This window comes from Nyctibius grandis, chromosome 1 (assembly GCF_013368605.1).
Source record: "Nyctibius grandis isolate bNycGra1 chromosome 1, bNycGra1.pri, whole genome shotgun sequence".
Taxonomy (NCBI): domain Eukaryota; kingdom Metazoa; phylum Chordata; class Aves; order Nyctibiiformes; family Nyctibiidae; genus Nyctibius; species Nyctibius grandis.
In genome coordinates, this window is record NC_090658.1 from 48,218,494 (window position 1) to 48,506,851 (window position 288,358).

Below are 288,358 nucleotides of genomic sequence, written 5' to 3' on the forward strand. Positions count from 1 at the left end.
CCTGATCTGCTGGCTTTTCATCTGTCTTGGTACCCGGTCTAATGCACATCTCAAAATGCTTTTCAAACAAGCTGCTTTGTGTACCCTGACCTTCTGATGCAGTAATGAATGAAAGGTGCAAAGTGGTATGTTTCCCTGTGATTTTTCATGTTCTGTAGATATCTCATGGTTTACATTTTGGAGGCATCTTTTACATGTTTCTCACCCCTTTCATCTATAATGAGAAATCATTGTTCCAAACTTCAAGAGTTTGGGTAGCTCTCCTCATCCAGCCAAGCTGTGCTGGGAGCAGGACTGGGCTGGGGAGGGAAGAGGGCAAACTCCCATCGAGTCAAGTCACTCTACCCCACCCAGGACCACGAGGCAGATGAGTGCTGTCTTGCGCATCTACAACATGGTGGGAGGCTGCAGGTCCAAGCACACGGTGCTGTGGGTCATTTCACCCAATCAAAATGTGGCTGACGAGGGTGAACGGAGATTCCTGCTGGGATGGCTTGCACACTTACAGGCTGCTTCCTTGTAAGTGTTTTTTTTACCTCTGAATCAGTGTGTCTAGAAAGTGGGACCAAAGAAACCTAGGGCTTCAAAAAGCCTGTCACACTATCATTTTCACTGCCGGTGCTGCAAACGCCTCCTTTGATACGTTCCAGACGGATGCATTATTTGTGCTGTAATTTGGCATGGATTTTGCTCCCTTATTTGTATAGTGTGCCAGGTGCCTTGCTGTTCATGAACCCAACCCTGCTGCTACTAAGGAGCCAGGAATGCAAACAAGCAGTGGTGACATGCCAGTGGTACAAAACGCTCTCATCTCTGAAGGCCAGCAGCGAGGGCAGGGACGTGCGGCATGAGCTAATACCCGAATGGCAGCCAAGAGTTTGAATGCACCTTCTCATTTCCTCTGCTTCGGGAGGTTAGAGGTGGGCCTTTCATGTTCCTTAAGCGTAGCTTTGGTTTTGATGACTCAAACTAATCATACATGGTTGGACACCTGTATTTATAGGAGATTGCGTCTCCTGGTAGCTCTCTCGCCGCCGCGGAGCTCTCTATCCTTTCAAGGAGGAGCTGGGAGTTATCAGCTAGTTGATACTCATTTTGAATTGTACACCCGTTTCAAAAGCTTCGTCCTTTTTTCTCGATGTCTGCTTGCTGCCGAGAGCCCGTGACCGCTTGTTTCCTTATCTCGAGTGCCCCCCTCACTCGCACGCCGTTCCCAGCTTTTTTGGCACCGAGCTCTGCAGACACAGGACTTGTCCAAGTTCTCCTCCCAGCTCTCCCAGTAACCTTCGCAGGAAGAAGTGTCCCATTAAATGTGAGGTGTTAACTGCTCTCCTGCCTACATATTCCAAGATGTTTCCTGTTCATATTTCAGGAGCGGTCTGCAATGTTGCAACCCCCACTGGGGCCATTCTGTCAGTCCAAGCATTTAATTAGCTAATTACAACCTGCTGACATGAATACACAGAATATGGTGTTCGAAGAGCAATTTTTTTTTCAATTCATTTATTATTAACCCCCAGTAAACATCTGATATGCTCTTCCCCGAGGGGACAGAGTGGTAATTGGTCCCTTGAACACTGAGTTCCCTTTCTAATCTGCCTGAGCTGGAGCCGAGTGTCACCATCTGTCAGTGTTTGCACATAGAGCCCACTGCGTGTTTCACGTGGTGAAAGGAGAGAAAGAGAAAAAGAAGAAGGAAAATCTCAGGGAAGGATTTTGAATGCAGTCAGGTCCCAGCTCCTCTGCTTGTCACTCACCGCTCGCACATCTTCAGCCAGCCCGGCGGGCGGTACGGAGGGTCCAGCTGAAACGCCCTGCCCAGGGTGCTGCGCTAATTGGGCTGGCTCCTGTTAGCCTTGCTTTCTTCCATGCTTCATCAGGCATCTGTATAATGTCTGAGGTAGGGGTGGAAATGATTCTCCCCTCCAGTGCTCTGACCAAAGTGCTACAAAGCAGCAATAGCTGCTTTATGGTTTTGGAGGGGGCAAGGATGCCTTACAAATGTAAAGTGTTATGGGCATCTGATCCTGGGTGAAGCACCATAGCTGGAGATTCTCTGGTGAGCACAAGATCTACCAAACAGGGCTTGGCTGGTCCACTCGGTGCTTCTGGAAGGAGAGAGACTGATGTTTGCATTATAACAGCTCCTACAGGCCCCCTCAGTGCTGTTACATTTGGCGCCATGGCAGTGTGAGTCTCTCATAGAGGGAGACAATCTCTGCCCCAAAGATCCAGGAAGGGCATGGGCGGCAGCGGGCAGGAAGGGGGAGCAGGGGGGTCCCAGCAGGGCAGGGTGGCTGCTGCAGCATGCCCGGCATGCATAACCCAGCTTTCCCCTCCAGCACGGCTGCCTTGCTCCCACCGCACGAGGCTACCTCCCCAGCGGTGTTAGAAAGACTTAAACCAAACTCCTAAATATTGATATAAAAAAATTCAGAAAAACTGCCAGAAGAATTGTTTGTGGTATTTTAAAGCAACATGGCTTGAACTGTATCCATGCTGCTCTGTCACCTGCTTTCTATGAATGCAGCACTGATTGCCAAAACACAGTAAATGCTGGGAAACATCTAGAAAAAGTGAACTTTTAGACTTTGATTGTGCCAGTAGAGACATTTCTGCTTAATGTGATAAGGATTCTCTCCAATGGATATTTTGTCAGCAGCGTTTTCTCAATAGTACATGCCAGGATCCCACAGTCAGACAGCAATGTCTAGGTGGAGACATGGAAAGAGGCAGGTGAACCCGGGAAACCACAGGAATAAGGGATCTTTGGTTATAAGTAGCAAAACCTAGCTTATAGTCTCATCAAAGGTTTTCAAGATTTTAACAACAAAAATACACATTTGTCTTGGGCTTATAAAAACATGATTTGCCCCACATCTGCCTTGGAGCAAAAAAGCAGCAGAATCCAGAGGAAAACAGAAAATAAAAAATAAATAAATAAATGAGAAAAAAAAAGAGAAAAATAAATAAAACTTTGGGTCAAAGGGAGAATGGGGGAAGACCGAGTACCTTGAGCCAGCTGGTTGAAAGGCAGATGCCTGACTGTAGACAGCTTGTCTTGGTGCCATCCTGTGCAGACAAGAAAGCTGGTGGTTACCCAGAACTTGCCCTGTACAGGGTGAATCAAGCACGGGCAGGTGCAGGTATCATCACTGAGCCTGACTAAGACCCACGTGTTCAACCCTGGGAGCAGAAAATATTATAGTGCAATGGCTATGTGGTTTAGAAAGAGTTTAACTTCTGGCTATACTTCCTCTTTGGCTCCAAACACTGACTATATCCGTGCTCTGACTCTGACCCCAGCATGGCTTTTTCGTGGCAGGCTATGAGCACATAGCACAGAATCTATCAGAAAGCCAGTTAACAGCATTCTCTACTGCAATATATTAATTTTTAATTATTTCTAACGTAACGCATACGAAAAACATTTATTTGAAACATGATTGTGTAGCACAGTCTCTGCTTTGGAGACCTTGTTCTTTAGAAAGTCTTAGGCTGCAGTTCAGGTACAAACTAGTGACTTTTTGGCATCCTGAACGATCACACAAAGCTACTGAGGGAAAACCCTGTGCTACGTGCAGTGCTCAGGAGGAAAACCTAAGATCTAAGGCAGAAGGCCAGAAATGTTGTTTTTACCCAGTGTAAGAGCAGAGCCTTTAGATCTGGGAACCAAGCATGAAATTCATCTTACTTCAGAGACATTTGGGAGTTGGATCTGGTCACTCTCCTCCTGCAAAAGGAAGGTTCAGTTCTGATACAACTTTTTGCATGTGGTCCAGCACAGCAAAGTCACTTGTGGTTCTCGCTTTGGGAAATGCTTTCACACCTACGGATGGCTGGTGTGAGCCTCAGCGAGTGGGCTGGCAGCAGCCCCTTCTAAGAGCAACCCTGTAAAACATCTCTTTTTGGTGTCATGGCATGCCCTTGCATGTGACCACAGGTGTCCCATTTTGCCCTCCGGTAGAACCTGATGGACACCATTCATTGGGAAGGGGACAAGCTGCCTGTTTCTGCCCAGGGGGAGGTGCCATGGCCGTGGCAGTGAGTGAGGGCAGAGGGCTGCCATCAGCGGGGTGCGCCAAAGTGGCTGCTCTTGGTGATTGAACTAAAGCTGCCCAGGATGTTGAGGCATCCCTGACACGGCTCCACCGCCCCACTGCTCCTCTTTGCTGCATGCAGCACCCCCAGGGCTAAAGCAAAGGGCCCTCTGCCGCCTCTTGGAGTGAGGCTCGGGCAGGCACCAGGCACTCCCAGCTCACATTTTTAAGCCTTCCTTCCATGGATGGGGGATTTCCATGCATGACCCTGGTCTTTCTGCACGAGCAGAGGACAGGGCCCTTGTCGTGGGCATTGGTGCATTTGTGTGAAGCAGGTTTTGGGTAGGTGCCATGCACAGATGGATACAAAACATTTCAGCTGTTCCTTTGTTGTATGCTACAACAAAAGGACGCAATAATTTCCTTGAACCCTGCTGGTAGTGTAGAAAATGTTTCTCTTCTCTTTTAGCTGCCCTGGCCTTTTTTCTTTTTTTTTTTTTTTTAATGCAGCATTATTCAAACAGGTTGGCTACTGACAACTGAGATCATGATGGCAAAGACTTTAAAAAAATATCATGAATTAATTATTTTCTCCCATGCCTGGCTGTATCACTTATCAGGCCTTCAATGGGAGCACTGGCCCAGGTCTCTTACCATGTGCATGCTAATGGCTTGCTCCTCTATTATCCCTTTTGATCAGACACAGGTGGACAACAAGGCCTCCCCCTTGTCTGTTGAAAAAAGGTGCACACTGTTGTCAGGGTGATTATATCTAATTACATCCTGGTTAATTATCAGACATGAATAATTATAGCAGAGCTACTCTCCTCCAGAGATAGGTGCATCTTCCAGATGTCACACTGTGGTCTCCACAGGGCAACTTCCCTGAGATCTTTTGTTGGGATGCGCTGGCTGCAGGAAGGGGCTGCGGGGGAACCACTGAAACCCATCGGAGACTGAACAGTCCAGTGGTCTTCACCTGCCCCCCTTGACCTTACAGCTAACTGGGCTGGGTTGCTTTCTGTTATTTATACTGGTAATAGAGTGTCACACTCCCCTACAGCCATGCTCAGTGCCTGTGTGGGGCAGATGCATAAAGGAAAATGCCTCCCCCCACCCCCCTCCACCCCCCACCCCTATGCCACCCGTCTGGCATGCTGTTGGGCTAGCTCCGCCCAGCAGCTTGGGCAAAGCCACCTCCCACCTCTATCCTCTGTCCCCAAGGCACTGCCCAGCTGAGCCCAGCACAGGAGGTCCCAGGCCCTCTTCAGTAAGGGGAAACCTCTTGTTTACTGGCAGAGTCCTAACACGGGTCTAAATCTCCCCCAAAAGACTTTTTGTCGCCTGAATTATTGTGCTGGCTTGGCTATCAGAGCTGAGACACTTCTTGTTTCTCCTGGTCCCATTTACTGGTTGATAGCTGATAGTTGGTAGATAGTTTCAGAGTATTATTTAGGCAAAATCTAAATAAGGAACAAATAGATACCATTTATATTAAGAACAGAAATGTCTGCCTCCAGTTAAATAAGTCCACGGTCGGGAGAGCTGTCACTGCACGGGCTTGTGAGGTTAACTGAAATGCAATCAGTTCTCCTCAAAACATGAACCTGTCTTCAAAGGTGTTAAGAGAGCCACCTATGGTGCAGATACCAAGGTGCCGGTTGTGCTGTGGGTATTTGGTACACAGCATTGCTCCCACTCTAGCGACATTTGCAAGACCAGTCCTAATGTGTGTGTCTTGATGGACTAGATCAGGAAGCAGCAATCATCTCAAATCCCACGTGTTGATACAGCCCACTCCACTGGCCTACCCTTCACCCTGCAGTTCATTCTGTAAGGTCTCAGCCTGGCTCTATTTGTTCTGTGAAAGATGTGAATATCTCTGACAACCTGAAAACAGAAAAGTAATTTTTAAAAACTTAATCTATTGGATTCAGTGTAACATATGACTGCTTTCATTTCAAAGACCACTCCAGGGTCTGCTCTGTGGACAAGAGCAATGAAGAAACAGCAGCACAAGAAATACCCTAGAAATTTCTCTAAATAAATGCATGTTAAGCATGCACAAGTTCATAAAATAGTTTGCATTAAACACACTTGAATATTTCACTTCATGCCGTATTTGACTGGCTGTGAAGAGACATCAGAGACTTCTATCGTAAGTGTCCTCCGTGGTCCTTAACCCAAATGTTAGATCCTCACTGTTACTTAATGAAAAAAAAAAGACATAAAATTAAAATAAAATAAAGTAAAATAAAATAGCTATCAGCTTCCAAGCTTTTTTTAGTATAATTCTGTCATTGTTTTTACAGTATAAATGTCAAGCCCCACTTTGAGTCTTAGTATTTTCTTTGGCTCAAAAGATACATCTACTTTGACATTTGAGTTTGGATCTGAGGTGTGCTTTTGAATCGTTTCTCCCTGTGGTCCTCATGTACCTCGCTTTGGTTCACAGTGTGGAGTGTTCATTTCTATCTGGTGCATTTGCATCAGATGAAAATAAACCACAGTAAATGAAATTAGATGAAAATAAACCGCGCACCCAAGGAGCGTGACTCACGAGTTGCTGCTGATGGATGTTTGGTCCATGGGCTCAGAGTAGGTCTAGGCCAGTGTAAAAGCCCTGAAGGCACATAGATGATTGGTGAGTCCCCAGCACCAGCCGTTCACTCTGCAAGTCCCTATCATGCCAAACCACTTGCTGCTACAGGCTTAGCAACCAATATCTGATGGCATCGATGCTAATGATATGTGTGCAAAACATTTTCTGTTCTTAATCAGCTCCGAAATTGCTACTTTTCCAATTCACTCATTCCTCTCTTGCTCCTGAATTGTAACACAGGCTAAATAGGCTTTCTGTTTGCTAGCTGTATATCACAACCTATCTTTACAGTATTTATACCATATCACCTCTTTTTCACCTTTTTTTAAAGCTAGTCTGTCCAGTCTTTTCAGTCTCTTCTCACGTGAGAGATTTCACATGTCCTTTTCCATTCCTGCCACCTTTCTCTGAACCCTGTCTTGCTTTGGTGCAGGCTTCTTGTGAAACTTGTGAGTATTGGGTGACTGGTCCTGCATATGTTATTCCAAATGTGAATGCATCATCAACTCACATTATTAGTTGCTTGTGTTTTACACATTATTCTCTATCCTGTTCCTTTTGCAGTCTAATATCTCGCCTGATGAATAAATTAGAGCTGTGCTCTGCATCCAAATGATCACTGAGACATCCACAGTGACACTCAGCTGACTTTCCCAAGCCACTGCAGGTAATTGAGAGCCCTGTAAGGCATATGAGCGCAGCCATTTTTTTCTCCCCTTCAGTGTGCAACACTTTGTCTGAACAAAGCTGAACTTTGTCTGACATCGTGTCACCAATTCATCTAGTTGGATTAGGTGTCGCTGAAGTTTCTCACAGCCTTTTCAGAATTTGACTAATTCTGTATTCTTTGCAGATTTGGTGGATTCACAGCCACCTTTTTCCAGATCTTTCCTGAATATCCTGAGGAACCCAAGTGGCAGTACGGAACCTTAAATAACCAAAAAGGCAAATTTTTGCCATGGTGAAACATGGATATTTAAACCCACTTTTTCTTCCCTATCTCAGAGTTAATTAAAACTCTTCTACAAGCAAATGTTATATGGGACATTTTTTTCTTTCTCCTCTCAGGACCCAGGGCTACCCCACCCATATAGGTGCAAGCAGAGAAAGCAAGAGCCCATTAAGGTTAGTGAGAGGAGGAATCTTTCCCTAAGACCACTCCAAAACACTAAGGAAAGCTATGTTTCCCAGCGGTACCCGCTAACAGCCCTGTGCCTCCTACGGGTAATTTCCCTCTATTCTGTTGTAATTAAACGACCACCATTTCCCTTTATTCCTCTGTCAGCCCATATTTGCCTGAAGTTTCAGGAGCACTGTGTGTCTGTCCCTGTTTTTACTTCTGTTTTATTTTGAGGGAAGAACAGTGCATGATATGGTATTGCCCAAGAGTGGCAGACTTGAACGTGGCAAGGAGGAGAGGGACAGGAAAGGTGCCAAGCATGAATTAAGTCTGCATTCTGCCAGAACAATGCTGCATCGTATAGACGTGTCCTGGAGCACACAGCACCCTAGTGATAATTTCACAGAATTAATTTTCCCAAAATGAAAAAAAAAGGCAACAGCACAGAAAGGATGAGGCAAATTACCAACACTAATCAGTCTCCCTCTCTCTTTTCCCTTTCCCCTTGTATGATAATTATGATAATTAACAAGCTAACAAGCTTCTAGTAAAAACAGTTCCAGAATTTCAATGTATAATTAATATTTACATCTATAACAAGTTGTCATTTATGGCGCATGTTGATTTTCTTTTTTCAAAAGAAACTGTGCTTTATTCTCAGAAAAGAAAAATCCTTTGAGAACATGCACTAAAAAGGCATCCTAAATTCAGAAACCTTGTCCTTATTTGATATTTATCTATGCAGGGATATGCAAGTGTTTTAACATCTGGGTTTCTTACAAATTATGAGTGCACACATGTAAACTAATGCAGTTTCCTTCTTTTTCTTCACAGAAGGGAAGGCCGCAAACCCACCATCATACCAAAGTCAGAAAACAGAAGCATCTACAATGCATTTGTGTTTCAGACAGGTCCTCACACATAAACCTTGTATCATTATTTCGTGACCTGTAAAGCCAAGTTCAGGTGACCAGTCAGTTGCAGAAATTATGGACCCTTAGTATGCAAAACTCTGCTGCTTGTTGCTGCATGTTTTCTCCAGGAAAGCTGGATCTGCAGTTTTCCACCTGCCAGGGAATACAGAGCACGAGGCAAATATTTCACTAAAATAGACTCAAATGTCTCAGTGCTCATGCAGGGTGGTAGCCAGGCTCAGACATCACAGTGATGATGGACAAGAGTTGCATAGAGAAGTAACAGTCAACAGCCACTTCTCTTTGAGTATGAAAGCATCACCCATGGGCAGCTGGATAAACTGGCTGCAACAAACAAAGTTGCAGCCTCTGCTTTACAGCTGAAAGATTTTATAACCTGAGAAATAAGAATGGTACTATCTCCAGGGCAGGTACCAACTGAGTTCCTCTTAACCCATCTGTATGGGATGGCTTTCATTGCACCCTATGGCAAATAGTTGTCCTCAGACTCTCACAACACGATGGCATTTCAAAGGAGTAACTGAGGAGAGAGGACAATGGTTTACATGGCAACAAAAAATAGGTTAAATGATGAAGTAAATCTCTACGGAGATACAGAGAAGAGAAGCAATGGGAGATACAGTCAAGAAAAATTCTGTGAAGACTTACTGTCATTCATTAATATTTGACCCAACAACATATGTTCTTTGGCCAGCTGGTGTTCAGGTTTTGTCTTCACTGCAAGTGCAATAACCAAATTTTCAAAGGAAAGGTGGGTGGTGGGGTGGAGGGCTTGTTCTACCAGCCCAGCCCCAGGGAGGGGACGATGCTGCTGTAGGGCAGGGACCAGCTAGCTCCCTCCGGTGGAAACCACAGCCCATGCTCCTGGGGTATCTGCTTGGCAGAAGGGTTGGGAATGGGGAACAAAGGGAAGAAAAAGGGAGGGAATACACACCTGGAAAACTAGAGTGGCTTTGAGTCTCTCTAAGACACAGGTATTCAAGAAAAGGAAAGGTATCATAAATATCCACAGCCCAGAGAGAAATTCATAGAAGTAGCCAACTTCAGAAGGGAGTCAACATCTGGTATTTAAGTCAGAACCGTAGATTTCTGTGAAAGGGAAGTTGGACCTGAATTCTGGTATTTACTTCTTGGCTAGATGAGATGAAACATGTGGTCTAGGTACACAGTCAAGTCCATAGAACCTGAATTAATTAAAACAATTCATTAAATTAGCCACTCTCATCCCAGCTGTGGAGGTGTGCTTAAGCATTCATCTACACCAAGTCATCACTTTGTACAATATTTCATGGGAAAAAAAGAAAGAGTCATGAACTTGTGCTTCTTCCAAACTACTACGCAGACAGATCCCTGCCAAATGTTGATAGAGGAGCCGTCTTGCAGTTGTTTCTCAAGTGACTGGCAAACTTCGAATGAATTCTCTACAAAGAACAGAGATTATAGATTACCCCCACCATGGCTGGATGCTTGCACAAAATTGATTAAACACACATAAAAAGTTAGAACAGAAATAGGTCTTGTGTACAAAGCTAAAAGACTCCTTCTAAGCTAAAAGACTCCTGTAGCTATTTCAAGCCTGAAGGAGAGCACTTTGCCATGATGAAATGTAGAAAAAGTATTGTACAGAGGATGCTCAACGGCTGTTGAACCACACATTTGATTAATAAGGGCAAAATAACGACATAGGAGATTTAGATTTCTTCCACAAAGCATTTCTCCTGGCACCATATGGCATTTTAATTAAGAAACTAGGACACTACAAGACAAAAGTTCTTAGATCAAATTTATTAAAAATTAACTGATAGTTCTCAAAGTGCAATTTGAAATGGGAGATATTTTTCATGGGCACCAAACTCCAGTAAGTGGGTGTGACTTTTATACATATAATGTGTATTTATATCTATTTTTATCAATGGGGAAAAATTACTTTTAACATTGCAGGTGGCACAGGATAACACTCTTCTATTTATCTATGTGCAACTTAAGAATTATGGTAGAAGTTAGGCCATTCAGATAGCCCTGCTAAGCCATAAAATATTGCGATGCACTGGAATCTCTTTTACTGTGGAAACTGAAGCATTTCTTTGCTGGAGAGTCAGTCACTTACTAACTGTGCACTGATCTAAGAGCAGGAATATTTAGAGGTTGCTTAGGCAAGGAAATAGTTCAACAGGGTACAGCTATACAGAGGCAAATTAATAGCAGCAAAGCAAAGAAGTTTTCTGTCGGTAAGAAGGATGCAAAACTGCTCAGATAATGACTAAATAATAAGCTTCAGATGAAAAAGAGGAAATACAGGCACACTTTTCTTGCAGGAATTTCAGCTGAATCAGGGAACCCTCTAAGGACAGAGAGAACAAGTCTACCTAGACATGATTCTGAAGAAAAACTACCAACTGGAAAAAGAAGTTGAGTAATGTAGAGAGCTTCACCCTTTTCCAACCCTTCAGATGGATGAGAAATAAAAATAGAACAAAGGTATATAAATGTGCTTATTATTTCTTCAGATCTTTATCTCTCATGTTCTGCTAAGTAGTTTGTAACACTATGTTAGAGTTCAGTGCAAAGCCTGTCTGTGCCTCCATATGCTCTTACTGGGTCTGTCTGCGGTCCCGGAATACCCTTAAGGATGCATCTTTGGAAAGGGCTGAGTGTGCAGAAGTGTGGAGTCTGCAGCTCACAGTGCAAAGGCAAGTCCCCTTCCTGACATCCTGAAGCCACCGGGCTGTGAGATGCCATTGTGAGAAAACTCTGGTTAGAGGTAATTTTGGCTCACTTTGGACTGACACTAAATCTCAAACACACAAAAATTTCTCACAGGTGGGAAACTTTGCTTCTTAGTCAGTGGTGAAGTAAAAATTTGGCATGGTCTTTATCCTGTCCTTGGAGGATGCCTCAGCAAAGCTTCACTTACTAGACATGAAAGCTTTATTCTTAGCACAGGCAACTCAATTTTACCAGGACATAGACGACCACTGGCTGCTTTATTCATCCTGTACAGTTAAGATCTTTTTTGATAGCCTGGGTTCAGGCCATGGGGACTTGGGAAACAATGACTCATCTTGAAGTGAAAAGCCATAACTCTGCTGCATATCCAAATTTTCAAAGGGTCCCTGCTTGATTGAATGTGTTTTAAATTACAATACAGAAGGAAACAAACCTGTTCACACAACAAATAAATCTTCCACTTCAGGTGCACAATGAAAGACTTGGAGAACCAAGAAGCTGTACTCAGGACATGGCTGCAATAGGGAAATGGCCTGGAATGCCTGCTCTGTGTTAACTTCCAGCTTGGACATGCTCATTTTCTACTGAGTGCTGCCTACGTTTAGCCATTTCTGGAGGTGAGTTAAGTAGAGTGACCAAAAGGCATTCTTTGTAAGGAATAAAGGCATCCATTTAAGGAGCTGATTCAGAGCATTGTTTTAAATTCACCCTCACACACACTCACTTCTCACTTAGTTTGCAATAGCCTTCCCAGGAGGACAGGCATTGAGCCTTCAGAAACATAGGTACATTTGCTGGGGAAAAACATTCAGAGTTTCATCATGATAGACATACTGATGTCTTGTATTTTGCTCTTTTACTGATGCCATTTTAACAGATGTGCTCTCATAAATAGGTGTGCTGCTTTCATTAGTCCTCAGGACTTCTCTTCCCTTTATGTCATTCTATAAAAACATCCGAGCACGAGGTGGTGTGACCTCCCTGTGCCTGCCAGGGCAGGATGGCTCTACAGACTAGAAGAAGGTGGGTGCACTCCAGTGCACCATCCTTCAGCCCCCAGAGAGGCTACAGGGTGTAATGCAGGGCTCTCAGCTTACGCCCGGGCACTCCACGACCTCACAACCATACTGGCTGAAGCAGAAGGTGGCTGGATCATGTTGGAAGCTGCAGTAAGGTTTGCCCAGTCATGCTAAAAGGTGAGTCGGGCAGGTGCTGTTAGCAATGAGGAAGAGTGAACGGGCTTGGTCTGCAGTCAACCTCAAACACTTCTGAATCAACTGGACGCACTCTTGTGCCTGCTCATGGATGGTAATACCTGTGATGGGCATGGGATGGGAATGCATCATCATGCAACTTTCCCTCCAGCCATGATAATACAGTCTCCTCTGTGAACAATTTCCAGCACCTAGAGAGAGCTAGGAAGAGCCAGCAGCTCTTGATGATCTTGCTTTGGGTGGGATTTCCAAAGCAATGGCTCCCTGGGACCTCCCTTTTGTTCCCAGGAGAAGAAGCCATCTACCACTCCCCTGACTTGGCCCAGGACTAACAGCAATCCTTTGTTCTCTGCCAGTGCTACCCCAAACAGAGCTTTTAAGTTAAGAGCCCCTCATTGCGAACACATATATATCTAAAAAGATTCCTTAAGAATGAGTGTAAGTTTTTCATTTAAGTATGGGGTCTGCATACAGTAAAAGAGGGAGAGAGAAGAAGAAAAGAAAAAAGGAAGGAAAGCAAGCAAGTCCATACCTAACACCAGGGACCTTAACTATACCCATCACAAAACATAAGGACAGGTATAATTTTCCTCACTTTACTCATATGAGAAAGTAAAGCTCTCCTTCACTCACACACTCTTTCTCTTTTCCTAATGCTGAGGTGTCTTTCTAGTCAGCCATCCTTGCTGTAAGTTTCTTTAAATCATAATTGGATAATCTTCCAGATTCTGGGGTGCCCTTTGTCAGAGGAATTCCCAAACATACAGCCCCTGTTTGGTGAAGCTGAGAGTTGCTAAATTAATGAAGGACCAACTAAAGATACAAGTCTTTGTAGTAGAAATCCTGTTTTACTAGCAACTATTTCTAAGGAACTCTATAACAAAATACACACGCTTGTACATTCATGTTACTATATTTTACGCTAAATAAGACTCTGAATTTATGAATACCGTGACCTGTGCATGTGTCTCATTGGGAATTTGGACCTTAGGCTGCATGCTTGCTACCCTCAACCTCAGAGATCCCAAATGTGGAGGCACCATTTGAACTAATTTCCCCAAGTCTGTTCCATTTTCGCACTCTGAGTGTACATGTGGCTTTTGGTCACACGCAAAAAGCCCCACACATAACAAGCGAGCTCTCACTAGAAAAGGAGCGCAGGGATATGCCAGGGACACGGCTGCAGCCCCCAGCCCCCTGGCCATGCTTCCCTGAGCACGGGCATGGGCCTGTTGCCCGACTTTCCCTCCACAGCAGGTTGTGCCTTCTGGTCTTTTCTCTGCACCTGCGAGGAAGGAAAATGCCCATCTCATTGCCTTCTTACAGGCCATTCACATCAGGGAAATTCAGGAGCTTTGCCTTAGTGGGGACATGCCAGCATTTGAGTAAATGGCAAACCTGATTTGTATTTTTCTCACAGGAGGTAAGAATGTGCTTCTGTGCAGAGCAACAGAAGATATCCTCCACCACCCCCTCCTCGCTGCCTATTTGTTTTCTCTCAGTTAAGTCTGTGAGGAAATCCTCTTGGTAAAGCCAGTTAATAAGATTAGATAAATGTCTTTGAAACCAAAATGCTGATATAAAAATCAGAACAACAGAGCACCAGCTGGCTTTTCTTTTGCTCATTCAAATGCAGCTGGAACGCCGCAGCCAGTAACGTGCAAACGGGGAGTGATAATCAATAAGCAGTGAAACAAGAGCAAGATGCCTCTGGAGGAATTTTCTCTTGGTGAGAAAGATGGATTAGCTCCAATTCTCAGCGCAACTGAACAAAAACCATTTGCTTAAATTCAGACATAATTTAAATACTGCTCCAGAGAAACGTGACAGCCTGAAATAGCAGTGAAACAAGTTCCTTCCGTCACGGCCAATGATGTTATTTAATGTTGGCACTGGCCTTTTATTTTTAATGTTGGCACAGGTTTTTTTTAATGCAAGGTAGCTGCTGCACTGTACAATAAGGGACACATATTAACAGTGTATAATGATTAAAGGCTGTTTAGTTAAGGACACCAGGTGAAAGAATGATATTGCTGACTATTATAGCTCTGTGCACACAGAGGCACACAGTTCTGGGCAGTTTATCCAGCAGGGTGCTGTGTACACAGCAAGCTAAGGACAGAAACATTAACTAAATCACAAGATTCGGATCATTTATCTTATCGTCGCATGGGGGAAGAGTTTATCTTTCAAGCTGGCACACCTGCTCTCCTTGTAAAACTTTACTTGTGCCATTACTGAGAATGTTATTGTTTCTTTTTCAAACATGCCGCTGCAGGAGCGGGACAGAGACGAGGGTGGGTGTCCATCCCTCTTTGAGAGAGCACCCGGCCCTGCATCTGCACATCCTCACTCACGCGGGAACACCTGCCCTGGCTCAGGGCACCGGCGCATGGCAGCAGCAGACAAGCTCCATTACCCATTCACCTTACCCATGACAAGGGTGCTGGGCTAAAATCAAACACGCTTTAGAGGCTTTTTCAGAAGCAACAGAAACTTCTCATTTGTGCTTCTGTCCTATGGGATAAAGTGATGGAAATTAAATTTGGAAATTTAATGAATTTTGAGAATTTAATCAGGTGAGTTAGTGTAGTGAACTGGGTTGAAAATCTAATTGACCTGGATTTCAGAAGAAACCTAGAATGTCTTCAAGACAACATTTACATGAAATGTCAAACCACTGGCCAACGGGAGAACTCTTTAAGGGTGGCATCAAACCAGTGTGGATGAATGATCACCTTGAAAAGTGTATCAAATTAAGCAAAGATCACATAAACACTGGAAATAGGGACTGGCCTCTGAAGAAGTCACATTAGGGATGAGAAAGTGTGCCACCAAAGATGAAATTATTCCAGCTGATCTGACTTTTACCTTACCCAACAAAACAAAGTAAAAAAAAAAAATCCAGGCATTAAATATAATGAAAACCACAGAAAATGAGGTTCTTCTGAAGTTAAAGACATCATAAATGTTGTAGCATGACCTGAAATCTAGATGAAGGCTTCACCACTGGGCCTTGTGAGGGAGGGCAATGTAAAAGGTGGGAGCAAAGGCAGGATGGCTAATGGGAAGGAAGCTCTGGAGGTGGAAGCCACTGCATCCTAAAAAGCTGTAAACTAAGAAAGGGACTGAGTAGGAGCCTGAAAAAAATGCATCATGGGAAGCTGGAAGATCAGTGGCAATGTTTCAAAAAAAATTTCAAGTGAGGAAGAGGCAAAGATCTAAATAAGTGCATGGCATTTTTCCAGAGGAAAAAAAAAAAACAAACCCTGCATGCCTACTTAGGGAAGACCAAGAGGAAAAGGACCTTTATTTATTAGATGATCATAGAATGACCAGTACCCCTCAACAGGAGATGTTGCAAAGGTAGATATGGTCCTAGTGTGCAGCATGTGAAATAAAGCCAGTGCAGGCAGGCAGGCAGATATTTCTGCCGTTATGCTAGATGATGGTGAAACCTCTTCTGCAAGACTGGTCCCATGGATGAGGAACTGAAACTAGAACAGGTGCAGGGAAAGGCTACTGGGTATATCCAGGAAATAACAAACCTATTTTATGAGGTTGAGCTTGTTTAGCCTACAATATGAAGACTGAGAAAGCATATGGTTCCTTATAAATACATTGATGTGTAAACATTAGATAGAGAGAAGAGCTACCCAACAAGGGGACAATACTGGCACAAGAACAAATGAATATGAATGGGCCGTGAAAAAAAATGGATACTAGAAGAGGGTTTCTAAGTAACTCAAGCAAGGTTCTGATACAGCAGTACAGCAGAAGAGTAGGAGAGACAAATTATTTCTGCTGTTTGATACAGCTGAAAAAGGTAGGGTGCAATCTGGTTGGCTCTAACATCAGCATACAGCACCTAGGAGGCCCCTTCTAGTCCCATCCTTGACATTTCTAAATGTTTTTCACTAATTGGAGGGGAAACTACAAATACAAAGGTCAAACTCAGGATCTTTGGAAAATTTGGATAAAACCACCTGAATAAATACAACTTATATTAGGCTAGTCTGTAAAAGTCAAAAGGAAACGATAGCTTCCTCTTGATTGCTAACAGCTGCGATCCCTGCCATCCAGCAAGGGTGTTGGCAAGTGAACCCCCACCGTCACAGACCCACCGACGTACATGACCAGCGCACTCATGCTCACACCCCGTTTTCTATGAGTCTGCAGAAGCCACAGCTATAGATCATTGTGCTGCAGATGCAGGGAGGCAGGGCTCCTTCCATCATGCGTCCTATCTTTCCCACAGACAGAACTGCACCTTGCTTGAACGTCAATGAAAATAAACTATCAAAATATCCATAGCATAGCTTTGACACAGTCCATGTTAAATTCACCTCCATGAATCAAGTACATGTGTTTGCAGAGGTGGTTGCTCACTTCTGATCTGTACATGGCATCACACAATGAAACTGAAAAATCCAGATCAATTCAGACAATTTATAATCTCACTTAGCACATCCAGTCACGGCCACAGTGCAAAAAATAAACAAAATGGACTTGTAATGATCAGGACCCTCTCCTGACATAGGTAATGTCTCTCTTTCTTCAGTACATTAAGCTGGTTTAAAGTAAGGGATGCTAAGAATCTCTGTTGGGTACTATCTCATATTACCTGGTACAGATAGTCAACCAAAAAAAAAACCCTCAACAACAAACCCTCCCTGGCTTTTTATATAAGCAAATTACATGGAAGACGTCAGCCAAAAAAAAAATAAAAAGGAAGGAAGGAAGATAGAAAGATTACAAATCAGGTTAATTTGGCCAGTATTTCTAGCGTGAATAATAGATATTAAATAAATAAACAACAATGGTGTGTAGTAAAGCTTTAAAGCTCACAATGTGATTCCTCATGTCAAGCGACTATTGATTAATCTGAATAGAAATTACCATCAAACTGGAAGATAATTGTGCAGCAGCTCTGAGTCTCCTGGATCCAGAGCGCAGGTGCTGGGCCACATCTGCCCCTGAGGATAGCACAGAGACCATTATTCTTACCCAGAAAATGCCCTGTCCCACTTTTACAGCAGAAGACTCAGGAGGACAGAGAAATGCTATCAATTTGACGGCCATCAGTTCTATAATTATCCCACAGCCATCTCCCCAGAGATGTATTTAGTATCAGATGCATTTTTCAAACAAATAAATATTCCAGACTTCAGTGTTAATACACCATTAAAATGACACCATCATGCTACGTGGAATACTATAAATTAGACCTTGAATGTAACAGGCCAGACAGAAATAGCTATTACTTTCTCCCCTGCTCCACATTCCCCATCTCTGCCTACCCTCCCAAAGAAAAATATTTGTAAAGGAAGCAGAAGAATTGCTTCCTTGTAACAATGCCTGTGACTTTGAGGTAGACACTCTTTCTCTGCTGATGCAGGTCCTTAAATATTGAGAAATGAGCACTGAGAGGGCCAACTGTAGGACATTTTCGGTTCAGAGCATGGTGTTGAAGAGGTGAGCTGGGTTTGCTTTATCTTCCCTCCTGCCTCTTTTTCCTCTCTCTCTTCTCGCACCTCATCTCTCCTTACCCCCTCCCTTTGGTGCTGTATAAACCAGAGGGCAGGGCATCCAGCTGCTTCCACAGCAGAACAATGTTTGGGCAGAGTCCATGTTGACACAAGTGCACTATATCCCGAAGGGTCAGTTGCAGGTTTTTTTTTTTTTGGTTAGTTTTTCTTTAGCAACTGCGTAGAATTAACCTTCCACTTTTGCATAGATGCCATTGGTCCAAAATTTATGAGCTCGTCTAATTGTCATCTCCTATCATTGTACTATCCTTCCCGCTTGTGTTATTTTCCCACTAAAACAATTAGAAACCCTTCCCTTCCTTAACATTTAATAAAAGTTACACCTAGAAGATGCACATAGGACTGGTTAGACAACTGAGACCCTCTTCTCCTATCTTGGGCCTTTCTGAGCAAGGATTATCTCAGCTAAAGGTCAAACACAAAACCACAGTATGCCAGTCCACGGTCCAAATACTGGCCAACTCAGTACCACAGTATCTACTCTCTTGTGCAGTGGAGATCTATCCAAGGGCTCGGTATGCTGTATATAACCCCTCTCCAAAGCACATCTATGCTACTTGGTCCCATGGTCCTTAGGAAAGGTAAACTTTACACTGGAGGGCTTAAAGTGTAGAGCCTGTTTGAGAAGTACCTTGGTAAATGAACCACCCTTCAGCTCTGAAGTGGCAAACCAGCTTCAGCCACCTAGAGGCAACAGCCCTGCCAAAACACTCTGTTTGACTGCTGTTTCTGGGAAGCAGAAATGTTCTTCACCTTTTCAGAAAATGTCCCACTCCACAAAATGTGCTTAAGGTGGAGTTTAGCTAGTGGAGTTGCTTGCAGAGAGGTGTATCAGACACAGTTCCACCTATCACACAAGGAAGCAGCATTACTAATAAAGCTCCTCCCAGATTTGAGACTGACATTCTCAGGAAAAGAGGCCCATGATTCTTCTAGCTACACTAAAGAAGGCACATTTTCTCCATGCCATACGTTTTTTTTCTGGTGGCACTATACTCCACAGACTATTAAAAATGGACTATCTGATGGTGCTTGAATTTTCCTTCTCTAATGGGATCTCTACTAAAATCAGCACAAGGAACTTCAGAAACACACCCGCACACACGTCACTTCTAAATATTGACTGCATGTCAATAGTTCAGTGTCCAGGAATTTCAGATACAAAACAATCAAACAAACTAAATATTTTTTAAAAGAAACTTCCACCATTCATTTTTCCAGGCAAAGTCTTTGTGTGTTCGCTCTTCCAAAACACAATGCTGTGGTATCTCAGAGTTTCTGAAGTGGCAGTGTAGGCACTGTACTCTAATGTTGCATTGAGTGCTCGTTCAAAACAGCTGTATGTTCTATATAAAACATGTTTACATAGTAAATGTACTTCCTGTAGACACAAAGAAATGTTAATGAATAACCATTCCTGCATTTCAAATTTTGCAGGGCTGTGGGAAGGATCAGTGTATGACAAAATAGTTAATGTTCACCCACTTTCTGGCACATGAAATCTGTTACTACAACTAATCCCTTACAGAGAAAAGAAAACATGGAAAACAAACTGGCGCTGGCTGGTTCTATGACGCTTTTTTTTTTTTTTTCCATAGAGAAACTGAGAGTTGCATATACATGGGAGAGCCACAAAGGAGGTATTCAGTGGAGAATGACAGAAGGCATGGACTCCTTTCGGTAGGCAAGGCTGTTGGGCTTTAATTGTATATATTGTCTTGGATTCTCACCTTCAGAAAAAATGCCAGTTTGATCTCACACAGTATTCACTACTCATATTTACATCCTATTGCCCGGGGCCCAGGGAAGGCAAACAACAGGCATTTTCCTTTCAGTCAATTTCTATCTGAAAATCTATATGGCTTAAAAGACTTCTTAAATAACATATCTGCATTTAGCCTTGAAAAACTTTAAAAAGCAAAAATCAAGGGATCTAACCTACAGCATTGCCCCTGAAAAAGCCTCAAAAAGAAAACTGGTATCTACTCTAGGTGAAGTTCTTTCTGAAACACAAAAATGTTAAAGAATTATGAATTTGGTATATAGCTGTGAAGTCCTACACATGATCCCCACTTCCCTCAAAGCAAACCACTCAGTTAATTAGGTTTTGCTATACAGCAATTTTATCTGAAATACATAGATCTTTCTTCCAGTCCCCTGAAAATATACAAACCTGAAAAAGAAGTACAGATAAGAACCAATCCACTTCAAGGGAAACCCAAACAGCATGGGGCAGATCCTTATTGGAGTAAAGGATCTGCACTGAAGTAGACGGGACAGGAACAGTTTACGCCAGCCAGGAATCTGCTCTGCATCTGCAGACCAATTTATGAAAAAAAGGTGATACACCATACATGGACCAGATGCACTAATGTAGTATAAGGCAAAAACAAGCTCTGCTGGGGATGTTCCAACATTTCTACACAAGATTTCACAGCGTACAAAAATTACCTCATGTGAATGAAAATTTTTTTAACTGCAACCTCTCTGCATGGTTTGAAAGTGCTACTGTGGACAAGGTTTTCAAAGGCCACCCAACAAGCAACGCTCTACTATATCTTCTTCACAGGGTGGCATATGAATAGCACATTTCAGTTTTAACAGACTGAAAAATCATTACCACAGCAATAAGGCTGAGACCTCAGAACAATTTTCTCAATAAACACATTCCTTGACAATGATTATTTTTGTTCAAAAGATATATTTTGCTTTTGAGATAAGGTTTTTTTGTGATATCACAACAATTAACAGAGGACAATCTGGAATATTTTCTTTTAGCAATGTCAATACCTTCTTATGTTTTGTAATAAACAATAACTTATTTTAATAAACTATTTACTAAATTCAAAGAACTCATTCTCTTAAACTGAGGAGAGGGGGAGCTGATGAACTTCTGGCAAATTTGAAAAGTCCTCAGCAAGTAATGTGGTGAATGTGATGAACCTCTAATTAATAAAATGCTGTTCACAAAACATTTTTTCAGAGGTGTCCAATTTCTCCAAAAGTGATCTGAAACAAATGAGGAGAGAAAAAAGTTTCACCAGAAGCAACGGCCACAACTAAAGACACATATAACAAAGCTGATGAAATCAGAAGAAAACTTGACTTCTTCACACACATTCTAAGAAAAGAGAGGAAAATGTCAGGATGCAATGCTACTTTGAATTACCAAACACTGCCACCATGTGTTCACTTCAAAGACTATCAGGCTGCTTGAAAACCGCTAGATGATAATTATCAAGAGATAAAGTAAATCAAATTTGTTGCTCTGTCTCTTCATGTAAAATGTTTCTGTATAATGCAACAGTAATGACAATCTCAAAAACGTTTTAAGTATTTTTAGCCACTTGTGTTACATTTGTGTAAGAACACACGGTTCTGTTTCTAACCCCTTCTATTATCATTGTGGAGAGTACTAGCTAGAGAATTACAGAGAGAAAATAAGAGACAAGCTTTGTTTCCACGCACAGATGCCTACCATAATTGATGTTTCATTGTGTTTGTGCAGTACCCACCTCAAGCTTCTAGTTCATCTTGATGGTCCCTAGAAGATCCCAAAATCCACAAATGTTCACATAACTACAACATAATTATTTCAGAGATGATAGGCTTTTCTTCAAATGTTTATGCGTATGAACAAAAACATTCATATAATGATTGAGACAATGGATTCAGAGGACCTCCTACAACATTAATTTTCACGAGTTCTAATGTAAGCAGCAAAGGATCTCTACTCCTACTTGAAAATTATATCCTTTTCAATTTCAATTAAGAGCATTCAATTTATTATTATTTAACACAGTCTCTCATCTGAAAACTCCCTTTGAGGTGGAAGGCAGGCAGAGGAACTGCATCTCACTACTGAAAAGCTAAAATTATTAGAGATGCTCCTCTTCTCATTTAGATGGGATACTAAAAAAGATGTAAAGGAATTCCAATGACTGAGCCAAAAAGATGGATACGTGATTTTCTTCATTGTTTTCAAAACTTCTGTCATAAATTCTTCGAGTTGGGATGCCTAACATTAGCTTGTAAGATCAGGAAGTATTAGAAACAAATTCTCAGCTATTTTAAATTAATATATATACACACACACATATAAATTGATTAACTGAACTTGGAAGAACTGGATGAAGAATCATCACTCCCTCATCAGCATTATCCAGGTTAACAAAATATTTCAACCACCTTCCTCAGAGGATGCTGCAGATACCACATCTATGTCTGTATAGATTTAGTGAGTAGATACTAGCTCCAGGAAAATGCAGACCTCAGGGAGCAAGGCCAACAATTTAAACAGATGCAAGTAATACTTGGAAGAAATACCACACTTGCAAGAAAATATTCTTTGGTACAATTGTAGGTATTTGAAATTTCAAGAATGAAAGAATTTTGACAAAAGACTGAACTACTTGAATGCCTTATGGATGACACGCAGTTTTGGACAGCTCAGTTCCAGAATTAATTCCCTTTAGGACAACAAAAATCAGAACACTTGCATTTAAACATGATATGTTTTATCAGTACTACTCATGCATGTACCCACTGGATGTCTTTGGTTATTCCAAGCTTCTTTTGCTCTCAGGAATACTGAGGGTTCAGAGTCAAGATTCTTTCTAATATCTTAAAACTCAAGTGACTCCAAACAGATGGCGAAGATGAATAACTGAAGTGGAGAAGCCATTTCAAGTAACTGATAAGGGACAAACCCCATGATCTTTACCATGTCTCTTGCCACTTGTTTTTCAATGTGCATTGTAGAATATACACTTACTCTGCAGCTCTGTTCCACAAGTCCTTTAACAGCAGGAAGAAACCATAGGCCCCACATGCAGCTCTACTGGCAAATGACAGCATTAAGTTAGAATAAATTGGATTGTCCCAATCTGTTCCAGATTTGTCTAGCAATAGATGGTAGCAGTGCTCCCATCAGAGAGGCCTTCAGAGGTAGGAAAAGCAAACTGGAAAAGCATCTTTGACAAAATTGCCAGCAGTCCATCATGTTTCTTACTGCAGACTTAAAGCAGTAAATCACATCTACAACACTAATTAGTAAAGGAGAAACTGTCAATGTGCTTCATCTTCGGTAAAAGCATATGAAGAGAATAACATACAAGATCATTTTAGCGAAGTTTAAATATAGGAACAAAAGGAAAACTTATGTTGTTGAAAATATACATCTATTGTCTAAGGTGCTTTTCAGTACACGAACATACTTTCACAAGGAGAAAGCATGTCAGGTGTTTATGTACTTTTAAACCATGACTTTATGTTTTAATTTCTTGATCTTTTTCCTACAATAAATATGTAAAGCTTAAATAATGCTTTTGCCTTACAATACTTATCACCCACCCCCTTATAATACTTATCACCATCAAAGCAAGTGTCATCATAAATGTCACTACCAAGCTACACTTAGCAGAAATTAACACTTCCGAGCAAAGTCAATGGGTACAAAATAAGCCTTCAAAAATATAATTATGATTTGCCAACTCAGATGTTAAAAAAAGCTGAAATTCAGACTGTGGCTCATACACTGCATTTGATTCATTATTCTCTATCACTAATTTTAATCTTTTTTATCTAGTTCACACTTCTTCGCATCACCTAGTTCCATAGTAACAAAAAAAGAACCTTGGAAAGTGAGAGAGTTAAATTTCAAACACACAAAACATATTGCAAGAGTAGCATAAAGGAAGCAATATGATCTTAGTTTATATCCATCCCCCACACCAAATAAACCGAACTAGTAATTCTCTCAGTCAAGAAACACTGCAAAGAATCTTATTAAAATGTAACTTGAATCCTTTGTAGAGCCAAACATTCTCCAGGCATTACCCTCTGGTTTTACTCTCCATAGGAGAAAGCAAATGGATAGAGATTGGTGGTTTTCTATGAATCCATTCTTCAATTGATACATTCCTTTGAAATTCTACTCTTTGGGGATTAGAATGGAGGAGAATTTATTTTGAAAAAAATAAATTATTCAAATGAATGTTGTGAGCAACAAGAGGATAACTTCTTGAACCACAATAAATATGTGTCTGTGAGCATGTGCATATGAGTGTTCATATTCAATCTGCATGAAGTTAACTCACAAACTAACTAGATATGTATTGGGAGTGAGCAGATGAAATTAAACAAAAGAAACAGATATTGTGCTAAAGTTATTCCACCCCACCTCCTTTAAATCCCGGTACATAAACAACTGGTTACTGTGTTATCAACTCTACTTTAGTGCAAGACCTGACTCTATTTTGAACTAATAACAACAACCACAGCTGCCAATAAGTACTACTTTATGCTAAATGTTCATAATTTCTTAACCTGTTGATCACATTGTGTGACATTATTTCCAGTATATTTCAAAGTAAAAAAAATACCTTTTGGATCTAAAATTTTCCAGAGCTTTTATTCAAACTCTTTTCTTAGGTATTTTCAGTATAACAGAAAACTACAAAAAAAAAAAAAAAAAGCCAAGCTACAAAACACATAATATACTTCAAGTAGAACTTGCATCACCCTGATTTAGCTCACAGTAAATCTTTTTCACTGGATTTGGCAAACAGTCCATTTTTCAGAAGCTTGATCATTAAACTCCAGTCTCAACAGCCACCTTCTAATAAAAAGACTAAATTTTTCATCCAAAGTTTGACAATGACTGATGAAGTTCGCTGTTGAATTAGACTTGCCAAATTTGAGGACTCCAGAACTCTTAAGATGTAACAATGTCCAAATAATCTTAAACCCATTTAATTTACGTAGCTAGCTGCATTAACATTAGCTTTCTGTCACTGATTTTCCTTATTTTTATCAAAGCCTTGTTTGTAAGCTCCATGGTTTCATCCCACTTGTTTTTCTCGGGGCTTGTGTATGTCACCAAGTTCTCAGTATACTGCAAGACTGACTTCAAAAACCTATGAGAAATAAAACCAAAGAAGAAAAACTCATTAAAGGATTTAAAAAGAAAAAAAGAAATAAAGAAAAATATTTCAATGTCTGATTTAAAGTTGCTACTGCCTCCAAATTTCCAAATCTCCCCCAGGATGACCAATACATTAATGTTTCTTCTACTCCTGGAAGAGAACCACTTCCTCATTCTCACAGTAAGAAGTGAAGATTTTCAGAACTGCAATTAAACACTGCCATAGAAAGAATGCAGTGATAAAATATGCGGTACAATTTTCCCCAAATAGCTTCCTTTCCTTTCTCAGTCAAATGTTTCACAATGCCTATGATATCCACCCAGCTGTTAATTGACACACAAGGAGTAAAATTACCAACATATTAAATACAGCTTTTATGTATTAATATTTATGAGTATGTGATTGTTCTCTATCTATACTAAGGAGGAGTCTAATAAAAATTAAATATGTGAATAACTGGACCACATATTTTCAACTAAGTTATTTTAGTTCTTGAGTGAACACTGAGATATAATGAAGACTGTAATGACAGAAAGGATGACAATGTACTAAAAGTCATGCTGTTCCTTTTTTGTTTCTCTACAGGATTTATATTACAGATCAAAAAGGAAATGTACAACTTCCTATTTTCATAATGTAAATCTTACATACTCACTTTATATACTGCTGATAATCTAAAGGATTCTTCTTATAAACCAAATGGACGTTGACTAGTTCCAGAGTAATCAACACTAAGATGAGCCGTAACACCGGAGACAAAAACTTAATGCTAGAAATAAGCACAAATTTCTTAAAATAAACAAACTAAAACCAAATTAAATAGAAATCATTAATATAAAAAATTCTACAGACTTCTGGATCCATCCTAAATAGCTGGATATTGCATAGTGGGGAAAAAAAAATACTATGAAAAGTCCTTCAGCAAAGAGCAGAGCAAATATCAAAACTATAATCAAAGACTCTAAATTATGAAACTGCAAAAAGAAGAAAAAAAGAGAAATACATATAGTTAAGATTCCAAAGGAAACCTCACCAGCACCCATTCCTCCATAGGAAAAAAAAGTGGAGTTCAACTATGTATTGTCAGTTGTCAGTTTAAGCTATGTTTCTTAAATAATACATGCTTAAATAGGAAAAGCTAGCAACTAAAAAATACAATCTAACATTTAAATGATACTTTCACTTGAAAGCTTATAATTTACAGTGAAGCAATCTAGCAATGTTAAAAATACCCATTAAATTATTCTCCAATTTGAGATCTTCTTGTATTTCAATATTAATATGTAATAGAAATCTGGGTTGACACTTAACTCTGGAATGGTTAACAAGAACACTGTTGACTTTAAACTTCTAAGGCAAGCCACTGAAAACTAGCATCAGCAGCATGCAGCCACTCTCTCGTAAACCTAACCACAAAGTAAAGAAAAACCATCAGCCAACCTGTTCAGCATTCGTAGATAGTTATGCCTCTGGCGAGAACGTAGAGTCTTGTTCATCCACTGTTTGTATCTCAACTCAGTGCTGGCCATAACTTGTTCAGACACTTGATGGCACTGTGTGCTTATTTTACGGAGTACCGACAGTATTTCCAGAACAGGTCGTGGAGAATAAAGAGTGCAAATATGCATATCACAAAGTTCAACCAACAGCCTCCAAAACAAGAAGGAATTGTTAATTTCAATCTTTGTTAGCTGGATTTAACATGAGATATATTTCATACTCGGTGTGGTTTGATTGTGGAGTTGATGTTTCAACTCAGAAAACCTGGAAATAGATTACTCTTACCTCACGACTGAAAGAAAAGCAAGGATTTATGTAGTAGGGGTAGTGATTGTGTTCTCTATCACTTTACTGAATATAAATGCAAAAGGGCTGGTGATGAATATGTTTCCCATTTCAGATCAAAGAAATGCAACCACAACAAACAAAGCTGCCTGGCTGAAATGATACACTGAACACATCAAATCACAGCAGGGTTGTGGTTGAAGCCTCCCACCATAGTTCAATTCATAATGAATTAACATCCACCATAATAAAACTCACTCAAACAAATGGTATTAATTAGTACTACCATTAGCGTGTGGTCTTTCTTCTGGGCAGAACAAGAAGCATACTTAACTTTTCATAAAATGCAGGTGGTGAGGCCATTGTTTTAATTGATACCACACCAGATTATGCTTTATTAAAGCACCCAAATATCTTTCTGCTGTCATATTCTAAAATCTGCTAACCTAATGTGTCACTTTTAAACACTGTTCTTATAGAAGTGTCTCTTAATCTCCCTGATGCTGTGACAGAATGCCTCCCTCAAGACAGCAAAACATTAATAACTAAATAGATAAAGGTGGAAAACTCTAAATATGGTTTAACATTTTAGTAATTAGGCTTCTTTTTCATAAATGAGAGAAGTGCAGATGGATGGGTAGGAAACAGTAGGACAACATGCTACAGAAGTAAAGCAACTGGAAAAATTATCTTTGCACTACCCTGCCCATGCCTAATAGGTTTGATTAGGAGAGTTTTGTTCCAACATACTCATTCAGTCATGGGACTCTTAAGACTGCTACAAGAGTGCCAATTAAAAGTCAGATTGTTCTGATCATTATTGCAAGTCAGATATAATTGGAACTAACATACCTCTAAGTCTGACAACAAGTATAACAAGGTATCTTCTATTTCAGAATCTTGATACTAAAGCATGTAAGAATAGAATTATGTGGCAGCGTACTACTACTTTAAATGCCATGCACAGCTGTGACACAAAGCAGATTAAAACGAATTTCTGATGCAGTTTTAGCATACAAAACCGATTAAAACCAACTCAATCTAGTCAGTACACAAATATTTAAAGCATTTTGCTTCCCTTGGCTGAAAGAAAAATGGTTATTTTTTCATGCTAATTTCCAAGTAAAATCTCTACTGTAATAATGTCCAAAATCTACAATGTCTTATCTTCATTTTGAAGACGATGTTCAGCTGCATTCTTAAGATTTTCGGATTACATCAGCAGCAACATTAGAAAAGTGCATGCAACATTTTAAGCATTGTTCTAAAAAACAGGGAAATCAGGAACTTAGGTTTGAGAGTTCTCATGTTGGGCTGCATGTAGAAGCTGACAGCAAGAACTGGGAGGACATCAAACTCACCTCTCTGTTAGGACACTACCAATTGGATCATCTGAACTATAGCAATTCTGGGGCATATATTGCTGCAACTGAGATATAATTTCAGATATCATCAAAATTAAAGTACTAGCTTCAGCATTTCCTTCCGACCTTAAAAAAAAAAAAAAAGAAAAAATTAAGATTAGAGATGATAAAACTGGGTAGCACTTATTATTTCTCAAATGGCATAGATCAAGATGAAAATTTTTTGGATAGCAGTATATTCAATATCCACTCTCACTCTCTGATATTATGGTTCTTTTCCCTCCACCTTATAAGCATGATTTTCCTTCTCCAACTAAAACCAACCTTTTACCAGTCTCAGCAGTCTTCTGAACCCCTCTTAATCCTCTATTCATTCATCAAAATCCTAAAGCATATTGAGTATGTGCCAGATGCATTGAATTTTCACCTCTCAGCTCTAAACAAGTAGAATTTCCTCCAGTGATATTATTAATGACTTCCTCCTTTTCAAATAACACGAGAGTGTTACACTCTTTTTCTAAGTAACATCTCATGTAAAATCTTCCCCTGATTTGGTTACCAAGCCCTCTTCAGAATAAGCAATTATTCTCTGTTTTATATCTGGTGAGCCACCTTTTTGTTTTTATTGTGATGGACTCGAGCTGTAGTTTAACTTCCATCTCTTCAGAAATAGAATATGGAGTCACTAACATCTTTGTATGTTTCAGATGTCTTCTCATTCCCTTCAAGTTAGCACACTGTTTATAGTTTTTATAGTATCTGTACTGATGTGTATAGCTAAAAAGAACAAAGGGGTCTTCTCACAACCTCTCTGGTGTCTATCATCTTCCTAGCAAAGTAATTGAAGAGACATTTCACCATCTCAAATCACATTCTTCGTAACTATTTTGAGAACTATCTTTTTTTAATAGTATATACATACCCTTTAATTGTTCGAACATGTTCCTCAGGCACTGTTGGCAATTCAGGCCATAAGTGAATGCTCTTCATACATTCCAGTACCTCAAAAATGTATCATGAAAAATGTTATGTAAAGTGTAGCCTTTGACAGACAGGACAACATATTTTACATTTCTTAGTGGCTATTTTAGAAAAAACTGCACCAGGTAGTAAGTTACTTGTTCAGTAGTCACAATGGTGTAAGCCAACATCAGTTGTTAAGGTTTATGTTAGGGCTAAAAGTCTTGATGTGCACTTTCATGCTAAAATATCATCTGAATAAACTAATTTACTATTCTTTCTTCCATTTTTTTATATTAAAAAATTAACTAACATGACTTTTGCAACATACAGTTTGAATGCTGTCGAAAATGAAGTCCTAAGTATGTCTACTGCAATCTCAAATCAATAGAAGAACATCTTCAAGCAGCTCAATAATTCATAAACTGATCATCAGAGAACTACTGTGACTTCTGAAAGTAGATTTTGCTACAATGACAGAATCTTAATCAGTTGGCTTTCACACAATAAAAACCTTAGTTATAGCCTAATCCAAGACTCCTAGAGACATGATCAAACAGAGTATTCCTGACATAAGAAAGCACAAGGAGATTAAGAAAACTACAGAAGAGCAAACATTCAGGTAAGAATAAAGCTATTCAGTGATCTAGAGCACAAACACAGCACCAATTGCATCAATGGGAGTGCACTTAATTACATGTCATTTTAGCAACTGTAAATTCTGAAAGATAAAACTAAAAAGCTCATTGAAAAATATGCAAGATTTTAACCTTTTAGGACAACCAAAGCATGAAGACAACAATTAGACCCATTTTAAGGATTCACATTTTTAAAGACCAAAATGCTTTCACAGTTGGAAGTACCTACCTGTTTCTTGAGTCGGGAAGTTGGATGAAATCGAGAATGGTAGCAACTTGCACAGTTCATCAGTGGTTTTATGACCATGTGTTCCTGATTTACAAAATCATAGACAATACACAACAGTTTCTTTAAACTGCCCTAATCGTATGCAGACCTAGACTTATACTTAATTTTATGCAAGCCACCTATAGTACTGAAGTCAGCAAAGACTTCCAAATGTCTGAGGGCTGAAAGCAGTAATCAGCACAGTGAGTGTATAAAGCTTAATTTCTTTGACACATTTTAACTATGAAACCTGACAGCAGCTGAGAGAAAAGCAACCAAGTATTCTCTTAATGAAGCAGCATGCACTACATCTTGAGAAACTAAAAAGAGCTGCAACTAATAAATGAAGATTTATCTCACAGGTTGCTGTATGATATTGAAAGAAGTAATCTCAAATATTAGCAGGAAATTGGGAGGAGTAAATATAATAATTGCTAATGTTGAGAAACATGTATTGCTAGACAAGAATTGTTCACAAATTCACAGTATAGAATGTGGATACAAATCACACCTCCATTAGTGAGCCACCATGATTTATAGTGCCTCAGAAAGAAAGAAAATCTCAAATATTACATACCTCAGTGCTGAGCTACAGCTGTCTACATACCTTTCTGATAACTCGGCAGATAAATTATATCAATACCTAGCCTGTTTGACAAATAAAATTAAGTGGAATCACTATAATTTATGGATCAACCATGTGAATAAGGAGTGGTTAAGCAAACAATTTGAGGTACGGTAAGAAAGGGTAATCTTTTGGAAAAGTTTCTGTACTTATTTCACTACAAAACCAGAAAAAACATACGTTCACAATTTTTTACTTGGAGGAATACTTCATTTCCACCAAAAGCTGCTGTCAAGAAAGATTCAGTCATAAGACTCTCAAATCAGATTTGGCATCCAAAACAACTGAAAAAATCATCTGAGAGTACTATTGATCCCTACCTTAAAAGCACACATGTCCTCATCTGAGAATCTGCAGAGAAGAGTAATTGCAAATGCAACTATCTGATTAGCTACTTCTCTAGGAAATGCTTTTAGATTGATCTCTCCATGGCTTAAACGATCTCTTATACGTGGACCCTCCTGGTGGTTCAAGAAATCCCAAAGAAATTCCTGTGGAAACATAGATCAAATGTATAGAATTTATTCTACGTGTATTCACAAAGAACTGAATATATTCAGTGTATAAAATACCTCTCAAAGATAGGTATGTGATCATGTCTATAAGAAAGGGGCATTTAAATGGTCAGAAAAGACAATGCAAACTATGCTCGTAGCAAAAAAAAAAAAAAAAAAAGTAACTCGTCCATCTTGGAGGCTTCTAAGGAAATTCAAAACTAACATATTTGCTATTTCATGAGACGTAACAACACATGTCCTTTGGCTTTGTGTCCCAAGTCCACCACAGCCCCACTGCCTCTGGCAACAGGACAATAAAGTCAGGTCTCCCCTACAGTCTCAAAAGGCCTCTAAATTCAACACCCCTAGTTTTCATGTTCACTATCTGTTTGGGTGGCAAGATGCAGGACGTGCTCTGGTAGGTTTGCAGCTATGTTTTTGTGCCACCTGCCCAGGTAGTGTAAAATGTAACCCAGAAGCAATCAGAAATAAGTTACAGTTTTCCATGTATGAGGCAGCAGTTTTTCCTCCGTTTCATTCAGCTAATCTTCAGAAGTCTGAAGAGAAATATGTCTGAGACTAATCTTCAGAAGTCTGAAGAGAAATACGTCTGAGACTTACATGCTAGTCTTATATCCTAACCCGATACAGCTTGTCAGGTATTACTTCATATCCTTCACAATGAAAAAGGATAACAAGCTTCTGGCTCTAAGCTGCTGGAGATAAACTATGTGAAATAAATGAGTATTAGGTATGATCATAAATATATTACTAAATTTAAAAACAAACAAAACAAAACAACAAGAAAAAACAAAAACAAAAACAAAAACTTTCAAAATACTTGCCATGGTAGGTTCCTGAAGAACTGCAGGAAGCTGGTTGACTTCTTCATTATCCAAATGCTTTGCTAGCATCTGGAAAAAAAGTAATTTGAGTAGAAACGTATTATTGAAAGCCAAACAATCAAAGAAAAAACACCAACTAAAGTATTTAGTTTCCCTAATTTTAGGCAATTACTTCCATCACTCGAGAATCAAGGTGCTTAATTATTCCTGAGAGACAATTTGAGATAATTCAAGAGAGTTGTAAAACTGAGGATTTCTGCTTGCAATGTTTATTTGTATTTATTTTGAATAACTGAATCTAGGAAAAATGACAGAATGTTTGTTTCTGTGAGATGAAGAATTTCAAGATAAAAACCTTTAGAAGAAATTAGTCTGTTCATTAAAATTTGTATTAATTTTGATATTTTCTGGGGGATTCCAAATTTAAAATGTTTACTGTCCATCATGTTCTATTTGGAAAAACTTTAGAAATAATGTCTTATCCAACACAAGAAAGTGCTTTCTGGTTTCATAATGGGAAACATGCATGTGCTTAAATTCTGACATTGATATATATTTAAAGAAAAAATCACAAGTACCTCATCGAAAGTGGTGTAGAGAGCAGAAGGCTAGAACAAAAGACAATTATTATTATTTGATTTTCAAACAAAAACAATTAACTAGATATGTATACTGAACGTATATTTATTCATTTGCATGAGATACCAGAGGTGCATGAATAGCAAAAAAAACCCCTTACAAATGAAAAAAGGGACTGCTGGATTTTCTGCCAAGTTTTTTAAAATAAATATAACATGATCTATTTTCCACCGTAAATTACTGTTTCTGAACACTAACCTTCAAGTACTTTTTCAGACGTCTTTTACTGGCAGACATCTTTACAAAAAGATAAGAGGCATTCACGAAACTCTACTGGAAATGTGTAAACAATGTTCCACAAGTGATTTTAAAATTTTTGAGAAAAATCTGTAAATGTTTAGACACTATGCTTCTAGAATAACTACTTTGCAAATATTGTTAGCAGTAAATCATAACTGACTTTAGACAGATAATTTACCTCAGCTGTTAGCAATCGATTTGGACATTTATTAGTTGTAGTGAAGAGCAATCTAAGTCCAACTTCCAGCTGAGGAAGTAAGAGAATCACACAGTCAGCATACCTGAAAAAACAACAGAGATACCCCAAAGGGTTTTCCCCCCTTATAAATATAATCCAAATGGAAATTAGAGCCATGTCAGAGTTACACTCTCAGGCCAAAATTCACACCCAGACCAAAATTCCTTTGTAATGCACTTTGCAAACAAACAATAAATGACCTGTGCCCAACAGAAGCTGATCACCAAATTCAAACCAGCTCAGAGATGAGAATAACTTACAAAAAGGTGGAACATCGGAGAGGAAAACAAAACAACATACTTTTTTTTTTTTTTAAACTCAACATGTTAATATCTGAAGATTTGTTTCCACCTGCTTTGTAAAGCTCTCCTTTTTGGCTAAATCTGCAATAGTTCTCTTTAGGTTTCAAAATAGAGTTTATAATCCTAGTAGGCACAAAACAGAGTAGTAAATCCACAAACTTTCTGAGAGACCACCATAACAATGCATAACTATATGCTGTTAAGCAACAGATTTAGCAAAAAGCTTTGGAATCTACAAATGCTGGTATTATTCTATAAATACAGATTATATTATTTTCATATTTTATTAAAAATAATAATTAAAAAAAAAGACTGTTACCTGCTTTGCTTGAAAGCTGTTAAAGCAGCCATCCAAAATGGTAACATTGTTTTTAATACAAAACTGGACAGTTTTACTAGCTCTTCAGCTATGGAAAGTGTTTCATGATTAAGATCTGCAAGTTAGCAAAAAACATTGATAAACTACATACATGCAATCTACAGTTTACTAATTAATTTTTAATATCTCACTAAAAATGTAAGATTATTTCAGCATTTGTAAAGGGAGATGTAAAAGTTATCCAATTTATTTGAACTATACAAGTACAAAGGCAGTCATATTTAAGATCAGAAATTGACTTTGTAAGATTGCATTTTTAGCGATAATAAAAAATTACAGAATAAAAACTTAAAAAGTCATGGCTGCTTTTCACTGAGACTTAGACTACACAGCAACTAGACCCAGCTTCTGTTGAGTTGTTCTCCACTTACTTCAAACACTTAAAAAAAGCGTAATACATATTAGTCACTTTAATTCAGTAAGTGAAGTACAGTAAGAATCAGTACAGTAGTATGAACATTTGAACATGAGCACATTGTTCCCACTTTACCAATTCTCCATGCTGACATTTAGCATAATAAATTAACACTTCATACTTCAATGCTACCATATAAGGCCCTACAGAGGGATCTGGACAGGTTAGATAGATGGGCTGAGACCAACGGCATGAGGTTCAACAAGAACAAGTGCCGGGTCTTACACTTCGGCCACAACAACCCCATGCAGCACTACAGGCTGGGGGAAGAGTGGTTAGAGAGAGGCCCGGCAGTAAGAGACTTGGGGGTGCTGATCGACGGCCGGCTAAACATGAGCCAGCAGTGTGCCCAGGTGGCCAAGAAGGCCAATGGCATCCTGGCCTCTATTAGGAATAGTGTAGCCAGCCGGTCTAGGGAAGTGATCGTCCCTCTGTACTCGGCACTGGTGAGGCCGCACCTTGAGTACTGTGTTCAGTTCTGGGCCCCGCACTTCATGAAAGATGTTGAGGTGTTGGAGCGAGTCCAGAGGAGGGCGACCAAGCTGGTGAAGGCTCTGGAGGATATGACCTCTGAGGAACGGCTGAGGGAGCTGGGGTTGTTTAGCCTGAAGAAGAGGAGGCTCCGAGGTGACCTTATTGCAGTCTACAACTACCTGAAGGGAGGTTGTAGTGAAGTGGGAGTCAGCCTCTTCTCCCAGGCAACTAGCGATAGGACAAGAGGACATAGCCTCAAGCTTCGCCAGGGGAGGTTCAGGTTGGACATTAGGAAGAATTTCTTCTCAGAAAGGGTCATTAGACATTGGAACGGTCTGCCCAGGGAGGTGGTGGAGTCACCATCTCTGGGTGTGTTTAAGAAAAGACTGGACACGGCTCTTAGTGCCATGGTCTAGTTGACATGGTGGTGTCAGGGCAATGGTTGGACTCAATGATCCCAGAGGTCTCTTCCAACCTGATTGATTCTGTGATTCTGTGATATAATGAAACTCACACTTACGAATTCACATTATAAACACTTTATCCAGGAGAAAGCTTAAAATGGCAAGTGCAACTTGATTGCAGTAGGTGTTTTTTCATAGCAAATCAACTGCTATAGGACTTATATCACATGATGACTGGAATGTTATCAGCTTGATTTGGTTCCCAAAAGCCCTGTCCCAGTTCCACGAACAGATGTTCCACTGGCAAACTAAAATAGCACAAACTGACCATGACCACCATTGACACCAAGATTCGCTAGATGCTGTTGCTGCTTTAAAAACAGTAGCAATAAATCAAATAAGGTCTGTAGCCAGGGAGATGCGAAGATTTTAATCTGACACTTTGAGTCCTTCCCTGAGAAAAGATCAGTGTACTAAAGATGCGTCACCATCCTTTACTCTGTTTCAGCACTACTTTCCCTGCAAGATGCAGGGCACTCCTGCTGGGAGCCTTGAATCTGGAACCCACTGATTCTGGAAAGAGTAAGATTTTGTAAAGGCAAACTAGATGACTGTTACACGAAATGAACTCTCATCATCAAAAAAACTGAAACATACAGTTAAAGTCTTTTAGAGGCAGTAATGTTACACATTTCAATGTGTTACAATTATTTTAGAATGCAGTATTTTTTGATTCAACAGTCAGTGGCACTGCCTACATATTAAAAAGTTGTCCTACAAGCATGACTGATTTATCTAATGACAGTGTATACAGATATCTTAGTTAAGATTCAATCTTAGAACTGTGGAAAATGCATTATTTTCAACAGCACTTTTGGACAATGAAACAATAACAAATATAGCACAATAAAAACTTGCTAATGGTTAAGTACTTGCCTGGAAATACATCAAGCTCTTCTAAGCTAACGAAGATCACATAAGGTCGATGTACTAAAATGCATTTAGTTTGCAGAAGATACGTCTGTAACAACTGACCCAATCCTGCAGTTAAAAAAAGCAGCATAGCACAATATCTAGGGAGAATACCATAATATATTAGAAAAGCTTATACAACTAAATCTTTTGCAAAGAATCAACATCTGTGGGTTGGGGACAAAGTCTTTTGCCTGTTTTTTCTCTCTTTCAAAAAACATCCAAAATCTATGTTCCCCATCTCCTTTGAGTAAGGGCACTTAATAATTAATTATTAATGTGAATTTCATGCATTCACAAGCATGAAAAAACAATGTAGAATTAGTAAAAAATCACCAGTCCTAGAACTGACCAGCTTTATAGTGGCTGAAGTATTCTACAGAAATCCCTTTCCAAAAGAAGAGGCAGCATCAGGGGAAAATTGTCAGGATACTGAGAGAGGCTTTTGGATATTTTATTTATTTATTTTCAATAGGAGCCATCAAGTTTTTCTGACAGCTTTTCAAGCACTCTCAAGTCTGATTGGTAAGAAAATGAGATTCTTTTTGGTAACTTACTTTGCAGGAATTTCTTGTGGGGATGCAAACCCATGCCACAAAACATTACGAAGATTCAGACCATACGGAGATCCAATGAATACCCTCAGTACATTCATCTAATTAATAAACAAAGTGGTTACTGCATGAAATCTCTATTATTTATTGCCTTGTATATTTCCCTGACAGAAAATTTCAGAAGTTATTGAGAAACTACAATGTTTACTGTCCAGATGACTGGCCACAGCTTGTCACAGTAACAGCAACTCATTATTTACATTCCCAGTATTCCCTGAAAGGAAATCTCAGCTTACTTGCACAAGCTATAGAATATAATACGGAAAGAACAAAACTAGTTATTAGACATTCCAAACAGTTATGACAGGCAAACAAATGAGATCAAGTTTAGCTCTTACTTCTCATACTATAAATCCACAATAATTTTACAAATTAACAAAAAATACAGAATTTGCATTCAAAGCTGTATTCCCAGATCACTATCAAACAAAAAGGGAAACTCTGTTTTTTTTTTTTTTTATTTAACTGTAAGAACTGAACTACTCCCCATGCCATCAAAATTCAAGAAATAATCCCTGTAACACTACTAGACTGGCTAACAATACAAGCTTCTACAGTTCACAGCCAATATTTTGTCCTAACAAAGAATCTACATTTGTAAAACTGTATGAGAAAGACCACCTACTCTGTTTACGTAAGAGTGTAAATGTCATCAGAATTTTGGTTTTATTATTTTTTTTGCGCATGGGGATGAACAAATTAGTTTCCTCTATTTTGAAAAATTCTAGTGCGGTAAACATTATAAAGCATCTTACTACAGTGGTGGTGAAGGGGAACACAGCTTATCAGAAACAGCCAGTTCAGGATGTGTATTTTCAAGTACTGCAACTCAGAAAGAGGTAGACAACTCTGCAGCTTGCTCACCCCCTTGACAGATAGGTGACATTTTATGTATGTAGGTTTTTCATGTAGAAAAGCAAACAAGAACTTATGAGTTTGCCTTAAAAAACATTTCAGTTTACAACATTCACTATTTTTGGCTTGTATCCTTCAGACTGTAACATGTATAAAAGGAAAGTTTTTCCAATACATTATAGAATTTGCAAACTCTTCTTCAGTGCAAGCAAAGGCTATGCTTGGAAATCTGCCATTTGGCAAGAAGAAAACCAGCTCGGTATTTATTTCAAAACTATGCACTTACTACAGCTTGTCCAAAGACAACTGCAAGCTGCTCAGAAGCAAGCAAGTCTCTTAGAAGGAAAGGGCAATCTTTGCCAATCAGTAAATACACCTATTAACAAAAAGCAAAACAGATAAAATAAATAATTCAGTATACTTCTTTGTGTTTCAAACATACAACTTGACTATTTCACTCAGTAACCATTTTCATTATTTTAAAAACACTAATCAAACAAAACCCACCAAATCCTTAAAGAGGCTTTTAATTTTGTAATTTCACGACAAATTAAAGTTTATGGAACATATCAAGAAAGAGTGTATATCCTACTTAATGCTCCCATAGTTAGGCTTTTCGCAGTGTCTGTACACGTACTGCTCTTCTCCTCCGAAAAAAGTAAAGTACAACAAGAACACATAATTAAGGGAATAAACTCTACCCAGGACACCATACTTCATTCTTACCCTAGAAATCTATAGGGTCTGTCATTGATAAAGGAAGACTTGTGTTTTGTCTTCTGATTCTGGCTGTTCCTTAAACTAGATTTTATCCTAGTTGGGCAATCTCAGCATCTCTAGTCTCAACTGCTATGAAGCCTTCCATTCTATGTATTCTCCCCGACGTTTTTTTTCAATCTTTGGTAATTTTTCATTACTTCAAAACTTACCACCCCCCATACTTGGGCAAATTTGTTTGTCTAGGTGTGAGTTAGCTCATTGTTCTTTCTCTGGCATTTCCTTCTCCAGAGCTCCTCACAGAGATTTAACAGCCAGCTATTTTATCTGATATGCGGGTAATATACCCCAGCAGCAAAGCCTCTTGAAACAGCTGCTGCTCCCTTCTCCCTAACTGGCATGCCTGTAAGTAGTGGAGGAATCTGTTTGTGTGGTCACGCAGTGAAGCAGATCAAGGAAGTGATCCAGATGAAAAACAAAGATGAGGATAGGGGAAAAAGGTAGAAATGTACCTGGACCAGTTCATCAATCTAGCTTGCTACTAGGCCTTCAAATATTTGCACTCACATAATGTATAGAATACCAGCAAACAATGCAGATGGCTGTGAAGACTGATTAAACTAACTTAAGCAGTGCTATCACGAAATGTTGAACCATAGCCGAATTCACGTTCCATCAAAAAGGATTCACAACACAAGTTTCTTAATACTAGTCAGAATTCCTAAGTCTTAAGTCATATCACATATGCACTCCTTGCCTCATGCTGGTCACAGAACTCGTGCAGTATTACGCTTTAAACTCAGCAAGAGTGCATACCTTTACCAACTACTGCAGGGTAAAGGAAAGACGGAAAGTGTTAACAAGACAAGAGTTCATGACTACAAGACGGATCCCACATCTATCCAGCTGATCAGTTAGGTTTAGAATTTAAGTTGTTAGCTGCCTTCTAGATGTTTTTGCAGCACAAGACTCATGTTGAAGCATTTAAACAGATGCACACTCTGCGAATAGAGCTCTGAGGGAAGAAGTCATCTTAGCAGACCATTTCCAGATGCATGCTCCCGCCTCTCCTCACAGAAATTACTACATCATCACCATCTTCTGTGGAAGGTATGCTGCTCCCTGCTTCAGTTAAATAGATCAGAGTAACAAAGACCTACTATATGTACACGGATTAAGGAAACTTTGCTCTTTTTTAACGAAATTGGTTAGTAACAGCACTCACACAAGCAACTCTATCAGCACAGGTGAAGGAGCCCCAGATGTTTCCATTAGCACAACTGGATCCAGAAAACAACATCTGTCCAACTCAAAACACAGCTGGGCTACTTATATACTACTTCAATACAGGGTAATCTCACTTCTTCAAAGTGCAATGAAATCTAAGAGCTCATTTCCATCTTATAAAACCAAATCTGCAATAGACTCCTCATGCTGGCACTTACATCACCCAAGGCTCGCTCCAAGCACGATGTTAGTTTCATTAAGCCAAGAGCAACTTCTGTAGTTTGCGTATGCTGTAGAACATCAAATACTTCAAGAAATAACTGTATGATGGAGGGAGGGGGAAGAGGAAGAATGTTGTGTTAAATATTCAGAAGGAAAAATCAAATTGTCAAAAGCACATAGAAACCTTAATATTCCTCTGTGATAGTTGTTATGCAAATGTAGAAAGAAAACCATGCCAAGGAGATAAAACTGTAGATGCCTGGAAAGAAATTGCCCTCGAGCATCTCTCATATTTTTAGTTGCAATGTATCTAGTGCCTCACATCTATAAAAATTATCAACAATAACTTTACACAGTGGAACTTGATATTAAACACAGATTGTTAGAAAAACAAAACCCTACCACCTTAGGTTAGAATAGGCCCAAAGCATCTCATGTTCTCTTTGTGATAACTTATATAAAATCTAATTACAAAGTCAGGAAAATTAGAAGTAACTACATATCAGAGAAGGACAACTAGTTACAAATTCTAAGCATTTTGGTCCATTGATACCTCTTGTGTGTTCTTACACTAAACTTCCACAAAGGGTTCATGTGCCAAAATACAAATTGTCAACAGACATTTCCATACCTCTGTGTAGTTTGTCCAGCGGAACCATAATGCATACTGAATTACAAATTGCTCCTTGGTCAGAGATTTGAAGTGCAAATTAACAGATTCACATACAGGTCCTAATGATCGTATGCTTTTGATATAATCCACACTTTGATCTTAAATTGAAAAACAGAAGGTGATTAGAGTACCAAACTTCCCAAAGGTCCAGTATTTTAAAACACACAAGAAGTAAAAGCCGCTACAGCTTGTGTACATATGTAGCACAGAGAATTTTATCCAGATTATTTTAGCATGACTAATACATTACAATTTACTGTCCAAAAGACCACACAGATAAGATACAGAAAAGTAAAAGTGCAGTGTAAAACCAGGTAAGATCTCCAAATAAAAAAAAAAATAATGCAAGAAAATACGGAAGTAAAGAGGATTATTGGGTTCCGGTTTTGTTGAAATTCCACATAATCAAGCTGGAAGCTAGTGCAGGCTCTAGAGGATCAGTCAAGTTGCACCACTTACGCCCTTTAAAGAACGCAGATGGATGTGGTACCTTACAGAGTGGTATCGCTGCTCCTCTTTGGTGGGACACTTCTATAGGAAAATAAATTCTTCTGATTTACTGAAAGATATTGCTTGAGGCAGAAATGTCTATGATTTTTGCTATCTCTGGAAATTAATAACAGAGCTTGCATGATGCAATTTGGCAAATTAAAATTCAATGAGTTCACCAGGGCATAAATATTTTGTTTTGGTTAAAACTTAATTATAAACTGTTCTACATACAGAAGGGAAATCAAACAGTACTTTTATATAAGCTAAAGTTGGGGAAACAAAACCAGAAGCAACAGTAGGAATACTGATGCCCCCAGCGTGTTTTAAATTTAGTGCAGAACGAACATAAAGAACACAGAAGAACGCAATTATGAAGTAGGAGAGAAGCAGAATGGGCACACGAAGTTGGGAACCAAGACGAATGAGGAGCAAAGGAGCAGCTACCTACGTAGCACAGATTACATGAATCTTAGGAGCCAGCAATAACCAAATACCAAACGTGGATGAAAAATGTAAAGCTCCTTTAGATATGAACTGTATGTACTCCAATTTGCAGCAAAGCTAACGCTGTACTGTAATAAAATGTTATAACTAAGCTAGGATTGCTATGAACTGTACTGAGATTCTGCATCAGTCTTAAATGTATGACTACTACAGCAGGTAAACACCAACCTGATTCAAGGTAACACACATGCTCTGTAACAGCTTGCCAACATACTTCACCATTTTCAGACAAAATAATATTAATATCATAGGTGTCTTTTTTCTCAAATCCAAGTTTGCAAATCACATAATGCACAGGTGGAGAAAGACAAGTAGTGACTGAGTCTGACAATGCCATCTAGAACACACAAAAAAGTTCTTGCATTAAGAAAGTACATGAGAAGAAAGAAAATTATTATTAAAGCACAGTCATAAGCACAGATATACAGACAGTAATACAGCCTCTGTAAACAAGTTTTGCAATGCAACTTTCATCTATGCATAGGATGAAAGGAACTCTCTGAGCAGAACCACCTTGTGGAAAACTGAGGGGAAGGAGGACAGGAAGAATTGCTCTATTTGCATAATGCCAGGATGGTATATTTCTGAATGGTTCTATCCACTAAACTGATGCCAAGACAGACTGAAGTGAAAGATCCCCGTTCATATATATGTTCTGCCTAATCTCTGAGCTTGTAGGGAAACTGATACTACTTCAAGTAAAACCAAGAGCTAGTCCTTATAACCAGCAAAATCATTGGCAGGGGCAGGGGGAAGGGATATGTGAATTCTGCATGAACTAGTAGCAATGGTAGAACAATCTAAGCATAAATCTTATTTGCATATTAGTCTAAACAGAAAGATGGACTGATTCAGAAGCACAGATTTAAATTCAAGAATTTGCAAAGATAAAACTGCTCATGCTAACAAGGAGGAATACGCTTCTGATTTAGTAAAAAAAGTCACGCTTCCTCATTAATCAAACAGAAAAGATAGACAAGAAATTGTTTGAAAATGAAGCATCACAACAAATATAAAAAGATTCCATTAAAGTTAAATTAAAAAAAAAATCCTGTTTAATTAGGTGGTGGAATTGACCCTCAAAGTACATAATTTCTGAATTCATGGCTTCAATGAGAGACTACTTACTTACATGGGTAACAGCACAGAAACAGCACAGTTTCTATAATGAACTGGTATTAGATGCCATCAGGAGTATCCTACCTGCTATTAAAAAAAGTAATCTAAAATGCTCATAGAACATATAATTCAGTCCTTCATCTTATTTTCACGCACTGCACGTTTCACTGTCAGACAGGAGTTCAGAGCTAAACTGGAACTATCACAGCCACCGTTTATTGTCTAAAATAAACCAAACAAGGAGCAGGCAGCTGAATTTTCAGGGGGAGTACGTGACCAGGCCCCGGGTTTCGCTGGTGACAGGGCCAGGCCCAGAGGCAGAGCTGCCCCCGCCCGGCCGCTCTTCGGCCGCAGCACCAGCGCTCCCCCAGGGCCGGCCGGGGCCGCAGGGAGCCGCGCAGGCCCCCGGGGGCGAGGGCGGCAGCAACTCACGGGCCAACGCCCCCGATCCCCCCTCTCGCTCCCGGAAGCCGCCGCCCCACCGCGCCATGGCGACCCGTTGCCGTTACCTCCGCTACTGCTGGTCCCGCCCAATACTACGTCACGACGCTGTGACGGCGCGCGGCGTCACGCCCGGCTCGCGCGGGAAGTACCGCCCTGGCACGGGGCTTCTCCGCGCCGATGAGCGCGAAGGCGACGTCTGCCCGCGGCCCGTCGCCGGGAGCGGGAGGGAGCGGGGGCTGTCGCCGCCCGTCCCTCCCCGCCCCCCCCCCCCGCCGAGGAAAGCGGCGCTGTGTGCCGCGAGCCATGGAGAAGCGCTCCAAGATGCCAGTTCCCCGCCGCCGCCCGGGAGGGAGAACAGCGGCGGCAAAGCCTGTTGGATAAAGACAGCGTGAGCGGCCGCCTGGGCCTGGGCGAGGGCGGGATGGCAGCCCGGGGGGTTTTAGCTGCTGGCGGCCAGGCACGCCAGCTGTGTGGGAGGGGAACGGGTGTGAGGGCGGCGGTAACGGCCACAACGACTGCGCCCCGCGCCCGTCACGTGGTGGTAGCGCGGCCTGGTGGGGCGGTGGCGCCGGCCGCTCCCTCTGCCGTGGCCCTCGCCTGAGGCGGGGGCGCCGTCCCGGGGCTGTGGCCCTTCAGCTGGCGAGGGGAGGAGGGAGGGATGGGGCTTGGGTCCTTAGGAAGGACGTGGGGCTCAGTGTGTGGTTAAGAGGTGAGTGTGATCTTGTTAAAACTTGTATCAGAAGTGCCTGTCTCTTTTCCTGTCTGTTTCACGTGTGGTTTGGGATAGCTCGTCCCCCTTCAGCTTGGCCGGGTGTTATGTTTGCATCCACCTTGCAGCTGTGTGCCCACCTTTGAAGAAATAAGCAAGAACTGTTTCTTTAACTTTAAAGCAATTATTGGTTGTTAAGACAGACTTATTAACGAACAGCATTTCTTTCAAATAGTAAAAGCTTTCTTCTCTCAGCTTACTTACTTCCATATGTCCAAGGTTAAGCCAATGTAATAGAGCCAGTAACTATAGTCAAATGCAAAGTTGGTTATTGAATTTTTGAAAGATTCTTTCATGAAGGATGTAAATATTATATAGAAATGTAATTGCAACATTGTGCTAAAACTTGGAATCCCACTTTGTATTGTGAAATTTATTAGCTGTTTGTGTAGAGATATCGATAAGGTTTTTACTTACCTCATTAGTAAATGGCTTCTTGCAAATGAGGAAATGATTATGAAAACTTCTGTCACTAATAGCAGTTAAACTTGTAAGTAACAGCATTGTTAGAAGACGTGCTGTATACATGAATTTTCTTCCATCTGTAATGGTACAGGCTGAAGATGTTGTGACTCATGCTGAACCATGTTCACAAAGAATTGCTGTTTGGATTGTGACCTTTTTCACAGGTCCATTTCCACCGACATGGATTGGGATGCTCATTTGAGCAGCTCAGATAGCAGACTTGAGATGGTTTTTAGTCTGTTAGGGGACCTGTGATGAGCAGGTAGGGGCTATAGCCTTTTTAGATCTGAGTTTCAGTTAAAGGATAATGAGCGTCCACAGCCTAAGTGCAAATGTCTTTGCTCCTTGCATTTTTAGTGTAGTGTAAGTACTGCTCAGGGTTTGCATTGTTGGCATGGTATCAACAAACAGCTGCAGCAAATTTGTGGTAGGGCTGCCAACATCACTGGTTTTTGACAGAATTATCTAACAGTAAGGAGCCAGAGGAGAGATGCAGGTGATGTCCACAGTGTTGACAAGGCTAATGTGTAAGTGATTCCATAGAATCATAGAATGGTTTGAGTTGGAAGGGACCTTAAAGATCATCTAGTTCCAACCCCCCTGCCACGGGCAGGGACACCTTTCCTCTAGACCAGGTTGCTCAAAGCCCCATCCAGCCTGGCCTTAAACACTGCCAGGGAGGGGGCGGCCACAACTTCTCTGGGCAACTTGTTCCTGTGTCTCACCACCCTCACAGTAAAGAATTTCTTCCTAATATCTAATCTAAATCTACCCTCTTTCAGTTTAAAACCATTCCCCCTCGTCCTGTCACTACTTGTCCTTGTAAAAAGCCCCTCTCCCGCTTTCCTGTAGGCCCCCTTCAGATACTGGAAGGCTGCTATGAGGTCTTCCTGGACCCTTCTCTTTTCATAGAGAAGAATCATTGATTCCCTTATCCTCAAATTCCTCTGACTGAAAGATTTGTGAGCCCCTGAATAGTGCATCTTTTCAAATAATTCTCACTAGACTTCTGTATTATCCATAAGTGTATGATTTTTTTTTTTCTATACTTCTTAGTGTAAGCCTTGCACTGTGGTGTTATATCACCTTTATGCTCTTTTCTGCTCCTCTCAGAAGGAACTGATGATTTTCTCTCGCCTAAGTTCTAGCTGTATTCAGGAAGTGGAGCAAGGGACTGAAGAGTCAGCAAAACTTGAAAGTGGTTAGTTAGGAGGTAGCTGGTATGGAAGACCACTCTCTAGCATTTGTTATGATCTCATTGGTTCCATGTGCTTTTCTGTCCCTGTCTTGTTTTGTTATCATTTTACAGTTGTGTTTTAAGTCAGCCATGGAGGACAGCAGGAGATGTCTTTTGTGTGCATCATCAGACTTGCTGCTTGCTTTCATAGCGGGCCAAATTTTGTTATGTGTGTTGAAGAGAATGATGGTACACAAGCTGGATGGGGAGTGAACTTGGATCTTCAGAGTTCTGATGACAAATAAAAAGTACTACTACTCTGTTTTTAAATTCCAAGCAAAATTACAAAGCTTGCAAATTCGAGCATATTTTTTCCTTATTTTTATTAATGAGCAAATTAAGTCATTAATACATAAGGCATTTGTTTAGTAGCTTCACAAGGAATGAGGACAAGTAAAATTATGTAGTAAATGAACCGAGCATATATTTTGGGGTTTGTGTAGGCTGTTTGAATCAAAAGCTTGAAGTTGTGGTTAACAGCCTTGGACACGTATGTTAATATCTGTGCGTTTTCACTTGGAAATTGGAGTGGATTCGGAGTGCTAGTATGGTGTGTCTGATTGAGCTTAAACGCAAACCTCATTTGGATTTCAGTGGAAAAGAAATTAAAATTTAGCAGAAGTTAACCACTGTTCTCTTTTTTTTTTCAGTCAAAGTGGTAGTGTCAAAACAGCCAGAAGATACCCATTTTGTAGCTTTTCTGCTTTTTTCGTAACATATTTCTAGACTAATTGGTTTTTTCCTCCTAATTGTACACCATAAAGTGTTATTTAGAGACTGATAAATGCTAAAATATTGACATGTGATGTGGACTTTTTTTTATTATTTTGTGCAGACAAAAGGGAAAAGGAGACAATCAAATTACAAAGCTTTGGGTACGGCTCCAGTGGAAGAAGAGTATTCTAGTGATTCAATGAAAGCTAAGCTGTTGGCATGCAAAGCTAACAGGGCAAAGATAAGATATGCTAATACATACAGATTGGAGTCACATAATAAATTTCGAGATTATTTAGTAAGAGACAAAGCTCAAGCAATACTAACGGTATAGTATTTTTTTTAATTGTCTAATTTTATTGCAAAAGTAGCTTGTCATGCAAAGATTATATTAATGGCACAGTGTAAGTTGCATAAACTTAAAGGTATGCATAAATCTTTGCAGACTTCCAAGTTTTGGCACACAGATATAACGTGAATGTGCTCCGTTATACAAAGTGCAGAAGGCTCTCTGCAAGGTCACCACTGAGCATGTGCTGTTACGATGAATCTTCTTGAACTCTCATCCATTTCTAAATCAAATTGAGCTATAGCACAGTTCAGAGTACCCTAATCTGCAAAATATCCAGTTATCCAAAGATCTTGACCTTGAATTTGTGGAATTCTACTCCTTCAATTAGTTCTACTAATATCACATGGCCTGCATAAAATATATTTGGTGTCCTTGGCAGTCTGACTGTCACATACAAAAATTAAGCAAAAATGAAGGAGAACAGTCTGTTGAGATAATATGTAGCTGTTAGTGATACCTTTAATAGTTATAACCAACTCTTGTAATTCTGCTGTCTGGAAGATGTGCCTTGGATACTTGGAACAGGTATTTGTAGCACTGTTTTCCAGTGAACTGAGCCTAAATGATGGAGAAGAATACACTCCTGTTTGTTAAATGGAGATTGGCTGGACATGGTTGTCACTTTCAAAAACTAGATAAAACATTGTAGAGTAAAAACAGCGCAGCCTTTGCTATTTGAGATCATCCTTTGTATTGACTAATCTACTCGTTAGTTATGATGTTCTTGTAATGGAAATGACTGTAAAAGTTTTTTTGCAAAAGACTACCAGGATGAAAACTAAGATCTTTCAAAATTGTTTCTGATAGAATAAACTTCAACAAACCAAATATGATGGAGTTTCTAGTGCCTCCTTGTGTGCTTCAATCTCAGAAGAAATATTAAAGGCTGTGAAGGAATTGGACTTTGACCGTTATAAGTATGTGGTATCAGTACTAATTGTGGAAAAGGCAGGTCAGGCAATAAAGGTGAGCAACCAAATTATTCGTAATATCTTTTGAAAACTGGAAATAATGTTTAGAACTGTATGTTATCTCCCAGGTGTTCATCCGTATTCAGCAGCTTAACTAGTCTGAGGTGGTCTTCAAGCCTTTAGGTTCTTTATAGGGACTAGTATGCCAGGTGACAATTTAAGATACTGCTGTTGTTCTACCTAACCCTGTGAAGGTTGTCTTCTTGAGCTCAGTAACTGTGGTAAGCAGCCCATGCTGCTCTTCCCTGTCAACCAGTTATTTCCGCTGTGTGCCATGCCAGTACGATTGCGTGACTGCAGTGAATTTTCTTTTTCCAGTGTACTTTGATATCCAGTTGGGTCATCACATTCAGTGCAAAATACTGTGCAGTCATAGTGACGGGTGATGTGGAAAGGAACGGGTGGCAAGGAAAGGGGTGGAAACTGTTTCACCTGTCACTGCCACTGAACAGATGCCCCTGGGACTACAAATTAACATTAGTGATCTGAACTTGGCACACCCAAAATGAAAGTATTCTAGACTTTCCTGTGTTGTATATAAATTTACATGTATTGTGGGCTCCTATTGGCATTCAGAACACTTTAAGGTATCTTGCCGAGTGTCAGAGCGCACTTCTATTTAGGCGTGTTAATCATCACCTCTTAAAACCTGATGAAACCATGCCTGTTTTTAGTGGGTTACGTGAAACAATGTTTGAAGCTTCAGTAACGAAGCCAGTCTGTGAGCAGCCTGCGTCTACCTGCATTTCTGGTGCTGTCTCAGAGCGCGCTGCCTCTGAAGTTGTACTTTGACTGAGGAGCTGTAGGTTGAAATGGATTACTGAAATGGTCCAAGTTAACTTTTTTCTCCTGAGGAATAAGTTTATTCCAGCAGTCAATTCACACATTTTAGCATTGAAAACAATTTTATCAGAAAAGCTGAGAGACCAGTAAATGGTCACAAGTAGACTGGAGTTAAGCTGGAGGTGGAGGAGTTGGGGACGTGACTTCTTTGTTGTATATGTTCCCAAAACAAATGTCTATTGATGTTGCTTTTGAAGGGGTGCTGTTACAGTATGGTAAAGTGCTAACAAGTCAACATGAGAGAGAACTGAGTTTTTGGTGTAGAGATTTTTGGATCTATTGGGGTGGGAGCTTTACTGTGAAGCAAGAACGTGTTTCAACACTAATTCTGCAGTTGTTACTATGTGTAACTCTTATAATGCAATTATATCAGTATTTATATAATGCTGTGTGTTCTTTTAAGAAATATAAAAACTGTGCTGTATATAGATTCACAAATACGTTTTTCTTTTCTTTCCTTTAGGTTGCCAGCAGATGGGTCTGGGATGTTCAAAGAGACGCTTGGGTTTCAGCTAAATATGAGACTGCAACATTTATTGCGCTGGCTTTGATAATGGCTTGTTATTACGAGTAATTCTCTAAAAGCCACACCTGGTTTTGTGCATCACAGTACCTGGTATATTGGAAAATTTTCAGAAGGTCATTATTGTAGTACTAATTTTTGTCCTAATGCTGTTGGCACATTGAAATTGACATATGGTTGAGATAATTTTGCTCATTTTTTTCTGTTAAAAAAAACAAACCCAAAGAAATGCTTTTGAAATGTGTATGGTTGAGTACATATGTCACCGAAATCGGGAGTAAAACCTCTTAACACCAATGCAGCATTAAGAAGCAGGCACATCTTTATTGCAGCGCTGGGCAGCACGGGGGGTAGCCCCTCCAAAGCCGTGCGCACCTCCCTTGAGAAATCATTCTGTATTTATGTAGTAAAATGTTACATATTCGTTATAATTCTAAGAATTCCTATACATATGCATAACTTTTCCCAGAAAAGGTGGTCTTTATTATAATGAGTTCCAAGAAATCATTTCCATAGTCTCCGCCTTTAACTCCTCCTAGTTGCGCATGCGTATTTTCTTCTGGTGGTCGTGGGCTGGGGTCTCTGTGATGAAGGCCGTATGTCTTCCTCGCTGTGCACTTTTCACCTCTCCTTCTTGCGCAGGTGTATTAGCGCCTTGGCTCTTGGTCAAACCTCAAGACCAATTCTAGCTGGTTCCAAAGCAAGAAGTCCAGGTAACCCTATTGTATTCAACTAGTGTCCATGACGGTCTCTTAACAGCACAAAAGGTCTAGTAACTCACCTAATGGGGTGTCCATGGTAACCTGTTAAAATTTAACAACCTATGGCTAACTCTACAGACTCTATAGCAAACACAGTATCCCTTCTCCCAGTATACCTATCTTATTAAGATTGAATTTTATTTGATTTTTGAGTATTGGTAACACATATGGGCTTCATCTGTTGCAGTGCTCTGCTGTGGAAGTTGAAGCAGCTGGTGTAAGGGCAAACTTTGCAAAATTTTGAATGTTGCTTGTCTGTTGCATGCCTAGAGTTGATAACGAATGTTTACAATAAACTGCAGGTATCGGTATTCTTAAAAGCATGCTCTTCGTAAGAAAAGGCAGTGTTCAGTTCTTTTCTAGTTGTATCTTTGATAAAACGCTCGTTTGTGTAGAAGCATCGCTGGGAGGGAAGCCATCTTTTACACACTTAGAAATTTGTGCGAATTTCCAAGCGTTTGCCTTGAAGTGTGAGTTCAGTCATTAGCTTCCCTGGGCCTTAAACTCGCGTTGAATGTCAGCTGCATTCAGGCTGGTGGCTGAGTACTGAATTGAGCGAGTTTGATCGTTGCAGTCGCGTGGCTTCTGATGGCAAAGGCTGGAGGACAAAAGGGTGGGTACGAGGCTGCTGATGACTGGTCCGTAATCGGCAAGGACAGCAATGATTATATTTTGAAAAATAAGACTCTGACAGATCCGTCAAGCGCGTAGGCGTCTGCTTTTGGAACTGCCGTGTGTGGAAATCGAGCGCTGCTGCCTTTCCATGTCAGTTGTGTTGTTACGAGCTGGAAATAAACGCGTGGGAACACGGACGGTGTGGGGGTGCTTCTGCACGCCCCTTGGCCCGCTCGGGTCTGAGCGTGTTTGGAGCCGCGTACGGGCAAAACGCGAGGGATGGGAGCAGCCCGAGGTCCGCGGAGCGGGTAGGCGCACCCCCGCACCGAGGCGAGCCCCTGGCGGGGGCGGCGGCCGGGGCTCCCGCCGGGGAGCGGCTTAGCGCTTTGTTCGCCGGAGTGGGGGCCGTGCGCGGCCACGGAGCCCGGCTGCGCGCCTGCGAGCGGGCGTGCGCGCCGCCCCGGCGCCGGCGGGACGAGGGTCTGTGCTGCCGGGGAAGGCCGCGCTCCGCCTCCGCCCAGCCGCGGGAGAGAAACGCGGCGCCGCCCGGCGGGCTGGGCGCTCGCGCGCAGCGGCGGGGCCGGCTTCACGCGCCCTCCTCGCAGGGGCGAGCGCGCTCGTGCCGGCTACTCCGAGTGCGCCCCCCGCCCCCCGTACCCCCCTCCTGCGGGGGCTGATGGTTCACAAACGTAGCTCGTCCCCGGCTGACGTTCCCGGAGACGGGAGCCTGGCGGCGGAGCAGCCCAGCCCTGCCGGGTGCCAGCTCCTGGGCCGGGCGGCGGCGGCGGCGGCGCTCGGCGCTAACCACCGCGGGGGGATGCTGCCCCTCCGCCCCGCGCTGCTGCCCAAGCGCTACCGCGGCGGATCGGCTCCGCGCTCGCGGCCGGGCCGCGCGGTCGCCCGAGCGGCGGCGGGAGGAGGAGGAGGGCGCGGCGGCGGCAGCAGCAGCAGCGGCGGCGGCGGCGGCGGGGCCCCGGCGCTGGGCCCGCGCGGCGGGGCGGGCCGGGTGCCGGTCCGGCGGCGCGGGCCGGGGTCGCCGCGAGCTGCCCGGAGGGGGGCGGAGCAGGAGCTGCGCGAGCCGCCGCGCTCGTGCGCGAGCTGGCCGGTAGGGGCCGTTGCCACCCCCCGCAGGGGGAGGGGGGGCGGAGCCGGGCGCGGCGCTAGGCCGGGTCGCGCGGCGGCGGCGGCGGTTCTCCTCGCCCAGCCGGCGGCGGCCCCCGCGGCCGTCATGGCGGCCGTCCTGTCCCCGCGCCTCTGCGACAGCGACCCGGCCACGCCCGGCGCACAGTCCTTGAAGGTGAGAGCGGGCGGCGGCCGCCGGGCTCCGGGCCCAGCGCGGCGGCCTGGGGCTGCGGCGCAACAGCCGCCTCGGCGGGAGGCCTCGCCCGGCTCCCCCCGCGTGGGCGCCGTGACCCTCCCCACCCCGGGCTCGCCTCACGCCTCCCAGGGGAGCCGGGCGGCAGGGGGCGGCCTCTCGGGCCGAAGTTCGGGTGCGTCTGCGGGGCGAGGCCCCGCTGGGTGCCCGGGGCCCGTCCTCCTTCCTAAGAGTCCTCTCGCCTTGCCGGGTGCGGGGCGGAGGCTCGTTCCGTGCCGCTGGCAGCGCCCCAGCGTGGCACCCAGCAAAGTTTGGGTCTGGTCGCAGGCTCTTCCGCGTAGGCCTGCTGAATTGTACCCGCTCCTCCGAGGCACCGCTGGTGCTTGTGGCACGAAGTACTTGCTGCTGTTTCTGCACCCACGCTCTGATGCAGATTGGCAGTTACTTTTTGAGACGCGTCTTGGTAATTCAGGCTTCCGATTACATAATAAAGGATCCTTACATAGATCTTGTAACTGATAGACGAAGCAGGAATTCGTCATGTAACCTTACTTTGTAAGGACTAACAGGCGTTTCACAGAAACGTGTTTTCAAGGGAAGAAGGGCCTTTTTTTCGGCCATACTTGACTCCCCATGTAAAGAAAGCCACAAGACTGTCCCTAATTATTATTTTCAGTACAGTAACAGTGGTTGAACTACAGCGTGTCTTGGATTGCAATGCAAATGTTCTCACCTTTTTCTGAAAAGTCCTCTGCAACAAACCATCTCATTTCCTGGAGTGTTTTAGTCTGTGAGCCTGTGTGATTGAATTTGCTGAAGTTTTTGGCAAATAAGAAAGCGAAGGTAAAAATAGAGGATGTTCATCTCTCCAGTGGTATGAGTGCTCATATTTTTTAATGATACCGGATTTAATAAAAGAAAATTTCAAAGCAAAAGGAAAAACTGATGCAAGGCACTTGCTCTTAACTATCAGGTTGAGAACTATCTTTGAAAAATGTTTTGAAGTCTCGTAGTAGCTTTGGTGTAGCAAAGCATGTCTTTGGCCCTGTTCATGTTGTTGTCTAGTGGTTGAAAAGGTTTGGAGTGCATTAATATTCCGTGTGGGAAGTAGGGATGAACTGCTGATGAGACATAGCTGTGTCACAAAATACTCTAGTGTGATACTGTTTTGATTGGGGACTGCTGCTTGGTTTGTCTAATTAAGTTTATACAGGGTCTTCTCAGCAATGCTGAGAATAGTATTCTAAGTAGTACTAGTGGAGGTGCTGCTTACCTGATTCTTTAAGTATCGCTGCATTAAGAAAGCATGGTTTCATTAAATTTTAATTTTAAGTTTTTGTTCTTGTTGTATGAAAGATATTCTTACTATTCCACAAGAAAGGAAAAAAAGATGTAAAGAATTGTGAAAAACATGAAATAAACCAAACATACAGGAGACAAATGGTTTTTCCCTGTGGCCTGTCTTCATTATAGTACTGTGAAATGTTACATAACAAAAGTAATGTATTCTCATTTGCTGGAATCCTTTTTAATGATATTTCAACTGACATGATATGTAAAACATACTAGAATGAAAGGCGTTAGTTAAGGTAGACCTAATAATTGTTCTTGTCATTATTTAATACTTACGTACAGTTGTGGGCTTGATCCATTTATTTCTGACAGGTTAATTCTTCTTTCTTAAACTTTTCACAAAGGTTATGAGACGTTATTCTTTCGTACTACTCCACTGTAGAGTTTTGGTTCCTTAGAGAGCTATCTTATTCTTGCTTCTACTACTGGTGACAATAGGTGATTCACTTGAACGCTTCTACCTTCTGTTTCTCAATTATAATCATGCAAGGATGATCACTAAATGCTTTGAGAGTTGTTAGCGATGAGCGCCAGGTAGGAGTTGTATAGCATTATTAGATGACAAAGCAGTGAAAAGCACAAGAAGACCAATGGAGTCATTGGTCTGTTAGATTTTACAGAACTCTATTTTTCATTTTTTTTTTCTTCACCCTTTATTCTCTTTCTTTATATAGATCTCATGAAATCTGAATAGTGACACCTGTAAGTTTACTTCTGAATGTTCCCTTGTAACAGCTTTGTTCTGAAGATGAAATTTGTGTTCTGTATCTGTTGTGATACAACTTCAGTTTTTCTCTTTTTTTTTTTTTCCCCACAAAATACAAGTCTTTGCCACTTGCTGTAATCATATCTTTTTGGAAACTGTATATGATTCCTTTTATTTTACCTGTATGTCCATAAACTCCTGTGTTGCTTTTGGTAATATTTCTCTTTGATTTTGTAAGCATCAGCTCTCAGTGAGGGCTCGGCGTTCTTGCTCTACCCTTGCTGTTGCTTCTGAGAGCTAGCTTGATTACATGAATTAGTCTTGTTCCCGATTGTCACCAGTAAGGGAAGTTTGCTGGGTCTACAGCTGCCTGGCTGTGCTGATGCTGTAGGTAGTTTACATCAAGAATGATGAACTTGGTGGTCAGAGCCACAGCTCTGTCTGGCTGTTCATTGCTCCACCTATGCAACAGGTGAGAAACTACCCAGTTCTCCTTCTGTGCTGCTATGTGTCATGCAGCTAGTTTATAGCAAAGAATAATTTGCTACATAAACTGTCGTACGAGTTGTTCATAGTGTTATTAAATAGATCAGTAGTGCAGGTATGTTTAAACTGTGTATTGCCTTGCAATGGTTTTTGGTGTTTTACATTATCTACTGAATACTCTTTATTTTTTTAAATATTTATCTTCATTTTTGTTTCAGGATGACACAGAAGAAAATTCCAATGATGGCAGCCAGCCGTCCAAAAGACGACGTATGGGCTCAGGGGACAGTTCTCGGAGCTGTGAAACTTCCAGTCAGGACCTTGGGTAATACCATTTTTTACAATTCCCACTTCTTTATTGCTAGTCTTATTGTATTGTTAGATATGCTTAAGTATTAGCTCTTCTTTCTTTGCTTGTATATTCTTCATATATCTTTCTGAATGGAGGCAATGTCCTATAAGTAGGTAGCTTTTTCTCCCAGCATATTTTAAGTCATTTTATTTTAGAACGACACAAAATTTGCTGCATCTAATTTACGTTCAGAAGCACAGCTTACATGTTTTTAAAATATTACCTATTTTTTGAGTGAATTTTGACACCGCAGTACCTGCTTTTCCTGGTGTCCTATCCGCTGTCGTGGATATCCCTTTCTTCATGTTCTGTCCCTCAGCATATTGATGAGTACTGGTTTGGAGAAATACATGTGAAGTGGGGTGTACAAAGTGATTTTGAAATGGATTAACAGGATGCAGTGTTCTAAAGTGCTTGTCCAACTTCATAGATATTGTTCATCGACATATAAACAGGAATTATTGAATTTCTAGAAATGTAAATATCCCTCTTAAGGATTCTTCGATTTGTTCTGATGTTGTTCTTATACTTAGATACAGCTATTTTCCTGCTGAAAACTTGATAGAATACAAGTGGCCACCAGATGAAACAGGAGAATACTATATGCTTCAGGAGCAAGTCAGTGAATATTTGGGTGTGACTTCCTTTAAAAGAAAATATCCAGGTATTTATTTTTAAACTAAAATAAATTTTCTGAAAATCTTTGTCTTCATGCAGTTTGGATATAATCTGTGTCCCTTTGACTATAGCATGAGCCAACTGATTAAAAAAAGACCCTGGCAAAAGCAGATCTGAATGATGTGTGTTGTAATTTTTGTTACTGTCATATTGAAAATGTATCCTATGGTTTTCGAAGTAATTTAAGACTTTCTGGTATTGCCACTGAAAATGTGTAAACAATTCTGATTTGGCGGTTAGATCAGCAAGTACCTTTTGAAAACTGACCTCATTTTTAAGTATTTTGTTCGTGATTTCTTGCTATATAGCTGTATCTCTGTATTCTGTTTCCTGAATTCTGGCAACATTTCTACACTATGGAAGAATTTTCAAAAACAAATTCTGCAAGTTCTAGGATTTAAGCCTTCATTATTCAGAGTTGTCAAATCTGTTTCTTCTGTCATGGAATTTATTTTTAAAAGTCATGTTAAAAGAAAAAAAAGAACGGACCTTCAGTGCTCGATAGTATTTTCTGTATCCGAGTTCGTATGTCAGGTTTCTTCAGTTTTTCTGTAAATCGTAACTACTCAGAAAAATTGACCATGTTCCTACAGTGTATATTAAATTTAAAATTAATTTATAAAATTATCGTGTCTGGAGGAATAGTAGTATAATACAGACTCTTGCTGCCTGTAAATAAAATTGTCAAAATACTCTAACACCCACATAAACAGTATCAGAGTATCTGCACGCGTTTTTATTGCTGTTTTTTGTTTTCTTTGGAGATTTAGAAAGACGAGATCTGTCTCACAAGGAGAAACTCTACCTCAGAGAACTAAATGTTATCACAGAGACTCAGTGCACACTAGGTAAGAAAACAAATTGTTAGCTTCCTTGTTACAGTATGAAAAATATAACAGACTGAAAATGTGATTCAGTTTGGTAGAGAAGAATTGCATCACTCAACTGAAAATGTAAGTTCTGAAATGAAAACTGGTTTATTATTAATTTGTGTAAATTGGCCATGAGGTACCAGTATTCCAGATTTATTATAAAAAAATAAGTTTTGTATCTCTTCTAATTACTTAGCAAAATCTCTTCTGTGTTGTAAATTAACTTCTAGAACCTTTTTCTCCTCCTAGAAAACAGAACACCTAATTTTTCAAATAAAAAAATACATCAGTCTTGTTTTGCTGGGTTAGTTGGAAGTCAGCAAACATAACTGTATCTTATATGGTTCAGCTTATATGTTAATGTACTTGAAATGGAATGATGTCATTGATGCAGCTTATTTTGAAAGAGCCTGAAGTATTTTTTTCTTCCTCTGCTAATACATGTGACTTGAAGCATGTTAGAGATTAAATGATGCCTGTCGTATTTTTTTTTTGTATGTCATGGGTCTCTGCAAATGTAATGTTATTTTATATACTAGCAGTCTTTGAAATGCCACCTTGATTTCTAACTGCCAGCTCTCTTGATTTTTTTTTTTTTTTTTTTTAATATTGAATATACGGGAGAGAACAGTAATTTTTATTAATAGAAGCAAAATGATATATTCTGCCTCATATATCCAGTAGAGATGTGTGCTGAGTTAACTATCCCTATTTTTTAAGGTTATATTTATCATCAGTGGTACTAATGTAAGTCAACCTCCATTCTATTGTCAATGTTTGGAGATTAGTTGTGTTGAAACCTTTAACGGAGGAGTTCTGCACTCTAGCTGCAAACTGAGGCATTCTGACTTGTAAACTTCAAATGCTTTAATTAGGAGTCAGGAGTCTGTGTGCAGTTTGCTGCTCTGAATTGCCCTCACAGTGATTGTTCCTTGATTTGTATAGAGAGGTTATGTAAACCTCATAATTTCAGTTAAGGTTCTGCAAGTTAATGACACTAAGACTTCACCAATACTGCGAAACTGAAACTAACAGTTCACCAGGTCCCGCTTAGAACAAAGGTTCTACCTCACAGGGGAGTTCAGTAGGTGGCTGAGTCAATGTGAAGGGGTCTGTAGCTGTAGACAAGAAAAGAAATGAGCCTTGGCTTCTTGGGTAGAAGCAAACTCCTAATCAGCCTTGAAAGCTAAATGATACAAATTCACTCCTACTTGAGAGAGAGAGAAGCATTGTGCACAGCAGGTTGGTGTCTTCAGCTGCTCAAAAACTGGAGTTGATCATTGTGGGATATAAATAACCTACAGTTAGTTTTGCCAGATAGCATCATTATTGCTTTTATCTATTTTAGGTCTAACAGCTTTGCGTAGTGATGAAGTAATTGATCTTATGATTAAAGAATACCCTGCCAAACATGCTGAGTATTCTGTTATACTGCAAGAGAAAGAACGTCAGCGAATAACAGATCATTATAAAGAGTACTCTGTAAGTAACTAGCATATGTTAAGTGAACCAGATCTGTAACATGTGGAGTATAAGAAAAGGCTGTTCTCAAACTGATAGTGAAATGTATGTGAATTAATAAAATTGTTTTTATTCCAGCAAATGCAGCAGCAGAACACACAGAAAGTAGAAGCCAGTAAAGTTCCAGAATATATTAAAAAAGCTGCCAAGAAAGCTGCAGAATTCAACAGCAACCTAAACCGAGAACGAATGGAAGAAAGAAGAGCCTATTTTGATTTACAGACACATGTAGGCAGAGTTAAATTTCTTATCAATGTCAATAGGTAGCTTCTTGCTTGTTTTAGTAAAGTTGGTTTTGGTACCACTTGAACTATTTTATTGTCAAGGGTTTTGATAAGTCTTGTTTCAGTCATCTAGGGACTTAAAGAGTTTCGCTGTTAAATGGATAATATTGCTAAAAATAATAATCTCAAATATACGTAATGTGAAAACTTTTAACTTAAATACTTGGCCCAGGAAGCTTTAAAAATTTCAGTGTTACTTTGTTGTCGTGTCTTTAATCTTCTGGTAGTAGGGTAAAACTAAGAGGGATGTTTAGGTTACTAAGAAGCTTCTGTTGCTATTGTATCTATTTGTATAGATAGCTAATTCTTTTTTTGGAATGCTTCCAAAATTTTGCTTGAACGATACCTGGAGTAAAAAAAGTAAACTATCCTCTGAAATAGTGCTGCCTGTCAATTTTAAACCCATTTTTTTGTTAGATATAGCATTATTTTTGTATTAGATATGTTTAATGCGCCTGTGCCTGATTAAAAAAAAATAGCAGGCATTTTGAAGCAGGACTGTTCTGCTCGTGTAAAGACAGTAAAGCAAAATTTTCTCTATGCAAATTGCTACATGGCAGTCTATTATGGAAAGTTTACATTTTTCTGATATTGATCCATGTTAGCGACAAGATAGTGGATAGTTTTATTTCTTTCTAAGGGAGAGAAGGCTTCTGTGTAAGCTTCTCCTTTCCAGATGTTTGTATTATCAACGGGATTTTTTTATAGTACAGTCTGGTTTCAGAACTAGATGGACATGTTCTTGCTGCCCTCTACCAATATGGAACACCAATGATAATTCATGCTAAAGATACCAGTCACAAAAGTTAATGTTTACTGTTTGAATTGTTAGATGTTAATTTTTAAATTATTTTCCATAATATACTGTTATAAGTAGTCTTACCTAATATTCGTTCAGTTCACTAGACACTTATTGGTTGGACTTAATCCATAATGAGTTTTGTGAGTGAAATCTCTTACCATCTTAATGAGTTGGATTCCCCACGGGAGAACTCGGGTAGCTGTTCCAACTCAGTAAGAGGGAGAGTCTGTCTAGTTAAAATATATTTGGGGGGGTAGAGGGTGAGGAAGGCTCAAAAGTTTGTATGTGAAACAAAAACTTCATTGTTTTGTATTAAACAATACAGATTATCCAGGTGCCTCAAGGAAAATACAAAATCTTACCTACAGAGAGAACAAAGGTTAGTCCTTATCCAGTGGCTCTCATACCCGGCCAGTTCCAGGAGTACTACAAAAGGTATTCTAAAAGCATTCTAACTGCCGGTTCTGATGCACTGATCTATTTTCTCTACATCTAACAGATGGAAAACATTTCAGTGTATTTACTGTAAGGTTTTGAATTAATTTTATGCTTGAGACACTTGCTAGTCTAGTGGATGCATAGCGTGACAGCTTCTGTCAACGAAACAGTACTGGCTGCAAGAGCACTGTCTCCGCTGATGTATTGCAGTGCCTGAGATTTGGCCTGCTCATATATTTACTATGGTAAAAGGAGACATTGATTTCACTCCTGCCACTCTCATGTTTACTTATCATCTGCCTCTGCATGTGTGCTAAGATTAATGTTGCTGTATCAAAAGGTTGTAACGCTGACTTGTGATCACGTTTTCCATGTGACAGTCTTACTGTCCTTTTTTAAATTTTTAGAAAGTTTTTAATAAAAAAAATTAATTGGTCTTGTGAGTTAAGTTTAACATTGGATTTGTAAGTGAGAGAGAAAGGTATTGCATTGCTAGTTGGATCTTTATATTTCATGAAAAATGTGTACTTGACTGTCTACACAAATTCAGAACTTTATCGGTGGCATGCTCCCATTTGACAAATACATGCTGATTTGAAAATTGTTGCCTGAGTCTTACCACCTGTACAACTGAGATGGTACGCATTCTATATGTGCACGGTTTTCTTTAGAGAAGTTATTTATCTGCATGTGCCTTGCACATTCCAGTGTGTGTGCATACGGCCCACCCCAAATTTGCATGTTACAGGGCACTCTTGGAGGACTTCAATTTTATGAAATTAATTGAAATAAAAATACTAGATATCTTCTTTATTTTGCCCTTACAAGCTGCAAGTGAAACTGCTTATCCTTCTTAATGGAGGACACAACCTTTCAAAATGGGCATCAAAATAATATCCTACCTCTTATAATTCTTGTCCTTAATAGTAAAAGGACTTTTACTTTTTTCGTAGTATTTAAGGTAAGGGAAAAAAAAAAGGTGGATTACACATGTTGAGATATATCTGCTATAAGCGATGTGATTAGATCTTCACATTCAACTGAAATTATATTTTTATTTGCATTTTTTGTTCTCCTTCAGTAATAAAGTAACTCAGACATATAGCTATATTCTTTACTTACTTTGCTTTGGAACCTAGCTGTTTGTGTGCCCTGGGCTAGAATTGTCGTGTACATGCTAGGTGGGTACTGTACATTTATAAACAAAGTGCATAGTCTGTTGGGCATAGTAACATGGATTCATTAAAAATTTGTAGGGGTTCAGCAGCATTTTGTGATTATGTAGGTTTGGAACATTGCAGATATACTCTTCCTGTGTTCCACAAATATCTGCTATACAAAGATGACAAGACGGTATCACATTTGTGAGGAGAAATTAGTGTTTCCTATGTTTTTATGTGCCTTCCAGAAAAAAAGGAGCTTTTCTTACTCTTTCTCATTGAAGTCCTTGTATGCTGTGTGACTTAATATTTATGCATAAAGTACACATGCATTATTTTTTTTTTTTTAACTTCAGATACTCTCCAGATGAACTTCGTTACTTGCCGTTAAACACAGCTCTTTACGAACCTCCTTTAGATCCAGAGCTGCCTGCATTAGACAGTGATGGAGATTCAGATGATGCAGAGGAAGGTCGAGGTGATGAAAAACGGAAAACCAAAGGCAATTCGGTGAGACAAATTGAAAGTATTCTTCAACAAAAAAAATCCTTTCCCTTCACTTTTGTTAGTTTCAGTAATTTCTTAGTAGAATCTTTATCATTTGCAAAATGAAGAAGAATCATAAACTAAAAGTACTCCCTTTTTCAGTGCTTCTCTTTATTTTATAACATTGCTCTCCAGCTTTCTGTTTTGCTCTGTTTTTAAAGTCAAACAAGTATTTGAAATTTCAGATCCTTTCTTCCTTCTTTTTAAAGAAATCTTGAAGAATCTTCCCAACTGCAGCTCTTCACTATGCCCTTTTCCCCAGGTGATGGGTCAAGTTGCTAGCGTTTCTGAGGGGAATGAACACTGTAGTTCAGGTCACAGCGTATTTTGCTACTTAAATCCCACAGAATTGTATCACTAAAGCAAAGGTATTGATAGCCAGATAACTTTTTCTGCTTCTGATGTAGAAGCAGGAAGTACTCAATACAGAAACAATTACTTTATCACAGTTTAAAAAGAAAGTAAAAAGCATTGTTTTTTTGCTTTGCAATACATCTTTAAAAAGATGCTTATGTTCCCTCTATTTATGCAAATGCCAAATTAACTGTTACTGGAAGTTAATGGAAACTTTCACATACCTACCTTGATAGTGCTTTAAGTGCTCAAGAGCAGTTGAGTTTCAATGAGCTATCCAAGTACGAGTGAACCATTGGTATATTGCAGTAGTTAGTATGTTGGTGACAACCAGCTCTCAGAAGTTTAACTCTAAGAGAAATGGAATGTAAAATCACAGGTGCACTTGACAGTTTCTAGTTCAGCTGACAAAAGCGTTAGATGGTGGGTATATATAATGCTAAATTTTGCCAAATAAACATTTATTTTGTTTGAATATTCATAAGATACTCATAACTGAAGAAGAAAGGAAGGGGTCAGCTTGTAGGCTAACAAGGGAGAGATAGCTGTTAATACACCCTTTCTGCTTGCATTTTTTTGAGAAAAAAAAAAAATCATATAAACGTAGCATGCTAAATGTAAACTCAAAACTTTGGTGCAATCATACTCCATTTTTTTTTACAATTGGTCTTTAACTGTTTCTTCCCAGTTCTCTTTTTCACTGACTTCCATTGCCCTTAATGGTAAAGAAAAATAATTGGACTGAGCAGACTATCCTTTCATTTTCCACAGAAGTTCAGAAGTCTCTTTGGTGACAGAATGCAGGAGGGAAAATGTTGTCCTTGTGTTGGAAAAGTGTACGGAAAATTTAAAATAAGATTCCTGTGAACTGGGTTTGGCTGTGGGAGCAGGGGTTCTGTGCTAGTCATTGGGGCATATTGTTCGGGAAAAAATTGTTGAACACAAAGGTGGGCAGTCATCAGGCCTCTTTTCCTGAGTTTTGGGCTACCTGCCATCCGTCAGATCTCCCTGGTGAGTCCTACAGTATGCTTTGTGCGTTTTCCTTTTTCACCCTCCTCGTTGTTGGAGTCAGGTAGTAATTTTCCTGTTCTGCAGTGTGTTAATGAGCCTGTCCTGAACAACCCTTCCTCTAAAATAACAGTGAAACATACCGTTTCTTGTTGCTTTTGTGTTATACTCCTCCCTTTACCCTGTGTTCGTTTTGTCTGGTTTGATTTTAGGCTCTGGGGCATAGGCTGATTACTATTATGTTTGTACAGAGTGCCTTTTATTGTAGGGCACCGTTGTTATTTGGCCTTTTGTTTTTTATTGTAATAAATATGATTAATCAGTTTGCTTTCTTCTGGAACTTTTTGGAGGCCTTCCTCAACACTTCTCTGAGAAAAATCTTGTGCTGCTGCTCTTAATTATGCTTACATTGATCTCTCACCCTCTTTGAACCTCTTCCCCTCTTTCTCGCCTCCCCATTCATCCTCAGAAAAAATGCTTTAACTGCAGCATAAATTCTGTTGTTTGGTTCTGTATTAAATATTGAAATGTGTTTTGCCTTTGATGGCATTCTTCTGCTGCAATCCAAATGAAATATTTAGATTGCTCCTGGTGAAAACAGTAGATGAGGGTGGCAGAAAAAAAACTTCACATGTTTAAATCAAGGCAGTGCTATTTGGTAGCACGCTTTAAATGCATGGCAAGGGCACTTTTAACATTTTGCTGGCCCTTTACTTTGTAAACAACATCGTGCATATTGTGGATTTCTTGCTGACTTTTAAAGGAAAACAGTTCAAAGAATTACACTGTTGTGCTCCCCACGCTGGTATCAAAACCAGCTGGAAAACATGATTGCTGTTGCTGATGCCAGTCTCTTAGCATGAGAAAAAATAGATAATGAAGATTATGAGCAAGAGGTGTTCTAGATTGTGATGTACCCCATGCTTTTGCAGAAGGAAAGTTGTATCCTTCTTTTACCTTAGTTGGCTCTAAGGTATAGGAAAGACTTGTCTGTCTATCCAAAAAATAAAAAATATAGCTATGGTATTTTTATTATAGGACAATTCGTCTGGCAATGTATCTGAAGGTGATTGCGCCACAGACAACCAGGAGGATTCTTTTCAGGGAAGACAAAAACCAAGAGACAAAAGTGCTACTCCAAGAAAAGATGGTTCCAAACGTTCTGTATTATCCAAATCAGTTCCTGGGTACAAGGTAGAAGAAAAAAGCCCCTGACTGAACTTCTTTCCTGACCAGCCTCTCCCCGAAATACTTGTTTTTTCAATAATATGGAACTTCTGCTTGCTGTACTTCACTAGCTGCTCTCCTGTTGTGTGCTCCATCTGTTTGCTTCCTTACTTCCTTTTTGCTTTTATTTGATGTGGGGCTTTCCTTTACCCTAGCTATACAGTGGCCTCTGTTTCTGTTAACTTCTCAGATTCCCAGGCAGTAACACCAGAAAAATTTGTTGTGGATTTATCGTTGGAACTCTACATCTTTCTGTCTGCCTTAACGTAGCAGTCAGGAGCAGTTCAAAACTAGCATTCAGTATCCATTATTTTTTCTACTATTTAGTATGGCAGCATACCAAGAGATCAATGCTGTAAAGTGCAGCTGTGTGGCTGAACATATTGTTATGACATTCATTTTAAATACAGCTTTTCATCCTGAGATGTTGTGATGTATAGGATGGAAGGCAAGAAGCTTACTACAGTTGTATAGGCAACACTATGTAACCACTTTAACAGTATATGGAAAATAGCTTTTTTTGTAGTTAATACTATGTAGAAACATTTGTGGGAAATATGTTCTTATCCAAGCTAAAAACTTGATGAGGATGTTAAGACATTTCAGCTGTCAAGCAGTGATTGCCCAACCTAAGACACAAATCATCAGTATTACTGTACAATAATTTCAAAAATTAAGATAAAAATAAGATTAAGATAAAAATACTTTTCAGAAGAAATGGGAATTGCCATGCATTAATTATGTGTTATTATTCTGTATACTAAGAGAGGATCTGAATATGATGTAACACCTTGAGAGCACATTGTTGTCTAGTCCTATTCCACTGAAAGGAATGAGAATTTTCCATTGACTTGCGTGGAAGCATGAGCAGACCCATAAAAAGGGAAAACACTACATTAAGATAGGGTTTAGCATTTAGCAATCAGGAATGCTTGTTAAGAGAGGTTATGGAAAAAGAAACATTTTTGTCAGTGACAAGATTGTACATATTGAGAAACTGTCTCAGCAGAAGTGAGCTGTTGATGACTTGCATTTTATATTCATAAATATTTACTATCTCTGTTCACCAAGTTAACAGTAAATAAACTATAACTTACGTTAAGAAGCTAATTTACAGCAAGAATTGGACAGCTTTGATAAATTCTCTCTACATACAGAATCTGTACAAGTTCATAACAGCAAGCTCCAGTTGCGTTTCATCTTTCCAGGAACTTACTAAGAAATATGCAAACCATGGAGACTTAGACTGTGGTACCATATATATATTTTTTTATATGTAACTTTGCAAATTGTTGTAGATACAGAATGCATACCAATATTCCCATGAACATGAAATCCAAATATGGAGTTTGTATTTTTTTTTAGCTTTGTTTAACTTGACATCAGAGATTGTGTGCCCATGGTTTACAGAAGTTTCACTTAACTGCGAGATGCCTGAGTGCTTGATTAGTCCAATTTATTTAATGGCCTTTTGCATGCATAGAGAGAGGACTGATTGAGTGGAACTTTTTGCAAATGAACTTCTAATTGTAGAATGATAATGGTAGTCTACAGCGTTGCATTTTGAAAATGGATCCCAGTAGCAATTACTTATTGGTTCAAAATCACCAATTGTGTTAGTAACAAGGCATTACTGTAAACTTACAGTGCTACATCTTTGCAATGTCAGCGTACCCTGCTCGCATCAGCCATCAGGCTGTTGGTAAGTCAAAGGTGGTGATGTTGTGTTGGGAGGGTGAGAGGATTTGCTTTCTTGTTTGTGGGAACGTTTAAACACTTTCAGTAAACCCAATTACATGGGCTGTTTTAACTGGTAAGACAGAAGTATTCTTGTTTGTTAGTCTATAAAAACACCCAATAATGATATACCACATGTGCCTAAACGTTAAGGCACTTTGAGCTGAAGGCTTAACTGATTTAAAATGTTGTCCCTGTGAATTCTAAATCTTTGTAATCCTTTTGTTCTGTATTGTTCTCTAGTATTTGACTATTTTTGTAGGACAGTAATCTTTTGGTTACCTGTAGTTAAAATTGAAGGATAATTGCTGTGGAATCAACATGCAAATGTATAGTTTTAGCCATATTATGAGAGTATTACAGGATTCACACATTTCCTCTGAGTTATTTTTCAGTAAAAGAAATAATGTATTTTATATGGAGCCATTTTTATTGTCTGTTCTTTAACAAAGAACAGTTAGCATGTGTTTTATATTTTGTCATGTTACAAGTAGCGAGTCTTTGTTGCTGCAGGACTGGCTATTACAATTGCACACACAGGGTACTGTTAAAAGTACAGGAGATTTTTTGCACATAAACTGAAATGTATTGCGAAACTATATTTTACAACACTTCTGTTTTGAGTCACTATATATGAAAATGGAACGCTTTGCATTCAGAATAGGATCTTATAAAAATGATGTAGTTGGAATGCTTACTTTGAGAGCTGCAGCACAGCAGCATGGAAGCGAAAACTTACAGAGCAGGCAGTCATCGTTTTGACCCTGCATTAATTTTCCCTCCCTTCCTCATCCCAGTGAGGATGTAGAAAGCAAAATTTACTCTAATCAGATGGGATATTGTGACTTCCCATTTGGATTCGATAGACTTTTTTCATGGCATTTCTAAAAGCCATTTATGGTGGTAGAACTTGAACTGTTTTGAAATGTGAATAGTCTTGCCTTTTTTTTAATTTTTGTAAAAATACTTCCATACTGTTGGAAATTTATTATTAATAGGCTATGATTCTCACCCCCCCAACATGCAGGATTTCTAATGAAGACAATCTAGTGAAATAAAAATAGATGGAAGCATTATTAATAAATGCATGTATATCAGTGTCTAACTTCAGAATTACATGTATCAGAGTGTTAACTTCACATACCCTAACGCAGGTACAGTGACTGAAAAGTAGCTCGCTTTAGGTTTGCTGGAGTACGAGGGAGCATGCTGCTGTATATTAAAGGCAGTCAAATACAAGTCCTTGCCAAACTAGATGTCTGATTAGAAAAGTGCACTTGCTATTCTAGAAAGGCTTGATTTACTTAGAAATAGATAAAAACACAATTAAAAAAAAATTAGAATGTAGCCTAAACAACAGAAGGGTAAATGCTGCAACACTGACGAGGTTTAAGCATGTGCCACTTTTGTTGTGAGGAGCAGGATATAAAGGTATACATGTAGGACAAATAGTATAGTTAACAGTAAAAGAGTTTATGTGTGGTTTTGCTTCCATTATATTTATTATTTTGTAGAGATGTTTGTGAATGTTAGACTTCTTTTATTGTTTTATTATATTTATGTATAAAACAGGTTGACTCTGCTTTTTTAAAATAAATAAGCAAAAAAATGTCTGTATGAATGCCTCTGTCATCTTTTGAAGGAAGTTACCTATAAACATCTGGTGTGGTGTTTTGTTTTCTTAAATAAAACTCTTTAGACAAGACAGTTTTAAGCAGATTGTAGCCATGTTTTAACTTAAAAAGCAGATTGAAAACTTCAAAGAACTTAAAGCAATGTGTCCTGACTACTTAAAAATTAGTCAAGATATTAATTATCTTGCTAGGTGCTAGAAAAAACTGTCTGGGGAAATAGACTCACTTAAAGATAAGGTGTATTGCAAAAGAACTCGGTAATTCTTTTCCATATATATAGAGTTCTGTTTTCACTTCTTAAATTTATTTTAAAATTAAACTTCATTCCTCTCCCCACATGTGGCTGGTAGTTGACTGAACTCTCCTTGCTTACTGACAAGCCTGTAGTTCCTTAGAAAACAAGAGATGCCTTAAACTCCCTCTACTAGCTGCGTCTTTGCAGCAACATTTTTTTACAGCACTAGTCGATTTAACATCAGTTAGTACTATATTAATTTTAAACCCCATCTTTCACTAATTTTGTTATGCAGAGGTCAAAGCTCAACAATTTAACTACTGAAATGTTTCTGAAATTTATAACACCTTACTTCTTCCTTGGTCCTCATCACCAACTCTGTTGGTGTCTGTCTTGGGTTAGGACACAGAATACATACACAAGTACTTCTCATTGTAAGAGCCTGCTGTTCCTCTCTTACCTTTTAAATGGATGTCATGGACCGAAACACACTCCCGATGATCACTGAGAAAGATCATGAATGTAAAACTATAGTTAAATGCAAGAGCATGTAATTCTTACAGTGATTATGACTGGATACAAGAAAGAATGGTAAAACAGGTGTACAGCATAAGTAACCAGATATTTTGAAACTAAAGATACAAAAATCAAGTTTATTGCTTTTGTAATTAATTTTCTATATTTAGGGACAAACATAATGCAAATGGAAAATTGTATTTAATTTCTTCCATAAATGGGAAATATGCATGGAGATTCATAAAGAAGTATTCTATATTGGAAAAAAATACTGAAATTTTTAACGCTATGTCACAATTTATGTTGAGGGGAATGTTAGCTGATGAATTCATAGGAAGAAGCAAGCACATGCTTTTGCTCCAATTTGAGGTACATATAACTCACTATGTGTGCCAAACGCAAAATTTTATGTAGTTAATCTTGGTTTTTTTCAGTGCTGCTGCTTGTCAGTTATTGTCGTATGTTTTGAGGTTCACACATCATAACAGATCGTTCATTAATTTTAAGAGTTAAGGAGATATATGACATTTCCTGTTAAATCTGTAAATTCTTCTGGAATGAATTTATAGCCCTCTTCTACCCTTCCAGCCAAAGGTCATTCCAAATGCTATATGTGGAATTTGTCTGAAGGGTAAGGAGTCCAACAAGAAAGGAAAAGCTGAAGCTCTTATACATTGCTCCCAGTGTGACAACAGTGGTAAGTATCTGCATACACTAAGCGGATTCGTAAGGGAGTCTGTTTGACAGATCTTTTTTGTGGAAATATTTAGTGTACTACAGTTGTCTACCAAGTTCAGTTGCCCTTTCTGTCCTTCGTTAAGACTCCATCTCTATTTAATGTTACACGCGTTAGCGCATTCAGTGCACTCTGGGATCTCACCAGGAGGTGAGCTAAGCTTCAGCTTCTGTACAAGCAAACAGTCTAACTAATTTTAAATTTCATTTCAGACACAAAAATAATAACATTGGTTTTAATCTAGGCCACCCTTCTTGCCTTGATATGACCCCGGAGCTTGTTGCTATGATTAAGACTTATCCTTGGCAATGTATGGAGTGTAAAACATGCATTATATGCGGGCAGCCTCACCACGAAGAAGAAATGATGTTCTGTGATGATTGTGACCGTGGTTATCACACTTTTTGTGTGGGGCTTGACGCTATCCCTTCAGGTAATAAAGTAAGAGTTAATTGTTCCTTTCTCACCTCCTCCGAGTCCTGGGCTTTCTCTGTCAGAATTAATATATGCATTGCTTTTGAAAGAATACTTTAAAATAAGTGTGAAGGGTAGAAGTAAGCAACAGTGTAGGAAAGCATTCATATGGTAGGACCCAATTTTTTTAATAAGCTTTATTTCTGTATAATTGGTTGTGCACAGTTTAACCTGGTAATTCCTGTATAGGAAATATAATTGGCTTTTACAACAGAATCTGAACAGACTCACTCAGAACTAGGGGTTTTTTCCCCATATCCACAGAATACTGAGAATAATTACCTCTTTTCCTAAAAGAAACCTGTAAAGAGGCTGTATTGCTGCATACTGCTGGAGTATAGCTTTCACATTAGTGAAGTGTTTGTGCTATTATTTCAGTTTCTAAATTAAAAAGTATGCTGAATTTAGTAAACACCTTTTTCAACCCCTTCCTTCCCATTTTTTTCTTAAACATCAAAGCTGGAAGTGAAGTACCTAGATGTCAGGCAGCCTCTACCTTTAAATTACCTGGTCACTCACATCAGCTGGCCAACTGAAGGCAGTGTAAAGGAAGCCTCAGACATACAAATAGCTGGTAGTACTGTTGCTTTTCATGTAATACTAAATCCATAGTCAGTCCGTGGCAGGGGGGTTGGAACTAGATGATCTTTAAGATCCCTTCCAACCTAAACCATTCCATAATTCCAGAAGTTCACGCATAAGTATTCAGTGGCTGCAAGTTCTGCAGTAACAGTGTTCCCTGTAACTACAGTACTTCAGATATACTGTATATTCCTCTTCGGGGAAGCACTAGAGCTAGCTGTCACTTCAGTACAGGTTCTGCAGCCGATTTAACTTTCAGGCTGATCTAAGGACAGAATCTAACCAAAATAGGTTATATGCCTACAAAACTATAAAATTACCAAAGCAGCCTTTATGATTCCAGCTGTTGTAATATAAACAGTTAAATGCTTCTGCTCATTGCTCAACCCTTTATTGTTCCCTTAGTAAATGAGTTTTGGTACAAGCTCTGGTGCTGAACGCCTGCCAGCAGTTTAATCTGCGCTGCCTGACTGCACTGAAATAAGTGACACTGGTTTGGGGAGCGGGACCCCACACCTGTGGCAGAAGAGCAACATTCCCCAACTGCCATTCATTTCTGCGCTGAGTAACTGCCCATAACATCAAACTGTGTTCATTCACGTGAAAAATATAACTATAATATTATTAATTATATATATAATATATAACTAATAAGCATAGTCGAGTTCTTTCCTAATAACCACCTCCCTAGCAGTGCTGGCACTTCTTGAGGTCCATAAAGATTAGTGTAAGTTGTCACATGTAATGAGTCCGCAAGGGAGGGTGAGTTTTGTATGCTGCTTTCTCTACCTTTTAGAAAAGATGCTTACATTTTAAGGAAAAGCACTGGTGGTTTACATTAGAGGAAGTACTGCAAACAGATGAGCACCTATGAGAATGGTGAAAGGTGCGCAACTAGGTGAGTGAGTAACAAAGGTAGTTTCCCAATAATTGATAACTTTCTTTTCTTAGGTCGCTGGATTTGTGATTGTTGTCAGAAAGACCCTCACGTACCCAGAAGAGGAGGAAGAAGGGGAAAAAACAGCAAGGAGGGCTAAAAAACCCAAAAAACCTGCTGTCCAAAACTTAACTGCACAAATTAAAGCAATACTTTGGTGCTATTTAACCAACCACTCTAAGAGGAACAATACCACTTTTTATTTTTCTTTTTACCAAATAAACTTATAATTTTGGCTATATAATGATTTTTTTGTTATACAAGTCACTAATCATGTCCTGTCAGATGTCTAGATAAAGATAGACAAGCCAAATTCCCACTCGACAAGGCTTTCAGTAATGAAATTTAAATTGTACATGCACCATTTGTATAAAATTATAGTAACGTCCTTGTTAATTTCAGTGCACTCATCAGTAAGCTCTGTGAAAAGAAAAGTACAGAGCAATTTAAATATTTGCATAGCAACTGGTTATTTTTGAAAGACTCAACCAAAGCAAAAAATACTCCTGGAAAAACTAACTTTCAAGGAAGATTGGGCATGACCTGACTGTCTTACAATGTACCGCACATTCCTTTCAGGAGAAATTTTCTTTGCAAGCTAATGACTTATTCATAAACATGTACTAAAAAAATCAATCACAAAAAAGCTATAAAGGGAGGTGTAAGAAAACACCTCTCAAGTTTAAGATACTATACGCTGCATTGCTTTTAATGAGGAATGAACACGTCGTATTGATAAGTAACAACAGCTGAAGGCTTAGTCTCCCTGCAGTAACAGTGAAGGAGTAACATGCACTCGATTCAGGTCATGGATTTGCAGAGGTGATGAGTGACTGGACAGACCTCTGCTTGACAGATGGCTGGCTTGATGCAGAGCACAAGCAGTCAAAATATAGATCATCTATCCCCTTAGCTCATTGACTGGTTTTTCCTTCCTTCACCCTAGGCTCCTCAACTTTAATGCACTCAAAAGCCACTGCTAATTAGTTCTACTGGAGATACTTGCTCAGAAAATAAATAGATTTTATTTTTAAATATGCTCTAGATTGAGAGGGGGCACTGAAGTGCAGCAGTTTATTTTACTTTTCTTTATAAAAAACAATAGAAAATACTGAATCGGAGTTGATTTTCCTAAGCACCTGTTTAAAGTGAATTTAACAAGATCCCACCTGTACATTCATTTTTAAGCCCTGATCTCTGAAGAACACTGCCAATACTGTGCTCGCTGCTCATTTTACATACAGGGGAGGGTTTACAATATAAAATTAAATATGGCTTTTTCCCCCACTTCCTTTCTGGTTTAGGAAAAGTAACCTGAATACCTCTTCAGGAAACAGAACAAAGAGCATTAAATATTACAGCAAGTCATTAATGTTCAATTTCATAGGCTGAAGTGTGACTTAGTCCAGTGTGTATCAATTTAAAAAAGAATTTCAAGTATTAATTTCAAGATTCCAATAAGTATAGTCCAGAAAACAGACTCCTCATCCTGAGATTCATCCTCTGTAGACTGTGAGTATTTCTGATTTGCCTCCATCTCCTCAGGGTTGTAAGAAGCCTCGCCAAACGGATACTGTACAACTGTTCGATCGTAGTATACTTTCATTTCAAACTCGCTCTCCAGGTGGGAGGGATGACCATAAATCCCTATTCCCACTGGGCGGCGGAAGTGTGCGGGGACGTGGACAACGTCTTGGCCGCAAGTTACAGACTGTAACTCATATTCGTCAAAGCTGGGGTGAAGAGTCATATCAGATACATACAAGTCTGCATCACCTTTTAGACTCCGCATCTGAAGTACTATCTTCCCCTCGTGATTTAGTCTCAAATAGCTGTAGTTTCCTGCTCCGATCTGACCTTGAACAACATGAAGAAGAATCCATTCTTCAGGTACATCCTCTTCCTCAAAGGTATTTACCACAAATAGTACTTGAGCTGCCACAAATATTAGCAGGATTCTTCTCCATCGTGCTGCCATGGTCTTAAGTTATATTCAGACTCTTCCTGTGTCCCGTGCACTATCCTGTGAATACAAAATGTCATTCAGATTTTAGCATATTCCATTCCTGGGAGGAACTGATGATTTTTTTTTTTTATTTGATAATTTTTAAAAATATGTTCTAGTCCACACAAAGTTAAGCAACTTCAATTAAGTATGTTCATTAACTTCTCTTTTAATAGTAACAAAAACCATTGCTAAGATTCAGAGCTCTGTAAGATTAAAATGGCTTGACTTTCTTAAAGTTGTTAAACAGAGATTAATCAAGTGGGTGTTCCTTCATCCGGAACTGACACAGAGACTTTGTTTCAGTCTGCCTGCATACATGCCAAATTTGACAGATACCCAGAACAGAGCAAACCAAATGATGATTTTAGCCTCAGTTTAAAAGAACAGAGTTACAAAAGAAGGCTTTTGCATGCTTCAAGAAGCTTAACTTTGTATCAGGCATCCTATTTGTTCTCCCAGCTTCTCATCTTAACTTCAGAAGACAGTAAAGGTGCAAATCTGGATGCATGCATGAAGCAGTATGCATTCTGACTTGCACTGGGAATGGAGTTAGAAATAAAACCAAATTATCTAGTGAGATAATACATTGATTTATGATTCTGCTGTGTGGATTGTTTCTAGGACTAAACTTGGCATATTTTCCCTGGAAAAAAAAAAAAAAAGCATTTACTTCCCTAGAGTTTTTCTTAGCGTACAATGCTCAGCTCTTTACAGCACTTGCTTACAAAACAGAAGGCTGAAGTTACTGGGGCAAGGGGGAGATGGAAAGGACTGCTGCAAGACTAAGGCTCTTGTACCCTTTCCCTCCTTGTTGCATGCTCCCAGTCAGGCAGCCTGAGCGTGCCTGCAGCACCCCAGTCCTTTGAACAGTTGCACTAAGTGTGTGTGTACAAAGCTGCAAGCTCTGAACTTTGCTGAAGGCATCCAAAGCATACAGCTGGCTGAATGTGACACGGAAATCACAGTCAAGTATAGGAGCCACAAGTATACACGCATTCATGTTTCAGATGAAGATTTTTCATCCTCTCATTCCTTCCATAAGGACACTACAACCATCTTAAACACAAAAGCTACCAGCAAGTAGTTTTGTACCCTGCTAGCATCAAAACAAACTGCATTACTGATACTAAGATGTCACTTACACCTTAAAGGTTTCACAGTTAAACACATCTAGGGGAAAAAATATACAAATGTTTCTGTAGTTCCAAGTTTTCTGCCCCAGAGGCCTCTATAAACACAAGGCCACAATTCTGCAAAGACAGCAGAAAAGAAAGCAGCGCAGCATTCACAAAACCTGCCAGGCTGACAAAACCCCCTCAACAGGGACAGAAAAAAAACAGCCCTCTGTCTCTTGTCTCCCTGTATCAGGGAATTGACTCCGCCACTTTTAAATCGAAGCGGTGATGAAATACCGAGCAGAGGAGCAGGAAGAGCTCCACACCTGAACAGAAAATAATTAAGTTACCTAGGGACAAACGAAAGCGTTCCGGCGCTGGAGCAGCGCGGGGAAGGAGAAGCGATTCCGGGAAACCTTGGACAGAGCCACGCGCGCCTCCGCCCACCCCGCTGGCTCCCTCCTTCCCGCGGGCGGGACACTCGCTGGGGGCCACGGCCGGCACCGAGGGTCGCCGAGCGACTCCGCCGCCGGCCCCGGGCGCCGCCGGCGGCACAGCAGGCAGCGCGGCGGCCGGCCCGACGGGCACGGTAGCGGTTCCGGCGTCACCTCGCCAACTGAGGGCCGGGGAGCAGCTCACCTCCGAGCTGCCACGGGGCTCCGGCAACGGCGAGGCCGCGGCCAAGGCGAGGCAGGGCAGCAGGCTCCGCGGACGTGCGGAAGCGCAGCGCGGCCGGGGCGCCGCGGCCCAGCCACTCCCCAGGGCGGGCTGCGGCGGGCCCGGGGGCAGCGCGGCGGCCGAGGGGAGGCGGGCGGGAGCGGAGGCCGCCCCGGAGGGGGCGGCGGGCAAGGCAGGGCAGGGCAGGGCAGGGCGCCGCGCCGCCCCCCCTGCACACCGCGGGAGCTGCAGCGGCGGCGCCCCGCCGAGCCCGGCCCAGCAGCGGACGCCGGGGGCGGGGGGTTGGAGAGGGGAGGCCTCCGCACCGCCCCCCTCGCAGCCGAGCGCGACGCGCGCCACTCACCGCTGTTACCGCCGACCTCTCCCGCCGCCGCCCCGCCCCTGCTCGTCCCCCTCCCCGGGGCGGGCCAGCCGCGCTCCCTGCTATCGCGAGAGCGGGGCGTGGCCGTCGTCAGGGCAACGGGGAACACCCCACAGAGCCGGACCCGCGCCGGGCGCTGCGTGGGGTGGGCCGCGTCTCCCCGCCGGCACTCCGGCCGCCCGCGGCAGCCCCCCGTAGGGCCTCGGGCCTACGTGTCCCTCGCCTGGGGGCGTCCCTGGGGAGCCCTGGGCGCGGAGGTGCCGGGCCACCCGCCGCGGTGGAAACGTTTGCTGTGCTGTCGGAGGGGGCCCGCTCCGGAGGACAGGCCTTCCCCCGGCCCGGCGGATGGCTGCGGCTGTGTCCCCCGGCCCGGGGGCTGTGGCGGACTTCGAGGGTGCGGGGGATGTATTATTAATGGTCATAAGCGGGGGGCCTTCCGGTGTGTCATCAGGCGTCTCTGCTCGGCCTGGGTGTGCTGGGAGGGCGGCGATTGCGGCCGTTGCATGCGGTGGCTGTGTTCCGGGGGCCCGTGCGGGCAGTGGGGGGGTTCATGCTCCCGCTTCAGGGCACGCCTGGACTGGGGGTCCCCGCGGGAAGGGCATCGACCCTTGGGAAGGTCAGAGTGTTGTGGGGTCTGCTGGGGTGGGTGCGTGGGAGCTTCTCCTGGGAGCAGGCTGGGCCTGCGCAGGTTCCCTGGTCCGGTCAGGGCAGCGGTTACCCTGGCCTTCAGGATTTACCTGAACTATGTATGGCTGGGGAAGGGGAAAGGTTTGCTGTGTTGTCAGAGGGGATGTGTTTGGGGGGGCGTGGGGGGAGCACGGCTTCAGAGCACCAGGCACTTGTAAGTCCAGTAAAGTAAGATTTAGTTAGTTGTAAATTCACAGTTAAGGATGACACCTTTGAGAAGGATGGCGAAACACTGAGTGACTGAATATGTAGATTTTTCTACAACATGCTAAGCATTTTTCACAGTAAAGTCCTAAAATTAGAGAAATCTAATTTTATCTGCACTGAAATTGGATATAATACACTTACTGGAGGATAGGTTACCCTTCAACAACTAGTGAGTTTATGTGGCTATCATCATAAACTTCACCTAAGATCGCAGAACAGAAAAACACAGTGTGAAGAGGAAAAAAAAAAACATTGCTTTTGAATACCCATTGATTTCAACAAAGTTACCTTGACTGAGCTCTTTAAAATCGTAAGCAAGACCGAAGGATTGAAATTGAAAAAAAAGTCTGCATGGAGTGTATTGTGTACTGAGAGATTCAAGAGAATCTGTGTATGTACCCCAAGGGTCCTGTATGAACAGAATGAGCTAATGTTCTATCTGCAAACCATAGATCTCTAATTTCATAAACCCCATGTAATTTGTTCTGTTCGTTCCTACCTCAAACAAACAGGCTGCACAAACCCACCAAATGCGGATTCTGATAAATTTGAGCTTTATTAAAATCAATTTCAGTCTTATGAACAGGCTTATCAACTGCTTAAAACACATTAAAATATTAAAGCTGATATATCTCATTATTTAAAGTTGTCCTTACAATGAATATTGAGACCAATAAAAATATACTATCGAACACAAAAGTGTAACACGATAAAGAACTGGTGTTTCCCTAAAATGCCCTGAAATTTTAACAGACTTTTTTTTTGCACACGGCTGTCAGTTCCATTTGCAATGGGTGGATACCTAAGATGTGGGAACATGCTGGAGCCAAGGTCTTTCAGCACTGTGTTGCATAGAAACAGGACATCGTCAGGAGGTATGTTTCATGGGGGTGTGGTGTGGTATAAATTTCTCACTGCACACTTACATGTCACCAGTGTTCTCATGCAACTGTCACCTTGTCCCAAGAGGGACAAGCAGAAATCTGCTTTGTGTCGTGTTACTGGATGAGTGGTGTCTCAGCCACTGAGAAGCAACAGCACCTATTGGAAGGGCAAAAAGCAATGGTGGTCCACGCCTGCCTGAACTGGTCTCCATCAGATTGACTTTACTGGCTCAGGGTCCAGCTGCAGGAAAGGAGTTGATGTCCTAACTCCTGTTTAATCAGTCCAGAAATTGGTCCAAGATCTCGGATACTTCCTTGGATTTTTGCTAGTTCCTTAGTTGTTATGGACAGGAGGTTGTTGAAAGCATTGTAGCTACAAACATTGAAAGATTAAAATTATCTACAGTGAAAAGTGTGGGGTTCCCACGGGACAACAGTTAAGTACTGAACGAGCTATGTCCAGGCATGTCCAGGGGGTGGTAATGGGGTGGTGATGAACTAGCCAATCACAATACAGAACAAGGGCCTTAGCTATGAGACCAACAAGATATGGGGGAAGTTGAGGACCTTGGCTATGAGAAAATACGATATAGGGAAGTTGAAAAATAAGAAAGAATGCTGCACCTGCAAGATATAACTTTTTAGCATAAGCCAATCAGAACTAATATAGAGGCGTGTGAACAAAGCATACTAACCAATCATAATAGAAATGACATGTACACAGAGTGTGTACAAAAATAGAATAGTATAAATGTACGCTCAATGGAATAGTATAAATGTACCCTCAGATAAGTAAATAAACGAGATCTGCTTAACGATCATATTGGTCTGTGTGCGGTGTCTCCGTGCCCTCTCGCGAACACTGATAAAAAGAACTGGAAAAAATGTACTAAACTGCCTAGAAACAGTTACAGACAAAGACACAGGGATTGTTTGCCTGTCTGAATAGCACCTTTATTCTGTATCAGCGTTTACCTTTATTTACCGATAACTAAACTGTCATAACATATTCGTGACTGTATCACTCATTAAAATTGTCATCAGCATATTACAATAAAATTTTTCTCTAGTATTCTCAGTCATGAGTCACAGTTCAGAAAAGAAATACTAAGTGTCATATGCGGTGCATTGAGTTACCTGTATGCAGCTGGTGCTCAGTACAGTGGCTTTATCCAAATTCACAAGGACACATGAAAGATAACTTGAACTGCTACTTTCTCTGGGCAAAACTAACACAAGGAGATTGTGTTGTCAATGATAATATATATTACATGCTCATATAGGGCAAAAATGCTTGCAGTGTTAATTACAGACAGGCACGAGAAAGATATTCCTGTAGAAAGTATCTGTTTGAAATGCAGTTGAGGTAGATACCGAGTCCACAGATCGATCTGCATCAAAATGGTTTAAGTTGGTGCAGATCAAGAACTTGATCATAGAATCATAACTGATTGAAAGGGACGTCCAGACTCCTCCAGTCCAACTTCCTGTTCAAAACAGGTCTAATTAAACCAGGTTGCTCAGGGCCATGTCCAGTTGGCTCTTGGAGAGCTCCAGGGATAAAGATCCACAACCTAAACTTGTTCTAATATTCAACCACCCTCATGGCATTAAAAATATATATGTATATCCTGACATCTAATTGGATTTTCCCGGATTCCAGCTTGTCTTATCACTACACCCCTCTGAGAAGAGTCCAGCTCCATCTTCCCTGTATCCTCCAATTATGCAGTTGTAGGCAATGATAAGGTCTCAGCTGTCTCTTCTCCAGGCTGAAGAGGCCCAGTTCTCTCAGCCTCTCCCCATACATCACCTTCTCCAGTCCCCTGACCATTGGTTTCCCTCTACTGGACTCGCTCCAGTATGTCCGTATCCTTTTTGTACTGACAACCGCAAAACTGGATACAGTACTTCAGATGTGGTCTTACAAATGCCAAACAGAGGGGAAGGATCACTGCCAGGACCTGCTGGCTACTCTCTATTACCAATACAGCCCAGGATGCAATTGGCTGCCTCTGCTGCAAGGGTGCAATGGTGGCTCATACTCAGTTTGTTCAGCAGGATCTCCAGATCCTTTTCTGCGGAGCTGCTTCCCAGACAGCCATCCTCCAGCCGGTCCTGGGGCTACTCTGTGCCAGATGCAGAACTCTGCACTTGCTCTTGTTGGACTCCACAAGATTCTCATCAGCTTGTTCCTCCTGCCTGATGACTCCCTCTGACTGCCAACACTGCCCACCACTGTGGCGACTGCTGCCCTCAATTTGGAGTCATCCACAAACTTAGTGAGATCAAGAGGCTTGTTTTTCTTCTCGGTGATGCTGCTCCATGAACTGTTATGGGCTGGTCCCTGCTGTTCCCACTGCATCATAGAACCACAGAATGGTTTGGGTCAGAAAGGACCTTCAAAGATCATCTAGTCCAACCCCCTGCCATGGGCAGGGACACCTTTCACTAGACCAGGTTGCTCAGAGCCCCATCCAACCTGGCTTTGAACACTTCCAATGATGGGACATCCACAACTTCTCTGGGCAGCCTGTTCCAGTGTCTCACCACCCTCATCGTAAAAAATGTCCTCCTGATGTCGAATCTAAATCTACCCTTTTTCAGTTTAAAACTGTTGCCCCTTGTCCTGTCCCTACAGGCCTTGGTACAAAGCCTCTCTCCATCTTTCTTATAAGCCCCCTTTAAGTATTGAAAGGCCACAATAAAGTCTCTCGGAGCCTTCTCTTCTCCAGGCTGAACAACCCTTTCAGCCTTTCTTCATAGGAGAGGTGTTTGTGGCCCGCCTCTGGACCTGCTCCAACAGGTCCATGTCTGCCCTGTGCTGGGGTCGCCAGAGCTGGACGCAGTGCTCCAGGTGGGGCTCTCACAAGGGCAGAGTAGAGCAGAGGGGGAGAACGGCCTCCCTCGATTTTCCGCTGCTTTCTGTGCAGCCCAGGGTAGGGCTATGAAGAGCGAACGCCCCTCGGCGGCGTCGCCACGTTGTGGAGAAAGAGGAAACAGCCCCAGGTGGCTGCGGCCGGTCGCGGGTCTCGCGCTGCGCCGGCGGAGCCGTTCGGCTCGCGCCCAGCTGCTGCGGGCGGGAGGGCGGCGGGGGGCGCGGAGCCCTGGGGGGCGGCCGGGCTGGCGGCAGCACACGGGAGGGGCCGCCCCGACCCGCCGCGCTCCGCGGGCGGGGGAGCGTTGTCCCGCTCGGCGGCGGCGCTGCCGTGGTTACGGGCCGGCCGTTGGGCGGCGGCGGGGCCGGGCTGCGGGGCCGAGTAGAGCGGGGTCCGCATTGTCCCGCCCTGGGGGCGCGGAGCCGGGCGGGGCGCGATGCCTCTGCGGCAGCCTGTGTGTCCCGGGGACCCCCGCGCTGTCGGGCGGTAAGGGCGCAGGCGGCGAGGCGCAGCCGGCCCCTGTGGTGCTCCGCCGCGGGGCGTGTTTCAGCCGCAGGATGGAAAGTGACGGGGGCCGTTGTTCTGGAGGAAGGTGCCGTCCTGACGTCGTCCGCGAAAAACACTTGTTTAAAGCCAAACCGTCAGAGACCCTTGTTCAGCTGGCGTGTAGTCACCCCCACTGTGCGTTCCCTCTGAACCAAAATGAGTTATGCGTCTGGAACACAGCGACTGCTCAGGTAAAACCAGAATATGTCCCTTTACAGGCTGTTATTTCAGAAGGAGAGTAAAAAGGAGGATATAAACAAAATATTTGGGGGTGGTGTGGGGCTATTCCCAAATATACCTATTCCCCACGTCCCCCTGCAGAATAGGTATGAGGTGCTGGAGCCTGAGCGTCTTCCTGAGTGTCGGGAAAACACGAATCTAGGTGAAAGACCCTCTACGGGACTACAGAAGCAACCGAGTAAGAGGGTTGCAACCAGCTCCAAAAAGGAGAAAAGTAATTGTTATAGGCGACTCCCTGCTAAGGGGAACGGAGGGCCCCATATGCAGGCCAGACCCGACTGACAGGGAAGTCTGCTGCCTCCCTGGGGCTCGGGTAAGGGATGTTGCCAGGAGGATTCCTGAACTGGTGAGGCCCTCTGGCTACTACCCACTATTAGTATTCCAGGTGGGTAGGGATGAGATTGAAGAGAGAAGTCCCAGGGCAATCAAAAGGGACTTCAGGGCCCTGGGGCGTTTGGTAAAGGGGGTAGGTGCGCAGGTGATATACTCTTCAATTCCTTTGGTATTTGGTGAAAATAGGGAAAAGACTATGAAAGTACAACAGATTAATATGTGGCTAAGAGACTGGTGCCGTAGGTGGGATTTTGGGATTGTTGACCACGGGGCGGCTTTCATGGCACCGGGCCTGCTTATGCCGGATGGGGAACAGCTGAGTCAGAAGGGGAAAAGGGTTATGGCCCAGAAGTTGGCAGGGCTGGTTAAAAGGTCTTTAAACTAGGTTCGATGGGGGAGAGGGATAAGACCAGGGCAGGCACAAATAAACCTAGGGGTGACAGGCCTGCATCGGGGGCAAGGCCGCTAGCCCAGCTGAAGTGCGTTTACACCAATGCATGCAGTATGGGCAACAAACAGGAAGAGCTAGAAGCCACTGTACAGCAGGAAGGTTATGATGTGGTTGCCATCACAGAAACGTGGTGGGATGACTTTCATGACTGGAGTGCAACTATGGATGGCTATAAGCTCTTTAAGAGGGACAGGCGAAGCAGGAGAGGCGGTGGGGTAGCACTGTATGTTAGGGAGTGCTTGGACTGTGTTGAAATTGAGGAAGATGGTGAGGATGACAAGGTTGAATGTTTATGGGTGAAGATCAGGGGGAAGGTCGGCAGGGCGGACATTACAGTGGGAGTCTGTTATAGACCACCCAACCAGGATGAGCAGGCGGATGAGGTGTTTTACAAGCGGCTGTCAGAAGCCGCCCGGTCGCCGGCCCTTGTACTCGTGGGCGACTTCAACTTGCCGGATGTCTGCTGGAAATACAACATGGCAGAGAGGAAGCAATCTAGGAGGTTCCTAGAATGTGTGGAGGACAACTTCCTCATGCAAGTGGTAAATGAGCCCACTAGAAGAGGGGCCCTGCTTGACCTGTTGTTTGTGAACTGAGACTAGTGGGAGATGTGAGGGTCGGTGGCCATCTTGGGAGTAGCGACCATGAAATGTTAGAGTTTTCGATAGTGGGGGAAGTAAGGAGGGGCAAGAGTAGAACTTCTGCCTTAGATTTCTGGCGGGCAGACTTTAGCCTGTTTAAGAGGCTGGTGGACCGAGTCCCTTGGGAATTGGTCCTGGAGGGCAAAGGAGTCCAGGAAGGCTGGACATGCTTCAAAAGGGAATTGCTAAATATTCAGGAGCAGGCTGTCCCAGTCTGTAGGAAGACAAGCCATCGGGGAAAAAGACCGGCCTGGTTAAACAGGGAACTTAGACTAGAACTTAAGGAAAAAAAGAGAGCCTACTTGCTCTGGAAGAAGGGTCGGGTAACTTGGGAGGTCTATAGGGACGTGGCCAGGTCGTGTAGGGAGAAGATTAGAAGGGCCAAAGCTCAATTAGAGCTCGATTTGGCTGCTACAGTCAAAGACAACAAAAAAAGCTTTTACAAATACATCAACAGCGAAAGGAGGGTCGAGGAGAGCCTCCACCACTTGCTGAATGAGGAGGGTAGTGTAGCATCAGGGGATGAGGAAAAGGCAGAGGTGCTCAATGCCTTCTTTGCCTCGGTCTTTAATGTCAAGATCGGTTGTCCTCAGGAGACTCGGCCCCCAGAGCCTGAAGTTAGGGACTGGGGGCTGTGTGAACCTCCCGTAATCCAGGAGGAGACGGTTAGTGACCTGCTGTGCCAGTTGGACACCCACAAGGCTATGGGCCCGAATGGGATTCACCCCAGACTAATGAAGGAACTGACAAATGAACTTGCCAAACCACTCTCTATTATCTACCGGCAGTCCTGGTTAACTGGAGAAGTTCCAGCTGACTGGAAATTAGCAAATGTAACTCCCATCTACAAGAAGGGTCGGAAGGACGATCCAGGGAACTATAGTCCTGTCAGCCTGACCTCGGTGCCAGGCAAGGTGATGGAATAGATCATCCTGAGTGCCATTACACGGCACATGCAGGACAATCAGGGCATCGGGGCCAGCCAACATGGATTCATGAAAGGCAGGTCCTGCTCGGCCAACCTGGTCTCCTTCTATGACAAAGTGACCCGCTTAGTAGATGAGGGCAGGGCTGTGGATGTAGTCTATCTAGACTTCAGTAAGGCATTCGACACTGTCTCCCACAGCATCCTCCTAGACAAACTGGCTGCCTGGGGCTTGGATGGGTGGACTCTTAAATGGGTTAAAAACTGGCTGGATGGCCGAGCCCAGAGAGTGGTGGTGAATGGGTCAAAGTCCAACTGGCGGCCGGTCACTAGCGGTGTTCCCCAGGGCTCAGTTCTGGGGCCGGTGCTGTTCAATATCTTTATAGATGATCTAGACGTAGGGATTGAGTGCACCCTCGGTAAATTTGCAGATGACACCAAGCTGGGTGGGAGTGTCGATCTGCTGGAGGGTGGGAAGGCCCTACAGAGGGATTTGGACAGGTTAGATAGATGGGCCGAGACCAACGGCATGAGGTTCAACAAGAACAAGTGCCGGGTCTTACACTTTGGCCACAACAACCCCATGCAGCTCTACAGGCTGGGGGAAGAGTGGTTAGAAAGCAGCCCGGTGGAAAGAGACCTGGGGGTGCTGATCGGCAGCTGGCTAAACATGAGCCAGCAGTGTGCCCAGGTGGCCAAGAAGGCCAATGGCATCCTGGCCTCTATTAGGAATAGTGTAGCCAGCTGGTCTAGGGAAGTGATCGTGCCTCTGTACTCGGCACTGGTGAGGCCGCACCTTGAGTACTGTGTTCAGTTCTGGGCCCCGCACTTCAAGAAAGATGTTGAGGTGTTGGAGCGAGTCCAGAGGAGGGCGACCAAGCTGGTGAAGGGTCTGGAGGGTCTGACCTCTGAGGAACGGCTGAGGGAGCTGGGGTTGTTTAGCCTGGAGAAGAGGAGGCTCAGAGGTGACCTTATTGCAGTCTACAACTACCTGAAGGGAGGTTGTAGTGAAGTGGGAGTTGGCCTCTTCTCCCAGGCAACTAGCGATAGGACAAGAGGACACAGCCTCAAGCTTCGCCAGGGAGGTTCAGGTTGGACATTAGGAAGAATTTCTTTACAGAAGGGGTTATTAGACATTGGAATGGGCTGCCCAGGGAGGTGGTGGGGTCACCATCTCTGGATGTGTTTAAGAGAAGACTGGACATGGCACTTAGTGCCATGGTCTAGTCGACAGGGTGGTGTCAGGGCAACGGTTGGACTCGATGATCCCTGAGGTCTCTTCCAATCTGATTGATTCTGTGATTCTGTGATTCTGTGAGTGTCAGGTTTCACTTTAATGCTGGGAAGATACTAGCATTTGTTATGTGCTTTGTTTTTGTGTTGAGAATAATAAAAGCTTATTGTGGTGGCTTGACCCTGGCTGGCAGCTAAACCACCGCCCAGTCTCCTGCTCACTCCTCCCCAGTGGGGTGGGGGAGAGAATCAGATGGGCAAAAGTGAGAAAAAGTCATGGGTTGAGGTAAAGGTAGCTTAATGAGTGAAAGAAAGGAAGAAAGAAGCGATACAAAGGCAATCACTCATCACCTCCTACAAGCAGACCAGTCCCCAGCCAGCCTTCAAGCAATTGCCAGCTTAGAAGAAAACCCCCCAGCCCCCCAACACCTTCTTTACCCAATACCCTGGTTTTACTGCTGAGCACAACATCATATTTTAGGGAATATACCTGGGATATTGCCACCAGGTCAGCTGTCCTAGCTCTGGGCCCTCCCAGTCTCTTGTGCACCTCAGCCTATTCGCTGGGGATGGGGGGGACCAAGACAGAGTAGGAAAAAGAGAAAGGCTTGACGCTGTGCAAGAACTGTTTGGTAACAGCCGAAACATTGGTGTGTTACCAACACTGTTTTTGTCATAAAATCCAAAGCACTGCACTGTGCAAGCTGCTGTGAAGAAAGTTAACTCCATCCCAGACAGACCCAGTACAGCTACATTGTAGTTGATTAAGTGGTTTTGAAACAATAAAGAAAAATTAGTTATTGTTTTGTTAGTTGCATGTATATTATCCATTTGTAATTTTGTATTGTTCATAATCTTAGTTTGAAGTGACTTATTTAACTCTTATCTGTATTTGTCAGCCATTACGTTTGTCAGGACATCATTACTCAATTTCTGCGGTGTCATTTGGAAGTAAAACCAATCCACTTCTTGTCTGCTCTGCTTCTCGTGAACGTGTGATATTGTGGAATCTCGATGAATGCACACAGAAGGTGCAAGAAGGTAGAGTATTTATATAACATATACATATTTTATATATATATATAAAAGAAGTGATGCAAAGGCAATCACTCACCACCTCCTACATGCAGACCAATGCCCAGCCAGTCTCCGAGAATGGCCACCTTAGAAGACAACTCCCCAACACCTCCTTTTCTTCCACTTCTTCTATAAAAAGATTGTTATTTCTGAGTAGCACGCATTAGCCACTCGGATTCGGCAGCCCTAGCAGTGATAAAGGGTGCTTTATTTCTCTACTGCTCTTTTTCGGCAATGCCAAGCTGAATCAGGCCACTAGTGCAGACAGTCTGGTCATCACACCCCGCATTAACAACCGCCTCTCTCCTGAGCGCCCACCGGGTGCAGCCCCCGCGGCAGATGCTGTGCTGGGCGGGGGGGGCGGGGCGAGTGAAGCGGGCGGCTGGGCCGGTGGGGAGGGCGAGTGCAGGCGGGAGGCTGGGCCGGGGGGGCCGAGTGCGGGCGGGCGGTGGCGGCCCCGGCGGGGCGGCCCCGGAGCTGGCCAAGGTGCTGTGCGGGAATAGGCGAGTGCTGGCGACCTCGGGGGAACCGCGGAGAAGCGCTACAAAGGCAGCTGGGTTCTCCGCTGTACTGCAGCAGCATGGCATAACTAAGCACGCAATGCCAAAATAACGAAACGCTACCTTTTTCTGGAATATCTGTCGAACTAGTGTTTATGTCCTGCTTTGTCTGGTCCTGCCTCTCCTTCTGCCTCTGTCTGAAACACTGTTGTCATGTGTGTGTGGGAGCAACGCGAGTATCTGATTTGGGAGGAGAGTATATGGGTGAAAGAGAGTTTTGATGACCTAGCACAAAGAAACCAGAAGTTCTGGTATCCTGACTACCATCTTGGTTTGGAGCCTCAACCGATGGAGTCAGGTTCTAGGGAGCAGTGCTAACTCCTCTCCAAGCTTAAATCGATTGGAAAGTGGAGCAAAAATGAAAGAGAAAGAAAGGGAGCAAGACCCTTAGAATCATGACTCACTGGAGTGCCAATGGCACTTTGTCCAAAATATATTGTTATGGCGTGATAACTGAGAGGTATTACAGTCCCCCTTTGGTGTCAATATTGAGAGTCGCATGGCATTGTCCAACACTATTAAAAGTTTCCTCCTTGTTACCTGTAGTTAGAGATTTGCCTATGATTTAATGTGTGGGAGTTGTCTCTTGTGCTCTACTCCACGTTGAATTTTCAAATCTACATATTATGAAAATTAATGTTGTAAAGAAAAGTGAACATTTTAAGGGTTTTTATAATAAATGTCATTATTACATTTTAATCCATGCAATAATAACATAGACAATCAAAGTCCCATAAAATGAATTCAAGAAAACAGAAATGGAAGTTAGAAGTAGACAGTTAGTAGCAGACAGGTAAAGAGTAGTTTTAATACAAAGACATTTGAGAGCCAGATTCCCTGCTGCTGGATTTTTTCTTTCTCTTTTTTTCTCTATCCATAGGCTCTTCAGCAGATGCTGTGTAGTCTTTCTCTCCCGAAACTGTACCCTGCACAGACTCGGCATGTTTTCTCTGACATGTGTAGTTGTTGTGCCTGTATCCTAGTTAATTTGTTGCCTATGAAATCCTAAAATTTAACGAGATGTTCAAAATCTCCTCACATAGTTAAAGGAAGCATCATAAAATAGGGATCTGCAGAAAACAACTTTCTTAAACCAGTGAGATTACCAGAATGAAGTCGTGAAGAGAGGGATGAAACATGAGCCTATGGTGTACTTCCTCTTTCAGCTCTTTCCCACAGAAGAATTAAAACCAAGAGAAGGAAAGTCCCCCTTGGTTGATGGCTGAGTGGCTGGGATATTCTCCTAGAAGAAGTATTTTTCAAACCCCTGTTTTGCTGAGCTTCAGTCAGGATTTCTTGCCTCCAAAATGAACGTGGCACTATTGGGTTCCTTGGGCACACCAGCCTACTCCAAAAATCCTGTCCCTGACAGTCTGCGATGGAAACATGATAGTATGATTGGATGGGCACACTTACTATTAGTATCTCAAAGAGAACCAGATCATGTCTAGGCAACAAGGCAGATGGAGGAATCCTGCTGGTGCATAGTTCTGTGCTTTGCTTTCCAATAGCCTGGTATAATTAAACTGTGGGTTGTTCTGTACATCTTCCTGACAGAAACTGGGATAACTCTGTGGTTAGATAACTGCTGTGCAAAGTTTCTAAGAATCTCACTGCACCAGAGTTTTATATTTCATTGAGTCTCAATAACAATAAAATTGCTACAGGGTTAATGCCTCGAGGACTTGTTATAGGAACTGTTTTGGGAATGGTGCGTCATGTAAGATTTAGTCCAGATGATCAACAAGTGGCAGTATGTGCTGGAAATCGGATCTACATGTTAAGTGCAAAGGTGAGATACTATTCTTTGTAGCCATGGTGCTGGTATTTCTTTAATTTATTCACTTTCAAATAAAATAATCATACAGAAATGTCAGAATAATTAAGCAAAAGCATTCATTTTTTCTCATATAGATGAAAATAATTATGAACTAATGCTTGGTAATGCATCATATACCAGATAGAAGACTAGATTAAAAAAGTTGAAGTGAAACTATATCTCAATAATTTAGAAGAAGAAAACATCCTGAGGACATCTAAAAATTACTCCTATATCATTCATTCCGAAGAAGCAAATGTAATGTGTAGTGGTTTTGCCAGCAGGAATGATATACAGAGCTGCAGTTTCCATAAGAAAAATCTTATTGAATTTTTGAATTCAAATCTGACATTTTTTTTTGCAAAAGTTATAAATTACTAAAACTTCTAACTAATTTTCATTTTTAGTTTGAGATCTAATCTGTGTTTTTTTTTTTTTTTGACTTGACTGATCACAGAATGAAGCTATACTAGCTGAATTGAGTGGCCACCTGGCTCCAGTGACTGCTGCTGAGTTTTGCACATGGGAGAAAAGTAGGCTTATATCAGTGTCGGAAGACAGAACCTTTAAGGCAAGGAAATTGTAGAGCTGCACTTTTAAAAAATATAATTTAGTGAATATATGAAGTAGTCTTTTTTTTTCCTCTTTAAATATTCTCTGAAGATTAAGCAAAAACATCTTTGATTTTATAGAGATCAGGCCATTGTTCTTAGAGTAGTTTGGGAAATTATTGTAAAAATTAATTATTCTTTTTGAAAAGAAGAATGCAGGTTTTTTATATTCAAAACTTTGTACAGTGATGTGTTAACTTTGGTGACTGTGCTCATCGGGCAAATGGAAATAAAATAATTTCACCAGTTTGGCAGTAACTCAAGTGTTTCAGTATGCTGAACTGAATGAAAGCATTTCACTTTGAGTCTGCTGACATTGATTGGAATTTTCCCTCTCGGGAATATTGGTTTGGGTTATTGCATGCAATGGCTGGGTTATTGCATGCTGGTAGGATTTTTTGCCAGACAACATTTTATATGATGACACCATGGATTGCTGCTGCTGTACATGCAACAATTGAGGACAGCTTATACAGTAAGGGGAAACAAGGAGCCTGAGTGAACGCAGGTGTATCTTCCAGGAGATACTGGGTTGGGTACCTTGGTTAGACACAGTATAGTCTGGTACTGATTGTCTTCTATATGATTCTAAACGTAGCCCAACATTTGGTTCTACAAGCTAAAGTAAAATTAGTTTGATGTATTCAAAGTTTTTGTTTTTTTTCTAAATTTAATTTTTATGTAACTCTTTGTTCTGGAGAAGATGTGATTTTGAATTTTTTCCTGATCTTGGACAAAAAAAAAATTAAAAGATTGAATTGGAATTTTAGGAAATATTAATAATTCTGACTTTCTGATAGATTGTTCCTCATTTAGTTTATATTGATCTAATAGATTAAATCAAGGTAAAAATGACTGAAGGAAAAGATCTATATGCTTCCTCATATTAATTTAATGAAGACTTGATAAATTATGCAAAATCCTAATGAATAAGTTGGGGTTTTTTTTAATCCTCGATAAATGTTGGGACTAAAATGAAAACTAAATGAAAATATTTTGCAAGTCTCTCAAATAATTTAGTAAGTCTTCAAATTTTGTTTTCTCTGCCTGATTCTGCAGATCAGGGGTAATTCCCTGAGGGCAGCCATGCTGGCATCTACGATAGTTGGCTCCTGTGATTGCAGGACTTGCAGTGTCCAAAACCTTATGCTCCCCTAGCCCTTTTACTTGGCTAAAGAAGTGAAACAAGTGAGAATGACTTCAGATAAATTTGCGAAACAAGATCTTAGGAAACAGCTTTTCAGAAGAATGATGTTTATATTCAGAGAAAAATGAAATATGAACAAAGAGAAAAGCTTGGGAGCTAAACAAAGGCTCACAGCCATGTTTAGAAAGCAGGGGCTGTCTGGCTCTGATTTTTTCAATCCCAGCTCTGACAGCTATGATAAACGTCGTGGAAGTATTTGTGGAGAGGAAGGCTTGTAGAAGTAACAACATGAGAGGAAAAATTTGGTTTTATTTAGCTTTCTTAATCAACTATTAAGCATAGAATACATCACTTAGAAACAGTTATGTTAATAATGAAAGTTGACTTATATGTGGGTCTCTAGTTGATAATAAGTATCATTATTTTAATAATGACCTCTTATCCCAGAGCCCAATATGAAAATTGTGAAATTATGCAAGCTCCCTGTGTGAAAACTAGAACCAGTTCAAGTATGTCTTTTCATTAATTTAGCTTAAGTCACTAAGAGATCAACCTAAGCGAAGATGATGATAAGTACTTCTAATTACTTTGTGCATCCATATCAGGTGAGTTTTACCTTTTTCACTGTGGATATTTATAAATCAAACAAAGTCCTACCTAGTTAGAAAAAAATGCTGAACAAAATCCTAACCATATTGCACCACTTTCAATGGCTGGATTTCTCAGTTTTCACCACAATGGCTGTTGAAGTTTGTGTTTTCCTTAAAGATCTCAGTAGGTGGCTATCTTTTCTTTTTTTTTTTTCCCGAAAGGTGTGGGACTATTCTACTGGCCAGATAATATATCAATCAGCAGTATTAACGGGTAAGTTTTCTTTTTATATATACTTTTTCATGCAAAAAACCCTCCCTCTAAAAAATAATATAAAATTATTATGGAAGTATTTAGCTAATATAGTGAAAATAATTCTAGTAGACTAGTGTCCTGGTTTGGCTCAAACCAGGCCAAATAGCCTTAGAGAACCCAAGGTCACTGCTTACGAGTAAAGAGCCGAAGGGGGTTGTACCTGCAGGGAGGAGTGGACGGGGCAGGTGACCCAGGATTGACCAGCAAGGTATTCCATCCCATACATGTCATTCTCACTTTCCTGTTTATCACTAACCCACTGCCTCCTGGAGGTGGGGCCCAGGAGGGAGGGGCCCTCCTGTCTCCCACTGATTGGTACCAGCTTTGCCAAATCTCCAGTTAAAAGCCTGCAGGTGTGATGGCAGGAGAGCTATTGCATTTTGCCCTCTGCCCGTGCTGGGTGGAGCTGCTGCATTTTCCCCTCTGCCCATGCATGGGGAGCAACTCTGCCTGAGGAGGATTTCCAAGCTCTCAGTCTTGGCTTAGTATATATTTGTATATATTTCTATTATTATTGTTATTATACTCTTTTTCATTATTATAGTTTATTAAAACTGTTTTAACTTTCCAACCCATAAGTCTCTCTCCCTTTTCCCTTTCCCTTGGGGGGGGGGAGAGGGTTAACAGAGAGCATCTGGCACCTGGTTAATAGCCAGCCCAGCTTTAAACCGTGACAACTAGCTAGTAGTAAATGTATTATCCTTTAAAGCCTGTAGTAAATATATTTTCCTTTAAAGTGTACTTCTGGGTAGATAGTTTTAGTGTACTTTCACATAAACAGATCTTTTCATACAGGGTGTGCATGTAACTGTTGCCATTTACTGAGATATGCAAATGGAGCTCTCTTGTTTTGTAGGTACAGTTCCGCTGTCTGAGTACTATGTGCTTGTTTTCTTTTAAGTTTTGTATATGACATGGAAGGAAATACTTTAAGTATACCATATGTAGATTTATTAGCAGTGTCTGTAGCTGATGGCATATATTGACTTTCACAGAATCACAGAATCACAGAATGTTAGGGATTGGAAGGGACCTCAAAAGATCATCTAGCCCAATCCCCCTGCCGGAGCAGGATTACCTAGATCATATCACACAGGAACGTGTCCAGGCGGGTTTTGAATGTCTCCAGAGAAGGAGACTCCACAACCTCTCTGGGCAGCCTGTTCCAGTGTTCGGTTACCCTCACCGTAAAGAAGTTTTTTCTCATATTTATGTGGAACCTCCTGTGTTCCAGCTTGCACCCATTGCCCCTTGTCCTGTCAAGGGATGTCACTGAGAAGAGCCTGGCTCTATCCTCATGACACTTGCCCTTTACGTATTTATAAACATTAATGAGGTCACCCCTCAGTCTCCTCTTCTCCAAGCTAAAGAGACCCAGCTCCCTCAGCCTCTCCTCATAAGGGAGATGTTCCACCCCCTTAATCATCTTCATGGCTCTGCGCTGGACTCTCTCTAGCAGTTCCCTGTCCTTCTTGAACTGAGGGGCCCAGAACTGGACACAATATTCCAGATGCGGCCTTTAAAGTAGAAAGCTACTTTTGTGGAAACATGAGAGCAAAAAGAGAGAAGAGAAGGGAAAGCATTGTCTCCAGTGCAGAAGGGACCCCTCCTCCAATAGCACTTTTCCTACAGGAACCATTTAGTTTTCAACAAGACCTGCTCAAACTCCCCTTTTGTTGCCCCTGCTTGTGGTGCTGCTAGTGGTGATTGGAGCACACTCTGGGGGCACGAGCTGTGTGGAGATTGGTTGTTAAGCTTTGTGCATACATATTGTTGGATGACCTCAGGTCAACTAAAAGGTAAAACCACATGATAGGAAAGGAGAGGAAGAAGGGGTGATTCCCCCCTGGCTGCCTGTAGCAATTCCTTCCCTTGAAAACCTGCTTTAACTGCAATATCAGGGTTTGCAGGTGCAAGGCCATGAGAATAACAGCATGGGAACAACAAGGGAAAACTACTGCCACAGAGGCTCTGAAAACCATGCCAGAGAGGCTTGGGTGAAAGGGTGCAGAAAGCCACAGCCATGGCAGCTTGGGTGAAAGGCAGGCCACAGACCTGCGGGTGGAAAGCCCTTAGCAACACAAAGGCTAAGGCACACAAAGCGTTGTGCAACCATAAGAATTGCAGTAAGGATTTTTTTCAGCTGTCTTTGTGAATAGGAGGATTCGATTCTAAATTACGTATTTTAATTAAATATCTGATTTGTGTCTAGTCTGGAAATAATTTTATCCTTTTTGAAGCAGCATTTCCTTTGCTAAGTCTGCTAATTGATGAAGAAAATAAACAGATTATAACTGGATGTGCTGAGGGACAGGTAAGAATTACCCATTAAACTTAGTCTCTATGTCAAAACAGTCAACTATTATTAATGTACCTGTCTATAAAAAAGCTTCACAATCTGCATACATGTTTTGAACTGTTACAACAGTTATTTTAGTAAGCATAATTCAATGCTTTGTGCATAAACCATATATGGTATGTAATACCTCTATTACAAAATGGAAACTTTTCCCTGAAAACCAGTGAAGTTTTTGAGAAAACAGTCAGTGATTATGTAAGAGGAGTACACTTAGAAGCTATAAATATACATGTTTTAAAAGAAAACAAGGTGAAAAATAGGATGCTCCTATTTTGGCCAAGGAATGAAACACATGACAGTAAATGGAAGAGACTATGATTTCTTGTTGGAATTTAATCAAAATGTGATAAATGTGAATATGCATTTCACCTCCTCTTTAATTTAATGGTAAGAATATATTTACATGAGATTTTCCAGCTGTTTTACTTCAGTATTACTGTTCAGTGAATTCAAAGAAAAATAAAGATTTAACTATAGTGGTGCCTAAAAAGAGAAATGTAGAAGTGCAATTCATGTACGTAACTCAGTGAGCAATTACATGCAGGTTAGCTTTGATTTTTAATTGTGGGAAATAGTCTATGAGGAGTTTTTTTCCAAGACATAAACATGTGGGAATTAGATGTGCAGTTCAAATTGTTGACGGCTGCTTTTGCTAATACTGAATATATCCTTTGATAATCTTAGAAATGCATATAATTAAATTTCTGTTCCAAGGTGAGATTCCAGATATAAAAATTCATTAGTTACATCAACAGTTTTAAATATTGGACCTTTAGTTTTAATCCAGGTAAGCCTTATGTTTTGTGTCAAAAGGTTGCTGCAATTGCTTTTTCTTTTTATTGCAGCTTTGGATCTTCAGTTTAATCAGTGATCATAATTACCGTTGCGTGGCATGTATCAATGTAAAGAAAGAGCAAGAGAAATTCTACAATAAAGTGTGGAAATCTGTGAAAGAAATAGGTAGCGCAGTGCTTCTAGAATGCTGTTTATGATATATTCTAGTTGTTATTGGCTACTGAGTGTGTGCTTTTTATACCATGCGAATTTATTATAAGCGATAGAGTTATGAGTCTCAGACTGTGGCATGGAATTCTTACTGAAACTGATATGAAGTTGGGTATGGGCATATCTGGAAAGAATTATGCATGAATGTCTGTAATATAATCTTGGCCAATGCATCTGCTTATAAAACGTTGCATGATATGAACTATTCAGTATTTGTTTTTTATTGAAGTCATTGCCCAAGGCTTAAGTGAGAACAGAATCAGTGCTTGAAAATTCATCCATTGTCTAAATGAAGTACCGTTTCTCAATTACCTTTGAAGCTTCTAGGAATCTCTTTATTTTTTTTTTTTTATTTTATTTTTAATCCATACCAGTGCCTCTTTGGATTTCATCTCTAAGTATTTGAAAGATGACGATACTAAAAATAATATAATAATGAGGAAAGATGTTTCAAGAGGGCTGGCTCTTAGGATATATCCATCTTTTGAAATAGAAACTTCTTGAGCTCTTAGTTCATGCTACTTTACTACTTCTAATTCTCTCTTAAATCCTATCTATCTGTTTCCCTTATTCCATTGTTTTTTGATAGCTAGTATTGTTGATTGTCTGTCTTAGGTGAAGGGCGAAATCCTTCGAAGCTTTGCAAAACAAACAACCTGATACCGGAAGGATCAGTGGAAACATCATTGCCTATCCTCTTAATTGAACACTGTGACTTTTCAGTATGTTTCCATAATGAAGAAAACATGTAAGTCCTTTAAAATACCACCAAGTGTTTGGCTGGAATCTATTCCTAGGAGTTCCTATTGGTTCTTGGATTATTTTCATTGCAACTTACTATTTTTTCTAAAAATGCAATAGGAAAATCAAAGAATGTATTTAGCGATCTGCAGGTTTTGGTGGCGTCTCTTCGGCAGATAATATACACAAACTGATACAAGGTTAAAACTGGTTTCTAGTCTGAAAAAAAATTTTATAAAAATTGTATTGGGAATATCCATTTTAGCATCCATTGATACAGGTTGATCAGGGAAGATCAGTTAAAAAAATAATTAAGAAACCAATTAGAATGAAAAAGCCAAATTTATTTTCAGTTTGCTTTCCTAAGGAAATAAGTCTGGTGCAGTCACTATGTCTGTGTGTCAGTTTGCCTTCCAAATTTAAATAACTTTTGAACTACATAACCTGTTCTAGCCAAACTTCTGTCAGAGGCAGACATTTCAAAGCATGATGTTTTTACTCCTTTCCATGGAATTGGTTGGCCAGGTAGAGGAGAGATACCTAGGTTAATCCTTATATTGCATTTCTTTCCTGAAGAGAAGTTTAACCATGTTATCAGGTACCTGGGGATCTGTTCAGGATACTGCCACAAGAACTGTTTCATAGAACAACTTTTTTTTTGTTGTTATTTATAATTGTCATTTGGATAAATTTATCAGCCACATCATGTTTTAGGAAACACTTGTTCCACCCTTTGCCCTGTGGTGGGTTGTACAGGTATAACTGATTAATCGTCTGGTTAGATATATAAACAATTTTTGGTAAACAGAGAAGAAAAATATCCAGCAGTCCTGGATCATTTTGTTTGTCTTTTTGTCAAATTGAAGTACTTATTAACAAACAGTTCTTTTCATGATGCCTACATTTTCAGAAGAACTACCATTGAGAGGAAGGAAATGGTGATTCTTAAGATGTACATCTCAGATATACTTTAATGAAATGTCAGAACTCTAAGGCCAGAAGATGAATTATTACAGTCAGTCTTATTGCTTTTATAATACCACTCTGAAATCAACAAAACTTTGTTTTCATCAAAACTATAGGTTTGATTTGAACTACAGCATATCTTTAAAGTTGTCTAGTTTCCACTGATAAAGAATCCACCATGTCTCTAGTTAAGTTGTTCCAGCAACTGACTCATTCCATTTTATTTCTGATCTGAATTACCCTTTTTTCATGTACGATTGTTGACTCTTAGTATGGTTTTTATTCTGATAGTCTAGAGCCAGCTACTATGAAGTTCCCTCCTTGCTTGGCAAATTACAGCTCATGGACAAGTTATCTCAACACTTCTGGATAAAATAGTTTGCACTTTATGTAAGGCATGTTTTCTGTAACATTTTTACCATTTGCTTTTGAACGTTTTCTGAAATTCAGCCTCATTTCTTTTTCAATGCTCTTTTTGGACGTGGTTGCCTGAAGTGGATGCACAGTAATAGGTTAATTGAAATAATTTTCTGAATTGAGATAACATCACTTTCCAGTACCCACCTGATACTGCCTGGCATTGTACATCTAAGGGCTATTTACCCTTTCAGCTATTGCATCACAGTTGGAGGTTTTGTTCTGCTTATAAACAACCATGACCATTAAATTCTTACTATTAATTCAATTCCATTATCTTTTGGTTTTAGAGTTTTGTATTTAGAAGTATTTTTCTGTTTAATTTTTAAATTACCATGTGTTGGTTTTAGCAGGTGGTTCAGATTTGTCTGAACAACTGAGTGATCCCTGATTTACCAGTTTTCCTGCCTGGAATGCAAAGCAACAATGAAACATTTTTGCAACACTGATGTGCAAAAAATTATGGCTCTTATACTTCCCTAAGCTTTTCCATGTTGAGTAATTTCATCACAGTGGATGGCATTTTATTATTGTAAAGTGGGCGTGAGATCAACTTCCTGTATATATCACTTCATATCGTTGTTTGTAATAACTTGATAGTGCCACTTCTTTATAAATAATTCAGAGAATTCACAAATTAAATCAGTCTGTTACTGCTGTGCATGAAAGTAATGCAAACCACAAATAAAACTATAGAGTACATAAAAGAGCACATAAAAGAGTCACAAACCAGAAATGAAACTGTCTTTCCCCATCTGCTTTTTGAAGTATTTGACTGTTTTTGGTTTGGTTTGATTTTTTTGTTTTGTTTTGTATTGTTTTGTTTTTTGTTTGTTTGTTTTTTTTTAGTTTTGTTTTGTTATTTTTTTTAAATAAAAAAAGTACTAAGGCACTGTGGTGGCTCTTTTCATGCCAAGTTTCAGCTTTGTATTTTTCCATACCCTTACTTCAACTCTTGTAGTCTTACTTTATAAGTTAAACCTATAAGTCTACTCACTCTTTTTTTGGATAATTTATTAAAATGTTGATCTCAATTTTTATTAACTGCAGCATTATTTTTAGTTGTTGAGAATGACAACCATTATTTTGTTATAGTTGTCTTATGCCTGAAAACAGTTTTCTTCTGTGGGGGTGTTGACTGAAATTGTAACCAGCTAGTCTACTCAGCAAAGGCTGGATTTCATTCCCTAACTGCAATATTATGCCACTAAGCACAGACTGAGACAGACGTTCCAGCTTGCCTGTTTTTATTTCCCCCTTAGTTTGAGCTGGTTTTTCTCTTGTACTTTAACTATGTGCAAGCACACCCTAAATTTCGCTACTTTTTCTTTGTTCATATTACAGGTGGTAAAAGTAAGAATATATGTGGATTTGCCTCTTTGTTTTCATTCACTCTTTGTGTATACGGTCCTTTTACAGCATCTCCCAACTGTTACAAACCACAGTTGTTTTTGAAGAAAAGTGTTTCCTATGCTGTTTTAGACTTGCCATGATCACTTACATAAAATCAAGGATTGTGTTCTGTTCTTAGATTTCAAAACTTCACCATTTGATTGAAAGTTTTTACTTTGAGCTACAGATTTTAAAAAAAGAATGCTGTAAATTTAAAATTTTTTTTGAGTGTGGTTTATTATTGTTGTTGTACTGAGACTGGGTAACAAGTATTAAAAAAAACCCAATTGCTGTGTCTTGTATGGTGATAGGAAAAGCTTCTTTATCATACTCAGATAATTTTTTTTCCTTTTTTTAATAGACATTCTGCCCTGAATACTAACTGGTTTTGGATAGGAAGCTCTACTGGCTTGTTAATAATTAATTTGGCAAACTTTGAATTAGAAGGTCTTTTATCTTACAAAGGTATGATTATAAAATATCTGACTACACCATAATGTGTTTGCTTTCCTTTGTTATCCGACATAAATAGTATAAGAATTAGTCTGTGAAATAACAGAATACAGTAGAAACTAAGTGGGTTTTTTTAAATGTTTTTTTCTAATTCATTTTTGTATGTTTTTCTGGCATTGCTGACTTGCCTCAGAGGATGTGCCAACACTAGGTTTCTGTAGTGGCTAGCAATGAATTTTTATCTGATTTTGCAGTTTATGAGTGTTAAGTACAAGGAATGTTATTCTATTCCTACTTTACAATGTGGGGGTAAGCTAGAAGGATATACACTGAAGACAGTGGATTATGCTGGTGTCAAATTAGTATGAGTAATTTTTTTTTCCTTAGTGATAGTTTTTTCTTTTGAAATGCAAATACAATTTTATAGCACTGTGTTCTTTTTGGTAAAGATTACAGTGACCTCAGCATTCAGTTTGCCGGATCGTGTGCATTAACAAGGACGGCAGTTAATGGAAATGTAAGTATACAGTAAACATTGATTTAATGGGTGTTTACATTTCCAGTTATTTTCAATAAATATTAATTATGCATTTTGTTTACAGAATAATACACACATTTGTTTTGCTTGATGTGAATTACACAGTAGTTTCTCTGGAGTGGGTTGATTCTTCTTTATGGAATCTACTAGTTTATATAGCTGGTTGTTTTAAAACTCTCACAGCTTGTGTACTGTCCAAAGTGATTAATAAGCAAAAGGTGAATTGTTCTTTTGTAGTGTTCAGTGTGTACCAAATGACCATCGGGGGATCACAGGCAATCTTTTCGGGGAAAAAAGAAATAAGCATTGTTACACCTTATGTCTCAAACAAATATTAGGATGAAATGCTCCTGAATCCTTCCAAGAAATCTTGGAGTTGTGAGAAAATTTCTATTGAAAGTCACTAAAAGTGCTTTAAGGAAATGAAAGGCATTCTTGTTTGTATACTCCATTTCTGATGTTACAGTTTTCCTGCAGAACTGAGCTGAATCTAGGTCTTTCTACATATTTGACATAGCACTGTTTTGTTTTAAAGAAGGACTTTGTTTTAAATTCAGTTCTTAGCATGTTCTCAGCATGTCTCTGAAACCAATCTTTCTTCCATCTGTGCTTCTTTTCTCACAACTCACACTGCAGAAATATTTCTATTGTAGAAGGTATTGGAATGCCTGTGACTGTTAGATATGGAAGTCTGTTAAGACACATATTTAAGCAACATAAGCGTATTTGAAGGACAGCATTAACCACTTTTTACTGTTTAATGCTCTGCAAGACTAAACCCGTGGATATTTTTGACTAATTTTCATAAATGACACCAAGTTATTTCATTTTCCATTATAAATGCTTCAGTGTTGGAGCTTAAATTATGATGTAAATGGAGGTTATTTTACGGTATAATTGCCGCAGGTTTTATGCTTGATCACCTCAATGTTTGAAGATATGATTGCTGTGTTGGAAGTTAACCTTGCTGCATTGGTAAGAACTCAGCAGAGTGATTTTCTCGTATGTGGAAATGGAAACAGTCTATCCGTTATTGCCAGGTACAGAATAACTTTAAATATTTTTTTTCCTCTGAGTTGAATTATGCATTTGTTTTCCTGACACTGAAGTGCATCAGATGGTTTTGTACAGTGCTATTTGTTGACATGGTTTTATTTTACCTGTTTTTCTGTTATGCTTTAGTTGTATTGAGTGGGAGAAATCACAGAATCACAGATTGGTTGAGATTCTAAGGCACCTCTACAGGTCATCCTGTTCAACCGCCCTGCTCAAGCAGGGCCACCTAGAGCCAGTTGCCCAGCACCATGTCCAAATGGCTTTTGCGTATCTCCAGGGAGGGAGACTCCACAACATTTCTGGGCAACCTGTGCCAGTGCTCAGTCACCCTCACAGTAAAAAAGTGTTTCTTGATGTTCGGACGGAACATCCTGTATTTCAGTTTTTGCCCATTGCCTCTTGTCCTTTCACTAGGCGGTGGGCACAGAGCCTGGGTCTATCTTTCTTACAGCCATATACTGGTGCATAGGGTTGTTCCTCCCCAGGTGCAGGACTTTGCACTTCCCCTTGTTGAACTTACGTGAGGTTGCTGTCAGCCCATTTCTTCAGCCTGTGGCTGTCTCTCTGGATGGCAGCACAAACTTCTAGTGAATCAGATACTCCTCTCAGTTTTGTGTCATCAGCAAACATGGTGAAGATACACTCTGCTCCTTCATCCAGATTGTTAGAATCATAGAATCATCTAGGTTGGAAAAGACCTTTAAGGTCATTAATTCCAACCATTAACCTAACACTGCCGGGTCCATCACTAAACCATGTCCCTAAGCAGCACATCTACACATCTTTTAAATACCTTCAGGGATGGTGACTCCACCACCTCCCTGGGCAGCCTGTTCCAATGCTTGATAACGCTTTCGGTGAAGAAATTTTTCCTAATATCCGATCTAAACCTCCCCTGGTGCAACTTGAGGCCATTTCCTCTCATCCTATTGCTTGTTACTTGGGAGACAAGACCGACACCTACCCTGCTACAACCTCCTTTCAGGTAGTTGTAGAGAGTGATAAGGTCTCCCCTCAGCCTCCTTTTCTCCAAACAAAACAACCCCAGTTCCCTCAGCTGCTCCTCATAAGACTTGTTCTCCAGACCCTTCGCCAGCTTCGTTGCCCTTCTTTGGACTCGCTCCAGCATCTCAATGTCTTGTAGAGAGGGGCCCAAAACTGAACACAGTATTCAAGGTGCGGCCTCACCAGTGCTGAGTACAGGGGGACGATCACTTCCCTAGTTCTGCTGGCCACAATATTTCTGATACAAGCCAGGATGCTGTTGGTCTTCTTGGCCACCTGGGCACACGGCTGGCTCTTATTCAGCCGGCCATCGATCAACATCCCCAGGTCCTTTTCCACTGGGCAGCTTTCCAGACACTCTTCCCCAAGCCTGTAGCGGTGCATGGGGTTGTTGTGCCCCAAGTGGGGCACCCAGCACTTGGCCTTGTTGAAACTCATACAATTGGCCTCTTCCCATCAATCCAGCCTGTCCAGATCCCTCTGCAGAACCTTCCTGCCCTCCAGCAGATCAACACTCCTGCCTAACTTGGTGTCGCCTGTGACCTTACTGAAGGTGCACTCAATCCCCTCATACAGATCATTGATAAAGTTATTAAAGGGAACTGGCCCCAATACTGAGCCCTGGGGACCACCTCTTGTGACCAGCTGCCAACTGGGTTTAACTCCAATCACCACAACTCTTTGGGCCTGATCATCCAGCCAGTTTTTTACCCAGTGAAGAGTACACCTGTCCAAGCCATGAGCAGTCAGTTTCTCCAGGAGAATGCTGTGGGAAATGGTGTTGAAGGCTTTACTAAAGTGCTTTACTATTAATGCAGATGTCGAAGAATTGGACCAGTATTGACGCCTGGGGTACTCCACTAGTTATTGGCCTCTAATTAGACTTTGTGCCACTGATCTTAAAGGTCCTTTCCAACCAAAACGATTCTATGATCATCACTGTCTGGGCCTGGCTGTTCAGCTGGTTTTCAATACACCTCACTGTGTGCTCATCCAGCCCATACTTCATCAGCTTTTCTATGAGAAGACAATGTGGAAGGCCTTACTGAAGACAAAGTAGACAATATACACTGCTCTTCCCTCATCTACCAAGCCAATCATTTTATCATAGAAGTTTATCACCCCTTGGTGAATCTATGCTGATTACTACTTTCTTTTCCTTCATGTGCCTGTAAATGATTTCCAGGAAAACACTGACATCTTGAAGACAATAAAACCCCTACATTATACACTGAAGTGCAGATTTCAGTGCTTATAATAAAATCATCAGTAGTTATTCACAGAAATGTGATTTAACATGTAAATGCAATGGTCTGTAAATCCAGTCAAGGCCAAGGCTTGTCTGTGCTGCTGGGTATCTGAGCTGATAACTAATCCACTATGCCTGATTTGAATTTATGAAAATCTCACTGGTATCACACATATACATACACACATGGACACAGATAGCTAAAAAGAAGTTTTGACACCCTTTCCTAATCTTATGCTTTTGTCCATTGCATTGATTGATTTTTGTGCTTGGTTTTATAACTTAGGTGTCCTTTATTGACAAGTTCTCCATTGTGTAAAGGTTTAAAGAAAAACTTGAAAGAACCTTCTAGTAAAACACTTGGTAAGTATAAACCAATCTTGAAAAGAATTAATAAAGTTATATTTTTAATAAAGTAACTGACTCACATCTGGCTGGTGCCTAATACAATCAATATACTTATTTCTGTTTTAAATATATATTGCATTATATTTTATTTTAGTAGGAAGTATTTTATACTTCTAGTTGTATTTCATATCTTACATATGTATTTTCAGTGAAAATGATGGTAATAAGGTATTTTTCTTCTTTTAAAAACAACACTCTGAGAACTTTGTCTGGATTTTCAGAGAGTTAAAGAGTGTAGAATGTTTACATTTTTCATAAGTCATTCTTTTTCCATAGGATGCAGTATATTTTTCTGTATAACTTGTTATTTCTTTCTTAACTTTTGTTACCTGTTTTGGTTAATTTTATTGTCCTGAATAGTCTTTTGTCAATACTTAATGCATCTACAATGTTTTAGCTAGAATTCCAGGCTGCTTTGGACACCCAGCACTGATGCCTGTACTACCTTTATTGACACCTCACACTCAGATAGACTAGGCGCTGTAAGGAAATCCTATAGTGTCTTATGGCTAGTGGTACTGGGAGCTTCCCAGGAAGGACTCTTTTCTTCCTCATCACTACATAAAGAGAAAGGATAGCTGGTGGGAGTTGAAGGAGCTTCCATCCTCAGCATAGGTAAATTTGCCCACGAGATCACTCCCAATGCACCTGAAGTTTTTCCCTTGGAATATCAACAAGATATTCCCCTTTATACCATTTGTTTAATTTGTTTTTTTCTGCTGATATGAAATGCTCATATTTAGTTTTGGGCTGGAGGCTGCCCTCCGGGCTTCTTAGTACAGCAGTGTGAATGCAGGCGTTATTAATGACTTAAAACACGTAAACCCCCAAACATTTATGTGTACCCACCAGCCAGTTTGTTAATGATCTTTAGATGCATTCCATATTCCAAATATAAGGTGTGAATATATTCTACCTTGTGCATATAAAGTCTAAGCATAAAATAGGCAACTGCAAAACACATTTGTGAAAGAATGATGAAAAAAGTTCCTCAGAACGATATTCTTGTTAATTCAAAGTTTAAAGAAGTTCCTACTCATTGATATTATTGGAGGAGGGATGTTATGAAACGTAACAGTTCATATTTCTTTTCTTTTCTCAGTAATCATTATTTTAGAGTGATTGGTCATAAATGTGTTTTGTAGCATAAGGAGACATCAAATATTTCTACTGTGCTAGTTTAACTAAATATCTACCCTAACAGTAAAAATATAATGTTAAAAAAAATTTTAATGAAAATTAAATTATTTTGTTATAGGAGTAAAAAGCATGGTGAAAGATCAGCCATTGGTTTTCCATGACAAAATTAAGTCATCAGGTTATACAGCAGCACCACAGTGAGTAGATACATTACAATTTTGTCTGTTTTATTGGTGTGTGATATTTTGTCACAAAATAGAGCCATATAGTCTCATGACTGTGAAATTAATCACCCGTGAAAAACAGATATGATGCTATCAAACAAAATAATTTTTAAAATATGTTGTAAAATAAAATTTTCACAGCTTTTGGTCAGTGTTCAACTTCCTTTCAAAATCTATATTAGGCATCCTGTCTCCTTCATATGATTAAACTCTTCATGTTTCTTCAGCTTGCAGAAAGAAATGTCTGAGAACTTTATATGAATGGACTTTGACCTTCAGAATGCATTATCCAACAAATAACTCACAGAAAGCAAAACTTAGGTGCAAACTCGAGCATTAGAAAGTTATCTTGTCAGCAATGTGTACATTATCTTACCTACTGACGTTACTAGTAGACATAAATAGTAAGAAGGAAGTAAGATTGTTTTTTGTTTGAAAGAAAATATTTCTCTCATGCCACATTTATAGTTTCATATGGGAGAGTCTGTGTTCTTTCTTGTAGAATGACCATGTTTTCTCCAAATAATAACCTGAAGAAAAATGAGGTATCAAAGTGGAAGACCAGCTGTAAACGGTAGGTGATCTAGCAACTCCATTAGAGGAGGAACAAATTAAAATGAGGATAAATACAGTCCTATTGGAAATATGGTTTGTAGCTGCTTCTCTCATTGGAACTTTTTAGTTAGGAGTACCACTGGAAGTAAAAGGCTTTGTAAATTTGCTATAAAATGGCTGCAGCAAGTGATTCAGATTATCAGACTATCAATTAAATTTGAGTAAGTCTTACATGTAAAAGAAAATATGCACATCTATTTTCTTAGATTTTGGTTGCTAGAAAGAAGAACAGGTGCTAAATATGGTTGGAGGCATAGTCCCAAAATGTTCTTAAGCTGCAGTTCTAGTCAGAAAAATAACTAAATGTGGCACAGTGAGACGTAGTGATTTCAGATCATGTGCCTCATTCACCTCTAAAATTGTGTTACCTTAAGCTAATGCAAGACTACTCTAAACAGAGATTTAAACAGAGTATACATAATAGTACAATTTGGCCAGTGGATTCATCATCACCATGGACACAAAGAATGAATGTTTTTTCAGAGCTGGCACTTTCATGTTAATTGGTGTGGTATGTTAAATGGGGATATTACACACATTTTTTTCTCTTTAGCATTTTGTAGAATCTTTGTTCCATGTCATACAAATATAAAAGTAAAGAATGATGTCATCATTTTTGCTCTTTTTAAAAACCTGTTTCTTAAACACTTAATAGCTGAAGACTGAATTTTTGTAATCCTTGCACACATAGGCAAGCCTTTAGATGAGCACTTCAGATAATTTTTAGATTGGTTTGCGCTATTTTCATGATAGGTTAAACTACTTAGCACTTCAAGTTTTGTGTGTTTTTTTTTAGCATCTTGTTAAATAGACGATCAGTGTAATTCTTATTTTTACACATGGAGATATATTTCATATTGCTTATTGTCACAACAAGGTAGAGTTTGCATTCTTTAAATACTTTTATTAGATAGGTATGCAACTTAATTTTGATTTTATGTACAAGTCCATGTTAATTTTTGATCTCATTAATTCATAACAGTTGGTGATAGGAGTAATTTAAGTACAACAACTTAAAATTCATTCTGCCTCTTATCTTGGATTTAACATAAGTTTTCCAGGAAATATTTATATAAAGATGTTTAGAATAGCTCCCAAAGCACTGAAATAACTGAAGCACTCATAAATGAAATAAAAATATACTGGGTTTGCCTATCTTAGTATTTTTCCTCTCTTTCTCTTTTTTCCTTCTTTAGAAGTAAAAATAAAGAATACCCATTGGAAAGTTATCCTCCAATCAAATATGAGAAAGAGATATGTGTTACTTGTCAACGAACCCCAATTTGTTGCATTCAATATTCTGGTATGTACAGGCTTAATAAAATGTATGGTTGTGTCAATGTTGTCAAGAAATGCAAAACTTGTGTGACCTGTTTTATTAAGACCATGGGTTTACTAGGTAAATTCCCAGAAAACTTTCTAGCAACACCATCATTTTTTAACTCGCAAAACCATGCAGGCTGCTAACATGTATGCAAAAGGATTCTAATTCTTCTCTGATTTTACATCTTGTTTCTGTTTGGATTTATTCTGACTTTCCCACTACAGCTTGAAAATTAGTAGTCTAACAAGTTCTTTCACTAAGGAATTTATTTTCTGAGACATTTACTTAGTGTCATTAGGGTATATTAAAAGCTGAAGTTCAGCTTCAGAATAATCAGATTATCCCTATTTCTTGTGTAAAGATTATTCAGTTTTTAGATATTAGAATATGAAAAAAGAATTCTTCCATATAATCCAAAGAAGGATATTTTTCTTAACTGCTTGGAGAAGTGAGTCTTGTAAGAGGTTTAGTAATTTCCATTTTCTAGAAATATAATTATACAGTTACCACTTCTTAGATTAGCAATCAAATGTATTACCAAGTATATGATTATGTCAATGTACACTCTGTAAACCACAATATTTTCAAAGTATTTAGAAATGTATATATATATAAATATTTTGAGGACAAGAGCAACTTTCATCTTCAAGAAATAAAAGGAATTAGATTAAATCAGTAACTTTTCTAAAACATATTCCATCCATAAGTGTTCCCTAGAGAATGGGAAGAAATTATTTTTATGGCTCCTGAAAGAAATTGGTTGCAGAGGGCTTATTTCTAGGAAAGTTATGTGCACTTAAAACTTAAAGTTCTTTTTTAGCAAAGAAAAGCATTGCTATAGTTTCAATAATACATTTTAAGTATAAATCCTCTTTTACTTACTCTGAGGAAGGAACATCTTTCCCTTTTTCTGTCTTTGCCTCTGTCTCTTGCACACACACACATGCACACACAGGCTTAAACCGCCACAGTTTAGCAAAACAAGGTTTAGCAAAACTTGCAGAGATTTTTTTTCTTGGACTAAAAAAATCATATTATTGTAAGCTTGTAAAGGAGTGTTCTGTTATTGCCATAGTCTGTGTTGACCAGATGGTTCCTAGCTTTACAGTATATTTTCTGTTGCAGATTTGCAACTTGGAATTGCAGCTTGGAACAGTCTTTCAAGTGGTCTTTGTGAAGTATGAATCACAATAATTAATATTATGTGCATCTTTACACATAGAAAGAAAATTAAATAGAAAACTTAAGTGAAACTTAAGAGGTTGTAAAGTTGCATTAATGAGTTAATGCAAACCTTCTTAGACTGATCAAACATCCTTTTGTAGTATTGCAGGTGTTATGAGTTATAACTTGTTACTCTGTTAGAAAACAGTTTTCTTCAGGATTTGAGATGATGTTCTGTAGAACAAGCCTCCAAAACTCTATGCAAAATTATTTTCTCTCAATCTGCATGCACAGGAAACTATATGTATTATTAATTATGTATGTATGATTTATCTTATATCACTTACCAGGTATACCTACCAGTCAGTTCTTATGCTGAAAATACGTACTGTCAAAACTTTAGGAAAAGTGGGGGAATCTACAGAAGAGCACCACCCTTAATCTCAAAGACTTCATAGCTTTGAGTTTGTGGGGCATGCATTTTTTGGAATATTTTGTCCAGGATTACGTATCTTATTTTTGTGATGAAAATATTTAACAAAATTATTTAGTATGTGCACCCCATTGTGTGTCCCACTTAAAATTCACTTTTAGTAGATGACTCTTAGAGATTAGAAATATGGATCTCTTCTCTGTTTATATTGCCATAATGTGGGAAAAAAAAGTGTTGTGGAACATAGTATTCTGAACCTGCAATGTGGATGGTATTTGGACAGTGGATAGCAGTGCGTAGTGTTGGTGAAGTCAAGCATGACTTTTATTCCCTCTCCCTTTGTAAAGATGGTCAGAAAACTTATGAAGGAGGTGTTCAGGTGGTACGTCTTTAAAAATACTTTCCACAGTGAACTTAGCAGCATTGATTTGAATTCCGCACTTCGTTTCCTTACTTTCTCTGACTGCTGTCTTCTCTTGCTCAACTCTCCCTTATTTTTTCCTATTGGTTAATTTATCTGCTCTTTATTATTTTAATTATTTCCAGAAAAGTTTTTGAGCAAACAGTTAAATTTTACAAATCACTGCCATTATGTAGACATTAAGGGAGTCTATCCTGTCATTGTGTGCCCCCGCTGATTACCAATATAAATGAAGAATCTGACTGCTCTTGAGTAATTTTTAGGATTACCTTATGAAGGAAATTTATAATCTTTAAGAAAAGATCCAGAAAGAATGACTAATATGTGCTTTTTACTCTAATATATAAGAAAAGGGAGTATAACTTTAATAGGAAGATATAAAAAAATGAGTGTAAGGAAATAGATTTAAATGACTGCTAAAAATTTCTGCACTTAAATTTTGTAGGTTTTTTTTTGTGAAAAGTGAATTTCTGCATTGTGATGAACAACTATTTTGAGAATATGTCAGGACAAGACATGAATTGCTTAGAAATTCCTACCAAATTCTGCAGTATGAGTTTGTGATGTTCATACAAATATGCGTTAAGCATATGAAATGAATATCTGGTGTGTATTTTGTTGTAGTGACATATGTGATTTTTATGATTAAAAGAAACAGTGTATTAAGTCCTTGTTGCTTTCAAATATAAATCATTTGATACTCTTTATAGGGGATGGAGAGATGCTGGCTTGCGGCCTGGCTGACAAGACTGTACTGATATTCAATTCCAATCTTACCGATACACACAATGTTTTTTCAGGTAACTTATGAATTAAATTATTAAAAAAATAGTATATAATTGAGTTTAACCTAAAATGGCATGGTAATTAAAAGATTCCACTTACATCACCTTGAGAAGAATGGGGGAGAGGGGATACAGCTGATTCAGGATGTAGAAGTTACTTCTCTGATTGATTAATTTTGTTCTAGAGTTAAACTGCCTACCAGGTTTTCCCATTTCTTAGTTTTCTGGAAGGTAAATAGTAATGTATCACGATATATATTGCAATCTGCATTGCGTATGTATATTACAATAATTAAATAGAAATAATAAAGACAATATATTGTAATGATAATGCATGTAATATATTGCAACAGATTATTAGCCAAAAAATTGACTGCGATGACTTGGCAACAAATGTGTTTGTTTGGTTTGCAGCTCCAGACTTCTAAAGAACACCTATTTCAAAAAAAAGGGACTATTCCGATGGAGAAATCCATATCTGCAAAAGTGTATGCACGTGCAAACACATGTGCATTTCTTAACATCATAAATGAGCCTTAAAAAAAATGAATTTAAATTTCTACAAGAGCTATTTGTTAAATTTTTAATAACAGTAAATGTTATGACTTAAAATTCATATAGCAGGACTGATTTACTGTGGAAGTTCATAATGGAAGATGACTGTCATTTACCAGAAGGCCTTAACAAGTGTAAAAGTAGACTATTTTAAGTTATTTTAGAGAATTATTTCTAAGTAAAAAACTCTGATAACTGATTTCTGAAAACTTTTTTTTGAGTAATTTTCATTGTATTTTGTGGGAGCAATGGTGGCATTGTGACAACTAATGGAGGTAACTACTGATATTTTCCTCTTTGTGTGAGGAAATTGTTGAAAATACGCCTTGTGGGGAGGGTAGTAAGGTCTTTTTTTCCCACAACAGCGAGTTCATAAACATTTAAAAATGTTTTTCTTCATGTATCACTGACTAATTTGAGCAAATTCATAGTGCAAGTCATATAAATTGCAGGCAGGAATAGTGTTTTGAGGTTATATTGACATAATTTTGTTACTTAGGTAGTACTGGAACAAAAGCAGTAATTTCATCCAAAGGACCCCCATATATCTGGAATATATTTAACATCGTTTTAGAAGATGAGGATTTCTAAAAAATGCAATTAACCCCGAAAGAGATCAAAATTCTGTTTTTCCTTCCCTTACTTGTTACAAGCAGCTATAAAAATAATGATACAGAACTGCCACAGTATTTGTACACAGCAGCTTAACAAATTTATGCCCAAAGAATTCAGTGTTTCTTCAGATTATTAACACATCTTTCCTAAGTAATCTGAAGAAGCTAAGATGTAAATTATGTTCAAGAAATTTAAAGTCTTTTTTTTGGTAGCAGAGCTACTCTGAACATAAAGTAGGACATAAGTGTTGCAAAATTATTCCATGAGGCTGTAAATTATCATTGTACAGTATGTGTTCTGTAGCTGTTCTTTGCAGTTTGTCTTTTGCATCTCAGATCCAGCTTCTCTTTATGTGAACCACTATCAAGAAATTAGGCTGGTTTCACTTGAATAAATATAGAGATTATGTGCTGCAGAAAGTGGCATTTCAATCCTGTGAAATACTCTCTTTTGGATTTCTTTTTTCACTGGAGTTTGTTTTTATGCAGACTTGGTTTTGGACTGGTAATAGCTGTGTTTTAGCTTTGTTTCGTCTCAGGGGAAGATACAAATTTCATTGACACTGTCGCATCTATACCTCCATATTCTTGCTACATACTAAATAATATCTAAGGAATGGTTTCATACTGGCAATAAGAGAAAACATAGACTTTAATACGAAAAAATATTATTCTAAGTAGACATATTTGAAAGCAGAAAAAAAAAGTTAGAATTTAGAGGTTTCTAAATTTGAAAGAAAACCTTAGTTCATGCTACTCTGTAAATCATGAAAGAAACTACTTAGATTTTGACACATTATTAACAAATGGCTTTGTCTTTCTATGAAGTAAAATTAAATATATGATTTTATAAGATGCATTTTAAGATGTATTGCTTAACATACAGAGTTCGGATTCCTATGCTAATTCAACATTCAGAGCTCCCTAAAATATTTCAGTACTCTGCAAATGCAGGCTAATTTATTGTGATGAGAAGAATGAAGTGACCATTACCAAACTTCATGCTACTACAGAGAAGCTTTTTCTAGTGCCAGTAGTTAAGGTGTGAAGTACTAGTTCTTTGTCTTGCTTTAAAAATAATTTGATTTATTACTAAATTGTTCTTCTGACAATTGCCTTTGTTCTATTAGTTTTCTTAGGTTTTGCACTACTATCTAATTTATTTCATTAACATCTTTCATTCTTTATTCTATGTCTTATTTTTATGATGCATGGTCTGAAAAGAAGTGTAAACTACATTCTATTCCAGGCGCTTTAGGCAGCATAAGCGCTTTAGGCGCTACAGGCTGGGGGAAGAGTGGTTAGAAAGCGGCCTGGCAGAAAGAGACCTGGGGGTGCTGATCGACAGCCGGCTAAACATGAGCCAGCAGTGTGCCCAGGTGGCCAAGAAAGCCAATGGCATCCTGGCCTCTATTAGGAATAGTGTAGCCAGCCGGTCTAGGGAAGTGATCGTCCCTCTGTACTCGGCACTGGTGAGGCCGCACCTTGAGTACTGTGTTCAGTTCTGGGCCCCGCACTTCATGAAAGATGTTGAGGTGTTGGAGCGAGTCCAGAGGAGGGCGACCAAGCTGGTGAAGGCTCTGGAGGGTCTGACCTCTGAGGAACGGCTGAGGGAGCTGGGGTTGTTTAGCCTGGAGAAGAGGAGGCTCCGAGGTGACCTTATTGCAGTCTACAACTACCTGAAGGGAGGTTGTAGAGGAGTGGGAGTCGGCCTCTTCTCCCAGGCAACTAGCGATAGGACAAGAGGACATAGCCTCAAGCTTCACCAGGGGAGGTTCAGGTTGGACATTAGGAAGAATTTCTTTTCAGAAAGGGTTATTAGACATTGTAATGGGCTGCCCAGGGAGGTGGTGGGGTCACCATCTCTGGATGTGTTTAAGAAAAGACTGGAGATGGCACTTAGTGCCATGGTCTAGTTGACATGGTGGTGTCAGGGCAACGGTTGGACTCGATGATCCCAGAGGTCTCTTCCAATCTGATTGATTCTGTGATTCTGATTCTGTGATAAGAATGCAACCTGTGCATATAGTTCTTTCCAAAAGCAACATAAATGTGAAAATGTCAGATACTGTATTGTAGGGGAGTAGGAACCACAAACCATCAGTTATGTGCTTAGTTCATTCATGTAGTTCTTCTGTACAGTTCAGATTATCATGAAATCACCTATTTGCTTTCTACTTTAGATGCCTTTGGTTTTGAAGTGTCATAATAAATGTATTTTCTTTTCATTAAAAGCCATGTTGCATTACTCTTACTCAGAGCTGCAATCAGTGGTAATGTAAAACTTTCCTTTTTCAAGAAATAGCAATGATATCTGTTCTGTAAAAAAAATTTCAATTTCAAGGCAGCATTAACATCTGAATATAGCTGATTATCAAAAATTATATTTTTATAATGCACCATCAGAAAGGAGTGGTATAACAATAGCAATTTTGCTATAAGCCTAATTTATTCAGTTTTGTTCCCTGAAGTGCTCAATCCAGTTTTAAGTAGTTCTGCACTCCTCTTGAGGTGTCTGTGTTCTACAGTGAAGTGCAGGTAATGTTGATCAGCTTTAAAAGAGTTACAGGTGGCATGGCCTTTTTGAAGAAGTCTTTTTACAAAACCAGCTGCTGTCCTTCTCAATGTGCTTCAGGACTGGGGAACCCTGAGTAACACCTGTTTTGAAGCTTACTGGCCTCTTGAAAGCCAGCTGGCATCTCCTTCACTGTGCTGTGGGATTGGGGGACCTGGAGTGCAGAGATTCTTAAGCTTTTTGCATGGTTCTTCCAATTTTCCAAACCTCAGATTTTCCTGAAGTTTTTCATATTCCTTACCACTTTGGAAAACTGTTTTGTATATTCTGGTGTTTTTTTGATGTTTTTTTTTGTTTGTGTTTTTTTTTTTTCCTTTAATGCAGATAATTCAAGGCTTTCAAATGGTTTTACAAAACCAAAGGCCCCAAATAAATCTTTGCGTTGAGAATAAAATAAGCATAGTACTTACATATGTACTTATACAGTACCAATGCAGTTTTCTGGTGAAAATTCTACAGGCCTTTGGTAACTGGGAATGAAAATATCTTGTTTATAAGCCTTTTTATAGATATATGTTGTCATAGAAGATCTTAATTGCTGAGATAAATTCATTAGTCTTCCCATAATTTAAAGCAATCGATTTTTTTTTTTATATAAAACTTCAGTTGACTAAAGAGAAAATGTGCACAAGAGGGCAGCATAAGAACTTTGAATGTTTTAAGGCTGGGTGAAATTAATCATATTTCATCTGGACAGATTAGAATAACATGGGCCAAAGTTTGTTAATTTTGTTTGACGTGTTTTCTTCTTTTTTGACCTTTTTGATCAGCATCAATATAATTTTAGATCAAATGAATAATTTTAGCTTCTGGATGATGTTTCTGGCTTTTGAAGTTCTTTATGAGTTTCTAATCTTGTTTTTAACTGTGTGACACCAAACTGGAAAAGTCTGTTTCTTGTAGAAGCTTTTTGCTGTTAACTGGAGATTATAATACTTTAAACTATGATTTTTAAACAGGCAGTTACATTTTTTTTTTTTAATCTAATGAGCCAGTCCTGCAGAAGCTGTTGTAGTGGCATGTTCATTGTGTTTTTACAAAACCAGCTAGCTCTGTAATAGAAGCCTAATGAATATAATAAAGTACTGCTACTATTTGCAAGGACTTAAGTGGTTTCCAGATCATATTTAATATAGAATTTCATTATAATATAATACTCTCTCTTTTTGAGTCATACTGTATCTTTGCTTAAATTGAATTTCAAGGATGTTTCTTGAAAATGCTCTTCCACTAATTTTGAAAAATTACAGTCAGAATTGTCATTGTCTATAGGTAAATTAGATTGGTGATTCTTTTGTAACTGCTTATATTTTGTGCTTTTAAACACTGAACTTTGACAAAGTCAAAGTCAGGTGTTCTGTTGCTGAGACTTCTACAGTAAGTATTTATTTGCCGTAGCAGTGGTGAGTGCCTTTACTGCTTTATGTGATAAAATCCTTCTGGGTCTCAGCAGCCTTGCTTTCCTTCCTTTTAAAGCATCATCCCGCAAATTACATTGTCTTCTTCTGGAATATATGGTACTTTGCAGCTCTGTAAAATCAGTTTCTAAGCACTTGGAGTTAAGCGTTCAAAGTTCATATGAAGTCTGATTCAGATCCTGAAAGTCTTCAATGCCAGAGTAACCATCCTGGGATTCAGGATTTTTCTTTGGGCTGAACCTTTTTGCACCAGTACATTTCTTAGAGGCCCATGACAAAAAATAAAACAATCTTTACAAGCTCCATTGAGGTAACTTCAGTTTTGCTGGACTTCCAACCCTGTGTTATCAGCGGTAGGCAGAGACAAAGAAATCTAGGATGAAACACTCAGGACAGCTTATTAGTCAGAGCAAAATAACACGTGATCATCAAGACTGTGGGCTAGATGCCAGGTTTTGAGCCTCTTCATAAGCCCAAATACTGGCTAACAAGCACATGCAGAGCGCTCTGGTCTCACATGACGACCATTGTATTTTGCTATTTGTGTATAGCAGCAAGTCATAGGGTTCTGGACTTTAACCATCCACGTTGCACTTTGAAATACTTGGTAGCCAAGTTGTCAGTGATGGTTGTTTTCTTCACTCTGTTAACAACACGAGGGTGAAGTCAGATTAATTTATTCCCTGAATATCTCTCTCTGGGTAGTCTTTTTCAGACTGACATTCGGACATCTGTGCATCAGAAGACAGTTTTTCCAGATGTTAGAAGCTTGATTAGAAGCATTAGGAATTGATGGTTAAACTTCTATTTTCTGTGGAGCTTTTTGTCACAGTTTAGAATAATTTTAATCCAATTAAGCACTTAACTCTGAGGCAGTCGGTGTTTAATGAAAAAGACCAGAATTACAACTGTTAGCAGCGAAACTAACTATTAATGACAACAACCTTATGACCACTTCTGTGCTTCTAATTCAGTTTTGTGTGGAGATAGATAGAATTTATTAATATTACTGTGATGGTAAAGATCTGTGAATGTGTTTTTGTTGTTAACTTGAAGGAAGTTTATTCGTTTGTTTGTTTTATATTTGTTTAGAACTATTTTATAGTTCTAGTTGAGTCAAATCTGAATTGCAGAAAGCTGAAGAAAATTTAGATACTAGTTTTTATTCTTTTAGAATGTGAATGTAAAAGATAAATGTGTCATATTTGTTATAATAAACTCACAAAATAAACATAAATAAACATTTTCATACAAACTCATTACAAAATATGGAGACAATGTCATACAAATGCATATGAGATTTCAGGTGGAATAACTTGGTATTTCTCTGACCTTATTTAATTTTGTGAATCTTGATTATTAATGAGAGACATGTTTCCATGGTTTTTGGTGGAAGAAAAAATCAAATACTGTTACCAGTTTTAACCCAACCATTTGAAGCCTGTATTTAAAATTTATTTTAATATTGTGTATAATTATATTAAAACAATATGATTAACTCTGGAGAAATGTATAAAGTCAAGGAACTGACTTTATGATATTTCCATTTTTATTTTTATTAGGTCATGATGGTGCAGTTAACTCTGTTGGCTGGAGTCATGACAAGAAGTGGTTAGTTTCTGCATCAGAAGACAGAACTTTAAGGGTCTGGTCAGTTTGCAATAATGAACCTGCCCTACTTCTGGTAATTAGAAACTTCTGTCAGTTTGGTTCACAGACGACACTGTTTTTCACTTTCATCTACTTCCATTTTAACAGCTCTGTACAAGGAACATACAGCCTTGTTTTCAGAGCTACTGAGTGTGGTGATTCCAACTGATACTATGATCTGGGTGGTCTCCATTGACTTAAATTATGCTTTTATCATGACAATTTATGAAAAGAAAAAAACCAACCTTGGTAGACAAAGCTAGTGGGCATGTCTGGAAGTTTTGGTTTTATTGTATGCTCTGTATATTCTATTTTCATTGGCTCAGCTTTGCTTGACTTTATAGTCTACTCTCCAATTCAAAGGGCAGTTTAGAGTATGAGGCTAGACTGTATTACTTTCAGCGGACTACAGATACTATTAACTTTACTGCCAACTAATCTAAGTAGAATGAAAACTTTATTTTGAGATTAATAGATGTCACAAATAGGAAGGACCACTACATAGCAGGTTAACCTCCTGGCATATTATCGGGGTAACAGGGAGACTATAGCTTAACACCAGGAATCTCAGACAAAAAGTATTCATTATCTTAGAATCCATTCTTACTAATTTACTTTGTATTTTCAGGGCAAAGAAAAGTTCCATAAGACTGTACGCTTTGCACAGTTTTATTACATAGATGCATTTATATTGCTGTGTTGTGGAGCTGAATTTCATCTATTAAGTTTCCATCTAGACACAACCAAGGACGACCTGAAAAGGTGAGTACAATTTCTCATTAACAGACCAGTGAAAGTACTTGTACTGTTTGATCTGGGATTTGTTGGGTGGTGAGGTGGGCTGGGGAACAAGAATATTTCAGAAGAAAAAAAATTGAATAGTAAAAGCTAATTGTAAAAATATCTTTATTCTGGCATGATAGAAAAAAATTGAAATGTCAAATAATTTTTATAGTGCATACCTTAACTGCTGCAAATACAGTTTTACTATTACTGTTACCATTTGGGACCTTCTGAGCTTTACCTTCTGCCTGTTTACATCTTAGTGTGCATTAATGTCTGAAGTTATGTTTGGGTAGCTATTGCAAATCTTTCTCTTGTGGGAATATTTATATGTGCTTTTTCTTTTGGAGACTCCAAGATGCTGCGACTGTTTTCTTCCTTCTCTGTCAATTGGAAGTAGAGCACTTTCATAATTTTCACTGACTTTCCAACTGCTATATTGTATCTAGTCACTCTTCTTATTATCCTATTTTCTCTCTGTGTTTCTTCATTGTTTATTAGGCATCCTTCATGTACTTTTTACTAATACTATTCTGTTTATCATTATGTGGCTCCTTCTTTCCGAATTGGAATCAGTTCTTTTATTAAATGTCTGTTATACCTTTTCTGTTCTTTTAGTTTATAATTGGAGCTAAAACTGTCCTTGTATCCTTTTACTAAGTTTCTCTGCTCTTCATTGCTCTTGCTGGTTTTCAGCAGCATTTGTGTATATGAGACTTTATTACGTTCAAATATATATGCATATATACATGTGTATATATGTATATGTTTAGACACAACAGCGTTTAAAAAAACCTTGAAGTGACTAGATTTTGAGCGGAAGGACACACAGAATTAAGGTTACAACACTGCAGTCTATTAGTTGATATTGTGAATGGTGTGTCCTGTCTGTTCATGATATTAAATAGTATTGGGCTGCATCCTTAGATGGGAAAAACGGGCCTATTTCCTTGGTAGTTTTACCACTGCACATAAAAACACACTAAGCACAGGCTTAAATAAGTTTTTGAATAGGAGTGCTTTCCTGGATTGAGGCATGAACCTGGCAGGTGGAACTTCACTGAAACTTTAAATGGTCGTATAGAAAACAAAAGGAGAAAAAATGCCATATGATATCACTCCTTTAAGATACACTTTTTTTAAGAACAGAAATACCTTCTTATTTGAAAAAGTAGCCAATGGATTATGATCTAACTTCAATTTATAAATTCTTCAAAATAGCTAATTAATTGTGGTTTTCAGTCACCTGCTTGGTTTCTTTTCTCATAACTGGTTCTACAGAGATCTCATGTTCTGAAGTGCTTCTCTTGTAGCAAAGTGTAATAGTACAGGAGGAACTTGGAAGGCAGAAAAAGTGATTCCTGTTTCCAGTTTTGCATGAAATCTGTTCACAGCGTAAACAAGTAATACTTAGAAACTGAGGCAGGCAACTGCTTCTGTCATACCATTCTTAACTGTTAAAATTTATACAAGCAATCAGGCAATCATGGAGGAACTTAGAAAAAGAAGATGGAAAACAATATTCTGATCTTTTAGATCCTTCCCTTTTCTGATTATTTCTCAGTTTTAAGATTTATTTAAAAACATTTTTTCTTTCAATTTGTGTGGGCTTAGGCTTTAATAAGAAACTTTTATCGTAATACGTAGTGTGCTGGCTCTAGATATCTCCTTTTTCTTTTTAAAAAATACCCATGCGTCCCAGAGGAAAGTATCCAGTAACCTGAAGAAAATCCATACTGCAGCTACTGTTGTGGAAGACTTATCTGAACTACCTTTAAGCTAGTTAGTTCAGAAACTAAAGGTAGTATGGAACTTGATGTGATTGTAGAAACCCACTCAAACAGTTTTGCAAGGACTTGAGCACTGAACTTTTACTGTGTTCTGTGTTGCTCCAATTGCATTGTTAGAAGCGTATAATATCCTGGTTTAAAACTGTTAAAGTATGTGTGGCTGTGCTTACAGCAGAATTTTGTTATTGCCATGCTCTCAGTATTTCTTGATGGATTAACACTAACTCAAAAATATGCAATTAGACTCTCTGTGATATTAGTGTAATGCCAAAAGACCAAACACACAATTGCAGATGTTACAACAAATCCACAAACCACTCTGAGGTCTGGTTATATCTATCTACAAAAAAAGGTATTAAAGGTTAATTTGCTTTGACATTTTCTTGTGGATTCCCTACAGTTCACTTCCCAGCATTTCTTTCTTTTATGGAACACTGCATCATTCCTTTTGGTTCTCACAACTCTTAAGTTCTGCCTTCTGAGTCAAGTTTGGAAGAATGCTTAATGGAACTGATTCAAGAGGCAGCTAGATCTAACCTCAAAGCATGCTTTGTACCCTTAATTAGAAGGGCATGGCAATGCAGTCTGGCTAACCAATAGAATGCTACTGTGTTGCAGAGGTGAAGACAGTACAATGACAAATCATATCACTATTTCTCCGTGCAGAGTTTTCAAAGGACTCCCCATAAGTATTAATTCACTAAACATCACAACAACTTAATTAAATGGTTAAATATTGGTTCAGTTTTAAAGGTGAAACTGAGAAGTGGAAATAAGAATGTTAAATTCCTTATTGGCTTCTTTAAATATGTCCTTATTTACAAATGTCACAGAGGAGATTTATTGCAGTTCTGGGAATAGGATATAGATCTGCTGACTTCTGCTTCTATGGTTAATCTCAAAATGATTCACAACGTAAACAATTTTCTTTATATTCTCCAAAATTACTAACAACTATTGAATTTCCACTCTCATCAGCAGTTGTGTGTGCTGATATGAAGTATAACTATTTGCTTCTCAGATTTGTTTTTGTTTTTAAATTCTTAATTACGTTTCATTCACGTAAGAATTTGAGCAGAACAAAACATCTATGGGTTTTTATCTCATTTTTATAGTTTTATGTGTTTTAAAGATCATCAACGGCAATATGAAAGGAGTTTAAAAAGGAGAAAATTGTATTCCAGTAACAGAAATGGTGCCTTTTAAGGCCATTATATTTAGCAACTGGTTGTAGTAATCATACATACAGTAAGTGACGTAATGATATAATATCTGCTCTGATGAAATGGGAAACTATACCAGAACATATTGTAGATGGATAGAGCAAAGGTTTAAAATTTAGCATGCTAATGATACGTAAGAGAGTGTCCATTTCAGGCACTTCTGGAAAGTTAATGTTTAACAGGATAAAATTATTTTCATGCAAACCACTTTAAACCAGTTTAAACTTCTTAAGTAAATGGGCTGCACAGGCCTGATTCAGCAGTATGATAATAAGAATATTCTAAGCTTGATTCCTTTGAGCTTTAGCCATTAGATCAAAGAACTTAAATACTCTTTGTTTTTTTCTCAGAAACAGAGGGGAAACTAGATTACATAGGGTCAGTGAATGACATCCACCCTCCTCTGTAGTGTAAGAGAGAATATTTTTCAGTAATCACAGGATGGTTAGGGTTGAAGGAACCTCTGGAGATCATCTAGTCCAACCCCCTGCCAAAGCAGCTTCATCTAGAGCATGTTGCAGAGAGTCGTGTCCAGGTGGATTTTGAGTATCTCCAGAGAAGGAGACTCCACAACCTCCCTGGCCAGCCTGTTCCAGTGCTCTATTACCCTCAAAGTAAAGAAGTTTTTTCTCATATTTAAGTGGATCTTCCCATGTTTCAGTTTGTTCCCGTTGTCCCTTGTCCTGTCACTGGGCACCACTGAGAAGAGTCTGGCAATTCAGTTACGATGAATTCTGAGCATTCCAGAAGATGAAGTGATTCTTTTCCTTTTCATGTAACTGATTTTCTTCTTTTACTGAACTCAAGGCTATGTCTGGAAATGTATAATGGGACTACTCTTTGAAGATAAATTTTTACAGTGCATATAAAAAGTTTTTAACATCCTGAAACCTTATAATCTGTTATACTGATGATGTTTGTGATCTGTCACTTAGTTTTGACTTTGTCATGTGCAGCCATTTTCCTTAAAATTTTAAATATCAGATGTGCATCAAGCTGGGTGAGGTTTTTTTTTTGTTTTGGGGAGGGGTTTTTTTAGGTGCCTGTTTGTCTTCTGGTTTTAGCATAGTAACATGCTTCCATACATTGAAGTTTTTGTCTGTCATCAAAATGTTTCTACTTTATCTGGGTCTTCTGAAAAGTGCTTTTGGCAAAGGACTTCAAATCTGCTGGAAAGTGGACACAGTCTCTGCAATCATTGCAGGAAGTGTTTGTATCTTAGAATCTGGTTTTATATTTTATTTCTGAAGATATACCAGTATCCTGAAAACAACTATGTACTGTAAATGTATTCCCCAAAAATGATTACATCCCTAAAGTATGCAGGATATAGGAGATTAGAGAGATTAGTAATTTACACTGTTGTCCAAATTCTAATGATGGAAGGCATTAAAGGTCAGAATTGTAGTTTTGAGTATATCAACACAAATATGATTTTACTTGAATACCTGATCTATAGGATTGTCAGCTGAGATTATGTGCTGTACATAGAATTGGAGACCTGGAAAAAATGTAGTAAGAAGATACTCTTCGTCCATTTTTGCCTCCATCACAAGCTTTTCTGTGGCTTGAAAAGGTGTTGGTCTAATTTAGACAATTTTTGGAGTGTGTTTATGCTACAATAGCCTCTCCAGTTGACTTGTGAGATTGAATTTTGTCTATATTCACTTCACACTCCTGTCCTTCACCTGTGCCGCATTTTCTAGGGCTTGTAGTGTTTTGTAATAACTGAAAACAACTTCACAACCGTCTGTGACAGTGCATTTATATTGGAAAACCTGCAACAAAGGTTTTTTGTTTTGCTAATGGCAGACTGTCAGATTTATCTATGTAAAGTGGTCAGACCTGAGATGGAATTCTTAACCTAGCTGTATGTAATTTTATTTTCAGAATTCACTTCTGATGGGAAAATAAAAATCTTTTTTTTCTTTCCTTTTGAAGATTTCTTGTCTTATTTGTTATTATCTTCTTTTTTTTTTACTTACAAAGTAACCCTTCTTATATTCACAGCAATTTGTTGATTTTCTCCAGACAAAAGCACGGTTGTTTTGTTAAATACATCTTCTTACTGATAAGTTATAATATCTTTCAACAATCTAAAAAGCTTTTCCTTTGTCTGCTCTTCACACCTTTATCTTGATAAACATTACACTTTCTGACCTTTACTGGATTAATTCCTCTGATTTATTCCTCATCAAGCCCTTTGTAATATAGATAATAATCTTTTCTATAGCAAACAGGAAATTATTTTAACTTAAAGTGTAGATTGTGCACTTTTGCTTACATTTCAGCACACATTTTTATTCTCAAATTCTTTTCTTGTATTTTTCAAGTGAGTGGCATTTAAGCTTTTGTCTTGTGTCTGAATTATGTAATACCTTTCTTCCACAATCTGATTACCTACCTTCTGTGTTGCCTGTTAATTGTTAGTTTATAGAGGTGTTATTAAAGCACTGAAGAGGTAACCCAAATTGTTACATAAACTTTAATCTCTAAGAGGCAAGAACTAATGTACAGTGTCCAGCTCAGCGTGTCCACAATGCCTGGCTGAATTTTAGTTTACAAACAATTGATCTTGCGTTTGGGAGTTTCAGTAAGCCTCTTTCAGCAGGGTAAATTAGACCAGGGGAAGCTTCAAGCAGCCTTCATTAGTTTGTTCCTTTTATTTTCTCAGTCAGCTTGTTTAAAGTTAGCTTGAATATCTTTACCCAAAAATGGAGATAAATCAGTTGTTCCTGAAGTCTAGAACAGTTTATTTTTGTAGTTTACTTGAATAAAATACTTCTGGGTACCACCAAAGGTTCTTGGATTAAATTACAAAACACTGTGTTTTACCTCCTGCTTCACTATCACTGCTGAAGTAGCTCTAATGTCTACCTGGAAAAGCTCAGCAGATCATTGTTTGAGAATGACAAAGAAAAGCAAAAGCAAATCATTAACCAGTTTTCTTCTGAACTAATCTAGCTGATAAACACATTGCTTTTGTCAAATTATCTCAGTTTTGCAAACTTTTAGAATTGTTGGAAAGAAACAGTAGTTATTTCTACAAGTGTGTCACACAGACATTTGTATTGTCATTAGATAGACATACTATCTATGAAGTATAATACAGTTATGTTGGAATTATTTTACTGCGTAGAAGTGTCTGCATTTGAATATAATGTAGAAATTTTGAGTTATTGTGGTGTGTTGACCTTCACTGGCAGCTAAGCCCCTACCCGGTTGCTCACTCACTCTCCTTGAGTAGGAAGGGGAGAGAATTGGAAGGGCAAAAGTGAGGAAAACTCGTGGGATAAGATACAGACAGTTTAAAAAGTGAAGGTAAAAGAAAAAACCCCAAGTAAAGCAAAAGTAATCACTCACTAGCTCCCACCAGCAGACGGATGCCCAGCCAGTCTCTGAGCAATGGCTACTTTCAAAAAACTACTCCCCCTCCCCAGTTTTATTGCTGAGCTTGGCATTATTTGTTATGGAATATCTCTTTGGATAATTCAGGTAAGTGGTCATGGCTATGTCCCCATCAGACCTCTTGTACTCCCCCAGCCTACTCACTCTGGGGGCATAGTGAGAAACAGAGAATATCTTAATGCTGTGTAGACACTGTTCAGCAATAGCTAAAACCCTGGTGTGTTGTCAACACTGTTGTGGTCACAAATGTAAAACACAGAGCCATACAAGCTACTACAAAGATAATTAACTCCACCCCAACCAGATCCAGTACAGTTATTAACAACTCTGTTTATATTCCTTAGGTGCCTTCTTCTATGGAAATCACACTCTTTTTGCCCAATATATCCATATCCATGGAGGAGTGTTTTCTCTTGACTTCAGTGGATTTAAGATCAGGTCCATGTTGTCTGTGCTGATATATTTCAATAAACAGAAAGATCTAATCAGATTGAATCACAACACAATTCTGCATTGTGTGATATAAATAAGTCTGAAGTCATTTTAGAGGGCTTGGCATGTCTGCAACATATGCATGGAGCTGACAGATATCCCACAGGACCTTGAGGAGTCCAGTGCATGTTGGGAAGCCAAATTCCTTTGGTAGTATGTGATCAGCCCCTTGTTCTGTTTCCATTTAACTGGAAGTTTTTCTTTCCTTGCTGTTTTCTCCTCATTTTCTTTCTTATTGTCCCTATAACCAGCACATGAAATGCTATCCTGGAACTAGTGGTATTTCTGCTTTTTGATCATAGGTACTTGACAGGTTTTTTTCTTTTCAGCATTTTCAATATACATACAGGATTATTTTAGTGCTTCATGTTGATGGGAGATCTATCTTAGGTATACAAATGTCATGTTTCTTTTCATCCAAATAAGTTTTGTTACCAAGTTTTTTAATAGAGTTCAGCAACGAGTCAAAAGGTCTTAGGCTTTAATTTTTAACAATGAAAGAGAGCATTTTGGTTTGCTTTGTAATTCCAATGGGAGTTTACTGATGGCCACAAATCATAATTTGTTTCATGAACACTAACATTCATTTGATATTTTTTGCAGATACAAACAGAGAAGTGTCTGCAAATTGGTTCAGAAATTTCCCATGGCTTCAACAGTGGAGATTACCAGCCTTTCAGCAGTAAATGATTTCTACTCTTGTATCCTTCATATTTCTTATTTCTTCATAGTTCTTTGGTCTTAATGACACGTAATCTTTTTGTAGTATGGAATTTCATCCTTGGACATAAATTTTTTAGGACTGTAAGACTTTTGGTGCTGCTCATAGAGCACTGAATACAACAGAGTCTTGATATCTATTTATCTGTCATCTTGTCTATCTATATGCTTTTGTTCCTTTAGATCAGTTTAACTTTAACACCGAGAACTGTACAGATATTGTACTTACAGCTGGCAGTAACCGAGCATTGGAAGTTTTTGACCTCAATGCAGGCTGCAGCACAGCAGTGATACCAGAAGTTCATACTAAATCAGTTCATCAGATCTGTCAAAATAAGGTATACGCTTTATTGAATTCTATTTGTAGTACCACTGTAACTCCATCAACAAAGAAATTGGAAGCCAAAAATGTAATTGATAGTAATCGATAGAGTTTTTCATATGTTGAGGAGGATAGGCAAGGTCACAAGTCTGTGTGATAAAGGCACTCAGAGGTCATTTGTTCTCCTGTGCAAGGCAGGGAGCAATGAGAATGACTGAACAAGCTTGCTATTAGGGAAGTGTATATTACCCTTTGCCTTACTTGCACCAGACCATAATTCTGTAGTTCAGCAGGAACTTCTCCTTATGTGACTGTTCTCCTATAAAGTTGAATCTGAAGTCATCTGATTTATTCTAAAACTTCAGAAACAGCAACAAAAAAAAATTGCTCGCTACTGCAATAGAATAGATGACTTAAAACCCCTCATTCTTGCTCTTTTTTTTACTTGAAGATTGATTTGAATGTTTGGAGGTCTTGTGATACTGTAGACGCTGGAATGCTTACTGCGTTAGGTTTGGTTGAGCATGGTTCTTCATTCGCAGTTGGAAAGTCCTTGCTTCTGTGGATTTAAAACTGTTCCATATTACTACTTTTGTATAACTCTCTGTGGGTTTTCCTGAGAGATGCAATCTGGTAAAACACTTAAAATTATGCTAACTATTTCAGTACTATTTGTAACACATATAGGCTTAAAGTTCTGGCTTTTCATTTTGCTTGGTCAGCTTAGTGGCTTCAGGTTATTTAATCAAGAAAAACTTTAAAGCTGTGAGCAAGTATTCACTTGAGAAAAAAACTAGAGGTATGTGGTGTAGCAAAGAAAATTGACCATTTTGGGGGAGAATTATAGATCAAGGTTCTCTACTTTTTCAGTCATATAAAATTAATACTTTAGATAAGTCAACGGGAAAATTACACATCAACTCTTTTGTTGCAATTTTATAAATTAAAGCTGTTAAAGCAGATATAACTCAGTGTATTTGCATTAAGATAATATGCTAAAATATTTTATAGAAAAAATATGCAGAATGCTGTTTGTAAATTACATCCTGTTTAAAGTGTGAAACATACTGGAATCTAAGGTTGGCTAGTGAGGAGGGGTGGTGCAATAGAAGCAAATCTGTGGGGGGAAACAGTTGATGCTGAAGATCCAGTGTCCACACAACAAAATTTATGGAGGTTTTCCTTTGGACTAGCCCTAGTCTCATCTTGTGGAATGAATGCTTGTTAGTGATTGCAAGTGACTGAAGTGCATTTTCTGGTTTAGATTCATGCAAATCCATTCCCATATTCCAAGACTGCTTTGTGATGCTACCTGGACTGTAGTAAGTGGGGGCGATCAGGAGATTTGTTCTCTAAATAAATAAAAAAGAAAATCTATTTAGAAGGTCTTGTAAAACATTAAAGAAGATCTGATTTGATTATGTCTGGAAGAAACCTGTTAGCAAATTATTAAATACATAGGATACTCTAGAAACATAGGTGAACAGCATGACATTCTGTTATTTCTTGTTTTGGACAGCAGCAGCTGTAAGCAAGTACATGTAATTTGCAATGTAATGACTTTGATTTTAAGTTGTTCTTTTGGTCCATTCTAGAGATTATTTGCAAGAACTGGCAATGTGTGAAATTAATTTCAACCTGCTGTGTACATGATTAAGCTTATTATATCATTCAGAATATGTCTGCTTCACAGAAGACATCGTCTGATGTGTAATAGGACAGTATTCTGAATCTTCCTCCAGAACAGTATAGCAGGAAATATTGCAAATATATATACATGTGTACTCATACAAACGATTTGGCTGCACTGACTGTTATAAAGTATATCTCAGAAGATGATGGGGTGGGATGCCCATTTTAATGGGTGTCTGTAATTTCTGTTTCCTTTTAGAATTTTAGTACTCTAGTGAAAATATATTTAGAAGATGATAAAAAGTATTGCTTTGTCTGTATAACTTATTCATCAAGCAGCATAGACTGGGAGTGAAAATGAAATAAACTTGTGATATTACTTGTATGTGCATATAAGCTGCTGCTAAATCAGTTTCTCTGTAAAGATACTCAAAGATTATCTGCATGACACTACAGAAATTTAGAATGTGCTATAGGGAAATGTTCACAGGAACATTCAAACATTTAAATGTCAGCTGAATCTAAGAACTGGTTGCCTTAGTCTCTTGTCTAATTTTGAAAATCTCTCTCTGTGGCCTATTAAATAAAATTAATGTAAAAGTCCTCTCTCTCTCTCTCAAGAATCAAGAAATCCTTTTTTTGGTTATCAAAATCTGCAGTAATTGCAATGAAGCCAGAGTAGAATTCTTTATAGCTGCTCCTCTTGAAATCTACCTAAAGTATACCGGCTAAACCCACTGAGTTCACCCACACCTCCCCAAATTCTCTAACGACCACAGGTGGTCAGAATCATCACTTTATGTTTAGTAGAGTATAGCATATCCTGTGTTGCAGTGGCAGTTATCAGTGTGATGAAACCTTGATCCAGTAATGATATGCTGAAGATGATAAACCACCCTACTGAATCACTACTTGCTACAGCTTATATTTCTTTATCAGGAATGTTTTGAATCTTCCTGACTGTAATTAGGCTGTAAAATCAGACTGTATCCTTGCCTGAGATACTAAATCTGCAGCCTCCATACAGATGTAAGTACAGTTGATGAAAACTTGCCCCTTATCTGAAGCTTGAATTATGCAAGGTAATCTCTGTTCTTGTTAACATTTTGTCTTACTGACTCTTTGCCCTCTTCCCTGGAGACAAGAACGGTGGCAGCAACCAGATGGGGCTTCCAGCTTGTCCTATATCTTGTCACTATCCTCCCTTTTGCACTGGCAACCTCTGTGATGACTATACTGCCTCAAGCTTATTGACAGTTTGCTGGAGCTCCAGAATAACAAACCTATGGCTGAAGCCCACTCCTCTGATCCTGTGCCACTTGGCCAGTTTACATCTCCAAACCTCTTTCACCAGTTGAAGCTTGGCCGTATCTCTCTGTATCATTACCGGTGCCCCACCTCTGTGTCTATGAGTCTTCACTTCTCCACCTCCTACAGACTCTTTCATTTCTCCTTCTCATACTTGATTCCCTCACTCTAATAGAATCTTCTCCCTGCTCACCAAATACTGTTCCAGTCATCCACAACCATGTAGATTACTGTTGTTCCTAGAGCCCCTTTGCCCTGATTATGTCTTCCCTTCCTCGCATCCTTGAACCTCAGTGTCTTGCAAGGGTCCAGAGGAGACAGATGCAAGGACTGGAAGAAACTAGGTTTGGGGATGTAATGGCCATGAGGGAGGAGAAGGATGCAGGGAAGTGAAGAGAGCAATATCAGTAAAGCTAACTGACTTAAAGAACAATTCTAAACATCTTTAAACTACATGCAGTAGCACAGTTAGAAAGTCTTCCCCTTTTAAAATCAGCTTCTAATGTAAAAGATTACTTCAGAAATGAAAAATTCAATAGTATAATGCTGAAGAAAAATTATAAAAATTCCACGGAAACTGGGGAAATAATAGTCATTACTGTGACTCAGAGCAGAAAGAAATGTAAGAAAAAAATCTTGGCTGATATATCTTTAAAAAAGGTAATATCCATATTTGCACAAAATAAGAACCTGCCCTATATTGTTACATGTTTATAGTGAGATGAAGAATAATTACAGTGAAAATATATCTGCACACTAGCATTGCATCGTAATGGAAAGTGTATATTCCTGTACTTAATCTTTCCTTCTTTTTGTTATCTGTAGAAATAGCCAAATGTCTTAATATTACCCTGTTTGATTTGAAAACCTTAAATTGCAACAGTAGTTGAAAGTAACGTATGTCTATATATACACACTGTGTTTATAAGTAAGTATGCCAACAGATATGTAAATATATTTGCACCATGCCTTTCTACCTATAGTATTTCAGTGACTTGATTGTGTTTTCTTCAAGTTTTTCCTTATATTCTACAAAACAGTATTTTTTGCTGTGAAATCTTGTTATTTTGTTAACATCAGGGAAGGGAAATCAGAGCAAAAATGTAGCAAGCATCTCTCACTTGGGAGACATGTTCTGAAACTTATTAAAAGGCCATTTTAGAGCTAGACTTATGGGGCTGTGACCAATTTAAAGTATTGAATGAAGAAAAACACTAGAAGGAAAAGAGGAAGCTGGGCAAAATTGAAACAGAAAAAAAGCTCACCTAGGAAAGAAGCTGTTCTGGGTAGTGTGCTTACTACCAGATTTTTGTTTATATATTTGTATTACTTGTGGCACGTTACTTCCCATTTGTCATCTATTTTAGATTAGTAAAGTTATTTAGGATTTGATATATAAAGAACCCTTAGTCCTGGATCCAAAACAGTGCAACTTAGCTTACTGAAGGCCAGGAGAAGAAACCACAAAAGATGCCTAGTTCTTGAAGCTCCACATATGATTAAAGCTTACACAATTAAATTGCTTGCAGAACTTTAGGCCTTTTACTGCTTGCTTAGAATCACTATAATCTTGATTTAATTGAGCACATTAATGTTTATTATTCCAAACCTCAGTGTATTTTTGTTTCCTTAAAAAGCATTTTGGCACCAAATTCCCCTGAAGTGCTTGGGCCGTACCATTATAATGATGATACAAAGCTTGTCTTTCTTCATATGCAGGTTCTTCCAGAAGAAATGAAACTAATTAAGCATCCTTTCTAAAGAATTTTAAGCTATGTCCTTAAATGTGACCTTCCAAATTCACCTCAATAACCTATTGTGTTCTTTATAACTGTCGCCTCCCCACCATACACACTTCCAGTTTTGTTCCCTATGTTCCCTAAACACTCCTCCCCTATCACAACCTTATCTTCTTGTCATGTCCTTATTACTAGTTGACTGAGAGGCATGCTATACTGCACTCCTGTTCTAAACTACTCTTGTGTTGGCTGGTTAATGGCTTGTCAAACAAAATCACTGCTGGTTTGAATTTCCGTCAGCTAATTACTCGTTTACATGTATCTTTTGGAAACATAATTATCATAAGACCTTTATCTCTGTCAGATTGGATTTAAATAGTGAAGCAGGTTAAAAAAAATCTGGATGGGAATCAGCAGACAGTACAGTTGCATAAGCATAATTTCATCAGGAAACTGGGCTAAATACACGGTTCTGTGGAGATGTGGTGGCGATACTACTGCAGGTTCATGTAATAGCTTACTTTTCAGAGCGTTTGCTTAGGAGCTGGGGGAAAGAAGTTCGTTGTTCTCAGCCTGAGGAAACTGATGGAAATCTCCCACTTCTCAGTGATAGCCTGGTGTTGAGGGATCCTCTACTCTTTTTCCTGAACCTGTGTCTGGTTTCCAGACCCTACTCTCAAAACTGCTTATGATATTTTAGCACAGGGTGTTACTAGACCCAAGTGATGTCATTAAGCTCCTTCTGAGGCAATGAGCAAACATTGCTCTTCTGGCTGTAGTAACTTCACCTCACTCTGATAAGTTGTCTTTAGCCATCTGTCCTGGTTTGGCCCAGCTTAAACCGTGACACCATCTTATACCAAGCGTGACAAGGTGAATATCCTAAGATGATAATGGATTTACACTGCTGTAGGTTGTTTTATTCAACCACTTGAATTTCCAACTTGATGATTTTGGTTTGATACAATGAAAACTGATTATCAATGATTACCAAAGTATTATGTGACTTTTCATGGTTCCATTGCTTTGCATACTAAATTTTAAGAAACATAGTAAAATGAATTGATTGAAATATCAAAATTGTGTTCCTGTCTTAGAGTTTAGGAACCTCTGAGATACAGACATAGATGGCAATTTGAGATCAGACCACAAAGATTCAGAGCTTTAGCGTTAGCAATACATTTGTAGTGCTGCAAAACATATTTGTTGAATAGGAATCTTACCAGTATCAACCACAAATATTTGGATGGTCTTATGTTCTGCTAGCAAACATAGTTATAGATTGCATACAGTTCCAGAGAAACAACGAAGTTTCTAATTTTCTGCCCAGGCCCTTTTGTTTCAAATTCATTGGTCCATTAACTAGGAAATGTACATGATATGACGGCTGAAAAATGTGACAGGAAACTCAGAAGTTTCAGTCAGTTAACTTTTTCCTAGCCGTAGTGACAAACCTGTCCAAAGGTATGTGCTTGCCTGGAAGATGTGGAGTTGTTTCTGAGACATCTATTGATTGATGCCTTTAGCATAAGCCAGCTGCGCTGTTTGGATTATATCAATGGTGTTCATATGAATTAGTGAATGAGGTAGGGGTTCTGTTGAATCATGTCCTTCTTGGGGCCAAATTTTATGTGGAAGTTGCAATATAGTTAGTCTAGAGAGAAGCTGAGAAGGAATTACAATGGTAAATGAGGAAGATGATGGAGCATAGGCAAATGATTTGTCTGTCAGAATGAAAGAATATAGTTTGAAGACTGTGTTGGAATATGCTACCTTTTACATTAGATTCTCATAAATTATAGATTATTATTAATTACTTTTCTTGTCCTCTACAGCAATATTCAGTAGCAAATGTAGTTTGAAGATACAAGTACAGCTTTATATCAGAAAAGTATATTACTGACAAAATGTCAGGGCAGGGAAGGAATAAATGGATTACACTTTTTCATACCTGTATTACTGTTAGTGTATTCTAAAGTAAAATAGTATTGCATAGAGTAAATGCGTATGTGTCTGTAGAACTTTCTTTATTGGACTCTGTGATCATTACTGACTGAAGAAAGGCATGGCGAGTAAAAGTTTCAAAAACACAAGAAGAAAGGTTGCTCTGTAACTTTTAAATGAATGCTATCCTTTGGACAACTACTGTCTTTCTCTTTTACAATTACTCTTTTTTTTTGTAGTTATGCCCACCTAATGTGAGAATGTGTAGACTTTGTTGGGAAATGTGTTGCATAGTGCATTTTAGTTCATCTTCTAGAGCAGGATGTGCTGATCCTTAGTTTAGGAAGGAAACCTGCTTAAAGCAAAGTAAGTGAAAGCTCCTATAGTCTTCTTAATGCCAAGTGCCCCACTTTGCCTTGCTGTTAGGGAATCCTATTGACTAAATACTAGAGCATTTTCCAGCTATACGCTAGTTTTCATAACGAATAGAAGATTCCTGGCAGTCAAGCACTGATTGCGGGAAATGGCCTTGAGGTTTCTGTGCTGTATTCAGCCAAATCAAGAATGTGAATGGTGGGGAAAGGAAAGAAGGAGTTTTAACTGTTTGTATTTAATTCCCTGGAGAAAGATGTTTGTAGCCAGCAAAAAGGCCAGGATTTGCCATTGTGGATGTTAAAAAAATCAGAAGTTTAAAGATAGATTGGATTTAATTATTTAAAGGTATAAAGCCAAAATCAGTCCTGTTATGAATGAATGCAATTGCTACTGAAGTCAATGGAAAGCGTGCCCACTTATGCCAGGGGTAAACATGGCTTATAATTAAATGTTGGACTACTCTGGTTGTCTGTATTATGTAGTTTGACTTTGTCAAGATAGTTAATTCCTTAAGGTTTTGTGTTTGTACTTTTCTTGTTTCTCATGTAGTTGAAAATTATATTTACAATCTGAAAAATGTAACTTTAAACTAGAAATTGCTAGAATGTTCCCAGCCTGTGTTACATATGTATATTTTCTGCTTTAATGTGAACATATTTTTAATTCAATAGATATTCTCTGAATGATACAGTCTTCTAGTTAGCTGATGGAATTCTTGATTTGCTAATGAATGGCCATAGACTGTTTCACATTTGCATAAATGATAAATATTTTGGGTATGTCTATGAAAGAGCATAAAATATTTAGTTTGTCTTGACAACATGAAACTTCCTTGACATGAAGCTGAGCAATATTAATGCCTGGTATGGTTTGCTGCCTCCCAGTAGAAAAAGTCTTGAAAAAAGATAGAAAACATAATCTGAACCTTCCTTTAAGGATCTGGGAAAGTCTTGAGGTCTTACTGCTTTTAAAGGGTTTTGATGGTGGTAACCTCAACCTTTCTTTGAAGACCTTGTAATGATTGCAAACAGATGTGAACTTAAGGTAGGGCACATTATAGGGAGAGGCTTTTGGAATGATAGTTTTTGAAGGGCTGTCTTCTGAAGCAATGATGAATAACAAACATATAGAATAGGTCCAGGAAGTTTGTGTGAACTGAATCTTGTTGCCTCTGCAAAGACAAATAATGCTTCTGAAGTTCGGATAGAATATTGTTAGGACTAGATGAATCCAGTAGCCCAGTGGAGTTGAGGCTGCTACATCTCCCTGCACCTGCGTCCAACAAGTAGTGAGGCTGAACTTGCATACCCAGTTGGCACATATATACATAAACACACAGCTGGCCACACAGATCAACAGAGACAGAAACAGTTAGCACTCACAAACACAGACATCACCAACAGCCTCATCCTCTTCCCCTCTTAGACTGATTAGGGTGAAGGTTCTTTAGTGGGAAATATATACATAAATACAATGTGTATCGCTCCAGAATTTGGGTTTAGACACAAACTATCCAGTAACTGTCCTTGGACCTCTGCAATCCCCAGCTGCTGGCACCTGACCATGTGAACCCATGTCTCTCTGGCAGTTGGCCTGGACCCTGGTTCCTCTGGTAGGCAGCTCCTCTAGATACTTCACTCCCCAAGACACACACACTTTCCTGGCTCCCAAGCAACTTCACCTACTTGCTGACTAGTCCAGCTTGAAGTTTGCTAGAGACAAACACTGGCTTATGCACCCTTACTTGCCCCTCATTTGCTCCAGTTGTTTGGACTACAGACACTTGGTCCAACTTTAGTTACTGGCACTTAATTTCACTCACTCCAGTCTCTCCAGTTCTTGGTACTCAGACCAACAGGCTGTCTGATCTATGGCCCCACTCCAGCTGGTGGCACCCAGACCTTCGCTCATTCCAGGACCTGCAGGCCTCTTGTGGTCCCCTGTCCAGTTGCTGACTCTTAGACCTCTGTATACATGTATGCTGATAGAGGGTCCCTTCACCCAGGAAAATAGTTAGAAATGGAGTTCAATAAGAAGATAAGAAAGGCTGTGCTGATCAGGTGCCAGGCATGGCCAAATGCACTGACCAGCAGTCTCTTTACACACAACCAGCTCCTTTTATTCCCTTTCCCCTCTATTTTCCCACACTTGTTTCTCCGCAAACCACTTTGTTCCCTCCCTTTCCCTGCCCTTATTTCCTCCCCTGAACATCCCCTTATGTCTTGTGCAATCACAAAATGATCTTCCCCTGCATCCCATAATGGATCCCATACCCTAATAGGTAGTAATCCCCATCAGCCTGAGAGATGACCCAGAGAGCCTCTCCCACTGGCTCATCATGGTGGGTATCATCCCTGGACCAAAGGGCTCATGGTTGTCCTGAGAGGGACAACACTGAGAGGAGTTGAGGCAGTGCTCCATTTCTCTGACTGGTTTATGGGGTTCCTTCACATTGCAACTTTATTCTGTGCTCCTTTGTATGTGTGCAGACAAGTTTTTTATCACATGACCTAAGAAACACTTGTTTGTTTTTTAAATGGACTAAATTCTTCACTGAGAGGGTGCTCAGTCACTGGAACAGACTCCCCAGGGAAGTGGTCATTGCACCAAGCCTGTCAGAGTTCAAGGAGTGTCTGAACGACGTTCTTAGTCATATGGTTTAGTTTTAGGTAGTCCTGCGAGGAGCAGGGAGTTGGACTGAATGATCCTTATGGGTTCCTTCCAACTTGAGATATTCTGTGTTTCTATAAATATTTAGTGCCACGAGAATAGTTCTTTGAAAGGGATTTCATATTTTACAGGGGTCATCATTCAGCACTCAGCAACCTGAAGCTTATAATCTTTTCATGACCACAGCTGCAGGCGATGGCATCAAACTATGGGATTTAAGAACACTGAGGTAAGGCTAAATTAGGTACCTCAGAATAAAAAGCCATGCTTTATCTTTATTTGTAATTGTCATACTTGCTGTGATATACCGGTAGAAATTTGGTTGTGGAATCAGTCAGGCCTTTAAAAAAGAAATTCAAAGGCTAATTGGAATTTACTAATTTTAAGAGACCAAACAAAATGCTGATTCCTCAGTTGTAGTTATGTGAAAACCATTAAATGGTCAAGATTTATCACCCATGTCTTACCTACCTTTGTAGATCTTATTGAATGTATAAAATAGTATATTGAACTGAATGCTAATAGTATTTCCAAAACAGCATGTGATTACTGCTAAAGGAGGTAAGATTTATGATCCAGCTTTCAAAATACAAATGTCATTGTAACAACATTATTACAAATCATGTATGTAGTGCTATAAATTTGCATAATACGTTATCACAAACTCAGAATAAAATGCTACACTTTTTCTAAAAACCTTTCAGTGTTGTACTTGGGAAAGCTGTGGGCCAAAAGAAGAGAGTGGCAGGGAGGGAACATTGCTCAGGAAAGGAAATACTTGGGGCAGTCTCTGTTGTGCAGGCTAAAAGAATTATGTTTAAAAGAAAAAGGGTTTGGACAGGGAGGATGTTTAAGTTTTGAAGAATAATTTCATATTTGCTTTATGTGTATGTAAACATATTTATTGAAAGACGTAATATAATTTTTCTAGTACTGAATTTTCTATTTACGTAATGCTTAATGATCCTTTCATTTATTTCCGTATTTCTGTGGTAAGAATACATTAAACCTATAGGGGGCATATATGTTCTTGCCAAAAGCATTGCTGTATTACCTGCACTGAATCTGAGAAAGAAATGAAACTAGACACTGGTGGGGTTGGAATCCATTACCTTCTTATGTTTTTCTAATAAGCTGCTCAAACTGTGTTGCTGAAGAGTAATGAAAAAGTAGAAAGCTTTTCACAGATCACTTATCTGTCTCTTTGTTTCTAAATACTAGTATAAGTAGAGCAAATAAATGGTAAAGTAGTTAAAGTGTAAAATCTGGGCAATCAATTAAATGAATATGTCCTGGCAAGAGAGGAATAATTTATGTATGTTCTTGCTCTGTACTTAATTTGGCAAAGTCAGTGTACTCTAATGTCCACTGAGTTCTATTAACCAAACTTCAAAAAAGTAATTCAAGTCCTTAATGACACGTATTTTAAGGGTGCTTATTAGGTATTGTGTATATGTGTGTGTTTGTTACACATTACACAGTGATCAGTGGTCGTAACTGTTGTGAAGAAGAAATAGAGAATAGAAATCATTATTTTTCACGTGCTAGTAACTTTCAGGGAAAAAAACCCCAATTTTTAAAAATGAAATTTTCTCTCATTTCTCAGACCAGAGATTGAATCTTCTGTATTTTAAAATCTATTCTTGGGTTCTCATAAGGAAGAAAACTGTTCAATTTTTCCTAATGTGTTCACCAGGTGTTTTTCACATAAATAAATTTGAAATGGCTGAGTTTGGAAAGCTCTATCTGAACTTGGAACAAGTCTCTACTGAAGTGTTAGGTCTGCTATACAGTTACACAGACTGAAGACTTTTGCTTTTTTTGTTCATAGGTCTTGTCTAATCAAATCCAGTCCATCCCTTGCACTGTTGGGTGCTTGCAGGAGAGATTAGTTCCTAAACAATCTTATGGTGGGCCAGTACCTTTAATCTCTTAAAGTTGATAATTTGTAAAGTTGGTGCATCAGCCATTACCGTGTTTTGAATGATCCCTCTGGAATGACCTCTCTTTATTTCTGTTTTGGGCTTGCAAGAATAGGGTTTGTTTAGCGAAATCTTTGCCCAGTGTTCTTGAAATATAGCGAAGGTAAGTCCACCTTCTCATTTATACTGTTTGCAGTGTTGTGGGTAGTAACACTAACTGCAAGATCTCAACTTTATTTTTTGTTGATTTTGCTCTAAATTATTTGCCCTAGACATCCACTGTCTTGCTTTTGTTTAATCTGCTTGTTGCCCTTAATGAGTTCTATCAAGTTGCTACTTTATTTAATGATACTGTACAGTATGAAATTCTGATTAAATAGGAAAATAAACCCTCCAGCATGGTGCTCTTGAAAGCTGCAGTTGAAAGCACAGGAAATAATTTTCAGAATAACTCTGCACAATTTCCCTGGGACTTAGTTGTTTCTTTTATTCAATTTCTTTGATGATGATTCCTTTCTTTATTCTTCTGACATGCATTCCTTTTCTCATAACTGACTGAGGAATCATAACAGAATACTCAGGTTCTTTTTTGATCTTTCCTTAGAGTAAATCTTCAGACATGTTATCCTGGCCTGCAGCTTTATAGGTTTTGAATGTATTGAACTTTTTGCTCTGAGATCCACAACAATTTTTCCATTCAGTCTGTATTATCAAACTACATTTTTTTTTCCAGTGAAATTCATTTAACTTATCTTTCCCTTTGTTCTTGAAGTTGGTGAGAGTATTTTGCAACTTCCATTTTCATCATCCTTACTGGATAAAGCTGTGAATCTGTTTGTCTCTTTCACTATTGATGAACTGGAGGCATTCCAAGATTGCTTCAGAGAGTGCCAGAAAGTGTTATGGGTTCCTCTGAAGGTGGTACAAGAAAAGGCATTTTAACTTTCTGATGTTTTCAGCCAACCTCACACAGCCAGGTCATCTTGCCAATAAATGAGGGAATCTTGGACACTCCTAGTGACTTTTGGATTTACTCAGACTCCTGCTTCATTTACTTTGAAATGCATGGATTTGTAAAGTTTCATCTGAAGATTTTGAGTATTTTTATACTTCTGCATTCTCCTAATTTATAACTGTAGCTAAGAAAAGCTCCAGACAATCTACAAAACAGACTTATGAATAAAGAACCAAGGAGAATAGGTATTTCTGGAAGAACCACCAACTCTGGCTACTCTTCTTCCAGATTAGGATAATGAGCTATGAGGCTCTATGAATACATGCATTAGGGTAAGATAATGACCTTTGACCAACTTCCAAGACATTGTGAAGAGCAATTTAAGTCTATCTTGTCTAAAAGAATGGCTACTTGGAGAACAAGTAAAATACTTTCTCTTGGGTCCAAGGTGGAAGCAGTGAACACGGGAGTTAGACTGAGGTGCAATGGGAATCTGAATGAGAACATAACAGTTACCAGCTTAAGGACTACCAAGAAAGAGTCAAACAAACATTTAATGATCAGGAGGTACAAAAGGTTGATGCATGCTTACATTTTTTGAAGGAGTTTAAGTGTTCTTTATAATGAAACATTGTAGACTGAATTATCCATAAGACACAAGAAACTTTACTATTCTACCTCCTTCTACTGTCTCTCTGTTGAATACATTTTAGAGACATCACAACTCCTTCTGAAGTCAGGAATCTAGCAATGATTCATAGGGACCTGTACCTGTTGTCTTCACCATTTAATTTTGATCTTTTGGGAAAGCCTGGATTGGAACGACACAAGTTGGTGAGTCCTATTGATCGCCCAGGCTAGGTATATGAGAAAATTCCAATACACTAAGCCTCCTTAGCTGCCAGTTCTGCCCACTTTTAGTGACTATGTTCATGAACATATAGGGCAGTGAGAGACAGATATATTTTGGCATCCCAGTGCTGTAAAACCAATGCATAGAAAGAGTGTAGAAACTTAGGAATTAAGGAAAATTCCTTTCCCTTACACAGTAAACACATAACAACTCAAAATGGCAGACTAGACTAAATACCAGCTTCTTTAATATGTTCACATGTCACTTAAATTTCACATGACAGTTTTTAATTCTGTTTTACCAGTCTGGATCCCTTCAATTTCTCATTTCCTCTCACTTGTAGATTAGATAATTCTGTGCATTAAAACATGCAGAAGAAAGGAAGTTTCTTTCATTCACTATGTTAGGAGGAAACTATCAATTCTAAGTGTTGCCCTCTTCACTTTGTTAAATGCGTTTAGAATATTGACTAAACACTTAGTTGTAGCACCAGCTCACATTCACTGGCCAAGTTACATGAATACCCTTATCTTCATGACTGGCTGATATTGAGAAAAATCAGCTGTCCAAATTTCTGCAGCAGTTTGCTGTTTCCCTTGCATGATTCAATCCAAACAGTTACTTTCTTAAGAGAGGTTGTAGAATGTGAAGTAGTGTAAGGTTTTCTTCCCCAAGTCAGATTTCAGATCTTCTGCAAAGATTTTAGGCACTTCCTTGCTCATCAGTAAAATGTGTCTAAAGTCATGGTGCAGTAAAGCTTCATTCTTCTTTGTAACACTAATTGTATGGCCTGGCTTGATATCAGATTTTCAGGTGTATCTTTACTCAAGTCACAGACTGCACTGTGTGCACCTGAGTGCACCACTGAACCTTGATTGCCCTGACCAGCTTTGGAGCCCCATCCATGTGCTCTCTGCTCCTTGCTTCAGGCACTTCATTTAAGCTCAGGCCTGGACATTTAGTCCTTGCCTGGACTATGTTGTCAGTGTACCTGTCTCAAGTCTGCCTCCGATCTCGTTTTCTACATGAACCTTGATCTAACTTGTAGGCAGTTTGTCTTGAATTCTGTCTCCAGTAGACCCATGTTGCAGTCTTGCCTCCAGCCCATATCTGGCTCCATCTCCTGCTACTCCTCATTGGACTCCCAGTATGGACCCTGGATCTGGTTCATCACCTCACTTTTTCTGGGACTGTCAACAGACTTTGTTATCAGCACACAAGTCTGCCCACCCTATTCAGATATGGTGGCATGGTGCTCTGGTCAGTGAAGACACTGCGATGATTGCCATTGGTCTCTCACTCATTTTCCCTCTTGTAGCAGCTTTCCTCTTGCTGCACTCTGACATGCTTATTCACCATTATATTTCTTTCTCATTATAAGGTGCCTAGGTCTGCAAAATGCACACTAAGGAATGCCTTGTGATGTTTTTATTTTTGTTTGTGCTCCAAAAAAAGTGCTGATAAGTTGATCCTGGTAATTATGAAATATGTGATCCATGTAGTTAATTGGAACCCAAAATCTGATTAATGTTCTAAGCAATACTCCTAACTTGAAAGTAATTCCTTCCGCTTCTGAAAGGGATAGTAACATAGGTAGCATATACACAGCTCTGTAATGTATTATATAAACAGATTAAGATAATGCAAGGTCAATACCTCTGTGCAGGGAAGCCATGCACTGATGAATTTGTTAGATTGTGAGCACAATCAGCATCTGAATATGCTGATCGTTCAAGCTAGGTGAAAAATTGAATAAAGATTACTAATTTTGCAGAGTTTTATCCCATAGAAACATTTTGTGTGAGTGAAGAGCTGCTCAGGTCTTTTTATGTTCTAAGACATGAAAAAATACTTTGTCTCTGCTCTTACCAGCCATTGCCATCCCTTTGAAGGAAGAACACCTGCATCAACAGCATACTTCTTAGATTAAGACACTTAGTGTTTGGAAGAATATGAAATGAAACAAGGCACAAGTTGTCTTTGCAGCTGCAGTTTGGGTATTTTTTATATGTCACCTTACAATATCTACTCAGTAATTGTTCCTCTCTCTAGCTGACAAAGATGACATAGTTTCTGTAAATTTCTGAGGAAAAGACCCTTCAGAAAGGGCACGAAGGAGGACCCAGGGAACTACAGGCTGGTCAGCCTCACCTCAGTCCCTGGGAAGGTGATGGAGCAGTTAATCCTGGAAACTATTTCCAGGCACATAAATGAAAATGAAAAGGACTAGTTGTCAAGGATTCACCAAGGGGAAGTCTATGATAAAGACATCTATGATAAAATTACTGGCTTGGTAGATGAGGGGAGAGCAGTAGATATTGTCTACTGTGACTTTGGTAAGGCTTTCGACACTGTCTCCCATAATACCCTCATAGAGAAGCTGATGAAATATGAGCTGAATGAGCAGACAGTGGGAAGGGTTGAAAACTCTCTGAATGGGAACCTCAGAGGGTGGTGATCAGTGGCATGAAGTGTAGTTGGAGGCCAGTAACTATCATTATACCCCAGGGATCAGTACTGGTTCCAATCGTGTTCAGCATCTTCATTAACTATCTGGATGATGGGCCAGAATGTAGTAAGTTTGCTGGTGACACAAAACTGGGAGGAGTGTCTGATACACTGGAAGGTTGTGCTGCCATCCAGAAGGACCTCAACAGTCTGGAGAAATGGGCTGACAGGAGCCTCATGAAGTTCAATAAGGGGAAGTGCAAAGTCCCCTTGGTGCACCAAGTGCAATCCCCAGGCCCCAATATATGCTGGGGGGAGTGACTAGCTAGAAAGCAGCTTCGCAGAAAAAGACCTGGGGGTCCTGGTGGACACCAAGTTGAACACGAGCCAGAAATGTCCCCTTGTGGCAAAGAAAGCTAATGATGTCCTGGGCTGCATCAGGAGTGTTGCCAGCAGGTTGAGGGAGGTGTTGCTTCCCCTCTGTTTAGCATTGGTGAAGCCACACTGGCTCTATGTGAGCAGGGAGGTTGGATAAGATGACCTCCAGAGCTGCCTTCCAACCTTGACTATGATGTGACTCTGTGATTCTATGAAATTAGCATTTGCTCTTCTCTACTTGCCACAGAAATATAGAGATGGGAAACTTGCTGGGAGAACTGATATAATGTTGAATAAGAGAGCAGGATGGACAATAACAGCTGAAACTGGGAATTAATTTAGAAGGAATGAATGGGATGTTTGTGCTATGCTGTCAGATGTGCTCATTATCTACCCAGAGGAGGGGAGAGCAGGGAAAAGTTATTACTGCCCAATTTAGAGGTCTGGGCTGCTACTATGGTAAGTGTGGGGAGGTAATGTGACAGCTGCTAGATTACTGTTGCAGGTAGTGAGACTGGCAGGCACAAGGTGTTGGGAGTTGCTCCCAACCACCACCGCACGAACACCTTTGGTGGCAAGAGCAGCCTGCCTCTGACTCGTGATCTGAACAGTCGAGGAATAGAAGTTCAGCTGCTCTAATGCTGTTTGCTGCTGAAATAGCCACTCCTCATCTCTTTCTGGAAAAATGGCAGTGGGTGCTTATTGGACCACAGTGAAGATATTTGAAGAATATTGGACTACTTGGACATACTGAATTCCTTCTGCAGAATACTCAGATGCATGATAATGCTTTGGTGCATGATCCCAGGGAAAATCAGTTTCATCCTCTTTCAGCCTCTGAAAGATTTGCCAATTGTATAAAGATAGTTGTAGATGTTAAGGTAAAATCTCCAACTACTATTATGATCCTGTGCAACTAGATCATAAGCTCCTCTAGCAACATATGTTAGTAGAATTCCTGCAGCCACATGGAATTCATCTCATACATTTTGTAACAATTACACTTTGAGAGCCTTAGGGTCAGACATGCAGGCTGAATGAATGGCCCTTCAATTTTCAGATACTTTTCAGTTTGCATCTCCACTGTGAACTAACTGCTTGATATCATCCTGAGCAAGATACACATATACACATACTCAGAATTTGATTACTTCTTGCTCTCTTCTGAACTTGAGTGATCCCATGATTTTCCATCCTTTTTTTTTTGTCCCTGGAGCTTTGAGTCTTGTTATCTGGATTTTGAGGGGAAAAGGGATAAAGCAGTGGTTGGAGTTCCTCAAAGTTTGGGACTGGGGATGCATGAAAATATACAGGATGGGGAACACGTGGTCTCTGCTGGATGCTGTTGGTGAAACCATGCTGAGTTCCTATAGGAAGGTTTTGATGTGTGTTTAAAATGAAACCCATGCGTACAGAACATCTAAGGTAGCTACTACTACTGTCAAGTTATACTCGGATTTCGTAGAGCCTCAGTGGATCTGCTGGTACTGAAAGGTCTCTGAACAAATACCAGAGCACTGGGACAAAGTAACAGAGCACAAGGAAATGTGGCTAAAAAAGAAAACTTTCATTTGCAGTCAAGATATTTTTTAATGCAGCAAGTAGAATGAAATAAGTTTATTTGTGAGAGTATTCCCTGATTTGTAAAGACATGCACGATGCTGGTATCTTTCTCTTACAAAGACAGAAAACATGTTACATTTTTTTCTAATATTCTGCAAGTTGTTTGCGACATAAAAAGATACGTATTTTGGAATGCAGACTAAAAGCTGTACAACAGAGAACATAGGGAAAACTTGGCTGTTTGCTGTCCCATGCAATTACCAGATGTTTGTCATGGTAACCCCTGAAAAATTCTGATCAGAAAAGCATTTTTAGGAGGCTGTACAGCATGCCAGCTGGCCACATCAAGCTTTCAATATCCAAAATAAGTTTGATCACCACCTGTTGCTACTTAAAAAAAAGAAAAAGCCAGAAGAAAAAAAAAAAAGTCTGAAATAAGAGAACTCCTAGAATAAGCTAAAATTATACACATAATATCTATCTATTTATTCTAGGATTTTTTTATCCACTTTTTTCCATTGCTGTGATACCTGGAGATATCTGGAGTTAATAGAGAGCATAACAAATTTTCTACTGGATTCTGTGGAAAGTTTAATTGGAATCAGTTTTTTTAACTGTCTTTTTAGGGCAGGATTTTGAGGGGATGGGAAAGTAGCTATACCTGTAATAGAACATACAACCTGATTAGAATGGAAAAGTTGAATAGGAAAACAATTAAGAAAATATAATTCGGGGTGTTAATTATTACTGTGGGCATACTAGCACAAGGAAAAGTGGCACTGTCCTGTCACTCAGACATTGGTTCATATGGCTGTAGTATAGCAGAGAAAAGATAAGGGAAAGCCTTGGAATCCTGTTGGTTCTTATGCATCCGTTTATAGGTGGAGTAATTGGTCACACATGTAGAAGAGTCAAATTCTTTTGAAAGGAAGTTGTTTGCAGTGATTTATTAAGAGACTTTTCCGTGAAGAAGGAACACCTCATTGAGGAAGTTCACTTTTACAGGCCCTGAGAATGAGGTCTGAAACACTGAGAACTAGTCCTGATGGCCAGTGCTCCTTAAGGAAGAGTGGTGATCCTCAAGGCATATTCAGGAGGGACAGAGGATATGAATTTTGTTTATTTCTCTCATGAGGAAATTTCTTTCATGGGATGCCATTGTATCTTACAAATATAAGATTAAAAATAAACTTTTTTTGTAAAACATTTCTATGAACATTGTGCATATGTGATAATGAGAAAAGGCACTGAGAAGAACTGTATTTTTTGGGAGACTCTGAAATTCAAACAATGCAACTGCGACTCTGGTAGAGACAAGAAAAAACATGACTGAGGCTGAGTTGGGGGAGAGATCTACTCTGCACAATGAATAATGTTTGGTAGGAGCCTAACTGAGGGCAAAATCTTGCAATGCCACATCTGACTGTGAAGGGGGACAGAAGACAGATGAAACACATCTTGCTTCATTTTTATTTCTGTCTAAGATATTTGAAGGAAAGACTTGCCCAAAGTTAAAATAATGCTTTTGCTGCTTAATCAAGAGTCACATAATGATTGCTTTTGGATGTCATCTTGTCCAACTCCCCTGCTCAAGCAGGGTCAACTACAGCTGGTTGTCCAGTACCATGTCCAGATAGGTTTTGAATATCTCCAAGGAGGAAGATGCTACAACCTCTCTGGGCAACCTGTGCCAGTCCTCAGTCACCCTCATAGTAAAAAAGTGTTTTCTTGATGTTCAGACAGAGCCTCCTATATTTCAGTTTTTGCCCATTGCCTCTTGTCCTGTCACTAGGCATCACTGAAAAGAGCCTAGCTCTGTGTTCTTTAAAGCCTGCCTTTAGCCCATTGATGTCTGATGTCACTGTGAGGTCACCCTCAATTATCTTTGGAAGATCATGGTGATCAGAAGAGGTGTCTGAGGACTGAAGCAAAGCAAATGTCACTCCTATCTTCAAAAAGGGCAAGAAGGAGATCCCAGGGAATTACAGACTGGTCAGCCTCGCCTTGATCCCTCAGAAGGTGATGGAGTAACTCATTCTGGAAACCGTTTCCAGTGGCTAAGCACTGGTACAGGTTGCCCACTGAGGTTGTGGAGTTTTGCACCTTGGAGATATTCAAAAGATGTCCGGACATGGTCTTTGGCAACTGACTCTAGGTGAGCAAGGAAGCTGGACAAGATGACCTCCAGAGGTGCCTTCCAGCCTCAATCGTTATGTGATTCTGTGAAAGCTGTGGCATGAGAAGCATGCGCTACTCCCTATGTTTTCTTTTAAGTTACCGTCCAAAAAGTAAAGTTCTTTGAAAGTATAAATCAAATACATATTCTATGACTTGCCCTCCATTGCCTAACCTTTGGAGTCATATATGTTAGAATGCTGCATTTCAGAGGAGACTGAGGTAGCTAGTATTCTCCTTTATGGTCAATAGGAAGCTTGAATAGAGGCACGTTATTCAATGGCCCAAATACGGCCGTTGGTTATTGAAGGTATGTGAATATACATGCAAGAACTCTGTGCAATCTGAAGTTGAAGAATGTTTTTACATCTTAGTCACCGTAATTGACTGTCTTTATAAGTTACTTATCTTCAAACTGTAGTGTTCTCTTAAATTGGGTTATTTACAACAGTTTTAGGGTAGAACTAGCCTGAGGTGAAAGGTCTGGTTACTGTATACTCAAAATATCCATTGATAGCAGTAGTTTTGTTATACAGAAATTCAGCCAAATATATACTATCTGTGAAAGTTTAGAATTAGGCTCTGTAAAATGACATATTTTCATGCATTCAGAAGTGACTTTTTTATGGTTTACTAAGTGACAGCCATTGGATCGGTCACAAAGTAATGTTTTTGTTTAAGTAGGCCTGTTTCACCTGGGTAAACAGAATCAAATTGGCATTCAGTGCATTCTTGCACATATGTGCGTGTCTAAAACAGAACGTGGCATAAAAATTTAGAGGTTTCTGCGCATAGGTTCAGTCAATCAAATTAACACAGTGTCTGTGATTTCACTGAAAAGTATGTATCACAGGTGTTGGCAGGAGATATTACTCTTCCAAATTTGTTCCTGGACCTAGCATACATAAAAAAAAAAAAGCATGTGACAGCTGTATTATGGCGAAGTATATGAATTTGTTTTGTAAGGAGAAGGGCAGGTTGATAGCATTCGTAATAAAGGCAAAAGAAGAATACACATTATTGTAAGTATGTTTTGAAATGATACCTTGGGGATATAAAAATAAAGCTCTGCAACGACGTATACGTATGTAAATGATAATTCTGAATGGGGTTGAAACTTGTATTAAAATGTCTTAACATTGAAGCAACTCTGAATACTACTTTTTTCCCTAGTTTTGTAGTGACTACAAAGCTATCACAGTTCTTTACAAACAGAATTTTTTAGATGGATATTAATTTTCATCTTATTAAAAACGTTATTATTTTTAAAAGGGCCAGTGTGCTCAGCTGTCAAAAACTTACTCTACAATGCTACCTTGCAATATTAACATGAAAAGTAGGAAATTAATTCCTTGCATTAAATTTAAATGCATTCCTTCCTTTAGACTGTATTAACAGATAGGTAAGAAGTTATCTACAGTTGTAGGGAAGATAGCTAGATGTATCAGTTTGTAATATCATTTGGATATTGCCTTTCTTGAATTTACAAGATACAATAAGGTAGTGCATGGAGTAGGAAAGTAAATAGAGAACACAGAGCAAATATCCAGATTTGGGTATAAGAAAAGCAAGCAATAATTATTTATGTTATGATGCCACATACCGGATCTTCATTTGATATAAATTACTTGAGGGAGATTTCTAAAGCTTCACAAAGCAGACTGGCTTTCACAACACCCTCCCCTTAATGCAGCGGAGTTTGGCTTTCCCTGCTGAGATTGCTAACTAGGGGTAGCTTAATGGTGGGCATCACAGCTCCTCGTTTCTAAATACTAATGATATTTCTACTTTTGTAAACTAAACAAGGCCAAAACATGGCTTTGGGCATTGTCCTGGGGTAGTTTGGTGTGTTCATTTTATTTTTAGTCATTAATATTCTTTAATGTCTTTCAGTTTTGTCAAAATCCTACTGCAGAGATATTTAAAACTTAATTTGTGGATTTGTATTAGTAAATTTGTAGAATAAGAAAAACGGATGAGATTTCAGCAGGATTTCATGAAAATGGCAATAAAAGAGCTAGCTTTTAGTTGGTGTTAATAAGAATGAAATTTCTCTGAAGGTGTGAACGTCGTTTTGAAGGGCACAGTAGCCGCTGCTATCCATGTGGAATTGCAGTATCTCCTTGTGGACGGTTTATAGCCAGTGGATCAGATGACAAATGTGTAAGTAATGTTTTTGCTTATTTTCCTCCTAAACTATAGGAGCTACTCATATTGTACACAAAGTAGTCTTTTTATGCATGTTTCTAGTATTCAGCTTAATGTGCAAAACTGAGGTCCATTATGCTCTCATATACTTCATTTATATATGACGGTTACATATGATTACTGATCTGTATGTTCTTTATTTTGCCTGAAAAATCCCTGAACAATGAAATCATAGTGCTCAAAATAATTGTTAAAAGCTTGTTTCTAAAAGTTTTCATAGTGCTTGACTCTGAATTGTCACGTGCCATCAAATATGAGAAGAATGGTATCTCCTGTAGCACAGCTTTATGTGGTGTGTACATATCTGACCACTAGGAACTATGTAGCAACTACACATTAATTTGCTTAAGCTCCCAAATACAGGGTGATGAATCTTTCATTACTGGTTTCTTATGAACCAGTCAGCTGAATACAAAATGAAAAGTCATTCAACTGTAATTAGAACTTTTCATAATTCCTGGTGTAACTTTGTGCGTGTTTCTTCCTCAGACAGGTTCTCTTCTCATTCAGTGTCAACTGTATTTAAATTATTACACTTAGCAAAGAGTCCTGAGTGAAGTGTATTACTACCTTTTTGAGTATGCGCCTAAATTTAATTCAGTAAGTCCTGCATTGTTGGAACAATGTTTTTCTTGGTGTTTGCTAAGAGATAGATGATTGCCAGCTTATAGTATAGGCCTTTGAAACTGAGCTGGGGTTGGGTTCACTGTAAACACATCCTTTCAAAACAGCTGGCTAGGAAAGTTGTTTAACTTTCTTCTAGGTCTTTCTAAGTGACTCATCAGGACTATGACACAGGGTTTCTGATCAACTTCAAACTCAGAACAAGAGGAATTTACTGTTGTGGCTAGTTTTGAAATACTGTCTCCAATCATGTGGGAAGGTCAGAGATTTTATTGGCAGGTTGCTGGAGGTTTGGCAATAACTAATGTGTTCTTAACATGATAAAATATATTTCTCAAGTTTCTGGTAATTTGCTTTTCAAAATGTAGTTTGCAATACAAAAGAAAGGCTTTTTGCTTTATCTGTAAAGCAAAATGTGTCTAATATCAATCTAAGCTCATGATGTATATGATATAAATATATTTCACTGATTACTAACAAAGATGATTTTGAATAGTATAAAAAGAGGTGCAGTCACAAGACCTTTTTTCTTCTCTTTTGCATTAAGGCTATTGTTTGGGATTACTGCTGATAGAAGAAAAGAAAGGCATAGAGCATGATTTTGCCCTTACTCCAAATTCTTGGCACATGGTTGCTCATCATAGGAAGCTGAATAGCTGGACTGCATCCTGCTCCAGTTGGCATGAGGTCCCTGGTGGGCACAGTGCCAGACAATAGTTTTTAGTGTGGCTCCTGGATTGGAATTTTGCATAATTTGCGTCGTATGTCTGCAGAGAACTTTCATTGTTCTTCTTGTTGTCCCCTCAGGAAAACTGAGTCAAGTTTCGGACTCATGCTACAACTGTACTGTTAGGACAAAACACAGTTTGGGGGCATTTTTAGGAGGCTTCTCTTTGAAGTGTTGAGACTGGATATACTTTTGTTTTTCCTTTTGAAAAAGGAGATTGAACATGGCACTGAATAATCCATTCATATTGTTAAACTAATAACATCCTAACAGATGGACTGATGGAACAGTTTTAAGAATATCAAGAAGCCACATATTTTTGCAGATTGTATTCTGAGTGAATGTCCATTGGAATTTGCAAAGCTGCATAAAAATTCAGCAGTGTGGATACAGAGTGTTATCTTGAAATAACACATTCTGAAAATAAGTTATGTAACTTTCCACTGACCAGCAACTGCATCTTCAATCATCTTGGAGTTTAATTTATCAAGTGCAATGCTTGCACCCTGTGGTTAACAAATTTGATTGATTTTAAAGCCAAAAGAAGCAGAATTGGAATATAATAGAGAGACATTAATCTTAAACCACCTTTTATATTTCACTATATCTGAAGTATTTGACAGAGAGGAATATATTGGCTGCACTGATTAATAACAAAATCAAAACCATATTCCTACAGTTCATAGAATCAGAAAACCAAAATATGTTATTGTAAACAAAGAGATGCAAATTCTGTCTGCCTTTTTCTCTACTTACAAAGTATATGACCTATTTTATTTGAGAACAGCTTGGTATAGCTTCTGTGTGGCTGAAGTAGCTGCTTGTTCTTATTTGAACTGCTTTTTTGTGTGTTAGTATGAGATTTCTACATACTGTAAATCATGGGTTGAATGTGTCCCCCTACCTGGTTAATCCAGCTTCTTTAAGAGAACCTTTTTCAAGACCTGTGTAGGACCTGATAGTCTGATCAAAGCAGGTATCCACAGTATCCTGGTTTTGAACTGTGATTATCCTTACCATAATTCGTTGTAATTAGACAATGTAGAAAGTTAACATTTCTAATATCAGATCTTCTCTTGACTTTAAATAGCCTAAGGTTACAAGTGACATGGGTTGACTTTTTCTTAACTGAATTCGTATAATATTTTAATTTCTAACCATTTTAATATTTTAATTTCTAACCAATTTACAAGCGGACAGTTTTAGGTTTCTGACTATTAGACAATAGTATTAAGGATGTTGGACAAATACTCTAACTGGGTTTAGATTTCCATTTTCATAGAATCATAGAAATCATAGAATAGTTTGGGTTGGAAGGGACCTTAAAGATCACCTAGTTCCAACCCCCCTGCCATGGGCAGGGACACCTTCCACTAGACCAGGTTGCTCAGAGCCCCATCCAACCTGACCTTGAACACTCTCAGGGATGGGGCATCCACAACTTCTCTGGGCAACCTGTTCCAGTGTCTCATCACCCTCATAGGAAAGAATTTCTTCCTAATATCTAATCTAAATCTACCCTATTCCAGTTCAAAACCATTCCCCCTCGTCCTGTCACTACTTGTCCTTGTAAAATGGCCCTCTCCCACTTTCCTGTAGGTCCTCTTCAGGTACTGGAAGGCTGCTATGAGGTCTTCCCGGAGCCTTCTCTTCTCCAGGCTGAAGAGTCCCAACTCTCTCAGCCTGTATTCATAGGAGAGGTGCTCCAGCCCTCTGATCATCTTCGTGGCCCTTCGTGGACTCGCTCCAACAGCTCCACGTCCTTCTTACGTTGGGGGCCCTAGAGCTGAACGCAGTACTCCAGGTGGAGTCTCACGAGAGCGGAGTAAAGGGGCAGTAACACCTCCCTCGACCTGCTGGCTACGCTTCTTTTGATGCAGTCCAGGATGCAGTTGGCCTTCTGGGCTGCAAGCACGCGCTGTCAGCTCATGTTGAGCTTCTCGTCAACCATCACCCCCAAGTCCTTCTCCTCAGGGCTGCTCTCAATCCATTCTGCACCCAGCCTGTATTTGTGCTTGGGCTTGCCCCGACCCACGTGCAGGACCGTGCACTTGGCCTTGTTGAACTGTGTGGTTTGCACAGGCCCAGCTCTCAAGCTAGTCAAGGTCCCTCTGGATGGCATCCCTTCCCTCCAGCATGTCGACTGCACCGCACAGCTTGGTGTTGTCGGCAAACTTGCTGAGAGCACGCTCAATCCCACTGTCCATGTCGCCGCCAAAGATGTTAAACTGAACCGGTCCCAATACCGACCCCTGAGGAACGCCACTCGTCACTGGTGTCCACTTGGATACTGAGCCGTTGACCGTAACTCTTTGAGTGCGACCATCCAGACAATTCTTTATCCACCGAGTGGTCCATCTGTCAAGTCTATGTCTCTCCAATTTAGAGACAAGGATGTCATGCGGGACAGTGTCAAATGCTTTGCACAAGGCCAGGCAGATGACATCAGTTGCTCTTTCCCTATCCACCAGTGCTGTTACCCTGTTGTAGAAAGACACCAAATTTGTCAGGCATGATTTGCCCTTGGTGAAGCCATGTTGGCTGTCATCAATCACCTTCTTGATTTCTGTGTGCCTCAGTATAGTTTCCAGGAGGATCTGCTCCATGATCTTTCCAGGCACAGAGGTGAGACTGACGGGCCTGTAGTTCCCCGGGTCTTCCTTTTTCCCCTTCTTGAAGATGGGGGTTGTGTTTCCCCTTTTCCAATCAGTGGGAACTTCACCAGACTGCCATGACTTCTCAAAAATGATGGATAGTGGCATAGCAACTTCATCCGCCAGTTCCCTCAGGACCCATGGCTGCACCTCATCAGGTCCCATGGACTTGTGCACCTTCAGGTTCCTTAGATGGTCTCAAACCTGATCTTCTCCTACAGTGGGTGGTTCCTCATCCTTCCAGTCCCTGCCTCTGCCTTCTGTGACTTGGGTGGTGAGGCTAGAGCTCTTGCTGGTGAAGACTGAGGCAAAACAGTTGTTGAACACCTCAGCTTTCTCCATATCTTGGGTAACCAGGTGTCCCGTTCCCTTGTGGAGAGGGCCCACATTTTTCCTAGTCTTCCTTTTATCACTGACATACCTATAGAAGCATTTCTTGTTGTCCTTGACATCCCTGGCCAGATTTAATTCTATCAGGGCTTTAGCTTTCCTAACCTGGTCCCTGGCTTCTTGGACAATTTCCCTGTATTCCTCCCAGTCTACCTGCCCTTGCTTCCACCCTCTGTAGGCTTCCTTCTTGTGCCTGAGTTTATCCAGGAGCTCCTTGTTCATCTATGAAGGCCTCCTGGCATTTTTGCCTGCCTTCCTCTTTGTCGGGATGTACTGCTCCTGAGCTTGGAGGAGGTGGTCTTTGAATACTAACCAGCTTTCTTGGGCCCCTCTTCTCTCCAGGGCTTTATCCCAAGGGACTTTCCCAAGCAGGTCCCTGAAGAGGTCAAAGTCTGCTCTCCTGAAATCCAGGGTGGTGAGCTGGCTGCGCGCCCTCCTTGCTGCCCTGTGGATCTTGAACTCCACCATTTCATGGTCGCTGCAGCCAAGGCGGCCCTTGAGCTTCACGTCCCCCACCAGCCCCTCCTTGTTGGTGAGAACAAGGTCCAGCATGGCACCTCTCCTTGTCGGCTCCTCTATCACTTGGAGAAGGAAGTTGTCATCCACGCATTCCAGGAACCTCCTGGATTGCTTGTGCCCAGCTGTGTTGTCCTTCCAACAGATGTCAGGGTGGTTGAAGTCCTCCATGAGGACCAAGGCCTGTTAACGTGAGTCTACATCTATCTGTCTGTGGAAAGCCTCATCCACTTGGCCATCCTGGTCGGGTGGCCAGTAGCAGACGTCCACTATAACGTCTCCCGTCCCTGCCCGCCCTTTAATCCTGACCCATAAGCTTTCCGTCAGCTCCTCCTCCATCCCCAGACAGAGCTCCCAGCACTCAAACTGATCATTGACATAGAGCGCAACACCCCCTCCTCATCTCCCCTGCCTGTCCTTCCTAAAAAGCCTGTATCCCTCCATTCCAATGCTCCAGTTGTCAGAGTCATCCCACCATGTCTCTGTGATGCCAATACGGTCGTAGCCTTGCAGGTATGCGCACGTCTCTAGTTCCTCTTGTTTGTTCCCCATGCTCCGTGCATTTACATAGAGGCATTTCAGTTGGGTCCCCGACGAAGCTGCCTTGCAGCGTGAAATTCCTATCCATGGCTCTTCTGGCTCTCTCCTGCTGACCTGCCATCCTTCTCCAGTCTCTGAGCACCTATTGCTGGCCCTGGCATCGGACTGGCTGAATTGGGATGGACTGAGAATCCCCTCCCCCGGCAAATCTAGTTTAAAGCCCTCTTTACCAGCTTGGCTAACCTATGACCCAAGATGGTCTTCCCCTTCTCTGATAGATGGACCCTGTCAGCTGCCAGAAGACCGGGTTTCTCAAAAGGAGTCCCGTGGTCTAAGTAGCCAAACCCCTGGCTGTGGCACCAGTCCTGTAGCCATGTGTTTGCCTGGGCTCTGTACAAAAATGTTTACCTAAATATTTGTTGACTGAAGAAATCTTGGTCTAGAAGGACAGAATTATCTGGAGGGTGTGAAACACTAGTTTTTAAAATACAAATAGCTAATTTTCTCCTGGGCTACATGTAGTTCTAGTTAGCTGTTTTACTTCATGTCTAATTAGGTTTTTCATTTTTGTCTTTGAAGACCTTAAGGCTCTCTGAATCACAGAATCACAGAATCACAGAATGTTAGGGATTGGAAGGGACCTCGAAAGATCATCTAGTCCAATCCCCCTGCCGGAGCAGGATTGCCTAGACCATATCACACAGGAACGCGTCCAGGCGGGTTTTGAATGTCTCCAGAGAAGGAGACTCCACAACCTCTCTGGGCAACCTGTTCCGGTGTTCGGTCACCCTCACTGTGAAGAAGTTTTTCCTCATATTTAAGTGGAACCTCCTGTGTTCCAGCTTGCACCCATTGCCCCTTGTCCTGTCAAGGGATGTCACTGAGAAGAGCCTGGCTCCATCCTCTTGACACTTGCCCTTTACATATTTATAAACATTAATGAGGTCACCCCTCAGTGTCCTCTTCTCTAAGCTAAAGAGACCCAGCTCCCTCAGCCTCTCCTCATAAGGGAGATGTTCCACTCCCTTAATCATCTTCGTGGCTCTGCGCTGGACTCTCTCTAGCAGTTCCCTGAGGTGCCCAGAACTGGACACAATATTCCAGATGCGGCCTCACCAGGGCAGAGTAGAGGGGAGGAGAACCTCTCTTGACCTGCTAACCACGCCCCTTCTAATACACCCCAGGATGCCATTGGCCTTCTTGGCCACAAGGGCACACTGCTGGCTCATGGTCATCCTGCTGTCCACTAGGAACCCCAGGTCCCTTTCTCCTACGCTGCTCTCCAACAGGTCTGTCCCCAACTTGTACTGGTACATGGGGTTGTTCTTGCCCAGATGCAGGACTCTACACTTGCCCTTGTTATATTTCATTAAATTTCTCCCTGCCCAACTCTCCAGCCTGTCTAGGTCCCTCTGAATGGCTGCACAGCCTTCCGGTGCATCAGCCACTCCTCCCAGTTTTGTGTCATCAGCGAACTTGCTCACAGCGCACTCTAATCCCTCATCCAAGTCATTAATGGTTATATTGAATAGAACTGGTCCCAGTACCGACCCTTGAGGGACTCCGCTAGGCACAGGCCTCCAACTGGACTCTGTCCCATTGACCACCACTCTCTGGCTTCTTTCCTTCAGCCAGTTCACAATCCACCTCACTACCCGATCATCCAGACCACACTTCCTCAGTTTAGTTGCGAGGATGCTGTGGGAGACTGTGTCAAATGCTTTACTGAAATTGAGATAGACCACATCCACAGCTTTACCATCATCTATCCACCGGGTTACGTCCTCATAAAAGGCTATCAAGTTGGTTAAGCATGACTTCCCCTTGGTGAAGCTGACTGCCCCTAATGATCCCCCTATCCTTGATGTGCCTAGAGACAGCACCAAGGACAAGTTGTTCCATCACCTTTCTGGGGATGGAGGTGAGGCTGACTGGTCTATAGTTACCCAGGTCCTCCTTCTTGCCCTTTTTGAAGACTGGAGTGACGTTCGCTTTCCTCCAGTCCTCAGGCACCTCTCCCGTTGCCCACGACTTAGCAAAGATGATGGAGAGTGGCCTAGCAATGACTTCTGCCAGCTCCCTCAGCACCCGCGGGTGCATCCCATCAGGGCCCATGGATTTATGGACATCCAGGTTGCTTAATTGGTCCCTGACCCAGCCCTCATCTACCAAGACAGATTCCTCCTCTATCCTGACTTCTTCTGGGGCCTCAGGGGTCCGGGGCTCCTCAGGACAGCCTCCAGCAGTATAGACAGAGGCAAAGAAGGCATTCAGTAACTCCACCTTCTTTTTATCCTCTGTCTCCAGGGCCCCCACCTCATTCATCAGTGGGCCTACATTGCCTCTAGTGTTGGCTTTACCTGCAATGTATTTGAAGAAGCCCTTTCTGTTGTCCTTGACCTCTCTTGCAAGGTTTAATTCCAAGGAGGCCTTAGCTTTCCTAGTTGCCTCCCTACATCCTCTGACAATAGACTTATATTCCTCCCAAGGGGCCAGCCCCTCCTTCCATGATCTGTACACCCTCTTCTTCCACTTGAGTTTGCCCAGCAGTTCCCTGTTTAACCATGCAGGTCTTCTGGTACCCTTCCTTGACTTCCTACCTGCTGGGATGCTCTGATCTTGAGCTCGGAAGAAGCAGTCCTTGAATGCTAACCAACTATCTTGAGCCCCCTTACCTTCTAGTACCCTGTCCCATGGGATTTCCCCTAGCAATTGCTTGAAAAGGCCAAAGTTGGCCCTACTGAAGTCCAGGGTTGTAATTCTGCTAGCTGTTCTGTTCCTGCCACATGAGATCCTGAACTCTACCATCTCATGGTCACTACAACCAAGGCTGCCCTCAACCTTCACCGCTTCAACCAGACCCTCCTTGTTAGTGAGGATAAGATTCAGCAGCGCTCCTCTCCTAGTTGGCTCATCCACCATTTGCATCAGAAAGTTACCATCAACGCACTGGAGGAACCTCCTGGACTGAGGATGGCTGGCTGAGTAGGCCTCCCAGCAAATACCAGGGTAGTTGAAATCCCCCACGACAACCAGGCCCTGTAATTGCGAGACAGCTCTCAGCTGCCTGTAGAAGGCCTCATCACCCTCCTCATCCTGATCTGGTGGCCTGTAATAGACACCCACAACAGTATCACCCCTGCCAGCCTGCCCCTTAATTCGCACCCACAAACTCTCAACTCGCTCCTGATCCGCCCCTGGACAGAACTCAGTACATTCTAGCTGCTCACTCACATAAAGAGCAACTCCACCACCTCTCCTTAGTGGCCTGTCTTTCCTGAACAGGACATAGCCATCCATGACCACATTCCAATCATGCGACGTGTCCCACCAAGTCTCTGTAATTGCCACTAGATCATAGCCCCCCGACCGAACACGGATTTCTAACTCCTCCTGTTTATTCCCCATGCTGCGTGCATTGGTGTACAGGCATTTCAGGGAGCGAGCTGAGCACACCGATTTCACCCTAGGGGGATGGGAGGCCTCCTGGTCTACCTCAACACTAGAGCGTTGCCCCGGTGGTGCAAGCCCAGCTACTACCCCATCCCCCTTCGAATCTAGTTTAAAGCTCTCCGAATGAGCCCTGCTAATTCCTGTCCCAGAACCCTTTTGCCCCTACGACATAAACCTTTCCCATGTATTACGGTCATGCCTGGTGTCTTATAAAACCAGCCATTATCAAAGAACCCAAAGCCCTGCCTGTAGCACCAGTCTCATAGCCAGGCATTAATAGAGAGAATCCTACTATTCCATCCCACGTCATCACCTGAAAATGGAAGGAGGGAGGAGAAAACAACTTGTGCCCCAGACTCTTTCACCAACAGTCCTAGGGCCTTGTAGTCTTTCTTCATCCCCCTCAGACTATGGGATGCAGCTTCTTCCCCACCTGTCTGGAAGATCAGCAGGGGGTAGTAGTCTGTGACCTTCACCAGGTTGGGGAGTTTCCTGGTGATATCCCTGATTCGGGCTCCAGGCAGGCTGCAGACCTCCCTGTGATGGGGGTCAGCTCTGCATATTGGGCCCTCAGATCCCTTTAGGAAGGAGTCTCCAACCACTAAAATAAATAAATAAATTCCAAGTTTCCAGAAATGAAGTAGGGAATTCAGAAATAAAGATTTGGCTCTTTAATTGTTTTCAGATTCATTCTTGCTAGTTCTCTTTGAACTGTAGACTTTAAGGAGCACATTTTTACCCTAGTGCTGAAATGGAATTTGCTAACATAAAACTCCATGTCCGTGTCACATCGCAAAGCCTGGTCTCACAGTTCACACTGACGGACCCATATTGCCAAACCAGAAGTCTTTCAGCATAACAGGTTGCTACATCAATAACAAAAATATGTGGGAAATGTATGAAATTGTCTTCCATTTTATTTATGCTTTTCATCAAAGTATAGGATTTTGCCAACAACATTGCCTTTGAAACACATTCTAAATCCAGGATTAAATTTATGCCTTCCAATTGTGAAGGCACCAAATCTAGGGAGAGTAGGAAGATTGTTTCTTCTTCTCCAGAGGGCATCAACACTGAAAGGAGCAAGAGGAGACAGGATAAAGCAATTTGATGCTAATACATAACACCAGTGTACTAAGCACTTGTTAATCCCTGAATGTTAACAATTGTGCAAAAATAGTTTTAGATTAAATTCTCATTATGCAAGTGATGCTGGAAACATACTGGTCAGGGAGCATATCCAAAGAATTCTGCAAACCTTTGAGTGGTGGCTGGGTGCACACCTGGACCTAATAGCACTTGCAGACTCAGTAGTTTTCAGATACAAGATTCTGCATCTGGCATATCACAAACTGTAGAATTTGTTCATAGTTGCCACTTTAGTTTTGAATAGTAGCAGAGGCTGATATTCCAAATAGAATGTCAGTCCTACTAAGCAATCTACTTTAATGTTTTGCTACCATATATTTATTTAGTTGTAAAATTCACTGTCTCAAATCATAATATCTTTATGACTTTCCCTGTTGGATTAGACTAATAACTTCTTTGATAAGGACAAGAAAAATATATAACAGAAATCTTAGTTTTATTTTTATCTGTTCTTACATCAAGATAGGTAGCTTTAAAAATATTATTTCTTATTTTGCCACTCATAAATGCATCCAAAGTGCAATGCTGCTATCTGTTAAACTCGTCATCTACTTTACTTGGCTACATATATTTTGGCTTTGAGAAGCCATAGTGAAAGGAGCTCTATAATTTGTAGCAGTTTAAATTTTTATTTTTTTTCCCTTTATTTTCTCTAGTGTATGAATTGCAATGCACTGGTGCAGAGTGAGAATCTGCTTTTTAGTTTGGATAAGGAACGTACACACTCCTTCTTGAAGTCTCCCAGTCCTCCCCATTTACTGTGCTTTGATTTGTATCACAGAGTGATCTTGGATCACGCAGATCAATTCCTTTCAGGTGAGGCTGAAGTGGAAGAGAACTCCTTGAGCAAATTGAATGTTCTCTATATGCTAATACTGTTCAGTCCACAGAATGGGAGATAAGATAGCCCAAAGTAAAGAACCAAAATACATTTGGGGGTTGGATTGCCAGCACTGTTTTGTTCCGTACATCTGCTCCTCTTGCACTGCACTACTACCTAATGTAATCATTGTCATAGGAGTTTATGATCTATTTCTTGGCTACCATAAATATATTATTAGTCGTGCTAGTCTTTCTGTGGCTCAGTTCTGATTTATAAAATGGAGATTAGCAATGGTATCTTTCTTTTGTCTTTTTCTCTTTAAAAGAAGAATTTAGATGAGGCCTATCTCAATTTGTTACCACTGCAGTCAGTTACTCTGATCTTATTTATATGAAATACTTTCACCCTTGTGTGTGTCCGTGGTGTGACAAGCTTAAAAACTGCGTCTGATTAGTACAAAATTGCATAAAATGGTCTAGGTTACAAAGAGAATACCACCCCAAGAACCCTAAAATATGAATGATAAAATTATGTAGTGGTCTGTTCTCACTTTGAGACCACAATTTCACTAGAACTTTTTAGGTACTAATGAATGGAAGGTGAAAGACTACAGGTGAGGGAAGAGGCAGGGTGTTGAGAAAGATATTCTGGTATGGATGTGTGTAAATGGAGAGACAGGACATGCTAATAGTTCAGAATGTCTAGTTCATTATCTCTTGGGAGTTTATCTTGGAGGTATCACTGATGTTTAAATTATCTTTGATACAATAGAGTATGCTGTAGTGTTGACTTTAATACTGGGTTTGGAAAAATAGGAGGATATTTTCTCTACTGGAAAATTAGTTTTAGAAATGTCTGGTAGTGGTGTTGTCTAGTGTTTATTGTCTTGGTCTACACTTCATACCAGAGGGCTTGCAGAACAGAATGTATTATATGAAGCAGTGGTAGGGACTATCTGGGGTATTTTGATTTTCAGTGTCATTGGTGTCCCAATTATATGTTGCTCAAGTTTTATTTTATATGTCCATGTTGTTTAACTAAGATAGGCTTTAAGAGGAAATATCTGAACAAAATAGCATTAGTAATGTTTACTGTGGAAAAAACAGGACTGACATTGCTTGGCAGAAGGAAATCCATGGCAGAGAATGAAGGACAGAGACTGCGACTACCTCTCCACCAGCTATTGCTGGAGAAAATCTGTCCCTTTCCAAAGAACACAACTTTGTGCTACTCTTGAACCTCAGTTTCTTGGATTCTTTGTTACTGTGGTTGACTTTTAGGCCTATTATCCTAGGAGGGAAGAGACAAATACTGCTTTCTTGTTGATACAGATATGCCTTTACAGTGTGCTGTTACTTTGCTGTGTCTTTGGGTATATCCTTGAAGATGACTGAAAACCTTAGCCTTCGTAGATTATTTTACAAACTGTGGAATTACGTGAGCACGAGCACATTAGCTGCTCTTGTTTGCTTCTTGGTCAGTTCAGGTTATTGCTTTATCTATGCCTATACACCTCAGACCTGACCACCATAAAACCAGACTGGCAGTTGAGAGTAGTGGAGAATTTTCTGCTGGCTATAGATAAGTGCTTATTTAACTACTATAGAACACCTTTTTTTCTAGAGGCTTGTCAAACTGAACTTTCTGAGGCTGCAGCATGTTACTGTGTTAACCTTTAACTTTGGTAATACTACTGAGAGTTGAGTGGAAGTATGAGAAATTAGCTGATTTGCTAAAGAAAAATAATTTTAGAGAAAATACCCTGTATTCAAATGTAGGCAAAACACAAAGTCAAAGTAGATATGAATACCCAAGATTCGTTTTGGTATGCATGCAGCAGTGACATGCTAAAAGTGTATATGTATAGATTTATACCCACAGGGCTTGGGTTTTCTATACGTGTACCTCTCAGTCTACAAATCTGACAGCAGTTGAATTTTGTGGATCATTGCTACATATAATCCTACTAGTTCATTGCATTGTGCTTGCAAATTTATTGAGATGGGGGTAATCCTTTGTAAAGCTAATGTTATGCCTAAACACCTGGATGAAGATCCTCTGCATCATCTGAATCTTGCAGTATTTCTGTCGAACAGTCAACACCAGTACACAAACAGGGAATGCAGTTATTGGTACAGCTGATACAGAAAAGAGTCTTAGCAGCATTCAGAAAAGAGCAATTTCCAGAATGAGCGTGACTCAACCATGCTGCTTCATAATGAAAGGTGAGGTGAATTTTCTTAGAACAAAATCTTCAAGTAATAGTTCTGCACTCTGCCAAAACTAAGTATGTTATAGAAGAAAAAGCAACCTAGATACACTAGTGTTTGGAGCTACATAAATTCCACAGGTAGACAAATAAAAGCAATCATATACGTAAGGCTTTGAAATTGGCTAATTAAATAGAAAGTAAAATCAGGAAAAATATAAATTGGAAGCTTCTAAGAAAGGTGGCTTACAGAGACAAATCTGACATATGGTTTAGATCTGTTTATATAATCTTTTGTAGTGAGGAAAATTCACAGAATGGTTGGGGTTGAAAGGGACCTCTGGAGATCATCTAGTCCAACCCCCTGCCGAAGCAGGTTCACGTAGACCAGGTTGCACAGGGTCGCATCGAGGCAGGTTTTCAATATCTCCAGAGATGAAGACTTCACAACCTCCCTGGGCATCCTGTTCCAGTGCTGTGTCGCCCTCAAAGTAAAGAAGTTTTTCTCCATATTCAGATGGAACTTTCCATGTTTTGGTTTGTGCCCATTGCCCCTTGTCCTGTCACTGGGCACCACTGAGAAGACTCTGGCCTCATCCTCTTAACACCCGCCCCTAAGGTATTTGTAAGCATTGATAAGATCCCCCCTTGATCTTCTCTTCTCCAGGCTAAAAAGACTCAGCTCGCTCACCTTTCCTCATATGGGACGTACTCCAGTCCTCTGATCATCTTCGTAGCCTTCCACTGGGCTCTCTCCTTGTCTTTCTTGAACTGGGGTGCACAGAACTAGACACAGTACTCCAGGTGTGGCCTCACTAGGGCAGTGTAGAGGGGCAGGATAACCTCCCTTGACCTGCTGGCCACACTCTGCCTAACGCACCCCAGGATACCATTGGCCTTCTTGGCCACAAGGGCACATTGTTGGCTCATGGTGAACTTGCTGTCCGTCAGAACTCCTATGTCCTTCTCTGCAGAGCTGCTTTCCAGCAGACCAACCCCCAACCTGTACTGGTGCATGGAGTTATTCCTCTCTAGGTGCAGGAATCTACACTTGCCCTTGATGAATTTCATTAGGTTCCTCTCCACCCAACTCTCTAGCCTGTCCAGGTCTCGCTGAATGGCAGCACAGCCTTCAAAGTGTGTTAAATATAACTGTCAACATGCTGATACATTTAAAAAGTATCTCCTGCATCTTAAAAGGTAACTGATCTTGATAATATTAACTGTTTTAACAATAAAGAGCATTATTAATTTTCACCATTACTCTTTTTATAGTTATGTCAAAGGAGCTCAGATGGAAACTGGGATCATACTGTAGTGGGTGATTTTCTGTGACTACCAGAAAGACAACCTCCATAAGTGACATTAGAAGAGGAAGGGACTCTGAGAAGCCATATTGTACTCAAAGTTTTGGTAACGGGCTTGAATAGACTTTCCATGCTACCATGTGGCAAGTGTGTAAGGTATCTCAGGACTGAAGAGCATTAATCAGTGCTTAGGATACTTGTGAAATCTGTTTTATTATGTGTGGATTTGGCACTGATGCCTATAGTTAAGGTAGTCCAACACTTTCCACTATAATTCTGTTTTCAGTTGCTTGTAATTGAGAACATTTTTGGCTGAAACTTTCCATGATGGGTGTTTGCTTCAGGCTGATTGTTATTTTTGATTTTAGTATAAGTGGTTCAGATGCTTTTTCAGCTTGAGATTGAGGAAAAATACATGGTTCAGTGGGAGATGTGCCCCAGAATAAACAGGGGATGGCAGAGTGCAAGCCAAACAATTATATCATGTAGTGTGGGAGTGTGTATCAGGTTTGATGGCACTAATGGAGGCAAATGGAGACTAATGCCTTATTAAGAAATCCAGATGTCTTTCATAAAAGTGTAAGTAAGATTATTTATTTTTTTTTCTGTCAAGAGGCTTTAACACTTCCATCTTCTGTAGCTGATTTGAAATATTAGAAAAAATAGTCGCAGGAAAGGGATGACTTTGGCCAATCCATGCAAAACTTGTGCAGAAAAAAATCTCTATTTGCATAAGGTCAAATTAAGTATCTTAGATACCAGTGTCTTTTTTTTGTCTTTTTTTTTTTTTCTGTGATCTGTTTATAAATTATGTGCTCCAGTTTAAAGCCACAGCAGTTACAAAGGGTTTTTCTTGAAACTGGTGTTGCTTTTCTGATCCCTGTGCAAGTGACGATAACAAGGAGAATTTTTCTGTTATGCTTTCAGTGTTTCTCTTTCTGATTTGCTTCCCCTCTTTCCTGTCCCAGGAGGGAGTAGGAGTGTAAGTAGTTTGACTCAAATGCATATGGCCATGGATTGGACTAGGGGGCAGCGCAAATAGATGGGGACAAGTTTGCTTTGAAGACACAGTATAAGAAAACAGAGGAAAAAAATTATAGTGAAACTCTGCAGATAAAGAGTCAATTCATTTAGCACACCCTCTACCAATGCAGTAGAATTAAGTAGTTTTCCATTTGGATACAAATTCTTCCCCTCAAGGAGAGACCTTAACCCTTCTTCCCTGTGTCTTGCTACAAATTTAAAGAAGAAAGCACAAGCTTGTATATACATATAAGGTGCTAAATACACTCTCATACTGTGGGTTAATGAAAACTGACTACTCCAAATTTTCTTCAAACTTCAAGTGAAAGGAAGCACAAGAAAACATGTGGTTATGGGTGCAGGAAACTTGTTTGGAAGCTATTGGTACAGGTAAATGATTTTTACTTTTGGCTGACCCTTGGACAGAAATTGAAAGGAAATACCAATATCTACTGAATCAGTATTTTTATTACAAGAAATTGGTCTTAATAGAAAAAAAAAAGGGATTGACTTTGGCTGTTGTCTATAACAGATTATATACACATAAGCATTTTGGGTATTGCTGAGTATGTCCTAGACTGTTTTGCTTTCTTTTTTATTACATTTGGTTTGCTGGAAATCTGTTCTTCCTCTGTCATTGAATTCGTGTTTTCAACTTTTTTTTTTTCTTCTGTTGTTGGTGTTATGGTATAATTTGTAATTCACTCACTGTTCTTTTTTTTTTTTTGTGTAGAGAAAAATATGCTTAAAAAACCTAGTAAGTATAGAATAGAAAAACAAATTGAATGACATCAGAAACGTAGTAAAACTAGAATGATGGCAGGCTATAGTAGGAGAATGTTTATACTGGAGTTATTCTACCTCTTATAAATACCTGAATGTCATTTCTGTTAAAATACAATTTCCTTTGGGTTGGTTTTTTTTTTATGATTGAAGTTAAAAATAAATTTACTAAAAGTTTATTTTCAATCTTGCATCAAGTTAACATTTATTCTCAGAATTTGGACTATCACTGGCTGGCTTAAATATCCGTGACTAGCATTACTTAAAAAGAATCTGTTTTTATACACTTTTTTATGGTGATGTTTCTCTTCTAATCACATTTTATTATGTTACATGTCAAAATTACTCTGATTTAAAATATTTGCTATTACTTTCCTTAAAAGCGCAATTATTGGAAGAGAGGATGATAGCTACCACAACATAATAAACTATTCTGGGATGTGGTCAGGGACTCCACCACTTTTTCTGTTGAAGCTGAACCACCACACCTAAATATCTAAGATTTATAGGGTTAGGAATACAGTATCAGAAAGAAGCTTAACACTAGTTCTATTAGGATAGAATTGTAGGAATGAAGTACAGTGAGAAAGTTGTGTTCCTAGCCATGTTCAATGTGTTTTGTCTAGCAGCTGTTCAATAGGAAAGTAGTCTCTGTAGTAAAGATCACAGTAAAGGTCTTTCCCGTGCTGATGAATGCATTGGTGGTTAGCTCCGGATGGGCTTCTATCTGTACTTGCTCGTCATTACTTTTCTGTGACTCAGTGAATCTTGTTACACAATGTGATGATCCCAGCCTAACCTCTAGCTCAGGGCTTAGAAACATTTCTTGAAAGGTGGGAGGTAAGAGTATGAATGCTTTTAGATTGAGAAGTTGTTGTGGTTTAATGTGACAGGCAGCTAAAACAACCCCACAGCTGTTCACTCACTCCCCTGCAGTGGGATGGGGGAGAGAATCGACAAAAGAAGGTAAAACTCATGAGTTGAGATAGAACAGTTCAATAGGATGGAAAAGGAAGATAATAATAATAATAATGATTATAAAAGAATATACAAAACAAGCGATGCACAGCGCAACTGCTCACCACCCACTGACCGATGCCCAGCTAGTGCCTGAGCTGTGGCACCCCCTGACCAGTTCCCCCCCAGTTTATATGTTGAGCATGATTTCATATGGTATGGAATATCCCTTTGGACAGTTTGTGTCAGCTGTCCCAGCTGTCCCCCGTTCCAGCTTCTTGCTGGCATGGCATGAGAAGCTGAAAAGTCCTTGACTAGTGTAAGCACTACTTAGCAACAACTAAAATATCAGTGTGTTATCAACATTGTTCTCATATTAAATCCAAAACAAAACACTGTACCAGCTACTAGGAGGAAAATTAACTCTATCCCAGCCGAACTAGGACAGGAGTGTGATTAGCTAACATCTTTTTTTAGACAACCGAATACGCACTTCCTAGATTCTACTGAAGCTGCACAACTGCTTCATAGCAGTTTTTGAAAGAAAGGTATGAGCCAAATGGTTGATTTAGGAACTGTGTGGAAGAGCATAAATTACTAGAATACCCGGGTTTCACAAACATTGGATTTGTCTTCAAAAAAACAGTGAAACATTATCAAACCTATTTTACAGAGAGGAATTGGGACATAGAGGTTAAGTCAAAAATGAATGTGCTCCTCCACAAATTAAACTGAAGAACCTGGAATGGAAAATTATTTTTTCTTGGATATGGTTGGCAAAGTTCTGTAAGCCACTAGATTATGGTGGAAAATTTTCAGCTTCACTAACCATCTCTGTCTATGATATATTCTTTTGGTTAAAACATGGAGCCATGTTTCTTCTTACCTGAGAAATTATTGGAAGGCATTGTAGATCTGTGATTCAGAGCATTTTGTGCTCTGGACTCCTGTTGTCCTTGACTTTGCCTCTTCTTTGTACCTACTTACATGAAAGGGAGGGAGGAGAGCAGGCTTGAAGAAGGAAAGAAAAATGACAGTAAGGCAATTTAGGATCAGAAAGAGAAAAGATGGTGAATGATAGAAAGCATAGTCTTGTCTGCTGCCTATACCTCTCTGCCAAAGACTGGTCTTAGTATATGCAGAACTGATACAGGCATTCTAAGAACTTGCAATTGCAGAGTAATTAGCTTGTGAAAGGAAATAATTGCTTGCAATAAGAGTTATTTTACTAGCTTCCCATCTGTCAAGTGTGTGGAATGCAGAGGACTTATGCTACGTACCAAACACTTGAATTTCGAAGTTTATTTTATTCCCTCCAGTGTTTTCCTCATTCAGTTCTGTTCTGTTCAAGTTCTTATATCTAACAAAGTTGTGTAGTGTGTTAAGAAATGTTATGTATTTGTCCTGTTTTGGTCATTCCCACAGTTCCAAAGGGGATGGACATGTGTACAGTAGCTATGAGGAATAGAATTTGAATCATTCATGGTACAAACACCTAAAAAAGTGTTGTGGCATTACTGAGTACTGTGGTGCTATTGAACCATTTTGACAAGAGGTCCACAGGATTTTGGGGGGCTATTTGGTAAGAATTATTTCTCCCTGTTTTCACGAATACTCTCTTCAGTCAGTTAGATGCAGAGGAGCATCCTGTTCTGGAGACTTCAGTACAGCTTATAATGCTTCTTGCTCTCCTCTCATTCAGTGTACTCCTTTCCTTTCTGGAGTGTCCCTGGAATATGGACTTCTATAGCATGTCATGTCTCATTTTCTTGAGGCTTGCAGATTTCCATTACAGATTTTCGGTGAGCATGACCACTGTAGTTTGCTCTGGAACTGTGGTGGTGAAGTACAACCTGACTGCAGTCTTTACACCTCATCCTTGCTAGCACTCGATGTTCTCGGAAGGATGTCCTCTAGGAAATCTGGATAGTAGGGCCAGATGATATACAGTGTGACAAAGGTTGGCTATGAAGAAGAGAGCACAATGTTACAGGTACTGAGATAACACACAGGTGTCAGCATCTGATAATTTCGATACCAGTTGAGTCACGATGTAGTATCATCAAAATGAAGAATGGAGAGCCAGTATGGAAGGAAGAGAATGGATGGATGTAGCCCTATAAAATAAGGGAAATTTTCAAGGGTACTATTATGTTAGAACTCTGAAACCTTCTCTATTTAAGCCTAATTACTTGGCAATATTGTAATCTGTTTAGGATGTGAAGTAAATAACTGACACTACCTCTTAATATTTTTATGTCAATAAAGAAGAATCTTATGACTAACTGGAGGTATTTACAAACAGCAACTGTGACATTTCTGTATGGAAATGGCAGGAACTTGAGTAGTCCTGTGTACAGACTGAATTTACCAATATATGGTTTTGTACTTTCCATCAGAGAAAATAATTTCATGTCTACAGACACATCGGTATGCTTTATTTTGTGTCATTATATCACTTTCATCTTTTTTGAGTTCCCCTTACCTATCTATTCCCTTGTGAACTGATCATGTCCCAAGCGGTGTAAGTCACAGTACCTGTGGTATGGCCATATGTTTTAAAACAAAAATGCTGCTTTTATATTACTGGCAATCAAATACTAGTTATTATGACCAGTTTCCTGAGTTGTTCAAAAAGTAGGGAGGAGGGTCTTACTTTTTAAGGCAGAATTTCCAATTAACAACCATTTGCTATATCCTTTTAGGAAGGACGCAATGATTTTAACATATTACTGGGGACTGTGCTACTTTCCCAGTTAGTATGGCAGTATCTGTGTGAAATGCTATGAAAGATCCAGAGGTTAAAAATGGATACCTGCTTTTCTGTCTGTTTTTAAGTACTTCATTTATGCTAGTAGATGGTTTTAATTCCACATCCTGGACTGAATCCAGAATATGTAAAGTATATAAACTGGATGCAATTAAGTAGATTTACAGTTGGCCTCTTGGTTTGCCTCTCAGTCGATATGGTCATGAAAGGAATATTTGACACTGAGGACTATCCAGTGTCTCCTCAGTGCTGGTTTGGACTAGAGAATCTGGAGTTGGCTGATAAGATTTTTTTTTTGAGGGAGGCATCAAGTGTTTTTCAGGACCTGCATTGGTCCATGAATCTTTTCATAAATTGGGAAGACTGTCAGTTGAGTCCACAAGTTTTTGGGACATATATCTTGTAGCAGTTTGCTCTCTCCTAGGGAAAGCTCAGCTGCCTTGGATCTGAATGATTAAACTTCTCTTAGGGTACTATCAACAGAAAATTTAACACAAATCACAGAGTAATACGTTGTAGTAATAGTGTCTATGCACAGTTTTGTTTAGTTTATCTTAGGCTGTGCTCCATTCCATGTTCATAGCCTTAAATCCAGAGATTTAATAAAGACAATGGAACATTTTAGTTTTTTATTGAAACTATAAAGTTTGGATTATCATCTTTGAATTTTTTTTGCATGCTTTACAATTTATTCATACTTTTGAGATACACCTTTTATTTATAATGTACCAAATAAATCTGCATATTTTCTACATGATATGTGTCTTTTTTAGTATGCCTCATGTATGCATACATTCTGACTGTATCCTGAAAATAATTGTTATTTTTACTAGGTAAGACATAGTCTAAAACAATCTTATGTGCCTGCACGTGACTCTCATGAGTGTTTCTTATGTGGAGGACCTATCCTACAGGATTTATTTTAATACATTTTCTGTTTTATTTATGTAAGATAATGCTAATTCAATATCACAGTCCAACCGTTGTCATAGTATCAGTATGTTTATGACTTTCACTGAATTTTGGATTGATTTCTTAATGCAGTTTTGCATTGGCACTTTTTCACTATTTGAGGCTGTAACAACAAGAATATAATTATTTTGGTACTAAATTTAATTTACTCGTTGGAAAGCACTTTTCCATTTTTTCCTTTAAGAAGCAAAGACAGGCAGTATACTTTTTCCCATTGATGATACCTACATCACTCATAATATTATTGATTTGTTATTGAATTCTATGCTGTTCAATTAAAAACTGCAGACCTATGTAGAAAAGATCTATGTAGAAACTGAAAAAATTATTTAATGTAGCGACAAACATAAGAGTTTTCTAATTTAGAATCCAAGGTTTTAGCGTTTACATATTTCTACTTAAAAGAAAGGGTTTAAATTCTGAAGAATACCCTTAAAAATATATTTTTAACAGGTCATTTTTTACCCGCCTACTTGAAATACAGCTAATGTTTAGTTATTTAAGGGGAAAAGATTGCACTATTCTTTCTAAATCTTTGGGGCTTTTTTTTTTCATTTGAGTTAACTTAAACATTTGCTAAATTATCCTGAATTATAGAAATCAGTTCTAAGATGTTAATGACTTACGTCTTTTCAGCTATTACGAAAATTTTCTAACTTCTCTGTAGACTGAATCTTTAGTCCTCCTGTACTATAACTTGGTGCTTCTAGAATATGATAAGTTTCTTTAAAGTGAAAAAGTAATCTCATTGTTTTTTAGGCTTACATATATGAGATGCGTTCCAGTACTTTTTCACATAAACTGGGGGGACACACAGAATCTGTCATCAATGTGACTTTTAGTCCGTCATCTCCCCAGGTAAGTCATTGCTTTTTTCCTCCTTGTAATTTAACTATGTAAAATCTTCACTGTAAGCTTGCTCTTTACTACTTTTTTATTAACCTGCCAATGTGCTGTGCAGCTGGAAGGCTGTTCATCTACTTTCAGCTATAGTGTGGTTATTGTGTTAATTAATTTTATTAATGCTATGCTGTGTTAACAGCATTATATTTCAATGTAATTGTTTAATTATAGTGCAGCAATATATACAGGAGTCTGTTTTCTAAGTTTTTTCTTGAAACCAGAGCTTCCCTACAACTAGTGTATCATGTGAGTTCTTTCTATGCTGTTTTCAATCCTACAGACTTACCTTCTTTGTTTTCATGTATTGAAACTGCATTGAAGCTTTCTACTTTCACCTTTCTCTTTACTTTAAAGAGACAATAGTAGTCACTATATGTATAAAAGAGTACACAGTACCTCCTCTTTACTTCATTACCTCCTCGACACTGACTGTACTTGCTACTATTAAAAATATTTATGGAGTAAGTATAATTTCTTTACATCTGTGTGTATTGTCATATTTACATATCTCCTTCCATTTGTAAATAAAGATGCTAGCATTTCTGTGATTTTAGAATTTCTGGAGGTTTTATTCCTTGTGTATATATTGTTTGAACTGAGAAATTGTTAATCGCTCGTGGTGTTTGTTCACCATATCTTGTGGTGAACATTATGTATTTCTGCTCTTTGGATTCAGCAATAGTATATTCAACCAAATAGTATAGTTTATTAAATTTTGCACCCTGATTAAGACGAATTTCAGGTTTAGCACTGAACACAGTTCTGCAAAAAGATGTTATATACTGAAGAATAGAGCTGACTGTAGTCTTGCAGCATCCTGATCTGTGGTCCAGCTGTTGGAATGAATTTTGGTGGAAAATGTCTTATTAGAGTTTAACTGGTAAAGTCTAGAGGCTCAGTTGCAATGATACTATGAATCAAGACTTTGAAGTAACTAACTTCAGGCAAATCAGTTGTTGATCAGGACAGCAAAATCCATAAATGGTGTAAAGTAAACGTTGGCTGTGGATCCAACCCAGACTGGTCTAACTCTGCAAGTGTGCCTTAGGGCACAAAGCCTTTAATACTTAACTTTATGAAACATCACATAGTCAATTTAGGATTATGGTTAAGAGCCAAATCTGAAGCTCAAGGACAAGAAACCCTTTTCTTGAAGAGCTCTTTCCTGAGAAGCAAGAGCTGTGGATTTGAACCAACTTATAAATGTCCCCATAGGTGTGGTTCTGGGGGAAGATTTTGAAGCAGATATTAACAAGAACACTTTACTTAAAAGCAAGGAATGTGCAGAAACTGCTCTTTTGAAGGATTACTGCTGAAATGTAAATTCTGGTAACTAAGTCATTCTGTATAATAAGCAGTCTGAAATGTTTTCTAAATAAGTAATTTCGAGGGAGTTGCAGAAGCAAAAAAAAAAAATCACCTGACATTTCCAATATAGGATTTACATGAAGTCACATTCAAAGTCATTAGGAGAAGGCACTAGGAGAAGAAGCTAAGAAATGCAATGGTAAGCTTGTAGAATGGAGAAGAAGAAAACAACAAATGAATCGGAAAAGAATAATCCCATGCCTTGAAAGAAAGGCTTTGTATTAGGAAGCCAGAGTTTCCAACACTGGAAGATTTTTATACCTACCACTCCACTAGTTAGGGATTTAAAACTAACATTATTCTTGTTTCATCCAAAGTTTGAATGAATACAGTTAAGAATTATACTGGGTTCTGAATAACCTCTGCACAAAACCCCATTACATTCAAAGGGAAACCCTGGCAGAAGAAGAGGTAAGGGGTGAAAAAAGGGAAGTGGCTGATGAGTGAAATTCAAACATTATGGCTAAGCTTTCTGCTGTGGAAAAATCCAGCCAAGAGTGAGGTGTACTGGCAGCACTCCAGCGGTTGCTGCCCAGCACCTGTCCATGAGGTAGTTTATTCCAACCATTATTATAACTCTCACTTGCATAAATGTTCTTCCAGAAAAGAGGGAAAAACCCTGGATGGGTATAATAATGATTTTTTTACAGATGGTGGGCATTGTTGCTTTTTCATCACATGATACTCTGGAATGATTTATGAAATGCTTGCTATGAAAGCTGGAGAAGGGGAATCAGATAGAAGCTCTGCATTTATCTTAGGTTTATTTCAAGATGATTTCTCAGTTTTAGCTTCTCATTGTCACTTCTTGGTTTTCAATCATTGTTCAAAACTTATGTAGGGAAAAGTGTTTATCTTACCAAAAATATTAATTGAATTTCAATCTATTTTAGGGAATATACATTAAGAGATATTACAGTGTTTAACTATAATAACCATAACTATTAATTATAACACATTTGAGTCAATCATCTAAGTTAAAATAGGGTGGGAGTCTTATCTTCCAAATATGGGAACAATAAATCACCTCTCTTTGAAATGTTTTCAAAGCGGAATAAAAGCAAATGGGAACACTATTGTCATCTGCTGTTTTTTGGTGGCTTTTGTGTAGCTGAATGTTGGTTTCATCTTTGTACAAGCTGGGTGAACATTATATGACAAAACCATCCAAGTACACTCTAGCATATTATTGTTCTCATTGGTAGTTTCTTGAAAAAATAAAGCAAGCAAGCAGAGAAGAAGAAAAGAAACTCCAAGCACTGAGCTAATATACTGTGCTGGAAGTTACTTTTTTCATGACAGAATCATGACTTTAAGATCAGTATGCATTGTTACCACCCTACTGATATAATGAAAGGTAGATTCAAGAAAGAGAAAAAAAAACCACCCCAAACTACACTTTAATAGAAAAAGCCCTGAGCAACCTGATCTGAGATCAGCATTGATCTTATTTTTAATAGAAGGTTGGATAAGATGATTTCCTGAAGTCCTGAGAAGGCTACCTGTCTGAAATACACAGCTATTTAAACACCTGCTCAATAAGTCAATGTAGGGCATTTCATGAAAAAATAATCAAAAATATAATTTGCATTGGATGAAATATGGCAAATCTGTCCCACTCTCCATTTTTGTCTATAAGTTTAAAGGAATTAAATATGTAACAGTTTAATGTGACCACCCGACTGATATACTGATAGCTTCAAGAGAAAAGAAAAACAAACAAAACTAGACTACAATGGAAAAAGTCCTCAGCAACCTGATATGAGTTCAGTCTTGACCTTACTTTGACTAAGTTGGATGACAAGATTTTCCAAAGTCCCTGCAAATTGAATTATTCTCTGATTTTGTTATACTGCACATGCTCCAGAAATCTCTTGTCACTGAAGGCATGGCAATTTAAAATTGCCATGTAGAAAACATTAACATCTTTTGATTACCATATAAGTTCAACTTGTGATCTATCAGTAAAATATCTAATTTACATGTGTGGAAGATATTAATTCAAATTGTTACTCAATAGAATATTTTTTCCATTAATTTATAAGTCTGATTTTATGTTTAGAAGTGCAGCTATATTTCAAATTACATTAGTTTCAGGTATTATTATATGGTGGCACATTTAGGTTAGCTAGTAACTGACAATAAGTGCATTGCTTGGCAGCTGGAGAAAGTTAAATGAATAGTAGAGATCTGGAAATCTCTTTCATGTCTAGATTTGCATGAGAGCCACTGAAAATTTCATATTGATTTTCTGCTGACCTGCCTGAAGGGAGACATATTTAATGTTCCCAGTAATGATGCTTGCTTGTGGGTGTCAATTAGCACTAACTTGTGGGTTACAATTTAGCACTAAAACTACTTTAGTCAGAATTGGTTACAGGTGTTTTTGGATGTGTCTGGAAATATGACTTATCATCTTTTACTAGCTACTAGCAAAGTATACCTTTCCTGGTGGTCACATCTGTAGATTTGACTTTAGAACAACTTGTATGAAAACTCCACGCTTTTGTGATTTTTGTTCACCGTTGATGGTTCACTTCGTCATAAAATTTTCCACAATGGAGGTACCTGTTGTAGTGATATGGAAAATTATTTTTCAGACTTTGCTGAGTTTTGGCTTTAGTATTGAATCAGTCTTGTCTCATCCCTCTGTAGGGCACATTTTTTCCAGTATGATATTCTTCCTTAGGACTCAGGACTATCTTGTCACAGACTACTGCTGTGGATTTAAAACCTGTGACCAGCTTGATCTCTAATATGGTCTCACTGAAGTCAGGAAAGCTCTTTCACATGGTTCTTTTGACCCTACTGTTTGGCCCAGTCAATCCCAATTACTCCCTCTCATAATCTATAAATATATCAAAACTAGATGCAAATGGAATTTGGTAATTTTTGTTTTTCTTTCTCCTGTAATTTTGTCTCTGAGAGGAATAAGCAGCCAGCTGTCAGCTTTTCTGATCTTCCATTCTAGCAGATCAAATTCAAAGGCTAGAAAATACCACCAAATTCTAAAAATGCTAGCTTTTCTTTTGCTTTTCTGAAATGTATTTTGGAGTTTTGAATTCTGTTGGAAGACTAGAGTAACTTTAAAAAATCAGGTTTTAAAAAATTTTCTATAGACATTTCTTGAAAAATTATTTGGTAGAATCCTTTGTCATATTTCCTTGGATGGAACAATTTTTATACTCATGAAAGAAGCAGAAGGATAAGATGGAAGGTAAGCTAGCTCCAACACCTGAGGGGAAGCTGTAGTCATGTCAGAAAAACTTCAGAGGGAGTGTATTTGGGAGTGTGAATGCTCTCATAATGAAGAAGAAAGCAGTGAGGAAGTGGCAATGAAAAGGCTTGAGAAGGAGATCTGAGGAAAGCAATCAGGACACATGACCATGAAATGGTGGAGTTCAAGACCCTTAGGGCAGTGAGAAGGGAGCACAGCAGACTCACTATCCTGGACTTCAGGAGAGCAGACTTTGGCCTCCCTAGGGACCTGCTTGGTAAAGTCCCTTGGGATAAAGCCCTGGAGGGAAGAGGGGCCAAGAAAGCTGGTTAGTATTCAAGGACCACCTCCCCCAAGCTCAGGAGCGATGCATCCCAACAAAGAGGAAGGCAGGCAAAAATGCCAGGAGGCCTTCATAGATGAACAAGGAGCTCCTGGATAAACTCAGGCACAAGAAGGAAGCCTACAGAGGGTGGAAGCAAGGGCAGGTAGCCTGGAAGGAATACAGAAAAATTGTCCAAGCAACCAGGGACCAGGTTAGGAAAGCTAAAGCCCTGATAGTATTAAATCTAGCCAGGGATGTCAAGGACAACAAGAAAAGCTTCTATAGGTATGTCAGTGATAAAAGGAAGACTAGGAAAAATGTGTGCCCTCTCCGGAAGGAAATGTGAGACCTGGTTACCCGGGATATGGAGAAGGATGAGGTACTCAACGACTGTTTTGCCTCAGTCTTCACTGACAAGTGCTCTAGCCAAGTCACAGAAGGCAAAGGCAGGGACTGAGAGAAGAACAGCCCACCGTAGGAGAAGATCAGGTTTGAGACCATCTGAAGGTGCACAAGTCCATGGGACCTGATGAGGTGCAGCCACGGGTCCTGAGGGAACTGACGGATGAAGTTACTAAGCCGCTATCCATCATTTTTGAGAAGTCGTGGCAGTCTGGTGAAGTTCCCACTGATTGGAAAAGGGGAAACATAACCCCCATCTTCAAGAAGGGGAAAAAGGAAGACCCAGTGTCACGGTTTAAAGCTGGGCCGGCTATTAACCAGGTGGCAGATGCTCTCTGTTAACCCTCTCCCCCCCGCTAAGGGAAAGGGAAAGGGAAAAGGGAGAGAGACTTATGGGTTGGAAAGTTAAAACAGTTTTAATAAACTATAATAATGAAAAAGAGTATAATAACAATAATAATAGAAATAATCAAATATATACAAATATATACAAAACCAAGACTGAGAGCTTGGAAATCCTCCTCAGGCAGAGTTGCTCCCCCCAGCACGGGCAGAGGGGAAAATGCAGTAGCTCCCCTGCCATCACACCTGCAGGCTTTTAACTGGAGAATTGGCAAAGCTGGTACCAATCAGTGGGAGACAGGAGGGCCCCTCCCTCCTGGGCCCCACCTCCAGGAGGCAATGGGTTAGTGATAAATAGGAAAGTGAGAAGGACGTGTATGGGATGGAATACCTCATTGGTCAATCTTGGGTCACCTGCCCTGTCTGCTCCTCCCTGCAGGTACGACCCCCTTTCGGCTCCTCACTCATAAGCAGTGAGGAATTTAGCAGTGACCTTGGGTTCTCTAAGACTAATTGGCCTGGTTTGGGCCAAACCAGGACACCCAGGGAACTACAGGCCCGTCAGTCTCACCTCTGTGCCTGGAAAGATCATGGAGCAGATCCTCTTGGAAACTATGCTAAGGCACATGGAAAACAAGGAGGTGATTGGTGACAGCCAATATGTCTTCACTAAGGGCAAATCATGCCTGACAAATTTGGTGGCTTTCTACAACAGGGTAACAGCATTGGTGGATAAGGGAAGAGTGACTGATGTCATCTACGTGGACTTGTGCAAAGCATTTGACACTGTCCTGCATGACATCTTTGTCTCTAAATTGGAGAGACATGGACTTGACGGATGGACCACTCGATGGATAAGGAATCGGATGGATGGTTGCACTCAAGGAGTTGTGGTCAAAGTCTTGACGTCCAAGCAGAGACCAGTGACGAGTGGCATTCCTCAGGGGTGGGTATTGAGACCGGCGCTGTGTAACATCTTTGGCGGCGACAGGGACACTGGGATGAATGCGCCCTCAGCAAGTTTGCCAATGACACCAAGCTGTGTGGTGTGGTCGACACGCTGGAGGGAAGAGATGCCATCCAGAGGGACCTTGACAGGCTTGAGAGCTGGGCCTGTGCAAACCACAAGAAGTTCAACAAAGCCAAGTGCAAGGTCCTGCACATGGGTCAGGGCCATCCCAAGCACAAATATAGTCTGGTCGGAGAATGGATTGAGAGCAGGCCTGAGGAGAAGGACTTGGGGGTGATGGTTAATGAGAAGCTCAACATGAGCCGGCAATGTGTGCTTGGAGCCCAGAAGGCCAACTGTATCCTGGGCTGCATCAAAAGCAGCATGGCCAGCAGGCCGAGGGAGGTGATTCTGCTCCTCTACTCTGCTCTTGAGACCCCACCTGGAGTACTGCCTCCAGCTCTGGGGGCCCCAATGTAAGAATGACATGGAGCTGTTGGAGTGAGTCCAGAGGAGGGCCACGAAGATGATCAGGGTGCTGGAGCACCTCTCCTATGATGACAGGCTGAGAGAGTTGGGGCTGTTCAGCCTGTTTACAATGAGGGTGGTGAGACACTGGAACAGGTTGCCCAGAGAAGTTGTGGATGTCCCATCACTGGAAGTGTTCAAGGCCAGGTTGGATGGGGCTTTGAGCACCCTGGTGTAGTGGAAAGGTGTCCCTGCCCAAGGCAGGGGGGTTGGAACTAGATGATCTTTAAGGTCCCTTCCAACCCAAACCAGTCTATGATTCTGTTTCTATGACATTTATTTTCAGGGCAGAGAGCTCACCTACTTAAATTAAAATCTGGCAACTCAGTAGCAGCCAATGGACAGAGACCCTCTTGTATTGTCTGAGATAATAAAAACATTCAAATCTACAAAGGCTAGAATTGGTTTACTGATGTCTCAGAAAGCTAGACACTGAGACTAAGGATGTAAGCATATTTGTGGAAAAGGACACCTGGTAAAAATCTGAAGACTGATTAGTTTCTTTTGGATTTTAATTAGCTGCAGAAGGAATAGGCTTTTGCAAATAGGTTACCATTCATCTCAGAAGAGGCACTTTTCCTGGAATTTTAGCAAATTCACAGATTGTCCTGAGCTGAACTGAATGTGCCTCTACTATGCATGTTAAACAATTACAGTTAATTTGCTTATAAAATGGAATTCTCTAAATGCAGTAATGTCCTGCTTAGGAATTATTGGTAAAGGAGAAGAAAAGTGATGCTTCTTTTGTTCAGAAATAGACTACTGAATTGTTAATTATTCTTGAATACAAGGATTCCCAAACCCACTTGTTTTACTGTGGAGGTCTTTTTTACTGTAGGCCTTTCTTCTGTAGAGGCCTTCAAGCATCTGCTGTGATGTGCTGCTATCTTAGTTTGTACCCATATGCCATTGTAGATGTTAAAGAAAACATGTTTGCAACTGCAGCAGTTAAGATAGCATATTTTACTTCATTCTTTTGATGAGCTGGGGCTATATATGCAGTCAGTCAACTGTCGGCTGAGAACCTTCTGATGCAGAGAGTGATTAAAATTGCATGACAAATCATAGAGGACTGTGAAAGGGAGAAACTATTTAATGTTTTTTTTCAGCATGTCCTCGTCTGTCTTAATATCAAGACTTCAACTCTTAACTCATTTCACAAATCTGTTCTCTTTCTACACACTACTTTAAGCTGCTGAGGAAGAAATTTCACCAGTCTTTATAAGCACTTTCACCAGCACTTTATAAGCAGTAGTGTGTAGTAATGCAGGCTTTGTATGAAAACTGTCTTTGCCAAAGACTGTACTGCAGTTTGTGTCTGGTGAGAAGTTATTTCCTTTATCCTCATCCAGCCAAGGAAGACAGCTGCAATAAAAAGAAAAAAAAAAAGCCTGCTGCTGAGGTCATATACATGCTTTCTGAGGTTGAATGTATTTCTCTCCTTGTCTCCTCCTTCAGCTGTTAGCCAAATCTGTGTACTCTCATTTGTGTACTCTCAGTGAATTGAATGAAGATGTGGAGTGGATAACTCTTAAAATTAATGAACATACCACTTTAATTTTTCTATCCCATTTACTGAAACAGCAATCTGACTAAATTTTATTCACATTTTATTTTCATCCACCATCATGTTCAATATTCCTTTTATCCTCAAATGTACAGATTTATTATCATGGCATTAATTGTAAAAAGAAATTGGGATGGCAGTTAATACAATTTATCTTAGCTCTTATGGGCTAAAGGCTCTTTCAGTTTGATCAGCTTGTAAATGGTACCAAGACATTTGTGTAATGTAGCCCAAGGCAGCTGCATGTGCCCTTTCTTGTTCTTGTAAGACTCTAAGACTTATGAGAGGGAAAAGTTGGATTCACAGGGCCAAACACTGGGGTAAAAAGATCTCTGCAAAAGGTAACAGCACCTTGAGTGCTGTTGAGCAAATGAATCATTGTGACAGTGAGTGAGACCTTTGTTTTTTTTTATGTAAGACAGTGCTTCTAAAAAAAATTGTTAGCAGCCATTGACTGATGCAGCTGTGTAGTTTTCAAGCCCATAACTTGTTAACAATCTATGAGATTCTCTTCAAATTTAGAGACTTGCATAACCATTTAACTTTCAACAGTTAAATGGATTTAGAAATTCAGCCAGTGCACAGAAGTACAGTTTATCTTTTATCATAAATTTAGTCCTAGTCTAACTGGCTTGGGGGGAAAGAGGGGCTTCAGTTTTACCCACCTTTGGGAGATTCTCAAAGTGGACCTGGTTTCTTACAGTGCCTTGTTTGGCTGCTGCCTTTAAGTCACTGGTTATGTTTGCAAATCTTGGCCCTTGCCTTTTGAAAAACTGCTGTGATGGAAAAGAATGTGGAGCTTTGTGTTGTACCACAGCCCTGCTATGAGGGTGGTCAAGCCTGCATAGAACCTATTAGTGTGACACAGCAGATAGTCCTACTGAGTTTATTCCAGTCCCTGAGAATTCAGATTCAGAGTTCCTTGCTGCATATGTATGTCTCAACTTATAGCAGGAAGACCATTTCTTTTGCAGTTTGTAATAAAACCCAGTAATGCTGTATGCCAATTAATATAGGAGTTGATGTTGTTTAGTGGAAAAATTTGTTTATGCCGAAGAAATTCTTGTAAGTACATATGACAACTCTGAAGAAGGATGGCAGGTTTTAAAAAAGAAAGAAAAAGCCTTCTGTAAGCTAGAAAGAACAATATAATTCAGTTTAATCATGGGATACTCCAGCCATTCTAAGTGTGTTGCCAGCAAACAACAGCTGTACACCACATGATTTTAGATAAAAATGTTTGCAGTGGCAACCTTCTCGATTCTTAGCACATTTTTCATAAAATCTTTACTGTACTTCTTGGAAGTGTAGATATTTTATTGAATGGCACTACTAGGTTGAAAGGGGTGGTACTAGACTATTGGTTACTCAGCTGTTCAATGTGAATTCTGTTTACCAAGTATCTAGACAGGGAGGGCAGAGGTCATTTGTGGACTGGAAAGAGATAGGATTGGCTGGGAGTAGGAAGGAAAGACACTGTAGTCATAAGCATAATTTGGAGAACAGGAAGCCTCTTGGAAACCATCAGATAGAAAATGAGAGTGAAGAGGGAATGGTGGAGACTAACTGTAAGATCTGGAGGGAAAAGTACATATGTGTGGAGAGAAGTGATGATATTGGAGAGATGAAGAGAGTGCTGAGAGGGAGGGAATGGAAGCCCTGCAGAGAGAAGTAAGAGAAGATAGCTGCAAAGTTAAGAATTATAATTTCTGCACTTTTAGTTAAGTTTTTTTTTCTGAGAAAGATAGCAAAAGTGAGATCCTATGGCCTGGTTTTTAGAGTTGCTGAGAACCAGAGGCTGCTCTTGCCTTAACAGTTCTGAAAATCAGTGTGCTCAATGCCTCAGAAAAAACTGCTTTTCAAAGGACATGAAGAGAACCTGCCAGATAAAATAAACCTCTCTTGCTCCCTTCACACACTACACAACAGTCTTCCAGCAGCCAATAATACAATATTGAAAGGAATAAGCAAGTGAACATCTACTTTTCATGCTCCGTGAAGGGGCATGTAGAAAAATATTTTCTGAAGTGTACAGTGTCATCCTCTGTCCTGAGAAGCAGAAGTGAGGAAGGTTTGCCAAACAGGAAGAACTAAAGGACTAATTATTAGGAGTTTGTTCAGCTATGTTTCTTATACAGAATTAGGAATTAGAATTTAATTATCTTACATAGCCCTCCAGGAAGCTGTCTTTAAGGGATCTCCTTTGTTTTTCTTGCCATCTTGAAAAGTGTCGCTATCAAGCATTTCTCTTGCTCAATAAATATATTCATAGAATGCAGCTGAATATTTGCTGATACTAGAAACCATTCTGGGGAAGGTTTCAGTTCTAAAATTCCTGGACTTTCATGTAGAACAGGTACAAAGCTTCTTCCCCCACTTCAATTAAAATTCAAGCATTTGCATTCCAAGAAGAGGCTCCCTTCTTACATGGTCTTTAAGAGACTTAGGGCCAAATTGATTGACAATGATGATATAAAAGTGTAGAGGATGTATAATAAAGCAGAATTCAGACATTAAAAATACAATTAGATGAAATACAAGGAAAATGAAGTATGGAATAAACTGCATTCCAAATGAGCTTTTGGAAAAGGGAAAGTTAAGTCTTAGATAACAGATTAAATATGAAAAGAAAAACAAGCACAACTTCTGTCTCAAATTAAAATAGCAACTTAAAATGATTCCAGCTGTCCGATGGAGTATGATATAGCCACACCAAACATTTTGGCCAAGCTCCTGGTTGTATCTGAACTGTGTACAGCATAGTGTGGAGAAGGTGGGAAGCAAGAATTCTTTAAAGCTGCGTTTTGTACCTTTTTTCTCCCAGTCCACTGCATAAAGTACAGCAGGCTCAGAAGTGCTCGATTCTGCACTCCCTAACAAGTTTTCCCTGTGAACTGCTTTGGCAGGTGCGGGAGCTTCTGTCTTGCCTTCTTCCTTTCAGGCCTGCGGTGTGTGTTGGAGTAGGCAGGGAAGAGTAGATGCTGATAAGGGGATCCTGTGTCCCTTTTTCTTATGCCATAGAAATATTCAACAGATGGAATCACGACTATGGTAATTCATGCATTAAAATGGTAGCATTGTTAATCTAAGGGGATTGGTTCATCTATGCTTTTTCATAATTCAGTCACAATGTGTCTACTTTGTCTGGAATATCATAGTAGCTGAGACACCCTGTGACATGTTTTTTTACAGTACTATAGCTGCATTCTATCCAGCTAGTCGCTTACTCATTTGAGAACTTTTCTTGAAAGAAATAGGTCATTTTCCTACTGACATACCATACCATACTACAAACCCACATCTGGGACTTATTTCAACATTTCTGACCTTCATTTCAGCTCCTGTGCTAAGAACATCTGGAGAGAGTCATACTGACTCTGCCACTGTCTTTTTTGGCCCTGACGAGGTAGTGAGCAACCTATACTGTTGCATTGAAGAGAGAAGTTAGGTCTGGAGAAAAACAAATGGTAAAGCTACAGGTTGTCCTTTAAAATGTCACCTCAGTATGTATGTCATTCTTTCACTTGAATGCAATTGAACCACTTTTTAACTCAGATAAGGACTCTGAAGAGGGATCAGCAGAGGATGATGGCAGCAGCATGAAATTCTAGCCCAACTGTTATCAGTGGCTTTAGTAATTTTACTTCTCGTTTCCCAGAGAAATTAAACAGAACACTGGTTCATTGCCTGTTATTACTGGAAGCAGGAGAGAGTGGAAGAAATAGAAATGTGATATAATGTCCAATTATAAGGGAATTACTTGAGTCAAAATATACATTTAGCATTCTTTCTAAGGCAGATTGATATTAAATTAGATAATGTTTTAGTTAATTTTATTAAGATCTCATGAAAGTGTCCATCATTTATCTTATTATAAGTTTCTCATTTTATCTTGTCATATACCATAATAAAATATGAAACATTTCTGCTTAGTTGACACCTGCCATGCCACAATCTAAGATGTGAACTTAAAGTAAAAAATGCGTTGTAAAAGAAACTGGGGCTCAGTTCTTCAAGAGCTGCTCCTTATAGCTGATTAGTGTTCTCTTGCAGTTTCCTAGAGTTCCTACTCGTCGTTTATTAATTGCCCCCTGACATATTACAGAATATTTAACAGAAGGAGAAAATCGCTAACAATACAGTCTGTGTTTTAAAAAGTATAGGATGTAAAGCTGGATGTTTTATATCCTTACGTCTTTGTCCTCATACTGTTGATGTAAAGGTAGGGAAACCACATGCTGTGTAAATTATTCTATGACTGTGACAGAAAAGTGTGTGTATTAGGTGAAAGCCAATACATATGGAGAATGCTGAGGAGGAGGTCTGGCAGGCCATTTACTCTGCTACACTGCTACTGTCCTATATAAAATCTCACAAAGATCATGTATGCAAGAGAAAAGGTGCAATTCTAATTTATAATTACTCACCCACAAAATGGGGATGAAGTTAATGTAAATCAAATCAGAATAACAGTGTGTTGGGTACCTGAAGTCTTCCTGTGTTTCTGAACACTGACTCGAGGTCTTCAGACTCAGGGAAGAATCTGGCTCTTCACTTTTAATTTATGTTAATACTAGCTTTTTGTATGACATCTGGTTTTATTTACATTGTTTCCTCCTCCGGTTATGTGTAGTTATTGAAATGAGAGGTGTCACTGAGATCAGTGAAATTACTGTTTGTCACGGTTTAAAGCTGGACCGGCTATTAAGCTGATAGCAGAAGCTCTCTGTTAACCCTTTTTCCCCCCCGCAGAGGGGAAGGAGAAGAGAAAAGGGAGAGAGACTTGCGGGTTGGAAAGTTAAAACAGTTTTAATAAACTATAACAATGAAAAAAAGAGTATAATAATAGTGGAAATAATTAAATATATACAAATATATACAAAACCAAGATCAAGCTCCCCCAATGTCGGTCACGTCACCACCGGCACTGCAAGGCAGGCTCCGGAATGTCCCGGACTGGACTCAGCGACGGACAGGAACTGGATTTAGGGATGCACAGATTGGGATTGAGGGCAGGAGAAAAATGGACAGAGTCCTCTTTGGGCACCGGCCGTAGAATAAGAGAGTGAAACCCTCGTTATCCCCCCACTTTATATTGACGATGATGTGTATGGGATGGAATACCTCGTTGGTCAATTTTGGGTCACCTGTCCTGTCTGCTCCTCCCTGGACGTGCGAACCTTCTATGGCTCTTCACTTGTAATTAGCGAGGAATTTAGCAGTGACCTTGATTTCTCTAGGAATAAGTGTAAGCAAGAGCCTTTCTGCATACCATTCCTACCGTTACTTCAGTAATAACTATAAGCTTTGAGCGTTATCTGTCCTAGAAGCAGACGCTGTCTGCAAAACACGCAGTTAGTTTCTGAAAGTGCAGTTACTTAGAGGAGACTTAGCTGAAAGTAAAAATCACTGAAAGGAAAATTAGTCTGGTTTAGGCCAAACCAGGAGACTGTTGTAAGCAGCAGGGCCATGAGTGAAGAAATTAGACTCCATTATGTCTAAGAAATGTATCCCTTAAACTTTGTTTTCTCAATAGTTGCAAGTTTTTCTCTAAGTAGAAGCTGATAACAGGATGAAATTAACCAATAATGAATGATGTTTTCAGCAACAACAAGATTGTCAATGTAAGAGTGTAATAACTTCCTTTCTCAATTTCTATTTTTCATCCTTGCATATCTGTCTCTTACCCACTTAGCTGATAGTGTGCTTTTCACTTTTTGGTTATATAACTTTGGAGGGGAGTTACCTTCCACATGTTCCAGATGATCTCTCAAAGATATCAGAAAATATATTCTCTGCTTGTTAAACTTGAAACCTATAGTCAGAGTACATCTTGGTAACTCTACATGTGTCATAGATTTGAACTTTTTTCTAATTCCAGCAGTTCCTGTGTTAAGAGAGGCCAGGCAGAATAGCAAAACTCATACATGAACACTTTGTGCAATGTTTGCAGTTTAAAAGACCTTGGAAATGATCACAAGCCTTTTACCACTGGTTTTGATGTATGCATTATTTTAAGATATTTTGATAGAAGATTATTTTTATATGTTTTTAATTAAAACCTAACCTCAGTTCCTGGAAAAATTATGAAGAAGATCATACTAGGTACTACTGAAAGGCACTTAAAGAACAATGCAATCATCAATCAATCAATCAATCAGGTTGGAAGAGAACCTCTGGGGTCATCGATTCCAACCATTTCCCTGACACCGCCATGTCAACTAGACCATGGCACTAAGTGCCATGTCCAGTCTTTTACCTGATCAGGCACAGTCAGCACAGGTTCACAAAGGGAAAGTCCTGTTTAACTAATTTGATGTCCTTCTATGATAAGGTCACCCACCTAGTGGATCAAAGGAAGGCGGTGGATGTAGGTTTTTTTGGGTTTTAGTAAGCTTTTGATACCATCCCTCACAGCATGCTTCTGGACAAGTTGTCCAACTGTGGAATGAGCGGATTCACAATGTGCTGCATGAAGAACTAGCTGAAGAGCAGGACTCAAAGGGTTGTAGTGAATGGGGCTACATCTGGCTGGAGACTAGTCACCAGAAGTGTTTCTCACGGCTCATTCGTAGGGCCAGTTCTGTTCAACGTATTTATCAACAATCTGGATGCAGAAATTGAATGCATCATTAGCAAGCTTGCTGGTGATACCAAACTGGGAGGTGCTGCTGACTCTCTTGAGTGACAGGATGCCTTGCAGAGGGGTTTATATTGATTGGAGCATTGGGCAACCATTAATAGCATGAAATTTAACAAGTCCAAGTGCTGGATTCTGCACCTAGGATGGAGTAATGCCGGGCACAAGTATAATTTGCGAGAGGAGTGGCTGGAGAGCAGCCCTGCAGAAAGGGGTCTGAGGGTGCTGGTTGACAGCAGGCTCAGTATGAGTCAGCAGTGTGCCCTGGCAGTCAAGAGGGCAAATTGCATCCTGGGGTGCATCAAACACAGCATAACTGGCCAGTCAGGGGAGGTAATTATCCTGCTGAATTCAGTGCTGGTGAGGCCTCACCTTGAATATTGTGTGCAGTTCTGGGCCCCAAAATTTAAGAAGGATGTGAAGATCCTTGAATGTGTCCAGAGGAGGGCAAAAAAGCTGGTGAAAGGCCTGGAAGGAAAGTCCTGTGAGGAGCAGCTAAGGACTTTGGGTTTGTCTAGTTTGGAGAAAAGGAGGCTGAGGGGTGACCTCATTGCTCTCTACAGCTTCCTGAGGAGGGGAAGTGGAAAAGGAGGTGCTGATCTCTTCTCCCTGGGATCCAGAGCCAGGAAGTGGGAATGGCTTAAATCTGCATCCATCGGGGGAGGTTCAGACTTGACGTGAGGAAATATTTCTTTACCAAGAGGGTGGTCAAATCCTCAAACAGGCTTCCTGGAGAGGTGGTCAATGCCCCAAGCCTGTCAGTGTTTAAGAGGAGTTTGGACATTGCCCTTAATAATATGCTTTAACTTTTGGTCAGCCCTGAAGTGGTCAAGCAGTTGGACTAGATGGTTGTTTTAGGACCCTTCCAGCTATGCTATTCTATTCTATTCTATTCTATTCTATTCTATTCTATTCTATTCTATTCTATTCTATTCTATTCTATTCTATTCTGTTCCACTCCACTCCACTCCACTCCACTCCACTCCACTCCACTCCACTCCACTCCACTCCACTCCATTCTTCCTACCTCCTCCTTTACCTAGCAGTACATGCTGAGGAAATCTCTGATGACATTTCTTCCCAGCCCTGCACTAGCAAAGGGGATTGAATGAGTAATCATGTCCCAGCCTAGGCATTGACTGTCACTTTGTGGGAAGGAGGCATGTACCTTCTGATGGGGGTGAGAGCTGTGGATCATCTTGAGATAATTTGGCCATCCGAACAAATTTGCAACTGAACAAACTGCATGTGTGGAGTGAGGTTTTTGAAGTCTTCTGTGTTCATCCAGTTTAGCTGGGTTTCCACAGGATGGCAAAACCCCACATCTCTGACACTAGCGAGGCTCAAAGATCAGCCCTCAATCTGAAGCAGGAAGTGCTCCTAAAATAAGTGGTTGCAAACCTTTTTGAGGTGAGCAAAACCTGTTCATTTCCTTGTGGATTTTTTTAAAACTTTGTACTGATTTTTAGAAGTGCCTGAGCTGTTTCTTTTTTTTTCTCCTTGTACTAATTTTTATAAATGCCTGAGCTGTTTCCCTTGGAAACCTACTCCATCAGAGCAAAGGTCCATCTGACCAAATACTCTGTCTCCAAAGTGGCCAACCATAAATGTGTAAAGAAGAGCATATGAGCAGTGCAAGTCTACTTCTGCCAGGGTCCTGGGGGTGCTCATAGGCCTCAATAGCTGGGACCGACCTCCCCTGGGACCCCCACCGACACCATCTCCCGCCAAGCCCAGGGGACGTGTCTCAGCTCAGCCTAGGGCCTTCAGTCCCTGCCTGAGTGATATTGTAGGTGTGCCTATCTCTGCCCCTGTCTCCTGCATGGGTCTGGGACCTGCACTGCAGAGAGCTGCTCTCCTGGATGGACCTCTCAGGCCTGTATCATAGCTTGTTATGCATAACTCTAGGCATAACATAGCATAACCATTCCATTCCATTCCATTCCATGCACTCACCATGAGTCGAATAATGATGATTTTGCCTGAAATGCCAGGGGTTTTTCAGCTCCCAAAACACTTACAAGGACACATATCACAAAGGTTACAAGTGGAAACAGGATTTTGTTTTATTTTATTTTATTTTATTTTATTTTATTTTATTTTATTTTATTTTATTTTATTTTATTTTATTTTTCTGAATCTGTTTCAGAGCCAGTGCTCACAAGCATTAACACAATGCACATGTGTAGCCAGGAACAGGCTGATGTATTCTTCAGTTTAGCTTGAAAAAACATCACTTGCAGTCTGGCAAAGGCAAATCAGAGAGCTGCACAAAGTAGCATCAGGAATACATTTCCTTAATGTTATCACTTGAAAAACTGCTACCATGTAAAAAAATCTGATTGTCAAAGATTTGTGTGTGAATATTTTTAATACTTTAGAAAAAATATTTAGCCTAAATCAATGGAAATAAATATCAGAGCATGTTCTCATATTTTATTCCTGAGATTACAATGTGTAGTGTGTAGAACATAGAAAAGGCCCTGTCAACGTAAAACAAATCCTTTGGCAATTTTTTGTTTCTTCACCTAGATCAGTGCCTTGATCCAATTCACCTTGCAGCCAAGTCTTTATGATGGCATGAGACATGGGCATAAGAGCAAACATTTAAGGTGAGGGGAGGATAGGTGGTGACAGTTATCATTGGATATTGGCACTACAGATATGTCTGGGGAACTACAGCCTCAAGTAATTAGTTAAGTTCTGAAATATACGCTATTCAAATTGTTTAAAATTAGTATAAATCTTCCACCTACAAGTAGCTGGGACAGATGAAAAAAGAAGATAGTAAATATTCTGAATAAGAACAGATGCAACAGACATTTCACAATTCTAACTAGGCAGTATTACTAGAGTCTGGGACAAGAAATGAATACTGGCTTCACTAATATTCTATTTTAGAAAAGTGATACACATAGTGAGAAAAAAAAATCCCAATTTTATAAACTGATGGGCTTAGAGCCAGCCACTACTGATCTAGAACAAGGTCTTGGGGTTCAACAGATGCATGTAAGCATCAGTTTAATGTTCAGTAGCAGTGAGTAAACCAAAACATGTTGGGAATTATTAAGAATTAAATGGAAAGCAGAACAGAGAAATCATCACGTCATTGTATAAATACACGATAGTCTGTGTGCAAAGTCTGATTTGTCATTTTTAAAAAACATTTAATAGAATTGAAAAAGATTCAGAAAAGACTCACCAAATTGATCAAAACCATGGAATATCTTCAACAGAGGAAATGACTAACTAGACTAAAGATTCTTCAGTCCAGAAAAGAAGCAACTCAAGTGTTACGTGAGATGTCATTATCCCATTCTACTCTGCGCTTGTCAGGCCACACCTGGAATACAGGGTTCAGCCTGGAGAGGGTCCAGAGAAGGGCCACAAAGATGATCAAAGGACTGGGAAGCTTGCCATAGGAGGAAAGGTTGGGAGAACTGGGTTTGTTCAGCCTTGAGAAAACAAGGCTTAGGGGAGACCTTATCACCAAGTTCCAGTATTTAAAGAGTGGCTACAAGGAAGATGGAGACTCCTTTTTTACAAGGAGTCGCATGGAAAAGGTGAGGGGTAATTGGTACAAATTACTCATGGGGACATTCTGATTGGACACAAGAGGAAAATTTTTCACAATGAAAACAATCAGCCATTGGAATAATCTCCCCAGGGAAGTGGTGGATTCCCCAATGTTAGACACTTTTAAGGTTCGGCTGGACAGGGTGCTGGGCCATCTTGTCTAGACCATGCTTTTGCCAAGGAAGTTTGGACCAGATGATCCTTGAGGTTTCTTCCAGCCTGGTATTATATGATTCTATGATTCTATGATGTCTAAAAAAATAATGAGTAAATTTTGTAGCCTGCAGAGGATGAATAAGGAATGTTTGTTCATCTTCCAATACAGAATTAATTGATGTCACGTGAAGATAACCTGTCAGGTTAAAAACAAATGAAAGAAGATGATTTTCCACAACATGTAATTAGGCTTTGGAATACCTTACCATGGGATGCTGTGAATGCTGAAAATCTATATTGTTTTAAGAGAAGACTAGGCAGATTCACGGCCGAGAAATCTGTTAAATTAAAATACATAGAGATCCCCTTTTCTGCAAAATGTACCTGGATTTCAAGTTCTACAAGCAGAATGTTAGGGATGATATACTTAGTTTATTCTTATATTATATCTTAATATTCTTAAAAGCTCATTCTTTCCTACATTCTCATTTCCTGAGGACAATTTCCAAAGGACATCCACTTTGGACCACTGTCAGAGGCAGGATAGTGGTCTAGTCTGACCCAGTGTAGTAATTTGTATAATCTATATGCAGTGATGTTTAGAAATTATATGAGATGTCAAAGTTCCATAAACTGACAAGACTGAATAAAGGACTTCACATATTTTCCCCAGCCCAAAGGCAGAGTCACCTCTATATTTGAATTTAATAGCTTAGGTTTTATTTTATAATTACACATTAAATAAGTATTTTGCTGGTGATCTGAAAAAAGTTATATCAGATCTTTGATTATGCCATAAAGAAAACAACCGAGACCTCATATATGTGGTTATGATGTCACTGAAAAATTTCTGTATCATATGGTTAGCCAACACATATAGCCGACAATTTCATTATTCTAGTTACTGTAATGGCTGATCATTTTATACAAAATTGCCAGAGTCCCTCTTTTTTTCTGCTTTCCCCATTTCTTCCTCCCTAGCCTCCCTAAGAATTAGGCTCTGGTCCACTTTGCCAAGCATGTTAACTCTTTATTATTTTCCACAATGGATATTCTCCACCATCTATTGGAGCAAAAGTAAAGTACCATGTTATGGTGCTGGTAACAAACAGGGCCATTTATTTTCAAAGTTCGTCTTACTTGTTTTACAGCAATTAATTTTTCCCCTGTTTTTCTCTAAACCTGAACAGATGGGTCATAACAGTGGTTAATATGGACAACTTTTAACTAATCCTCTTATGAGCAGCGTCATTTTGGTGGTAGAGTAATATTGTTAATTCTGCACCTCATGCTTTATTCCTATTTATTCTTTGAGTGCTCAGGTTGATTGAGATGTTATCCAATTATTTATGTCACAGGAGAAATGCTCTCAATAACAGCAATACTGGAAAAATTAGGGAATAAAGAACTCTATACATTACTATTTGGGCCACTCTATTTACAACGTTAGTGTTAGAAATAGCTGTCCTACTTGTAACAACAAGAACTGCAGACCTCTGCAATACTATGACTACTTTAAGACATTTTACAGTCTTTAAGGCAAAATCTGGAGAAAAAAACAGCTGAAATCCGGTAGTTCTTGTGATCTTAAAGTATGATTTGAAACTTATCTGTGCATAGAGTGCAAGTATCTCTGCATAGTGTGGAATTCTGAATCATTGCTCTGTTCTCATTTTTGGAAGTAGAAATCTTGGAGTCTTTTTGTGTCTTGTTATGAGTGTGCAGTATGTTTTAAATGACTCAGAAACTCCCCTTTGATAAGATTTTATACTTCATTTGATCACACTGAGACAAAAAACCTCCCTGTGTGTTTAATACAAAGTTTTTGGAGAAAAATCACTAGATTTCATTATTTTTAAAGTAGGCTGTCATCACTACAACCAGATGATTTATACAATATATCTTAAGAATCTACTAAACCTTATAATAATTAGATATTTACATATAAATATCTTTGGGAAAGCTTCTTATTTTTGCTTACTCAATCCTAGAAATACACACAGAAGATCCTGAGTTCATGATGCCTTTAATAAGTACTAAAAAAGAGAAAGAAAATATTTCTGCTATTTCAAGACACTTCACACAAATGCTTCTGTGGTATTCTGAAAAAAAAGGTCTTTAATTTCATTAACTCTTCACTGAAACTCAAGATGCCTACTAGGCTAGGTGCCTTCTAGCTGTCCACACCATGAACCTAGTAGCTGAAAGGAGAGAGAGTTTTCCATATTTTCTTATGCATGTTTCTATTGCTTAGATTCCTTAAATAGCCTCAGAATCTTCAGATTGTTCCATTACTCTTACAGCTAATGCAGACATGTCAGATCTTTATATTTTAGTGGTCTTTTCTGCATATAACCCAATAATGTGTTAAAATCTATTTCTTCCTTATGATGAATTACTTAGTACAACTTTATTTAGGATAAAATTATTTTACAAGCTGAAAAAGCCATTTTTTATGTTGGCATGACTCCATAGACCTTGCTCTTGTGAAGCCTGTATCTTGTGTCTTACTGAAGTGGAGGAATTATTTTTGCATCAAATATGGCTCAGGAAGAAAGGGCTATGGTTTTTATCCAGAATTTTTGGGACAAAGTGAAGGCTTTTGCTTATTCTTAACAAGATTGAAACTCAAACTTCCATTTTGAAAACTACTTAACTTACTCAAGGGAAGTAGAATTGCTATGATGCAGAAACTTTGAGAAATGACAAGGACAGCTAAATCCGGAAGGAATATCTGGAATTGTTCTGTATCCATATTTGTCTGAATGGTTGTATATATTTATCATCTATGTGCACCATATGCATTATAACTAGACACATCTATAATGCATTTAAAACTAATAAAAGCAGCACTTTACTGTGTAAGTATGAAAGCTGTGAAATTTGACATCGAATTAAATTGTTAGTGCCAAAAAACTTAAAAAGAAATTCACTTGGCTAATTTTACTTCTAAAGAAATTCAACCTTTATTAGACAGAACAGTTTTATTCATATGCTGAAAATGTTATATTCTTTACTTTCAAATTTATTAATCTAATAAAATACAAATTCTTGAAACCAATGAGAAATGTAATTACTTTGTTGTGCATCTTTGACTAACATAGCTCTTAAAAACTGACTAGTGAAATCTGAATCTTGTTTCTCACTATTACGCTGAGATAAATTTCAGGCAAAGGCTTTTTATTAGTGTATCCAAAAAGAGATAAAGTAATCATAGTTTTAAATCTCAAATTATAAATGTGTATATTCAGCAGAAATGAATTTATTTTTTCCTTGCTTACAGTCAAGAAAGAATCATCCATGGTCTCACAGTATGTACCCAGAACTCATGACCATAAATTCAACAACACCTGTTAGGAATAGACCTTGTATTGTAATTACATGATATGAAGTTTCCTTGAGTTGCAGCACAAATCTGTAAAGTATGGCGTTTGCAGGCATAAACTATGTGGATGATCTAAGGATTTAAGGAAGCTCCTTCTTCTCTATCTTCCATCATGCAGTTATACTTTTGGTCACCTTTGAGTTTTTTGTTGGTTCGTCTTTTTTTCTTCTCTCCTTTTAAGCATTTGAAAAAAATTAAGAGGGACCTTTCAGAACATTGAAATTTGCTGGAGATATTTTAGTTTCAGAAACTTCCTGGGGAAGGTGAAAATTAGTAATCTACTATCAATAGGAAAGTGTCTTTCACTAGCAAAAATGTTAAAAATAAAATTATTCATATGCTGATAGCATATTACCCTGGACGAGTGATGGACTCTACAGAGAGAATTGTTACCATGTATCTACTGCAGTTCAAAAGTTTTGAAAGCCAACCTTTCCATGTCAGTTTTTTCCCCTAGTTATGTAAGGTCTGGCATACTGCAGACAATGAAAAATTATATATAATATGGACAATTTTATTATAGGCAAGGGATTCTGGTGCAGCTACTGATCAGATATAGGCAGCTTGAGTCCATTAGCCTTTACTAGCTCTGTCTCAGCAGTAGCCCTGCAAAGTCTGTGTGAAACTCCGTATTGCTCCATGTTAGCTTATTATCTTATTTGCATAGAGATAATTCACGTCTTGCACTTCACTGAAACTAATTAGTTCTCCAAAACCTCAGTCTCTGTGAAGTGCAGTGCAAAGACACCTGAATGACCCTGCAGAGAGCTAGCTCTTATCCCTCAGAGCTTGTTAGTGTAAGCCGTGTGCATTTACCTCCCCTCTCCTTACCCGTTTCATGAACCCTCCTCACCTACCTGCTGGCCAAACAAAATATTTAGCCTATTGCATTTTGTGCAGTCTATTCTGAACTTTTCCAGGTGCCAGTTAAAATTTCTGATTTGCCTGTTTCCATCCTAAAGCCTCTAGTTGGTCTTCACTGCTTTAGAATAGCTCACATTAAAATGTAACGTGACATTGCAGAATGAGATTATGGTTTTTACAATTAAAATTCTAGGTTTGAGATGTGATGATGAATGTGGTATAGGAGCCTTTGTAGAACAGGATAATTGGAATTTAGTTGCCCAATTTGAATTAGGACTGAACACTGAGGGTGAGAAGCCTGCAGTAGTGAAAAGCAACATCTAATTCCAATTATCAGATTTTAGATAACTTTCCTAAGTGAAAGTCTTCTTTTTTGTTTTATAAATGTATAATTCCAAATATAAGAAATAATATAATAATAAAAAAGAAACCAGGAATCATAGAGCTAGCATTCTAAGAAGAGGCATAAAGTAATATTATATGTCATACAGATTTATGGAAAGTATGACATAAATGTTACTCTTTCAAGCATACATATTTGTATTAGAATTTCTTAAGAGTAGTAGATATAGAATCAGCAGATGAATCTTGAGGACTTCCAATATATTGTACTATAAACCGAATATCACACTATGTCTGGCAGCATTTTATTGTATCTGGGGCACATAACATTTTCTCCTGTGATTCTAACTAGAATTTGCATTCCTTCCATTTTATTTTCAGGACTGTTTTAAAATGAAGTCTGGTACAAAATTAAGAAATACCTTTTTTGGTTTTGCTTAAGAAGTAGTCCAAAAGTCTAGAGGAATACATTAATGATAATAATAGATGCCTATAAATGCCTGTCATTTGTAATTTACTTATTGTCAAGTAATAATAAGTACAAAAAAGTGCTGTTTGGGAAAGATCACTTTTTCATTGGGCTGTTCTAGTTAAATATCTATTAGGACTCATCTTAAGGTTAAAAAAATACCTTATGAAGGACAGCCAAGCTGTGTTTCATTACAAAATTCAGAAGAACTTCCAAAATTCCTTCTCTGCCTTGCAGAATACTGTATTTTTAGTGTGATGTATGAACATGGACTACTCTTTTGTTTTCCTTGTAATCTATACTTGATCTGAAAATTTTGAATAGATTACAGCTAGCATCTGAAATGTTGGCATCTGCTCTGTAATGAATTTTTGAGGTTCTCCCATCAATGATGTATGTATGCAGTTATATTATGATATTGAGCGAAGTGTTTTTCACTTCTAAGTGCATTTGCTTTCCAAATTTCAGATTTACTCCATATCTGAAGGTTGGAACAAATTCTGCCTATGAATGACTCAACTTCAAAATGTTTTGTTTGCACTGCAGAATATGATACACTCTCCATTGGGAAGCTGCTAGTCTGGCCAGTTTAGCTGGTTTTCCCACTGACTTTTACCAAGTGTTATGCAAGCATTGTTATCCCATGACTTGAACAGCTCCTGTTACTTTTACTTTATATATGGAAACACAGAATTTTAAAACATCTTGTAAATAATAAGGTCTTTCATGAAATTTAAGTGCATTATTCCAAGACTCCTATAAGTGATATCATTCAATCCTGCTCCGGCAGGGGGATTGGACTAGATGATCTTTCGAGGTCCCTTCCAATCCCTAACTTTCTGTGATTCTGTGATTCTGTGAAGTGATACAAAGGTCTGTATGGAATAAATATGATTCCACTTTCTTTAGATGTGAGTTATATGCCTTTATTATTATAAAAAAAATAATTTTCTCTTGAAAATCTTTAAATATGCAGTATGTCATTTAAGACGGCGGTTTGGCTTTTGAATTTGCTATGATCTGCGAAATATTTCACTGAGGAAAAGGTGGATTATCCAACAATAAAATGAACTTTCTTTCTGTGGGTAAATAGATATGGGGAGGAAAAATTCAGAACCAAAATATATTTTGAGTTCCAGGATATATCATCCAGGCACATATACACATTATAAATGTCTTAGCCACAGAGGATGAGTACCATTCAGAGGAAAACAAAACCTTTAAGAAAAGGAAGCAACAGTGAATTAATAAAACCAGTTGTTATCTAAGTCATCAGATGGAGTGATGAGGTTGCATATTAAGGAACTGCGGGGTGTGTTAGAATGGCAGAAATACTTCTTTCAGGTGGGTTATTTTATAAGGCAAATCACTATTAACATTTCATGAAAATGTGCTTATTATATAACCAATAAAAATTGACCAATGCAAAGGAGTTTTATACAGTGAAATGAGCCATATTATCTCCTGTTTGTGTGCAAGGACATCTAATAGAATTCCCTAAACTAGAGCTAGCATTTCTGGCCTCTTCAAAAAGGAAATGCAAACAAATGAGACCGTGATGGAGTCTGGAGAAAAAGAGGATGTTTGGTTCTGAAGGAGCAAGTTAAAGAAAACAAACATTAATACATTTAATTACATAATTAAGACTTGTACTAGAAAAGAGAGAGGCTTTTCTTTAACATATCGTGCTACATGGGAAATTGTAAAGAAGCAAGAGATTTTTATTTATTTCATTAAATAATTTTGTAAATAAACTATATGATACCAGGTCTGGAATCCATTTGACTGACGTCGCTACAGCTGTCCAGCCTGTCATAGTGCTTACGGCTGAAGTGAAAAACAGTCATAGTTTTTAAGTTCCCACTTCTGTAAACATGTCCTTTTCCATTGAGTTATTTCTGGAGTTTTAATGTGCAATGGTTCCAAAGAAGTGGTGCCAATGAGTAGAGTATAAAAGGCAGTATTGAAAATCACTTACTTTAATTTAGTAGAATATTAGATGGCAAAGTACCTTTCAGCTTAGCTATATATACCTTTTTTATGATGTTATTTGATTTATTAAATATTTACTCTTTTGTTCCTGATGGGGACAAAATATGGCCTCACAGTTCAAAAGGAGAACAAATGAGAGGGCTCGTCAGAGTTATATTCAAGACCTAGAACGAAGGGCTTCCTAAGAGCTAAACTGAAGTTACAGGTTGTTAATGGACGATATTCAAATCATATCCACTCTGCATCCTCTTGTTTCATTTTCATTTCCACTGTGCTTCTGAGTTACATATTTCTAGTCTTTAAAAACTGGAACAATTTAAAAGTAAAAATAAATACTACTACATTTAAGACTAAGAGAACATCAAAGTGACTGAGATTTATACCATAGAGGGTAGGGGCAACATTCTGTGGGAAATTGAATTTTGGAGTGTAGATAAGAGAGTAGGTCATATGGCAATATTCTTGAGAGAGATGTTCACAAGGCAACAGTGGCACTTTATTAATAGTAATATTGGAGTCTGGAAATCTAAGTAGATTGCAAGAACTTGCAACCCATATTAATTTATCAGAGGTTTTTTGCTTTTCCAGGATTTCACACAGCAGAGTGTAAGGCATCTGTTACAGATGTTGGCTTATGCACCAAATAGTAGGGTATAAAAACACTCAAGTGATTGATTGAGGCTTCTGAGAGCTTACAGATCCTTTTTGAAGATGAGATTGGAACCTACTCTTAATTCAGTTATTTTGTTACCATTTATTCATTTGTTAGATCTTTTATTCAGTGTTTGAGCTTTTAGTCCTTTAGCTCAACTCATAGAGGCTCTTACTGTTTTTGTTGAGTGGCCTGAGTCGCATTCCTCAAGCAAACCCACAATGGGTGGTCATAATACAGTGGCAATCTGGGAGAGTCCATCAATAACAAAGAGCTCTTAAATAGCATGTATCATGGGTGGTCCAAGACTTTCCTGGGAGGGACAATTTCAGGAAGACACTGTGGTTAGAATAAGAGTAGTGCTCTGTGTTTATAGATATATTCTCCATTTAATTCTGCTAAGCATGGCTAACCTTGTGACAGCCACTCCACTGGGAAGGAGAGAGACATTATAGAAAAAGAAGATTCTGCATACACATTAACTCCATATGAAATGGTCTCATAGGTCACAATCTCATTTTAAGGCATACTTTGTTTAACTGGCTTTTTATTTTTCAGTGATGAAAATCTGAGTTCACAACCCTAAAGTTATAACTATGGAGGCAGGTATAGTTACTGGATTGTGGTAAGGTAGTGAAAGATCAGAATAATTGATTACGCATCTTGTAATATCTTTAAAATAGATGAACTCTTTACATTAATTAGTATAGTCGCATTCTTCTGAAAGAATACAGTTTTGCTTCGTAATACTGTATACAGTTGCACCCTTGCGCTGCTCTCATGCCAAACCACAGAATTTTTCCAGACCTTGAAGTTGAAGGGAATTTGTGTGCCAAACTGCTGTAGGGAAACATTGATTTTAATTATATTTGCTAAGTATGGGAGTGAATCACTTCTATTACCTTGTTGTTAGACAGAGCTTCTTTTTGTTGACAGTTTCTTAAGAATGACACTACCTCTAATAGTACAGCTCCTTTTGTTTAAAATATCAGTGGTGCTATTGCTAATGATTTCAATGGCTTCCATGTATTCCCCATATGTCAGTGCATTTATCCATTCTTAGTGGTTTACATTAACATATTTATGTCAGAGATGGTAAACTGTGAAATTTAGCCATTGCAAATCAGCAAAGTAGCCATTTTTTTCCTTTCCAGTAGTCTGGGTAATACATGTTTATTGTGCATTAAATGTAGTCTTATGTCTGTCTTTTTATAAAATGCCAATCCTACAATAACAAAAAAATTATGTTAAGTGAAACAAAATTAAGAAAAAACAGAAAAAGCATGTTGCTATAAACAGCTATTAGGGTTGAATCATACTAGAGTTTTGTGAATGTTTTCATTTTAGCATGTCAGTTGTTTATTAATTTCTGACATTTTTTGCTCTTTGGACAAAATATCAACATATTTTCTTCTCAGCTCTCAAGAAAAAAATGTTTCAATATTTTTAAAGTAAAAAGTGAGCAAAAAGATTTATTATTTGCACTTTTTTTGTGCTATTTTTTTTGTCTGTCTTGAAAGATTTGAATACTTCAGTACCATGAAATAGATGCTAAAATCATAGCAAGTATCTGGTATTTTCATGAAGTATCTTTCATTGGTTTATGAGAAGGGACAGTTGCAGTTTTGTACCGCATCATGTTGCATATGCACAACGAACCTGATATGAGTCTTTATGCTGCTTAATTTTGTGGGAAATAAAGGATCACAAAGAAAGAAACAATAAACTACACTGCATTAGTACTAGTTAATTCTGGCGCACAAAGTGGCCTTATGGTCAGTTAGGAATGAGCTATTGGTAATTTTATGGTTAGTTATGCAAGCATATAAGCCAGTCTATTTAGTTATTGAAATCTGTAACGTCTCTGTTCTTATCCCCCTACTTCTCTGATAATATGAGAATAGAAAGAGAATAGCGAAGTCTTTCTTTTAGCTGTAATTAGGGCTGTTTTCTTTGGTCATTTGCTGTTTAGAAATCCACAGCTAATTAACCTACAAAAATGAAAGGTTTTCCAAGATCAACACTGATCATTGATTTTGCAAGTGCAAATTTGACAATATGTTTGAATTTACTGCAAGTTTGCTTGATGAAGAATTCAGAAAAATTGACTCTTGGTTTCTTTTGTTTCCAAAATTCCTAATGTGAACCTTAAACCAACTGTTGCCACACGACAGATTGATTTTACGGTTGATTTCTTGAATGGTATGGGCACTCCTCTGTATATTAGTGTTCATGAAAGAGTATACTATCCCTTTTTGATTTTTGAATTCACAACACTGTTATTTGGTACATGAATAAGAAAGACTTTCTGTATGTACACACTCTTGTAGAGATCATCAGAAAATCTAGAATTTCTCATCTTATTCTGAAGAAAGCTTCAGATCTAACTAATACTACCAAACTACAGATGTTCAGGCATGTTCAGAGTTCTTACATGGCATTTGAATGTTTCTGTTCAGCAAAAATACGTGTCTCTGACTGCAGACGGTGAAGGGGAGGTGGAAATGGAATCTTGTATACTAACATTCTTTGTAGGAGGCATATTACTAGTATGGAGGAAACAAAGCTGTTATGTAGCTTATTAATGGTCCAGTTCCATCCCAGATCCTGAAAGTGTCGGCCTGATCTATGGTGAAATCAGCCTCATAGATACAAGCATATTAGGAAAGTTGTTGTTCACCATGTATACTTGTGTACCTTTAACCATTTGTGGCTGCCATTTCAGCCTGCTTATAATTGTGATGCTATAAATATTGTCATGTCATTGAAGACATTTATTCCTTCATGCTATTTAAGAAATCCAGGTATTTTTAAAAAGTTAATTAATTCTTTGGGCAAAATGAAAACCTTTTTTCTGATGTGTAATGGCAAAGAAGTCTTTCATGGGATTACAGAAAATGAAAGCAAATTAATGATCAATTTGTGCTTTTACATGTATTTGAACATTTCTAAATGGAAAGTTAATTTAGGCAGTAATCTCTTCCTGTCAGTACAGCTGAAAAAATATTTCTACACAGCTATATCCCATATATGATCTGGTACCATGCTGAGGTGGAGTTGCCAGGGATAACTAAATCTTGCAGAACTGTTGGCAGCACTTTTTGATTTCCATGCATCCTTCTCTGAGCTGCTCCATCATCACTTCAAATAGTCTCTGATTGGTTGGTGGTTCTGCTGGACTATGCAAAGCCTTGGCTTGCACATTACTTTGCTTTGGAAATTCAGCATTGATGATATGCCATTTTTGGCTTACTTTTGTAAGTAATTGCAAATGCTGTCAAATACATATGTTTGTTTTTAATGACGTTCTATGTAAAAATTATAATAATGGAAAACTGATGAGTTACCATGTTATCAAGAAATTGTTATATGTCAAGAGTTGCATGCTTGTCAAAAGCTTTGACAGGGCAGTGAAATTACCAGAAATATATTCACTGTCTAGGCTTCTGTGTAGCATTTGATCTGCAAGGAAACTGTGCCCTTTGGAAACTGCACAGGTGCTGAGTCAACGGTGGAGCTGGAAGGAAGTGGGAAGTAAGTAGGCCGATGAAAGTGAATTAGATGTACGTAAGGAAGGACTAGCAAGGGAAAGAAAATAAAGGGAGCCACAAGAAAATAGTGGACAGAATTACCCATTTTGACTGAATTCCAGAAATTTATTAAGGACATATTTCTTTGGGACCAGCACTAGGGAATTTTCTAAACCTCCAACAGATGAGCCAGAGAGTTTGCAATAAGGTAAGAACATGTATATGTTTGAAGAAATGACTTCATAATTGTCCATTGTGTGTATGCTTTATTCAGAAAGTTTCTTGCCACAGCATGTAGTTAAAGAAAATTCAGAGACTGCTTACTCAGCCTTTTTATAGATTGTCTTTGTGCTATAGAGTGATTCTATGGTCAATGTGTGGGCAATAGTGAGTATTGGAATTTCACAGCGGACCCGCATTCAGCATGCCCAAATCTAAATATTCCAGGTTCTAAAGAAACTTAATCTGTGTTTGACATTAGCAATTTGTGTTGAATGCCCGTTTTAGGCTATATTTTGGAGACATGCAAGGCGTATTATTATAGCTGATGTAATATAGTCTTTTTTTTTGAACTGAAAGGTTACATCAAGAATAATAATATGGCTACATATCAAACATTTTGAAACTAGTAAATCTTTTCAATTTAAAGAATTGTGATATTAAAGAATAATAGCTGTCTGTCTTTTCGCATTTTTAGATCACAGTCATTTTTTTTCCACTTGCCTGTGAGTCCATATTATGCTGCTCAGAGTAAACATATAGGAATTTCTCCAGACCTGTCTGTCTGTAAATCTGTATGAAGTCTTTGGTCGTTCTGTGAAAGAACTTTATCCAACACCGACATTTTAAATTAATAACCTGTAAGAATTAATACTCTGGAAGACTAACAGCATAATTTACATGCATGTTTTCTTTTACTTTATATTACCATGACAGTAAACCTCAAAGATTATTACAATTATGTTTATAATCTTTTCAGATTATAAGATGTTTCTTTGGCATTCAAACATCAACTTTTTGATATTCCCATTTTAGCTATTAATTTAGTTTTGAATCAATTAGATTAATTTCTACTCATGAATGCCAAAATAGATCAGTGTAGCACTAATAAACACTTTGCAGCATTCCACAATAACTGTTTTGTTCTTGTAAATAGAAAAGCTCACTAATGAAGTATTCATTGCAAAAGTGCCTGATGAAGATGACTTGTGCTCCTGCGTAAGCAAGATGCTCAAAGCTTCATGCCAAAACAAACCTTGCAAATCTGGTAGTGAAAACTACTATCTTAGGTCTGATGCAATGAAAAAAAGAAAGGAAGGTGGTGACATGGTCAAAGTGATGGACTTCTGATTTTTGTTTTGAATCAAGGGATGACAACAGTGAAGGGAAGGAAGGATTAAAGTAATTAGTAAGCTGAGGAAAAAGGATATTGTTGCAATGAGACCTAGACTTAGATAAAGGTTTTAGCTGTTTAAATGAATGTGGAAGACCATCCTCAAAATCTTAAGCAGAAAGAATAACACATAACCTAGAGGTGATGACGTGGAAGGAAATTGGAGTTGCAGATGGTCTCCAATTTATCTGTCTCAGCGACAAGTTGCTGTCTACAAAGATGGAGAAGGTTGGAGCAAAAATTGCAGTGAAAGAGAAACAAGGATCCTTGTTCTAATCTTCTTGGACTTGAAATAATGGTGAATCATTAGACAGGTGTGGAGATAGGTCTGGAATAGAGGTTTAACTGTGAGTCTTGCTTAGAGAAATAGTAGTTTGACATTATCTGAAGTTAAGATGTAAAGAGAGGCAGGGGCAAGAGAAAAGTAAGGGCAGACTTTTGTGATATATTTGTAGAGAATTGATGAGAAAATGAGAATGCTCTTCTGAAGGACCAATTTATGAAGCAGAAAGATAATCAGGGCAGAGAAGAATCAAGGAAGCCAAGAGAGACTCCAGGAAAAGCATTGACAGCTGTATTGAAGGCAGCTTGATAGATGGAAGCAAATAAGGATGACACATTTATTCTCTGTTATGGCTAGGAAGAGATCATTAGAAGGATTGTCAGGAATCATTTCAATGAAATTCAAGTGCAAAAGGTACATTAGAGAAGAGGACTGGAAAAAACCCCACCAAACCTGACTGCAAACAGCACATTCTTTGTTATTAAGTTAATGAGAGATGATCTGTAACTAGGGAAATGAGTGTGGACAACAGCAGGCCTTTTAAGGACACAGAAACTAAGGAATGTTTACATTGGAAGGAGGAAAAGCCAGATGACAGTGATATGTTAATAAGTAATGGAGAGAATAATGGAAATAATGTGTGAGACGACTTCTGAGGCAAGGGAAGGAGAACAGAAGATAAATTTCTCAACTGACAAGGAAGCAAGCATTGCAGTAGGGGAAAAGAAAAGGCAGACAAAAGTTGGAAAATACTGTGGAGAAATAAAGATGGTTAGGAAAGAAGCAACAGGGATTACAGGCATGAAATTTCATGCTAGAAAAGTAGCATTATTTAGCTAAGGTAGTAACCACACCAAAAGTAGAGAAAGGATATTCTCAGAATGTTAATTGAAACACCTGTTCACAGTTCCTACAGTTAAAAGGAGTTCTGCTCATCTGCTCAACTGAAGTGGTACAGTTAGCCAGGTCTGTGTTAGATTGATGCTCATGGATTCATATACATACTAAATAAACTTTATCTGTCCTTAGGGCAGGGCTTTGTTGGGTTTTGCTATTGCAGTTCCTGGTAACGCATATTTTATCTTCAGTAGAATTTGTCTTTGAGACATAAATAAATGACCTCATTCTGACCTCATAAAGGTAGAAGAGGTAACCCTTCATGGAATATGCAGAGGTCTTTACAAATGTTCTCTGTTTAATCTCTGTTGGTATTATGTATCATTATGCAAAGTGCTGTGAAACCTTTTTGGGGAAGAGGATGGAATAGAGTTGTCTTTAGAAGTTTCTAGAATGCTTTCCTCTCAGTTTTAACATAGATCAGTTTGAGCCTCTTAAAAAATCTTTTTTTCTTAGCTATGTAGGGCAATATAATATTCTTTATGAATTAAACTTCATAGGAATGATAGCAATTGTAGGATATGCTGTTCCAAAGTGATTCATCAGTCTTACAACTTCTTTAAGTTTTGACTTTTTCAAATGAAATAAGAACCAAGGGAAAGGATTTGTTTTATGGATACAATTCTTAGTAGTGTTAGCTTGTGCCATTAATAAATATTTGGATAATTACATTTGGAAATAGTTATACTTTATATTCTCCCATGTGAAAAACTATATTCCCAGAACGCTAATTACACCATCCTACTATACATTTATATATGGAATATATTACTAATCTGGTTGCTCGTGCTTATTCAAAAGGTACTTTTGGAAGGTGAGGCATTAGCATTGTGCATACCTTCAGACCTGGGCAGTTTAATGTTCTTGACTTTTGTACTGGTACTTAAAAAAAAAAAAAAGAATAAAAGATTGTTTGTTTCCAATTGCAAAATCTTTTGCTCCTGAAGATAAATATGGAGTAAGATTTCTCCTTGTTTCTGGTCTATCTGTGACCAAAAGCAGAAATCTTAGGCAGGCAAAACTACAGAGAAAAATGTATCTAGATCACACATTTGTTCTTTGGAATATACTGGAATATATTTGACAGCAATTTGACTTAAAATTATTCTTCAAAAGCAATTGGCAATTTAGCACATCAGAGTACTAAAACATTATGTAAAATAATTGCATACAATTAAACTCTCCAAATGTAACAAAAAAGAAACATAAGTAGAACAGAATCTGGAAGGAAAGAAACAAAGAACAATTGTGTATTCACACACAATTTTACTGCAAACCTTTGAAGTGCAGGAAAGGGTAGAACCGATATTTATTTTTATAAGGTGAAAAGTTCTTAAACCATGCAAGGATAATGAAAAAATACTAAAAAAAGAAAAAATATGACGTGGATAAAAAAGAGATATGCATTGTATTTGCAAGACAGTGACATTAGAAATGAAATACATTTCACCATGAATAGTAATAATTAAACACAAATTGAATTTTACTTTAATAGCCATAAGGGAGAAAGTTTGTGTTATGGAACAGTGGATTCTTGTTTTATTGTTTACATGTAAAATGCAAAGGATAATCTGGATCACTGCGCGTGAGAATGGACTAATACTAATAGTAGTGTCAAACATACTTTTGTGAGTAGATACAATTTTCCAGACTTGAAAATATATTTTTAAATCCAGAGTTCTGGGAAGGAAATTGTTTCAGTAAGTATTCTAATTTAGAAAGAAATAGCATATTATTAATGTACACCAGAGCCATTTTCTAATACATGTTAAGATTTAGAGAAAAACTGGAAAATAGCTTAATTAATTTTACAAGGACTTCCAGTCCTTTAGAATACAAAATATAGTCACAAGATGGAACACTCTGGGTTTGACAAATTTTCATCAAATGTTTATAACAGATCCACAGTGCTATTTTACTTGGCTGTGGAGTCTGCTTTTCAGGCCAAGAGCTTGGGGTTTGATTGGCCTAAATAGGACATTATACAATACGTATGGTGAAAAATCTTGATATTTGGAGACAGGATCTCTTTCTAAATACAGATTTTTTTTTAAAGGTTAATCATTGTAGTTGCACTTAATTTTACAGTGATTTAAAAATACAAGCAAGGGTGCTTTCGTGTTTTGTGTGCTTAAAGTACAGGATTGAAACTATAGATTTTGGTCTGATTGACATTAGTGGAAATAGCTGTCTGTCTCATTTGGAGCAATATTTTGTCCAGAGGCTGTCATGGAATTTTAATAAAGAGTAGCAAAGCCTACTAGAGTAGTACCTAGAGCCAGTCTTGATGTTACACAACATAATAAATGGGGAACCCAAATACACAAAATAACACAGTTCTTCACGGAAAGGTGCATGTACGATAGTTTTTTTTCAGAACCTATTCAAGGAAATGTTAAAATCTTGAGAGTGTGAAGAAAGATTCTTGTAATTATTTTCTGTGTAAGTATCCCACACAGATGCAGTGGGACTGATTTCCATAAGTTTTCATGTACATCTAGGCATCTGCTGATTAACTTGACAGAATTGGATGTGTCAGGATAAAATTAAAACCTCACCTGCAAACCTTGGCAACAAACAAGACTCCAGACTTTTGCTTCTGCAATACCACAGGACATGTTCCTGATCTTCCATTGTTTGCTGTTTGAAACTTTTAGAACATATACCACCTCTCTCTTCTTAACTTTCCCTCTGTTGCCAGCTCTTCTGCCAATAGAACCACCTATAGGAATATGCCAGATTTCTGCTCCAGGACCAGTCCAGGGACCCCTGTTGGATCTACCTTTTGTCTTTATCTGAGGGTCTAATACATGCCCTTTTGTTCCTGCTTTTTCAAACTGTTTTCCTCTAGTACTGTAAATACAGAGGAAAGCAAGGCAGCATGTTTCAAATAAATTTACTTCACACCCATGGTAGCAATAACTCTTGATTTAAGGACCTACTCCGCTTACCAGTGCAATCTTTAACTTTGGTGGCAGACTTTCTAATGGCTTGGAATGAAGCTTCCACACAAACTTTATAAACCTGCTCCAGACTACAGGAATATTATATGACTCCGAGGATCAAAGCAAGTTTACTTGGCACATAATTAATAACAGAAAGGAACCTGCAAATATGTAGTGAAGTAGACTGACATTCTAATGTTGGATGTAATCAGATCCCTTTCAATCCTGAAAGACCCATTTCTTCCCCCTTGAGCAAGAGGAATTCTGTGAACTGGTAGAAGATGCACTTAGCATCAGTCTGCTTAGTACTTTTGTGGAAGAGTATTTAATTTTTTCATATGCTGACATCCTTAATTTCTTTGAGGAACTGACATTTTCTCCCTCTAGAGACCATATCACAAAAAGGGATATCAATTTGCTGTGAACCTTCATGTCTGTAGCCTGGTATCTTCACCCTTTAATGAAAATGACCTTTTGGTAACCATTGCCTTCCCTGGAAAAATACATACATTCAGGCTTTTTTAAAAGAAGTACTGCATATTATTTTGTTTTCCTTATAGGATTATTCTTAAGGCTTTCACTAAACTCCTCTCCAAAGCAGTGCCAGCTTTGTGCGTATCTGCTGTGAAGGTCTTGGAGAGACTTATCAGGAGCAAGATATCAGCTCAAGCCAAAGGAACTTCAAAGAAAATTCTGGAAAGGTTTCTAAGCTAGTGATGCGTATACTTGCCGACTGAAGATTGACCCATGCTTTTACTACGAATTATGCCACTGCTAAAGTGAATATGTCTTTCTAGTGTCTCTGAGTTTGTCTATTCAGTTAGGCTAGGAATGATACTGCTTGAGGTCATTCAGAGCATGAGTATGCAGGGATAATCACCTGAAGGAAAAGATTGTTTCCTTAAAAACTGGGGGCAATTCTTGGGAAAGTGTTGTGCATATTCACAGCTGCATTCCTTCTCTTTGGTTTGAAGTCCTTTTTCAAAGGGAGAGGTTGGGTTTGTGTCCTGGTTTCACTGGGATTTTTGTTTCAGTTTGTGGCCAGCCATGGTGATATAGTCCCTTAGCAGTTAAATCCAGGGCAGCTGACCCTGGCTGGCCCACAGGTGTATTCTGTATCATTAACATCAAGTTCACTATAAAAGGGAGGGCTTGGGGGAGAGAGGTGGGGGGTTGTTTTTCCTCTTTTTGCTTTACTTTTTCCTCATTGCTAGTGATTGGTATTCCTGGAACAGCCTGCTGCAACTCTGTAGCTAAGTATAATTTTGTGTATTTTGTGTTATCGTTGATATAGTTTTCTTGATTTTATTAAATCTGTTCAATTTTAACCAATGAGTCTCCCTCTTTTTCCCAATTTCTTTTGTCGGTTGGGGAAGGGACATTGGGTGAGAGAAAAACTGTTTTGTTTAGCCCCGGGTGAGGGCTAAATGAAGACAGTTTGTAACCAAAAAGATGGGGCACTCTTTATGGCTTTTATCTCATGTTCAGACAGCAGGACAGGCAACAGGAGAGTGCAGATCTTACAGATATCCCTAGTCTATGATGCTTGACTGCACATGCATGCACAGACCATGAATGTCTGTGTAGACTACTCTGCTTTAGAGTTATTGATAAATGGCCTCCATTTATCAGTAAAGACTGAAGTCCTGGCAGTAAAGACATATATATGTAGGTGTGCATTTTATTCCACCACTGTAGAGAGCTAATAACTCTTGCCAGCCTTATTAACTTGCTGCAAGGTGATACTGAACTAATGTGGCTGTGAACTCACACCCGTAAGTCCGCATAGTGCTATACTAAAGCATATGAACATATCGCCTTGATTCTCTGTTGACTCAAGGATAACAGCACCATGGTCCATTTCACAGTATAGGCATGCCCTAAATTTCATGCCTTGAAGTTCTCTGGTTTTGTTTCTATTAGAATATAAATAGCAGACTTCTCCTTATAAGACTTAAAGTTGTTTTAAAACTTGGGTTGTAGTTTAATGTGTACATTCTAACTGCCCCCCGCTTTGTTACTTAATGCAAATGTTTTTATATGTGTATTTGAGGTACAGCACACTGAATGAGCTCGTTACTTGACATGCTACATTTAAACTTCTCATTTGGCTGTACAAATCATGCACTTAGGAAAAACACGTTTTAAGAAAGCGATTAATTTCTCTTCTGTTTTTCTTTTGTGAGCTAAGAAATTCCAGGAAACTAAGTCTGGTTAGTCTTCTGTTAGTATTCTGAGTATTTTGTGAGTGTATATTATCGTAGCAGTTTTTTGTTCCAAATTGCAATGTGGCATTGCATTTTTTCCTGCAGAATATTTCTCCATATTTACAATTTTGAAAAGCTGACAGAAATTGGTAAATGTACAGCACTCTGGAACTTAAAATATTATTAGTATTGTGTGTTCACTATGTCACTTGCTATGTATAGAGAATGTTTACCATGGTGCATAATTAGGGGCTTTCACATTTTATAGGATTATAGTCAAAAGCATATGTAGGAATCTGCATACTTGCCAAAGAAATGATAGATAGCGTAAATGAAAGTATGATTTTTAAAATTTTATTTTGCATTTTCACACAAAGATATTTTACATGTTATTCACGTAAATAATATTGTATTTCCCTCATTACTATAGGATGTGCAATTCATTATTAATAGAAATTACATTAAAGTAGAAAAAAAAATATAATTCAGTGAGTCTGTAACATCTTAGTTTGAAAAGAAGAGAAAACTGTAGAAATAACAAAGAATTAATAATGTGTATAGAGAACCAAACTGATAATTTGTGTAACTTTTTTAATTCAGAGGGAGTATGTATGGTAAGATTTTAGCTTCCCGTATCAAATAATGGATTTTCCCAACTATAGTATACCAGCAAAATTTTCTTTCAGAAGTGAAATATGCCCTACAAAAAGTGTTTGATTTTTCTCTTGTAAAATAACAAATTTGACATATGAGTCTTTGTCTTGGAGATACTTCTGTAAATGCTTGTATTTGAAGTCCCTGTGCTTTGGCCATGGAAATTGGTTCAGATTATTCTTTATGATTGTTGATCTAGTATCTAGCTAGTGAAAGCTCTTTGTTCCTAATAGTCTGGCAAGTCACTCAGTTCTTCATGTGCTGAGTACTGGGATCTCCAGCACTGAGTGCACTGAAGTCACATCTGAGGAATGTGTCAATTGAGTAGCAAACTTCTGTTCTGCGAATTTTATCTCTGGACAGTTTATAAACTCAGATGTAGTATGCCTTCTTGTCATGCCCCTCTTCCCTCTTCCTCGTATATATAATCCTTTTACAAAGTGCTTGACTTCACATACATTCATTGAAATTTTCCAGTGTGATATATTTATATTATATATGCTCTCCAAAAGGTATCAACTTAATGAGGAACTGACAAACAGCAAAGTGTACCACTTATAGGAACTTAAAATATAGTCCTTACTTCCCAAATGGCAGCAAACAACATTAAATAATTTATTTATAAACAATCTTCACATTATGAAATAAGTAATTCCACATGTAGACCCTACTGTTTCATAATCAAATCACAATGGTGAGGATACTGGAAATTGCACCTTTGATGGGTTCATTTCAGCTACCAGAAACATTAAACTTTCTAATTTAACAAAGTTAAAATGTGAAGTGAAAATCAAAATCAGTTAATTCTTTCCTTCTATTCCTGCTTTTGTTTGTGGGGGAAGAAGTGAAGAGTATTCCGGATGTGATGACCTACTCTTAGTAACAGTGCAAGGTTACAAAGAAAAAAATATGTACGCCCTCATCTCATATTTACACAGGAACAGGAGACTATTGAAAAAACATTTATAAATATCACTAAGACTTACAGTATAGATTTAAAAGATTTAATGGTGAAACTGCACAAGATTTCCATCACCTTAAAAATTTCTTTTTAAAATTAAATTTCATCAAAACACAGGACTAAAGATTTTTTTTTCATATTCCATATTATATTATGTAACCAGGAATACATTTATAAGTTCAAGAAAACAATACTTTTAAAAATAACTTGACCTATATAACACACATAAATTCTCTGTCTTTCTTGCTTGTGGTATCTTGAGTGTTATACCTGTTTTTTTACTCTTCCTGCCTTCACCAACAGCCTTAGGTGGTGGGAAAGTCTTCTTATCCCTGTTTTCAAATTGGATAACGAAGGCACTAAGAGGCTGGTTTTTGCACTTGGTCAGGAAGGTTTGGTTTTCTTGATGAAAACCAAAAGCAGCCTGAATATGCAGTGGTATTAAAATAGGGATTTAGACCTATTTCCTAATCTAACTAGTTCAGCTCAGGCTTGAAGACACTCATGAGCTACTGGCAGGCAGGATTCCATGAGGGTGGTTCTGGAGAGTGGAACTGCTTTTTGTTGCTGGTCAGGAAAAGAGCTATGTGTGCTCCCAGAAAATGCATTAGCTGGGAGAGTTGTTTCACTGGAACAATACAAGAGAGAAGATGTGCCTACTACATGGCAGTCCCGTTGGCAATTCAGTGTACAGGCTGGTCAGCTACCTTGTCCTCTTAGCCTACCAGTGCTTGCTAGGGAGGCATCATGACCTGTGCTTTCACAGGATAACAGACGTGTAGAAAATGCCTGTAAGCAAGATGAATTGGCGCCCCCTGGTATGCATAATTTTCAAATTACTTGTGAATCATTAGTTTGAGATTTCATCTAACAGCTTAGAGTTTTCCAGCTAAATGAGTAACTACACTCTATCGGAAGAGCCAGAGGCAGCCTTTCTTGACTTTAGATAAATGGCATTTGTATTCTTTGAGAAATTCCACTTAAAAAGAATGGTCTACATTTATGTGTCCACAGTTTTTTTCTCTTCATTTGATATGTGATGCTCTATTTTGACTTTAAAACTGCATCTCAGAATGCTTCTTGCTATTACTGTCAACAATGATTATCTCAAAATATAAGTCTATTTGGAAAATTTTAGAGTAATCATCTGTGGAATGGCAAAAGTGCAATGAATGTTCCCTCTCCTCAAGATGGTTATACATACTGTCGTGATCATGAATGGAAAATTCATGCCATATGGCTGATCCTGCCATAGAGTCTTGTAGCTGCCTTGTAGCTGCCTGCACTGTAAAAACTCATCTTCTGTTCTTTGACAAGTGGGCTTGCCCATTTTAAAGGCAGGAAATCACTCAGATTTAGAGGTCATCCATGCTTTTTAGTGTGTTAAATTCCAAGTGACAATAGCCCATGACTCTGAGAATATAGTCTGTGGAGTCTATAAAGGCACATTCACATTGCTATTAATGAGCTACCTGGACCCTTTCATGTACACACTGTTGCAGTGTGTCACTAAGTAGTGGGAAGATACTTTTTCCTTACGGTGAATTCTCATTAAGTTTTACGGTTTTTGACTACCAACAACTGTATACTTCATTATACATGGAAAACACATTTGGCTTCTCCTTTTCTTCAGGGTTCATATTAAGAATTACATTCAGTAGTTGCTTCCAGAAGTATTTTTGATGCAGTGGAATCTCCCTGGGCCTTCTGTTTCCTTCTTTGGGAAAGTGATAATATAATACTAGTGCAATGATTTTTTTTTTGAAATTACATTTCCACAACTTTGATCAAGAAGGTACAATTCTGCAGTTCATGTATAAAGTTACATTTTAATCTCAGGTTAAACTTTGTTTCATACATATGTTTATGGAAGATGCAAATATACATTCCTTTTCTACCATTTTAGGCCAGAGGAAGAGATATCTGGATTTTTTTTATTTAATCTTTAATAAATTTTGGAATATGTCTTATTACTTAATAATGTCTTAATACTATTACTTAGTGTGCCTAAAATGGTAGAAGAGGCTTTAGTGAATTTAACTTATGTAAAAAGATCATACTATATTTGGTAGGTGCAGGGCAGAACTGAGGTTGTGTAGCATTAATTTAATACTCTTTAAAAATTACATTGGTGTTATTTTTAGTATAAATTATGTATTTAATTAGACTTACTACATCTCAGCAAACTTTCTGGTATGGGCATATAAGATTAGTAACCAATCACTGTTTATTTTCTTTGTTTAAATTGTTAACCCAGAAGTAAACTAAAACCTGACAAAATTTAGGATGCCTCCTGTCACTTTGGTAACTGCTAAATGTTTTAGTTATATGTCTGCTTTTATACCCCTTTCTTTTAGACAACTAATCTGAGAGAATGTTGTTTTTCTATGAATAAGAGGTCTTTGTATCTTTTGAAATCTTTTAAACTATGGTGACACTTTGAACTGTATATGTAGGTACCCTGAAGAAATACATCCACTTGCAGTTACTTTCAATTGGGTCTAGATCTGCCAGGCACAAATGACTTCATTATGCTGCTTTGTGCCTATATGATCAGTAGTTAACACCTACTTTTTTAAAAAATGTTGTTCTTTCTTGTGGCTTTTGTAACACACAAACTTTATGCCAGTAGGAGAAATTCTGTAAATATCATATGGGGATAGAAACAACACTGCTCGAGATGAATCATATTGAAATTTTCCATTTACTCTTGTATTTTGTTTTGAAAATGTTAAATGCAAGGAGTCATAGAAGTTCCTTCATACCGAAAGTTTACTCTTTTGATAGTTGTCTTTCTCTTGTGATACATTATTTCATGATGAAGTGACTATTTTGAGTACTGACGTTGTATAAGAATGTCAGGTCTTTGAGGAAAAAAAAAAAAGCAATATATTCTAAGTAAACATGTTCAGTCACTTGAATGTGGAATAATAAAAGAAGGAATGTGAGCCTGTTAAGTTCTGATACATGATTCAGTTTTAGGAAGAAAAATCCATCCCTCTGGTGTATCAAGGATAATTAGGGGCATAAACCAACTACTTTGAAGGGGACTGTGTGACTACGCTTGTGTGGCTAGGTTTGCATGAAAGAATTTGGGGTTTTTAGTGTATTTTGCTGTGAGCTAATGTCCAGATTTTGAAGTGGAATTTGAAATTATACACCTGAGTAGGACACTAGTAAAAACTCTTTTTCATGTTTCTCTCAGTTTTTCTCATTACTGAGTGAAGAGACAGGATTGTAATGACAATGATGTCATGCAAACATTAGCAGCCTCAGAGATCAAGGCAGTCTTTGAAGAATGTCTGAGATTACATTTAAGTTGTTTCAAACCCATCATTAAAGAAAATGATTGGGAAACCATTCCTGATCATTTGTCCAGCCACGTGAGTTCTAAGTGTATTTTGCAGACTTTCAAAAATTGCTATTGTAAGAATATAGTAAAAGTATTTTTTACGTTTAAAAATGGTTTACTAGATATTTTCATACCACTAATTATATATTTCAATTCTTTTGAATTTAATTGGATTTTTCTTTAATGTACCCAAGAGTTTAACTAACATGTGCATCCTTCTTTCTCATATAATAGTGGTTGAGGTCAATAATGTACTCCATTACACTGTCTGTCATTGTTCATGCAGTATCTTCAGATCCATACTTCAACATTCTGATATCACAGAATCACAGAATGGTTGAGGTTGGAAGAGACACCTGGAGGTCATCTAGTTCAACCCCCCTGCTCAACCAGGGCCACCTACAGCAGGTTGCTCAGGACCATGTCCAGACAGCTTTTGAATATCTGCAGGGATGCAGACTACACAGTCTCGCTGGGCAACGTGACAGCAGTCTGACTGCTTCAAGATTGCCTTCAATATACTGTAATTATGACAAACCCTTTATTACAGTGCCCCATATTTAAAGAGGAATAGGTAAGAGATATGTGTGGATATGTGGCTGAAAATATTAGCAACCATATTAGCAGCTGTCCTCTGATTTGTGCAAACTTGTGTCTGCTGCACAAAACTTGAGCTAGGGAACTACAAGGAAAGGAGAATTGTATGGAATTGTGACATATTGTGGAATGTGGAATATGTGGAGTTCTTAGTAGAATTCTTAGTCCAGTCATGAAACTTTCAAAAAGGATTCCTTAGAAACAGCAATCGTGGAAAAACTTAAAAACTCTTTCCTAGTTTCCTGCCCAATAATCAAAAGACTGGGGACCTGAAACAGACTTCTAATTGGAGGTGCAGGGACAGAAAACCTTTTACTTACAGAATGGATTCTTGATAATATATGAAACATTCAACATTTATTGAGCTAGAATATTCTTTTTTTTCCATGTCCTATACCCCCTTTTTGGGGAAATGTCAGTGCAGGTTATTATTTGGTTCATCTGGAAATGTGTGACACTGAAACAACTGCTGTGCACGTAACTGCAGCCACATGCCATAACATATACTGGAGGTTCTCTTCCTAGCATCAGTTTCTCCTATGCAGTATCAGTTCTTAGATAGTATGCAAAAACACGGTAGTCCTTGTCTATAAGAGATTGCTGTTTGATTTATATATATATATATATATATATGAAGTTAATATTGAATAAAACATTCAGCAGCTAAAAAAAACTTATGCCTGGGTCACTAGTCAGCCAACAGTTACAGCAATGCAGCCTATAAACAAATATTTTCAGGAAAGAGTTCTAGACCCTGAGTCCTGTGTGAAGTGAGCTTTGCACTGCCTCGTCTATGGTAAGGCACTGGACCCTGGAAAAGGACAGAAGTTAAGGCATATCCTTGACTTCACCATTTCCCTGTTGGCTCTGTTGTCAAACAGCTCCCTGCTCAGCATGCTACTCTTAAGGATTCCGTTCTGAGGTGCATACATTTTCTTATGCCATTTTATGGAGAGCTGAGGTGACCATCTTGAGAATTAATTGCATGGTCAAATTTTGTGGTAGAAGGATCATTTGAAATTGAGATGTAACTGACTATGATATCAGTCAAAACAATGGAATTACAATATGGAAACCAGTAGAATTATCCAGTGTAAATCTGGTCAGAAATGAGAATCTGTTCCGAAGACTCTCATTGTTCTTACAATTGAAAATATTTTTATGGCATTCCCATTCAAAACCAGCCTGGACGCGTTCCTGTGTGATATGGTCTAGGCAATCCTGCTCCGGCAGGGGGATTGGACTAGATGATCTTTCGAGGTCCCTTCCAATCCCTAACATTCTGTGATTCTGTGATTCACATTTCAATCTTCTCAATATTTTTAAGAAAAGATAATGCTTTGTGAGTATCTCTTTGTGACTACAAAACAGATGTAGCTATTGATATGAATACCTAAACCAGAAATGGTAATCTTTGTTGGTGGTATAAACCATGAACCCCTAGAGATTAATTCCAGCTTTTTGTAGTTGCTGGTGACTTTCCTTTCTATTCCAGTGGGAGCAGGGCTTCATCCAGGAACATGGACATTCTTCAGCTTTCTATCAGAAAGCAAAGAAGCACTGACTCTGAGTATGAACTCTCAAAGGAAATCTCAGATACAAATGCGCACAGGCTGTTTAGATACTGTAAATTCTGAACAAATAATACAGAGTTGGGTTGTGTTATTCTAACAATGAAAAGATGTAATCATTCTACTGTTTTTATGTACATGAAGCAGGGAAATAGGATATTTTTAATTCCCTCAGCATAACATCCTGAGGCAAACCAGCTGTATTTTACATTGTGTTGAGTGTTTTTATATGTTAATTGCTGTGTATTTATAAAGACATGGTAATACTAACATAGCACTCTTGTTTAAATGCAGCTCTCTGAACCTTTGTGGGTTCAGTAAGAGAGGCTCTGAAGTGTTCTTTGTCTGAAACACAACCAGCACATAATCAACTTCTGAAGTTTGAAGAAAGTAAGAATAAACTATATATATGTGCATGGATATGAACTCATGCATATATGCCCATATAAGCACGCATTGTTAATGTATGGCATGATTTTACCAATGGGGGGTGAAAGCAAGGTTAAAGTAGAAGAGGAAATGTTCACGGTATGTTTCCTTTTTTTTTTTTCAATGGCAGAATGTGTGTACATTCACAAAGTGGGTGGGTGTTCCATTAGCACTTGAAGGCAGAGACGTTGTAACCTAGGCTGTATCAAGAAAGGCCACATATATCCCACTTCTTCTTGGGACAGGAGCATAGTTTATATGTGTGGTATACGTTGATTTTTCCGCTTAGAGTTTTTGTCAGTTCGTTTGTGTGCTTACAGAGAAGCAAATGTTTTCTTGTTTTACTTGTTTTTGGTTTTCTTTTCTTCCTATGCATTGTGACTACTGCATTTTCTCGTTTCTTAGGTCAAAATGGTTCTGAACTATGGCTTCTAGTACCATTCTTTCCTGCACTTCTTGGGCTCTCTTTTCTCTTTCTTTTTTTCTCTTAGCATTTTTGTTTGCAAACTGTGTGTACAGTGGTTACTCTGTTGAGAGACTATTCTATCCTTTTTGCTTTCTTCTTGAGGTCAGTTCTCTTGGGGACATTACATCACACTGAGCAAGATGGCACTGCCAAATCTTTGGGTGTTAAAGATTTACTTCTCCTCTTCTGTCTTTATATTGACTGGTGATGGACACATGCACTGCTTTGATTATCTTAGACACTCCCATAACTGGGATCAATGAAAAAGCATGCACAAAAAAGCAGGAGTAACAACCTAATGTTTTTTTTAACTCTATACCATGAGCTTCATTTCATGTCTGGGGAGGCAGGCTGATAGTGCAAGAAGACCAAAACTACTCACTATGTCCCTCATGACTGATAGCAACACCTGCTGTTCAGAAGTCAACCACAAAATGAAGTGATAAGCCAGAGGTAAAATTGCCTAAGGAAATCTGTTCAGAACGAGACCTGTTATCCTTCTTTAGTACACCTTAGTTTAGAGAGGAGCCTTTGAAAGCTTACTCAGCTTGTGCAACCTATTTTATGAGCAGCTTAGCTAGCTGTCAGTATTATTATTAGCTAATATTGCCTTTTTGACCAGCAAAGATTTCTGATGACCTCCTCCCCCTAAGACAAACTACTGATTCTTACCTTTCCTGAATGACCAATATCTGTTGGCACATACTTATCTGTAGGACATTAGCAACATATAGAGGATTTACATGAAAAACATGAAAAGTCAAGGTAATTTGATCTTGAAAAAAGTCCCAATATTGCAAAAAATAAAATTATATTTAGCTATGAATGTGAAAATAAGCAAGAAAATAAGTGAGCTTTTATTTTGTGAGGATAACAACAAAATCAAGATTATGTAGTGTGACTGAAAAGTCTAAAATAATTCTATTCTTCATTTCTCATTGATGTTGACACAATGGAAAGAAAATGGGAGCCAAAGAAGGATTAATAGCAGTAAAGAGGCATAGAAATAGAAACGATTTTATCTGTGGTCGAAATAAAATTGAAATATCTTGAAGTGATTAGCATGATACCCCTAATTGAGGCAAATTAGAAAACTTATTAGAATATGAGTATAATTGGCATATGAAGTCATACCTCTCGTTGCCAGGTTTTGTACTAAGTGCATCAAATAAGGGATGGCATCATACTAATGTAAGACATCAAACAATTTTTACAGTTTGTCCAATCAGTGTAAGTGCTACTAAGTCATCACATGGGACACTGTAGCCAGTTTTGCACATTGCATTTCAAGAAATGCTTTACTGGCCTCAAGAAATGGTGTCTCTTATTTGACTGTAATAGACTTGATACAAACACAAGCAAGCCTTTGCCAAGGAGGACTAAACTTCTGCGTATGAAGAGACCAAGACCCATATTTGGCATTTTGAGAAATAATATGTGTAGAATAATATGCCACAAAGTGCATCATTGGTGAGAGTGAAACCATGATATCAATCCTGTCAATTCTCACACAATGAGGGAAACAATTTTGCTGCTTCTTATGCTATCCACAGCAACTGTGTCTCAAGCATCAGTAGTACTATGCCGCTTTCTCTGTGCACCTCCAGAAGCCTTACTCTAGGCTAGGTTTGTCAGTAGGTCCCTCGTACATGAATAAGCTGCACTGTGTGAGGATTCCCAGACCAGGAAGGATTGCTGGGTTGCTGTGCTACAGTCAGACAAGTGGACAGAAACCAGGTGGCACATTTGTCCTCTGCTCTAAGTGGACTATCATGTAACTTGGGGCTGGGCACAGCATAAGATGAGGTGTATCCCATCATCTCAGTGAGGGAGGACAAGACATGAACATAATCTGAGTCATAAGGGAACTAAGGTTTTAAAATTTAAGATTGGGTTTGGGATGACACTTCTATGAAAGATCAAGATGCAAAAATTTTGTATTCTTACAGATATATCAGAGGGTAGAAACAGTCAGGTAGGAAACAGAAGTTAGGCTGCCAAGAACGGAACTGGTGATACATTTGCACAAATACTAAGAAATAAGATGGGAAAGTGAAATGGTCAGCCCTGGGTGATGTGTTAGGCTTATCACAAATTCGGTGGAAGAACTGTAACCAGTGAGACACTCCAGTACAAGGTTACAAAATGTACATGGAACATAGATTAAACCTTGTTGGCAGTGGATGTATGCTTTTTGTTAAAGACAGCTTAGAAGAGAGACAAAGAGACTCAGCAAGTAATAAGGAGTCCTGCACAGGCTGAAATTCCAGGCCTGTATAGGAACAATAGAGTATTGGACTTATATCTTAATAACAAGACCAGGAATGCAACACTGTATGTGTTATGATAGATCAGTGAGGGCAGGAAGATCCATTACCCTGCCGTAACAGGATGTATGCAGAGATCAGGTTTTAGATGCTAAGAATTACTGTTTCATGGTGAGGGAGACCACCAGAGTCTGACTATGTTACCAAATATGTAGAAATTGTATCTGGCTCAAGAAGTCATAGAATCATTTAGGTTGGAAAAGACTCTTAAGATCATCGAGCCCAACCGTTAACCTAACACTAGGTTAGGTCCTAGTGCTAGGTTCCCTAACGTTGAATGTAGGTGCACCTACTTTCAAGCTGCAAGAGTATTTCTTAGGTATTCATTTATAGCACTCTTGGGGAAGACTCCAAGATGGAGTCTAGCTAGGTGGATCTTTTCTCCAGTGTATCTGTTCTTCTGCTTCAAATAAAAGCACTTGAATAAACACACTGAGAAGTCTGGACAAAAATTTAAAATAAATATTCTCACATGGTTTAGCTTTGCCAAAGTACGTATTCGTTGTAACAATTCTAAGAACTTTAAATGACAAGAAGTCCAAGTGAGGCCATAAAATTAAGATCTGTTGCTTCCAGATCTGTGTTTCTTGAATAATTTATTCGGAGAGAAAAATTACAAATAAAAATACGAGGTTTTAACAATAATGTTTTACTATGAAGATTCAGCAGGAAGCTGAGTTAGATGACCTCTCTAGGTTGCATTCAGTTATCTTTTTTTTTTTTTTTTATATGTATCTATCTGGTTGATTTCCTTGAGTGACTAGTGAAAATACCATATATGGTGGATGTTACATTATTCGTAAGATTTCTGACAGTGTTCTGCACATATAGGTGGTCTGGAAAAACATCTTTAATTTTTGGCCTCTCTGCAGCTCCAGCTTGCCAACTCTGAGGCATTGTTTGCCTGCTATAAATTCAATATGTTGAATAATTTGGCTTTCTTTAAAATTATCCTTCCTACCAACTCTAGAAAAGACTCTCTCCTTTCTAAGGCCCAAGCCGTACCTAGAATGTCTCTCTCTATATATATCATCAATAACTCCTTTAACAACTGTTTTAATGTCTGATTCATGGTGGCGTCTGAACTTGGGTCCTTCTAGATATGCAAGCCATCTCTGATATGCAAGACATATCAAATACAGATATTAGAGACACTAAAAGTTAGGTGAGATGAATTCCACCTGAAGTGTCAACCCTTCTGATCTAAGCCATGAGGAATTTTTTTAAACGTGCTTGGATTCACTTTCTGGCAGTCTTTTCTTCGGTGATTTCTGTCTGGAAATGAGACACGTGGATTCTCTGTTTGAGGGAAACAGAGCAACGTACTCTATCTACCCTATCCAAGCGCTGAGCACAATGGGAGGAAAAATGTGAGCATTATTATCTATGGGTACTATGAAGATAGAAAAGTCCTCAGCTCTTGAATGACACTACATGTACTTACGCCCTATATGATTATGTATGTATACGCTACACCTCAAGGAATTACGTTTAAAAGCTGCTAACCTGGTTTTTATATTTTCTCCTCAGTTCTCGTTTCTGCAATAGGAGAGCTATCTTAACAGTAAAAAATTCTGTCTTCTGTCTGCAAAAAAAAACATGTGGCTTTGATCTAACTGAATGCTTAGAGTGTAGCTGTCAAATTAAGCAATTGTCTTTCAAGAAAACAAATCTTTTCAAAGTGCTACTTACATGTCTTCTGTTCGTGGCTTAAACCACGAAACCGGAGTTGGTAAAACCTTCGTGTACTGTAGATCTTCAGGGATAAAGGTGGTGAATGCTACGTTGCTTTAGATTCCACTTTCAGAACAGGAAAAATATAATAAATGTCAGTTCCATAATGTTTCTTTTCCCTGTTGCTCTTGATTGTTGCTAGCTCTCAAACCAATTCAAAATTTAAAAGCAACAGTACGTACTACAGTATTGGTGGTTGTGTTTTCATTGATAAATACTAGTGTTCAGTGGTATTCCTATCGATTTCATTTCAGCCACATTATTTGCTTTCTGACAGTTTTATATTGCAGCTGTGAGTGTGCCACTTATAAATCCAGAGATTACATCTATCAATTCAAAGGTGATAAAAACAAAAATCTGTTGTAATAGACATGGACTATATCCATTGAAGAAAAATTGAGTTGTTTCCTAAAATGTGTATCAGTCTAGGTATGACCAGTATTCATTAAGAATCTGGAGTTTTATAATATTGTATAAGGATTTCTAGGTATGTCATATAAAAATAAATGCAAATATATACTTAATTGATGTTAAAAATCATTATAGTTACAACAATTTTATTTCTGATGTAAGTTTGGTTCTGAGTTAGTTCAAATTTGTAAGTTTTTACAGAGTCTTGGCATGTAAAGATTTCCATTGACATTTAAAATTTATGGTTTTAAAAATAAAAACAGTGGTCAAACTCCTGTGGGATTTACAGCACTGATCTGGAATGTGGCTTGTTGCCAATGGCCTGAAATCGAGATTTATTGTATCAGTGAGTAATGTTTGTCTACTGCAATATATGGAATAAAAGATAGTGTTTGTTCTTGTGTACCACACTTCAAACCCATTGAGCAGTGCCTCTCCCCTCCCCCCCCGCCATTTCTCATAATTAGCTGAAATCCATGAAACTAAAGATACTGCTGCATGGCAGTCCAGAGACATGAGTTCTATCTATATTTTTACTGTGTGGCTACTTTCAAGTTCATTTTCTAAATAAATACTTGCTAAGATGATATTTGGTTGTTCTGACTTCTGTGTAGGTTACACTTGAAGTCACATTGAGAGGTTGTCTTGTGTTTGGTTATCCTGAGTGTAAAAGGCATGGATGAGAGAAGTCTGTGACACTCTGAATAGCGTACAGAAGGTTGAAGTCTTTAGTTTAATCTCTGCTTTCTGAGATTGTGTGAAAAAAATGAAGGGACATTGAATTAAATTTGCTTAAAGAGTCACAAAAGAAACTTCAGAACTTACTATATCAATGTGACTCCAAGTTGACTACACATATAAATGAACCAGGTATTTTTTAGGTTTGAAATTCATGAAAAACAGTTTTCTCTTTTACCATTAGCTCTTTAGGCCTGTCTCTGCTGTTCTGACTGATGATACTCATCCATCCCCAGTCCCTACATGAGGAAGCCCCTGCCACTTTTTCCTGCAGGGGCTGCTGCCAGTGCCAGCAGTACCACTTGCTGGTGCACCTTCTGTGCCCAGTGCTGCCAGCTGTGGTACAGTAGGATCAGCTGTGCCTGTCTGTAGACTGAGTGGGACACTGTGCTGCAGGATGGGATCCCACCATCCAACTGCAGACTCAGTGTTTCTGTGAGGGTCAACTGAAAATTTGCAGCTGCAGATCAATTTGGTGAGTGTTTTTTTTAATCTTTCTTTTAGAAGGACAGAAATGGTTAGCTTGTTATCAGAACAATTCTGTAGTTGGTGGGATCTGGAGTAGCACTTCTTGGTTCTACGAAAAAACAATGATTCTGGTTTTGAATAGCTTTTATAGCTATTGATTTTGGTATGCAAGTTATTTATACAAAATCACTTGAGGGAAAAAATAATAGGTATTTTTTTTAATTTGACCATTGTTTACTGTTTATTACTGTGTAGCACAATAACTGTGGTGGTTCAGAAGTAGTTCCGTATGACCAGTTTCAAAACATGCTAATTTAATAGACCAGAAGGCTACAGAAGATTACTTTAAACCCTGAACTTACTGCATATGCTGTTTGATAGATGAGTAATGAATTAGTATTTCCTTTGAAAAGCATATATTTCTTGTTAAGTTAGGTTTTGGTGTATTGAAGCACAGGCAATGGCAAGTCTCTGTAATAAGTGGAATAGGAGTCCAGACAATGTTAAAAAGATGTTCTTGAACTAAAGTCTATAATGTAAAACTGCCTTTAGAGCATTCAAATGCAGATGTCAAAAAGGGTAAGTTAAATTAGAAAATGTGTGTATCCATCTAACTTGGTATGTTTATTTTACTTCTCAAGAACATGGTGGAATGCAGAAAGGCTCTAAACTTCCATAGTGGTCAGTCAGCAGTTTCAGGCTCTTGTGCAAAAGTTGGAGTTGCAATTGGTTCTTCAACAACATTTAGATTATTTATATGTAAATATTTCTCCAGTCTCATATGCAAGTATTACTAAATAACAACTGAGAATGTTATACTTTCATTTCTGCTTTGATCTTTTTTTTTTCTATGATATCAATATATGCTACATAAGAAAATGAAGGGAACAATAAGATTAACTGACTAGCCAAATCATAAACCAATGCTTCCCTGAACAGTAATTGCTAATTTGAAAATACAGCTTTTCCTATAAATCGTATGTAACAGCTTGACCTGAAGAATTCATCATCTTTTTGAAGCTTGAGGGATGACTTTACAGAAACATATTTGTCCACATCTTCTGCTTCTGGCAGTTTTGGTTCTACATGTTCGCTGTTATTTTCAAAGAATAGTTTGAATAATGAAAACTAAAAATAGTAAACTCCTAAATATTAAAAAAAAATATATTTGTTTTATGCATTTCTATACAAAGCCAACTGTTTGTTTTCGTGGCTTAAAAAACTCCAGGTCTCTCATTTACAGCACATTTTTTTTATGTAGTATCACTACAGAAGCATATTTCCCACTCCCAAAAGATAATTCTAAAAAAAAATATATATTGTGTTATTATAAAAGGAAATTCAGTAGGCAATGTCTTGAAATTCATTCTGTTAGTTAACTGACAGCCTTCCAACACTGCATGTCACTGTTTAACTTTATTGCAGTAAACTTTTATATCTTCTGCAGCCATTCAAGTAGAGGAGGACTGTGCTTAAGACTTGTTCTTTCCCCTTTCTGGCGTCAGATGTCATAGATGCTTTTGAAACCTTGAAGCTTCTGTAAAAAGCTCTAAAATGCACAAAACCTTCTTCTCGGCCCTGCTTGAAGGTCTTTTCTTCGCTACTCATATATCTATCAATATGAAAAATAGTCCATGCTCTCATACGCCCTCTAATATTCCATAATGATCTAGTGTTCGTCCCATAGGAAACCTTTACATAGGTTTCAAATTATTCACAGAACTGATGCCGAAATTTGCATATGTAATAGTAAGATAGAATTTTTTTAAACATTTTAAGTAGTATATTGGCTTAACTACTACAGAGATTTCAAATATAATTTAAAACACAGTTTTGGAGTAGCATGTTTGGGAGCTGAGGGATTTGAATGAAGTTACATGCTTGCACTTTTTGGAAGTGTAATATTGACATATGTTAAATAATACTTTTTCTTTAAAATCTTATTCAAATTTCTATGGTTTCCAAATATAGTGGAGCACATTCTTTATTAATCAATTTTAATAGCTCTTAAGTGTAATAATCAGGAATTTCAAGGGTCCTACAGGTTAGATTTTTAGTAGCTCTTTTGCTCTAGGTTGCAATTAACTTTGTACTGTTATTGTATTACTATTGTACTATAAACCAAAATTTCTATATTGTCTGAAATGTAACACACTAAAACTGTTGTTACGGGTGTTCTGCATTTCTCTTCAGTCACTTCTGAAACAAGTATGCCATTTTTACAAATAAAAATATTTTTTTAGCAAGCAGGCATAGAAATGTTTTCTGAAAGCTGAAGGCTAAACTGGACTCCCTGTGAGTGTGTATTAGCAATTTAGTTTGGGTCAGAAATGCACTTTTGAAGTGAGTGTTCCAGTTGTCCCTCCTTATCCAACTTTGCTTCTCATTGCTGTACACTCGCTGAGGATGTGAATTAGATTTGTCCCCGATCAAGTCAAACCAAAAGATGAACTCCAGGGATGTACTCAGTGTCCTAACAGACTTCCAATCCATGGGACCAGAGTAGAGCTACTCTATGTTAACCCATGTAATCTCTAAAAATAACCCAGGGGAACTCCAGTCTGAGGAGGAAGGAAATTCCCACCATCAACATACGCCTCTCAGGGAAGAACTCAGGATCTCCCAGGGAAGAACTCAGGATTCTATGACTTACTGACCCCATCAAAAACTCTATTTTTTGATGAAACTTTGCTGTAAGAATTAGGCATTTTTTGCATGAGTGTAATTTTAACTGTCTAATAATTGTTTTATTTTGATTACACTTTTAAAACATTGGTGGGCCTAAAAAAAAAAAGTTGCTGGCTCTGTATATAGGGTATATTCCTTTTGTCTATGGCAAAATACTGAGTGTAACACTTCTCAGGAGAATGATGCAATCAAAGGGCAGCCTCTTTTATCTACTGCCAAGGAAAGCAGGTTGAAAAAGCAGGAGAAAGGGAAAGGGAAGGAGGAGGACTTGTGAGACAATCAGTGGTTTAGAGCACATGACCAAAAAGAAGAGATCTGAAAGCCAGAAGGTGGGCACTTTTAGTTCAGCCAACATTTCAATGATTCTGTGGTTTGGTGTTGCCAGAAGTGTGGAAGGTGGTTGGATGGAGTAGACAGATCATTTTTAATGGATAATAAAAAAAGAAGGACCCTGGAAGAAGAATGTAATAGTGTAGGGAATATATTTACATTTAGCAAGTGGAAGCCAATCAGTGTTTCAGTACTGTCAGAGGATATGACAAGAGGGATTGACCACACATTTCAGTTTTTGAGGTTCAGGTTGGACATCAGAAAAAAAAAAAAAAAAAAGTGCTAGGAGGGCAGTGCAACACTGGAACAAGTTGTGAAATTTCCTTGTAGTTCTTTTAAGATTTAACCACACAAAGCCATAGCTCAGAGGTGACCTTATTGCCATCTACAACTACCTGAAGGGAGGCTGTAGTGAAGTGGGAGTCGGCCTCTTCTCCCGGGCAACTAGCGATAGGACAAGAGGACACAGCTTCAAGCTTCGCCAGGGGAGGTTCAGGTTGGACATTAGGAAGAATTTCTTTTCAGAAAGGGTTATTAGACATTGGAATGGGCTACCCAGGGAGGTGGTGGAGTCACCATCTCTGGATGTGTTTAAGAAAAGACTGGACATGGCACTTAGTGCCATGGTCTAGTTGACATGGTGGTGTCAGGGCAACGGTTGGACTCAATGATCCCTGAGGTCTCTTCCAACCTGGTTGATTCTGTGATTCTGTAAGCTCTTCTAATGTTTTCAGTGGTTGCATCTAGAGCGGGAAGATAGACCAGATGACCTCCTTGGGTCTTGTAAAAATTTAGTTTGTCTACAATTATTTTATTTTCAATTGAAAACTAAACAAGGTTTCTAGATTATCTCCTGTAATAATAAATTTTTGGTTAGAATAGAGTCCACCTCTGATTTCTCAGGTTAGGTCAGTTCTTTTGTGATAAGATGAAATAATAATAAAAACATTTTTTTTCCCACAAGATAAATGGCTACAGAAACTTAGAAAGGATACATTACTTATACATTTTATAGATATATCATCTTTCCAATAATAATTTACAGAGGTAGATAAGGAACTAATAGAAGTCTTTGGAGAGATGTAATAGTCTTGAATAGCTGTAAAAAATGCAGTTGGAGGAATTAGATTGGGCAGTTCTGGGTAAGCTATACTTTAAGATTACATAAGTGAGAGTGAGAAAGAAGAAAATAAGAGAACAAAAGTCACTGTGAGAGAATAAGAGAGATGTTGAAGGAGGCAATACAAAGCCAAGAAGATAATTTATTGCCTACAGAGCCACTTTATCCAAAGGAAGAAAACAAATGAGTAAACACACCAAACGAAGAACATATCAAGAAAAATGAGGATGAGAAAAGTTAACTAGATGAACTGGTTAGAGCATGAGATACATTTTTTTGTTTCCAGCTCTTCAGATTTTTGTCAAGGGTATGAATAACTGTAAATTCTAATATGCAAGGAGTAAACATCTTGAATAAAAGGTGTCATTTGTAGATCGTCACTTACTGAGCTACAGCAGGTTTTCAAGTACTTGTTTGTAGAAGTAATTGCAGAAAATAGTATTTGCTCTTTTTTTATAATTAAGATTTTGTGAGACTGGTAAAAGAAAGCTAATGCAATTGAAGACTCTTTATGCATGTCTTCAAGGCTTGCCTCTTCATAAAGGATTGTGGCCTTTTTCAACATACTTTCTTACAAAGGAAATTCTTATACTACATTTAACACCAATAAAAATCAGAAAACTGCATTTGTTGGTAAGCCTGATTTAATTCATAGTATTTTCCATTTTCATTTATTCCAGCTCTTTCTTATTTCTTCCATGCTCCCTTTGTGAGTCATACACAGTGAAGTCTGTTTGACTTTCTATGTGGTTTAAACATATGCTTTGGTTTTACAGATTGTTGATGTGTTAGCGGATGTTGACACAAATTTGAAAATAGTTGGAAAAGAAAAACCTAAGTAAAATGGAATTTTCAGATTAGCTTGGTTGTCTATAGAGTCTATAGGTTAAGTTGTTCCTTTTTTGAAATGAATCCTGGACTTCTTAACATAAAAGTAATTTAAATATCTTCTTAATGATCTTCATTCTGTTCGTTGCCCTAAAGCAAACTTCGCTCACTGGAAAGATCTATATTAAAGCCATATGTTCTTTTCTTTTGAACTGCAGCTCACCACAGCCACCTTGGATGGCAAACTCCAATTGTTTCTACCCTGATATTTGCCAGCCTGTGGAGCTTTGGCCCTGATGCTCTGACAATAACGACTTGCTGAGAGAAAGGAGACTGGTAACTGGCCAAAGGCAAACAGAATAATATTCTTATTTAAACTACAGTTTTCTGACTTTGTTTTCTGCAAGTTCCTCAACTGTTCTCAAAGGTTTTCTATAGTACAATCTGTTATCTTTATTGCAAAAATAACGGCAAAAGATCAAGAAAAGAAGGAGACTACTCATTCTGACTTCATTCTAGCAAATCACCATAGAAGTGGCTTTCAGAGGACTTGGGTGCTGGGATACTTTACTCTAGATTGAAAATATAGTTAAAATAACAACTCTTCCATTTCTAAAGCTAGATCTGCCTGCGAATATATGAGAAAGATCTTATCTTTAAAATATTACCTTGTTGCTACAGCCTGATATTATTAAAACAGCTTTAAATGTAAAGAAATATTTTCCAAAAATTCTAAGTAATATGAAAATAAAATTCTGGGAAAAAATGTTCGTTTATTGTATTCTTCCTAGTTTACTTGTCTTAATCTTAGAAAAGATTTGTTAGACAACTGTTTTTTTTAAAACTAGGCATTCTAAGTGTTCGTTGATTCTAGGTAAGAGTAGAGATCATGCATATGATTGGTGGAAGAAGACAGATTTTTTTTCTTTTCCTTGCAAAATTGTGCTGCCATTTCAGTTAAATTTGCCAGAACAGAATCACTAAACTTTATTAATCAGATTACTTTAATGAAATAATGGAAAAAATTGACCACCACTTTAACATCAATCAGAATGGCCAGATCACTTTCAGTACTGTAAAGAATATTGTATTCAATAGGCATCTCCAATTTATACATATAATATTTAGTATAAGTAAATCAAGGTATTTCTGAAAGTTGTTTAATTTCCATAACAAACTTTCTTTTGAAAAGGCTTTAGCTGTTTTTTGCTAAGCAAAATCATATACTGTCACTATGTATCATATTTAGATATTCTCCACAACACAACAGTCTCATCGATAACTATAGGAGTGTAGTGCAGCTAGAGAATACTCAGCAGGAGTCTGAATATCGGAATCAGGCCTGGTATGATCAAAGCAAATGTGGAACAACCCATCTGAATACGTTTTTAGTTCAAAATCAGATTAACCAAGAGATCACATTCTATGCTGTGGCTGCACACTGGTCCACTACACTCCTGAATTACCAGCAAGATTAGAATTTTTATCTTCACCACAGGGAACCTCAGGATGGTCTTCTTCAAACTTTATTTAGCTAACGTTCTCATCTCTGGACTCCACACCAAAAGCCACTGTTTAAATACAGAAAAATAGCATGGCCCATAGCTGTATTTGCGAGGAAAGTGTTCTTGAGCCCTGGGCTGCAACCTGCTTAGTAGTGACTGACTGTTCAGAGAGTTTGAAACATTTGCTGAGGAAGTGTGAACAGTAATTATTACTATTTTTTTTTTTTTAAGCACCACATTTTTTAAACAGAAGAATAGCATCCTCAAGGCTCAAGGCAGAGGACACACTCAGAAAAAGTCTGAATCCTTGCTGCAAGCATGGAGGTTGTCACAGTTCCCATGAGACTGAAGTAAATGATTGCATTTTCTAGATCTCCTACCTTCTAGGACTAACTGTTGTCAGTCCCCATTCAGGCAGTGTGTATTCCAAAAACCCCTCTTAACCTTGGGCTAGTTTGATCTCTACAGGAGGAGCTCTTCTTCCAAACCTAATGTATTATCTCTCTTTCCTTAAAGTGAGACTCAGCTGTCTGGTGCTTTCTGGTTACTTTTATTAAGGACTTTTGCTGGACAGAAAAGCCCGTTAGGACATTTTGGCCATGAGCACAGCATCATCAATCCATGCTGAATAGAGACTTTCATCTGTTCAGGACTTGCAGATGTTCAGCTCCTTGGTAGCCCAAGAATTTGTTAACCCCTTTTTCCCTCAGGGGGTAAGAGAGAATCTGCCCTACCACACAGGCACTAGAACTTTTCAAAAGGAAATTCACTACAATTTTTTCATATGCTCAAAAAAAAATTTTTTTTTGCCTCTGGGCTCCTCAGAAATGCTTGAATGCTTGTGGTTTTGCAAATGGAACACTTTAGTTGACATACTTCAAGTCTGGCAAAGTTAAATGCTTGGAAGCAGGTTTTCTAATGGCAATTAGGAGGAAAAAACAGTCGTGGATGGTGCTACCATCTTATAATATTATATTTAAAATTTTCATAATCACTAGGTTTTCCTTCTGAGATCCATTTGATAGCAGGACAAAGGAGACTATACTTAATTACTAAAGAGTTACAGTCATAAAAGATTATGTTTCAACATAATGCTGTATCCACAGAAGCATTATATCTTGGGTTTTAAACAGGCAAACCTGACCATTTATATTTTCAGTTTCTGGCATAAAGACAAGACTATTGAAATGAGACAGCCCTAAAAGCAGATAGGAAAAGTTCTGCTAAGGCAGATAGCCTATCTCAGCTATAAAAAATTGACACAGACAGCTGTAAGTGTAAATATTTAATAGGTCATTGTGAGGAATTTTGAATATGCTTTCAGATTGCTTTTGGAAAAAAGAGGCTATACTATAGCTCCTAAATATCTTATGAAAATTAGAAGTCTGGCTTTGAAAGAATATGTGGTAATATGTGAAGAAAACCATTGGCAGAAGAATAGTCTAGTTTCATTAAATATTTGCGGTGTCATTCTGTAGCATCTGTCCTTGAATGTGCTATATATTGGGGAGAGGAATGGCATTTTTGTGACTTTAGTGTGTGCTGTTATATGGGAAACTTTTGCAGCTGAACATCTACTAAATGTCACAGCATTCTTAAAATGGATTTACACAGCAGTTGGTCTGGTGCTCTAAAGGTCAGAAAGCACAGGGGGGCAGCCAGTACTGTTCTGAAGCGGATCTTGTTAAAAACTGTTTGGGACTAAGTGGTTTGCAAAATATCAGGTACTCCCCTTTTTTCTGTGTAGAATGAACGGAGAGATGGACAAGTTTGGGTTGCACTGTTAGGAGAGGGGAAGAGCAAGCCCACAAAAGAACTCTACTTTCCCTTGGCCTTTCCATTTCCTTAATTCACCATGAAAGAAGTGCTCTTTGGATGTATTCTTCAAGACTATATTGCTTTCCATTACACATGATTATTGCAATTTAAATACACAGTTAAATACTCCTGGAATATCTGGAGTGGCACTTATTCTTTTCTTTCTTCCATTACTCCTTCATTTAATCATACCCAATTTTCTTTTCAAAACTGTGTTGTAAAGCATATTTTCCTTTTTAAACAATGAAAAGATCCGTTTGTCTTATGGTATTTTATTGCAGGAAGAAAAATTATCAATAAAAATTGCATAAGACAATTTCAAAAAGATGTTGGGGTGTGCCTGATAAAAATTAATTGATGTGGTATGAAATTGCTATTAATATAATTTAGGGTGCCTTGCTTTGATGAACGAGTGGCAGTTCTAAAATATACACCAAGAGATATGGAAGACTAACATAGTACCTTCCTTGAAATCCATGCAGGTTTAAAAGAGTAATCTTATTTAAGGACAGTAAGATGTTGCTCTGGGAGATATTACTTTTTATCATATTGTCTAAATTGGACTTGTACCCACCAGTATTCCCACGATCACTTAGGCCAAATTCTGCTCTTCAGAATTGTGTGCTTCAGTAAAGCAAGAGTAATTCTGCTTACTTTTTGAACATGATGCTGCTGGGAGTGGACTCTGTCTCAGGCATTTTAATGACTTTCAAGGGAGAACGGTATATTTCTATTAATAACAAATTTTTGGTGACTGAACAGTGTAAGCTCTGAAAGCTGGATACACCTGAGAAGGCCTACAGAAGTTACTGATGGTAAGCAAGTTCTATGTTAACTACTTTACATTAAATTCTTATTTTTGATGTGAATATTATATCTTTACCTGAAAAAAAAATCTTAATCCAAAAGGTAGTGTTTAGCTGAAGGCCTTTCTTGTATATATTTTCATGAAAAACAAATATTGCTAAAAGAAAGGTATTGAACCAAACACAGAGTAAATGATGTGGCACAAATGAGCAAAATTATAGCTATGATTAATTTGATTTAACATAAAGTGATATACATTCCATTCCCAGATTAAGAGCTTCCAGATCAATTTTACATTGTGGCCAAAGTTAAACTAACCACAATGAAACATTTGCACTGTCTTAGTTAATATAAACAAATGAACTCATGCCTTCCCTTCTGTTCAAACAAGAGAGAGTTTGTGATTTGTTGGGTTTTGTTTTGCTTTGTTTGTTACTGGACAAAAATCTGTTCTGAGAAGAAAAGCATTGTAAGATAATGTGGCAATTAGATTGATCCTGTCATCCAGTCACAGAAGAAAGATGAACCCTTGAGAAGTGACCTCCAAAGGCCAGCCCACTAGCCCAAAGCAGCTACTTCTAAATCATTATTGACAGTTGTTTGTTTAAACTGTTCCTCAAAACCGCTGGTGACAGAGATTCCACAGCCTCCCCAGGTAGGAAACCCCCTTGGTGCAATTTAAACCCACTACTCTCTGTCTTAATCCGTTAGGCACAGGAGATAATTCATTACCTTCTCTTTGTAGCAACTTTTACATACTTGGCAATTGTTATCATGTCTCCCCTCAGACTTCTCTTTTCTAATCTAAACAAAGCCAGGTCTTTCAATCTGTCTTCATAGGTCATGTTTTCTAGACCGCTGTTAATTTTTGTTGTTTTCTGTACTTTCTCCAGTCCCATGTTCCTCTTTCTTGAAGTACAGTGCTTCCAGAAGTTTACATCACTACGTGCTATGTCAGTGCTGTGTAGGCTGAAGGCATGGCTTGGTGCATCTGAAATATGGCACTCATAATTTGACATTCCCCTGTGCTGTTGAGTTTGTCTACAGCTATGTGGCATTACTGACTCATGTTCACCCTCTAGATTTGCTAGATCCTGCATAATTTCAGCTCATTTTTCCAACTGGGCAACATCGCACTCAATTCTGGTCCTACGCTCCCAAGTGCTTCCAACCCCTCCTAATTTATCATTGTCTGTAAATTGAATAAGTAATGATTCCTGAGGGTGGAGGAAGTCAGCTGCCTGCTGACTTGGATCCTAGGTTACATATTCACTGCCAAGGAAGCTGTTCTTTTTATTTCATTTACTCTAGATGGGGGCAGGGGGAGAAGATATTCAGTGAGATAATTAGCTGAAATTACTGTCTTATTCTAGCAATCCAGTGAAGGTAGGGCACCTCATCTTTTACTGATATTGTTGAGGTCAACAACATGGGAGTGTCATCATTACTTTACTACATCACAGTGCAGATTTCTTGTTCTTCCACTTGTCAGGACTTTGTGTAGGTGCATTAGTCCCCTGCTGTAAAAAACAATCATGCACATGCTTATATGGATGCATTTTAGATTTATCCAAAGGCATGGGCTTTGAAACAATTTGTTGGCCTGACTCTTCTGTTAGGTTCAATGACTTCATGTTTGTTTTACACCTATTCTCTGCATTAGTTTTCAAAGAGGCGTTCCTCATTGGCACTGATAGAACTAAGCTGAGTTAGATCTCTGACTTTTCTTCCCTCCAAAAGCCTTGCACTAAAGTAGCACCAAATGCTGCAGTTTGTCTGTGTTGATTCAGACTCAGGAAATTCGCATCTTTAGGAAAGGGACAGGAAAAAAGAAAAAAAGGGTTACTACTCTATTCGTCAAGATAGCATTTTCTGATTTTTTTTATGCAGCTTTCATGTAAAGGCTACAGTGTCCTACTGCAGGACTGGCCATTCTAGGAGACCTACTGGATGTTCCCGGCTGCTCTTTCTCTCATTAGCTGTGTCAAGTACAAGGAGCTTGGATATTATTGCACAATATTTCTCTGAGCAGTTGAGTTAACAGAAGAAAAGAATTATACAATTTTCTTAGGGCCAGACGAAAAATGCAGACTATCTGAAGTAAGCATTTCCCCTATTGTTTCAGGCTTTTCATGTGGCAATTAATAGCAATAAAAGCAAAGGATAAAAGTTAACCTGATTTTGCTGTGCCTTGTTTTAATTTTAAAACAAGACAGAATTTCGAAGTTCTGACCCTTAGTCTTAAAGCCCTGTTAATCCAAAATTTTTTTAGTCTCTACATGAAAGAAGACTTCTAATAATCTACAAGCATCACCCAGCACCTTTCTCCTTGGGGATTGTGATGTGGACAGTTGGGCTGCGCTCTGCTCCTACAGAGAGTAAGCTTATGCACTGCCAAATCTTCACAGCACATTCCATTATTTTAAGCCACAGTGAGAGAGTAAATAAGAAAAGGCTTAAACACAGGCCCAGATTCAGGGTTCAGTGGAATACTGGTTGAGTACTTCCCATTTGTTTGTGGAGTCTGTAATGGCAAACTCATCCTAGAGTCGACTTGCAATGTGAGCTGTGAAAAGAAACAGCTTCTTCCGTACTATTACTCAGAAATCTGCCAAAATGCCTGGATTAAGCACTTTTTGCTTTCCTAGGGCAGCACCTGCCACTAAACTTGCCATTTAAGATCTCATTTTGGAAGAGAGAAACGTCTGTATATAGTTTACTCTTCCACAATGCCCAGAGGTATCTCATTTTACGAATTTGTAGACAGGACTCACAGGCAGCTACCAACCCTTGGGCAGAAAGCGTTGCCTTATGTCTGTGCATGCTGACTAGCTGACCTGAAAGCCATGCCTCGTGGGAGGATGCCGGTTGCAGGTGGTAATGATCCCAGAAAGAAGGAGACCAGAGGCTGAAAGTGTTCCTGGCCTGACTCCACACACTTGGCTAGGGTTACACCAGGGGTGAGCTTGGCCTAATGAATATAAAACACGGTCTCCACAATTGTAGATGAAAAGACATCTTGCGGGAAGGAAATAGAAGCTGAAAAAAATGAATGAAATGCCTTCTACCATGTGTGATCCTGGGCTATGAAAAATACAGTTGGAAGGAGCTTTTTTCCCTCATCTAGTTGAAACCACTGTCATCAGTGGTCTGACGTGGTGGCATGTTTCCTTTTACCCATTCTTACTCTTTGCTCCCACCCATGAAGTCAAAACAGAGAATATATTCAAGTGAAGCATGATGTGGAGTTGTGGGATCCAGTAAATGCAAATTACCTTATTCTATCCTAACAGAGTGGTACAATTTTTTTTCATTCACTCATCTAAAGGCTTTTTTATCCACTGTAGCTTTTTGATTTCCTGATAGTAAGCTATACTGAAATTACTTATGAAAACAAAGTTGTGTAATAAGATAGTTGTAAAAATATAATTTCAGGTTTCATTCAAGAGACATACCAATGTGCTTTTATTATTCTTCTTTAGAAATATTTTATACTTTTGCACTTTCCAGATCACCAGTCGGTACCTTAATACAAATAATCTTCTTTGTTATCTCACTTTTAAGCACCTTCTAAAATGATCTGCATGCTGAGAACAGTTGGAATAATCTAATATACAATGATTAAAATAAAGACTATAAGGATGATGTAAAAACAAATATAATTTGGGTGGAGGAGACTGGAGATTTAAGGTATTTTTCTTCAAAGTGTGGACATTCACTAAGGGTAATGAAGTTGCACACCCTTTACACATCATAGTATACACACACCATCATCATCCTACATAGTCCTTTGGCAGACAGACTGGAAAAACTTTTAAAGTTAATAAATGACAACTGGAACTAACACCCAGCAACATCCCTATGCATTTCATATTTATTGTATGTAGTTAATACATTACTTAAGAAGACACCTATAAAAAATGTAATTATGAAGGGAAATAGCTTTCTCCCAGAGGGAAACCTGTAAGAAGGGTGAGGCTTTGTCTTGTAGTGCTTTTTCCAAATTCCTTTCCTGTAGGTTGCCAAATTATGTGAAATATATGAGTTTCAATTCCCAACCTTCTCTAAGATTCACAAGGAACATATACTTCCTGTATTTTCTCTAAATGGGGCAGAGGAAACAATATCCACTGGTTAAGTGACTAATTTTAGGTATTTATTTTGGTCTAATTGGTGTTACCAAAGCCATATATGATAGTAAAAGGTATAGCCAAATCAGAAAGGTTTGGTTTTTGCTAAAGAGACTGACTCCAGGCTCATGGGTCCCTAACATCAACTAATCCACTGAAGAGTCTTCCCCATAAAACTGGCATTCTGTGTGATAGAAAAGAGGTTTCTACAAAAAGGATAAATAAAATGAAATTAGTTACTACAGCCTCTTCCTCTCCAATCCTAACCCCTTCACTAATATTCAGTTGGAAAAACTTCCTAACATAAAAGCCTGGATTAAAAAGTAATGTCAGAAAAAGACATTCCGAGCTTTCCTTGGTCTCTTAACTCTTCCCCTAGATGCTTGTCCTCCTGCTTTTGCAATTTGCCATTCACTGCAAAAAGAACTCTTCAAGCCTTTATTTTGAGGGGAGGGAAAAGGCTCAAACGAAACGCCTGAGACTCCAGAACTCATCCTTGGCATTTTTCCCTTAAGGAATAGAGCTCTGCAGAAATTCAAAGTTGTAGTCACATTTAGCTCTGCTTCCCTCGCCCTTCCTTTGTGTGCACACTTCAGAGACAGAGGGAATGTGTGTCTGGCTCCCATCTGAAATGAAATTAACAAATAGCCCCATCCGTGGTGCTGGCAAAATGTGAATCTCTTCCTAGGAAATGATGCTGTATTGTAAAAAGGGCTTTGTTTTAAATGAGGACAAAATGTCAAAGGGCAGACTTTGGGGTTTATTTTCCAACATGGAGGGATTTCCAGAAAATTCTACTTTATGAGATAAAAAATGAAATGTTCTGCTCTCCTGGCTGCTCCTGGCTGGTTTGTAGGCAGAGAGGCTGCTTGCCACCACATTGTCTTGCTTTTCAAGATGGGAGGGATCATAGGAAGATGGTTAGTTGACAAGCAGATACCTGGGAAGGGGACCCCCAAAATCCCAGATGAGCTCTAGGAGCCAGTGAACAGCTACTTTTGTTCCCAAGCAGTGCAGGGAACAGCAGAGCCTGGGAGTCTGAGAATCTGAATTGCTGTATGGGCAGGGAGCTCACCATGGAGTCCACTGCTTGACTGCTGGGCTGGACCATACGGTAAGGCAAAAAAGCTTGGGGAAATGGTAAGCTGTTTACTCAGCTTTGAGTAGCCTCTGACATCTGGAAAACAAAAGACCTCCAGTTCCCTGGCATCTTCTTGGAGAGCCTGCGCAAAAGTAGAGAGGTGAAGACCTCAAACAGCTAGCCTACCAGGATGCGTACAGAGAAACCAGGAGTCCAAAGCACAGGTTGGCTGAAATGACAAATAAGCAGCCAGAAATGTGCAAAGTTTCTTTCTGAAGTTGCCACAGAATCAGCCTTTTCCCATGCAAAATTGTCTCCATGGAAAAGCTTCCATCAGATCTAGTTACCTGTCCTGTATCAGCAAACTCCAGCAATGTACAGGATTTCAAGGGGCTAGGAACTAGAATGTCCATTTGCTCTGACAGGATGTGTATGCAAATCCAGCCTAGAAAAAAGTCCTGCTACTCTGTCTTTTCAGAGCAAAAGAAAATGCTGGTCTACATCCTATTTTAATAAGTTACTTGCCTTCCTTTCCACTAGTGTTCTCTTAGATGGCCTGAAATCCTGAATTTCCAGGCTGGGAATAACCTACACTCATCAGCCCATTCTCACTTCCATGTTGCATTTTGCAGGAGAACAAAAGATTACATTTTTCACATTTTTGTCCCATAAATCATTGTTTGTTAAACTATTTTTCATTTTAATGAAGGTTTCAATCACAAGATGCGGTTATGACTAGACTAACTGGCAAAATTCCAGTGAAAGTAGTAGATTCAGATTGCATCCTAATGAACAGAAATCACACAGGATCTCCAGGCACACTCAGGCTAAGAGAAGTACAGTTTTGCTTAGTGCAGCCCCTGGACAGCTGCCAGACCTGGTAGATCACTTTGTGTTCGAGTGGCCTAAATTTAATAGCAGAACCACAGCTTCAAATTGTATTGACTTTGTTTTGCTGAACAAAGCAGAAAGTGGGAAAGGCTTTCCTTGAGTCCAGCTGCAGTTTTAAAGTCAATTACTTGCCATCAAGACCTGCCATTTATGTTATTCCAGGATTTGCTCATAAAGGGCTCCTATGTTTCTACCAAGGGTAGACCACAGGGGTTTTACAGAACTTGCTCAGCCCATTGCCACAGTTCATGCACCAGAGAGCCAGTGTGTTGGGAAACATCAGCCATAGCACTGACATGTTGCCCTGATGGTCTATGGGAGCACAGGGTCTTTGCAGGCAATGTTAGTTGGGATCAGGCTATGACAGGTCTGTGGAATGTCTGCTAAATGTCCCAAGTCCTTTGATTCTACCCAGACATAGTTGCCAGGCAGTATGGTAGGAGACCTGGCCCATCCTCCCAGATCCAACTCAAAAATCACTCCTCTGCAAAAACAAAGGCTCTTCCTCTGGGGCGGAAAACAAAATTCAGGCATTAGGGTCTGAAATTTGTTCTGCCTTACAGATGAGAGGACAGTTGGAATGCGTGGAGCTCTGCCTTGGCATGAGTCAGGAGTCGGTCAAAGATCTTACAAGTCAAGATTGTGGGCAATCTGCTTTAGAGGACCTTGCCTGAGCAGACGGATTGAACTAGATGATCTCCAGAGGTCCCTTCCAACCTCAAGCATTCTGTGATTCTGTATTGAGGTAGGTAGGCATGAAATACCACTGCATTGCCATGATAAACTAGTCACAGGGAGGCTGGAAAATGCTTTTAATGCTAAACTAAGAAGACTAAACAGCCTTTTGGAATGATGAAAGCATTTCAGACTCCAGCTTGACTTAGTTGCCCTGCCTTAAATCCTACCTAAGGGTTTTGTCAGCTAAGTTGAAGAGCTTCATTCAAAATTACCCATATTAGTCAGGTTTGACAACTTCTGCCACCTAAGGAATAGAGTTGTGGCAGCACTGATGCACATGCAATACACAGAAAAGCACCTCATGTTTCCTGCAAGTCTAATAAAGAAATTCCAGTGCCATTTCTTCTTCTGCATAACTCAGTGGGTAGCCGAGAGGAATTTGTTTGTATCCCAGAAATGAGAAGTAAGTTAGGTTTTAATATTAAATTCTTTTGGTTTGATAGTTTTTGTGGCATGTGTGTGCTTCTGGGATAAAAAGGCAATTTTGTTAGTAACTAACAATCAAATCCAGAAGTGATTTATTCATAGCCTTGGCCATGCCTTTAAATAGGAAGGAAAAATGGTATTTCAAGTCCTTCTAGCCTACAGCCTTGTATCACTTTCATTTGGACTCTTTCTAGCTTTGGAGGACCTTTACAAATCCAAATTAAGGGGTAAAACATTAAATATTACTTTGTTAGGAAAATAAAAGCAGTAGGTCTCTACTGAAATGACTTTCAAATGCAGTCTGGGATATGAAATAATATTTTTCTTGATTTGATTTTGAAGCATTTGAAGTTTTCTACGGCACAGATTTTCTATTTCCAATCTTATCTATGGGACGACTACATGTAAGTCTGAGGTTTGGGGTTCTCAATCATTTTCAAGCAAGGGACATTCATAGCACAGAGACACTCATGTGACGTGAATTTTGATCCTGGTACAAATGCAGAGATTAAAAGTGTTAAAATTCTTGGGTCTGTTAAGCTCACTGGCCTCAAGGCAACCAGAGTGTTAACTAGAGATTAGTGCTTTCCAGTACTGTATGTATTGTATGTGGTGAACTTGGCATGCTGTGGCATTGATTATTCTCAGGTTCGATTTTAAATCAGTTGAAATTTCTCTCCTAGAAGGCTTTAATTGCTTTAAATTCTTTCTTTCCAGACCAAATAGATTTTTGATGGGCAGAGAGAACTTGCAGAAATCCATCTGTGTGCCAGGAAGCTTCAGGATTTCCCAACCACCTCTTTCACTTTCCTGAGGTTCCCTTAAGAAAGAAGCCACTGAGACCCACCTCTGTGTCTCACAGAGGAGAAATGTATTTAAGTGAATGACCCAGAAGTGTGCATGGTTTACTGAGGAATCAAACAGTATTAATAGTAGAATCATAGATTGGTTTGGGTTAGAAGGGACCTTTAAAGGTCATCTATTTGAACCCCCCCTGCAATGAGCAGGGACATCTTCAGCTAGACCAGGTTGCTCAGAGCGCCATCCAACATGACCTTGAATGTTAATGGGCACCAGATTTTCCCACAAGTCCACCCAGCTCTTCTACATTTACTTTGTTCTATACAGCAGGACCAGGCTTGTGGATGTTTCTTCCAGTCACCTTGCATGCTTTGGGATAGTCTCAGTGAAAAAAATAGCCATGTTCATAACTATCTGACATGAAATTCAGCATAAGTACACTCAATTGATGCAAGATTCAGGACAACTGTGGTGTAAGCTATTGCAAAAGACCAGAAGGGAACAAAATATATGCATGGATTAGGATAGCACTGGGATATGCTGGCTCTCATTCTTTCTCCCACCATCTGCCCTTCCCCTCCCTCTCATCCTCTGCTGTGTCTGTGTCTGAGCTCCAGACAGCAAAATGATTCAAACATTTTGTTTGAACTTTGGTACTGACAATCAGTATAGCACTGAGTGGTCAGGCTGGCTGGGTACACTGTGTCTGAACTCAAAGGCATCACACTGCACAGCCCAGTCAGAGCTGATACTTCATGTAAGATTTGCCCCAAAGTACAGACAAAGTACAATGGATCAGTGTTTCCATCTGCTTATTCTTGTGTTGCTCCTTACTGGAATAGTGGGGCTCTGCTCTCTCCTCTTGGGAGAATGTCCTGTTTCTCCAGACTCTGTCCTCAAAGGCTGATGAGAAGAGACCCTCCTAAATTTTTTTGCTATGACATTCTTGTTGAAGAGTTAAATATGAAATGCCAAAAAAGGAATGCATGCAAAAAAGAATGTCACCTCCAGTTCCAAATATGAGGGGTGATAATGAAGTTCACATAACATATGGGAAACGGTACTGCTTTGTTTAGCCCCTTGGCTTGAAATGTAGACTCTATGGTGCTTGCTATGCAAACAATGCTCAGTTGATCCATCAAAACAAAATGATGGCTGTATATAATAGTAACAATTAAATGCTTATTCTCCATGATCACATACCATATGGCTTTGTGCTAGAACGTACACAATCCCAAAGGACCTTATGTGAGTATAAAAGATTGTTGACTCATGATTCCCCGGTTGTGTTCTCTGGCAATGTCTCTTCAAGAACAGAGACACACATACACAAATATGAGGACCTTAACAGGATTTTTTTTTTCCTTCAGCTTAATGCATTACTGACAGCAGTGTTCAGGACCTTTATTAGTAAAAATACACATAAATATATTCGTAACATTGAACTCCAGATTGCATTCATGATCTAAGAAGCTGAATTGAAGCACAGGATCTTTACATATTGAAGCAACTTTGAAAATGTTTTATTTTTTTTCATTCTGTTTTGCATGATGCTTTTCTTCTGATTTGTTATTCCTCCATGAGATAACAAATAAAGAACGGGGCAAGAAGAGTTTGCTTTGGTTTGTACAAATCCTCAGAAATACTGTTGGTGTCAGACACACATTTTTCAAGCCTGCATCTCCTTACTGTTTTGGGTGCTTCTTGAGGAGTTTCTTTATTCCCTTTTGCTTGGACCTCACTCCTGCCAAATTCCTTTCATCTTGTGCCTCTTTTCCTTATAATTTCTGTCAACCCTACTTGGCAACTAGTAAGCGTTTTATTTGCTCAGCTAGGGATGGGTGGTGGCAGAGGTCCCCAACAGTTTTCTTTGCCTGCTTTCTCTGCCTAGGCAGCTCTTTACAGGTCTGGACCAGGCGGACTGTGGACCAGGAGGAGTGCAGTAGTCTGTTGCTGACTGACCAGGAAGAAACATGGGTGTTACAAAATAAAAATCCTGAGGTTTACAAAAATATTTTTGTAATACTCAACAGTTTCTGATTATGGTATTATCATTCACAAATCATGTTCTTATTCTCTAATTATGTTCCTATTAATATGTCTGCTCTGATGCTTTCAGTTACCTGCCTTCAAAATGCTCTGGAGAATCAGTAAAGTCCTTTACTTGCCCTCACTGTGACAGTTTAGTTCCTCCACAGAGGTGTAAGTGGAGGCACAGAGCAATTTCATTTACACAGCAAATCTGTAGCAGAGGCTGGGGCAGAATCTCAGATTCGTAATTCTCCCTCCAGTCGATGCACAAGCTGCCTTACTTCAGTGGTATATCTTGGCTGCAGGGCTGTGAATTGGCCATGTCACTGGGAAAACAACCATGATAGTTTGTCCAGGAATTAAAAATCCCATGCTCCACAGCTGTTGATATTTTGCTTCCTGAGCCAGATTTAGGCAACATATCAGTAGTTTATAAAGCAAACCTTTTATCTTTCCTGCCTTCATTCAGTTAAAGCTGTAAACAGGACACATTGTGTAATTTTTCTAAGCTGAGCTGGGCTGAGTGTGGCTGCAGCTGTTAATCAAACTGAGTAACTGTAAACATTTGATTTTCTAAAAAGTACTGAAAGGTCTGCTTCACTCTTGGTTGCAATCAGCAATGCTGACCCACAGGAGCATTGCAGTGTGTCTTCTGGGGTCTGGTCTGCATTAAGAGCTATCAGATGGACAGAAACTCAGCTCTGGGTTTTGGCTCTGACAGTGAAATCAAGGCTGCAGGTGAGGCAGCAGATCAATTTGCTCAGAACTGTACAGTTCACCGGGTAAAGTCTGGAGGTCACCATTTCAGTGTAAATGTTCAACTGCTAAGACATAAAGTTGTGTATGAAGTGCAGACATCTAATTGGCAGGCTGTAGTAATGTGCCGGCCAGGCCAGAGATTTATACTAGCCTGCACCATGATTAGGTCACTGGCAACCTGTGGAAACAAAGCAGGTTGTACTACAAAGTAAAGGAGTTGCTTTCCAGGTCCAGAGGAGAGGGCTAAAGTTTGCCAAAACATTCAGAAATCTTAGAAACAGCCAAAGGGAGACTGACATAAGTTCTGTATCTGGGACGTTTTATCTTGTCTGCCAAGTCCTTAGCTCTTGAGACAAAGAAACTCTGTCTTTGTTCATGCAGAGCATGGTAGCTACAGCCAAAAGCTAAAGGTGTCTTTGCCCTGTCAAGCTGCTCAGGTCTCTGTGGCTGCCAGGTCATTTCCCAGGGCCATGCTCCTGGCACAGGCTCAGAGTCAGGGCGAGCTCGCCTCCGCGAAAGGAAAGGGCCACAGGTATGCAGTGGTACCAGAAGTGATGGAGGGGGTGAAGGTGTTATCCACCCCAGTCTCCAGGTGCTGATTTCTTAGAGAAAAGGCCAGTTCTGCTTGAGGGTTGCAAGAACAGGAGTGGGATTTGAGAGCACGAATCTGAGAGGACTCAAAGAGGGACAAAAGTGTCAAGGAAGGCAGAAAAACATTGATGACTTGCACAGCAGAGAGCAGGCAGCCATGCATGGACAAGGGCCTGTGAGGTCATATAACTTATAAGAGCACTAACTAGGAGTTGTGAAGCCACATTTTGAAAGCATGCCAGGCTTATGTTTGGCCAGGATATTAAACTAAGTAGACCTCCACTAACTGGTTACTTAATGTAGAGGCTGACTGTTTTGCAAGCTGTTGATCAAGCCCATGTTAGCTGTAAAGACATGCATATGCATTGAGGACAACTAGTTTTGGGGCTAGAAGAAGATGGCATCAGTTTTATTCATGGCTGAGTGGGATCATTCCAGGCTTAAATGGAACCACTCAAGGAAAAGGGCTTAAGGGACTTCTTTGTATCTGTTTTACTGTGGTAATCACCACCTTCACTATTCTGCTTTGCAAAGGATGTTCTGAAATATAGAAGTTTACAGTGTGAATAATTTTCCCCCCATTATTTATTACTTTTTCATCATGATTATTATTTTGCCCTTGTTGGTTTCCTTCCCACATTTTTTAAAGTACTTCCAGACAACCTTGAATCTCAGCACCCTCAGCATACATTCTGTTGTATTCCCTTGGAGCAGCTAGCTGTTTCCTTACAGGGACACAGTTGGTGTTGGTTAGTTGATTTCTCTATAATGCACATTTGAAATTATTACCTTCTCTTTGGAAATTTTCTTTCCATTCTGAGGCATCTTTGCTGAGTTCCTCTCCATGTGGCTAGTCAGTTGCAAATGCATGTTTGCATTGTTTTTGTTGTTTTTCTTTTGTGATTGAAGGTGTATGCTGATCTCACAAGCTGCATCCTGTATGGAGCAGCATCTTTCGAGCAGACAAAATAATACCGATAAAAATTATGGAATTAGAACTCTGAATTATGAATCACGTTCTATTTAACAGATGCTCTTGGATGAGCCATATGGTATAAAACAATAGTGAATTAGGCTCTAGAGCCAGATAAATGTTATTTAAAATCTTATGTTACGTTCAAAAATAATAATGGAAAACACAAATAAAATAAGTTCACTGGGGCTCTGATCCTCAGAGCCATTTTTTCCTATCAGCTAAGAATTTCAGAGCTGGAAAGAACTGATCCTTCTTTCTATAAAGTCCTCAATAAAATGGTTCAACCAAGCAAATACAAGAACTACAGTGGGTGCATGACTCATTTAATACATAAATATCAGCTGGACAATGATGAAGACTTGCACTAATACTTATGTACAAAAAGCTTCGATGTTAACAGTGAAACATCATGAAAACAATGGAACATGCTCTTTGAGGTCATCGTGTCCTATACACAGCTCCCCAATGGGATAAACTGGGTGGTGCTGAGCAGGAGGGTAGTCTTAGAAGTGAGGTGCTTGTAGTCCCTCAAGAGGTTTGAGATGACTACAAGGGTTCTTTCTACCATCAGAAAAAAAGGAAGTCACTGGTCTAAACCCATGGTACAGTGGTGAACTCAAGGCACCAATTAAAAAGAAAAAATACAATAAGTGGTAATTGTAAGAGGAGAAAATAGAGATCAATATATTTTATTACATTCTTATACCATTACACACAAATAACTTCTGTCTAGAAATCCTAAATTTGAGAGTATCTTTGGCCTCCTGATATTAATTTTAAATAAATCTCTGAAAACTGAAGACATTTCAGAAAATTTAAGTGTGCTAATATATTCTGCCAATGTTTAAGAAAAGTACTACACTGTGTTCAGATGAAAAATACTTGATCTGAATTAGGTCTTGGATAAAATAACAGGCAAATTGATACAGAAATCAAATCACGGTTAAAAAATGGGGCTATAAATCATGACAGCATAATGCATGAAAAATTGTTGTTAAACAGAAGTTATATAAATCTTCGATGAAGTTTCTAATGTCTAATGTGAAAGAGCTGCATAATGGAGTATATTTAGACTTTGTAAAGCAATTTGCTTACTGTGGCATGGTATTTGAAATTAGCACTGCAGAGTAGCAGCACATTTTAAATGGATTAAGGATTGTGTGTGAGATTAATCTCACAAAACACATTGAAAATGTAATTGTCACCAGAGAATCATTATCAAATGAATTATTTCAAAGGGCACTCTCCAATGAGCCATTGTAGAGCTGGCAATCTTCAATGTATCCATAACATGGAGGAGGAAAAATCAAATATATAAAATTTTCCAGTGGAACAAAACTGTCAGTCATATACAAAAAAAGAGAACACAGCAGCTGGAAGAGGGGTAATGGTGGACTTATAGCTGATGAGTAACTTTCAACATGAAACTGGGACACAGATGACGAGACCTAGAAGAGTAGCAGAATGATTTTGCTTTGAACATGTCAGACATTAAAGATTCAATGCTGCTCTCAACCAGTCATCAAGAAAAATAGAATAATTAGAGTGAAAATGTAAAAAAGAGCACCAGAAATGATTGAAGAGATGGAGAAATGATGCATACAACAGTATTTAAACTGCTTCAACTGTTTAGATTATCAAAAAGAAGATGGGGCTTGGTTGTTCTATTTGCATACCTTCATGTCTAGGGTAAAGTAAGGACTAAAATTTATTTATCCTATGCAAGAAAAGATAACAAGAATCTTTGGCCATATGTTTTTAACAGTGCATGAGGAAAGCTATCAAGGGAAGTCATGGGTTCTTCATCTCATGAAGTCACCAAACCAAGCTGGGGTGCCTTTGTCCGAACTTGGGGTGAATCAAGTGGCAGGAGTGGGGTAAAAAGACCTCCTTCACAACAGAGGCATGGGACTTGAATTACTCTCCTCCCAGACTGCCTTTAAATCCAACCTAGCCCTGTGGCTGTGGGGAAGATGCTTGGTCGTATTGCTTCACTCAGATCCTTCCTAGGAGGCAGTTCGTGAACTCTGAAAAAACCTTAAACAATGATCTCTGGCTTGTTCTTCATTCTTCTGTAAATATAGTAAACATGGTAGATTAGGAATAAAGTTTCAAGTAAGAAGCCTTATGTCTGCTCCCACGTCCTTCACTCCCCAGCTGTTGGTTTTCATTCACAGCACGCAGTTATATTTGCAAAGACAAGGATCTGGATGCTGGTGACCTTTGTCACCAAAACTGAACTCCATATCTGGGGAAGTATCCAGCACAGTGGTTAAGACAGACAAGGGACTTGTGAGCCACCTGCATCCATTTTAATCTTTTTGTCATTCAAGAGAATTTACAAGGCCACTGGCATCTTCTGCAACTCTGCAGAAGACCAGCAAAAAACCCAGAGTTCCTCCCCTGCTCCCGTCCACCATTCCTGTCTACACTGGTGGGTCTGAAAAGGCTGATTTAGGTATAGAAGTGGTCATTTCTTAAAGTGACAGAGTTTCGGGAGTCAGTTAGAAGCTCAGAGACACCCAAAAAGTTTGCTTGAGTAAAGTAGAGGCCTAGCTAGTGTTTCCAATCCAGGAGGTGCCCTTGAGATGGGTATTTTGCAGTTGGCAGTCAATTGCCTCATAAGTCAATTAATTAATTGACTAATTAATTAATTAACTCTAATTTATTAAATCAAGCAGTAGAGGATTTATTGAGTGTTGGATAATTCCTGAATCAATTCTATGCAGTTTCCTTTAAACAGAGAATCAGATGCCAAAGTTATGCCTGACAGCTAGTGTACACTCACGGGGAAATTGTAGGTTGGGGCTTTCCACCTGGACAACGTTAATTTGATTTGGGAGGTGATACTGAAAGAAACAATCCTAATAGGAGTCTGTTCTCATCCTTGAGGTTGCGCTTATATGGAGAGGTGAAGTCAGAAGGGATGCAGAACCTTAGAGGAAGTTAGGCAAGATACATGTTTAGGATGGCCAGTGTTTCAAGCCCTTCAGAGGAAGTGGTACATAGATTTGAAGGTGAGCATGCTGAGAGCTTGGGAGGCTGCAGACTTGCTGTGGAGCCTTGGACCTAGGTTAGTTTTGTCTTAGTGCAAAGCATCCTTGAATATTCAAGCGTGCGTTTTTTGAGTTGCTGAGAAACATATTCCTCTTGTGTTGAGGAGATTCAGTTTCCAAACTGGATCTTGCAATCCATGATGTCTTGGGTACAGTATATGTTGTTATATCTACTTTGGGGTCCTCTGTTGAGTAATGCCTTTCATAGGAGGATGGTAAGTTTTTAACATGCCTTATACTGGGATTTAATTGGGTTACTGTGGGGTACCAGACCTGTGCTCATGGTGTCTGCTCTTTTTTTCTAGCACAGGTGAGACACTAATGCCATCTGCTTAATTCTTTTCTTATGTTGGGTATCTGAAAAGTTAATTTCATTTGTGCAGCTTTCTTGACAATAGAAATGACCAGAGTTTTTAAAGCCACTTACAACCTATTTTCATGAAGTGCTGTTATTTTAAAAGCTTTGCTTAGGGTTAGCTGGGACTTTTTCTTCAGTTGTAACCATTTTACCAGTACTTCATGGGTTTTGGTCTCTGTGCATCATGCCCACAGGGACATTTTTGGTCAGAACTGGGAATAAACACTGAGAACGAGACTGTATTTGTTACCTCCTAACAATAGTGTTATTTTAAGTAATTGTTAAATAGTAGGTACATGCTGCTAGTTTTAGTTGTTTCTGTGAAAAATGAAAATTATCCTTGAGGAATTTTTTCTGTTGCTTAGAATTATGCTAGTGAAGACATGATTTAGATTTTTTTTTGTCCAAGAATCTAGTCATTCTCCACGAAATGATCTCTGTCTGAGAAGTAGATCATAACTTCAGATCTCAGCTGGGCTTTACTTCTGTCTTGTGGATGACATATAGCAGAGATCATGCAGGTGGTCTGTCAGGGCCCATGCACTGAAGTCAGGGAATGCTTCACAATGTGCAGTTTTCCATGCAAAAATAAATAGACTTATTTTGAAACATGGATCATTTTACTGTCAATAAGCATGCATGCACCATTGTAATGCAGTACGTTGTACCTGCAATTCAGAGGCCTGAAGAAAGGAACAGTTCAAGACTAGCCTCCTGTTCCTCACTGTCTAACAAAAAGCAATAATAAACAACTACTGCACTCTATAACACATTTTGGGGGCAATACTGAACTCTGTTCTCCCTGTCCACCCGAATTTCTGCTCTCCTTTCAACCTCGTGAGAAAGTTATCCAGAGGCACTCTGTTAGGTAATGTTGGTTTTCGATAGGATAAAAAATGAGGGAGCATTGTGGTATCAAGAGGGAGCAAAGCCCATAGAGAAGAGGAAGAGTTAATTTCTGCCCAGAGCAAAGGTACTGAAATTACAGTTCGCAAATTCATTTACTTACTATCATTTCATAACAAAAATTGAAGCCAGAAGTAATGTCATTTCGCCAGTGATTCTCACTGAACTATGGCTCATTAGTTATTTTATGTTGCTTAGCAGGATCTGTTTATATCTACAGAAATTCAGCTAATTCAATGAATCCCTTCTTTCTGCACAGACATCCCAGTATTCTCTCCCACCTGCCCATGCCGTGTGGGTTTGCCATCCATATGCTGTACACAGAGATGAGCACATAAGCTTATTTTGATGAGGAAAACTAAAACTGTCGAGATCCATTCCAGCTACACTGGCACACATCTGGGCTATTTCAAACCAGGCCAGAAAAATATTTCACCGTGATTCACCCTACCTTTTCTACGTTTTTATGAGCTCAGAGATCAGAATTATATAACTCAGGTCCAGGCCTCTTAGAAATGCCACACTTGAAATCTCTTTTAGTCCAAGCTGTGGCTCTTCCAAGCACTCTTATTTTGACACAGATTAAAATGACCTTTCCAAAAGTTCTTGCCTGTGTCTTTCCCGAGGTTGCTGATGCTGATACCAAGCACATATTGTGCCCTTGTGTCAGACAATAGCCAATGGAGCACTCCAGGAGAGTGTTTCATTGATGTGGAGCTTTGGAAACAACTTGCTGGATGCTTTGAAGAGGCAGCAGAAGACCATGGGGTAATTGACGAGCAGATTGGAGTTGTTGATGAGCAGATTGGTACTTCCAAACTGATGTGGGCCAGGGGTGCCCTGGGATTATACCAACCAGTTTGTTCTTCTGTGTAATGATCTGGCGAGGTCTCAGTGACCCTCCCTTAGCTGATTCACAAGCTAATTACCAGCACAGATAAATGTGTGTGTTACATGTTTGTTTGCTTTTTTCTACACTCAAGTCTTAATTAATGCTGATGGTAGGAACTAGCCATGGTATTTCATAACATGTTCTGTGTATCTGCAGCTAAGTGGTGCATTTATAATAGCAATATAAGCAGGCAGATAAATAGAAACATCCAAACTGATGTTCCTCTAGTACTTCATGGCTTTCAGGAAACTTTGAGTTTGATTTAAGGATACTTATTTGTAATCCCCAAATTGTTTTCCAGTGTGATTGCTTTCAGACGCGACAACTTTCTCTTTAATAGAAGAATTAACCATTGAGACTAAAGCCATCCCAGGATTTAGTGTTACCCAAACCAGTGGTTGGTATTATTTCCATTATAGATTTCAAAGTACAAAAATCATCAGCTTAAAACCATAGTTTAAAACACCATCCAGGAACACTAAATACTATGTTCACTTTATTCAAGACATATTTTGAAAAGACATATTTTGACATATTCAAGACATATTTTGAAAGCGGGAGAGGGGCTTTTTACAAGGACAAGTAGTGACAGGATGAGGGGGAATGGTTTTAAACTGAAAGAGGGGAGATTTAGATTAGATATTAGGAAGAAATTCTTTACTGTGAGGGTGGTGAGACAGTTATGGTGAGACAGCCCAGAGAAGTTGTGGCTGCCCCCTCCCTGACCGTGTTTAAGGCCAGGTTGGATGAGGCTTTGAGCAACCTGGTCTAGAGGAAAGGTGTCCCTGCCTGTGGCAGGGGGTTGGAACTAGATGATCTTTAAGGTCCCTTCCAACCCAAACCATTCTATGATTCTATGATTTCCTCAGCAGCACGGGAATATAGTCTTGACTTGGTCTCCCATTTCGATAAAACTCTTTGTTTAAATTCTTCCACAGTGAATTTTGTAGGCAAAGAGCCAAGTAAGTATGTGAATGAATTGTTGGCAAATTTTTGCGTGCACTGAATGGTAATTGACTTTAAGATCTCAACTTTATACCCATTTTCAGATCTTTACATGATTTTTATGTAAACTGGAAGGGTACTTAAGAATGCCTCCTCCTCCCCCATCCTTTCTGTGCACACACAGGGACACATAGACACACATGCATTTCCAGGATTTCAAGTCAGTATTTCAGCCAGTGAAAGTTCAGGGAGGCCCAGCTCATCACCTTAGAAAAAATACCATGATGTGCCACTGGACTAACATTTAATACATGCAAATTCTTATCACAAACCCACAGTTTTGTTTCACCTGAAAATCGGGGTTCCCCATACGTGGCTTCCTCAGATTTCAAGGATGCTGAAAATGCAGCTGTTATTAAGACAAACTAGACTCTGTTCAACAAAAGAGCTTGCTTTCTTGGCACCAGGACACACACCTCTCTCTCACCTTGCAGGTATTTGAATCACTGAAGATTGGCCTTCTCACCTAGACTAAAATAACAAATTGGAAACCAAGCTGGAACAATACATTTTTCCCCCTTTCTCCGCCACTAAGTTTCTGCACATACCAGGATGAACCAAAGGGACGAAGCACAAATAAGCAATTAGGAATTGAATTAATTGACATCCTGAGGTAAATAACAAAGCTTTGAAAATAAATCAAACCACCCCATTGAACAGGAATGAATAACATGATTTAACTCAACTAATACCCCAACAATAACAGCAGCATCTTTCATAGATTCTAGGCAAGCAAAGTTCAAGCCAGCAAAATACTTTCCAGTTTATAAAAGTTTTAAAAACTGCCAGGGGATATATCCTGGCCTTCCCAGCAATGGAGCAAGAGTGAGCTCCAGCAAATCACATGGAAAAAGCATAAGGGGAGCAGATTTTCCAGGCACTAATTCAGTGCAAAAGGGGGTGTCCCTTCCAATATTACAGAGCACTGATGTGTTAGTGGTGTCCTTTATCACATCACAGAGCCCTGTTGGATGGATTGCAGGGGGTCTCTTTCCAAATACCATTAAGTCCAAAGAAAAGGAAAGTTCTCTCTTCTCTAGTATCAATCAATCGAGTATTAATGAATGGATATATAAAAGGTCACAGGTTTTGCTGGAGATTTTTTGCTGCAGGAGAACATTGTAACATTTGCTATAAGCACTTTTGCACGTAGCCCTTATGGAAAAAATATGATAGTTTTAATAGAGTGATAATCTTCCTACAGAATTTAAAAATCAATTTATAGAATTGTATAGGAGGGATACAGATGTTGGATAAAGTAATTTCTCTTGAACCATTTGGGCTTCGCTCTTATTATATTCCAAAGGATTTTTCCATAAGTGAATAAAGCTGAATATAGTGTACTGGATGCTTCTGCAGTTTACCTGCTGAAGTAACTCTGAATGAGCTTTTCAAATATAGAGTCTTTAAAAGGTTGCAGTTACTACAATGTGCCTTTACTTTTATATATTTCCATGAGATTGATGTGTATGTGCTGGTATAGTTTTCTTGCAGTACATTTTAATGAACTTGAAAAAGCCAAACAAATCAGCAAATCAAAGGGAAAAAAAGTATCTATGCTTCTTCTGATTTGCCTCCTCCTTTCTTTTTCCTCTGACTTTGTTCAACTTTCTCTTTTGTCTCCCTTTACATTTGGGGAAGATTTGTATAGTGTACCTACTGGTAAGAAAACTTACCCATTATTGGGAGCTTTTATCCAATACTGTGAGAGCCATTCCCTCCCCAGTACAGACAAAAATGAGTTGGAAGTCCTCAGAGAAATGATTTATTATTCAGACCTCTGCTTATTGACAACAGCCCAGTAATATTCTTAGTTTGCAAACTAGGAAACAGAACAATTTCACCCATTTATGATATTGTGAGATACTAGTAAAATCTGCTAGGCAGTCTCTGGAAGAGTCCTCAGTCTTTCTCCTTGCCCCTTTGGTGCCTTTGATCATAACCTCATTAGCTCCCTCTGCCTGTGTTCTGTCCTTACTGATTGATCAGAGCATTTTTAGAGATCAGGGCATACATTGACTTGCTTTAATTGCCTGTGTTTACATTTCCAAAAAACTTTTTACAGAATTTATATAAAAATAACAGGCTCCTAAGATTCAGCAACTAGCAGTTTCACTTTTTTTTTTTTTTTCCCTTCCTGCCTTAATGGGATAAGGAATCCCTTATCCCTGTTATATCTGCTCTGTTGTCAGTAAGGTAGGTCTCTGAAGTTACTCTAACTTTACCACCAGCCTCTTCTAGTCTGGTATCACTCATATGTGTATTGCATTGGAAGAGAGAGGTGGTAAGTGCTTTTAGCTCTCTTTTGGGGACAACACAGGTGATATGCTCATTTTGTGGAGAATGCCATGAGATTTCTTTGTACAAGAAATGCTATTTAGGCTTACAGAAAAACCACTGCAAACACTCATATACAGCCCTGATAGTCTGTCATAGTTGTTTTCTTAGATTTCATGCTCACTTTGCAGCAAGCCTTCTGCTATTTTCCTCCAGCCTGCTCAAAGGGAGTGTGCTGGGAGTCCAGGCATGGCCTAGCAAATATTTAACATTCTCATGCCCTCAAATAGATGTCGAGCACCTGATTATGCTGATAGCTCTCAAAATCATCTTGTGACTTTTTTGAACAGAGATAGATCACTAAGACCAGTGAAATGAACCATTCTGGGAACATGTCTAACACTCTCCATTGTCTGTGGAAGATGTATAGATAACTAACTTAGAATAGATGTCTATGTTTTTGAGACCCAAAGTGAGGTGTGATGAACCCAACTCCACGCAGAGACAAATGCACTGGACATTGCCACCAATTCTGGAGGATTCCTCAGAAGGAACCCTCTATATAAAAGTATTACTTTTTCTCAGCATCTAAGAAAGTATTTTTCTCATAAACATTGTGCTGCTAAAGCTGAGCGCTCCTTCATTCACTTTGGATGTGCTCTATAGCAAGGAATAACCCAAATGTCTAGTTCAAACTTTCCTATCTGACTTAGCACACTAAATAAGTGAGTTAAAATTTTTGTTCTCTCCCATTGTTCCTGTATTTCCTTCTTGACCTTTCAGCTACTCAGACATTTAAAACAAACCCTTCTGTTTACCACTGTGTTCTAGATAACACTTTTTTAACTGTAGGCTTCCAGCTGTCCAGCTCTAATCCAACAACCAGCTGCTGAGTACTACTGTGGCCAAATGCGTTTATTTTCCAGGCCATGAACAAACTAGAATACATTTCACAGTTCAGAACCTGTGGATGTTTACATCTTAACCCTTGTTGGGTCATGGAGCCCTCCCTACTTCTGTTTGCTTTGTTTTTATAAGAGCTGGAAGGACAAAAGGTGAATTTCAACTTCAGTTCTGGTAGGGCTGGGTTACAGACCCTCCTTCCCTCCAACATCAAATTTCTTTGCAGAGCAGAATGAAATCTGTCAATACAATGTCAAAAGAGAAAATCTTCTTGTTGTCTCTGAGCTGTGGCTAAGAAGTCAGGAAGGAGCTATCTTTCCTTTTGCATTCAAAATATAATTGTCAATTTTTTTTTAAGTATTTGTGAAATATGCAAACTTTGGCTTATTTCCCTAGATTCCTCTGTCTCCCTGACAAATCATATGAACCAGGAATGCCCAGCTGCAACTTCTGCAAGGAGAATCCTAGAGGGGCATGTTTATGCTGTTCCTTAAAGAGTGAGGTGACATCACTATTGCTGTTAGCTGCTCCTTCAGAGCACACAACCACAGGTTCTGCGATGAAAGGCATCCTGGACATCTGCAACACACTCAAAATCAAAAGGACTTCATAAGATTAGCAAGACACAAAGCAGATGCGGCTAAAGAACTTCAGGCAGAAGTCATGGATTGTTTTCTTTTCAATGTGGGATGTAATTGCTTTTGTTTGTTCATCTTTGGTAAGTGCAAATAGAAGTTTGTGTTTTCCAGGAAAATAGTAAAGCTGGAAGCTTCTGCCTCTTGAAACTCTTCTACCTTGGGTGATGTGAGAGCACCTGGTACAGACAGCTACTAGGGAACGTGGCAAAGATGCTGAGATCTGCACGAAGTTCTTTCTGTGCTACATATTGCTGAACAGGTTAGGGCAGTCTGAAGAGGACTGTGTTGTTTGTATTTGCCTTCTTAGTTAATTTGGGATTAATGTTTTTAATCCATATTCTGATACTGTTCTGCAACTAAAGAAAGTATTTGAAGACCTAGAAGCTGCACAGAAGTTTAGTGTCTTCTGTCAACTGTGGTGATATAGTGGTCCCTTTTTGCTAGTCATCCAAATGCTCCATATTAAAAAACATTACATTTTTTAATCTTTATTGTTTTGCATTTCCAAAATGGGCACAGTACAGATTTCTTTTGTACTGCCTAATTCCATCCTAATAACATACTTGAAACTAGAGTTTACTGGAAAATGAATTAAAAATATTTACTTCTTTATAAATAGGAGAAATATTTTCTGAAATAAAGAATTCAAACCAGTTGTAAATCCTTCAAGAAAGTTTGTGCAAAAGGGCCAATTTTTATTTGCATATTGCTTGGAGGGAATGTTCCTATTGTTTCCTATTGAAACCTGATTTTTACAGATCCACCTGCAAATACCTCCATTGTAGTGTAGGTAATTTGATGTGATTATAGAATGGTCAATGCTGGATGATAGTGTGGTGGGGCAAAACTCCACGTTTTGGAAGGTACAAAGTTGAATGCTCAGCTGACCTTTATTTGAACCATCTAAACTACTACAGTTTGCACAAATGGGTCGGAAATCTTGTGAGAAGACCATTTCGGGAGTGATTTCTGATGTTACTTTTTTTCCAGTCAGTATGGGGGGAAAACCCATCTGAAGGTTAGTCAGAACTCCAGGTGGGTGGATCTTGATCAACCTGAAATAATGAACCATGTAGTACACTGTTTCTCCTTTGCATCAACTAGAAGTCCCAGGTTTGTATCTGTTTTTATTTCATGCAGGAAAAAAATATTGCCTGCCAAGCAGAATAGACCTTGGGAGACTGCTTCTGTAGTTTTGAAACCACATCAGGTGTCAGTGCTGACCTCTGCTCTCATTACATACATGTGTGTGATGAAGCTTTCTACTTTTCTTTTTGCTGTGGAGATGGAAAGAAAAATGGAAACCGATCACTCAGCTTGCACGTCAGCGCCTGAGACTCCTGCTAGAAAACAAGAGTTATTTCTAGTCCAGATTTTGCTGTTTAGGGTCTGTAAAAACTATGACTGTGTGCCATCCTTAGTCTCTCCTCTCCTCGAAAGAGGGATACCTGACAGATCAGTGGCTCTGCATAAACTGTAATAAAAATAAATCCAGTGGGTCTGGGGTGATAACTTTCCTTCACCAGCAAATGCTCTGTGGAAGTAGAAATAGAGTGGAACTGAGGGAACAAAGATCCCTGCAGTCAGGAGTTGCATCTGAATTTGGGAATTATTTATATGGGGCAGATGGACGTGTGTGTCCTTGTGGTGTGATTTCTGCCCCTGCAGATGTTTTTTTTACGATTCACAGTAGGAAGTGAAAGAGTATGTTGTAAGTGCACCAGATGCTGCTGCTGCATCTCAAGGAGAGTTGATAGAAACTAAGTAGTGTAAAAAAAATCTTTAGGACACTGAACAGTGCTGTTACCTGTTGACAGGCTGCATTACTTGCTGTATAGAAATATGGTGAACAACATCCACTCTCAACACCGGCTTAAAGAAGTATTCCACTGAGTTACAAGAGCCACAGATACCTCAGCCATTGTCAACAACCGATAAGGTTCCACCAGAGACAGGGGTTCACCAGCTACGATTGATCAGATCGCAGCCCTCCTCAGTCAGCCCTGCCCAGCCGGCATGGGTCAGAGCCCCCTAAAAGCTCCACAGTCAGCCCCCACCCACCTGCAGGTCAGAGCCCCCTAAAAACTCCATGGTCAGCCCCACCCGTATGAGTAAGAGCCCCCTTAAAAACAATTTCCCCCCCCTTTCCCTCCCAGTGCACTCGGGAGCAGCAAAGGATTCCCCTCCCCTATGAAAGGGTTCTTAGTTGATCCTTGAGACGAAGATAAAGCACAAACGAGGCACGGTATTGATTCACAATGGGCTAAGTTTACTTGGAGAATGATAAGTGGATAATGATATTTTGTGAAAGAGGAGGAAAGATATGGAAAAGAAACCAAGAGACAGAAGATAAAAATAAGCTGAGATTACGGACAGTATAGCAAGGATAGGATAGTCACCACCCAGGATCCAGCGGCGTCCCGCAGGTCCTCTGTTTGTCTTCGGTGTTCAGTCTTTTTGGTGGTGGTCCGTCACCGTGTGTCGGGGGTGGTCTTCCTTTATACCTTGCAGGCCAAGGAAGTGGGTTTTGTCATCTTGACAACGGTGTCTTGACAACGGTGTGGCTCTAGTTTTACATATGCGCATACGTCTCACACTGTTAACATACCTTAGGCCTCGCTTATCACTGAGAGTAAACAGGATGTTCTTGGTGGGCTGCTTGCTCAGCCTGGACAAATGGTCGACGACTGATAAGCAGAAGAGTGGTATGCTGCATCAAGAAGCTTGTGAATTCCACAGTTCCGCCATCTTACCAGTCAAGCCGGCGCACACAAGCAAAACTTTGAGACACTCAATCACTTTACATTCCAGTCTCTCACAGCCATGCAGTGCCCACAATGAAAGTATGAAACGGATGCAATTGCCCTCACAGTTCCAACCTCACATCATGAAGGAGCACTGATCCTAAAAGTGGGAGGCGGCATTATTTTAGATTGGGGGATATAGACGAGAGTGTCTCCTCCTACTGTAACTAGGCACTGGGGCTGCAAATGAATGGAGCTGCGTTCCCAAGGCTGGACTGAGACCTGAGTCTTGTCCTTGGCTTTGCAACAGAGTGCCTGGGAAATATGTGTTTTGTTTTCTGCAGAAAACATGCAGCTCAGGTGTGAGTCCCAGCACATGAGAAGATGGAAACGGAAGGGGAGCCTCGCCTTGAGCCTTGCAGGAGGCACAGGCACAGCCAGGCACACTCGGCTGTTGACGGCAGCATTTGCACAAAATAGGGCTGGCTGTGCTTTTGAGAGGGGCTAACCAGGGAAGCATTTTGTTGGCCTCATACAGTGTAAGCACCATAATGAGACTACATGCTGCTTGTTTTTTCAAAGCAGAAATGGAGAAACCAGCCCTACTGGCTTCTTTTTAGCCTCTTCCAACATTTAAGGCACATTAGGCAGAGGCTTCAGACCAAGCTTGGTCAGTGGCTAAGACCAGTGAGAAAAGTTTCAATAGGCAGGATTTTTAATCAGGAAAGACAGACTCTTTCACAAAAATTGCTATGAGATCTTTTTAGCCACTCTATCGTCATATTGTACATTTCCAATTAAAAAAGAAAGGCTGATCACTAAGCAAATAACTCATGTACATGTGCATTTTTTAGCATAAAGTAATTTACAGCCTAAGAACTGGCATCAGATCCAGTTAAAACCACGGACAGAGTATGTTCTCAACTGCTTATCTCTCTGCTTGTCTGTCAGCCTTTAGTTTTTCCACCTATACATGCACACATCACGTCCCACACTCACATATTTCCAGCATACACTTTCATTCCTAAATTTTGAACTGCAGACAGATTGCAATGTGAATGTTTTTAGTTTCTTTGTTATTAAAACCCAGAAGTATAGCTATTATAGAAAGTCAATATTATTTAGGCATTTAATAAATAGTGGTATTTCTAGTTTCTCTCAGTGAGACCTAGAAGTTGGAACTAAAGAGAGGTTCAGCTGATCTCTGATCTTTGTGATCAAATTATTTTCAGCAAGTTGGTGGTGAAGGCATGGTGATCCATGAGCCACAGTTTGGGAACTAGGTGCTCTCTGTCCCAGCCACAAGGATCTGACTTGTGCAAAGTCTACCTCTAAGGATGACAGACTTCCAGTACCCAGCCTTGCATTTCCTGGTACCCTCTGGGGACCATAATCAGTCAGCTAAAAGACGGAGACAGGAGGCATTTGTAAATTTCACGCTATCTTGAAGAGGACTTTTTTTTTTTTTTTTTTTAATAATCTGCAGAAACAATAAAATATCCATAATTTGTTTTGTGTTTTTTTCTGTGTCTGAGATCTCTCATTTCTGTTTACCAAATATCTGGATCAATGCAATGAGTGATTTAGGGGAAAAAGAAGTCATATAAATAGAAACATAACACAGTAGAACAGCCATGCTGAGATAATGAACTTGACATGAGGGAGGCAAGAATGAGGATTAGAGGACACTGATGTGCTCTCTGTGAACCAGATCCAATTCCTGTTATTTTGTACCATTTAAGAACATGTACAGAGATTGTTTATGGTCAGTGGAATGAAGTAGAAGGGAAGACAGAGAGCGATCTCCTTTGGCTGGCCTTTCCCAGGGAGCCTGATACACTTATGACTCAGAGAAACAAACACATTGAAATCCTCAGCCCAGTTCTTGTCTTGAAGGTTGTGTAACCAACCAGCCATTCCAGTCAATTGGACATATTTATTCGCTTTATTTGATTATATTTCAGTTAATATCTGAATGATTCTGTGCTGTATTTTGGCATTTGTTTGGATCTCTCTGTTTTTCTTTCTTACATATATATTTTTAACCTTAGAAGTTCTGAAAATCGGTTGAGCTGAGGAAATTCCCACGAGGCACTACCTGGCACTGCAGAAGGCTTGAAGGAGGGATCAAGGTGCCAAGTCTATAAAGGCCAGTGTGGAAAGTAAATGAGAAAGAAGGTGCAGAGGGCAGCTTTTATTGTATAGGCTTGGGGGCAGATTTTTTATTTCAGGATATGCAGGAAGAAATGGCTGTTTGGGACAGGGAAAACAGACCCACCGTAGAAATCCTGTTAGAGTTTGACATCTAATAGCTCCCTTCCTGCATGTGGCCATGCTGCGCCCTGGTCCTTGGGGTGAATAAAACAAATCCTGGTTCAGAAGAAAGGGAAACAGAGTCTCAGACAATCCACTCTGCGACTAAAAGGTAAAAATGAGTTTCCTTTGCTTCTCCTGACGTCCGTGATGTTTTGCAGCTTGCTTGAGAGATCCTGCTCCTTCAAATGAGGTGTAGCCAGAAATGAAGGAGACATTACTTGCTGATGTCCAACAGTTTTATTTTCATTTTTCCTTCACACTCACTACTGAGGCAGATCTGGAATTGTCTCTAACAAGTAAATGAGGGAGAGGTCCTCCAGGGAGGACGATGAGGCTTATAGGTGGAGTAGGAGGCTCCATCCTTTTCCCCTTCTTTTGGTTCTGAGAGGTACCAGCCTGGATGGGAGCAGCTCCTGCTCCTCTCCTGGGGACCCCTACCCCTTTGAAGCAGCCGGTGGGACACATGAGAGCTCTCTGTGAGCTCCTGGGCTGAGCTGGGGCTCCTGCTCAGACCCCACTGCCCTGTCTGAGCCCCATGGGAGCAGTCCCTCTGAGGGTTTGCGTGTCTGCCCCGGAGGCAGGGGAGAGTGGGAAGGCTCCAGAGGGCACGAGGTATCTCTCAGCATGAAGCTCAGCAGAGATTCCGGCAAGGTAATGCGGTAAGACAAACAATAAAATGACTCATAATAAATAGCCAGAACTTCAATTTGTAAAATGAGTTTACCATTCCCGCCCCTTCCTCGCCTTCTCTGCTAACGCAATGAATGCACTCATTGTCACTGCCTTTTGGAGTTTTTCAGCACATTCTGGCAGCAAAGCACTCTGAGTCATAAGCAGAAACAGATTAATATTAATAGCAAATGTCTACTTTTAAGCTATGAACATTACCCATCTCTAACAGATAGACTCTCAAGATGTGCACAAGTTGGAATTAATCGAAAATTGCTACTGATACTCTGGATTTAGGCTGACTCCTATCTTCTTCCAGGAGCACAATAAAACTATAATGTTCCCATTATAAACTTGATTTATAGTTGGTTTTAAATACTTTCACACTCTGAGAAGGAAAGGAAAACAACCCTGAATCTCACAGTGAAAGTTCTTTGGCTTAAAGCTGATTTTTTACTTAAGTGATGAACCATCACTGGGTACATTTAATTAGCAGATATTAATAATACCCCATATCTCTAACTCTAATGGGCCAATCAGATTCTGCTTAACATTGCAAAAGTTTTGTTTAAAACTCTTATGTACTCACACAATAAGCACAATTTTTAAAATATTTAAATGTAGTATAAAATGTAGTGAAACTGAGAGGAGAGAAAAAAGGCAGTGAATGACATTTATGAAAGCATTTTTCATAAGGTTAAAATCCTTCCAGAGTCAGTGGTGTGGCAAGGCAAGGCATGCTTTGCCAGAAATGGCTTTTGGTGGAAGATGCACATAAGGAGGACATTTCTGAAGCCAGTGGATGGATCCTGTGCTCACAGTCTGGTAGAGAAGACAAGAATTTCCAACATCAGGTGTTGTTACAAGTTAAATTTTCCTCTGGTATGAGGACATAAGATGATCCTTTGGCTCTACCCCATTCACAGGGGTTTCATTCCTACTCTTGCGCCACAGCTCATCACCCCTTCAGGTGTGCTGCTCGAGCTGTCTGTGGGGTGTCCCTCTGGCTGTGACTGTTGACATGCCCCCACTCAAAAAGAAACTGTTTTAGGAGGAGATGGAGGGGGCAGGGGGGCATGAGGGTTGGTGAGCTGCAGCCTGGGGACAGGTGTGAGTGGTGGATGAGGGAGTGGGGAACAGGAACCTAAGCCATTTTTGCCATTGCAGGAAACCTTCCTCATCTGTCAGCAGTTGCCAGTACTCGATGCTGCAGAGGAAGCAAAAACATACTGAACAAAACAGGAAAATGGCATGCTGTGACACCACAGCCCCATGTCACCCTGGAAATCGTTTCTGAGTATCAGCCAGTTTGCACCCTGAGCCAACACAGCTGGTTGTCTTTTCAGATGATCCAAGCCCCGCCCCCCCCGGCCAGCCCCCACCCCTGAGCAAAGCTCCTGGTGTCCAGGGAACTGATATTTGTTTCTCCTACATTGTTCTTTCCCCCTTGCCTTGCCCTCATTGTCTCCATGTCCTTCTAGGCTCTTGTGTGGCAGGAGAGCCCTAAACGCCTGCAAGGAGCCAGCGTGCTGAACCATCAGCATGCTCCCTGTCTCATGTTTGTGGCCAGAGGAGACTGAGCTCTGACTGGGGATAGCTGATGTTTTACACAGAGAAAGAGAATAGTCCCAGATGTGGGATCCTCCTGCCTCAGTCAGAAGCTTTGGCTGCTCAGCTGATTTAATTTTGTAGCTGAAAATATTATTAGTGGTAATAAATTTGTCCGCCCTTTTGGAAATCCATCCAGTGAACCTTTACTCTCCTTTGTAATGGGACGTAAAAGGATGGGGAAGGGCTACAATCCTAAAAAAAATACTGCACCAGAGAGCTTCAGAAATTACAACACACCAGTCATGTAGGAAGAATGTTTGCAGTCATCCCTTGCGGGTGTAGCCAGAAATGCTTGTTGAAAGGATTGAAAGAGAAATAAACACACATACACAAAAAGGCTGTATTGGGTCAGATTCTGATCTCAATGAAAATTAATACCAGGCAAGCTGCAGTGGCTTCTTCATGCACCCCATCTCTGCACAAGTGAGACCAGACTTGGTCCTTACCGGGGAAATTCGGAGGAGCTGTGTGGATCTAGACCTTGGGCAGACTTGCACAGCATAGTGTGTTGTAAGGAGATAAGTAGCAAACAGCTCATATCCTTCCACAGGCTGTGTTGTGATGTTCCCTTTCCAAGTGACATTTGCAAAGCACCCACTGAAGTATGTTTTTTTGGTGTGTAACAGTGCAGGTCTAAGTATGAGGGACTTGGAGCTGCTGGAAGTGACTCTGTATTCACTAGGCTTTGTGCTTTGCTAGAGGAAGATGAGGACAGATGCAACGTGTTCTGGCTTTTTCTTCTCCGTGCTTTTTGTTAGCTCACAAGTCCCTCTGACACATCTGCTGTTTTATCTGGGATCGCTTGTGACAAGTAATCACACTTGTGAGGAGGAGAAAAGTGAAGAAGATCCTCCAGAATGATAGTTTTAACATGGTAATAGGAAAATATTTAAATACATAGCTAGTACAGAAATTGTACTCATGTCACGCAACTTCACAAGCCAGGAATAAACCTGTACTTAAGAAGCAAACCCTGTCTTCATCACAATGCCAGGACCCGTAAATTAGGAGGCGGTTGCTCCTCTGCATGTCAGGAGGACACAGGCTTTCCTGCACCTCCCTGCGCATACAAGACCATCGGCTACTTGACCACGGGCTACTTGTGGAAGCTTCCTGGAGGCCCATTGAGTCTGTTGAGCTCCAGTGTTGTCAGTCAAGCCCCTCTGCCCTGTCAACAAAGGAGCAGCCTCCTCCTATTCTGCACATCTCTTCAGCTCTTCTTCTTGGGGGGAGATGTTGGGCCCAGGTCATGCACCAGCAGCTGGGAAGGAAGAGGAACACTGATGAGCCTTGCAGATGAGCCGTCAAAGCAGTCACAGCAGCATGTGCTCATGCGTTTCTTGGAAGAGGGTGATCTTCTCAATTATACACATTGCTGCTGCTTTTAACCATACTTTTGTTGTTGGGTCTGGGATTCTGTTTTTGATTTTTTTTCCTGAAAGGAGAAAAGAAAGAGAAGTGTGAATCTGCAAGATAAGGGACAGACACAGAATTTGGAGGGTGAAGATAGTTTGTTTCTAATGAAAAGTCCTTTGTTAGACAAACTTCAGACTTTCTTACCATGCCATTGGTCTGATGCCAACTGTATCTTTACAGCTTGTTGAGACATTTTCCATAGACATGGAATTTTCTTAAAGCAAGAGGCCAAAGAAACTAAATGTATTGTTCTGACAGAAATGGTGAAAAAAAGAAAGAAAAAAAGTGCCTTACAGGTAAAACATGCTTGGACAGTTATGCCCAGATCTGTTGAAAGGAAACATTTTCTTCCTAAGAGGTATTATCTATTTTTCATAACCGCAAGAGATACTTTTTGGTAGACAAAAGCGTTTTTTACTTTGCTGATGGTCAAACCTTTTCATTGCATAAAGATGGGATAGATTAAAGGTGAAGATCTGCTGTTGTCAGTGGATGGCTTTTGCACCTGGGGCCCTCGTGACCAGAGCACCAGCTACTCTCATAAGCAGAGTTTGGCAGCAAGGGTGCTCTCTGGGGAACAGTTCTCAGTGCCTCTGGTTATCAGAAAACCTGGTGTCCTGATGTTTCTTCTTTTAATAGCAAGGTGAGTCCAGGTCCTGATGTTTCTTCTTTTAATAGCAGGGTGAGTCCAGGTGCAAAGTACCAGTGTTGGGATGCTCTGCTTTCAAAACTGAGTGTTAAAAATAGGTCTAAAAAAATGGGGATTGCAGTGGTTCTTTCAAGGGGCAGTCTCCCCTATTTTATTAACAAATATCTGCACAGCTAAAGGAACTACCAATATTTCTAAATGAAACATGGAAGTCACTAAACTGAACTACGTCCCAAATCCATGTGACCCCATGTATAGTTTCAGTCCATGGCCAGCACCAGATGCTCCAGAGAAGGGCACAAATAACCTTGTAGAAGGCAGGTGGAGGTTAGTCATCTACAGCAGTTCAAGGCTGGCTAAAACCTAGAGCATTCATGTTTTAACTTTTACCTTTTTTTTGTGGTGGTAATTTTAATTAATCCTTGTAACTAGTTTGAATGTCTAACTGGAGTTCAGACAAAATCTGGACTCTGGTAAATTTTTCTTTTACCAGAAAACATAGAGGTTCTTGGACAGGGATATAGGTTTCCGGCTCCCAAAGATGTTCGGGTGAATCCCCCCTTACTTCCCTCAGAGTAGGATTAGCTACTACAGGAAATTCTGGATGCTCACAGCTAGAACAGTCCTGAATATGTAAATTCACATGGAAGAAGCATGTAAATGTTGCTTCCCCAAAAGGCATGTTCTAAAAAATTATACAAGAGCAGGTCTGGCTGTGTGATAGACAGCAGATCTGTGATTACCTCTGCAGCACCAAGCCTGTTAATCCTTCTTCTGCAGCCTTGTTCCAACAGTCCAGCTTGAGACAACCAGTATCTCTAAAGAGTAAAAAAAAATTCCTTGCTATCTTAGTATTTCTTTCCTTCTCATGGATGTGAAAAGTCCTCCACAAATCATGTTAAACGCAAAATTAAGTTAAAGGCAAACCTGCTGCATTCCAGAGAGCTCCTCTAGGCAATGCAATTGCTGGGGTATCTCTGAAGAAAGTTTACAAGCATCTATGTAATGGAGGCTGTTCTGTTAAGGATTCATTCCCTATGCACTGAAATTGACCTTTAATAGGCTCTTCTGTAGTGATACAACAACATATATGAAACCTGTCAAACGATTTTGGACAAGTGATATTATTGTTCCAGTCTGCTGTTGCTTTCTTCTTACCGTTTGAATGTCTTCTCCGCCACTTTTCTCAATTGCCTTGTTTATTTGGACATCTGACATGGGCTGGGGTCACTTGCAACATCTGGCTTTTTCCCTAACAAAAAAGCCATTAATAACTGCAACAAAAACCAATGTGAGGCCTCAACAGGTTGAAAGTTTGCTTTAAAACAAGTTTATTGCATTGAGAATTCATTCACATCAGGAAGTAAAGTGAACATACTGTTGTGCTGACCAAACTCTGAAGCATGTGCGCTAAAATCAATCCTATTAAGTTGCTCTTCTCTGAGGTACAAAGTGCTCCCTTCCAGGCCTAACAAAGCAGATGATGACTCTTATGTAAGGAGACAAGAAAGCTATTGTCATATCTAAAACTAGAATAATAACAATTACTTGTTGCAGTAGGAATGTCAAAGAGCTTGCCTGGTTATGTCCACTTGGCATAAAAGACCTTTGTTTATGCCAGGCTCAGAGAAACGACTGAACTCGTGTTTTTTGATTGAACGTTTTGCACACCAGCATTTTCCTAGGACAACATAAATCATCCAGAAGATAGTAACGTGATGCTAAGAGACAACTCATAACTTAATAAAACTACTGTCTGTCTGGAATCGTTTTCTTTTCGATATAGCTGATGAAATTCTAGCCCTGATAGTGTTTTTGTCTGCTAACTTTGTCTTTCTCAGACTTTGAGGCATTTGACTCCTTGTGTGACAGGTGATCTTACCAAAAAGCTTTTTACTGATGTGAGAGCCACTTGCTAAACTCACACTCTGCCATCAGCTTCTTTGTTTTATTTGAAAATCTACATTTCAGAATATGATGAGATGCATGATGAGGTTTTGCTGCAGGCTTATCTCCCCTCTTTCCCTCTCTGCTTGTACAGTGCACTTTCCACCACAAAACAAGCCATTACAGGTGTTCTGCTTTTGTAAAATGCTACCTTTCTTCTTAGTGCCAAACGATGTTTTGGGGAATCTCTGAATCTGTGGGGATTCTTGCCCTTGAAGTAGCACTGGAGCCTCATCAGGAACGTGTCTGCATGTTCCAAGTGTTCCAAGGATCTTTTCACTGGTGGTACGTCAGGTCCAGTTTGAGAATTTTAACCATAGCTTGTTTCAGAGTGGATATTTGCATCTACATGCCTGTGAAGTTGGGAGATGTGCTTGGCCTGTGAGAAGTAGACCTGTGGTCCTGCTGGAGTTAGTAACTGTTACTCTAGTGCTGTTACCCACTTGGAAGAAACTCTTTAAAAATCACCCTGGTGTTAAATAACTGATTTTGGAGTGCTCCAAATGAGAGGACAGCACCTATTAAGGATTATTGGGTATTTATAGACCCATACCATGCAGTTTAAGCTGTGTGACTGGTTACTGCTCCCCCTCTTTTTAACAGCTTCACACTGCTGTAAATCCTCACATCGTTGTTTTTGTTTGTGGTTAGTCAACCTTGAGGACCATAGCCTGTTCCTGGTAGTAGACAATTAAGTTACTCTTCAGCTGTAGGTTTTGACACTTGATGGTTTCTAGCCTTGTTTGTGGGCAGTTTGTGGTGGATAAAGGTTTCGACTGCCACCCTCTTGCAATCCCATTGGCCTCTGAACATAACTTTGATTCTCTTGGAAGATAACTCAGTGGCCAGCTCACATTTCTTTCTGGTAAACGGGCAAAGCCCTCAAGAAAGATATAACCTGGGCATATTACTAGGTGACCTTGCCTCAGAGATATTTTGGAGTGCTGGCACCATGAACATGAAACCCCTAAACTTTTTCCTAAGCAGGGTAAACACTCTTACATTGGTTACACACTTTGCCAGTAGTTCTGTAGTAGCTGCCTGCTCCTATGACAGTCAGGGCTACAGGAAATCTCTTAGCAAGGATGAAACCAGAGAACATGGGCTTTGGGGTAGGAGGAATGGGGGTAAGATGTAAAGAAAATGCAAGGAAAGTATCCTTTTCCATGCTGTCATTTTCTCTTAAGCAGAAAGAGATGTGTGGGTAAAGACTGTCTATTTTAAATTTTGCAAACATGAATTGTACTCTGAACTTCCCAGGAAAATCAGAGGGACCCTGATATTTTTAATACAAAGGAAAAAATGCTTTTTGGTTTCAGAGTCCCAAAGCCATAACGTGTTAGTATCTGGGAAGCATTTTTATTCCAGAGCCTCACAGGAAAAGGAGACCTGCCACTTTGGCACAGAAAGAAAGAGGTCAAATATCGCCTCCAGCTTCCTTCCTGCACTATTCCTCCAAACCAAGTGGCCACTCCTTACAGTCCCCCCTGTGCTGCCATTGCCTTCCCCTGCTTCCTCCTTGTCTTCTCCCATTGTAATAATGCTTTTGTTTCTTGTAACTTGGCTCTGATCACTGTTTCCCTTTCTCTCATGTTTATGATTACATAAAAAAAGGACTTTCTCGTAAGAAGTCTGGATATAAAACATGTTGACCTAGATTCCTCAGATGTGCTGAGGGTGATTTGGGGGGTAGACCCTTTATAGACAGGCTGAGCTCCTCAGGCAGGAGATGTAGCTAGAGCACCCCAACTCTCCCTGTGCTGTCATGAAGAGTCAGTCTGAACCAGACATAGCATAAAAAGAAGCCCTTGCCAGCTGGGACTCCACTTCTGAAAATGGACATTAGACAGCTGGGGTTTTTTTACATTATTACCATTCTTTTATTTGTAAAAGGACTCAGTCTGGCAGCTGCGAAGAAGTAACAGCTTGGTGACCCAGTCCACCTAATGACTGACTTTCTGGTAAAACCAGCACATGTCACATGTCTGGTTTTGGCTAGTTGTAACAGATTACTGGTAGTTTGTGAGTAGAAGCCCTCAGCATATTTACGAGAAAAAAATACAGACATTGCATGGGCAAATATGGTAAATGAATGCATCTTTTCATATTTTTAAATTGTGGGAAGAAACCTTTTACAGGACAAATCAGTGGGGTATTTGGGAACCACTGAAGATACCAACTTGGACTATCATTATGGGCAGCAGGAAGAGAGGAACGTGCAGGAAGCAGTGAATCTCCACTGTTGCGTAAACCTAGCTATCATGCTTGACCTCATGTGTTGGTGGTGAATTATGTTTTGGAGCTGAGGAGTTAAATGTTGTATTGCAATAGCAAAGTCTACTGTCCATGGGTTTCAGGCCATTGGATGCCACGTCAGCTGTGAAGGCTTAGCAAGCCCTAGGGATCTCACTGACAGGTCTTTATTGCTCCACAGGAAGGATTTCTTGGGAAAATCAGAGGGAAGCCTGGTGAGCTCATGCATTACAAATGACTGACATGGGGTCTTGAGCCTTGTATGGTGTAGGCAGGAAGGGGCAGCTATGTTGACTGTGGCTCTTTTAGTGACCACCACAGCCTACCCAAGCAGGCCTCTTGGCCATTTGAGACTGATGATTTCATTTCTCCTTTCTGAGTTTTGCTTATTTCCTCAGGCCTCAATGCTTTGTAGCCAGATCTCTGGGGTGTTTTACACTATACTAGAATAATTTTCAAATGTCTCTATTCCTCCAAACCAAAAATTGTCCAATTATCCTAGGAAGAAAACCTTTGTAAACATGCCCATCAAGCTAAATCTATCATAAAGAAGAATGAGTCTCAAGTATGATGGATACACACACCCTTGGGTAGAATAAACTTCTATATTATAAGCTTGTGTTTCAAATGATGGGGTTAGCATTCATGCCTAGACACTAAATAATTTGGTTTCCGGAAGCTTCTCAGGAATAGGACACAGTAATTCTAGTAGCTGTGTATTATGTAATGTAAATACTGAAAAGCCAGCCCTGCAGGATGGAAAATACTCCATGAGTTTATTGTGGCTTTTCTCCCTCTCATATATTTTTCCCTTTTGCTACTCAGCAGTACACTAAGTTCCTACCCTCACTGAACTGAAAACAGGGAGTGATTGTGGTATTCTTTCAGGTGCTTGGAGATATAGTTAAGGGCTGTTAAGAGGCTGCTTTCTTCTTCCTCAGCGCAGCCACCACTCCACATTTCTGTCCAAGCAAAATGGAAAATGCAACATAGACTATTCTGAAACCTGACAAAGATTTTTCCCCCCAATAACTAGAGTTTTATTAAAAGATCATTTTACATGCTGTTACATTTATTAGTACTTTGACTCCTAGCCCCATAAAACTACATGAAAAATCATGGCAGATCAGACCACGGGGACATCTACCTTCTGAAAAAGTAGAGTTGTGCTTGGGCGTGTGGAAATTGGTTGGCAACACATGAGAAAGCCAGAAGCTGCCATTGTGCAAGCTCATGGCTTTCTTGGCTTACACGTGCCCTCCAGCCAGGCTGGTTTTATGGTACAGCCTTAAGCAGTGATTCAGTGTGGGAATTCTTCACTACAGTATTTATGGCTTTATGTCTCTGCCTTTCTGCAAACCATATTCACAGATCATCCAGTCTGGCACCCCCAAAGCAAAGAGCACATATTGAGCGCCACCTGAGAAAACTCTGGTTTAGAAGACTAGACATGTCTCCTGGGCACACTGGGGGAAGGGAAGAGATAGAGTCCGGCTCTGTGACATCGTTCAGCTGCCTTAGCCATGAGCTCATCCTCTCCCCAATCTCCTGCCTACAAAAAGGCAGGCACAGTCCCCTACAGACAAGTCTCTTACTGCGCCCTCCTGATTTCTCTCTTGATTTCTCTCTAGGAAGATACCTATTCATTTAAAGGCATGTGGTGAATTAGGAAGTACAGGCAACCCTATCCAACAGTTACTAATTTTGAGAGCTCAGAGGTGGAGCTTTAATCCTGCAATATAAGATAGGATTCATATTATATATTCATTTATATTATATATTAATAATATAATGTAAGGTTTGTGCGTGCATGCACTTTGCATGTATACATTCGATTTCTTAAGTCTTTAAATAATCAAACTGAAAATCAGAATATTGATACATGTGCATAGTCATCATTCGGCACTTATCTTTGACACTTGCCACAGGCCCTATCCTCAGCAAATCCCTATGAACACCTGTCCCAGCCTGATCCTAGCTTGTTCCCAACTTCTCAGTGCTGCTGGTCAGGCCTGGCCATTCCCATTTCCTGTCACAACTTCACAGGCGAGCCACAGAGGATTTATGTGTCTCCACTGCTTTTGTCTCCCATTGCCTCACTATATTGTCTATCCCTACTGTTTCCAGTCTTACTCTCCTTCATTCAGCTCTTCTGTTAATTTCATTCCTTCTTCTTCATCCTGCCTCTCTGAGCAGGCACCCATAACATGGTCCTTGCACCTTGCTTTGCTCTGTCTCCATGTCCTTTTCTGCCACACCTCTGTTCCTCCTGCTCATCAGTTCCATCCTCTTTGCAACCTCAGGTTCCCCTTCCCCAACTGATCTCTTGCCTTCTTCCCACCTCCCTGCCCAAGTCCCTTACCTAGCTGGTCATTCTCCTCATCCACCTGCTGTCTGTCTCCTTCCCACCTGAACACCATCCCCGGCATGGAAGACTGCATTCACACATATCCTATATCTCCACATTTCCAGGTTTTCTTGAAGGGCAGGAGATATCATCTACATCCATCTAATCTGTTGCAGACTGTGAAGCTGCCATCTACTTTCAGCAATGTTGCTCTTGGTAGGCTGGAAAACCACTTTGGAGTCAAGACTTTGGCCTTATATTAAGAGGAAAGAGCTGGTCTGGCTGGACTCTGAACACCAAAAGATACGGAAGGGGGTTTATGTGAGAAAGAAAGATAAGGCTTCTTAGTGAAAAAATAAAAAGCGTTGTAGGAATGATTGATGTGCCCAGGCTCAGTGAGAAGCTCTGCGAAAATGTGTCTGTCTCACTAGATGGCACTGCAGAACAGTTTGGCAGCGGTTTGCGGGTGCTTTGGCGGAGAAAGATCAAGGGAGGCTTTGTGTATGATGGGGCAGCATCCTCTTTAATCCACGAACGGGTCTGGGTGAAGTCTGAGCAGCTTAAACATTTTCTCTGCACAGATGGAGATCTGTCTGGGAGCGGGGAGTGGGTTTCTACCATCCCTAACTGAAATTTGAAAGAGAAATTTCCGAAAGGTTTTCCAGCTTTGGGACCTGACAATCTGAAAAAGGACAAACTGAAGCATCAGAGGGGCCAAGAAAGAAAGGTGCTGAGCATCCTCATAATCTCTGCATTCTGGCTACGGGAAATACTGCAGTATGGGCTCTCACAAGCCTTTATTAGATGCCTTGTAATTCCCAATTCTCTTCTCCTGGCAGGTGGCCAGGGTGCCAAGGACTTCTCCCAGATTTTCGTTGTGGAGCTGAGGATGAATTCACCTTGCAAGGGTGAGAGCTAGAGAGATTAAATATGGGTAGACTGAAATGGAGCCATCAAACAGGAAAGATCTGTCCCATGGGACTAAAAGGAAGCACAAAGTACTTCCCCCTCCAAGGGTGCAACTGAGCAGGCTGTGTTTGCAGCATCTGTTTGGGTCCTGAACAGGCGAGAAAACCTTTGAGGCTCCACAGGACCAACTGGGGGAACAAGGGAGACAGTGAAGACAGCTTGATTTTTTTTTCTTGCTGATCCTTGTTGCAGACCAAGGAATGAGCATCAGCTCCCTCCTTGGTGGCCTGATCATCTTGTGCTTCTGTCAGTGTGCTGCAAAGCTGCTACATGAAACTGCATTTCAATAATACCTCCTGCTCCCATGGGCAGGGTCATATTTTGGCTCCATGGCTGTGAACTCGCTGCCATTCTCAGTCACAAACACACACAGCACTACATAAAGCAACCCATATTTAATGGTGATCTGGGGGAGTTTATATTGTGGCCTAACAACACGTGAAGTGACCTGCATCAACATGTGCTCTGAGCCTGGCTGGTTTCAGGCAGAGGAGGTGGTTTCACCAGCAATAGGAACAAAGCGAGTGTTGCCCTGGAATAAAGCACTTTCTGTGTCCTGTTTTTTAGTGCTGGTCAGGATTCCTCACATAGCAGCTCTGCTTAGGGACCCTCTCAGATGTTCTCTCCAGCAGACAGTGCCCTGGAGGGAGGGAGACAGTAAATTAACTTTGCCTATTGCTACAGTAAAGCTAACAGCAGCTTTTTTTCAGAAAGGAAAGAACAGCTGATTTACCATGTGGTAAATAAGATTGTTTCCCTTGAATTCTAGTCTCACTAAAGCACCAGGAACTGGAGACTTCATATGGCCTTTGGGCTTAATAATGCTGTGAATGAACACATTGCACTAGTCAAGACTTTCCCCACGTGCTGTGTGCCACATTACTGGGAAGCTTACCTGGCTTGGGGAGTGTGTGCTGGTTCCCCAAGCCTTGTTCCCATCTCTGTAGGCATTGCAGCTGTCTCCTTCAGGAGAAGGTGACAGTAGGAAGTGGTTCCTTCTTGCTCTCTGTCTTTGGTCTAGCAGCAGAAGGTGGAGGGAAGTCTTGCTGTCGGGCTGCTGTTTGTTGTCCCCAATAAGCACTGTCTGGGCTGTGTGTGGTCGGTGTGCTGCCGTGGGAGCCCTGGGGCAGAAGGGAGCATGTGCTGCTCTGCTGTAGACCGTTGCTTTATGACCTCTAATCCCAAACATGCAAATGTCCTCCCTTTGCCTGGGTTAAGTTGAGCTTCCCAAAAATGATGTGACTGTCCCAAAAACCTTGGGCATCAAATAAACCCATTTGGGTTTGCTTTATTGCCCTTTCATCTTTTGGAATTTAAGTTTGAACTACGTCAAATTCTTCATATTTTCTCTGCAGCTATAAGGGTGAGAAGCTTTGTGGGAAAAATAAATTCATACCATCCTTGTCTGTAAGGCTTGAAATAAACACCAACACTTGTGAAAGGCAAGAAAAGTTCCTCGATGCAAAATAAAAGTCTAAGAGTTGTAAAGTTGCCTGCTTGTCAGAGCAAGAACAGCATGTGGCTGCTTTCCCTCTGGAGATATGAAGTTGCCCTCTGCTTCCTGGTGCCCACCAAGCTTGGAGTAAGCAGGTCCATACCCAAAGCTGTGTAAATTGTCTGATGCTAAGACATGGCTATATGTTATGGCTACATCAACTGGTTTGTTGTGGGAGCCAAAGCATTGCTGACCCAGTCTACTGTGGCCAGAGAGTAGGTGCCTGAGGCAAGGAACAATTGAAAGAGAGTCTCAGAGAGATGCAGATAGGGCTGCTCTGGAGTTGTTTCTTTTTGTTGTTGTTGAAACTCATTAATATAACCCAAAATATAGTTTAACTTATCAGCTTTACTTTTTATTTCCTCATGGGTCATAAATTTTCTAACATTATTTGATGTAATGTTGTCCCTACAACATAATAGAACATTTTAGAGGGATTGCAGCTTGATTTCCCCTTGAGGGCTAAACCACTCTAGCAGCACTTTTATTTTAACCAATATAATTAGTATTCTGTGCTCCTATTCTTGAAGAGAGGCAATCAAAGAGCAAAGGTAAACCTCCCTAGCTCAGGCACCTGAGCTAGAACACTACAGCTTGATTCCCAAAGCATAGCTCTGTCTTGTCAAAAATACTGCTGCTTCAGACATATTCATATGGTCACTGGAGGAATAAATTGCATTGCAAAGCTAACAATGCAGTATTGCCTCAAATACTGAACAGCAGCTGAGTGCTAAGAACCTGTAAGCACGTGCAGCAACACCATAGGTAACATCATCAGAATAGCAGGTAATCTCTTTTAGTTACATGTGGCTGGATTTTTGTCTGACAACTTTACTCTTAGTGCCTTTATCCTTGACACATCCCACTGAGATCAGAGTAAGGGACTATTTCATATAAGAATATGCTTGGAGTTCAAGAATTTAGCATGTTCCTTAACCTAAACTTTAAATCACATTGTGCCATCTTTACTCACACGTAGGACTATAAGCTTAAATAGCACTCTGAGGTTGTAAGATACAACTAAGTGGCACAATTGAACCCTGATGGTTGCCTGCCTCCAAAACATTGAAGACAGTCCCTGTCACCATGATTTAGGGTTGTATTCAACTCATGCATAGTCAAATAGGGAATAAGAGGAGGAAATAGGCTTAAGAGGACAAAACTGTGGTGACCAGCTCAGATGTGACTGGGCAAATCTCTCTAGCTTCATTTGCTTGGGTATAAACTCAAGGTGATGACTACCAGCATAAAGACCTGCAGAGGAGTCAATTAGTTAATGTTTTTGAAGAAATTCAAAGATTCAAGTGGTGTTTTTAGAAGAACAGATTTTGCTTTCTCTCTCTCTAGTAAAGACACTGATAGTTTCAAATGTTTACAAAGGCTTTTCCTTTCTCTGGTTTTCATATTCTAACAAGGTAGAAGCCACTTTTTACCACATCAAATATAGTAGTGGAAGGATGAATTCAAGATTCGATTTTCATTATGGAGTTAGCAAGTGAGGAATGATGGCATATGGTTGTATGTTTGTGTTAGTTACAGAAGCTGCTGAAAGAAAATGCAATGAACATGTCCTTGGAGGTCCTGTGAAGTCTTCCTACATTTGAAATGAATCCTTCTTCAGTATTTGCTTCTGATTTCATGGATTAAGTAATTTTTAACGCAGGCAGCCCTTCATGGAAGACAGTGGACTTGCAGATACCATGCAGAATCAACTGGGGACCAGTGAAGACACATCAGCCAGCAGATGGAGAAATATTTTCTTTTTTTTTTTCCCCTGCAATATAAGTCAAGATGGCTGCTACGACGCTCTATCTGTAAGTGTACTGCTAAGGTAAGCTATGCTTTCTATAGTAACATGTGTAGAATACCAGGTGTTCACAGCTTCTGAAGGAACATTCTTATTTCGTTCTTTCACAGTGCCAAAATTGTGCTGGGCATATACCATACTGCTTCAAGATTAATGAGGTTCATACTAGATGTGCCTTAGCACAGTAAGAGTCAGTTATTTCTCAGCGGTGAAATGGATGCTTTAACTGTTGGAATAAAAGTCTATTGAAAGGCTAATTCAGTACTGAGCAACTCAGGTGTCCAGGGCAAAATAAAGGTGAGTAACTCTGCAAGAATAAAGCCCTGGGTCGGTTGACCATCATTCATTGTTGGGAGTTTTCACAGTTTCATGCCAAAAAGTCACACAGGACTTGGTACAGGTGTTAGCATTAAAAGAGTGCCAGATGACCTGAACTCCACATAACTGGCAGATGCACACTGGGCATGTTAACAGAGCTTCAAATGTAACTGCTTCTGGTAGTGATGGAATAACTGATTAGCCAGGGCTCTTATCCATTATATTATTGTAGTAATGCTATATATAGAGTGTGACACAGGGTATGGGCTCTCTTCTGTTGCTTTCTCACTGGTCAAGTTGCTTCTTTCTTTAAAGTGAAAAAGGGTGTCACAATCCAGGCTGACACTAGTCTATTCAATTAAGCAGCTACAGGGATCAGGCGCAGCTCCAGACTTGCACATCTACAGGTTGGGAATGCAGCCGTGTACAGCAGTGGTTCCTGTTCTTCAGCTGAAATAGTACTACTGAAATTATCTGGTATAAATAGAGTCCCTGTCTGCCAATGCAATGTAGTGTAAGCCTGTGAACAGCCATACATTTCTTAATTACTTTTCAGGTACCCATTACAAATGGTCTGCAAACATAATCAAAAATCAGATCAAAATCTCATGGTTTCAGCTGGCGCAGTGGGATGTACTAGTTACCCTATATGTACTGGGTATGCTTCTGAGAACAGCCAGCCCTGAACAGCTACATGTTCAGCAGATACTTACAAAGAAGAAGAAGTAAACATGGTGTGCCATGGTTTAGAAACAAAGGGGAAGAGATCCTGTGGGGTGACTGACTGATGCTTCCACAGCTGTGAATTTTTCTTTTTTTGCTGCCTCTTTCATATCACTGAAAGAGGCACTGGCCCTCCTGCCTGTGAGGGAAAGGCTCAAGATGAAGCTGGTCCCCACCTGATTTTCCTCACCAGCTAAGCCAGCTAGATTGATCCAGATCTGGGCTAGGATGCAAGCCAACACATAGCACGCACAGTTCGACTTAGCAGGGAGTTCAGGTTTTGGTGTAAGCACAAGAACTGATCTAAGGTAGTGGGGCAGAGCACATGGGGTTGTCTCCCAAGTGTGTTGAGTATCAAGATGTTTCTGTTCATACTGCTGAGACTGCACGTGTGCCTTTTACAGTCAACCTTTGTTGTGTATACCAACACAGATCTAGTGATGGATTTGCTTCTTAGTGAGTAATACAGATTTTCTCTGTATAAAGGCAATCATTTGCTGCCTGTTTTTTTTTGTACTCAAGAATTCCTTCGTGTCTAGTTTGCGAGCCCATGGGGACATACTTGACTCATTCAGTGTAATCAGGAAGCATGGCTGGAGGGATAGGCTCACAGGTGACAGTTGGCAATAGCCCCGACTGTACCGGAGTTTGTAGGCTGCAGATAGTGGGATACAGACCCTTTTACTCTAGGACAGCAGGAGAAAGCAGGCAGACAGTCTCGGAGCCCATGTGTCAAGTATCGCATTCAATTTGTTATGCTGAGGTCAGGGGGTGATTTGTTTTTGCATATGAGATCATTATGTCAACAGGACAAGGAGGCAATGAAACACAAAACAAAATTCCCAGCCCTGGGAATCTTATCGCTTAGCTCACAAGCCAGACAGCACGGAGTCCCCAGAAGGGGAAGCAGCTATACTGGCAAAAAAGCGCCTGTGTTCTTACATACCATTTTTATTTTCAAACATAAATAGGCTGCAGAAGAATGAAAGCAAATTGGCTCCGCTGCTGCGACCAGCTTCTAAGCACGAGCTCTCACTCATGCTGTCTGCATCCAGCAGCTGTCATTCAGCTGCAGTGCTTTAGAACAGGACTAGCAGAAATCACCCTTTGTACCCAGGGACCCCAAGCCAAGGCTCCTCCTCCAGAACTCTCCTCTGTGAGAAGCTGAAAGCTCTGCTCTCTGCAGCGGCAGGGAAGCCTGCTCTGAAATGAAGCAATTTGCTTTGGTAGCACTTTACCTACTGCACAAAAGCAGAGTCCCAGGTAGCAATTTTAGCTTTCCCAAATGCTCTGGAGCAGTTGTCATGGAAAGGAGTCTCTGCTTTTCACTCAGCCTGTGTCACCCTTATGGAGTCTGTATTCTCCACTAAATGCCAGTGGGGCTGAGTCTCGCTCTCAGCACTGGGGCGTGTTAGTGACTCCAGTGATCTAAATAGAGATGTGCTGGTAAGATGGGTCCATTTCTCCTTTTTTTGCTCCAAGACAAGAATCAAAAAATAATTACAGTGTAATTCACCTCAATTTACACCTGTGTCAGTGCCAGCAGAATTGGGTCCAATAGCTGTCAGAGCATCAGGATGAGTTTAACTGAGTTGGTGCTTGATTTTGTGCCCTTCTAAGGAGCAGAGAGCTGCAACTCCATGCCCAGAACGCTCCTGTTTCCCTGCTATTTCACTCCGCTTTGTCCCTCATCTCTCCTCCCAGCCAGGCAGGGGAGGGTATCTGGCATGAGCTGCAGTGCAGGTGACAGCTGGAGGGACACCGCAGCCCTCGTGCTGACGGGAATACCTCCCAATCACACAGGTTGCACTGGCAGGGTGGAGGAACAGGGTGAGAGGAAATTCCTTGTACTGCTTCCAGCACTCACTAATAAGCACCTCTGCAGGAATGGGGCAGAGTCTGACCCTCAGTAAACGGGTTCCTTAGGGATGAAAGGTGCTATAAAAGTGAGATGGCAAGCACTCAAAAGTTTGTTGCTCTCTTTTTCCCCTTCCCTTGATCCTTTGTGGATTTGGCAAGTTGGATCCGTGCTGTTACTTTGTCAGGATTCAGAGAGCAAGCAGCAATGAATTTCTCACTGCTACCGCTCCAGCTCTAATAGCAAACAGCTGAGCGAAGAATGAGGTCCCAGCTGAAAAACAAACAGAATTTTCCCTCCCCTTGCCTTGGTTGTTGCTGGAGCAGCAGCAGCTCCAGTGTTATTGTAAGCCCCTGGTGTTAGATGCCAGTTCTGGGACTGTAAGTGTGGTTATATTTAGCCTGCCGCCACTCTATTGTTGGGGAATGGCCCAGACTCTACTGCCTTTTTCTGGATAGGTAGAGCCTGAATTTCAAGCCAGGAACAGTCAAATTTATTTTAAAGGTAGTTTCCTACATCCCATTTTACTGAGTAGAAAAATCACGTGGCACAAAGAAAACAAAGAAGGGTTTGATTGAAAGTGTATTTGCATTATTTTTGACTGTTTTTTTATAACTGGTAGCTTTCTAAAGAAGTGAAGGCAACTTATTTTATTTTTTTAAAGCAGTCAAATGTTTTAGCATGACTTACCTTATTTGGACAGAGTGAAAGTTGGCAGATTTGCTTCTAACTCTCGGCCTCATCAACTTCTTGGTCTGCTCTACAGTAGTTGAAGTTATGCCAGCTTTTCCATTATAACATTCCCCTCTCTTCTTATTTTCAGGGGTTTCAAACTTGGCTGTAAAAATTTGCTCCAGGATAAAATCTTGGCACACAAAGTCCCAGCCCAGGTGTGACTTCTTAAAATCACCATGGGCCAAACCCTGAAATTAGTTTCTACTTAGTCTTTAGTCACTGGCATACAGCTGTATGTCCACTTCAGGAGAGCTTGACATGAGAAATTATAGGGTATAGATTAAAGGAAGATTGCATTTCCTTAAGGGAAACTAACTAGAATAAATATACCAATATTTGTGAGATATATGTCTGTTGAACTGAGGTTGTACAATTACCTCAGTTTTCTAAAGGGTTCATGGAGATGCTGTTTGCTTACTTCCCACAAACTCACAGCCACATTGTGTAGCTCTACACAAAGTGAATGGTATGCCTTGTGCTTTTCACAGCTCTTGGCAAAATGGAGGACGGAAGGCTGGCCAGGGGCTGGGTTTCTGCAGTCCTCCATGCTGTTTCCCCAAGGCCAGTCATCTGGGCTACAATCTGTATTTCACAGCTCACCTGGTGGTGCACATCTACCCGAAGGCTTGCACAGAGAAATGTGTCCCTGGTCTCCTTACATTATCCCCTGTCACTGAAGCAAGGACCCTGCTTTCAGAGACATGTCACAAGTCTGGGGTGATCCTGGTTGGACTCAGTTGCACCCAGGGGGCATAATGCCAGCCCACTTCAAGGCTTTTGTGTATGTCTGTGGAGACGGACCATAGCAGAAGTCCCTAAGGGCTAAGCCCCTAAGGGGAGTTAATCAGATCGTATAGGATGTATAACAGCCTGCAATGCACAACTCCAATCCCAGCAGGAGTCAGACTTTTAATGTTGTTCAAGACAGAGAAACAGCAATTTACTTTCTTTACTTACACATGAAAAGAACAGGTCCTCATATTCAAGCCAGAGAGCAGCAGTCCTGTGTCTGTGGTGCTTGTAAAACCTCCAGGAGACATACTGAAAGGAACCTGTTTTGATCCACTTGTAATGCTCTGAAACTGGGTGCTCTGAGACTGGGGGTTAGACCTAGGCTGACTGCACACGTGGGCAAAAGACAAGAAACATCAAGAAATCCCATGCTGACACTTCCACAGAAGCTCTCTAAATTTCCTATGCCTCTATGCTAGTAATATTTGGTTCTAATTAGCAAGAAAAGGCCACAGTCTAATCTGCCCTGCAAGGCTGCCCTGCAAAACAAGACTGAGGTGTCTCTGCCAAGGCACATGAAGAAATGTCAAGGAGAGAATAACACAGGCAGCCTACCCCTCCAAAAGCAAAGAAAGAAAGAAAGAAAGAGAGTATACATCAGTGGTCTCATCCCAAACATCCTTCCTTCTTTAAGAGACGTTTCAAAATTTAATGTCTTAAACGTTGTTAAGACAGCTGTCCCAGTGGCCCATTCCTATGTTGGTCTAGGAAGACCTTTCCAGGCCCTGTGCTATGTTAAATGACAAAAGACTATAAGGATGTATGTACTGGGTCCAAGCAAAGGCTCATCGGTATCCTGTATCCCGTCTCTGACAGGAGCCGAAAGCAGATGTGCAGCAAAGAGTATAAAAAATAAATGTAGTCATACTTCCCCTAAATGCTCTTCTATCCCCCAATAGCTTGTGGCTTACAACCTTCCTCACTGGTAGATGGAGTCTTTGTGTTCGACGGCCCTTGATAGCTTTTTCTTTCATTAATTTGGTCAACTTTGAACACAGGTAGACTTTGCAACAACAAACAGTTCCACAGTATAATTACACACTGTGTGAAAAAAAAACCTCTTCCTTTGGTTTTACTTGACCTGTCACTTAGAGTTTCTTGTAGTGGAAGAAAGAGTGAGCAGTTGCTCTCTGCTCGCCGTTCAGTGCCATGGCTTTACCGACCGCTGTGGCACATGTCCCTACAGCTGGCTGGGGTGTAGCTGTGCAACTGTGCAGGTACTGTAAAGTCTCAGCATGAATCACTGGAGCTGTGTACTTGAGTATGTGGACATAGGAACTGATGAGTAGGTGTTTGGAAGGCATGTCGCCTGTTTCCGCTTAGATTGGTAAACTTCCTTCCGTTTATGATTTTCAAGGAGCTTCTGAAGGAATGTTATATAGGATTAACTAACTCAGGGAAAGCTTGTGTTGTGGTACAGTGCTCAAAAATACTTCAAAATAACTAAGTGGCACTTCCAAAAATATTCCTGCTTTGAGAAGAGAAATGAAAAAGCCAGAGGTATAATTACAAGGGAGTGATAGACAGCTAGGCCCTTGCTGCTTTTATTCTCCTATTCCACATGGTGGCTTTGGAATATGTCAGAGGGGCAAGTGTTGGCTGTCGTAGCCCAAAAAGGTTTGCCAAGCATCCTCCCCTGGGGTTTATAATTTCAAAGAAAGTAGATTCTTTTGCTCTGCTAATCGCTGTTGCGGTTATCAAACCTTTGTACTTTAAAGATGTGACAACTGGTATAATTCAGAGGCAATTTGGATCTATGTTCTCTAACCTATGTAAACCATAGAAATGTTTTATATCACCTGCTAACACTTTTCCATAACCTCATATTTTCCATAGTTGTGTCCTTCTTGTGAAGGAAAAGAAATATCTTCCTCCACCCACACTACTACCACATACACCAGCTGACATCAGAGAGCAGCTGTTTCTAGTTTCAGTGAAAAATATAATAAAAACCAAAATGTCTAATGTGGTATGCCAAAAAAAAAGTGTTGTTCCAAATTACCCAGAGGTATGAATATTGTTAGAAGGAAAACGTCCTTTTCCAATCAGCTTTCCGCGAAACATTCATACTCCATCACTTTCTATTTATGATCTGGTGCTAGCCACTGCTCTGGTTGAGTAGGGGAAAAAGCTGCAACAGAGGAAAGTGAAAGGATATGTGCCTGTTATTTGTCTGTATGGCACCTACAAATCTTAGGGAACGCATGAAAATATAATGCTAACAGGCATATGTTCAACCTGACAGAATGCATTGTAGGCACAGAGAATTAAAAAAATGTTATGAATAATTTTAAAAGTGGATGAAAATCCAAGCTCCTAGCATTCACTTCAGAATTTATGTTATTCTTTTTCTTTCTAGCTAAACTTTTAAGTTGGCAATTTTTTTATCCAGTGGCAGCCAATTTTGGAAAGGTTGCTCTGCTGACACCTCCTTTTCATACTCGTGCATTTCCCTTCCTCTTTGAGATCTGCAGTTTCTTTGTGGAAAAATAAAGTCAGGAATTAATTATTTTTAATGCTCAGCTGGTAGCTTCAGAGAATGACTCTCATAATTTCCTTTTTTGTTGTTGCAGAGAAATGGGTATTCGTGGAGGTCAGTGGATTCCAGTTCCTTCAATTTGTTCACATCCCCTTTCACAAGGAGCCAGGATCTCTTCCTCTGGTCGACTCTAAATCAAACCAGCTGCGATGACTTACTAATTGGCTGGAGGATGCCATCTTTGCCATGATATTTATGAGCCTGATCTTCAGTACTGATGACATATCAAACTCCCCTCAAACACACCTTAATTGCACAAACCCCTTTTGTTCATTTAAGCACAAAATTAAATATATTTAAAATTCAAGGAAAAGTATATACAGTTGCTTAATTCTCCAAGTAGGAAAAGCACAACAAGAAGAGAGATCTATGTGGCTAGGACCAGATTTGCAGCACCACCTTGGGTTTTAGCTACATCTAATGTAAACTGAGAATCAAGGGATTGACTAATAATGGGACTTGTGAGTGAGCCAAACAAGGGTGGACTATATCTTGTGTTAATCTTTCATGTACACACAGATGAAAATTGAGTTTGTGTTCTTTTTGGTACTCTGTTTTGTATAAAGAAACCTTGAAAACTTTTGTTTAAATATATGTTTGAAATAATTTTTATTACTTATGCCCCTATATTTGGATGTTTATGTGGAGTGATGGAACAGTGTAAGTCTCATGACTCAGATTCTCCAGAGTAATGGTAATGGCTTATATCTTAATATAATGATAATATAGCTTCTAGTGACTTTATTTTACAATTTATTTGAGACAGATTTAACAAAAAGTTACACGTTTCTACCAGTGTTTTATCCCATGAATGAAGAATCCTTTGCTCTGGGGAAATAACTTCAGGACTTTCCTGTGCATACTAGATATAAGAAACCTGCATCTGCCTTTTTATAATGAATAGATGAAACATAACAGGAAATTTAAAGAATTCAAGATAACCTCAGACAGAAACTAATAAATATGGTGCATATTTGAACATGCAGAACATTCATTAAATGCTAATGATAATAATACTTGAAAAATAACTTGAAAAGGAACAGAAACACTTTTGTGAAAGACAGTTTTTCCAGCAAAGGAAACATTCCTTTGGTGGTCACATTAAGCTGGTCCTTTGCAGACGCACGTAATACATCATGGTTGGCTGTCTCCTCAGGAACGCTTTGGGAGCAGGTTCAGAGGGGTGTTATAGAGGCCAGGAGAGAGGTGTTAGGGCTCTGCTGCATGCAGAGAATTTTGCAAAACTCTTGCCAGACTTAGGGCACTCTTGTCTAAAATTGGCAGTTTCATCACATCAAGAACACCTCTAAATCCCTACTGTAAAAATAAGTGAAAACTTTTTCCCCCTTAGGCAGAGAGTTTCACTAGCAGTGTTTGAAGACAGAAAAGAATAGCTGATCAGTTCAACCAACCCTGAGATCTGCAGAAGACAATATTCAAGGCTGTCCCAAAGGGTTTGCTGAACCACTTTCTCCCTTTTTTTGAAATGTAAGCAGTTGTGTAAACCAATGTGGTTCTGAACATTTTCATACTTTAACCCTGAGTTTCAAGAGAAAAAAAGGTTTATTCTATGGAGCTAAACAGAAAGGGAAGGGAATCTGAGCACTACAGCTCTGAAATTCCCTGGTTGAGATTTCTACTGCCTGTGGAATTGCCTTTTATTGCATTGTCTAGCCCAGGAAAATTCTGGAGCATCTTATATTATGCTTTTTTCAGTTCTTCGAACAGTAGCAACACAATCAGGCATCATGATTGAAGACAGTTTCAAAACACTTTCCCTCACTCATGTTTTTGAAAATTGGCTACCATTGGCAAGAGTATGCCAATTATTTCCTCTCTGGGATGAGGCTCAAGGTAGGAGATTGTATGTGTACTAGCAAAAAAGAATCTCAAAAATTCAAAGCCAGTTAGCATCTTGTTGGGGGCAGGTCTGTGGCACCTGGTTGTGATGACATCAGTGATGAGAATTGTTTCCGGCTCTGGAGCCTCGTGCCCAGCGTAGCTCTCAGTGGTTTCAGTGTGGAGAAAAATGTCTCCAGTATATTAACAGCTATAGGTGAGTAGGGAGTTAGCACATCTTGTTATCATGCAATTAGCATTACAGTGCTTGAAACTTTTAAGCAACAAAAAGTTACATCAATTCCACTGCTTTCCTCAAAGGCACGTGTCCCTGGCTACTCTCACCTTCCTTCACCTCCAGTTTTAACCTTTCCTATTTCCATGCAGCGGCCTTAATGTGTTCATAATGATGATGGTGGTAGGGTAAGACGAGGAAGCTGAAAATTGGTAAAGGAGGTTATTAACAACTAATAACACTATTAAGATACTACTGTGTGAGACCTAGGAGTTCTGATAAAATTCACACCGCTGGTCATAGAGTAGCAACAATCACTCTGATTGTGGACTGTATCATGGCGGGAGGTGGTGGTGGTGGTTGAAACTGAACGAAACAAAATGCTGACATATTATTTCATTGTTGTGAAGTGGAAAAGAAGTCGATTTCCAAGTGGTCTCAAAGTTGATCCTCACCCTAGACATGTTGCAGTCACTGGGTTTCTGATCCTCACTGTCGTACCCCTCCTCAGCTGAGGTTGCATATGATTGCAACTTTGTCTTTATCCATCAACACGCCATAGTCTTTGAATTTGTATAATCTGATGTTATTTGTATTTCTGTAATCCATACAAAGTCCGCTTAGGGATAAAGCAGTATGCATAAACAGCAACGGATGACTGCCCTTAAATCCAGTGAGCAGTTTTTTATCAGTATGAGTCAGTTGTGAAGGAAATCTCCAGATAATGTTAATAGTTGAATCGAAAGCTAAAATCTAAATATCTTCTTGTGTGTACATAGCATGTACAGTACTTCATTGACTACCTGGCCTGTATTTAAGTTTGATCCTGTGCTCAGGAAAGTTAATGGGAATCTTTCCCCTGTTTTTCATTCAACATTTGACTATCTATTTAGAGGGCATATTTATATTTGAAAAATAGTTCCAGGTCAGGAGGATATCTCTCCTGCTTAGAATAGATCTGTGTTATATATAAAACTTATCATTTCTACTGTATTTTGCACTGGTTTTCATAAGCATTTCCTCACAGAATGCTGCATAGGACAAGAAGTGAGGAAATCTTTTCCAGCAGAAGCTGTGAGGGTAAAGGTGAAGACTGTGTTTACTCACACTTGGAATTTGGCAAGATAATTGGAATAACGTCAGATACAACATAGATCAAAGTTCTATTTTATAAAATTCCTGTCTTAAGGATAGTACATCCCAGGAGAGCACAGTGTGCAGTAGGAGTTGTTTTAACACCAGAAAGGATTACCAGCAATATTGGCTATGGCATCTGGTTTCCTTTGGAGGCATTCAAAGTAAATGCTATCCGTTTCTTATGTTACGTTTGAGAGCCACAGAATGTAATGGAAGCCGAGGAATTAGGTCTTAAGCATGAGATCACAGTACACCAAATTTAATTGTATCACTTTCTGTTGGCCTTGAACTGAGTCTAATAACTTCTGTTTGGTGAAAGCAGCTTTTAGGAAAATGGAAAGGTTGAAGCTGGAAGCATGCAGAGTCGAGAATTCCTTGGTGCTTTATTCCAGTTGCTAAAACCAGAGCAACTACGGCTTCTTTCTCAATTGCACTTGGCTGACCTCAGTCATCAGACATTGTTTTTCTGTCATTGCTTTCTCCCCTATGTTATATTCTTGTACTTCATATTTTCTCCTCATACAGACTTTATACCTACTACAAACAAGGTACCTGTCAAGTTTCTTTTTGCCAGAAAAATTTGTTAAAAGTTTCTCATCTCTTGTAATTAATTTATTTTTTTATCCCTTAACCTTTTTTTGTGACTTTTATCTGAACTGCCTCTTCTCATTACTGACCACAGTATCGATTCTGTTCCTGTCTTTTAGCTCTTTTTGGATTGTACTGTCACCAAGTCTTCTGGAAACTCAGAGTGCCAGTTTTCTGCACCTATGAGCTGCATTTTAAGATGGATGGTATTAGGAAGAAAATACCTTTTTTAAAACTCTCCACCTGGGTTCCTAGCCCTAGACTTAAGAAAAATGCCAGTAGAAACCCAGATCTTTGCATACAGTTCTGACATATTCAGCCTTGTGCATGAAAGTTGGTACCAGCTGTCTAAGTGGTCTTGTTGCTAATGTTAGTCTTGCCTCGAGGCAGGGGAATAGACCACCTGATGTCCTTTTCAGATGTGTTTTATAGGCTGCTTCCTTTTTTGTGTCTTAGGTTGTTGCCACACTAGCTGATAATTTTTCTTGCCCCTCTGCAAACACTGGCACAGCGTTAGCACTCTTGCAGTCTGGTGGATTTTCCAAGGAATACGAGATTGGCCACATACAGTGAGTGGAGTGAAAGGAAAGGAGAAGGAGGGATGCATTTTCAAATGGAGACTTTTCTGACTAAACAAAATACTAGCAAAATCCTTATCAAATCAGAACGATTACTGCAGTGGAATTATCTGTTCTTTCATTATTTATCTAGATTTCAGCAGCTTCCTAACTATAACTAGTTAAAATTAGCATTTGGATCAATATATCTTCTGGAAGCATTTTGATTATTTTTTTTTAAAAAACCATATCTTTATTAAAATGGTAGAAACTGATAAAATCTGCTGCTCTCAGTTACTTATTCAGATTTTCTGACAATATGGAGGGCTGCTTATGAGACAATTGCAGGGGCTAAGAGCCTTGCACTAGAAACTAAAAGCTGGGACTAACTACTCTTTACTTTGGCATGATTTCTCTTTTTTTTTTCGCTGATGTCAGGCAGTACAGCCGTGTTCTAATCCTTTGCCGTGGCTTAGGCAGATGAAGCCTTATAATTGCAACTGGCCAGCTTTGCACGTGACGTAGCCCGGCGAGAAATGATGGGTTGATGCAGAGGCTGCTGGCTGCCACTCTACCTACACTTTGCAACCTAAATAACCACTTCAGCAATTGACTATACTGGTGTAAAGAGGGAGTAACTTCATTATAGCAAACAGAAATTCTCCTGACTTACATCAGTGCAATTGAGAACATAATTCAGCTCATCATCAATTTGCCTTTAATCTTATAGATTTTTACATGTGACAAATGTTCCAAATTATTCTTCTATAAATGAAGACTGCACTTCTCCTGCCAGTAAGCTATTTTCTTTCTGCCACTTCTAGTTTGCCAAAGGAACAGTGGGAGAGAAACATTCTCATGACAGTAAAATATTTTTGAAATTTAATATCTCAAAAATGGTGTGGTCTACAGGAAAGAAGAAAGAAAATGTCCAAAACCATACTTCAAGTATTGTGTCAGCATTCTCCATCAGTGCCTATCAGATTAGGAATCTGTCATTTTGGTATCACAGAATTGTTCCTGTTTTTAAAAAGATTACTGGTTCAAATTTGCTGATTTAGCAGCAACATTTTATTTTTTCATATCCAGATTTTCTTCCATTTTGCTTTTAGACTCAAGACATTTTTAGGAAAACTTTTCTTCTGAGGAATTGCAGGTGGATGCATAATATATACTTGACAAATCTGCTTGTGTTGACACAATATGTAATTATGTGTACTGTGTGTAAGTGAGGGAAATAAAAGCTGTATAGATGTTGTGAAGCTAGCACAGCATGTACAATTAGCAGAAACTCATTTTGCTGGGACATAGATGGAGAAATATGCAGTCACTTGCTTATATGTACATTAGCAATTGCACGTTTGCAAAGCAGATGTTTATAGACAAGAAAGCACACAGTTCTGTCTGTACCTGCCTGTGCATTAATACATCTAGATCAAGTCTGCACACAATTTTTTTTTGCATGTGGTGCAATTTAGTTTTTTTCGGGTCTCATTCTTATAATAAAAATGAAAAGAAAACATTCATTCAGGGAAGTTTTTTATCCTGGTCTCATTTTGTTAGTCACCTTAAAATGAAATTCTTTTAGATGTTATTTAAGTCTGATGTTTAAAAAGGCCAAGTAGTCCCTGATACACATCCTTGTAATGTAAAGCAGTTGTATGATTAGAAATATATAACCTGCTTTTCTTAGTAACTTTAAGACTCTAAAGGATGCCAATGACTGTACCTCCATATAACTTTCTTTATAAAAGGAATGTAACGCAAAGAAAATAAGTGGCAGCTAAAAATAAATTGGACTTGCAATGCAGTCCAACATTGAAAGCTGTTGATGCATTTCATGAAGCCACTAAAAGGAGAGTCCCTCAGAAGCTGAAGGCTTCCTGGAAGTAGCCAGAGATCACTTCTGTTAGACATTAAGTAGAAAGTGCCTCAGTTTTCTGCCAAACTTCCTTGCCTTTCTGCCTAAAGTGTCAGGCCATGAGGCTGCTGCTACCTTGTTCTCATCTTACACTGCTTCAAGAAGTATCCATTTTGTGCAGCATAATAAAGCTCCTTGTCATGTTTTCTGCTTTTGTAGCTGAGCAGACCCAAAAATTCTGTGGATTCACTACCTGTGCCCCCCATCAGTCTGACTTTTTAGACTGTGTTTTTATAAGCTCTATGATTTAATTTTAATTTTTCCATGCTTTTTGACATTTTCCTACAGAAAGGTAGTACAGAGTGCATTTTGTCCCCAAAAATGTCTGTTGAAATAGTAGTTCATATGAGTGACTAAGAAGATATGACACCTCTGGAAAAATTAAATCAGCAGCCTTAGCTTACAGCTGGAGAGAAAAATGTTTGGAGGGAGACTGCCTTTCTGAGAAGAAATTAAAGACACTGTTGAGGCAGCCAAATTGGAATAGTACAGAGATCCTGATCCTAGTACCAAGAAGTCCTGCAAACTGAGAACTTTTGGTACTTGAACCAAGTCCTCTATTGAACTTTGGATTCAAGCAGAATTCTTCTTGCTGGCCCATCTCTTCCAAGGGACTCTTTAATTCCCTGTGATAACAGCTTTTAGCTGCTCCTGCATTAGTCTCTGATTCATTATCTGCTTCATTAGGCTCTTCTGTTTTAAACAAGTTTAGGTAATAAGACCTGCAAACACTCATCCTTCATAATAAGGCTGAGTGACTGACTGTTCAAAGGACACTTGCTTTTGGGGTTACTGCAGGGAGTGTGACCCAGCGTGCTCTCTGTGCTTGCATTAGGAGAGTTCAGGACCATGCATTATGCACAGATCTTCTGGCCTTGCTCTCTCCCAGTAATATTTTCTGCAAGGAAAGACACTTGAAATGAGTTTTGAACTGAGTTTTTCTCTGAAAACTTACCTTTTTTTAGTATTTATATGCAAGGCCAGCAGGACTGTTTAGAGGTGTCTTGGTTTGGGATGGCTTAAGTATTTATGTTATGTGCCACATTCCGGTGTGAGTTACATTGATATCAATCCAAAAGGACATAATTGCTCTGCATATCAGGATGCTTCACTAAAGCTGAGGGAGATTCTGTTCCACAAAGAGAAAAACTCTATGGAGGAAGAGCAGATTTAAAAGGCTAAGGCTTTCTTGCTGTTGTTAGCGGCAATACTAGTAAAAACACCATGGCAAAAACAAGAAACCTAATGCAAATCATTTTAGAATGCCACATAATACCATCTAGCAGTATTTTCCCCACCAAGTGACACAGACATATGCATTATAAACTGAAGCTATTAGCTTTGAAAGCTTATAGCATAGCCCTCTTTGACCCTCAGGTAAACCTTTCTCTAGTCATTCAGTCTTTTTCAGTCTAAGATGCCCAAAGCTGTGGTGAAACATTTGTTTCTTATGTATTGTACTGCATTACAGTAATATGTTAACTAGTTTTTATTAATAGTGTGTTAAAATTAATTACACTAATTGCACATGGTCCTGGATATGTGTACGAATAGTCCCAGAGGATGCCTCTGCTGTAATGCTGTAATTTCTATACATACTCATCATTTCATGCATACAAATAGCACATTCATTAAAGCAAAGGCATCATCTTTTCATTTGATGAGGAAAATGTTCCACACTTTCAGCTTCTATAAAGAAAAAGTGCTTCCAACAAACTTCTAGTTAATTTTTAGTCAATTGCCTTACTAGCTGCATGACCTTTCATTCATTTCTGTGCCAAACTCAAGTAGTTGATGTTGGCCTATAAAACCTACTCCTTGCTGAATGTGCAGCTCTTTCTTCCTGCATTATTACTTCTGAGTCTTTTCAAGGAAAATCAGAGGGACCTGAGCAGTCTCAAAGAAAGATCCTCAGCTGTGGAATTTTTTTACTCATTGTTTTGACAGACCATGAATCAGAGAACTTTAAAGGAAAGTTCTGTCATTTGTTGCAATCTTCTCTGAACAGGAAAGTAGGTGGAACAGCATTTTTGGAAAACCACTGTCTATATGATTTATTAAGTTTTGAAAAGTGTACATCTGTTCAAGGCCCACACATCAAAACATTTTATTAATAAAGAAATGCCTTCTCAAGTAAAAACCTTCTTGAAAGAGTACAGTACACTGTATGGCTTTTTCTTCTACCTTGACTGACTTCCATGTGTTTCTAGGACTATCTCTAGCTCACCTATTAATGCCATAAAATTCACATTCTATTTGGAGATAAATTTATTGAGGTTAGAAAAATTGCTAGCATAATTTACTTCACATAAATTCAAACACACCAAAATGCAATATGAAGGCTGTTTCTTAACTTCACCTGGGGATCCAGGAAGGGCTTCTCTGTTACTGCTTTCAGTCGCTTTGTTTCTTGGTTTTCTCCATCATTTATGAAAATGAAGCAACAGATCCTACTTCAGTGTTGTAATACTGTAAAGGAAAAATGATTAGTTGCCCTGTCAGAGTCAATATATATCCAAGACCCACAGGATATGTTTAACTGGTGACATTTATTGATCACAGCTCTGTTAGAAATTCAGGAACACTTTTATATTCAACCTATTGGAAAAACTTTGATTCTCCAGGTTTTTTTGCCCACACAACTTAGCTAAGTGTCATTAAAAGCCTCTTTTCAAAAAAGAAGAAAAAGGAGAATAAGAAAAAAGAGAACATCAGGAAACATGCTTTTTCACCATGAGGGTGACTGAGCACTGGCACAGGTTGTCCAGAGAGGTTGTGGAGTGTCCATCCTTGGCGATATTCAAAAGATGTCCAGACTCCTGGGCAACTGGGTCTAGGTGCCCCTGCTGGAGAAGGGAGGGTTGGACAAGATGACCTCCAGAGGTCCCTTCCAACCTTCTTTATATGACTGTATTTGAATCAGCACAGATTTTACCTACTTTCTTTTGAAAAGCTTCTAAATTGCAAGCTGAATTAATTAACTTATGCAGCAATTTCATTGTCATCCCACCAGAGTAAAAGCACTTCTTGTGAGACAATTAGGTACACTAACTGTACCTATCAGCTTTCAGCCAACCAAGAAAATGCAAGGGGAGACCACACAGAGGTTTATATTTGTGTTTTGTTTTGGCACTAACATAACCCAGGCAGCCCAGAAAACACCATATGGAATGCATGGGGAGGAGGGAGTAGCCAGTGTTTTGAGATGAATCTTCATGAAATTACATTTCTTGGAAGAAGACCATGGAATGCTGCAAATAAAGCGCAACATATGTATAAAGATACTGTTGTCTAGCACTAAGGATTAGGTGTTCCTCCTTATTTGTTCAAAGCAATGCTGTCTTCTCTGCAAGATGAAACTCAGTCCTCAATATGTAGTTAGTGGTGGTAAAGAAAACAACTTCCCACGGCATTTATTAGTTGAGCTCTTTTTTTGAAAACAAAAGCAAGCTGAGCATGCCAGATCTTAACATTATGAGAACTCACGCTCATTTCTGTGACTTCCCCTAGGCCTCCTGTGCATATAACCTGACACCACTGATTTGCAGCACGTGTGCACTCTTCATTCTGTTAGCTTGCTAAAGGAATGTTTTTCATAATGTTCAGTAATTAACTGAAACCCAGGTCAAAATAAAAACAATTCTAGAGGAAGTTGGTTTTCTTTGGAGCGATGTAGGAAACTTGTGTAGAATTCACAACTATCTAGCTGACTCATGCACAGATCCAGCCAATGTAGTCACTGAGGCTGAGAGAGAGGATCCAGGTATTCTCAAAAGCACAGCATACATCACACAAACTGTGGGTTTTCTTCACATCTTACCACTTAAGAGCATTATTGGTTCTTGCCCTGTACCTAGCTTTGAGCCTTTTGACTCTGCCCCCACCCCCCTCCATCTCTTTTCTTTTTTTTTTTTGCCTGGAAGTAAGTAGGTCTTTATTTTCATTTTCCTTGCACAAAGCTAAGTACTGCCTCCCATGAAAGCAACTAGACTACCATTGTCTTGAATGGATGTGCCTCAGGTTAGCCACTATAGCCACCTTCTGACATTTTCCTGATTTTCTACAGGTGGCACTACTCCAATTCACCAATGCTTATCAGCTGTACCACAAGAAGTTAAATAACTATTCACAAAAAATCTCCGAAACAAAAGAAAACCCAGAAAAAATACTATGGAGCCTACAGCCATTTAGTGAAGGAACTATCTAAAACTGGCATCCCAATGGCTTTGCAAAGGAGAAATAACCAATTTCTAAGCAAGGCTAGCAATTCTACATAAAGAATTGTCAACAATTAATGCAGCGAAGTAAACACATTTCCAGCGTACCTTTCCAGAGCCTCCAGCTTGGTGTTTTTACTAAAATTTGTCAATTTGTCTTTTTTCCTACTGTTAACACAGAAACTCAGACCTTTGAATTCCATCATTGCTCTGTTAAAACAGCAGTTTGTTGAAGCAGTCATGATGGCAAACACCGAGTGGTTTTATAGCAGAAAATTAATAGTGAATTAAGTGAAGCCTTTAATAAATGCCCAGAGTAGGGGTTGCAAGATATGCTCTGTTTGGTTGGTGAAGCTTCTAAAAGCATCCCAGATAAAAAACAGAGTTGTCCAAAGACTTGGTCTGACAGATTCATCTTGTGTGTGCAATGTGAGCAAAAGAATTGTTAAGAGCAGGAACAATCTATACTTAATGAGGCAAGACTGAGTTCAAATTCAGAGCTACTCACTATTTTCCCATTAGGCATACACATATAACTGAGTGGACACCCAATGATATAAGATTCAGCATTTTAAGCAACTGAATAAGGAAGAAAAGGTGATCATAGAACAGATTTTGCAGCTATAGAGAGCT

The 288,358-nt window shown here is 39.5% G+C and overlaps 5 protein-coding genes across 17 annotated transcripts; 3 read left to right on the top strand and 2 right to left on the bottom strand.

Annotated features, from left to right (window-relative positions):
* Positions 1–24,438: 24,438 nt before the first annotated feature.
* On the bottom strand, positions 24,439–43,121 carry ERMARD (ER membrane associated RNA degradation). 7 transcript variants are annotated; one of them, XM_068400864.1, is made up of 19 exons: positions 43,091–43,121; positions 42,595–42,665; positions 41,631–41,799; positions 40,425–40,564; positions 39,790–39,891; positions 37,914–38,003; positions 36,716–36,813; positions 36,123–36,259; positions 33,834–33,948; positions 33,153–33,255; positions 32,674–32,703; positions 32,096–32,164; positions 31,074–31,244; positions 30,090–30,173; positions 29,185–29,264; positions 28,260–28,388; positions 26,554–26,763; positions 25,769–25,882; positions 24,439–25,104 (listed from the first exon to the last, which is right to left on the bottom strand). In XM_068400864.1, exons 3-19 carry the CDS (start codon positions 41,797–41,799, stop codon positions 24,945–24,947), a joined length of 2,001 nt encoding a protein of 666 aa, XP_068256965.1. In that variant the 5' UTR covers positions 42,595–42,665; positions 43,091–43,121; the 3' UTR covers positions 24,439–24,944. The 7 variants fall into 7 exon arrangements, with proteins under 7 accessions (XP_068256965.1, XP_068256980.1, XP_068256956.1 ...); XM_068400879.1 differs by lacking the exon at positions 42,595–42,665 and having other exon boundaries at positions 43,091–43,103; XM_068400855.1 differs by lacking the exon at positions 43,091–43,121 and having other exon boundaries at positions 42,595–43,053.
* DYNLT2 (dynein light chain Tctex-type 2) lies at positions 43,070–49,406 on the top strand. The gene is made up of 5 exons (XM_068396001.1): positions 43,070–43,170; positions 43,215–43,413; positions 46,332–46,538; positions 47,370–47,528; positions 48,840–49,406. The coding sequence occupies exons 1-5, from the start codon at positions 43,070–43,072 to the stop codon at positions 48,948–48,950; spliced, it is 777 nt and encodes a 258-aa protein (XP_068252102.1). The 3' UTR covers positions 48,951–49,406.
* A 1,545-nt stretch (positions 49,407–50,951) lies between these two features.
* Positions 50,952–70,441, top strand: PHF10 (PHD finger protein 10). Of its 5 annotated transcripts, none has more exons than XM_068399982.1 (12): positions 51,449–51,572; positions 54,354–54,460; positions 55,021–55,151; positions 55,930–56,013; positions 57,386–57,519; positions 57,637–57,786; positions 58,970–59,079; positions 60,599–60,752; positions 63,189–63,344; positions 68,088–68,196; positions 68,480–68,668; positions 70,243–70,440. In XM_068399982.1, exons 1-12 carry the CDS (start codon positions 51,504–51,506, stop codon positions 70,326–70,328), a joined length of 1,479 nt encoding a protein of 492 aa, XP_068256083.1. In that variant the 5' UTR covers positions 51,449–51,503; the 3' UTR covers positions 70,329–70,440. The 5 variants fall into 5 exon arrangements, with proteins under 5 accessions (XP_068255850.1, XP_068256083.1, XP_068256167.1 ...); XM_068400066.1 differs by having other exon boundaries at positions 55,936–56,013; XM_068399749.1 differs by lacking the exon at positions 63,189–63,344 and having other exon boundaries at positions 50,952–51,572; positions 70,243–70,441.
* On the bottom strand, positions 70,414–74,406 carry C1H6orf120 (chromosome 1 C6orf120 homolog). 3 transcript variants are annotated; one of them, XM_068400356.1, is made up of 2 exons: positions 74,373–74,406; positions 70,414–72,251 (listed from the first exon to the last, which is right to left on the bottom strand). In XM_068400356.1, exon 2 carries the CDS (start codon positions 72,204–72,206, stop codon positions 71,649–71,651), a length of 558 nt encoding a protein of 185 aa, XP_068256457.1. In that variant the 5' UTR covers positions 72,207–72,251; positions 74,373–74,406; the 3' UTR covers positions 70,414–71,648. The 3 variants fall into 3 exon arrangements, with proteins under 3 accessions (XP_068256457.1, XP_068256381.1, XP_068256287.1); XM_068400280.1 differs by lacking the exon at positions 74,373–74,406 and adding an exon at positions 73,991–74,070; XM_068400186.1 differs by lacking the exon at positions 74,373–74,406 and adding an exon at positions 73,702–73,864.
* Positions 74,407–79,604: 5,198 nt separating this feature from the next.
* WDR27 (WD repeat domain 27) lies at positions 79,605–167,114 on the top strand. The gene is made up of 24 exons (XM_068396014.1): positions 79,605–79,784; positions 84,316–84,457; positions 86,721–86,845; positions 87,330–87,443; positions 89,443–89,494; positions 91,777–91,850; positions 92,741–92,855; positions 93,516–93,648; positions 96,778–96,881; positions 97,319–97,386; positions 98,314–98,447; positions 101,004–101,080; positions 102,384–102,462; positions 102,992–103,063; positions 104,304–104,407; positions 107,157–107,246; positions 113,956–114,077; positions 114,672–114,805; positions 122,343–122,440; positions 122,676–122,797; positions 132,581–132,678; positions 144,804–144,906; positions 166,608–166,706; positions 167,106–167,114. Exons 1-24 carry the CDS (start codon positions 79,605–79,607, stop codon positions 167,112–167,114), a joined length of 2,448 nt encoding a protein of 815 aa, XP_068252115.1.
* The last annotated feature ends 121,244 nt before the right edge of the window (positions 167,115–288,358 follow it).

What these genes read in the sequence shown, in the direction of transcription:
- ERMARD (XM_068400864.1), bottom strand. Translation starts at nt 41,799, where the DNA reads ATGGCATTGTCAGACTCAGTCACTACTTGTCTTTCTCCACCTGTGCAT. An exon ending in TGTGTGTTACCTTGAATCAG is followed by an intron (nt 40,565 to 41,630) that starts GTTGGTGTTTAC and finishes TTTCAATTTAAG; the next exon opens with ATCAAAGTGTGGATTATATC. An exon ending in GATTATCAGCAGTATATAAA is followed by an intron (nt 25,105 to 25,768) that starts GTGAGTATGTAA and finishes TATTTCTCATAG; the next exon opens with GTTTTTGAAGTCAGTCTTGC.
- DYNLT2 (XM_068396001.1), top strand. Translation starts at nt 43,070, where the DNA reads ATGGCGACCCGTTGCCGTTACCTCCGCTACTGCTGGTCCCGCCCAATA. An exon ending in AAGCTCAAGCAATACTAACG is followed by an intron (nt 46,539 to 47,369) that starts GTATAGTATTTT and finishes TGTTTCTGATAG; the next exon opens with AATAAACTTCAACAAACCAA. An exon ending in AGGCAGGTCAGGCAATAAAG is followed by an intron (nt 47,529 to 48,839) that starts GTGAGCAACCAA and finishes TCTTTCCTTTAG; the next exon opens with GTTGCCAGCAGATGGGTCTG.
- PHF10 (XM_068399749.1), top strand. Translation starts at nt 50,952, where the DNA reads ATGGTTCACAAACGTAGCTCGTCCCCGGCTGACGTTCCCGGAGACGGG. An exon ending in CTTTAAAAGAAAATATCCAG is followed by an intron (nt 55,152 to 55,929) that starts GTATTTATTTTT and finishes TTTTCTTTGGAG; the next exon opens with ATTTAGAAAGACGAGATCTG. An exon ending in GCTTGACGCTATCCCTTCAG is followed by an intron (nt 68,669 to 70,242) that starts GTAATAAAGTAA and finishes TTCTTTTCTTAG; the next exon opens with GTCGCTGGATTTGTGATTGT.
- C1H6orf120 (XM_068400356.1), bottom strand. Translation starts at nt 72,206, where the DNA reads ATGGCAGCACGATGGAGAAGAATCCTGCTAATATTTGTGGCAGCTCAA.
- WDR27 (XM_068396014.1), top strand. Translation starts at nt 79,605, where the DNA reads ATGGAAAGTGACGGGGGCCGTTGTTCTGGAGGAAGGTGCCGTCCTGAC. An exon ending in TGGGATTTAAGAACACTGAG is followed by an intron (nt 132,679 to 144,803) that starts GTAAGGCTAAAT and finishes ATTTCTCTGAAG; the next exon opens with GTGTGAACGTCGTTTTGAAG. An exon ending in GTGGATCAGATGACAAATGT is followed by an intron (nt 144,907 to 166,607) that starts GTAAGTAATGTT and finishes ATTGTTTTTTAG; the next exon opens with GCTTACATATATGAGATGCG.